Source organism: Asterias rubens, chromosome 16 (assembly GCF_902459465.1).
Source record: "Asterias rubens chromosome 16, eAstRub1.3, whole genome shotgun sequence".
NCBI lineage: Eukaryota > Metazoa > Echinodermata > Asteroidea > Forcipulatida > Asteriidae > Asterias > Asterias rubens.
In genome coordinates, this window is record NC_047077.1 from 11,847,179 (window position 1) to 12,097,227 (window position 250,049).

The 250,049-nt window shown below is 38.0% G+C and overlaps 15 protein-coding genes across 17 annotated transcripts; 6 read left to right on the plus strand and 9 right to left on the minus strand.

Annotated features, from left to right (window-relative positions):
• Positions 1-24,160: 24,160 nt before the first annotated feature.
• Positions 24,161-31,768, minus strand: LOC117301196 (zinc finger protein 226-like). Of its 2 annotated transcripts, XM_033785101.1 has the most exons (4): positions 31,661-31,768; positions 27,707-29,384; positions 26,929-27,051; positions 24,161-25,598 (listed from the first exon to the last, which is right to left on the minus strand). In XM_033785101.1, the coding sequence occupies exons 2-3, from the start codon at positions 29,107-29,109 to the stop codon at positions 26,943-26,945; spliced, it is 1,512 nt and encodes a 503-aa protein (XP_033640992.1). In that variant the 5' UTR covers positions 29,110-29,384; positions 31,661-31,768; the 3' UTR covers positions 24,161-25,598; positions 26,929-26,942. The 2 variants fall into 2 exon arrangements, with proteins under 2 accessions (XP_033640992.1, XP_033640993.1); XM_033785102.1 differs by lacking the exon at positions 26,929-27,051.
• A 451-nt stretch (positions 31,769-32,219) lies between these two features.
• LOC117300631 (proteasome inhibitor PI31 subunit-like) lies at positions 32,220-37,729 on the plus strand. The gene is made up of 6 exons (XM_033784312.1): positions 32,220-32,368; positions 34,040-34,189; positions 34,892-34,974; positions 35,334-35,537; positions 36,218-36,367; positions 37,043-37,729. The coding sequence occupies exons 1-6, from the start codon at positions 32,225-32,227 to the stop codon at positions 37,191-37,193; spliced, it is 882 nt and encodes a 293-aa protein (XP_033640203.1). The 5' UTR covers positions 32,220-32,224; the 3' UTR covers positions 37,194-37,729.
• A 1,691-nt stretch (positions 37,730-39,420) lies between these two features.
• On the plus strand, positions 39,421-63,981 carry LOC117300632 (protein tyrosine phosphatase type IVA 1-like). Its single transcript, XM_033784314.1, has 5 exons — positions 39,421-39,558; positions 56,800-57,543; positions 59,608-59,700; positions 60,282-60,487; positions 62,678-63,981. The coding sequence occupies exons 2-5, from the start codon at positions 57,418-57,420 to the stop codon at positions 62,787-62,789; spliced, it is 537 nt and encodes a 178-aa protein (XP_033640205.1). The 5' UTR covers positions 39,421-39,558; positions 56,800-57,417; the 3' UTR covers positions 62,790-63,981.
• Positions 63,982-77,563: 13,582 nt separating this feature from the next.
• On the minus strand, positions 77,564-123,858 carry LOC117300837 (arf-GAP with SH3 domain, ANK repeat and PH domain-containing protein 2-like). 2 transcript variants are annotated; one of them, XM_033784682.1, is made up of 22 exons: positions 123,614-123,858; positions 114,360-114,432; positions 102,306-102,454; positions 100,219-100,343; positions 97,686-97,758; positions 95,308-95,361; positions 94,927-95,012; positions 93,821-93,980; positions 92,962-93,223; positions 89,975-90,196; positions 89,221-89,354; positions 88,637-88,725; positions 87,595-87,775; positions 86,859-87,060; positions 85,225-85,433; positions 84,781-84,985; positions 83,305-83,448; positions 82,484-82,553; positions 82,111-82,169; positions 81,417-81,679; positions 80,307-80,423; positions 77,564-79,873 (listed from the first exon to the last, which is right to left on the minus strand). In XM_033784682.1, exons 1-22 carry the CDS (start codon positions 123,737-123,739, stop codon positions 79,805-79,807), a joined length of 3,072 nt encoding a protein of 1,023 aa, XP_033640573.1. In that variant the 5' UTR covers positions 123,740-123,858; the 3' UTR covers positions 77,564-79,804. The 2 variants fall into 2 exon arrangements, with proteins under 2 accessions (XP_033640573.1, XP_033640575.1); XM_033784684.1 differs by lacking the exon at positions 83,305-83,448.
• A 17,542-nt stretch (positions 123,859-141,400) lies between these two features.
• Positions 141,401-148,648, plus strand: LOC117301145 (mediator of RNA polymerase II transcription subunit 30-like). The gene is made up of 5 exons (XM_033785040.1): positions 141,401-141,487; positions 143,014-143,212; positions 143,851-144,000; positions 146,123-146,230; positions 146,818-148,648. Exons 2-5 carry the CDS (start codon positions 143,030-143,032, stop codon positions 146,923-146,925), a joined length of 549 nt encoding a protein of 182 aa, XP_033640931.1. The 5' UTR covers positions 141,401-141,487; positions 143,014-143,029; the 3' UTR covers positions 146,926-148,648.
• A 924-nt stretch (positions 148,649-149,572) lies between these two features.
• On the minus strand, positions 149,573-153,046 carry LOC117300901 (carbohydrate sulfotransferase 11-like). The gene is made up of 3 exons (XM_033784762.1): positions 152,930-153,046; positions 152,189-152,238; positions 149,573-150,639 (listed from the first exon to the last, which is right to left on the minus strand). Exons 1-3 carry the CDS (start codon positions 153,036-153,038, stop codon positions 149,719-149,721), a joined length of 1,080 nt encoding a protein of 359 aa, XP_033640653.1. The 5' UTR covers positions 153,039-153,046; the 3' UTR covers positions 149,573-149,718.
• A 3,096-nt stretch (positions 153,047-156,142) lies between these two features.
• On the minus strand, positions 156,143-162,307 carry LOC117300880 (lipid droplet-associated hydrolase-like). The gene is made up of 6 exons (XM_033784735.1): positions 162,144-162,307; positions 159,706-159,907; positions 159,020-159,157; positions 157,873-157,971; positions 157,054-157,283; positions 156,143-156,621 (listed from the first exon to the last, which is right to left on the minus strand). The coding sequence occupies exons 2-6, from the start codon at positions 159,860-159,862 to the stop codon at positions 156,286-156,288; spliced, it is 960 nt and encodes a 319-aa protein (XP_033640626.1). The 5' UTR covers positions 159,863-159,907; positions 162,144-162,307; the 3' UTR covers positions 156,143-156,285.
• A 131-nt stretch (positions 162,308-162,438) lies between these two features.
• LOC117300848 (ubiquinol-cytochrome-c reductase complex assembly factor 1-like) lies at positions 162,439-172,348 on the plus strand. Its single transcript, XM_033784697.1, has 9 exons — positions 162,439-162,629; positions 164,368-164,556; positions 165,941-166,045; positions 166,527-166,599; positions 167,520-167,577; positions 168,674-168,782; positions 169,496-169,573; positions 170,091-170,204; positions 171,220-172,348. Exons 1-9 carry the CDS (start codon positions 162,552-162,554, stop codon positions 171,382-171,384), a joined length of 969 nt encoding a protein of 322 aa, XP_033640588.1. The 5' UTR covers positions 162,439-162,551; the 3' UTR covers positions 171,385-172,348.
• Positions 172,349-176,300: 3,952 nt separating this feature from the next.
• On the minus strand, positions 176,301-180,878 carry LOC117300884 (lectin L6-like). The gene is made up of 3 exons (XM_033784740.1): positions 180,780-180,878; positions 178,329-178,432; positions 176,301-177,512 (listed from the first exon to the last, which is right to left on the minus strand). The coding sequence occupies exons 2-3, from the start codon at positions 178,346-178,348 to the stop codon at positions 176,687-176,689; spliced, it is 846 nt and encodes a 281-aa protein (XP_033640631.1). The 5' UTR covers positions 178,349-178,432; positions 180,780-180,878; the 3' UTR covers positions 176,301-176,686.
• Positions 180,879-187,929: 7,051 nt separating this feature from the next.
• LOC117301115 (lectin L6-like) lies at positions 187,930-191,735 on the minus strand. The gene is made up of 2 exons (XM_033785003.1): positions 191,605-191,735; positions 187,930-188,761 (listed from the first exon to the last, which is right to left on the minus strand). The coding sequence occupies exons 1-2, from the start codon at positions 191,733-191,735 to the stop codon at positions 187,930-187,932; spliced, it is 963 nt and encodes a 320-aa protein (XP_033640894.1).
• Positions 191,736-195,463: 3,728 nt separating this feature from the next.
• Positions 195,464-196,877, plus strand: LOC117301116 (lectin L6-like). The gene is made up of 2 exons (XM_033785004.1): positions 195,464-195,480; positions 196,088-196,877. Exons 1-2 carry the CDS (start codon positions 195,464-195,466, stop codon positions 196,875-196,877), a joined length of 807 nt encoding a protein of 268 aa, XP_033640895.1.
• A 3,345-nt stretch (positions 196,878-200,222) lies between these two features.
• LOC117300951 (lectin L6-like) lies at positions 200,223-206,274 on the plus strand. Its single transcript, XM_033784820.1, has 3 exons — positions 200,223-200,329; positions 204,259-204,335; positions 205,350-206,274. The coding sequence occupies exons 2-3, from the start codon at positions 204,319-204,321 to the stop codon at positions 206,206-206,208; spliced, it is 876 nt and encodes a 291-aa protein (XP_033640711.1). The 5' UTR covers positions 200,223-200,329; positions 204,259-204,318; the 3' UTR covers positions 206,209-206,274.
• Positions 206,275-210,040: 3,766 nt separating this feature from the next.
• Positions 210,041-210,880, minus strand: LOC117301117 (lectin L6-like). The gene has a single exon (XM_033785005.1). The coding sequence runs from the start codon at positions 210,878-210,880 to the stop codon at positions 210,041-210,043; it is 840 nt and encodes a 279-aa protein (XP_033640896.1).
• A 7,666-nt stretch (positions 210,881-218,546) lies between these two features.
• On the minus strand, positions 218,547-222,734 carry LOC117300926 (lectin L6-like). The gene is made up of 3 exons (XM_033784791.1): positions 222,704-222,734; positions 221,827-221,892; positions 218,547-220,355 (listed from the first exon to the last, which is right to left on the minus strand). The coding sequence occupies exons 2-3, from the start codon at positions 221,844-221,846 to the stop codon at positions 219,455-219,457; spliced, it is 921 nt and encodes a 306-aa protein (XP_033640682.1). The 5' UTR covers positions 221,847-221,892; positions 222,704-222,734; the 3' UTR covers positions 218,547-219,454.
• A 6,949-nt stretch (positions 222,735-229,683) lies between these two features.
• Positions 229,684-244,954, minus strand: LOC117301118. Its single transcript, XM_033785006.1, has 8 exons — positions 244,632-244,954; positions 235,168-235,825; positions 234,551-234,586; positions 233,878-233,963; positions 233,783-233,846; positions 233,626-233,729; positions 232,721-232,791; positions 229,684-231,837 (listed from the first exon to the last, which is right to left on the minus strand). Exons 1-8 carry the CDS (start codon positions 244,647-244,649, stop codon positions 231,588-231,590), a joined length of 1,287 nt encoding a protein of 428 aa, XP_033640897.1. The 5' UTR covers positions 244,650-244,954; the 3' UTR covers positions 229,684-231,587.
• Between the last annotated feature and the right edge of the window lie 5,095 nt (positions 244,955-250,049).

Consider the following 250,049-nt stretch of genomic DNA (forward strand, 5'->3'; position numbering starts at 1 on the left):
CATTTTATCATAATTTGATAAAGCTCCATTGTATTTATTTCAGATTTTTGAAAATTAAAGAGCACGCGAGTCCCTTTGCAGCATAGGCTACTGTGCGTGTGTAAACAACGTAAACCGCTGTGTGCACAGTTTACGATTTCATCAACGCCACGGGTCGATTTGTAAAACGGTTTATCAATACGGTATCATTCAAATTAGACCAATCAAAGACTGTCATTACCTAAACAAAGCATTCATGTAGCATTACTAATTCAATCATAATTTTAAAAAGCTCCGCTATATTTATTTCAGATTTTTGAAAATTACACACCACGAGTCCCTTTGCAGCATACTGTGCGCGTGTACTACACTGCTGTGCGCACAGTTTAAGATTTCATCAACGCCACGGGTCGATTGGTAAAACACTTTATCAACACGGTATCATTCAAACGAAGCCAATCCAAGACTGTCATTACCTAAACAAAGCATTCATGTAGCATTACTGATTTTATAATAATTTTATAAAGCTTCGTTATGTTTATTTCAGATTTTTGAAAATTACTCACCACGAGTCCCTTTGCAGCATACTTTGTATGTGTACTACACTGCTGTGCGTACAGTTTAAGATTTCATCAACGCCACGGGTCGATTTATAAAACAGTTTATCAATACGGTATCATTCAAATTATGCAAAACAAAGACTGGCATTAACCAAAAAAAGGATTCATGTAGCATTACTGATTTTATCATAATTTTATAAAGCTCCGTTATATTTATTTCAGATTTCTGAAAATTACACACCACGAGTCTCTTTGCAGCATACTGTGCGCGTGTACTACACTGGTGTGCGCACAGTTTACGATTTCATCAACGCCACGGGTCGATTTGTAAAACAGTTTATCAACACGTTATCATTCAAACGAAGCCAATCCAAGACTGTCATTACCTAAACAAAGCATTCATGTAGCATTACTGATTTTATCATAATTTTATAAAGCTCTGTTATGTTTATTTCAGATTTTTGAAAATTACACACTACGAGTCCCTTTGCAGCATACTGTGCGCGTGTACTACACTGCTGTGCGCACAGTTTAAGATTTCATCAACGCCACGGGTCGATATGTAAATCGGTTTATCAATACATGTACGTTGTCATTCAAACGAAGCCAATCAAAGACTGTCATTACCTATACAAAGCATTCATGTAGCATTACTGATTTTATCATAATTTTATAAAGCTCCGTTATATTTATTTCAGATTTCTGAAAATTACACACCACGAGTCTCTTTGCAGCATACTGTGCGCGTGTACTACACTGCTGTGCGCACAGTTTAAGATTTCATCAACGCCACGGGTCGATATGTAAATCGGTTTATCAATACGTTTTTATTCAAACGAAGCCAATCAAAGACTGTCATTACATGAAGAAAGCATTCATGTAGCATTACTGATTTTATCATATTTTTATAATGCTCCATTATATTTGTTTCAGATTTTTGAAAATTACACATTACGAGTCCCTTTCCAGCATACTTTATGGTGTACATCACTGCTGTGCGTACAGTTTACAATTTCATCAACGCCACGGGTCGATATGTAAATCGGTTTATCAATACGTTATCATTCAAACGAAGCCAATCAAAGACTGCCAGTACCAAAACAAAGCATTCATGTAGCATTACTGATTTTATCATAATTTTATGAAGCTCCGTTATATTTATTTCAGATTTTTGAAAATTAAAGACCATGCGAGTCCTGTTGCAGAATAGGCAACTGTTGGTGTGTATACTGTACAACACCGCTGTGCACACAGTTTAAGATTTCATCAACGCGACGGGTCGATTTGTAAAACAGTTTATCAACATGTTATCATTTAAACGAAGCCAATCCAAGACTGTCATTACCTAAACAAAGCATTCTTGTAGCATTACTGATTTTATCATAATTTTATAAAGCTCCGTTATGTTTATTTCAGAGTTTTGAAAATTACACACGACGAGTCCCTTTGCAGCATACTTTGCATGTGTCCTACACTGGTGTGCGCACAGTTTACGATTTCATCAACGCCACGGGTCGATTTGTAAAACAGTTTATCAACACGTTATCATTCAAACGAAGCCAATCCAAGACTGTCATTACCTTAACAAAGCATTCATGTAGCATTATTAATTTTATCATAATTTTATAAAGCTCCGTTATGTTTATTTCAGATTTTTGAACATTACACACCACGAGTCCCTTTGCAACCTAGTTTGCATGTGTACATCGCTGCTGTGCGTACAGTTAACGATTTCATCAACGCCACGGGTCGGTTTGTAAAACGGTTTATCAATACGTTATTATTCAAACGAAGCCAATCAAAAACTGTCATTACATAAACAAAGCATTCATGTAGCATTACTGATTTAATCATAATTTAGAAAGAACGCAAAAATAGTTTCGCAGGATGCTTCTAACATTACCATATTCAACTTTTTAAATTGATAATCATAGAACAAAGCTTTCGGTTAGAAATTGCACATTTCGCGGTTAACACCAAAATAATGTTAACACCCGTTCCAGTTCTATTCTGCATCCATCCTCACCCTCCTCTCTCTGCTGTTTCTGCATCGCTGAGAACCAATGAATAGTTTACATTTTTGCATGTTCCTTTGCGATACTCAATTAATGACCTATACTATTAATTGTTCTCGTCATGTGGGGTGATCTGTTGATAGCAAAGGCAGCACAGAAATGTAATAAAGAGACGGGGTCAGGAAAGGAAGAGAAGCAAAGTACTGCAGTTGATGCATTGCATTGTGTACTCCAGCTCCCCTAAAGCAATCGCACAACATAGGTAAACAGATTGTCCAAAGGCCCATACTTCGTGTATCGCAAGTTGTATATAAAATAACAAACATGTGAAAATTTAGGCTCACTCGGTCAACGGAGTCGGGAGAAAATAACGGGAAAACACACTCTTGTTTCCGCACGTTTCGCCAAATCGGTTTCTCGATATCGAGAATCGATAATGGTTTTAATGCATGGTTTTCTCAAAAAGTAAAGCATTTCATGAACTACTATTTCAAGGGAAGTTTCAACCATTACCTTCTGTAAACCCTGTAAGTTATTTGTAAATCTATGAGTTTTTAATTTTTGTTCTGTTCAGAAAGTGTCCAATGGCTTTAATATAGGTTTTTAGTGGGTCAATTTCAGCAAATAAGCAGACGATTTACTTTTCCAATTAAAGCTATTGTCTCTCCTGTGCCTTTCAAAATTCCGAATTTTTTCAATCAATTTCGTGTTGAGGCATTCAAATCCTTTAGCACTGAGTTCAAAATTTAGCATTTGACCGAGAAAACAGGTAGGCAGCTGTTCCGTATACTTTCTTTTTAATCTGATTTTCTTATTTCCATTACCAGGGTGTGACTTATCCTTTTATTTATAACTAAGATAAAATTCATGAGAAAATGAAGATAAAACCACATGAAACACCCCAGACTGTATGTGGGCTTTCAAAACAAAAGAAAATGTATGTAAGAATGCCTCTCATTCGAAAGCTTCTGCACTCGCAAGCTTTGACGCTTTGCACATAGCTCATTTTTCTATGTCATCAACCTATCAAACCCCTGCCAGTAGACTTTACATGGGGTACCCATAATTATATCGGTGTTAATTCTTCTTCTTTTTCTCCTTTTTATTTATTTTTATTTATTTATTTATTTGGACTTTATGCCTCTGAAGAAGGTCCTGTTTGGATCGAAAGTTAAGGCCATTTATACCCTAGTCATTGAATATTTTATATATATGTTGTCTCGTTCAATTTCAGAAAATGAGCAGCCAATTTAATTGTCATGCGTTCGAATTAAAGCTATTTTGCATCTAGGGTTTTCACTGCGTTTCAAATTCAGAATTCGGTCAATCAATTTCGTTTTGAGCCACTCAATTTCCTAGCACACTCATTCTTTTTCATGACACAAAATCATCTTTCAGTTTAGCAAAGCTGGTTCGACAAGAGATTTTTCTGATTTAATCATTTTCAATTCCGTAAAGAGGATTCAAATAAGTACGACTAACGAAATACGAATAAACAGATAATCTGTAAAAGGCAACTGTTTCGTACCTTCACTTTTAAATCAAACGAACCTTATTTTTTGAAATTTATGTTTCCAGTAGACTTTACCTGGGGTATTTTTTCGGAGACCTTAAAAGACCTGAGAATTTGAAGTGTTTGTTTTTTAAATGTTTTTAGCTGTTCCGACCTACCGTCGGAACAGGTATTGTTTTCGTCGAGATTTTTATTATTTTTATTAGCTGTTCCGACCTACCGTCGGAACAGGTATTGCTTTCGTCGAGATTTTTATTATTTTTATTATTATTAGCTGTTCCGATCCAGTCGGAACAGCTATTGTTTTCGTCGAGATTTTTATTATTTTATTATTATTAGCTGTTCCGACCTACCGTCGGAACAGGTGTTGTTTTCGTCGAGATTTTTATTATTTTTATTATTAGCTGTACAAATTCTTCATTAATTAACCACGTGGTCTTCATTTGAATTTTTTAATTTGTAATTTTGATGCAGTCACTTTCATGTTATTGTGAAACATTCTCTTTGGTAATACAACACAGTATGTACCTCAATGAGTTGTTGACTTCTTGAGAGGAGTCTATAATATTTTGTTTTCTACCCGCTTTCTGGACACATTACTCTGTACACACACAAAGTATGGAGGTTTGGGATTTTCGTTAGAACGTGCGTTAAATTTGTCCTTGTTTTTCTAACCGCGTTCTGGACCAATTACTCTGTGCATGGGTTTTCGTTAAAACGAACGTGCGTAATTAGATAGGGGTTTTAGACGACATCGACGTCGTCGTCAAAAACCCCCTTAAGGCAATCTAATACTACATTTCAACCCTACTTAATAGTTATAAAATATTACTTGCTGTGGTGTTGTAGTTTTTGAGAAATGAGTGAAAAAATGTCAAATTTAGACTCCGAGGTGTTTTCTTCGTGGACGAACGTGCGTAGTTGAATAGGGGTTTTTGACGACGACGACGTCCTCGTCAAAAACCCCTAAAGGCATCAAATACTACATTTCAACCCTACTTAATAGTTAAAGGCGTTAGCAGTTCATATTTAGTGACAATGTTCGCAAAATCATGACACGAGAATTATTTCGCCGGATCATAATCCCCTCTGTTGAAATACATACATGTACACCCTCGATGATCGTATTGGCCCTCATAGCCTAGTGGTCATCAGTCGCGCCTTCTTCACTGTTACATGCGAGTTCGAATCTGCGCACGGGAAAAATATTTTTTTAGCCCCCAAAACTAAAAAAATATTTCTTTTTGTAATAATTATTTAAGTTAGATTCTTATCTTTATACCGATAGTGTTGCCTTTTCTTTTTCTCAAATGTTAGCCCAACATAACCTGTGTGCATGCATGACACGATGATGTTTAAAAACACAGTAAGCGAAAAATGGTGATCATAAGCGCAGAGTTGGTGGTTAAGAGTTCTGTGAAATCAACTTGTACTAGATCAAACATCAAACCACCGACCCCCAAAAAAATTAAAAATCGTAATTAATTAACCACGTGACCCATATTTGCATATTTAATTGTACAATGGGACAAAGTTGTTGGAACTTCCTGTTGATGCTGACATCATGAGAACATCAGCATAAGTATTGGAATTGCACTACCTATTGAACCACTTGGAGTGTTCAAGGAGTCCAACACGTCAGTCTAGAGTCCAACTCTGATTGTAAAAGTCAATTCAGGCATCATCTTCAATTTAATTTTATGCAACAAGCAAACTTGGAAATTTTCTGATTTTATTTCAAAGGGTAACATAAATGGCTGTTAGTGTAACCCGGAAAAAGGGTACACTTAGAAAATGAATGAATAAAGCTAAATAAAAATGCTAACTATGGGGGCACTCGCTTGAACAAATGAGAAAAACCAAGATCGGATAGGGCTAAGACGCGAGGAGATGCAAAAAAATAGGAACAGTGACTCAAAGTGTAGGTTTCTCAACAAAAACAACTAAAATAGCTTTATTGACTATAAATCAATCAACAAAAGCAGTATTAAACAATAAAAACCTCTAGACCAAAACGAATGGACTTGGACCTCGCGCTTTAAAATTACTCTGTTTGAAACCTCAACTTCAACAAAGGAAACCTATACCAAGAACTATTAAAAAAACTCAACTAAACCAAAACTAAACTACAAACACAGTTAAACCATCAAACACAGTGCCAAAGAAAAGTTACAAATTAAAATCAAAATGGCTTTAGGATACCTGTGTAAATAAAACAACAAGAAATACATTTGATTAAAATACAGTTCTATATCAATTAGGAAGAAATACATGGTCTTTAAAAATGCAATCCAATGTTTAAGAAAAGTAACTTCCAAGACAGAATCTCAACAAATATAACTTTACAAATGAACTTCCAAAGAATCACAGGAATATTACAATGCCTCAATTGTCAAAATTATCAACAAAGAATTATACAATAACAAAATGAAAGTATATGCTTACCGAGTCCAAAATAGCAGAAAATACACTTGAAAGATGGCAAAATTACATGGTGAAGAAAATCACACTTAAGAAGAGAGCTAAGAACACATGTGCTCCCTGCGCTGCCAGGCTGCTATCTGCTTATTTACATGTACAGGATGGGTCACTACACTACCTAAGGATTAAGAAACTGTTTACCAACATGTAACAAAAGACTTCTAAGAAATAACAACCTACATGTACAGGGGTGCAATAAAACAGCTGAAGGGACAATGTAAACAGGAAAAGAAATTAACTAGAACCTGGAATTAACTAACTTGAATAATAATACAATGAATTTTCTACCCCTACTACACTAGCAAACGGTTTCCAACAAAAACTACATGGTGTACGTGCACAATACTCTTACTGGCCTTAAGCATTTACCTCTAGATAATAAATCAAGCATTCAGTTCAAAATGATAAAAGTTTGTTATTGCCACATTAGTCAGCGAACCATGAATCATACACAGCTACTATTCACAAGAAAATCTATGTGTGGAGGGTAACAGACAGCACACAATGGAAGTGGAGTTTAACAATGACAATACCAAAAGTGCAATCGTCAGTCGTTGAAGTTTATTATACATGGGGCTGATGGTGATCAAAAGGATAAAAGTCTGTTGTCGATACAACCGCCCACTTATATTCAACGGACCATGAATCACGGACCATTATGCGCAAAATAAAATATTCAAAAGAATATCCATATAATAGATTTGTCTGGTGTATAAACTGATGTCCCAGCCATGGGATTTTCGTGTGTTTTTGCTAGATTCCTCGCTCCCCAACCAAGGTGACTACAAAACGTCTCTAATGGATAACAATGGTATATTTCGACATGGTTTTTTTCACAGCAAGAGTTGTGGGGCCCAATTTCTGTAGTATTTATTTTGGGTATTTTGTTTATCTGTTTCATTTAAATATATGGTTAAGTTTTATTGTACGCTAACTGTTTTTGTGTTTGTTCTTCCTGTAATTTTGAATTGTTTTGCCGCTACATAAGATTACACCCACTAAATAGAATTGCTTACATTGCTTTCTTCGTTAGAAAAAAAGGGGGGGGGGGTCCGTACTCGTTAAGGTTTGCTTTTTATGGGCCCCTCCATCCCCTACATGTGTTTTGCATTGATTTTTAGTTTTTGTTTTCTATTATTGTACGATTGCATTTGCTTGTAATAAATTATGTATTTCCTTCTGTGTTGACTAAGCAAGTCTCGCGCGTATTCGAACTTGCGGGACCATTATGTTCCAAACCTTATGGAGTTTTACGTGGGACATTTTGTTTCGTCCATTATTTTAGTTTAACGTAGTTTATGACCATGAATATTAGAAATATTGTTGGAAATGTAATACTAGTTAACAAAACGTATACAAGTAAAATCTTTTCAACAAAAGAAATCATACTTTCGGGATGTCAACTTCCCGAGATAAGTTATCACAGGAAGACGACATCCTAATTTTAGGATGTCGACTTCCCGAGATAAATTATCACAGCAAGACGACATCCTGCTTTTGGGATATCGACATTCCGAGATAAATTATCACAGGAAGACGACATTCTTCTTTTAGAATGTCCACTTCCCGAGATAAATTATCACAGGAAGATGACAACTGACGTTTAGGATGTCGACATACCGAGATAAATTATCACAGCAAGACGACATCCTACTTTTAGGATGTCGACATCCCGAGATAAATTATCACAGGAAGACGACATCCTACTTTTAGGATGTCGACATTCCGAGATAAATTATCACAGAAAGACGACATTCTTCTTTAAGAATGTCGACTGTTTGTAGTTATAAGACTCCTTGGGGATAGGAGAAAAAATTGGGAAAAACCGTGACCTCAATTTGACCTCTACTTCCGGGTCAACCGGAAGTGGGACCATATCTCAAGAACTACTCAACCGATTTTCAATTTGTTTTCACTTACAGACTCCTTGACATTAATATTGACTGTGAAAACTCGTGACCCCATGTTGGCCTCTACGTCCGGGTGAACCGGAAGTGGGACCATACGCCAAGTACTTTACAACCGATTTTCAATCCTGTTTGTTCAGTTTTATCCTCCTAAGGCATTAAAAATCAACTTTGAAAATCCATGACCCCAAGTTGACCTCTACTTCCGGGTCAACCAGAAGTGGCACCATATCTCAAGAACTACACAACCGACTTTCTAACTTTTTTCAGTTACAGACTCCTTGGGCGTTAGAGATTAGCCTTAGGTTATTATTATTATTAGGTTACCGCGACCCCATGAAGTGGCACCGTAACTCAAGACACTGTAAAGTATTTTTCAAACTTTTTTTCAGTTATAGACTCCTTGGTAATGTAACACATAATCAAAGCAAAAAAACACGGAACAGCTTTGTGTTTGTTCACAAACACCTAATGTCTAGTTATTATTATTATTCTTTGCAAAAAATGTCAACGTATGACTGGGACCGAGTTGGTTTGGGACCGAGTTGACCGGGTTCGTTTTTGAGAAATGAGTGAAAAAACTGTCAACGTATGACTGGGACCGAGTTGGTTTGGGACCGAGTTGACCGGGTTCGTTTCAGGCGACGAGCTTGGACGACGAAAATAGAACGCCTGGGATTTGGAGTCATTTCCGGGTGAAGTCACCTTGTTTGCGCCGGGGACCATTTGCCTAAACTAATTCAAGTATTTCGCTTTCTTTTCGGAAATTATACCATGACATACAAAAACTCTTTGGTAGGAATACAAAAGCAGCGATTTTATTATGCTGACGTTTCTCTTGTGGTTGAGTGGGTCATTTGTATAGAGCTGCTTATAATAAATAGGCAAAACATTTTGCTTTATAAAAATGCAGAAATTGAGCAGAATACCTGGATTCACGACTTGTACAAAATGAGGAATGGTATTTGCTGTGTTTAGCTGCTTTTTTGTGTTTTAAAAGCTCTATGTAGTTTGGTCTGGTCCTGTGCCAATGACTTTTTAAAGGAAGAAACGCAGCGCTTACGTAATCAGGGAATTGTGCTTACGCTAAGCGTAAACAGCTTAGCAGGGAATGTGTTCTTGAGCGTCACAATTCGCAACAAAAAATTTACTACAGTTGACTAATTGTGCTCAATTCCTGTGAAACTGTCACTACAAAAACAGTGACTTAAAAATTTGATTTGCATTCACAGGACAACCGTGCTTTATAATTAGTTGTGCAAAAGTAGGCCAGGGCGACTAGTGTGCTTAAGTGTTAAAGTCGCGACTACAAATTATTAGAGAGTTTTCGCAAGCGTGCGGATACAGATACAGATACGGATATGATAACTGTAACCGTTCACATCAGCCATGTGTTGAATTTTGTTTCGCAAACTATAGGTATGTTTCACTTGAGTGCGCTCGCATTCATCATGAGTGTTTTTCTGACATACATGACCGATAAGAGACCCCGTGTTTTATACACTACATTTTCTCATCTTTTTGCTTGCAAATGACTAAACAAATTTTATCTATATCAAGCACGATGTGAAAGCTATTCCGTGGGAAATATTTTTAATCGAGGACAAAAATACAACTAAAAATATCCAAAACAGTATCCATTTATCTACGACGTATAAGTTCCCGTATCCTGTACGAACGTATTATGCAAAATACGATAGTCGCGGATACGCGTCACTTGAACACACAAAGTGTCGACGTATTGGTATCTGTATGTTTATCTGTACACTTGCGAAACCTCTCTATTATTTGAGTCGCGACTACTGTTTTTCTCTACTCCATTCATGCCCACACGTTGACTACAAAACTAGTCCTGACTACCTGTTTGGTGAAACAGTAGTGTTGCTTACTACTAATCGCAACATAATTAATGTTGCGCTTGCAGCACATTGCGGCACAAATCTTGAGAATCCGTAATTTATCTCGACAAGTCTCGTAGTTGGGTTTGAGGTGCGACTAGTCGAGTAGTAAATTTCACTAGTCACCTAGGCCTATCATGATGGGAACTTGCATACTGAAAAAACCTGTGCGAATGGGCCCAATATGCTCTGCTCTGGAAGCAAATATTCAGTGCTAAGCGGAAGCAGTGTTTTCTGCGCTTACGTCAAGCGAAATAGACTACTAAGCAGGGATTTATTTTGTTTGTGTGCTTCCAAGCTCGCACTTTGTATTCCGTGCTTGCACAGTAAGCAGAAAATGGTGATCGTAAGCGCAGAGTTTGGTGGCCGTTAAGAGTTAAGCGAAATCCACTCGTGCTAAATCAAACATCAAACCACTGACCAAATACAAGGATTTTATCCTTAATGTAGTTTTTTGTGACATGACATTGGACTCTTAAATTACTGCATTAAACTCAAGAAACCAACAAATCAAACAATCCTGAGTCAAAAACATTTATTTAATTTTTTAATTGAACTTTTTGAGATAAACACTTCAACTGAACATTTGACTAGAAATAACATCTCCTCTAGTATACAGACCACTCATATTACATACCGCCCTCTAGTGACAGTAAAAAATATTTAATGGAAGACAACAATAGCAATTTTGTAAACGCTTTTTGTTTCAGCCTATTCTCCTAAACCATAACTTGAAAAGAGTTATATCATATATCAAATTCAAATTAAAGACTAGGACCTAAGCTTAATTCCCACGTGACCCTCATTTGCATATTTAATGGGGAATCTTTGTAACACCATATCTCAAGAAGTACCAGGCCGACTTTTAGCCTGTTTTTAAACTGAACATTTGACTAGCAAAAAGGAGATGTTGATAGTAAGACCACTCGTCTTACATACCGCCCTCTATTGACCAGTAAAAATATTTAATGGAAGAAAACCAAAGCATTAGTTTGAAAACGTTTTTTGTTTAAGCTTTGTCTCCCAAACCATAATACAAAAGAGTGCGTTTATTAAACCAAATTGAAGCTTAGAACATAAGCTTTACTTAAAATGTTTTTTTTTTAATTCTTAATTAGTTGACCACGTGACCCTCATTTGCATATTTAATTGGAAAATCTTTGTAGCACAATATCTCAAGAAGTACAGGGCCGATTCTTACCATGTTTGTAGTTAAAGACTCCTTGGGGATTGGAGATTAATTTGGAAAAACCGTGACCTCAAGTTGACCTCTACTTCCGGGTCAACCGGAAGTGGGATCATATCTCAAGTACTATACAACCGATTTTCAAACCTTTTTAGTTTTAGACCCCTTAGGCGTTAAAAATAAACTTTGAAACACCGTGACCTCAAGTTGACCTCTACTTCCAGGTCAACCGGAAGTGGGACCATATCTTAAGTACTATACAATCGATTTTCCATTTTTTTTTCAGTTTTAGACCCTCTAGCCGTTAAAAATAAACTTTGAAACACCGTGACCTCAAGTTGACCTCTACTTCCAGGTCAACCGGAAGTGGGCCATATCCAAAGAAATACACGGCCGATTGTTAGACTGTTTGGAGTTATAGACTCCTTGGGGATTGGAGATTAATTTTGAATAACCATGACCCCATGTCTACCTCTACTTCCGGGTCAACCGCAAGTAGGACCATATCTCAAGAAGTAAACGGCCCATTTTTAGACTGTTTCCAGTTTTAGACCCCTTGGGGATTTGAGATACATTTTGAAAAACCGTGACCTCAAGTTGACCTCTACTTCCGGGTCAACCCGAAGTGGAACAATATCGATTTTTCAAACTTTTTTCAGTTAGAGACTCCTGGGGCATTGGAGATTAGCCTTAGGTTACCGTAACCCCACGTCGACCTCTACTTCCGGGTCAACCAGAAGTGGCACAATAAGAACTATTCAACATTTTCAAACCTTTTTTCAGTTATAGACTCCTTGGTCATTTTAGCACATAATCCAAGCAAAAGAACACGGAACAGCTTTGTGTTTGTTCACAAACACCTAATGTCTAGTTATTATTATTCTTTGTTTCCAGCGAACTTGAATGCTATCTCTAATGGATGAATTGTTAAGTTTTTGAGTGGTGAACTTTAAGAGTATAAACACCATGCACATAACAAAATTAATCGTTTAACTTGCCATTATATTTGTTACTCCTCGAAACTTGCAAATGCTTAAAACAGTTGTTAATTCTTTCACTGCTTTTATTGTTTTATATTAACAGATTGTTCTTAAACGTCATTATACTCGTTTTGCTAAATTCAATAAATGTTGTCTTCTCCCATTCACAAGAGAAACAAAACAGCGTGTCTTCAGTTTAAATATAAGTGAAGTTGTTTGTTACATATTATTTGGAATTGAATACATGCAAACCATTGCTTCCAGTCCATCACCAGCAATCGTTTTCTACATTCGTGTAAGATGTAGGACGATCAGCGAACGACCATCAAAGGGCGGGTCCTTTCGATAAACTGTTCCACAAATCGTTGGTGAAATCTTAAACTGTGCGCACAGCAGTGTTGTACACACGCACAGTACGCTGCAAAGGGACTCGTGGTCTTTAATTTTCAAAAATCTGACATAAATATAATGAAGCTTTACAAAAACATGATAAAATCAGTAATGCTACATGAATACTTTGTTAAGGGAATGAAAATAGTTTGATTTGCTTCGTTTGAATAGTACTGTGTTGATTAATCGATTTTTCAAATCGGCCCGTGGCGTTGATGAAATCGTAAACTGTACGCACAGCAGTGATTTACACATACAAAGTATGCTGCAAAGGGACTCGTGGTGTGTAATTTTCAAAAATCTGATTTAAATATAACGGAGCTTTATAAAATTATGATAAAATCAGTAATGCTACATGAATCCTTTGTTTGGTTAATGCCGGTCTTTGTTTGGCATAATTTGAATGATACCGTATTGATAAACTGTTTTACAAATCGACCCGTGGCGTTGATGAAATCGTGAACTGTACGCACAGCAGTGTAGTACACGCGCACAGTATGCTGCAAAGAGACTCGTGGTGTGTAATTTTCAAAAATCTAAAATAAATATAATGGAGGTATACAAAATTATGATAAAATCAGTACTGCTACATGATTGCTTTGATTAGGTAATGACAGCCTTTGATTGGCTTCGTTTGAATGATAACGTGTTGATAAACCGTTTTACAAATCGACCCGTGGCGTTGATGAAATCGTAAACTGTACGCACAGCAGTGATGTACACACGCAAAGTATGCTGCAAAGGGACTCGTGGTCTTTCATTTTCAAAAATCTGAAATAAATGTAACGGAGCTTTATAAAATTATGATAAAATCAGTAATGCTAAATGAATGCTTTTCATAGGGAATGACAGTCTTTGATTGGCTTCGTTTGAATGATACCGCATTAAAACCGTTTTACAAATCGACCCGTGGCGTTGATGAAATCATAAACTGTACGCACAGCAGTGATTTACACATACAAAGTATGCTGCAAAGGGACTCGTGGTGTGTAATTTTTAAAAATCTGAAATAAATGTAATGGAGTTTTATAAAAATACGATAAAATCAGTAATGATACAGGAATCCTTTGTATAGGGAATGGCAGTCTTTGATTGGCTTAATCTGAAGGATACCGTATTGATAAACCGTTTTTAACAAATCATCTTTTAGTTGATGAAGAGTTTGTATTCTGTGGCTATGCATTGCTTTGTTGTATATTTAAAAATCTTGAAATATACTTTAAAAATCAGCAATACCTGACCCCTTTGTATATTAATGGTTGTAAAAAAAAATAAATAAAATAAATGTCTGAACTTTAGAGCGAAACTCCAAAACATCGGTGTATCTACCATACAAAAATACACAAACAAATCTTAGGGAGAAAAAGCCCAAGGAATGGTAGCGAGTCTACGTATTGCTGCTCCGTTTGACGACTACCGATTACATCGGATCCTTTCGAGTAGCGATCGACTCCTGGCGTTTGGAAACTAAGGCCGTGTCCGAAAGGGCGACTTCGGCTACAGCTACGGCTAGATCGCGCGCGTCTGCCTATTCTTTAACACTGGTAGACGCGCTGATCTAGACGTAGCTGTAGCCGAAGTCGTCGTTTCGGACACGGCCTAACATCTACCTAAGTCTAGGGTCCTGGGTTCGGGTTGCCGGGGGGGGGGGGGGGGTCGGAGGTCATTGGCGCCGCCTACTATAGCCCTTTCTTTTGTTGATATATACCGCCTTGGTTGGCATGGTCGGCCGAATGTTAGTAAACACTAAATCTTAAAAACAGATGTTTTAACCAAATTCAGCATTTTCTGCAAACTTTCAATTAAATAATATACCTCTCATAATTATTTGTTTTGTTTTTAACAAAATCAACAAATTTGGTTACATTGTTACCAAAAATAGCGATCTTTTCTTAATTTGCACTTACGGCTTTCCATAGTTTTCCAATCTGGGTTGGCAAAAATTCGGGCTGTGACGTTGCAAAAGAAAGGTCTATACTAGCCCCAAATGGCCTATGTGCAATATGATTTGTAACCCGCACCCCTCAGGTGCATCATGGGTAAAAGCACATGTGAATTGTATACACAGAATATATACAGTGAAGGTGAAGCAGAGAGTTTACATTTGGTCTCCAGTCCGTTCTCTTTATTCCGATACTCTTTAAAAGTTGTCATATCAATTAGGACAATACACCCATGACTAGCCCCCTCCTCCCCAACCCCCAGTAAAAACAACCACAAGTCAACAACTGAACAGTTCGATACCTCAAAGGTTGCGCCACCTGGTCTATAGGCTTGTTTCCAAGTCTGCGGATCGTGGTTTTTGTCTGAAAGTGATGCCAATATAAACTTGCATTAAAATATCTTGTTGATTAACCTAGTAAAATTAATAGCCGTAATCTCAGACTTGTAAACAAGTCTACTCTGTCTTGATCACTATGCCCTCCTATTTGCAGGAGCAGATTTCTACCCCAGATTTTTCCATCAAAATGTTCGACCGGCCCATCCCAGTCCCTGTAGACTAGGTAGAAGAGCTGTGACGACGGTAACCTAATTTCAGCTTTTATAGCGCCATTTACATTCATATTCCACTCATCAAAACACACATTTTAGTGACAAAAGCTTTATTTTGACAAAATACCACTTCTAGGTGACTTTAAAGCGGTCAAACATAGCTAATGGGGCATGAAAGTTAAAGGCTGGCTCACTCTATGACGAATACGGGGGGGGGGGTGCGGCGAGCTATAAGCTACGTATTGCAATTTTGAATTTGTCGACAATCATCGTGTGTTTCCGTCAAATTGTCGCTAAAGAGTCGCTAGTGACTGCATACGGCCGCAAAAATCAGTTGCGTCCGTCGGCAAATTTTCAACATGTTGAACTTAAATATACGGCAAAAAAAATCGTTGTTATTCCGTTCAGACTTCGTTGGAGAACGCAACCCTCGTTTCTTTGACGCAGACGGTCGCAATTTATCAGTCGCTTATGGAAGAGTGGGAACGCAAAACTCGACTATTAATACGACCCGCACACACACACACGCTTTGGTGGTGTCGGCCGTTGAGTCATGTCATAGTCGCCGCAACGTCAGCCGCCGGCCCTGGCCGCCAGCCAATTCGCTGAAGGTCGTTCCCACCCGTCAGCGAATTTTGGTTTTCCCCCTTTTGCCGTCGCTTTGGCCGCCAACTTTTTGTGATTTTCACGTTCGTCACCTTCCGTTGGGTCTTTTCCGCTACATGTGAGCTGAGCCAGCTTTAAGATGGTGGAATTTCGACGGTTGGCCCAAGATCAAATGAACTTGGAGAGAAAAACAAAAGGTGTCGGATGTTCTCCTTTATGATATGCAAATGAGATGCTAAAAAGCTAGAGATAATTAGGCGAGTAAAGGATGGGGAGATAGGAAAGATTTATAGCGACAAACAACCCGAGATTAATTTATTGATTTTCTTGTCTCTAGATCAACGTCAAAAGATATTCCTTTTTCATCCAAACACTATTTTTTATCTTTTACACAATTTAAATTAATTGCTTACAATATTCTCTCTGCACCTCGTCCTAAACATCATCAGAAAATTGTTTTATATTTGAATTCAAAAAATAATTTGCGATTTGTCAGCTCACACACTCCTCTCAGAATTTCCTTTACAAGTCATGTTGGCTGATTTGTAAATTAGAGACTAAAACAAAAATGCTCTTGGTTTTCAGGTATATATAAAAGAATTTTTTGTTTTTCGCCCAACAGTTTAAATGAAAATTTAAACCACTTTGCCTAAAACATAAAGACAACAATCAAATTCCGAAGAAATCTCAACTTGGGGCTGGTGAATCTTTTGACTGCAAAATGTCCACGATCGGCTGCTGTTTCTGGCACTTGAGCGTAATTTCTATGTTCTTTTTTACTCATGGTGATATAACAGTGTTGATTGAAATTATCTCTCTCCGTAAATACACGTGAAAGGTTTCTCGGACTTCACAAACTGGGTGTGGTCGGCCTCGTAGCGGGTGCCATTGTTGATTTGGCAAATTCGCTCTCCTGTCACAAAATGCTGCACGTTGAAGGAGCGACATCTGGGGTCGTAGTCACACACCGTGGCACAGACACGGACGTTGCTGGTCGGTATCTCTCGTAAGGTGTGGCCGGTCAGACACGAAGCCAGCAGGCGCCATTGCTTCAACTTGGCCTGTGTTGCCACGACTTCCTTGCCCTTGCAGATAATGTGATATTCATTCGAGCACGGAGCATCATTCCATTTACCACCCCATACGAGTGAGGATGAAAGCTCAACACAGTTTTCGCTAGTTCCGCCGTTTGGCTCATGCGGCGACTTCCAGTTTCTATACCCGCCGTTGTCTGACGTACAGTCCCACTGTCCTTCATTCTCTAAATCATTGCAATTCATCCACGCCCGATAACTGGTTTTACTCAGTAAATAGTTATTTTCTTCCAATGATGAAGGCGCAACCATCTCCCCTCCCATCTCCTGACATTTCAATCTCCCCTCATGCCAAGTCATTCGTTCTTCAAGAAGTTTGTAGCAAGAGCCGCCCCATGACTCCCAGCCGAATGGACACAACATCTGAGGCTTACACGACTGAGCAGAACTCATACCAATAGTGAAGAGAATCAACAAAACAGAAGGCAAACAAAATTCTCCCATCATTTCAATAGAGCTATCCAGTGGCTAAAAAGTCAGCACACAACCACTTCAATATTGTTTCTAAATCTTGTAAAGTTCAAACAAATCTCTTTATCTGTTATTTCTCGGTTGTTATTGTTTTATCAGCAAAGCGTTTTATGAAAACACCAAAGGATAGAATTCAGGTCGGCTCTGATGCGATCGAGGTTTCTCAGAAAGCTTAGTGAGGAATATCCAGCGTGCCGTTGCCTTATGCACTTCGATGTCTTGAAGAAAACGTTAAAGTTTCCAAGATGATTTCAAGCTCAATTGAAAGAGGGTATAACTCATGAGTTACAGGCACAGTCTCTGGTGCAGATGGCATGAGGTTCGATTTGGGTCAGCAAGCTCAGTGAGGAATATTTGTTTGTAACGGTTTAAATATTGTTATTAACTAAACCTATACGCAACTTGCTTTGGATGACAATTTTAATGAATTACCATGGCGAAAAAAGACGAGCCCAGTAACAATGGAGGGAAGAAAGAGCGTGCACGAAATTTGAGTCTTCACCACAAATCGGCCAAGAAGACGTCCTTGTAGTAATTGTGTATTTTATTATCCACTCTGCTAGCTCTCCGATCTGCCAGGTCAAGCTAATATTAAACACGATTGCAACAAGAAATCAAGGTTAAAAAAAATCAAGAGAAATTTAAGAATGGCAATCCTGGGGAAAAATGCGGTCGGGAGGGCAAGCTAACACTACATCACTTCAGACCAATCATAAGACAGGAAACCCCACCTAACGGCGTATATACGAACTATAGGCCTACTTCCCGATAATAGAAATTTTAGCAACAATAGGACTCTCGTGGGCACATTTTTTCTGATAGCGCCCTCTTTTGAATCAATCTCTCGCAGCCCATTTTCTGTTAAAATAGTTGGCACAGAAATGCCCATTCATTTGATGGGCCCATTTGCAGCGCTGATACTAAGACCATTGGTGTTGCGCGGTCACACACAACCAACGTTCTGATTATGCACGGCAAAAACTATACACGCTTGTAATGAACGAACGCAAGCGGGCGCTCTGTTTCTCTGATTTAGATCTCGCACAGGACATAGACCTTATCGCAAATACCAATGCGCAAGCGCAGGCTGTTGAATGAGGTGCATTGTGGGATAGATATGGATCAAATTTGGATACCAGCTAGACCACAATGCATCAATTTCAAGCTTTACGCGCGCGCCCCAGTATTTGCGAAAAGGTCTCATAGACCTTATCGCAAATACCAATGCGCAAGCGCAGACTGTTGAATGAGGTGCATTGTGGGATATATATGGATCAAATTTGGATACCAGCAAGACCACAATGCACCTAATTCCAAGCTTTACGCGCGCGCTCCGGTATTTGCGAAAAGGTCTATGAGATCCGGAAATCAGAGAAACAGAGCGCCCGCTAGCGTTCGTTCATTACAAGCGTGTACAGTTTTTGCCGTGCATAATCGGAACGTTGGTTGTGTGTGACCACGCAACACCAATGGTCTAGGAACCAAGACTACGCTGATACATAATAATGACCTTTTTCGGTTTGAAAGTAGTTTGAACACCTTATTCTAATTTGTCATGTACAAGTTATGTATGACCAAGTTTAAAGAAATAGAATCAGAATCAATCTCGATCATTACGCTGAAATCTGAACACAGCTCTTTTATTCTCTCAATCTAATGCGCTAAATAAACAATTGCTTACATTCTTTGAAATTATGCCTTAGGTTATCAACAATATTGTAATTAGTATACACATAATAAAACCATTAATATTTCTTATAACAGCAAGTAGGCTATCATTGTTTCAAAAACTCTTCTTGAACAGAACCATTAATATCCTTTAAGAAAACATTCTTCGAGATATAAATTATTTACCTAGTTTGGACAAATTTGATGGACATTTTTAGGACACCTAGCCAAAGTGTACTCTGGTACATGTTAATAAATATAAAATTTGCAAGCTCCAAGAATTCAATTTCTCAATTTTCTTTTCTTTTGGTTTATTTTGATGTGATACTCGAAGCCACCCTCTATGGATTAATCTTGTTTACTACCAATTATTAACTTTTAATTACGAAGCAAAATTCAAATCACAATGGTTATATTTACGGATCATCTCAAATTAGATCCGTGTGATTTGAGAAAACTATTCTTTAGACTACTGTACATGTATATCAGACGTTATTGTTGAGCTTAAATTTAAAATTGTCAGAATTCTCCGAATGGGTCTTCAAATGATGAATTCTCCAAACCATTTTTCTGAACGGGTTCTCCCGATAAGTATTTCCAAATATGTTCTCAAATTGAGTTCTAAAAATGAGTTTTCCCAAACACGATATCAAAACGAGTTCTCTAACATGAGTTCTCCGATTAAGTTTTCCCAACCGAGTTCTCAAAACAAGATCTCTAAATGAGTTTTCCAAACTGGCCCTTTCCATAATTGAAATGCTTTGGTCTATGTACTGGCTCATAACTACTAACAACCATGCATGCAACTTCAGCTTGTCGAGGAAAAAAACGAAAAAAAAAAACAACTTAAACAATGTTATATTGCTTGGCATAGCGTGACTTTGACCTGTGTTTTAAAATGTTAAATGGCATGGAAGAAACCCAAAACCGGTCAAGACAAAACAATACAATTTACTTGCATTCCTACCTAAAACCTATGCTTTTAAAACACCTATTGATAGCATTACATTGGCAGCACACATACTTATTTCAATTATTTTACTAACATTTCTCTATGGTTATACCTGCCAAAGGTATTTATACCTTCATGTATATGTACCTATACATAGTATGTATACATACCTAATTAAATGATTTCTCACCCGTTTCCAATACCCAAAAACGAACAATGCCTTATTTCTATACAGGTGTATCTCAATACAATTATAGTTCACAATCTTGGCATTTATATAAATTTGGCATACCTAGATTGAAAATCAATATAGGTGGAAAAGCATGAGGCAGGATTCAGCGTATTCTGCGGTGGGTTTCAAAAGCAATCCTTATGTCCGGGCTAGACTTTTTGACAAGTCGCTAATAATTCTTGCAGTGATAGCGCTGACGGCTCTCTCGCAGCTAAATATTTATCTTGCTGTACTTGTACTCCACATGAGAATATGGCCCAACACAGTAGTCAAGAGCTAGCGAGAAGCTGAGATGGAGCCAATGCACCGCGACAAACACTTAAAAACAGTGGACACTATTGGTAATTGTCAAAGACTAGCCTTCACAGTTGGTGTATCTCAACATATGCATAAAATAACAAGCTTGTGGAAATTTGAGCTCAATCGGTCATCGAAGTTGCGAGATAATAAGGAAAGAAAAAAAAAAAACCTTGCAACACGAAGTTGTGTGCGTTTGGATGGTTGATTTCGAGACCTCAAGTTCTAAACTTGAGGTCTCGAAATCAAATTCGTGGATTGTTACTTCTTTCTCGAAAACTATGGCACTGCAGAGGGAGCCGTTTCTCACAATGTTTTATACCATCAACCTCTCCCCATTACTCGTCACAAAGAAAGGTTTTATGCCAATAATTATTTTGAGTAACTAACAATAGTGTCCACTGCCTTTAACAACTTGTTCCAAAGTCTACCTCCCATCAGGAGCAAACATCCAGTTAGCTGCTGCCTCAATAAGCCACATTGCGAGTTAGATTTGAATATGCTGGTACAGTGACTTGCTTTAGTCGTAATCTGGTCACAATGAACTGCTTACATTTTGAATTCGTCAGACTATAGAGACAGTTGCTATGTATGTCAAATGGTTCGGGGCAAGCCTTTGCATAGCACGCTCCAGATGAGCAAACCCTGGTACATCCATTCAGAATTGTCTCTTGTAAAGCTTTCCCCTAATCATGTGACATAGCAAATGTCTCTATAGTCTGAGGAATTCAAACTTAAGTTGTAATTTGTGATCAAGCCAATATTCAAATCTAACACACCCAAATGGCTTATTTGGACACATTTTTGGTGAACATGTATGTGTTCATTACATGTATTAATAAGAAGAAACTGTAAATAACTAGTTAACTTGCGGGTACAACCACGTGTAAATCTCTTAGGGTGAGTGTTGGCTCTGAGAATGCATTCTCCAGAAGACGAGCAGAGTCTACTGTTTGAGACCTCAAGACCAAACCGGCTCTTTTCAGAGCCAACACTCACCCTAAGAGATCTACACATGGTTGTACCCGCAAGTTCACTAGTTATTTATAGTTTCTTCTTATTTCTCCACACCATGCAAAGCTTCAAACAATACTTACATGTAATAATAATGTAAACTATGTAACCTTCAAGTAGGCCTAAGTTTTGAGCTTTTCTTGAGCCCTTTTCACACTACAGAGCCAATTGCCACTAAAGAAAAAAGAAAAAGAAAAAAAATACCCAACCCACGATTATCTCAAAGTTGATGAAATTTACCTGTGGAAACTGAGCAAAACATTTATTTACATATTGTAAAAGTGTATGTTAAACATCACAACATTTTACATAAATGAAATTATAATTTGTGAAATTTACAAAAGTCATCAATGATTAAAAATAAAAACAAGGGATAAAATCAATAATACAGTTAAACACTTAGTTTCACGTTCAGGCCATATTTTATTAATTTATATTTCAAAGTATTTTCACCAATTGAGACATGTGAATCGTTCCTTTGTGTGTTTGATTTCATCACAAAGTACAACTTCAGAACCTTGATGAACTGTAATTGCTCCTTGATGCTAAATGTCTTGTAAATTCCATATTGTGACACTTACTTAAAGGCACTGGACACTATTGGTAAAACTCGAAATAATTAAAAACATAAAAACATACTTGGTAACAAGCAGTGGAGAGCTGAATTGTTGATAGTACCCTCAAAACATTTTAAGAAACAGCTCCCTCTGAATTAATGTAGTTTTTGAGAAAGAGGTAATTGCTCGCTTAAATATTAATATTCAGGCCTGAAGCTTTTTTTAGGCATCTGAAAGAACCCAAATTTGTGCAAAAAGTGTGTTTTTTTCTTTCAATATTGTCTTGCAACTTTGATGAACAATTGAGCCCAACTTTTCACAGATTTGTTATTTTATGTTGGGATAAACCAAGTGAGAATACTGGTCCTTGACAATAATGCCAAAGGTGTCCAGTGCCTTTAAACAGATGAATCACAAGTTGCTAGGACAACAATTTCGGCAGTGAAAATTCTGCAATTGGGTAAAGCAGAAATACATGAAAATGCTATATTTTGAAGAAAGTTTGTTTGAACAAAAATACATACAGTGTATCCTTCAGACTACATGTAGATATTTTATTACCTACACAAAACACAAAATGAACGATGCAACAAATAATGTCTGCATGCATACTTAATACATGTATGCAGGAGATAAAAAAACACATCATGTCTACCTCCATGATTCAATAAAAATGGAAAAGTATTCATTTTAAAATTTCAAATCAGATGAAAGCTCTGTGTATGACATCTGCGTGCGTTTTTGAGACTGTAACCAATAACAGTTTTGGTCAATGGCCAGTGATCAACCTATAGACGATGTGACCTCTGACGTCACACCCCAAAAACCATAACATGATTCACGCGCATACCACCGGGCAAAACCTTTGTGTTTTGGCAGCCAGCTAGAAAGTGTTTGCAATCTTACCATGACTACGTGTCTTTTTGCCCGGCGAATCATGACGTGTACAGTGTTTTGTCAACAGAGGGCGGTTTGAATGTAAACATAGCTCACATCGTCTGTTACAACAAGTTCAACGGAAATGGTTATAGACCCCTTTCAAGTGACGGTGTGGGCTACAATAATTTATCATTGTTCACCATAAAATTTAATTAATAACGTTTGAAAATAAAATGAAAGAAACACAATTGTACATGTACATTGGTAACTAATTTGATGACTGAGTTTTAAAAACTTTAGTGCATATTTACAAGCAGCACAAGTTGTAAATCTATAATTACAACTTAGGACTAAAACACTATACATGGCATTCTTACTAAAATGTATGTCCTACTAAGGACAAAGAGGATTAAGTAAAGTGGGAGCATAGAGTTATATATAAGAACTAGAGGGCGCACTGGCCTATATACGCGACCTGGCATGCGCGCAGGCGGCCATTTTCTAAGTTGACAAAACAGGCACTGCTTAGAGTGTGTTTGTGCAAACCATTTTGTAAGTTGAAAAAACAGCATCGCCTAGCGTTCAATAAACATTAACTCCAACAGATGTTTCATATTCAACGCGCATACAGAATGGCGTGCACGTGTCTCCTTGCGGTCCCGTCGCGTTTGTGCAAGTACATAAGCACCACCAATGCGCCCTCTAGTTCTCATATATAACTCTATGAGTGTGAGACTTTAGAGATGCAGGCGGCAGCAGACATATATGTAACCATCCTTTTTTTGCGATTATGTCCAGGCCCTAATTTCATAGAGCTGCTAAGCACAAAAATTTGCTTAGCATGACATTTTTGCATTGATAAAAACAGGATTACCAATCAAATTTCCATGTGATTTTCAGGATTTAAGCAAACAATAGCTGAATGCCAGTAACAAGCAATGTGCAACAAATGAAAATTTGGTTGGAAATCCTATTTTAATCAAGGAAGAAATTTCATGCTAAGCAAATTTTTGTGCTTAGCAGCTCTATGAAATTGGGCACAGAACAAGCCCAATGTACATATGTCACTAGTTAATTATTGGTCCTTGTTCGACCTTGCTCCAAGATTTATAGTTGTGATGAAGTCAACAGGGGAGTTTAAAGGCATACATTACCAATTTGATTTTTCAAGTCTATTCAGCAAAGGTTTGTACACCGCATACTAAATATAGAAAGGTACATGCAGTACATGTACATGTAAAGTACCACAAATGCATCACTAAACAACAATTACAGTTGAGCTATCAAACAACAAATTATATGATCGAACATTCTCAAAAAAGTTTCCCCTTAAAATGTATAGACTATAGGTAGTACCATACATCCCTCTGATTGTAGACTGGCATGGTTTATGACAACGAGTTTTCCACTCAAGCTTGTGGAATAATGAAAAGTGAGTTTTCCACTCAAGCTTGTGGAATAATGAATAGTACATGTACATACATATAAATGTACAGTATGTAACTGTACGTAGTTTACACATAAAACTGCTATTTGTTTTTATCATACTGCCCTACGAAGCTTCAATAAGATTATGTAATGTAAAGGATAGTGTAAAAATGTACAGTTTTAAGAACACTTTAAGAAAATTACACAAGAATGATGGTTAAGTAGGCCTACAAACAAATTGTTTCATTAATACTCAACACAGCACACTCACTAAAAACTTATAACAAAAAAAAAGATGAAATGCACTTGTATTTACAGCATGTCGTTGCCAACTGCCTTGCAGAAGGACGTAAACAAAGGACTCCATATAACAATCTTCTTCACCTTACCAATCCAATTGCCAGGGAAAAACCCAGGTAATTCCTCGGTATGAACACTCGGTATACTATAAAACTAACGCCAGTGTTACCTTGCTTACATGTAGCTCTTTATTCTTGTGTTCATACACTACCCTGATGACTTGTGCCTAACTGTCTCTATCAAGCATAGTGTGAGGCTGTGTCTGAATCAGCGACTTCGGCTACAGCTATGAATAAATCAGCACGTCTGCCAGTGTTGTAGAATAGGCAAATGCGCGCAATCTAGCCATAGCTGTAGCTGCAGTCGATGTTTCAGGCACTGCCTTAGACCAGCGTCGGTCTCGGTGGATGATATCAAGGTCAAGTTGGGATAAAGAAGGGCATCAGACTCTACTCTAGTGACGGACTCTTCTCCAAAGATATCATTATGCCTGGGAGCTCGGCAGAATTAGCAATTCATGGGTGACCATGCCAACCAACTGTTCTTCATGGTGTAAATGTGCTTTTTAACAACATACCTTCTTGCTGTCCCTCCCTAATCCATCCAATGCGACACAAATATCAAACTGTCACCTTTTACATGCTGGAGGATCAGCCAAGGCTGGCAGAATGTGGACGAGTGCTCATTTGTTGAGCTCACTGCAAAATTTTAGAAGATGATTCTGTATTAGCCTAGGAGGTGAGAAATAAATCACTGCTTTGGTTTGTTAATAATAGACTTGTGGACAATGTTTTCTGCAGTGATAGCGTCTCTTCGGTGACTCTCGCGATACTGTCTGGGCCCAATTTCAACGAGCTTCTAAAGCAGAAAATATTGCTAACAATGTAACAACTGTCTGCTAAGCAGAAAAAGGAACACAGGGTTATTTGAACATAGGGTTGTTGGACGATAGGGTTATTGGAACATAGGGTTATTGAATCATAGGGTTATTTGATCATAGGGTTATTTGAACATAGGGTTGTTGGAACATAGGGTCATTGGAACATACATGTAGGGTTGTTGAAACATAGGGTTGCTGGAACATAGGGTTGCTGGAACATAGGGTTGCTGGAACATCGGTTGCTGGAACATAGGATTATTGGAACATAGGATTATTGGAACATAGGATTATTGGAATATAGGGTTGTTGGAACATAGGGTTGCTGGAACATAGGGTTGCTGGAACATAGGGTTGCTGGAACATAGGGTTGCTGGAACATAGGGTTGCTTGAACATAGGATTATTGGAACATAGGATTATTGGAATATAGGGTTGTTGGAACATAGGGTTGCTGGAACATAGGGTTGCTGGAACATAGGGTTGCTGGAACATAGGGTTGCTGGAACATAGGGTTGCTGGAACATAGGGTTGCTGGAACATAGGGTTGCTGGAACATAGGGTTGCTTGAACATAGGATTATTGGAACATATGATTATTGGAACATAGGATTATTGGAATATAGGGTTGTTGGAACATAGGGTTGCTGGAACATAGGGTTGCTGGAACATAGGGTTGCTGGAACATAGGGTTGCTGGAACATAGGATTATTGGAACACAGGCTTTTGGAACATAGGGTTGTTGAAACATAGGGTTGCAGGAACATAAGGTTGCTGGAAAATAGGGTTGCTGGAACATAGGGTTGCTGGAACATAGGATTATTGGAACATAGGATTATTGGAATATAGGGTTGTTGGAACATAGGGTTGCTGGAACATAGGGTTGCTGGAACATAGGGTTTTTGAAACATAGGGTTAGTGGAACATAGGGTTAGTGGAACATAGGGTTATTGGAACATAGGGTTAGTGGAACATAGGGTTATTGGAACGTAGGGCATTTGGAACATATAGTGATTGGAACATAGGGGTGTTGTTGGAACAAAGGGTTGTTAGAACATAGGAGTAGGGTTGTTAGACAGGGTTGTTGGAACATCAGAACATTTGAAATAAAGGGTTGTTGGAACAAAGGGATGTCGGAATATAAAGCAGGCACCTTGCAGGACAAAGCTACATGAAGATCGGATTGGACGCCAGACTTGCAACAAACTCTACCAGGCTGTGAACTTCGCTCTCCGATTGAACGGGCACAGCAGTTTCCTTCTGGTAAGGGACGCCTCTATGAGGAAAATATACATTTTTTATTGGAAATTAGCAAAGGGCACCACAACAAAAGCACATGGATGGCACCACGGCAATTGTGGTGTCGTAGCAGGCCTGTATCATGTATGCTTTGCTTGAAAGGACAAGGGCACTAAGGTACAAAATGTATTTTCTCCTTTGTAGAGGGCACCCTATTGTACATGTATGATAGCATGAGGTGATTTCTACTGAAGCATTTCAAGGGCACCAAGGCAATGAGTAGGGGCAATCATGGAGACAATCGCCTTCTTTGCCTCTGTCATGTCTGTTGAAGTATCAGGCCTACCGTGATTAATATTTAGAGGCCTGGGCCCAAACTCATAGCGTTACTTAATGCCCGATTTCGAGCTTACTGTGCGATTTTTTATTTCATAGTGCTGGTAACCGTAAGCCCACAAAAAGGCAAACTAACCTTCCGGTGCTTACCGCTCTTACTTACTGCACGAACATAAAGACGTCACAATGCAAATCCATGGTTAACGCGCAATATGGCCACCCAATTTTTCTGCTCACCTGTGAAATACGCTTGCACCTTAGCAAATTTTTCTGCTACAGTAAGCACGTAAATTTGCTAATGTTAAGCAGCGCTATGAAATTGGGTCCAGCTCTAGGCTACAAGGTGTAATATTTACCTGCCACCCACATGTACTCGCTCTTTGTGAATCTTGAGGTTCCATCTTATGGAGAAAGCTTTACCGCACGTCTCACAAGAAAACGGTCTCTCGTTGGTGTGGATCCTCTGATGCCTCTTCATCGTGCCTCGTAGACCACAAGAGTATCCGCAAACGTCACACACGTGGGGCTTGTCCTTCGTAGGCGTCTTGGGACCGTCGATTTCTTCCTGGCCTTGCTCCTCCAAACCCTCAAACCCGACCTCATCAGCATGAATCTTTTTGTGGCAGTCTAGATAGTGTTGGCGGTAGAAGCTCCTCCCACACGCGTCACAAACGAATGACGCTTTTTCAATGTGGCGGCGCTTTTGTGGACTCCCTCTATGGGAATGCGAATTTTGAAGGTTGAGTTCTGCCTGGGTTTCCGCTGGATGAACTCGAGATTGGTGCTTGACCAGGTTGCCTTTACATGCAAATGTTTTAGCGCAGAATTTACAGGTGAACGGTTTCTCTTTTGTGTGGGTGCGCTGATGTCGTGTGAGATGTCCGATTCTTTTACAGGCGAATCCACAGATGGTACAAATGAATGGGTAGTTGTGAGTCTTTTGATGCGCAGCGAGATGGATCTGGTTCAGGCATTCTTTCTGGCAAATGTTACAAACAAATTGTTCCTTTTCAGTATGAACTTTGTGATGAGTTATCAGAGAATATTTGTGAAGGAATGAGACTCCGCAGATGGTGCACACAAACGGGTATTCATGGGTTTGAACAACAGTCTCCTGTGGTTTGACATCTTCAGCTTTGACGAAGAAGTTATCCTCGATCCCGGATGAAAATCCGCCTTGGTCCGTGTGATGGAAATTTTTGTGCACCATTAGGTAGTTGCTGAGACTAAAACCTTTGCCGCATATTTCACAAATGAATGGTTTTTCTTCCGAATGACTGCGTTGGTGTTTGACGAAATTGCCTTTACAAGAGAAGGCTTTCCCGCACTCGCAGGTGAACGGTTTCTCCTTAGTGTGACGTCTCTGATGGCGTTCAAGATGGGCTCTTCGGGTGCAGGCGTAGTTACAGATATTACAAATAAACGGCTTCACTTTCGGTGTGACATGGCACTGTTGATGTGCCTTCAGGTGATGCTTGCTCAGACAAACTTTGTCGCACATGGTACACGCATAGGGTTGGCTTTTGTCATGAAGCCGTTTATGTTTTGACAGATGCCCTCTACGATTGCAAATAAAACCACAAATATCGCAAACATAAGTCTTCCGCTTAGGGACATGCACAATATGAGTTTTCTGATGTTCCAAGAGATGAATGTGGCTAATGCAATGTTTATCGCAGATTTCACAGATAACTGTAGATTCTTCAAAGTCCAGCTGGCCGATTTCCAAAACTTGACCGACACACTCGATTTCATTCATGGTGAATGGATTTGTAAGTCTCAGAGTAAGATGTTGATAAAAAATTACATTTAAGCCTTTAAGAAAGTCATCAGGCTAGTAACTATTGTTGCATTTATATTACTGGTCCTTATGGTAGGTAAGCAGCTTGAAACAGCTAGTTCTCTTTTCCTAAAAAGTTACAGCGATTTGCAGCGAAGTTGTTCAGTGCATCAGAGACCAACTGTCTTTGTAGGTCAAGGAAACTCAACTTCTACGGAACTGTTCCGCCCTTATGGTTGCAGTTCAAATGGAATCTGAAAAAGACAAAAATACTATCAATATGAGAGGCATTGCATGTTGAGGTATCAATATATATCTGGTTTGCGGTAACATCAAATGTGTGTATCTACTCCCAGAACTATCATACTTCTAGTGTATCTACTTGCAAGGGGCTGATTTCACTAACGCGTTTTGGTCATCGCAAACGCCAAAATCGATCGCTAAATCCAAAATCCAACACAACTTAGCGATGGATTTTGGAAAATGATTTTACTATAACTTTGCGATGAGTTTGCGATGAGTATACTCATCGCAAAGATTGATTTAGCGATGACAATCTTGCGATGGTCGTTAGTAATTATTATTATATTACATTGGGCCATTTTGTGCTTAGTTATTGGCGGTGTACGACTTATACACATGTACTTTGTGCATGAATTAGAGTAAATGGCGCTACACATTTACTCTTCACGGTCTTTTACTGGGAGACTCAGATAGCCGTTGACAATCATCAGCGATGCAACTCGGTAAAAAGGAGATCCTATCTCAGGTTTTATTATTTAAACCATCATTTTTGTTACTAAAGTGTGTAATGTGGACCCAGGCAAATTAACATTGCGGCCAATAATTGTCCTTTCTGATTTAATATCATGCATATTACCAACTTTCGGTGACAACACTTTTGACAATATTAATTGCCTATTTCAGACATTTAGAAATGAATAATGTCATTTCCCTTTTGACGTTCGTACAATGTGCCAGAGGGAAGCTTAGTAAAAAATATATGAGACAGAATTTGCAGATGTCAGAAACAAAAACCGTCATTCTCATAATAAATTGTACAAGGTGTCAAATTGTTATCAATCTCAACGTTACAACAGATTTACATCAATTGTTAATTAAAATCTAAAACTTTACTTGGGGCCCATCTTTAGGCCTAAAACGAAACAAGTTAAATTTTATTAAATGTAAACCCTTTTAAAATGAATGCCTAGCCTAGAATTTAAACATCTCCACAAATTGTTGTTATTTTGTATGCATCAGCATGATTTTTATTTTATTTAAACCACTGCACTTCATAATACATGTAAATGCATTCATTCAGGTGACAGGTTAATTCCCTCTAGGAGTACTTGCCATTTGCCAAAGCCACCTAAAAAAGCTAATGGCAATGCCCTCAATATTTCTCGAAAACTTTCTGTATCTTCAGTCCAGCAACCACTTTACCACTCATTTTTACAATAAAGGAACAGTATCATGTGAGTAAATCAGAATGAGATTTTATTTAATGACGAATGAAAAAGTGGTGGCAGGACGCGGGAAGTTTTCAATTTTTCTTTCTTAACAAAATATGATGGCTTTGGAATTGATTGATTGAATTGTTGGCTCGAATTGTTGCCCTGCATTCCTACAATTGATCTCGTTTACTTTTTTTTGCAAAGAAATACTAGCCCATCTCCCCTAGCCCTATTAAAGCCATTTATATATATACGCTTTCGGTACAGAAAAACAAATAAAAGTTCACAGATTTACAAATAATTTATAGGGTTTACAGATGGTGAAAGACTTCTCTTCAAAAATTATTCCATGAAATGCTTTACTTTTTGAGAAAACATTAAAACAGTTATCAATTCGCGATATCGAGAATTACAGATTTATTTTATTTTTAAACACATGTCATTACATGGCGAAACGTGCGGAAATAAGGGTGGGTTTTCCCGTTAGTTTCTCCAGACTCCGATGACCGATTGAGCATAAATTTTCACAGGTTTGTTATTTTATATTATTATAAGTCGTGATACACGAAGTGTGGGCCTTTGGACAATACTGTTTACCGAAAGTGTGCAATGGCTTTAATTATTGACATATTTTTAATTGAATTCTAATTCTAATTCTAATTGATTTTTAATTAGGCCTATAATATAATTATTACATTATTATACTAACTAGGCCTAACTTAATTTTAATAAATAATAAAAAAATAATAGTTGTAAGTTCAACCGACAGTGATTTAACATTTTGTTATCTTTGTGATTAGTCTTATGTTTTTCTCCAACTTCTAGTTCTACTTATCCCAAAATCATACCAGTTTCATCATCGAGTGTTACAGACCTCGAATTTGCATATAATTTGCTATTTTTGCCATATTTTACACTCAGCCCTTCAGCGCGCGCTGCGCGCCATAATAAAAACAATTGAAATTGAATGAGCAATGAGCAATGGCGTCCCATGTTTGCAAAACACCGACAATAGAAAATAGCTTATAAAATTAATTAACTGTTAGCGAATGAATCCTACAAGTTGTACTTACGATGTACAATTGCTTCGGAAGAGTTGAGCCAATGAAAATTCTCAAATTCTTTGAGCAGCATGAATCTTCCAACAAAATAAAACGTCTTCAAAAAAATGCACCATACTGTCTGTGCAGTTTATTTGCACAAAATGTGTGTACAGGAATGAATTTCGTTCGCACCATTGCCGTAAATAACACGTTCGTCAACAACCGTCAATACACGTAGTGTATGTTTAGTGGCGGGTACAATGTATGTTTAACCATGGGTCCTTCCTCCATGGTTTAACACAGACACATAGGTTCTTTATGCCTGTGGGCGGGTGAGTGACCAATTTCATAAAGCAAATTTCTTCACTAAGCAAATTTGGAGTCAGGCACCAGCTACAACAATAACACACTTTTTAAAGTTTGTCTGGTAACCTCTTCCTGCTAAGCAATACTATTCTGTGTTAGTTTGTGTGCTTACTGCCTTGGGTGCCAAGTGCAAGTCTGAAGATTGTGACGGTTATTAGCGGTTCTTGACCCAAATTCTGAAATGTTATGCAGCCTCTCTTTTATTTTCAGTCGATCGCTCAAACCAACATGGCGGCCTCCGGCAGCCCTGGAATGGAGCTTCTTTACGCTAGTGTAAAAGACCAAATCCGATCTCAGTATGATGCTCTCGTCTGTTGTTTACACTGGAATATGGTTCACAGTGGGTTTAAGTGTGTTGGAACAGAAGAATCGGTGAGCTGCTGTACTTAAGAAAGCGAACAGAATGTGTGGTTACACTGCTGATGAGACAGGCAACTGCACTGGCGCGGCAACAAGGGGGGCGGGCCGGGGCTGGGCGGGGGGGGGAGGCGTTGTTGCAACTGCTGGTGCCCCACTAATTTTTTACTATACATGATGAATGATTCGCATGATGTATGTACTTTAAAAAAAACTAATCCCAGTTCATACTTCCTTCCTTCGTTGCGATCGTATTCGTAACCCTCCACCATACGACGACCACAAGGCCAGAGGGTTATGAATACGTCTTCTCTCGAGCGACAAATGACAATCAACACGTACAATTTCGACAGCCAGTGACAGTCACCAGATTTGCCCCATTTTTACCACTTTCAAAAATCATGACACAAATTCTAACAAGTTGAAGGGTACGAGCTTGATCCTCAATGTCTATCCTTTCAAATTCATTACCCTCAAAACACCATTGAGGAAATATTTTGAAGAAGGACAAAAACTTACCGAAAATGGTCACAAATTTCCGAAGTTGAGTTTTGAACCGGTGCGGGCAGAGCTACGGCTCTGAGTGACGTGTGCCTGATGGCAGCATGCACTGTGAGTGTACACATGTAGTATCCATTATTGTGTCATGAAGCAAAGTCGTGATCAATGCACTGTGTTTGTCGGACAACTCGCCGGTTGAGACAACTCGACCGTTCCGACCACTCAACGGACGTTTTTTTGAACTGTCAGGCAATTCGACTTCAGCAATGATATGTTTTGAGCGATTCCAATTGATTGGCAGGCTTAGTAAATGTAAATTCAGTTAAATAAAATAAAAGTAAATCGTTTAATTATCATAGGGATTTCCCCGGGTCAAGCCATAAGTTTCCTTTTTTTTACTAAAATAACTACGGCGCCTTCTGATTCACCGAAATGGAGGTTGACTGTAAACCGTTGACTTGTCTTGACCAACCCGTCGTGTTGTCTAAAAGTCTGGTCATCGTGTGAAACGTCGAGTTGTCCAAATGGTCGAGTTGTCCAAATTGTCGAGCCTATTTTTCATGTGTTTCTTAGTTTCCAGGCAGAGTAGGCCCTAAACACTACAGCAAAGAAATGTGTCAAGCAGTAGTTTCTGCTTATATTGGTTTATTAACGCCTTATGTATTGCATTTAGGCCCTGACTGCTGAATTCTGATCACCATTCTCTGCTTGTCATGCTTTTGTGCAACTGCAAGTGCAAAATTTCTGTGCTTGTAGATGTAGTGCAGGAGGAGTTGCCTGCCTTCAAAAGTAAATGTCTCACCACTACTTAGTTTAGTTGAGATCACTGAGCTAGCCAGTTGGCTAGAGGCAGTTTTAATCCTAAGCAATAGCAGCGGGAACCGCAACGATAAAACAGATGGTTTTCCCCTCAATGCAAATGTGACAATTACTTAAATACAAATTTGCTGCAAAATTTAGATGCTGGCATGCTGTATCAGTGATACTGAACAGCATGACAGATTTTTATTTAATAGACTGAAAGTCAGCATTTTACCAAAAAAACAGAAGACTGCCGTACAACATGAGTTTGTTGTTCCGATGCTACAACCACTGGCCTTGGTCGGGTCTGTCACAGTGTTAATATTTTCGAGCCCTTTTCAATTTTTTTTTTTATAATGAAGTTTAATTCATTTTTGTTTGCAGCCCACTGGACAGAAGAGTGAACTTCTTCCAGATGGTTGGTGTGAGGGGACCAGTGACTCCTATGCATTGAGGTATCAGCCTACTGAGGGTGAAGATGGTTACCTGCTAAAGGTGGTCAGGATTGATGATACACTACTGGTTCATGTTCTGGTAAAATAATTTAATTTTGTAAAAATAATTCAATTTGTATAGTATTTCTGTTAAGTGTAGAAAACTGTTTGTGACAAATAAGAAGTTTCCCATTTATTTTGGGTGCGTTTGATTAGCTTCCCTGTGTCAACCCCGCGGTGCTCATTCGGGTGAGCCAGTGACAAGAGCTAAGGGAACGATCACACTCGCCCTCTCGTGGTGATGCATGCACCTCGAGGCAGTCCCAAGTGACCTGCAGCCGATTTCACGAAACGCTAGGATTAATCCTAACTCGAGTTAGGACGAGCAACCCGTCCTAACTTAGGAAGGGTTCAATGCGTCCTACGTATTTGGATATGGAACTGAACCCGTCCTAAGTCCTAAAATGATTCCTAAGTTAGGAAGAGTTTGGTGAAATCGACGGCAGGTCCACAAGCAGGGCACTTGGGGCTGACCTCGGGTGAGCCCCTGGAATTACATCAAAGCTATCCGAACATACCTGGGGCAGACCGGGGTCGACCCGGGGGAGCTAATCATACACACCCATATGTTTACCACACCATGCAAAGCGTAAAATATCACTTACAAGTAAATTTTGGAATTTGTAATGGAAGATTCTAAGATGTAGTTGGAAGTAGACACGTACACATATAGCACAGTGGAACTTTTCCACTGTAAGTAAATTCCAATAACCCATATTATAATGTTAAATTTCTTGGATAGAGAGAACGAGATGAGAAGCTATCAGATCTATCTTTGGAGACCTCAGACTACGTGAACGTGGACCATCTTGGAAACTTTCACAGGTAATTGTTGTCTGGGAAGTTACAAACTCTGTGAAAAAGCAAGTCAGAAAGACTGTGTCGCTTAAAGTTTGTGTACACGAGGTATCCCTGATGGTATTTTTCTTTGTTTACAACAACAAAAGTGATATAGTTCGCAAGATTCCATCTTTGATACAGGCCTTATGCTTCCTCTTTAGAGGAGGCAAGGGAACCAATGCATTTTCTTCTAGGTAAAGGGCACCTCTAAGGGCGGGACTCTTTAAGGGGCAACAGAGGCAATTGCTTTCATTGCCTTCGTGAAGTATCAGGCCTGTTGAATTAGGAATTAGTTTCTCTTTGAAAATTAAAATGTTTAATTTTTCAATCTTTTTATGCCCAAGGATGTTTCAAAACCTAAACAAGCTTCAGCAACAATTCAAAACGGACCTGACAGACAAACTAAAAGACGTCCCTTCATCAAGTACATCGTCTGGACGAACCCTAAGAGACACGAGGCAGCAGGAAAACCCAAGGGGTAGGGAGGAAGGCATAGATCCCCTCAGAATGCCCAGCAGACAGCCTTACAGAGATACACGACCAGAGTGGTATGTAAAATAAATCTATCTTTACACAACAGAACAAGGGTCCCTACACATTTTTCTTTGATTCACTGTAAAATTATCGGGATAAAGAACAAACTTTTGGTTTTACCCTAACACCGATGTTGTTAAAGTACTGTACACTTTCTTGAGCCCTCTGGATTCTGTTAACAGGACTCTGGGGAAAGTACAGAGGTACGTCAGCAGAGCGATTTGTAAATTAAATCTTTCACGCGCACCTACTAGTCACTAGCGACCAGCTTCAGATCTCATCAGAAGAGTGCCTGGCCACAAAATTTTAAGAATGGAAAACAGGACATTTAAGGGTGCTTTTGTGACCCTTTTTTTTTTTTGGAGGGGGGGGGGGGTCCCAATTTGCAAAGAAAATAGTTGATATGAATTTATCAGTTAAATAAATGGTGCATGAAAGGGTTAAAGGGTTTGGGTACTTTGTAGGGCACAAAACACAATGTCTACAGACTTACATTAAACTTATACACGGTTGGAAGATAATTATTACTTGCTGAGATGCTGTAGTTTTCGAGAAATTAGTAAAACAATGGCAATTGCTTTAGGATGTACAACATATTATTTACTAGTATGTATTGATATACAAGTATTATTTATAAATCATGAAAATCTTCAGACTTGACCCGTTTGCACTAAAACTGCCATTCTTTTTCCAGGGGACAACCCGCCAATCCCTTTGTCGTTGGTGAGGGCGACTTGGATCCCTTCAGTGGTGCTCCCCCTGGAATGCTAATGGATCCACGAAGACAAGGTTTTCCAGGAGGGTATGGTGGAGGTCTTGGCATGCCTGGAGGAAGATTACCCAGGTAAGTAAATATGAAACATCTGATGGTATAAAACATTGTGAGAAACGGCTCCCCCTGAAGTAATGTAGTTTACGAGAAAGAAGTAATTTTCCACGAATTTGATTTCGAGACCTCAAGTTTAGAATTTGAGGTCTCGAAATCAAGCATCTGAAAGCACACAACTTCGTGTGACAAGGGTGTTTTTTATTTCATTTATATCTCGTCAGGCCTTGCATCCCCACTGGATTCAATTTTGTCATGCTTCAGAAAAGTTGCAATACTTTAAAATAAAAAGTCCAAATGGGAACACAGCTTAAGTATTTTCCAACATGCATCCTCAAGACTTATCTTAAGGCACTGGACACCATTGGTAATCACACTGTTGGCATAAAAACGAACTTGGTAACTATAAGTGGAGAGCTGTTGATAAGTAATTTTCCAATAAAATAATTAAATTTGATTTTGAGACCTCAGAATTTGATTTTGAGGTCTCGAATTCAACTATCTGAAAGCACACAACTTCGTGACAAGGCAACTTCAACGAAGAATTGAGTTCAAATTTTCACAGATTTGTTATTTTATGCATATGTTGAGATACACCAGGTGAGAAGACTGGTCTTTGACAATTACCAATAGTTTCCAGTGTCTTCAAGATTCTAGTCAATACGTTTTCTGATTTCCTTATTTTCTCTGCAGAGGAGCAGTACCTCCTGGTTCAAGGTTTGATCCGATCGGTCCTCCTGATCCAGACGGAAGGGTTCCCAATCCCAATCCACAAGGAAGATATCGAGGTGAACCTGACCCAGACCATGAACGTCCTCCAGGGTTTGATGATATGTTCATGTAGATCTGTAAATATCTGGAGTCGTTGAATAGAGTAATTTCTGTGCGCATGCCCTAGGTATCTTCTTCTTCCTTTAAATTGCTGCTTCAGAAAATTTGAAGATTACCGCACTTAAAGACCAGGGCCAAATTTCATAGCGCTGCTTAACAATAAGCAAGGGGGTGTGAAGTACACATGGTGACTGCTCTACTATTATCCAACACGGTTACCCCTATTTTCTGTCACCTTTATGTTCTGACAAGACAACCCTATGATCTGAAAAATAAACCTGTGATTTATTAGTTAGGTTGGGGTTGGGGTCGAGGTTAAGAATTGGAAAGTATACATGTACCAAGAATATCAGAACATAGAGATGTGGGAACATAGGGTGTATCCGTATTTTTTAAAGACATTAAAAATGTAAAAATCTTATATTAGTATTATTTTTTGTCAATTCAGAATTGAATGTAAATAATAACTTTTGCCTGTTAAAGCCATTATACACTTTCGGAACAGAAAAAAACCAAAAAAACACAGATTTACAAATAACTTACAGGTTTTGCAGAAGGTAACGGTGAAAGTCTTCTCTTGAAATATTATTCCATGAAATGCTTTACTTTTTGAGAAAACATTAAAACAATTATAAATTCTCGGTATCGCGAATTACGGATTTATTTTAAACACATGTCATGACATGCAAAACATGCGGAAACAAGGGTGGGTTTTCCCGTTATTTTCTCCAGACTCCGATGACCGATTGAGCCAGAATTTTCACAGGTTTGTATTTTATATATAAGTTATGATACACGAAGTGTGGGCCTTGGAGAATACTGTTTACCGTAAGTGTACAATGGCTTTAAAGACAGTGGACACTATTGGTAATTGTCAAAGACCAGTCGTCTCACTTGGTGTATCTCAACATACTTGGTGTATCTCAACATATGCAAAATAACAAACCAGCATATTTTGTTTATTTCAAATTAAATCTGTCTAAAAATGTTTATAAAAATTTATTTAATTTAATCAAATGTTTGAGTTCATATTGGAATAAAAAATTTCTGTCTCAAAAGTGTGTTGTAATTAAAGTTTTATTGTTGTCATGCCTGTTTCTTTTCCTACCCCCCCCCTTCTACCTCAAGTTGCATGCATTACCACCCTAGCAAGAGTATCCCAAATCGATTATAAATCAACTTCAATATTTTCAGACTGATACTTTTGCAATGGGGCGCTTTGGGCTATGAAAAGCTTTACTTTGAAATGAATATTTGGTTGGAAAGTTTGTATAAAATGGAATAATGATTTACATAAACATCCCTTGAATTTGTTGGTTTTTCTGTAATTACATGACGATAAACCAAGCTCCACTTAAAAAAACAAAAAAAAAATCGTGTTTTATTCCACAAAATGGCGGACTGAATGTTGTGTTGGTTGGTATTCAAGAAGAAAATTTGTTATTACAGTTTGGGTTGGAGGAGGAGGATTCAAGAGAGGGCGCTATCAGAAGAAGTTTGTCCATGGAAGAAGGAAATGCATGTAATGAGGGACCGAATATCCGGGGAATATCCTGGAGTAATTGTCGTGACAATAAAATGTTACACTTATCCCTTGTCTTTACGTGCTAATACCATTCCAGGATTCTTGAATATAACGGCCCCCGGTGGCTTTATAGTGCAGTGGACAGGTGTGAACAAAAGAATTTTTGGCATTCCATTTGCGGGTTTGGGCTTCGCGCGCATAGCTAAAATCATTTAACCCGGTTTAGTCTAGTTTAATAGCTAAGACGGACTTTGGGAACCCTTAAAGGGGCTAGCTGTGTCTGTGTAATGGCTAAACTCTGGGATGGATTACACGGCCCCTCCTACACTGAAGCCATTTTTTTTTTTTTTTTTAAATGTTTTTATATTTCAGTAAAAGATCAACAGACAAAATTTAATAGAAAACGATGAAAACAAATTGAAACTATTAAAATTTAATTTCTTCCAGAGAAAATATTCATGGATACTCTTCTACCAAAGATAAAACTCATGGAGGTAGAGAAACAGAACTTCTAAAACCAATAAATCGTAAAAGTTTTCCCGTCCTCGGATTATTTAAACAGTAAACTTCATAAACCAGATTAACATAACTAGTGGGTGCGAGGTTTGAACTCGTTGACCGGGTTTAACCCGGGCGTAGGTAGTTGCGCTTGCGCGCTCAGTGAATGCCCTACACGCTAATTTCATTCCTGCATGCAATGGTATATCATGTACGCGCATCTACCACGCACGTACATTACATGTACGTAGTACAAACAAGTAACGTGCAGCTCTTGCTAGAAAATTTGGCAGACTTTGATGATTTTCTCCCTGTTTGGATCTAAATCCCTCCCTCGATGAGCCATTTAACGGGAGTAAGTATTGTAACAATATATGTGCTTCATTGATTTGAGTTTGTCGTTTAGATCAGAGTGTAATTTGGTAGTGTTTTCTATGAAATTATGTTCATTGATGATTGTCGAAATCGTGGAATGTGAACTCGTTGCCAGGTTGTTTAGGCAGCGCTGCTGCCCTGCTGCTCTGTATTACCGTATCTATTACTAAATTAGTAAAGTGCACAAAGCTTTGTGCTGATCTTTTACCCTATTCCTAAACTGGATCCCATGTGATTTGAGATGTCTACATTGTATCTTCTGCTGAGTTGCTTTCCAAGTTATAAACCAACTGTTTGTTCTGAATGTTTAAATGAGGTAGCTGAGGAACGAAACTGAGCTGCTGACTGAGACTTTGTGCATGCATTTGATGATTTGTACAATCATGGTGTTTAGGCCTATTATAATTATTGTTTTAAAAATGACTGATTCTGACAATATTCAGATGTTGTTGAACTTGTGAAGTTAAATTCCATCCTGGGGAATTTGGCATGTTATTGTTTTCAATGTTAATAAACATGTATGGTCAATTGTATGTAGATTGGAAAAGATGTCAGAAATAACCTCCACTTTCTCACATAAAAATCTGACAAAGAAACTAAGTTTACCCATTTACCTGTGTGTAATTTATGTAAAATACAGAGAATGAGTGGTTAAGTGGTGAATACTTACTTTGTGGTTGGTTAGATATGGTTAGATCATATTCATATAGAGCAAGGCTCTATGGTTGGATGTATGCTACCAAGATGCAGTGTCTTAATCTTCTTATAACAAATTTGAAAACTTGTTTTAATCGTTTCCTCACTGACAGTGACAAGACCTGAGCTAGCCCACCTTGTTGAGCTGTTAATGGCTCCGCTTTTAACATCGGTCTCATCACTGTCACCATTACAGCCCACCTTCGATACATGTCTTAAACGCTAAGTTTTCAAAGGTCGCAAAATGCGAGGTAGTTTGATTGCAAATTTCTCCCATTTAAAAAAGTCCTATACTACTCCAACATGCATCATTTATTCCTTACATCTGTGGAATTACTATAACACATAACAGGGCTTACTAAATGATGACTTTGTCCAGATGTGATGATTTGAAAATTGGTCCAAAAAAACGTGTACAAAAATTACATTTATTGTGACATGTTATTGGGCGCCGCCATGTTTTAATGATTCTCCTCTTGTTGGATGTGAGAAGTCAGGGCACCAGGCAAATCTTGCAAGTCATGAATATCCAAGAGGTAATGTCACGTGACGCGGTATGGCTACGCTGATTTATCAATTTGTGTGGTGTACAAAGTAAATATGAATATGTATGAGGTGACATTGCGCGGTTGTAGTTTCACCTTATACATATTAATTTTTTACTGTACACACGCACATAAGCCTAGCGATCATGACGTCACCTTATGGATATTCATGACTTGCAAGATTTGCCGGGCGCCCACGATCAACAGGGGGAGAATCATTAAAAGATGGGGGCGCCCTAGAACAGTCACATTAAATGTCATTTTTGTACACGTTTTTTGGACCAATTTTCAAATCATCACATCTGGACAAAGTCATCATTTAGTAAGCCCTGTTATGTGTTATAGTAATTCCACAAGTGTAAGGAATAAAATGAGGTATGTTGGAGTAGTATAAGTATAGGACTTTTTTAAATGGGAGAAATTTGCAATCAAACTACCTCGCATTTTGCGACCTTTGAAAACTTAGCGTTTAAGACATGTATTGAAGGTGGGCTGTAATGGTGACAGTGATGAGACCGATGTTAAAAGCGGAGCCATTAACAGCTCAACAAGGTGGGCTAGACCTGAGCTAGCACAGCAGGAGTCTGCAGGATTTAGCTTTATTAGGGCCTACATAAATACAAATGACATAAAACTTTAAGAGACAAATTCCAGGGCAAGGGCACTGTCAAGGCATTTTCTCCTTCATGTCCTTGGTAAAGGAAAGGCACCCTACAATGAAGGGTACCGAGGCATTGACATGGGGCATGGAGGCAATCGCCTTCTTTACCTCTGTGAAGTATAAAGAACAAAGTTAGTAAAATTGATTAGTCTAAATCAGAACTTTGTTTTGTTCTTCCATGTGCCGATTGTTTTTCATCAATAATGAATGACTGAATCATCCAACTGATTCACACTACTACAATACTGAGTGTACAACATCAGAATCTTGAGTCATGGCCAATCAATGGAATGTTGTACATTATTTTATTCGTTTGATCTATATCAATGCCCGTCCCCTTTCTGAACTTAATCTATTTTGAAACCATGATGATAAAAGTTTGAACTTAAGTCAAAAAAATGATGGATGAATCATCAGCTGATCAAGACGTTATTCTATCCAAGGCCCAGGTATGATTTGTTTTTGAAAGGGCAAGGGCATCAAGGCATTTTCTCCTTGGTAAAGGGCACCTGAAAAGGAAAATGTTAATTTCTAACAGCATTTCCAAGGGCACCAAAGCAATGACCAGGGGGCATGGTAGCAATCGCCTTCATTATCTCCACCAAGTATCAGGCCAGATTAGGGCAAACCTGAAGAAAAAAGCTACACATGTAGTAAAACTGCGAGCAGTAGAGTTTATTGTGTTTTAATTTTTTCAAAATACTGTCTGCGGTGTTCGGTTCCAAGCGCAAAGAACCTTATTTTATTTTAGGAGAACCTATATTTTAGTTCTCTTTCTGAAAACGAAGGAATGATGTGACACTAGGCAACTAATGGACAACCAGTTCCTGGCAATATCCAGGAAGAAAACATTCACCGTCAAATTGTTTTTTTTTGCTACCATGTTTTCATTGTGGTGCAATTCAGTTGAATTTTCATTTCCTCAAATATGTCATAGGTTACAGTGGCTACCGTACTTTTTGCCAAACAATTGTGAGTAATAGAATGATTTTGAAAGTTCTAAACAAAAATGGTTCATTGAAGAAATTATATCAGTCCTGTGATTTCGTCAGTGAGAGGACAAGGCCACTTAAGATTTCAAAGAGGACTTCCGAGTTCCATACAAATTCTTTTATGCCTATATGATTATTTTGAGGGGGCAGAGAGGTAAGGACAAGGGCCCAATTTCATAGAGCTGCTAAGCACAAAAATTTGCTAAGCATGAAATTTCTTCCTTGATAAAAACCAGATTACCATCAAAATCTCTTGGTGATTTTCAAGATAAACAAACAACAGCTAAATACAAGTAACAAGCAATTTGCAACAAATGGAAATTTGGTTGGTAATCAATTCAGCGCTAGGAAATTGGGCCCAGAGCAACAGAGGCAATGGCCTCTGCAGCCTCAGTATAATTCCAGACATGGGGTAATTTAAAATCAGCCTTGTAAACATCATTAGTTAGTTCTTACCATTAGCTATTAAAGTGGTTTTCTTTTTTGTATTAAGTTTAACATCTGTACTTGGAGCACTTGGCACAACCTTGTGAACATTTCAAGAGTCAACGACCTAGGAATAATGTGAACATGATTCACATTCTCGGAAGTGAATCAATGTGTAATGTGCACTCTTTACATTGTGAAGGTGTGTGGGTGATACCAGATAGAGATGATTGCACTGCTGAACTGTAAAATGCTTTATTGCACAACACAAACACAGCGTGTGAGTTTTCAATGGAAGATTACCTGGCATCTGCCTGGGCCAAAGTTCATTAGCTTCAATCAATGCACCAATGGTTTTTTTGTGAGCGATCTCCTGAAAAATATGAATTGATAATTCCTACAAACTACAAGCAGTTCCACATACGTATGCTTTGCAGAGAACCTTTCAAAATTCCATTAACTTTTGTCGGTGTTCCAGTCCGGGAATTACTTGTGTAATATGGGCCTTGAACTTTGCTCTTCAAGGGCCACAGCATTTTTCCTCTGGTAAGGGGCACTTGTCCTCTGGGTGCCCACCAGAAGTAAGTGATTAGGGAAAACTGCCTTGCCCCAAAACAAAAAAGTATCAAACCTGCAGCTGTTCATGCCTTGCCCTTCAACTTTTTGTAAAGTAGCCCACCATAACTGTGCATTTTACTTGCCCCCAGATAGTTTCAGTAACCCAGATTTTAAACTTGTTTTGTCATATAATTTAAATGTATCTTTCGTACAATAATAGATGAGACCAAATGAAGTTACAACTTAAATCACATTGACACTCAAATGTATGATTTCGTCTTATAAGTAGCCCACAATGCAAGTTGAGAATTGCTGTGTTGTTACTGGTCCGTAGCAGTTTTTTTTCTAAAGAAAAAATAGAATTTGCTGTTGCAAACAACTTACCAACCAAATGGACCGAGAGTATAAATGCAAAAAATAGTTAATGGCCTGACGTTTCGACCCTAGCAGAGTCTTTCTCGAAGGAAATGAGCCTTCGAGAAAGACTCTGCTAGGGTCAAAACGTCGGGCCATTAACTATTTTTTTCTTTTTTTTCTAAAGAATGTACGCATATGGGTTGTTATTGTTGTGTGAAGAGGTACATGTAAGCCCTGTTTACATGTACCTGTTTTCCTTTTTTTTTATAGCAGAAATTGAAAATTAGCCTTTCCAGGAAGTTATCTGCTCACCATCAAACAACCCACTCAAAGGATGTACAGCAGGCGCTGTCCGCAACAGGAAGTGTTTTGAAACACAGCAAATAAATAAAAACATTGCCATTTTTAAACTGGAAAAAAAATTGGCATAAATAATCATAGATAATAATGATAGCTAATTCTTATATTATAGGCCTAGCACATTACAGAACTGAAAGTATAAATTTGTTTTTTGCGCTTTACAAAAACAAAACAAAACACAAGAGCAATAAATTAACATACAATATACACTAAGGTTACACTTAGAAGGCATTAGGAAACTATTGGATTAAAGTTGTGTTTTGAACAGTTCAAAGTTCTGTGAGGAACGGATGAAGCTACAATTCAATTTAATTTAATTCAATTCAAAAAACTTTAATCATCCTTTGCAGGCAATTACAATAGTAGACCAGCTCCATATAAAAATATTAATAGAAATATACAATATACAATAATTTAAAAATATAAAGATTACTTGACAAAATGACAAGGCAGATTATGTACAAAATGTAGGTAGAGAGTCCCAAAATACTGGATTATTGAGAAAGTGTTGGGTTATTTTTTAGGGGTGGGGGAGTAAGGTGGAAGTTTTGAATCATGGCTGTGTTGGGAGGGTGAAATTATTTTCACGGAAGGGGGAAATGGTCAGTTAAAATAAAGGGTGGGGTTAGGGTTACGCCTGTCAAGAGGTTGTTCCTGCTTACACCCCCTCACAGCAGCTTGCCAAAAGTGCCTCGTCTGTGATCTTTTAAAGCCATTGGACACTTTCGGTAAACAGTATTGGCCAAGTCCCACACTTCGTGTATCACAACTTGCATATAAAATAACAAACCTGTGAAAATTTAGGCTCAATCGGTCATCGGAGTCGGGAGAAAATAACGTGAAAACCCACTCTTGTTTTTCGCCTGTCCGTCGTGTCATTACATGTGTTTACTATAATCCGTAATTCTTGTTGTCTCGTTTAAGTAGGTTTGTTGTAAATGTAGATAGTGCCGTTGAGCACTGGATTTGTGCGTTTCATAAAATTATTTTGTTGTCATTATTAGTCATTGACAAGTCATATTTTGAAAGGTCACAAGTCATATTAAAGAATTGCTATGTTGAACACTCAACTATCATACACAAAATACCATGTACATTAGATCAAAGGGCAAGGATAATTTTTCCTTGTAAAAGGCGCCTCAAAGATAAATGTTAAAATGAACTGGAAAATCTCAGGGGGCACCAAATGGGTTTTCATAACCATGTCATAACTGAGGCAATTGCCCCATGTTGATGTTCCGAGACGAACATTTTTTTGTGACTTGTTTTACTCATTTTTCAAAAACTACTAACAGCTCCTTTTGTGTAGCAATAACTTAAAGGGAAGCTTTAAACTATTGTTACATGCAAATATAAACCGTGTAAGTTTAATGTAAATCTGTTGACATTTCTGTTTTGTGTCCTACAAAGAGTACCCAAATCGTTAAAGATAATATACTCCAGGTATGAACTGTACATGTTGCAGCAAACTCTTCAGGTCTTGGGTGCACCTGACCTGACCTACTGTACATGTATCCTACATAGCACTGTGATCGTTCAACCTTACTCAATGGGAGACTTTCAGGACGCTTGGTAGCAGCAGACTTGCCAGGTAAAATTCATTGTTCTCGGTAATGTGCGCATGCTCAGAACTAAGTAAGCAATGGCAATTTACCTGGGCCCAATTTCATTGCTCTGCTTACCTCTGAATTCTGCGCTACAATCACCGATTCCCCACTTACTTACAAGCGCCGTATTTCTGCGCTAGAAAGCATAGAATGCCTAGTAACGTGGAGTACGCAAGCGCAGAAATATGCTTGCCGTTGGCACAGAATTCCCTGCTTCCGTAAGCACCGATTCTGTGCTTACGGTAAGCACCGATTCTGTGCTTACGGTAAGCACCGATTCTGTGCTTACGGTAAGCACCGATTCTGTGCTTACGGTAAGCACCGATTCTGTGCTTACGGTAGGCAGAGCCATGAAATAAATTTCTGGATAAAGTAAGTGGTGACTTTAAACTGAAGAATTGGTGGCCAGTTTGAATTAAAATACTTGGCAGGCACCATTGAAAGAAATATTTTAAAAAATAAAAAATAAAAGGCCCTCATCCTCCTCTTTTTGGAAAAATCTGGACGATCAACTGGCACTTCTTTTCACTTGGCCTAATGAATGGTCCCTGGACCGTGACATTTATAAATAATTGTGGGAATCTTAATTGAATTGGATGAGATAGGAACAGCAACAGCTGTTTGTATTGAATATTTAAATGGATAACTTTAATATTCATCAGTAACATTATCGTCGGGTAATTTTTGTCAAGTGTCATGTGAACTTGGTGCTTGTTTTCACTTTAGGATCCCAATAGCTATCATGAAGTATTGTATTTATCTGTCGTATTACAACGATCCTATTAGTACAATGTACAAGGTAGCCTACTTTGTTGACATCAACATGCAGTGTACATTACCAATCATGATATGTGCATACCATGGAATAAGGAAATAAGAATTGTACAGCCTATACAATTCGCCTATACAATTCTTGGTGCACACTATACTGGATTAGACGCCTCCAGACCATTCAACCCCATGGTCTGAACATCCAAGAAGGAAACGACTAATAAACCTTTTGTTTTGCCGTCTCCTTTTTCCCTATAGCCTTTTAGCCTGAGCCTCATTCACTAATTAATTACTTTTTTACCCCACCTCCCCACCCTTGATGTTGTCCTTTGTGTTTCCATCTTCTTGCTTGTGGTCAAGCCAGTCCCTTCCCTTCAACCCCCCCCTTTTTGTCCCCCTATTCATGGTTTACCCCCTGTTTTTTTCTGTATGCTTTCTAACCCCTTTCATGTATTTCCACTTCGCTGCTTATGTTTCACTTAGTTACCTGTTCATGTTTGTTGTGTTGTCATTTAGCCTTCGAAAAAGGCTCTGCTAGGGTCGAAACGTCAGACCATTAACTATTTTTTGCATTTATACTCTCAGTCCATTTGGTTGGTAAGTTGTTTGCAACAGCTAATTCTATTTTCTGCACACTATACACTTACATGGTTACACATGTATTTCCAGGCCTGGAATTACATGGAGGCCATTGCCTTCAAGCCCTTCCATTACCCTTGATCCAAATTCATATATTTAGACACGCAAAACCAAAATGCATTTCACTGTACAAATATTTTTTGTTTTGTTTACAAGTGACAATAAAACATTTAATAATAATATAAAACAAATTGAAAAATAAAAATTAAATAAACTTTTTTTTCCCCCCGCAAAGCAAAGTGCACAGGATACAGGATACCAGACACAGATGGTATACAACCGACGTGAGTGGTTTTAGTCGGTACAGTAGGCCCTACCCTTATTCTGGTATAGCATAGTTTTTTTTGTGGTCCACTATTTTTTGGGTGCTTAGCAGCTCTTTGAAATTGGGTCCTGGTTTTATTTCCTTTGTATTTTTAGAATTGGACTGATGATAGTGTGTGAAAAGGGCTTTCATTACAACAACAAACTGAATTGGCCTGCATACTAATCGCAAAACCTGGTATGCAATGACATGTGATGTTGCCTGCATTGTGGATCATCATACTTTAGTATGTACCTGTACGTACATTGTACACTGTACTGTTTTAAAACAACCCTGAAGGTCATTTGAGGTGGCACCCATGTTGGGCTGAACTTCTGACCCAGATCTCGGACAGTTCAATAACAAACTCATGGGGGGGGGGGATTCCTTACGGTTGTTTTTTCAATTTTTCTTCTTTCTTCTTTGTTTGCCCCTCAAACTCCAAGCTAATATTATTTAAAACATGTATGGAGAATTACACCATGTCTTTAAAGAGAAAGGAACAGCCATAAAACCATTGTGTTTGTTTTATTTGTCCTTTGTTTGCCCCTCAATTCCTAGCTAAATTAATCAAATTAATATAAAAAGAAAGGAACAACCACAGATAAAAAGACAACAATAATGTTCTACTTCCTCAATAAAACGTTTTGTGATGTAGAAATTTCCTTTGTAGTTCCTTTTAGTTTTACATGGTACATTAGCCTTGGACATTGCTTTTTTTTATCCATTAAAAGCATCTACAAATATCCGTTAACTTAAAGCCATTATACACTTTCGGTACAGAAAAAAAAAAAGTTGACAGATTTACAAATAACTTACAGGGTTTACAGAAGGTAATGGTGAAAGACTTCTCTTGAAATATTGTTCCATGAAATGCTTTACTTTTTGAGAAAACATTAAAACAATATCAATTCTTGCTAGCGAGAATTACGGATTTATAGTAAACACATGTCATGACACGGTGAAATGCGTGGAAACAAGGGTGGGTTTTCCCGTTATTTTCTCCCAACTCCGATGACCGATTGAGCCTAAATTTTCACAGGTTTGTTATTTTATATATAAGTTGTGATACATGAAGTGTGCGACTTGGACAATACTGTTTACCTCAAGTGTATAATAGCTTTAAACTGTTTACATGTGAGTGGGGAAAAAAGCTGGATCATTTTGAGGGTAATGTGCACTTTGAGTGAACGTGACCTTATACCATCCGCAGTTCTGGTGAAAATGAAAAAAAAGGAGTGAGTTCTGTGAGTACAGGCCTGATGATACATGTACTTCACGGAAGCATCGATGGTGATTGCCTCCTTGACCCCTGGTCATTGCCTTGGTGCCCTTGAAATGCTCTACAGTAGAAGTTTGCAACTTGCTCATAGGGTGCCCTTTAATTTACCCTGCAGACCAGGCGAATGCCTCCATGCCCCCTGGTCGTTGCTCTGGTGCCTTTGAAATGTTCTAGTAGAAAGTAAATAATATTTCTCATAGGGTGCCGGCCCTTTATCAAGGACAAAATGCCTTGGTGCCCTTGCCCTTTCAAAAATGAAGCATGCATGCCTGGAGTACATCCTTAGTTCTTTTCTGTACATCTACGCACATGTAGAGCTGCTCAATGGAGGATGCATTATTCAATGTCTAAATTGCTGGGAGAAATTGACAGTTCCTTAGAACAGGTGCAAAGGTACCTGGGAAAAAGCACCTGACATGTGGTGCCTACTTAAACTCTTTCCCTTCAAGTGCAGAGCCAATGGAGGCAATTGCCTCTATGTCGCTGGGTTCGATTTTACAAAGCACTAAGATTCATCTACATATACACGTACATTTTCTGTAAAATGACAAAATTAAACCCATGTCGGAAACTGACCTCTTTGTCAACTTCGAGTACCACAACCCGTGGCATAAAACTGACAGGCCGAAAAAGGTCGCAGAAATTTCGCCGCTGCCATGGTTACCTATAATGTAATGTACAATTGGGATTTTACGATAGCATTACACCAATGCCAGTCACGGTAACTCTACGCGTGGCGGTGGAAACAAAAGTCCAATGGGAACATGGGTTTACTGTGGACTTCACTTACCTTTCTTGCTTCCCTGCCTCTTACATCTATTAAAACGTGTCCCAATTCAAACACAATATCATTTGTCATCTTTCTACCTTTTGACTTCCTCTTTTAATTAAAGGCAGTGGACACTATTGGTTATTACTCAAAATAATTATTAGCATACAACCTTTCTTGGTAACGAGTAAGTGGGAGAAGTTGGTAGTATGAAACATTGTGAGAAACGGCTCCCTCTGAAGTAACGTAATTTAAAAAAAGAAGAAGTAATTTACCACGAATTTGATTTTGAAACCGCAGAACTTCATGTGACAAGAGTGTTTTTTTTTTCTTCATTATCTCACAACTTCGACGACCAATTGAACTCAAATTTGCATAGGTTTGTTGTTTTATGTAGAGATACACCAAGTGAGAAGACTGGTCTACCAATAGTGTCCAGTATCTTTAACAATAACTTTTTCCCCATGCTTTAGTCATCTGTGGGGATGCTTTGCAATTGGCAAATTCCCATACAAAAATATACACAGGTTCATGTATGCACAAGGTTGGATGGTTATTGTTACTTGCATTTGTACACACATTTAATAGTGTTGTGATGTTTGTAACATCTTCCGCGGATTTATAGACTGCTAGATAAAACAAGAAAAAGCAACACACACACAATCTGACTATAATGTACTGTGTAGTAATTTGTGAGATTTACAGTAATAAATACATGGTTGTTTACATCGCAAAGAGTACATAAATGGAGTTTAGGAATTTGTTTATCGGTGGTCTGTTTGGAGTTGGTCATCGGTACAGTAGTATACATTGTACACTGTCCTTACTCTACACACCTGTGTGTCACACCTTTATTTTGCCAGCATGGCCAACATGATGGGCTTGTAAACACAACAGCTCAACTTGCCTTGTGGGCTGCTCAGCGTAGACGCCTTGTTGATAATGCTGATATTTTTTCCTTTTCAATACTGAAATAATTTTTTTTTTAATGTTCGTTTAGATCTTTCTTTTCTTTGTTTAATCTCAAATTTTTGGTTTGATTGTGAATGTGTAAAATCGTTTGTCAATTAAACTGGTTGTGATGGCTACATGTGCAATGTACCATCATAGAGCAAGGACCCATACCCATACATGTACACTGTAGCCTACATAATTTTTTTTAATGCTAGGGTCCTACTGATTATGAGAACAGAAGCTGGGCTACTAAAATTTCACAGGTAATAGCCCAGTGGGCTAGTTCGTTACATACTCGAACCTTTTAGCACAAGGCTTGAATCATCCATCCGTTAACTCTGCATGACCCCTTTATCTTGATGGCATTCATTGGGGGATTTTAAAGGGGAAAAACCCATTTATACATAAAATATAGATGTCCAAGTAGTAGACATCCTGTGTCTTTGAGTCACCAATCAAACTAGATCTGACCAGAGACTATTATAGTGTTATTCATACAACAGCAATTTAACTCGGGTCCCTTATGGTTGTAAAATGTAGCAATGTTTGACAAGATTTAGCAAGAGAACTTAGACAGTAGAAACAATTGTTGTTTTTTCACATGAGGAACATTTTATGAAATTTTACAACCATGCTACAATCCCTTCGCTAAATTGCTCTTGTATGAAAGGGGCATATGTAGACCTACTTGAAACTGGTTTAAACACTCAGGATTTGACTTGCTTGAGACTTGCGCTGAAGGACTCAGGCATGCAACTTCGCGGTTTTATAAAATAGAAATCCGCCGTGACAAGAAAATATCACGTTTCATTTAAAAACAAATGATATTATGAATTGGTACTCACTGTTTTTAAATTTATGTTTTTGGATTTACGATATCAAAACTAATTTGTTTGTACTTGTTTGTCAAAAACTAGCTTTTCAGGTGTGTATGGTCTTAAGGGGAGTTTCTGCCATGACCATAGTACCATGTGAATTACGTCTATATTTGTGATTGTACATGTATGTAATATTTTCAATCTCACTAATCGTGTACACACGAGTTTTAAATGTCATTGAGACTGAAAAAACACAGTGACAAATAATACATTAGAGAAAATTCAGATGGAAAAGCATGGACTGTATTGGTGTAATCGGATCATAAACTTGGTCACGGATGATCGGGGTGCTACTGTCGGGAAAACAAGACCGTGAATTGGCACGTTCGTAGTAAATGGATGCGGAGAAACTGCCTGCTTGCATTGCAGGATATAGAATAAATGCGGGAGGCAGTGGAAGATGCTTTTGTCGGCGTCACGTTCATAGTTTAAGACTCCTTAACAGACTGTCATAAGGCAAACGTCTTCCAATTGACGTCTTCGGATACTGCTGATCCTCAAGCTAGGCTTGGACCTGGGTTCAATTTCATCTTCCTTGCTCTATGGTTTCATAAACTGCTTAAAGGAAATACAGGATTAGAGTGGACTAAATAGTTGCAGACAGTGTTTATGTTCCGTGTGAAATATACATACATTATGTACGTACATGTATGACATAATGAACATGTACATTGTACGTGAACATTTTGGCTAAACCCGTTTTGTGAGTTGGAAGCAAGGTGGTAAGAACCACGCACAATCTGACGGGCCTAGCAAAAAGTTGTGCCAATCGTACGATGGTACTTGTAATGTACTGTAAGCAAATTATTGATGGAACATTGCTGATGATAGTAAAAACTAGTTTTTATAATATTTTTTAGCACTTTATCTACATGTACGGCGTCTCAAAGCGCTAACCATCTAATCATCTATCCATTGTGAATGCAGGCGCTGGATGCCTTATTCTTGCTTGGGTCAAAGCGCTAACCATCTAATCATCTATCCATTGTGAATGCAGGCGCTGGATGCCTTATTTTTGCTTGGGTCAAAGCGCTAACCATCTAATCATCTATCCATTGTGAATGCAGGCGCTGGATGCCTTATTTTTGCTTGGGTCAAAGCGCTAACCATCTAATCATCTATCCATTGTGAATGCAGGCGCTGGATGCCTTATTCTTGCTTGGGTCAAAGCGCTAACCATCTAATCATCTATCCATTGTGAATGCAGGCGCTGGATGCCTTATTCTTGCTTGGGTAAATTGTAATTTTTTTTGTGTATGTACATGTACATGTGTAGCTACACATTGTGCAACAACATTCACATTCAAAGTATTTTAAAATGCTTTTATTTGTGCATTCATGAAGTGATTCAAGTTTCTGTTCTGTCTGATGAAAACACTTTTTCATAATTCTGCAGGTTTTTTCCCTTCATGTTTCGTATTGGCTAAGATGTGTGACACACGGCTTGCTATAATAAAAGAGTTGTGGGTGTGTACACATTTAATTCCAGTAATGTTTAGTAACTAAAGGTATTGAGAAAGTGTACACTGTACTATTGATGCCTTCATTCAACTACACACAATGAAATTGAATTCACATACCGTGATAATTACAATGGATTGTAGCCGCCTGATTTAGGAAGTACATTCCCTACTTGAACAAATTTGTCTTGGGATAGGCTCTTGAAGATCTAGCGATAAATGATTTAAGTTGGCCTCTAGAGAATGAACAGTTATTTATTATCTAAATATACAGTCATAGCATGTCAGATGATGGTGGAACGTTTGCATGCAGTGTTTGAAGAGATTGTACAGTACATATATACATGGGAAAAGTTTCCGTATGGCGCCACCACTTTTTCATTCGATATGAAATAATATAGTATCTAATTTACCTCAATGAGATATCCCTTTTTGTAAAAATTAGTGAAAAAGTGGTGGCGCCATACGGAAAGTTATCCTATATACATGTATGTATGAAGTATTCAAAATTTAAAAAGGCCTGACGTTTCAACCCTATCAGAGTCTTTCTTGAAACTCTGAGTACTCTATGGTGGGTCGAAACGCCAGGCCATTAACGTAACTTTCGGCTTATAAACTGCTCCAGTAGAAATTTACAACTTTCTTATAGGGTGCCCCCTTACCAAGGAGAATTTGCTTTAGTGCCCATGTTGCCCTTTCAAAACGAAGCATACAGGCATGTTACATGTATATACATGTAATGATGTGATGATAATACACAAATGAATAGTTTCTTAAAGGTTAAACTTTGGCCCCATTCTATGCATAATGCATTATACGCATGTACATGTACATGATCAGTAGTTTGTTAACCCTTGAAGATGTTACCATAGATACTGTGTGTACAATGCAAACAAACTGGAAAGGCTCCTTTTCTATGAGTAATTGGCCTTGTACTTAATTGAATTAGGCTATATCTCAAGACTGATATTTATCACTTACATGTAAGGTACCAGTATGCCTACGGTACCACCTAACTACAAAATGCCTTTTCCTAACAATTTTGTGTGTTGAATTTTTACCTTCGGAGGGTTGTGACTTGCAACCAATGTCTTTCTAAAAGCACCTTTCACGCAGCTCATATGATCTTTCCTGGAAATTTACAAAACATTTATATGACCTGTGAACACTTGAATTGCAAACCTTTGCAAACTCCTGGGAGGAGCCATTTCTTTGGGAACAGCTACCCCTGTTTCCATGTCTTCTGTTTCATCTGGTCTTGGCCTTGGTGCACCTTGGTGCACCTGATGATATAATTTACAAAACATTTATATGACCTGTGAACACTTGAATTGCAAACCTTTGCAAACTCCTGGGAGGAGCCATTTCTTTGGGAACAGCTACCCCTGTTTCCATGTCTTCTGTTTCATCTGGTCTTGGCCTTGGTGCACCTTCAAAAGTTTCTCTTAAAGATTTTCCAATGGAAATACCCTTTGCAAGATGAAAATGGTCTTGCCCCTCTTAAAGATGAAATTCCAGTCGTGTGTTCTTAGATTGAATTGAGATTGATTTTTCACAATGACTGCATTGACAGTCCGCTGAAATAGGTTAGCCTAGATTCTTTCAACGCCAATGTCTAGGGAACAACAACTCTTCAATGCTCCATGACAATGGGCTTGTGCATGATGTCACGTTAACTCGCTGGCTGGGGAGGGAAAGAAAAACACTGTCTGTGTTGGGATGCTAAAAATTCTCTTCCCTGAAATGTGTGGTATGAGTCACCGAATTACGTCAATTTAACACATGGTGTGGAGTATTGAGGGTCATACTGACTGCCAGAATTTGTAAATAAACAGAGGAGAAATAGTTTGTGCCGCCACCAGGTTGCAAATTTCCTAGAAAACAAGAAAGATTTATTGATTATAATTTAAATTATTATACAGGGTTCTCCCTATGATTTATTGAGGTTTTTATTTCCTGTGAATTGGTTTGTACATATAGTGTGAAAAGGGCTATTCAAAGCCTATTCAAAGTTCAACATCATGTTTTGTTTGACTCTGTTGGACTGGGGACTGCACCAGTAAACTGAAACACATACTTTATCTACATGTACAGGGGTGGATTTCACAAAGAGTTAAGACTAGTCTTATCTCTAGTTCGGACGCGTTACTCGTCCTAACTTAGGACTAGCAGTACGGTTTTCATATCTCCTAAGACTAGTCCTAACTTAGGACTAGCCGTACGGTTTTCATATCTCCTAAGACTAGTCCTAAGTTAGGACTAGTCCTAACTCATTGTGAAATCGACCCCTGTACATGTGTCAGATCAGAGGGTGGATCAGATCGTTGTGAAATCCACCCCAGGCCTAGAGTTTTCATCTTAACTGTTTTCTTGTAGCCCTTTACCAAGATTGCCTTGTAAACTGCGCCAATAAAGTATCTAAACACTTACAAATGGTCAGATATATCGGAACCTGAAACAGTATGCCAAAAAATAATTATTCATTTCGAGTCACCGTTAATTTCTGCAAATTTTGACACATCTTGTGTTGCGCTACGATGTTGTTTGGTGGATTTACGGGCACTTGAGTGGCTTAAGGTCGAATTTCAAAAGTTGCAAAAGCCCCTATTCAAGCTAAATCGTTGCATTGTGACGAGTAAGATCGGCGTTTCTTTTGCTCGCCTTTTATAAATGATGTTTTTTTGGTCGCGTTTTGGATAAATCGGTTGCGATGAACATACTCACCAATAATTGTCAGTAACCAAGCAAAGGGGTCAAAGATGGGAGGCATACAACAATGGTAAGACAGGGAAAGATGTTTCAAGATAACAGGAAAGAGGACGGATCGTTGGTTTGATAGAAGCCGGTACGTCGATGCGAGGTAAAAACGTCACCAGCGACGGTCAGTAAATGGTGGAATCGCTACCAAGCTCAGGGAAATGTGGACGACCTGCCAAGGAGTGGCCGTCCGAGGGTGACTTCTGCAGCAGAACAAGTCCATAAAGCCTGACACCACTCTCGAGGGGTTTGCGACGCATCCTGATCAGGAAATGGCAGGGGATTGACCAGGGACAGATCAGAGGTCTCATTGAGAGTATGAGAAGACGACTCCTTGCCGTTCAGGACAATGATGGAGGACACACCAAGAATGGAGGACAGGATAACAGCAGTTTTAGAGTTAAAGATACATGTATGGTCATGTAAACGAAACGAGTTTGTGTCTTTTGTCTTGATTTTGTCTGAGTGTGATGCTTATAATGTGAGTTCCCTTTTGGAATTGGGGTGAATAGGGGCTTTTGCAACTTTTGAAATTCGACCTTAAGCCACTCAAGTGTCCATAAATCCACCAAACAACATCGTAGCGCAACACAAGATGTGTCAAAACGTGCAGAAATTAACGGTGAATAGAAACGAACAATTAAATTTTTGTATACTATTTCAGGTTCCGATAAATCTGACCATTTGTAAGTGTTTAGATACTTTATTGGCGCAGTTTAGTTTGGGGGTAAACTTGCATTGAAACAAAAATGTATCATGGTTTTGTCCCTATTTCCCAACTGAATATGCAGGTGTTGGGAGAAATGCTTGGAACACCTTGTTTTTGCTCACTTTTCTATGTTTTTGGATGGAAATATCACGGGGGAAAAAAAAATGTTTTAAAAATGTATCGTTTTTCCCCCTTACATGTACGTACACACATGTACATTGTATACCCCAACTGAATATGCAGGTGTTTGGAGAAATGCTTGGAACACGTTCTTGTTTTTGCGCAGGTTCTGTGTTTTTGGATGGAAAATATCACATTTTATAATAATGTTTGGTGTCTAATATGTAATGTGGAAGTACAATACATGTTCATTATGCATGTCATGGCTCATTATGACAACGAATCTGAATTTAGTTACGGAAATACATGTAGATTAAATCATGTTTTATTAAATCAATTTCCTTGATCATTTCTCGTTGTTATTTTATTTATTCAGATCTCCAGTGTCCCAGTGTCATCATATATGGCGTTTGTTGCAATCTCAGGCGAATACTGCCGAAGCCAGCACAAGTAAACTCTCAGAACAATTTTGGTGTCTTACGCACACACGAGGGACACTTTTAAAGAACCCATACGCGCATATCCTTCTCTCCGAAGCGCCCTCGAGTGACATTTAACTTTTTCGAGAGACACCCCTCTGTCTTGTGCAAGGGGTTTGCCAGGGCAACACGTGCAATTTTTTCTCGGGCCCTGCTTGCATGCACGGGCTTCGTCACGGCACAGCGCGAGCTGTCAACAACCACCAAAACTCTGGACACCACGGATGGGGTAAGGGAACTCGTTGTTTCAGGTCAAAGGCCTGTGCCTCCCAAGGGTGCGAAGTAGGCGACTGGTGGGTAGCTGCGGACTGCGGACACGCCTTCCGTCGAGTAAAGAGCAAGCCGAACCGGTGAGGAGGGTCGACGCTGCTTTTTGGGAGCAACATTGTTACCGCATCAGCTGAGGAGTGTGTGTGTGCGTGAAGAAGAGTGTGTGGAATCTTGCCTTGGAAAATATCTTTCTTCATCGTTCTCCCTTTCCCCCAAGTGTTACTGAAGTTGTCTGCTCATCCTATATGAGGAACTTCACAATAGACATGGCTCGAAGTGTCCGACCAGCGCCTGTAGAGATAACCTACAAGCATACCCGCTTTCTAATAATTCACAACCCAGATAAGAACGGCCTCGACCACTTCATCAAGGTGAGTTGTGCCACGGCCCAAGTTTATAGAGCACATAAAAATCATGCTTAAGATTACCAGCCAAAACTACCGAGTCGCGATAGAATTTCTGACTTGTATCTGAGTCATTTCTGCTAAGCAGAAAGTTTTTTTAGCAATTTTTTTCTGCTTAATCAGCTCTATGAAAGTTGGCCCTGGATTTAAGTGCCGGCCACGCCGGAGGCCACAGCCTCAATTGTCCCTGGTCTTGGCCTTGGTGCCCCTTCAAAAGTTTTCCTTAGCAAAATGAAATCGGCACATATATGCTTGAAGGAAATTATTACGAGTGCTTTGAGACACCCGCAGGTAGTGATTTTATAAGCACTGTAAGAACTGCACACATGTAATTGTTATCGCAAAACATTGCTTTTGCGAGATAAATTATATCGTTATCTGGATAGTACTTGTGTGGCACTTGTGTCCTGGAGCTCCAAAACCTTATATGGAAAAGGAGCAACATTGTGCACTGCGATAACAAAAGGTCTCTAAAGTTCATAAGGTGATTATGAGAGATCATTCTAATCATTATCACTGACTTATTGCCTGGGGGGCCAGGGGGCCAGACTTTCCCATCTTAAGTCACATTGAACTGTGCATTAATACCCTGCCTGTCACATCTAATGAATGGGTAATGTGTACCATCAGGATTGAGTTAAATGCACAATAGACCTTAAAGGCACTGGACACCTATGGTTATTGTCAAAGACCAGTTCTCAATTGGTGACAACATGTACACATTGCACATAAAATTTAGAACAAATCTGTGAAAATTTTGGCTCATTGAATTAAAATGTTCACAGATTTTGTTATTTTAGTATTGGTCATGAAAGTTGCAAAATAATAATGAATGAAAAAAAAACCTTGTTGCACAAAATTAATGTGTGTGCTAAATCAGATGCCTAAAAAAGGCGCAGACCTGATATTTGAGTGAATTTGTAGCCTACACGTACACCTGTACAAAACTACGCTTCAGAGGGAACTGTTTCCCACAATATTTTATTCTATCAACAGCTTTCCATTACTTGTTACCAAGTAAGTATTTATGCTAACAATTATTTTGAGTAATTACCAATGCAATATGCCTAGTGTCTGGTGCCTTTAAAAACATACAGTTACTTTGGATGTGTAGATGATGCATTGGTGATTAGTTTGTGATGATTTTAAACGATAATGACAGTGACCTTTTTGAAGGTTTGGTTTGCTTTTTACATTTTATCTGAATAGCTTGGTTGACTGTACACACGTACACTATGTGTGTATGTTCAAGGAATGCTCTTTCTGTAATGAATGTTTACAATGTAAAAATTTCATGTATGACTGTATGAGGAAATTCATCCATTGTAGTGTACAAATCCTGTAACATGGAGAGCGTTTATAGCGACTTTGCAACATGCACATTTACTTTGTCAATATTATGACCAAACTGTGTTTGCACTGCCTTCATGGTTGTGTTTTAACTCAAACATTCAATATTTACTCAGCCCTTTTTCACCTTCATTTCACAAAGTGGTTTTTATTTTTAGTAGAGTGTGAAAAGAGATAAGTCAGGCAGGAAAGCTTGACACTTAAATTATTTAAACTGTGCCTTGACACAAAAGCCTCCCAAACCTTCAAAGGTTTCCAACTGCATGTTTTGAAAAAAATCTGTTGGACTAAAGACCGACTGCCGCAGTTAACATGCTTATGGGATCAGGCAGACCATCATAATTAGAGTTCAGGCTTGTTACTTACAGAGGCAACAAGTACCCTACCCTATTCCATTTTTGAAGCTGCATCCATATTTAAACAAATAAATTTGTTTGTTTGCTTTTGCTCCCACAAGACTCAATTTTTCATTGTGTTGTATGTACAATTTTCACTTTATCTTGCCTCCATTCTTTTGAAAAATGAACCATAAATGAACCATATTTTAGACTTCTTAGAAGTCTAAGTTCTACAAAGCCAACTTTTAAGTCTGGTTCTCCTCCTTGAAAGAAACGGATTGGGTTGATTTTTTGGATGAGTTTCAAATGATTAAATTTTATTCTTCTTCTCTTTTGACTGCAGGAACTTAAGAAGAGAGACATCATTGAAGTAGTAAGAGTATGCAATCCCACCTATGAGACCAAATTACTAGAGGATGAAGGAATAGAAGTTCTGGTATGCTCGTTTATTTGTCAACATTTTTTTCTCCCCCTTTTTTTTCAGTATCCGCTTGTTGTTCACAGTTTAAACCTAAAATGTCCAGTTTTTTGTTTGTTTTTATTGTTATTTTTGTAGGGGGGATTCTTATATTAAAAACAAATTAAGTATTTCTTGCCAAACAAAATACATTTTGCTGATTTGTGTTGCCGTGGTACATACCAATGACATTTTGTTTTGTCTTCAGTATAACTTGAGTGATTCTTGAGTGATGATCTCCATCAAAAGTTATGGAAAAAGTTACCTGCCATTTAAAAAACCTTTTATCATGAACTTTGAGAGTGTCCAATGTATCTGAAAAATTTGAAAGAAAATAACCAAAATTGGTCAATTGTAAAAAGTTATGTAAATTATGGTTTTGTGTTCATAGACCATAACATTTCTGAACTTTTTAAAATCAACATTCCTACTCATTATAAAAAAAAGCTTACATACCGGTAAAATGCTCAAATTACTGGACCTGATCAGTTTCATGGATTGAGCTACGATTTATTTATTTATTTATTTTACTTATTTATTTGTTTTAAAATTTATATCAGGACTGGGCATTTGATGATGGTGGAGTGCCTTCCAACGACATTATCGATAAATGGCTGGACGTTTTGAAGAAGCGTTTTACCGATACCCCGGGAAGCTGTGTTGCCGTCCACTGCGTGGCGGGGCTGGGACGAGCTCCGCTCATGGTTGCCGTGGCGTTGATGGAAACGGGAATGGGATATGAAGATGCTGTTACATTCATCAGAGAGTAAGTTTCAAGGGCTTTGGTACTAGGTAACGAATTCACCCAGCAATTTCACACAGCAAAAATTTTGTGCACACTTGAAAGCCAAATATTGAGAACTTAATAAGAAATCCAGACTTTTTGAGAAGCCACTGATACATATTGTGTAGCATTCTGTCTGCTATACAAGGGAAAATCATTCAAATCAAAAGTTACCTTTTGTAGATTAGGTGATATATTTTGTCCTATTAAAGTTTCAGCTTCATTAGTCGTCACAATTTTGAGAAAATAAGTAAAAATCACAGAGCAAGTTTTTCTGGAGAGTTGTGTACTAATTGGTGAAATATGTCAACTCATTTAAAAAAATCTACAGCACCGCAGCAAATAATATTTTAAGGGAAGCTTTCTATGATCATTATCTTTAAACCATGTAAGTTTAATAGAAAATCTGTGGACTTTTGTGTTCTTCAAAAATTACCCAAACCCTTTAAGAAATTGAAGGGTTTGGATGATAAATTCTTTATGTCGGCATTTCCCCATGGGTGATGAATTGAGCAGGCAGGGTGGTTTTAAGTAAATTGGTGTTTGCAGTACGTGCAGCTTGGCTTTGTGTTAAAAGAGAATCTGAAAAAGAGTGTGGGTTTCATGTAGAATGTATGTAGTACAATAAGATTTAGAGAGATTTGTCCTGCGCAATTTCCATAATAATAATCAAGTGCAGATGTTTACAATGTAAAAAGTTTTGAAAAACAGTAGATGAAAAATACAAGCAGCTATACAATTCAAATACAACAATAGGTACCACTTTGCATCCTTCTCTTAAGACAGGTTTCAGATGGTTTTCATTTTTGTTTGAAGTACCTTAAAATAGAAAAGTGTTTTAACATGTGAATGGATGTGCAATGCATGCTGCTGCTTAAACAAAATTTATACATTCAGTGATTTATTTTAATTTTTTGTTCAATCCATCGAAAATTTCAATCAAAAATAGACGGAAATGCCTTTCCTGTCAATTTCTTTTTTTAAATAAATAATCTTAATCAATTGAATTTTTTTTAAACCAAAGCCTGCATACGTCCAAAACTTTTTCGCTGGTTTCAGGTATTTAAATAAAGTTACTAACATTCGGAAAAACTACTTACGCATGTATGATATGCTTCATTAGGTTAAAAAACTGTTGGTTTTCCCGGCAAGTATTTATAAAAAAATCCTTTTTTTTTTACTCCCGGCTCATTCAATTTCAATTGAAAACGAATGCTCCGTTAAATCAGCATTCAACAGTCCAAAGAAGTAATTGAATTTCACCAGCTTAGCAATTACTTGGCAAATTTCATGAGAATTCAAGACTCATTCAAGTTCAAAAGAGCCAGCAGCAAGAGCTGGTTAACTATTTAATTTCATCAAGTATAAAAAGGTGGTAGAAATTGAAATTCCACTTAAGAATGGGACAAGATTTTACAAGGGACATTCAAAAAAATGTTTCACACAAGGTACATTTTGTAAGCTTTCACAACCATGCTACAATTTAGCTATAAAGAAGCCCCAGTTTGAGTATATACGGAAAAGTACTTGAATTTAAATGTAATGCCTGTTTATGAAAATGAAAGATTGTTTTTGGCGGAAAACCTATAAAACACATACATGTAGATCAGTGTCATTGTGTATACAACAAACAGACAAAGATGGGTGCAGTGTGATACATGTTAAGGTCCAAAACAGAAATCTACAGAACAAAACACCGGACGGTGGTATCAAAGACCAGAAATAGACAGATAAACAGCCACAGCAAAAGCTTCAAACATTAAGAAAAGCAGCCATTGCTAAATAAAGCATCTACATACATACATGCACCACTTCTTTTCTTTAACCAGTTTAGATATTGACGTAGCTTTTGTTGTCAGTTGTGTTATTGAATTTATACGTGTTCAAAACATTTTCTGTGCATACAACTCTCATGAACACAGCAAATTGAATTTGTGTGATTTGATATAGAATAACAGGCCTGTATGCTTTGTTTTTAAAGGGCAAGGGCACTAAAAAGGCATTTTTTTCTTGGCAAAGGGCACCATGGGGAGGTTGTAAATTTGTACTGGAGCATTTCAAGGGCACCAAGGCAATGACCAGGGGCCAGTTGCCTTCGTCAAGTATCAGGCCTGGAATAATTTCTGTGACATTTCTCGTTTGATATTTACTTCCTATTTGTCTCCCTTACAGGAAACGCCGTGGTGCCATCAACGCTAAGCAGCTCGTCTTTCTAGAGAAGTATCGCTCTCGTATGAGACTCAAGAATAAGAAGAACAACAAAGATGCCTGCTGCGTCCAGTGAATAATGCCGTCGTTCTGTAGTGATGTACTGATACTAGGTAGATTGGGTATTAGATTACAAACAAGAGGGAAGTCGCAAGACTTGAATCGTGCTGTAGCCATTTTTATTTCCTAGGCCCGACTTCATTAAAACTGTTAGGCAGAGCATTTTTTTGCTTAGCAGTATATTTTCTGCTTAACTATGTTAACAGCATCATGAAATTTGGCCCAGATGGCTACAGCGGGATTAAGTCTTTGAATACTCAGTGCTAATATGAGATAATCTAAGATGATCGCATCAGAGTAACGTCCACTTGATCCACTGTATGTCTGGAATGTTTAACAACTTGACTCATATCTGTCTTTTTTTACATTTTGCACATTTTAACAGCCTTGAACCTTTATTTGTGAATTGTTGAACCTCTTTGGAACTTATTGCTTGCTTGCTTGATTACTTAGCCCTTTAGAGAACTTGCAGCCTTTAGAGAAGTGTCGTCAAATATCAGTGCGGCTATAAAATCAGCAAACAGCTGAGACGGAAGCCACTAAACACATAAACCAATACGCCCACACATGAAGAAGCCACACTTATGTTGCACCAATATTCCCAGATACATGTACATGTAGAAGCCACAATAGAAGCCACAAGGGGCTTACACCAACAATGGGCTTACACCAACAAAGCCACAATTGGCTTACACTGATATGCCCATATAAGCCACAATTGGCCTACTAAACTTTTAAGAGGCTAACACCCAGCTACATTTGGCTAACACCCAGAGAAGGCAAAACTGATTGCATTGTTTGATCGAGGCGTTTTTGTAGCGAAGTAGCTCTAAAAAATACCTCGTTTGTGCCTCCATTTTTTCTCTGGAGATTTTTACTGTATTCGTTTGAACTACCCTTCTTTGGGTCTAATAAAGATTAATTAAATTGAATTGAATTGAATTGAATTGAATTGATGAGTTGTATAGTCTATGGTGTTCGATGAGGATTTCAAACAGAAAGGCGTGGACTCTCTAACGGGTTAAGTGATGATTGCATCAGTGTCATTGTATTTCAATATTACTATTATCAAGACTGCTGGATCAGGATTTTTGCTTTGTATAATGTGTATTCTTTGTTTTGTCTGCCTAACCCTAACTACAAAATGAGCATCACTTGATAAACATGAAATCAGCTTCCTAATTTTTGTACATGTACAAGTACGGAAAGTATACAAAATGAAATGTTCAACAGTCCTTGATGGCATGCAGTATGCATGAACGCCCATTGTCCATTTCACCGAGCACTAAGATTCATCTAAAGATGAGTTGTCAGTATTGCCAAAGTGATTTGTACTGGACATCACACTTAGCAATTGCTTAGCAACTGAGATTGATTCGTGTGTGTATAATCAATCTTAGCTCTTTGTGAAATCAGCCTTTGTGGTGTTTATCTTCTAATGGGGGGTGCCCATTTTCTCAGGAAAAACCCCACTCTTGTCCGTCCAATAAACTGGAGTGATTGTAGTTACTTTCACTCTACAGTTATCCAATAAACCAGTTACCCACTAAACTTATTGTCTACATTAGTTTCACAATAGATTAGTCACCCACCCACTAGACTAGTTACTCACTATAAAACTTATTACTCTTTAAACTTCTAAACTAGTTACTTCACTAAACTAGTTACCCACTAAATTACAGCCGCCTAATGCAGTCTTAAACAACAATGAAGGTCTTGCTCTTATTAAAATATTTGTTGGCATACGTTGAGTGCAAAGATAAATAACATCCAAAGGAAATAAAATTGGGCACTTTAATGCGGCTTAATATTCCAATCCAAGCAAGACTCTTACAAGACTATTATCTTGAAGCAATTTTGAGCCATGGTAGGCACTTTAGAATAACACTTTTTGGTTTGGGTAAATTTGTCCGTATACACCCAAATCCTTCAATGCACTACTATGTTTCCACCATACATGTATCTCAAAAAGGCTTTTGAAAGCTTGAATGAAGACATCCAGTCTTTGTGCGTGTGTCCTTAAAGGTTTCTAAGCCAACATTTGTCCATTTTTAGATCCAACTAACCTTGCAAGCGTAGCTCATCAATGCTTGTCAACATGTACATGTACATAGGAAGAATTCAAAAATTCAGAGTTTTGTATTGTGTGACAAAGAAGCTTTATCAATGATTACTCCTCCAAGATGCTCATTTTGTAGTTAGTAAAGTGGAGCTTTGGTACACGGTGAAATTTCATTGAGCTGCTTAAGCAGAAAAAGTAACCAAGCACAAGCAAATTATGCTTACCAGAATGGCGGTTACCAGTCAAAATACCGTGTCACATACAATCTCTGACTGGTATCCTGTGTATTTTTTTCTAAGCAGAAAAACATAAGTAATATTTTCTGCTAAAGCAGCTCTGAAATTGAGCCCAGGTTTGGCGTGATATTGTACCCTTTATTCTAATTATTATTCCTCTATGAGACGATTGTTTTAATCTCAATCCTGGAAGTTTTTGCCAATCAGAATCTGCAACTGGTTTAATAAATATACATTCTGCAGGGCCAAATTTCAATGCAATGCTTAAGCAGAAAATATTGCTTCACAATTTGCTGCTGAGCAAAAATGAGCAGGATACCAGTCACTAACTGTGTGACATTATATTTTTGCTGGTAACCTTTGTCTAGTAAGCATAATTTTGTTGTACTTAGCTACTTTTTGTGCTCAAGTCACTCTTTGAAATTTGGCCCTGACTTTAAATTGAATTGTGTGAAATATATTTATTAATCAATCAATATAACTAGAGTACTATACCCTAAGATTGTCTGATATATTGATTGATTTTTTGCACAAAAAAGCCCCACGCAAGTACAATTTTACTAAACTGATTTGTTTTCTTGTAAACCAGCTGGCCCAGTTTCATAGAGCTACTTAAGCACAAATAGCAACCCAAAAAAAATTATGCTTACTAGAATAAAGTTACCAGCCCAAACACCATGTCACATGTACAATGTATGACTGGTATCCTGTTCCCTTTACCTTAGCATGAAACTGTGAGGCAATAAGCAGTTCTTTGAAATTGGGCCATGATTTAATTGGACCTTGATACTCACTCCCCAATGTTTCCATTCTGATTTATTTATAATGTTCTATTGTAATGGTTTAGTATATGTAGACAACGTATGTTAGGTATTAACGAATCGCACAGTGGCTTTTCCGCAGAATAACATTTTTCAGTTGACGTACATGAACTCAGCTTATTTTCGTAGAGCTGCTTAAGCACAAAAAGTAGCTACGCTTAAACAAATTAGGCTTACTAGAAAAAAGGTCTGGAATTCACCTTTGTCATGGCCTCTGTTGCCCTGGTCTTGGCCTTGGTGCCCCTTAAATAATTTCCCATTGACTTTCAGATTTTCAAATGGAAGTGCCCTTTGCAAAATAAAAATGGCCTTGCCCTCTTACAGATGAAATTCCAGGCCTGACAACAAGCCTACAGGGTACCATCTAAAACACCACATGTATCCTGCTTATTTGTGCTAAGCGTAAACTTGTTAAGCGATTATAAGTGCTTAAGCAGCTCTATGACATTAGGCCACTGTGGGGGCGGCCATGATGGAATTTTTGAAAGAAAAGGAACTCGGTGTATAAAATGATTTTTCCCGTCGGCAATGTGTTTTTTTTGTTTTGTAGAGTGGTTTCTGCACTTTGAATCAATTACCAGGTATTGTAAAAAGATTATATTGTCTTTAAAGTCATTTTTGCCAAATGATGCAGTGAGGTTGCCATGACTACGAGGTGTCGAGGGTGGGGGGAGACAGGAATTGTTTGAGCAGGCTGTTGTTTTTCTGTTGTCTGTCAATTTTCTCTTGGTTAAAATGTCATTCCCTTTTCTAAAGGTCTGCGCAAGAGATCTTGTCTGAAAAACACTATGTAGGGGACAGGTTGATGAAATTGATTGTTTTGTAGGGATATGACGAGGGATAAGAAAAATAGACGTCTCCCAAACCCACTGCCCCTTTTCAGTCTGGTCGGGGAAGTCTCTGCCTCAATGATTAACTATACTTGACCATAATGTCACATCACTTTAGAGATTGCATTAAACAACACAGTCCCCCATTGTTATCAGGGCACAGTTTCATTAAGCTGTTAAGCAGAAAATATTGTTTATCAAATTCCTTTGGTTAGCACGAAATGAGTGGGAAACTAGTCACTGCAATGGCTTATGTCTGATATTTTGGCCGGTAACCAATTTTTGCTAAGCAAAAGTTTTCTTTGCTTTGCAAGTTTTAGTGCTTACAGTCTTTAAGAGATTGGGTCTAGGGCCTAATTACATAGAGCTGCTTACAAGAAAAAGGTTACCAGCCAAACTACCGTGTCACAAGTACAATTTGTGACTGGTATCCTGCTCATTTATGCTAAGCAGAAAGATGTTGTGCAGTATTTTCTGCTTTTAAAAACAGCTCTATGAAATTGAGCCCTGATGTATGCAATTGCTGATCTTGACAGACAACGTTCCGGTTGGCCATCTGTTTTTTCTGATAAACCTGAAATTAATATTTGATGGTTGAAAAATCAAATAAAAAAAAATTCTGAACTAATTGATTTGCAAGTGAAGATGTGTGGTGAGCCCTTTTAAAAACTATGTTTTGTTAAAGTTGCTATCTTTTCAGTTTATTCCAAGAACATTTGGTAAAACATCATCAAGCAAGGTTAAGCGACACAAAATTTTTGCTGCGAAAGGAGTTGCAGGAGTTGAACACTTCAATAGCTCAATTCACAATTATCTGTTGCTAATTTGTGATCTCAAATTTCATACCGCATTCACATCCGCAGGAAGTATGGACCAGACTTTACGCAGTCCTTGGTTGAACTTGAGTGATTTGAGAGCTCATTATTTATGCAGAAAGGGTCATGAAAGAGTCAACAGTAATATGATGAAGATATTTGTTCTGAGAAATGTAATGAGATAGCACCTTTAACTACTTTGTTATGTTTTCTATAAATGGTTTGCTGAGTAGGGACCACAATTCCTGTGTCCGTTAATTGTTTTCTTTCTTTATTTTCGCACTGAAGTAAAACGAAATTGAATTTTTTTCTCCGCAGAAACGAATATTGTACTAATGTGCAAAGAATTTTTGAATGAATGAATTATTTGTATTTGTATTTAAATTAATTTTCTGCATGAACACACAAAAAAAAAAAACATGATGAAGAACATGAAAAAATGTGATGTAAAAATGTTTCAGATGCGACTGACTTGATGGAATTTAAAATGAACTTATGAAATGTCACCAGGCTGAAACTTCAACTCCTGTTCAATGTTTACATAGGCCCTTTTTGAAACCCTGGCTTCGGCTTTGGATTCTGCTCAGGCTTGCTTGGCCCTCCAGTTGTTCTGACAACTGCGTGTGCTTTGCGAATACGCGCTCAGGGTTTCAGACGAGAGGACAGAGCCTGAAGCTGAATCCAAAGCCAAAGTTGCGGTTTCGAAAAGGGACATAATTAAAAACTTAAACGGATCAAGCACTGTTTTAACTTTTAACTACATGTTCTTAGTAATATTGTGATATTTTATCAACTGTTGTTTCTCTGGATCCATACTAACACCATGTCCTTGTGATACTAAAATAAAAAAATAAAAATGCCTTTGAGATATCAAAAAATGTGGACTACTAGTAGTAAAGCTTTTAATGAAGTATATTTTTCTCACAACGTTTCTACTCAGAAAAGTGTGCCGTAAGAAAAAAATGATATTTTTAGGTGCTCCGACTACTTGAATGCCATATTAAATTTGATACTTCTCTAAAAAGAACACGCTTTGTACGAAAAAGACTAGATCGATTCTATTAGCGTAAATGACATACAGTATGATGTTAAATATGAAGCCAGAGTAAACTTTGTGTAGGGTAGAATTGAAAAAATCACAAAGCCGTTGTAGAACTAATGAAAGTGGGAACATAATATGAGAGTTTGGGGTTGCTATGGTAATGAAAAGTCATTGGATATTTATTCAAAACTAAAGATGCATTTATTGTAGGAGTTTGGAGGTGTTCTTTGTATGTTATGCATGGGAAATGAATTGTATTGCACTTGTTTTCTTTATAAAAAAATATGGCTGTCCAAAATTGGACTAATATGTCTACCGATGAAAATATGTACATTGTGTGAATTGTGAATCAACAGTACATTATATTGCAGAAGCTGTATTGTGAGGGAAATGTTGCTATAGAACAATCTTTACAAAACCCTGGTCCCTGGATTTCACAAAGCTGTTAAATGCAGTGGACACGTTTGGTAATTACTCAAAATAGTTATTAGCATAAAACCTTACTTGGTAACGAGTAATGGGGAGCTGTTGATAGTATAACACATTGTGAGAAACGACTCCCTCTGAGGAACAGAGTTTTCGAGAACCAAGTAATTTTCCATGAATTTGATTTTGAGACCTCAGAATTAGATTTGAGGTCTTGAAATCAAGCATCTGAAAGCACACATCTTTGTGTTACAAGGGTCCTTTTTCTTTCTTGTCTCGCAATTCGAGGACCAGTTGAGTTCAAATTTTCACAGGTTTGTTTGTTTTATGCATATGTTGAGCACAAAGTGAGAAGACTGGTCTTTGACAATTACCAATAGTATCAAGTGTCAAATTTGGCGCGGCAATATAAAAAAAAATGAGTGGAATAACAACAGTCAGAGCAATGGATTGGCTGGTAACCTCACTTTGCTATAAAGCAAGAATTCTTTTGTTACTTTGCATGGCCTATGGCCCCATGCCCCACACGAGTAATGCCCCCTAACTAGACAACCAAAACTAACACATCACCAAAGAAATCCAACCTCAAATGAATTATATAAAGGACCTGAAGTGCCAATGCTACTCGTGTCGGCAACACTTTTACACTTAAGCTGGTTTAAGTACAAGCTGCTAAGCATGGAATATTCTGTTGCTTAGGGGAAACTGGTGACCTGCATAACAAACTATGTTAACCTGTTGCAACAGGTGCCTTGCTTTATTTAATTGGCTCAAGTGAATTCATTTCCCAAGACAACTCAATTAGCTGAGCAAGTTAAGTTTGCCAAATTTTGAAGTGCAAAGTACTATTATTAGCATCCTATCATTATGTGTGTGTGCTGGGGTAGGAGACTAGACCACTATTATTAGCATCCTATCATTATGTGTGTGTGCTGGGGTAGGAGACAGTCCTCAGAATGAGTTTACAGCCCTCAGAATGATGTGTTTTCTAAGGTGTGGTAAGCTCAGAGTTCTGCGGTAAGCTGAGCCATGAAGGCCCTTGAAATCATTGTTCAGCCATCTTGCTCCCTCCCATCCCCCATCCCCACACTTATTAAATTTGCAAACAAAATGAGGCTGGGAGAAAAATAGGCTGGCCCCATTGTGATAACACGATACTCTAAAAATGATCACAGCTGGGAACCAGACAGATGGCATTTTGTACATGATAAAGGTGTATATTGTTCCGAATCTTTAATCCCAGAGTAAGGCCAAGTTTTTCCGTTAGAGTTGTCGTGGAAACGCACATTAAATTTTTAGTGGTTGGTGAAACGGCAATATTGTAGCGCAGAGTTCCTTATTTTTTTCGCCTTTTTTTATTAAGAAATAGGATACTGTTCGTTGCTGTGAGTGCTTAAGGCGATTTGCATTACTTAAATTACACAATGTGTTTTTAGCTCGGTGCATGTTTTCTAGCACATGGTATGCAGCCGTTACACAAGTATATGTTTTTTATGCAAGGCCATATAGTGGAGCGTGATGCTCAATTCATATTGTTCAATTAACAATTATTTTCTCGCAGGAAATTCCAAGGTGAATAATTCTAGCATATAAGTATGAAAAACTCGTTGCAATGTGCTGTTTCAAAAAAATTGGAACGTTATTTATATAAAAAAAAGAGTTGGATTTTAGATATTGCTGTGGGAGAAGGAATAATTAATCACACACAAATTAAGTATGAAGTATGAAATAATTTTTGACTATTTTAAAGGTTGTGTATTTAAAATGTTTTATTCTCTATACAGTGTCAAATTCTGGATTAAAGGCAGTGGACACTATTGGTAATTACTCAAAATAATTATTCGCACAAAACCTTTCTTGGTAACGAGTAAAGGGGAGGGGTTGATAGTGTAAAACATTGTGAGAAACGGCTCCCTCTGAAGTGAAGTGGTTTTCGAGAAAGAAGTGATTTTCCACAAATTTGATTTCGAGACCTCAGATTTAGAACTTGAGGTCTCGAAATCAAGCATCTGAAAGTACACAACTTTGTGTGACAAGGTTGTTTTTTCTTTCATTATTATCTCGCAACTTCGACGACCGATTGAGCTCAAATTTTCACAGGTTTGTTATTTTATGCATATGTTGAGATACCTCAACTGTGAAGACTAGTCGTTGGCAATTACCAATAGTGTCCATGTCTTTGATTCAGTTTTTTTAATACATACATTTTTCTCTAGACCCTTCTGAGACCATTCATTTCTGTAAGTTCATCACAAAATGCACAGACATCGCTAATACTGCTAATTTATTTTATCGAAATTTTCAATAAAAATGTCAACATTTAAAAAAAGAAGCAGATATGAGGTACAATGTCAACATAGCAAACATTGGAAAAGTTCATGTCTGGACATGACCTTTGCTTTGACCTCTTTGTGTGAATGAATTTAGGTCAAACCTTGCGACTGTTTGAGGCCGCTATGGACAGACTGGTACAGGCCACTTGGGGCCACTATGGTCACTGAAGGGTTAAATGGATTTCAAATGCTATCACCCAATAAACAGTCTCACTTAAGTCTCAACATTAAAAATATTAAAAATTTTCTTTTTGAAAAAGTGAGTTCGTACAGAAGTATTTATCGTCCACAAAATGTAAACGTTGAACCATAACAAGTTTCTTTTTTATTGGAGGGTTTGTTGCAGTTTGTCCTGTATTGAAGAAATAAAACCTTATTTGACTAAAAATTCAAGTTTGTTACATGGTATTTACTTGGTTTATAGTGTACCCTTTCCTTTAAAGACACTGGACACTATTGTCAAAGACCGGTCTTCTCACTTGCTGTATCTCAACATATGCATAAAATAACAAACCTGTGAACATTTGAGCTCAATCGGTCATCGAAGTTGCGAGATAATAACAAAAGAAAAAAACACCCTCATCAGACGAAGTTGTGTGCTTTCAGATGCTTGATTTCGAGACCTCAAGTTCTAAATCTGAGGTCTCAAAATCAAATTTGTGAAAAATTACTTCTTTCTCCAAAAGTACTCCACTTCAGAGGGAGCTGTTTCTCACAATGTTTTATATTACCAACCTCTACCCATTACTCGTCACCAATTAAGTTTTTATGCTAGTAATATTTTTAGTAATTACCAATAGTGTCCACTGCCTTTAACACTCATTACAACTCAAGTTTTCTCCAAAACCAGAGCTGCCAACTCTCCTAGACCCAGTTACTGTGGCGATGTACTCCTTTTAGAAGAATTTTGACATCTTCGGCTACTGATCAATACGACCGCAGATTTAAACACCAAATTTAATTAAAGCTCCACAGTTACTGGGTCTACAAATCGCACCAACTCTGCAGAATTTTGTTCTGAATTAAAGCCATCTTTTTATTTTCTGGGCCCAATGACAGCTGTAGAGCTGCTTAACAGCACAGCAAAATCATGCTTACCAGAAAAAGGGTACCAGCCAAACTACCATATCGCATGTACAATTTGTGACTATAGTATCCTTCTCATTTCTACTCAGCAGACATATTAAGCAGCTCTATGAAATAAAGCCATGGTTGAATAAATTTGAAAATATGGACGATGGAAACTTTTTTTCTGGTTATGTTAGATGTCATTCTAGATACTCTTCCTATATTTTGTACATAATTTCCCCGATAACAAGATTCAAATGTTTGCAGCTCTGTAGTACCCTTTGAAATGTTGATTCATGGTATTTGTTAACAAATATTTGTTGGAATCACACCCACGTGATCCCTGGCTGTCACCCCCAAACAATATTTTGACAAAATATTGGAGACCACCAGCATAGGGCTACATGTAGCTACCTCAGTTGATGGAGCACCAAAACATTTATTTTGAGGTTGCAGGTTCAAATCTTGCTCTCTAAGTCAATTTCTTTTGTTCAAACCAAAATTAATTCAAATTTACCCACTCAGATTTCCTTGTGGTTTTAATATTATTATTTATTATTTTTTATTCGGCATAAAACGCATACAAACATATTCAAAACAAAACAAAAACCAGGGACATAATGCCTGGAATTAAAAAAGTTTACCAAAAAACTGTAACCCGAAGGCCTTCAATTCCAATATCCCTGGTCATAATATTAAAAATCTTGATATTATGACCATCAACAATAACTAATACACATGCACGGTTCAAGACAAAGGTCTGCACGTCGCTTTCTTAATGTCACCCTCAAGGAAAAAGACTTGAATTAATTACTTTATGATTAAAATAAAACACTGCAAGACTTTGGCCAGAGTATATAGTTTCATGTTTCTAAAACAGTCGTTTAATGGAGGCCATTTTATCCTGTAATGATGAAGAAGACTTATCACGCTGTGTTTGCCTCAAGGCTTGTCTTGATGTCATCAAGGCTTCTTGAAGTAATGTACATCTTCAGGGAGGTCCTCTTTCAGTCTTTAATCAACTAAAGAATGTACTGAAAGAATAGAAGTAAGATTTTATGAGTAATTATAGAATGTGAAGTACATTAAAGACACCTGTACACTATTGGTAATTGTCAAAGACCAGTCTTCTCACTTGGTGTATATCAATTATGCACAAAATAACAAACCTGTGAAAATTTGAACTCAATTGGTGGTCTAAGTTGCAAGATAATAATGAAAGAAAAAACACCCTTGTCACACAAAGTTGTGTGCTTTCAGATGTTTGATTTCGAGACCTCAAAATCTAACTCCGAGGTCTTGAAATCAAATTCATGGAAAAATACTTCTTTCTCGAAAACTATGTTACTTCAGAGGGAGCTGTTTCTCACAATGTTTTATACTATCAACAGCTCTCCATTACTTGTTACCAAATAAATTTTTATGCTAAATTTTTGTTTGAGTAATTACCAATAGTGTCCACTGCCTTTAAAGGTAATTACTAAAAACAATTTTTAGCATAAAACCTTACTTGGTAACAAGCAGAGGATCGGAATGTAAATAACGATGGGGGTTGGGGGAACATATAGGGGTGTAGGAATAAAGAGCAGTCACCAATTGGCCAGCCATCAACTTCAGAAAAATGAACCGTGTCTCCATTATGCACCTGCCTGAAAAACCACAAAATTAAACATTAATTTTACTCGCTTCACCACAGAAAGATTTGCTAAAGTGTCTAGGCATGGTGGCCATTTAATTATTTTTAAACCTTTGACTTAGTCAGAAGGAAAGTGTCAAAATGGAGGAGAGGACAAGATGGAATTTATTCCTTTTTTGCGAAAGCATTTAAGTGACATTGAGATAGAAAAATTTAATAGAAAGTCATAGTATCTCATAAATTATGACTTAGTGTTATAGTTTCCAGGTGTCCTCAAGAATTTGAGCTAGAATGAAAGTGTCAAAATGGAGGAGAGGACAAGATGGAATTTATTCCTTTTTTGCGAAAGCATTTAAGTGACATTGAGATAGAAAAAATTAATAGAAAGTCATAGTATCTCATAAATTATGACTTAGTGTTATAGTTTCCAGGTGTCCTCAAGAATTTGAGCTACAATGAAAGTGTCAAAATGGAGGAGAGGACAAGATGGAATTTATTCCTTTTTTGCGAAAGCATTTAAGTGACATTGAGATAGAAAAAATTAATAGAAAGTCATAGTATCTCATAAACTATGACTTAGTGTTGCTGTTTACAGGTTTCCTCAAGAATTTGAGCTAGAATGAATTGTCAAAATGGAGGAGAGAACAAGATGGAATTTATTCCTTTTTTGGGAAAGCATTTAAGTGACATTGAGAGAGAACAAATTAATAGAAAGTCAGAGTATCTCATAAATTATGACTTAGTGTTATTGTTTACAGGTTTCCTCAAGAATTTGAGCTACAATGATTAAGTTCACTTAAAAGGGATCCTTGGTTTTATAACCACAATATATAAAAATAAAAATCAGTATTAAAATAAATAAATGAATAAAATAAACAGCAAAAATAAACAACAAGTGTCGTTGAAGAAAGCAAAACTCACATCAAGTAGTCTTGTTTGGTCAACAAGTATTCCTTCACTTCAATCAACTGCCTTTATTTATATCCACAAACTTTACAAAAGAAAATTCAGTTTACACAATTGTTTTTACAAACAGTAATCTATATATTTTATACAAAGTAATCACTTCATATATTATGTATACATTGTACATAGTTGAGTACATATGTACATTTAACCTTCACGCAAACTTAAATCGATGATTCTAATTGGTCTATCTATGGCAACGAGAATGTGATATTCACCCATATTGCACGGTTTATATCACATCCAAAGTGTTCCTCTAATTCTGTGTATATGCTAAGACATAGACACGTTTGGTAATTTTCAAAGACCATTGTTCTTATTTGGTGTAACCCAACATAATTATGTATAAAATTATTCTGTGAACACTTGGACTCAATTGGTCATCAAAGTTGCAAGAGAATAGTGAATAGAATAGACAAAACACCCTTATTGCACAAAATGTGTACAGTGTGTGTTTTCAGATGCATCTTCAGGTCTGAAGTATTTTACTATTTGAGTGAGAAACACCCTCTTTCTAAAAATTGAATGTTACTTCAGAGGAAGCGATTTCTCACAATGTTTTATACTCATTTCAACAGCTCTCCATTGTTCAATACCAAGAACGTTTTTGTGCGAACAATTATTTTCAGTAATTACCAAAAGTGTCTAGTGCCTTTAAGATTGCTTGAAGATAAAATTAATTATCACACATGCACTTGTGGGGAATTTAAAAAAGTATAGTGCGTAAGAATCCCACAATGTACTATAGAATCACAGTTTTTTCTTCTCCATATTCCACAAGTGTTTGTTTGATAACTAATATCAGGGATGAGATTACTGCTGACAAAATCAAGTCTGCAAATGGGATCCAGGGCCCAAATTCATAGGGTTGCTTTTAAGCGATGTTTCTGCTTTTCGCTTAAACATTGTTTGTTGAGCAGAAATAAGCAGGACACCAGTCACAAATTGTACATGTGACATGCTAGTTTGGCTGGTAACCTACTTCTAATAAGCAACATTTTATTTTGCTTAGCTACTTTTTGTGCTTAAGCAGCTCTATGAAATTGGGGCAAGATCTTAAGAGTTACATTAAAATGATGGCAATACCACCTTTTGGTAAACCCTTGGGCTTTGGGGAACATTTTCCTCAGTGCTAGAGAAGTAGATCCAAGAGCATGACTTATTAAATTTGGAGAACAATACACCATTTTGATTACCAGGTAGAATTAAACAAGTCTAAATTCAGATAAAAGTCTGAACAGTCTCAACCATGTATACAATCAATTTGGGGAGGGGCGACTTTCCCAAGATGGTAAAATAAAACCTTGTAAACAATATTCAGCCTCTTAATGTTAAAGAAAAATCTGCAACGTCTACAAAGAACGTATGAAACCCTTGTATCAAATCTATTTTTATATTATATTGGTTTCAGTAGAGAAATCCTTGTAGAAAACAACTATCCATTTTATCTGTCGCCATTTCATCTTTTATAATACACATTTACTCGTCCTTAACTCATGGTTGTAAAAATACTCAGCTGTAACTCAGTTATAACCCAGTTAAGTTATGGAAAGGTTTGCGGTTACACCATGTAATGACTATCTCTAATGAGTTGGGGTGGTTCCGAAAAGAACCATTGGTTTCAACTCAAGTTATTTAGTACTCAGTTATTACTCAGTTTTTAGAAAGTTATTACTCAACTATTTCTCAGTTATTACCAAGTTCCTACCCAGTCATAAGTTATTACTCAGTAATTACACAGTTCTAAAACTTCTGGAGGTAAAAGTTTCTGCGTTGCCAGCTTTATAAACCTCTGTCCCGATATTAGAGCACAATGGAAGTGCTTATCAAAAGGATTGTCAAAATGAATGAAGCCTTGTTCATTGGATAAAACAATGGCTACATTCTTGAAAATAATCAATGTACAAAAGGTTTAATAACTTAAAGGCAGTGAACACTATTGGTAATTACTCAAAATAACTATCAGTATAAAACCTTTCTTGGTGACGAGTAATGGGGAGAGGTTGATGGCATAAAACATTGTGAGAAACGGCTCCCTCTGAAGTGCCATAGTTTTCGAGAAAGAAGTAATTTTCCACGAATTTGATTTCGAGACCTCAGATTTAAAACTTGAGGTCTCGAAATCAACCATCTAAACGCACACAACTTTGTGCGACAAGGGTGATTTTTTTTTCGTCTTTCATTATTATCCTGCAAGTTCGATGACTGATTGAGCTTAAATTTTCAAAGGCTTGTTATTTTATGCATATGTTGAGATGCACCAACTGTGAAGGCTATTATTTGACAATTACCAATAGTCTCCACTGCCTTTAAAAGGCACTGGACACCTTTGATATTGTCAAACACCAGTATTCTTACTGGTGTTTCCCAACATAAACATAAAATAACAAATCTGTGAAATTTTGGACTCCATTGGTCATTGAAGTTGGAAGAGAAAAACTAAAGGAGAATCACCCTTAGATGCCTAAAAAGGCTGCAAGACTGAAGTATTTTATTATTTTGAGAGAGAAATTATGTCTTTCTCAAATACTATGTTAATTCAGAGGGAGCTGTTTCTCACTTACCATAATAAGTTTTTATGCTAACAATTACTTTGAGTAATTACCAACAGTGTCCAGTGCCTGTAAGTGACATCGCATCTTGAACTAAGATACAGTGAACAAAATACGAGTAATGCACCATTGTATTCAATAAATAATAGTTACGGCAGATACAAAGAATTACATACATGTTTAAAGTATAAAATAAATTTAGTCGACTGTTCATAAATTACATAAAGACAGTACTCATTTTAGAAAGTCTTCCTTTCCCCACCAATAAAAAATGTTTAACAAAGAAAGGAAGTTCATAGAAATCTATCTCTGTAAAAATTGTGTCAATTGGAAAGCAAATTCGGAATCAAATTTTAAATAATTCTTCACTCCACACTAACAAACAATATTTATATTTCATATTTACAGGTTAACACCTTAGTGCTCAGCATCCAAATCATAAATATTTTATTTTATGCTCTATAACTTTAAATCAATTTACATGTTGGTTGTATACAGCAGCATTTCTGCTGCCCTGTTTGCACAAATTGGGTTTTTAAATCTCAACAAAAATATAAACTCGTTATTTAAAAATAATTTTGTAATGCACATCTTACATTTGTTTAGTCACAGATTGTACATACTATAATATGTGACATAAAGTTTTTTGCTTGGTAACCATATTCTGGTAAGCAAAATTTGTTTTTGTGCTTAGCTACTTTTTGTGCTTAAGCAGATCTATCACAGGTTTGATATTTGGTAAGAACATTTCATAGAGTACAAGGGCTGGACTACATGTAGAACAGGCTTGTCTGGTCAAAGGATGTTTAATAAAGATTTGTAAAAAAAAAAATCAAAGTAAAGGCAAAGTACCTTTTGATTTTGGAAGATGGGGGTCAGATTTTTCACAAAGACACTTTCAAAACTACAATAATTTGATGGATATACTTTCTCTTATAAATACTCTCTTTTGCTGTTATAGCACCAGCATCTGAGAATTACCATAACAATGTTGTGAAAATAAGTACAAAAGTAACTAAACTTTGTAATTCACCTGTTTGGTCATGTTCACATAAACTTTTCCTAAAAAAGTCTGTCGCTTTGATTCTTAAAGCAAGTGACATACATGTACATGTAGCACTCCCTTGAATTGATACTATATAAATAGAAAGTACAAAAACCATACTCCATTTATACATGATTCACAGCAGCACTTGATCCTTATGGAAGATTTGGTCTATTGATTATGGATTATTGTATATCAATTATCGATTATTGAATATCAATTATCGACTATTGAATATTGGTTATTCATTAAATATAGTGGGTACCGGTTCCCCACAGGGTTTGCCCTTTCCTTTTTCAGTGACCAGTCAGGAGGACCAGTCAGCTTTAGATTTTACTGGTTCTGCAACTTTGTCCCTATTCCACACTTAATATAAATGCGGGGGCAACCTCCTTCCCAAGGGTGATCAATCTCACCGCGCCATTTCTTCCAAGCATGCCTTGCTCAATCATAACCCCTGGAATTGGCAAATTTAAACGTGCTATGCTAGCACATTTAAATGAGCCATAAATGAGCATACATATTCATTATTCAATATTTTCTACGTGCGCACGCATGTCTGTCGTCTTAAAGAATGTTTTTGTTATTGTTTTAAAAAAACGGGTTTGTGCCGTAAAAAATGCGGGCAGGATTAACGTACAAAACTATGCGCGCACGCACTTGGCATCTAATGCATAACCAATTTCCTGAGCCAATCAGCGTTGTTTCCCAGTACATCCCTCCCAGGGGTTAGTGACGAGAGGTATCGATACGGCGCGCTGCCCATGGTAGCGAGGGTGATACGAGGATGCTTTTAAACCCTAAACTAACCAGCTGAGCCACTTTGGAATGAATTGTGACCGGTCCTCAGGTGTTTTAACTGGTAATTGGCCAGAAGACCAGTGCTAAGGGGGAGTACACTGCAGTTGTTGATTTTCAATGATGGATTATCAGTCAATGATTAAGAATAATTGATTATTCTTGATAAGTATTCTTAATGGCCCTTTTCGGATATACAACTTCGAGCTTTTGATTCGGAATTAGGCTCCGTTCTCTAGACAGAAGCCCTGAGCATGTATGCAAAGCATGTGCAATTGTCAAAACAACTGCTCCGAATCTGGAGCTGAAGCAGTGGTTTCGAAAAGGGCCAATGTGATAATTCTTGGCACCTTGATCACATGACCTCAACAACATAGATCACATGACCTCAACAACCTTCATCACATGACCTCAACGAAGTTGACAGGGAAGACACCTCGTCTGTTGGGCATTCCTTCCACCTCACCGATCTGGAAAATCAAAAACGCTCACATTAACCACATTAGGACTGGAAATTTACGCTGGACCAAAGTCCTAGGGACCCAAGCATGAGAGGCAAGTGATTTTGGCATTGGGACAGTACTCTCATGACTGTACAAGTATGGCTGTCTTGTAATTCTGTTCAAATCTCGACTTTCAGTCCGAAAAGGAAATCTAGCTTAGAAAACCCTGTAAAATTAAGCCGACATCTAGGAAGTATATGTAAAATAAACAGAGGGTAAAAAACTTATTAAAAGAGACCGGGGAGGATTTCACAAAGAGTTAGGACTAGTCTTATCTCGAGTTAGGATGAGTACTAGTCCTAACTTAGGACTAGCTGTACGTTTTTGGTATCTTAGGTCTGAGCTCAGGTTTAAAAAGGGCAAAAGTTTGACTTTAGTATCGAAGAGTGTTCTGACTTACCCACCACTCGTTGTCAGCTTCACCTGTTACAATAATCACCTCCCCTTCTTCAAAATCCAACTCGTCTTCATAATCAGCGTGACAATCAAACAAAGCTCGCACTCGCTTCGTCCCTCTCTGTAGGCAAGACAATCAAACAAAAACCGGGCTTGTGACTTGTTGAAAATTTCCTGATATTTTAGTATTTTAAAAGAATGAATATAAACCACAAGGGAAACTGACTGGGTAAATTTTGAAATGATTTTGGGGGTTGAACAAAGTATTGACTAGAGTGGGATTCGAACCAACGACCTCCGGATTAACGTGCCGGCGCTCTACCAACTGAAATATCTAGCCCTATATTGGCGGTGTCCCTATTTTGTCAACATCTTTGTTCGGGGGTGCCAGTCAGAAGCCATACAACCGTTAACTGCCGTGTAGCCAGGGATCACACCCAAATTACGATACAACCTGGGAAGCGGCATTCTTAAAAAAATGAAGTATGATAAATTGCCATTAATTTCAAGAGTGATTACCAAATGTATACATCTCTTTAAAGGCAGTGGACACTATTGGAAATTACTCAAAATAATGATTACCACAAAACTTTACTTGGTAACGAGTAATGGGGAGAGGTTGATAGTATAAAACATTATGAGAAACGGCTCCATCTAATGTGGAGTAGTTTTTGAGAAAGGAGTAATTTTCCACAAATTCAATTTCAAGACCTCAGATTTAGAATTTGATGTCTCGAAATCAAGCATCAGAAAGCACACAACTTCGTGACCTCAGATTTAGAATTTGAGGTCTCAAAATCAAGCATACAAACGTGTTTTTTTCTTTCATTATTATCTCACAACTTCGATGACCGATTGAGCTCAAATGTTCACAGGTTTGTTATTATATGCATATGTTGAGATACACCAAGTAAGAAGACTGCTCTTTGACAATTACCAATAGTGTCCAGTGTCTAGAAGAATCGTAATGATCTCCATACACGTACCTTTTTTCTATATTTTTCTCTGCCTCATTAATTAGCATTGTTTATTGATTACTCCTTAAAATTATTCTCTGTACTGTTTTCATGAAGTATGATAATAAATGTAAGTTTCAATGAATGTATGAATATACCGATACAGGTGCTTTTTGGCCTCTCGGAGCCGGTGTGGGTTTAGGCGACGGTGCCTCCACGGCTCCTTTCTCATCCTCATAGCCAGACGTTGAGCTCCGGCCACTACTAGGCCGGCTGTTCGGCTGGCTGTTTGGCCTGCTGTTGGGTTGGCTGTCTACCTGGCTACTCTGTGCTGAGTAGTAGCTTGTAGAACTGATAGGACGTCCCCCGCTGCTTCCATTACTGTCAATACTCGCTGTGGATGACTTCTTCTTGTAAGGAACTGAACAACAAAAATACATTTATTCTACATGAGATTTGAAAGTGCAATTTTTTTTATTCTAGATGTTGGAAAATGCAAAAAACATAGTATCTTGCTTTTGAAACCAGTTTACATTGGAGATTAAAAAATAAGGAGATATGTTGGAATTGAGTTCTAATCAACCGGAACTTTAGGGCCCTAATTGTTTGGCTTACCTGTGAAAAATGCTCATGCTTATGCAAATTTTCAGCTTACCGTTGCTATGAAATTGGGTCTGATAATGATAACAAAGCATGGTTATAGGATTACCATCTTTATAACCAATACACTGTTGGATATCAAATTTTAGTACACAATTTCTTTCCTGAAAATTATCAAAGTATATCCCTACAAAGCTTTTATTGAATGGATTTGTTACTGCAAACGAAAGCGGCCAATGATTTTGAGCCTACCTGGAGGTGGTCCTTCAGTACTTGGAGGTCTGTTCTTCATCAGTAGGTTCGGTTTTTCACTGCAAAGAAACAGATGAAGGTTACTGTCAAAGAGGAAACAAAAGTTAAAACCAAGTAAGGATTTGAGTCAGACACCAAGTATACTTACATGTAGGGGGTATAAATGGGTACCAGTGGGTATAAATGGGTACCTGCGAGGGTATAGGACAGGCTGATATTGTGCAAAAAGCCATACTAGCGCCATAAAGGCAAGTTCGTTATTTCTAAAACATATGGTTGATCACACAAAACATGAAAACTGTCTGCAATTATTTTTCCAGTTTTACCAATCCTGCATAACACCTGTAAGTTAATGATTTTTATTTGTACTTACGTTAAAAGCTGCCTCATATTATCCATTGTGGATGACGGTGGACGTGTTGGAGAAACTTTACCCGATTTAACTGAAACAATTGAAAAAAACAAAACACTTTGTTTACCCCCAAAGAAAACAATACAGGAATGAAAAAAGGAAACATATTGTTGTTTTGTAATCTTTAAAAAATTATTCAAACACTACTGACTTTAGAAGTTGTTCTCTTAAATAACTCTTTGTAAACAAAGGATGTTGGCAGAGTTTGTCCTGCCCCTTTCTAACCAAATCACAGACCCCTGTTGATTGACACCCCTCTTGGATGTGTGGTATGGTCCAATTTAGGATACCATGAGCTGACCAGTGTGTATGTGGTTAAATCAATGGAAATACATAAGTTAAAATTAAAAAAATCATAATATATTGCCTAATATCTTAAGGCAGGATGGCCACTTCAAGGTTAGGGCTACACTTAACTGTTTGGGCCGTCGACCTAAATCAACTGTCACCAGGGGCAAATGGCCACCCACTCCTGGGGCTGAAATGGGGTTACCCCTTCACAGTCCATAGGGATGTACATGTAGGCATGAGTATCATCCACTAGGAGCCTAGCTGGTAGAGCAGAATGCACTACCTTCCAAACTTTTTACACAGCAATTATGTTTAAGTGCCTTGCTCAAGGGCACAAGCATCATGACCGAGTGGCGAACCCACACTCTGCTGCTGACAACACCAGAGCTTGGGTCCAGTGAACTTGACCACTCAAACACGACACGTCAGTATACTGACAGCACCCTCATTTAAGGGTTTAAAAAATGTGAAGGAAAGAAAAACCCAATTACCTGGAAATCCTTTGGGGCTCTCCCTAATGGATGTTATCCTTGCTGGTGGGGTAGGGACTTTGACAATAGGGGCGGGGTCTGAGGCGGTCCTCTTATGGGTCATGTAAGGAGGATGAGGTGCTTTCTTCTTAATTGATACACTCCCTGATTTGAGGAGGGGGGCAACGAGAATAGTATTTGTGTGAAGGGTGTTTGGGGTTGAGAGTGGTTGGGGTTAAGGGTAGTTGGGGACAGGTAGGTGGTGTGAAGAGTGGAAGGGCGTTTGATTTCGGTAAAGGTGCCAAGATGGGTAAGATGTTCAGGTGATTATAAATTGACAGTATATGATTTATTTTATCATTTTGAAATTTATTTGAAGGAAAATGGGAATTAAATTGAGGGAAAGGTAGGGTGTGGTAGGATTTGGGGTGGGGGTTGGGGTGAGGGGTTATATTGAAGACAGAGACCATAATGGATAAATCGGCAGGAGATGTTGATCGTCAGTAGCACCGTGTTAAATGACCATTGGTGAACATGCAAAAGAAGAAAACAAAAAACAAAACCAAAATGAGAGAAAATAAGAACAAACTCCCTGCCGAATTTATGGGGGTTAGCTGAACACTACACCAAAATGAAATTAAACAAATAGAAATCTTGGCTGAAAATAGTTAAAGCATTGAAGCTTTTGATGTCCACTTTTTGAAAACTTAAAACTTGGAGTTACAAGGTTAACCTCCAGCATAGTTTAACCCTCCTACTGTCTGACCATAAAATATCACCCACTGTGGTTTTGAATGATAGATAAACTATGCCAGTCTGCAATATGGTATCATGTGGTGAGTGCATATATACAGTAAAAAGTCAACCCTCCTACTAACTGACCATTCATCATCATCCACTGTGGTTTTGAATTATAGATGCACTTTCTTGACTATGCCAGTCTGCAGTATGATATCATGTTGTGAGTGCATACACAGTACAGTCAACCCTCCTACTGTCTGACCATTCAATACCATCCACTGTGGTTTTGAATGATAGATACAATATGCCAGCCGGCAATATGATATCATGTGGTGGATGTTTCTACACAGTACGTAGTCAACCCTCCTTCTTTCTAACCATTAAATATTATCCAAATTGGGTTTGAATAAGTCGTAGTGTTAAGTTTCATTCAAGTGAGTTATGGTTGAGGAAATTAGTAATGTCTGGAAAATGTGGACTCAATACCAAAACATTGGTATGTTGATAGTTTGTGGCGATTGTGATTGCAAAACATGGAAAGATTAGAAATGTATTACTCTGTAAATTGTTATTTTATTCTTGTTGTCTATTGTTGCTATGCCTTTCTTGTATGTAAGAGAACACTGATGAAATCAACCAAACTTCTTGATTTTCTGAGTAGGGTAGCATTAGTTGAACAAGTAAACCATAAGCAGTAATCAAGGTCTACATGGTAGCCATAAGCGTTAATGAAGGTCTACATCAATGGTTACCAACCTTTCCTGGGTGGTACCGGGGGCGGGGGCATTAGTGGACGTTCTAGAGCCTGCTTCTCCATGATGGCGCTATCCGTGGAGGATCGTGACCTCCTGCTATCCGGCGTCCTCTCAGAAGATGATCGTTCTCGTGATACTTTAGTCGGAAATGTTCCACTGGGTGACTGAAGTAGAGTCTGGGGTCGGTAGGGTCTCTTTGCAGGACTCTGTCAAACAAAAGTGGAGATCATAAAAATAAATACAAGTCAAGTCAGTCCCGAGCCAATATACAGACATGCAACTTTCTAATTACACAAAAGAGGAAATGGCCGATCACACTTTACAGTGTTTTTCAGTTTTTCGGGGCACTGTTAGACTGTTAAAATTAGGCAATGAACAATAGACGGACCCACACATGGCATAGCGCCACCATTTTATATGCTAGATTCTTGTAACTGTCAGTCACCTGTGAATGTCTGAAGGGTTTCTCTCTCTCCTCGATTTCATCTTCGCTGAAGTCCACTCCGTCTGAATTGTCACTGCTGAAACCCCAGTCAAACTCTACGTGTTCACACAGTAGTAGTTTCCCCAGCGAGGCTTGGCGTATTAGCTCTTCACATTGACCAAAGCCGTTACGGACAACGATATCCAAACTGGTCTCACCGTGAGAGTTTTCTGTTTCATCAATAATAAATAAATAATATATATTTGGTTTGCGGTAATACCATGTGTGTATCTACTTGCCAGGTATAGTTTGTTCTTAGAGAACTGTCTTGCTTTTTTGAACTACCGCGAAGTAGATAATCAGGGGTTCAGAAGACTTCTCAGTTTTGAAAAGAACTGTCTAGCTTTTTAACTATTACCAGGGCGGATGGTATAGAAAATAGGTTATATAAAAAATTAAAAAATAAAATAAAAATTATATTTATTTTTTATAAAACGCTTTCCATGTCACCTCAAGGTGCTGTACAATAAAAACCTTAAGTCATTAAGAATCCTAAGTAATTAAGAAATACAGATAAAATGATTAAAAACAACAATAATAGGAATGTAAAATGATAAAACAAAGTTATTTTTAAAAAGGTGGGTTTTCAGTGTTGATCTGGTATTGTCTTTTGTATCTAGGTAAGGTTCATTTATTTGCAACCACATACGGTTGGATTCATAAAAAATAAAAAATAAATAAAAACCTAACACAATACATCACAAAAACTTTAAAATCATTAATCTATACATGTATTTACAAGATGAAGGTTAAAATAAACATTAAAAAGCAAAGAATGGCCAGTAAAAATATCACAATATAACAAAAGTATCTGTCATGTCTGTATCAATACATTGTTTGTTTGTATCGTATATTGTAAAGCACTCCGATTTTTGTGGGGAGCTATATAAATGCCTATAATTTACAGTATTGTATTTAAGGCTGATTATATGCCTGATTATTTGTTATTCGAAAGGGCAAAGGTATCAAGGCTTTTTTTCTCCTTTAAAAAGGGCACCTGCACCTTTAAAAAGAATTTGTTAATTTCTGTTCCATGAGGCATCAAGGTTTCTCATTTTTGTTTCTCAAAATGCTTTATACTATCGTAAGCTGATGAAGGCTTCTTACCAAACTTTGTATTGCCATTCATTTTAAAGACACTGGACACTAATTATTTGACAAAGAGCAGTCTTCTCACTTGGTGTGTCTCAACATATGCATAATATAACAAACCTGTGAAAATTTGAACTTGATTGGTCTTTGAAGTTGCGAGATAATAATGAAAGAAAAATTCACCCTTGTCACACAAAATTGTGTGCTATCAGATGCTTGATTTTGAGACCTAAAATTCTAAATCTGAGGTCTCGAAATCAATTTGGTGGAAATTACTTCTTTCTCGAAACTACGTCGCTTCAGAGGGAGCCATTTCTCACAATGAGTTGTACTATCAACCTCTCCCCATTACTTGTCACCAAGTAGGGTTTTATGCTGATATTTATTTTGAGTAACTACCAATAGTGAACTACCAATAGTGTCCACTGCCTTTAAGATGGTTTAACAAACCTAGATACCTTCCCTTGAAGTAACTTTGTGAGATTTGGCAGACTCGGACTTACCGAAGTGAGCTTTACCACCTCCTCTGAGTAAGATCTTCATACAATCCACTTTATTGAGTCTAGCAGCCATATGGATTGGTGTGTCTCCATTATGATCCAGTTGGTCCATACAGCCGATATTCTGCACTAAGAAGTCTACAATGTGAAGATTACTGTCGTCTTGCTGTTTGATGGCTAGATGGAGGGCTGTTTCGTTGTTCAGCTATATTTGACAAAAAGATAAATTTTAAAGAGTTGAGAAATTATGACTCCTTCTTTTTCATGGTGTATAAATTGTCAATGTCAATTGAGAAATTAGCAAAACCATTTCACACAAAAGAAGGTTTTGTCTCAATAAGACGAAAATTAATGTAGCAGGTACAAAGGATTAATTCGACTTTCCTGAAAACATTGCTCAGTAATTTTCATCCTTTCCTCTGAAACTTTTACCTGTAATTATATTACATACAACTTCATTCACAGTGAGTAGGGATTATTTATTTATTTATTTCTTCTTTACCCTGGGGAAACCTCTCAGTGAAACACTGTTTGTCAAAGGTGCCCAGCCACTACATATACACATTATGTCATTGCAACAAAATGTATCAACAAACAGCCCTAATACTTTGGCTTTAAAGGGGCAAGGCACTTTCTGTAAAAATTTAGGGCACCAAGGCAATTTTCAGAAATTTCAAAGGGTATCAAGGCAATCGTAAAAAGATGCGTACGGCACCAAGGCAATTTTAAAAGAGCTTACCGTATCGGAGAGGGAAGCAGTTAAGTCCACACCTTCAGCGGAGACTCTTAGTAACTGACTGATGTCTGACAGTAGGATGGCTTGGCGTAGATCTTGCAGCATGACAGACGGACTCGAGCTCGTCTTTAAGATGTACTTCCGCCTCTCGTACTTTGCTCGAATGAACTCTTTCCTCACCTCCCTGAGAAGCAGAGAAAATTATAAAAAGATTTGGTTAAAGGATTTGGGTACTTTTTGTAGCACAAAACACAATGCCTACAGATTTACATTAAACTTAAACAGTTTGAAGATAATGAAAGCGTACTTTAAAGAACCACTAGCTGATGTGCTGTAGTTTTTGAGAAATGATTACAACAATTACTCGAAAATTCGTTTTACATGCTAAAATAATTTTCGTCTTTAGAGTCATAAATTATTTTCGAGACTTGTTTTACTCTTTTCTCAAAAACTACAGATGATGTTTATTTCATACTCTTTTTGGAAAACATAAAAATAAATAGTTCAATATCAGAATGTATTAGAACATAGAAAGGTAACAAAATCTAAAGCGCATACAAGTATACAAAACTGATGAAATTGTTAAAGCAAATAATAAATAAATAACTAAGAAATAACTTTGTTAAAGGATTTGGGTACTTTTTCAAAATGTCCATAGATTTACATTAAACTTACAGGGTTTGAAGATAATGATAGTGGAAAGCTTCCCTTCAAATATTACTTACTGAGGTGCTGTATACGTTATAGTTTTTGAGAAAATGAGTAAAACAATGTCATGAAAGTACGTTTGTAAATGCTTAAAATAATTTCCATGAAAATAATTTTCATGACATTGTTTTACTCGTTTTCCCAAAACTACAGCACCTCAGCATGTAATATTTTCAGGGAAGCTTTCTACTATCATTATCTTCAAACTGTGTAAGTTTAGTGTAAATCTGTGGACAATGTGTTTTTTGTCCTACAAACAGTACATACACACTTTAAAGAGAGGAGCAACAGCATGAGGCTGTAAGAGTAAGCCGAGGCTTCATTTTTTGGTACTCACATAGTACTGTTGGGCAGTGGTTTGCAGGAAGACTCTAAACTGGCTTCATAGACCTCGTTAAAATCCTCATTACCTATGGTCATTGCAATCTGTTGGAACAAAAACAAAATAGATTACCACCAAGATCATGGCTCGAAGCCTTTCTCAGGCTTCTGAAAGCACACACATTTTGTGCAACAAGGATGTTTTTTCTTTCATTATACTCTTTCACCTTCCATGACCAATTTAGCCTAAATTTTCACAGATTTGTTATTTTATGTATATGTTGGGATACACCGAGTAAAAATACTGGGCCCAATATCATGGCTGTAAGCAAAGAATCAGGGCAAACAGGAGCAGGGAATTCTGTGCTTACGTCAAGTGCATTTTAGGGGCTAGCATGGAATTTTGGCTTGTGGACGTGCTTACTCCATGTTACTAGGCATGTTACGCTTACACAGCTAGTTCAGAAATTCGGCGCTTGCAGGTAAGCTGTGAATGGTGATCGTTAGCGCAGAATTCGGCAGGTAAGCAGAGCCATAAAATTGGGCCCTGGTCTTTGACAATTACCAAGTATGTCGAGTGCCTTTAAGGGGAATACTTACAAGAAGTTGTGCAGTTCCTAGTCTGTCTAACTCTAATGATTGGACCCTGGATATGTGCACGCCTAGTTCCCTGTGTACTCCGGAGCATTCTATACATGTTAAGATTCCTAGATTGGTAGACAACCACTGGGGATCTGTGGATAAGAAAATGAAAAAGAGACTTTTAATAACCACTTATTGAAGGGTTTAAAAAGTTACTGTATGCCGGCAAGAAGGATTCATTTGTGAAAGTTTCAGATGTTTGTTTTTTACGACCGGCGCTCCAGAGTCCATAATCACCTTCTACATTCATTTCATATAAAGATACACAATCAAATCCTACACCAACATTACATGCAAGTACTATGCAGACGACCGAAAATAAGCTTGTCATATCTGTGTTTGATTGGTTCGAGACGATGTTTGTCAGCTGCACCCACAACACCTCGGACCAATCAAAACACAGAAATGTAAAGCTTACGTCACTGCAAGTTTATCCAATGACATCATTGTATCCAATAAAATCACTGGTTCTGAAGAGCAACTGCTGGTCTTTATCCTTAATAATAATAATAATAATAATAATAATAATAATAATAATAATAATAATAGTTTAATAAAATAAAAAAACACTTATACTGCAAGTACTGTTAATGCGCTTTACATAATAAACAAATTTATACAATAGAAAGCAAGAAAAAAACTCAACAATATAAAACAATAAAAATAAAAACAGGGGACCAGTGTAGGAATCTATCCCGTCACCCAGCCTTACCTGGTGTTGAACAATCACAGCATACATCATTACACGGTAGCCGTCTGACCTGCCGTACAATACAATGCGTCAGCTCCTGGAGACCCTTATTTGGAACGTCGGAGGGTGAGCTGTTGTCGTCGAACACCGCGTCTAGAGCGTACTTCTTGCTGTTGTTAAGAACCGATATCCACTCAGCGGCTTCCTCTTCAGTCTCTGCCATGAAGTGATATGTTCTGTCTCCTGGAAAGTGAAGATCCAATTGGAAAATACTCATTAACCAGCTAGAACTGGATATACCCAGTTCGGACCAGAATTAACCAGCTAGGACCGGATTTAACCTCAGTTCTGAGTGAGGTAAAAGCCATAAAAATTGTGTTAAAATTAAAACCTCTTTTAAGCTTTGCTTGACTCCACTTGCCACATCATCGAGATAAAAAGAGAAAGGGAAACATGACCATATCATTTTTTTTTTTACCCATATACACCGAAGTGTATTAAGCACTGTACTAAATCGACCACAGTGTAAAATATCAACAGGCAAATCACTTAGATGGGAATCAAACCCACAACCTTTACATTGCTAGAGCAGATGTCTCACCACTTGACCACCGAGCTAGCCTGATGTTTGAACCCTTAGCAGCAAGTACCGCAGCGAATTTAAAAGATGTTAATTTTTGCATCGGGAATAAATATTATAATTTGTTTTTTACCCTTACACTGATGCGTATTAAGTACTGTACACATGTATGAGTTAATTTGTTGCTTTCTCTTGTATAAATTTGTTTATTTGTTTTGTAAATCGCATTGAGAGTACTTGCAGTACTGAATTGCGCTATATAAGCATTTCTTCTTCTTCTTCTTCTTCTTCTTATTATTATACAGTAAGTACTACTGTAGATTTATTTTACAGAATCGGGAGAGTATTGAGTATACTTATAGACACTGGACACTATTGGTATTTGTCAAAGACTAGTCTTCACAGTTTAGGTATCTCAACATATGCATGAAATCACAAACCTGTGAAAATTTGAGCTAAATCGGTCGTCGAAGTTGCAAGATATTAATGAAAGAAAAAAACACCCTTGTGACACAAAATTGTGTGCTTTCAGCTGTTGATTCCGAGACCTCAAATTCTATATCTGAAGTCTCGAACTCGAATTCATGGAAAATCACTTCTTTCTCGAAAACTACATCACTTCAGAGGGAGCTGTTTTTCACAATACTATCAACCTCTCCCCATTACTGGAATCAAGAAAGGTTTTATGATAACAATTATTTTGAGTAATTATCAATAATGTCCACTGCCTTTCATACACATCGGTAAAAGGACAAAAACAAATTATATTCTTTATCCCCAATGCAAAAAATCAACATCTAATAAAATGACCATATTTGGTAATCCATCCCATCACGGCAATCTCTCTTTACCCCCTCCTAGACTTGGATGCAGCCAAAAAACACAAAGTCCCAGAACAAAAAGAACAGGATATATACAAATTCCTGTACAAATAGTTTAATTTCCTATACATGTAGATCATTTTTTCTCAGGTTGGGATACATGTAACAGAGAAGCAATCAAAGTCAGCGTTCTGTTAGCATTGAAAAAGTGAAACCCATATAGCTTGACCTCTATACATGTCAAGATTACAAGATAACTTTGAATAATTTCTGAGGCATTTCCTTGTAAAACATGAGGTAATTATGGGGTAGTTGTAAGTGTATCATGCTTTTGTATAAACAAAAAACACAAAGCAAATGTGGACCAAGTCCCCTTTGCCGGCAAGAGCCATAGAAATCCTACGACTAAAAAAAGGAGTCAAATTGGAGAGCGTCGAGTGATTTACAGCCGAGCTTCAGACTCATCTTCAACTGTCCTCCCGGTCTGATCGGTTGTCATCAGTTCAATCTGCTCTATTCCCAACAGGACACCTGTTTCTTTTGAGAAAGCAATCAAGGTTTTTTTTGTTTTTCTTTTCTTTTTTTTGCCAAGAGATGTGAATTGGGACTAAATTAAATTGCCTACGATATTTTTTTTTTACTACCGTTGTTAAAAAAAAAAGGGCTATAAAATAGTTTGTGCGGTCAACAGTTTTTTTTTTTTTTGCCGGAAAAGTGAATTGGGACTAACTTGAATAGGCGATGATATATTTTTTTACTAACGTCATTAAAAAAGGGGTTAGAAAATAGTCCCTGCTTGAAACGGATTGCGGAAATGACAGGTCAATTTTGATGTCAGGAGGAATGCGATGTATGGAGCTCTGATTTATGTATTTGTTGTTTAGGAAATAGATGCACTTATAGTACAAGATATTATTGAAATTGAATAGGTTGGTTAAAGGGAAAATACAAATGTACGTCATTGGTAGGTGCTGTTTATTACAAGAAAATGTGGATAAGTTGGGTGGGATTTCAATATGAATTATTATTACGAGTTGTTTACAATTAATAATATTAATAATAATAACAAATAACTTTTTTATAGCGCCCTTAACCACAAAAAGGTAAACAGATTAAAAATTCTTTTAAAGCCATTGGACACTTTCGGTACAGAATTTTTTTTTTATTTCACAGAATTACAAATAACTTACAGGATTTACAGAAGGTAATGGTGAAAGACTTCTCTTGAAATATTATTCCATGAAATGCTTTACTTTTTGAGAAAACATTAAAACACTATAAATTCTCGATATCGCGAATTACGGATTTATTTTAAGCACATGTCATGACATGGCGAAACATGCGGAAACAAGGATGGGTTTTCACGTTATTTTCTCCCAACTCCGATATTACCGATTGAGCCTAAATTTTCACAGGTTTGTTATTTGATATAGAAGTTGTGATACACGAAGTGTGGGCCTTGGACAATACTGTTTACCGAATGTGTCCAATGGCTTTAAGCATTCTTAACATGTTTAACTTTTTGTTAAAAGAAAATTACAAATGCAACTGACAATAATTACCAATTTGAGCAATAAAATATTATTAAATATATAAATTCCACATACTTGCAACAAGGTCAAAGTATTTTTTACTTTGCTCCTCCAGCGACGGTTTGACTTGACACGTAAGTAGGTTCATCTTGACCGGTGGTTTACTGACTGTTGAGTGCGCTATACACAGATACCCGTCCATGATGTCGCATCGTCGTTTCTGATACACCTTACGCAGGCCCTCTGTGCGTTTGCTGAGGAAACCCGTCTTTTCGGTTCCGTGGGCTTTATCGGTCTGCAGCTGGTGGAGGCTGTAGCCTTGTTTCTCTGGTGGGGTCTGTTGGGTGGGATGATGAAAATTATAAGTCAAAAATAATAAAAAAAACAGAGTAACGCGACTCTTCTAAAATAATTGCTCTGTGTTTTTCACTTTTTTTCTCAGTCACAAACTTGATGACTTATGAAGCTGAAACTGCTACAGGTAAATTATATTACAAACATCTCAATTTACAGAGAGTGGAGATTCATATCATGGCCGGGAAATTGATCTACAAAAGATATATTACTTAACCGACATGATTCGCAATTTAGAGAATGTTTTAATTTTGTCTCACTGAGGCGAAAATTCTTTTAGTGACATCGTTACACTCATTTCTCAAAAACTACAGCACCTCAGTAAGCTTTCTACTATCATAATCTTCAAACCGTGTAAGTTTAATATAAATCTGCGGACATTTTGTTTTGTGTTACAAAAAGTACCAAAAATCCTTTAAACCGCACATAAGTTTAATACAAGTTTGTGGACATTTTGTTTTGTGCAAAGAAAAGTACCCAAATCCTTTAAACCATTTTAAGTTTAATTTAAATCTGTGGACGATTGCGTTTTGTGTCTTACAAAAAAACACCAAACCCTTTAAAGGATGTCTATCCACACCTCTTTGTCCAGCGAGAGGCTCGTCTTAAGGAGATTCCTAAGATCCAGCAGCTTCTTCTTCTCCTCGTCGTGTCTCATCTTAATCTTGTGGACGTTTTCTGAAAGCTCATCGATGTAGGACTGGAAGTTCTCGATCGTCTTCAGACCTTCTCGGTAGAAACTTTAAAAAGAAACAAGAGGGAAATAAACATTCAACATTGATAATTTGGGGGGAAAAAAACAAACGCATGAGATACCAAATATATTAGTGTTTTCAATTTTCTGTGGTACTGAAATTAAAGAAAGATGACGAAATAAGCTGGCAGGGCTAATAATTAACACATGTCCGAGGCCAGTTGCTTTAATGTCAGGCCAGTGATTTTAGCATCGGGCCAGTAAATTCATGACTAGAGAAATCCACAGGTCTTGCAAACACTTCTCACAAAAAGTACATCACAGAGTAAAAAATTGAATGAGAAAGATATAATTCCAACGTTGACTTATTGTAAAGACAAAAAAATAAGATCAATCTTGCACCTCAGATCTTTTTTTTCCCCCACATTAATTTGCGCGCTTTACAAACACTGTATTATAATTGTGTCAGTTCTCGTTAAAAACAGTTTATTTGTTAAAGGGTCTATGTAACTTTTGTAGGACAAAAAACACAATGTCCACAGATGTACACTAAACTTACACAGTTTGAAGATAATGATAGTAGAAAGCTTCCCTGAAAATATTACGTGCTGAGGTGCTGTAGTTTTTAGGAAATGAGTAAAACAATGTCATGAAAATAATTTTTGTCTCATGAGACGAAAATTATTTTAATCATTTACAAACATATTTTCATGACATTGTTTTACTCATTTCTCAAAAACTACAGCACCTCAGTAAGTAATATTTGAAGGGAAGCTTTCCACTATCATCATCTTCAAACCCTGTAAGTTTAATGTAAATTCATGGACATTTTGAAAAGGTACCCAAATCCTTTAAACTGCAGAGATTCAGGACATTTCATTACTGGTCTTGTGAAAAACAGTTTGTTCTATTACAAAGTTTGAGCTACAAGTCCTGAAGTCTTGTGAATTTTTCCAACCAAATTCAAGCCCCAAGCAGTCTCCAAAGCCTACCTGTTTTCAACTCTGTAAAATTCCACGAGATGCTGGACAAGTTCTGCACCTTTTTTGGATTTGATGTCATTCACTTTGATCAGGTACTAGAAGATAAACATACATATACATGTCAGGATAACCAGTAGCTTTGTCCAAATGATTTTATAAAAACTACAGCCGTCGATTTCACAAAGAGTTAGGTTTCGTCTTATCTCCAGTTAGGACGAGTAACCCATCCTAACTTAGGATTAATCTTAAGGTCTGCATGCTACAGTGCAGGGTTGGGACTCGTCCTAAGTCCTAAGATTAGTCTTAAGTTAAGAAGAGTTTTGTGAAATCGACGGCAGGTGTTTGGGCTAAGCCAAAAAATAAATAAATAGTCAAATCCTTTACACTTACCTCACACATCTGCAGTTGAAACATCCGTCTCTCCTTCTCCATTTCCTCTGCAACCTACACAGAGAGAGAAACAGAAAACAATTTTAAGGTCTCAAAATTAAGCATAAAAAAACACCCAACTTGGTGTGACAAGGGTGTTTTTTCTTTTATTATTATCTCGCAACTTCGATGACCAACTCTAAAATATTCACAGGTTTGTTATATCATGCAAATGATGAGAGATACAGCAAGTGAGAAGACTGGTCTTTGATAACTACCAATAGAGTCCACTGTCTTTAACAAGTAAGTTTTTATGATAACAATTATTTTGAGTAATTACCAATAGTGTCCACTGGCCCTGCCTTTAATGACCTTATACCTATACCAGGGAAGAGAGTTATTGCTAACAAAAATTACTAAAAACTGGGAACCTTAGGAGTACATGATGGCATGTCGACCTTTTGTGTTATAGAATTCTACGAGCTTCTGAAAACTGTATCTTCAAGTACAAGATACTTGTAGTAGATCAGAAGTGGAGGATTACTTCTATATTTAAGGTAATAACGGCTAATTCTGTCATCAAGCAGACACAGAAAATGTTCTCATCCCTGTTAGCCTAAACATATATACAGACCTGGAATTTCACGTACCGTGTACGCCATGGCCTTTTAAATTTTTCAATGAAACTTTTTTAATTTTCCAATGAAAGTGCCCTTTTTAAAATGAAAATTGTTTTGAGCCGGTACAACTACTGCACTGGGATAAATCACAAATCTAGCCTTTAAGGGTCCATGTACTTTTTCCCTAACACAAAACACAATGTCCACATATTTACATTAAACTTACACAGTTTAAAGATTATGATAGTAGAAAGCTTCCCTTGAAATTTTACCTACTGATGTACTGTAGTTTTTGAGAAATGAGTAAAACAAATAATTTTCGTCTCAGTTTTAGCATGTAAAAACGTATTAACCAGTTATGCTATGGTTTTGGTATAATATCATAACTGGTTAATGGGATTTTACATGCTAAAATAATTTTCATCTTCCCGAGACGAAAATTATTTGTTACTCGTTTTACTCATTTCTCAAAAACTACACAACCTCAGTTAGTAATATTTGAAGGGAAGCTTTCCACTATATCATTATCTTCAAACCCTGTAAGTTTAATGTAAATCTGTGGACACTTTGAAAAAGTACCCGAATCCTTTAAGTGTGACTGCCATAAATCTGTACATGATGTTTCCTTCTATTCATTTGTCATTCTGTGTGTTTGAGGAAGTGGGTTTAACTCTTATGGTTAGAGGTTTGGCCGGGATCGGGATATAGGATCGGAAACAAGGTTGACACAATGAATGCCAAAGAAATGTCAGAGGATGTGTAATAGATACATGAGAGAAAGAGGGAAGTACATGTACATGTATACATGTACATGTACACTACATGTACATTTAAAGGCAGTGGAAACTATTGGTAATTGTCAAAAGACCAGTATTCTCACTTGGTGTAGCCCAACATATGCATAAAATAACAAACCTGTGAAAATTAGGACTTATATGCTCATTGATGCTGCAAGAAAATAATGATAGAAAGTGAAAATGCCCTTGTGGCATAGAATTGTGCTTTCAGTACAAATCCATTAATTTAGACTTATAAGTGTGATACTGGTCACAAAACAAAACACTATGGCGAAACTGACAACTCATCTTTAAGATAAATCTTGGTGCTTTGTGACTTTAAGCCCAATTTGATAAAGCAACTATTAAATGCCAAGTCATTTGGAACCTTTTAATTAAAAGCGTGATCAGGTTTAACGGAAGTTTAGTGGGTCTTGGATAACATCATTGGGGTTGGGGAAAGTGTGTTACGGAAACCCATCCTATTTCAAGGTTTAGTCAAACCAATTTGTATTTAGTCGACAAACCACAAAATGATCATGTCATATGCATTTTGGTGACCATAACTTCCATGCTGTAACCACAACCTTATTTAGGAATTATCAAAAAGTCATCAAAAATCTTTCAAACCACAAAACGATCCAGTCATACATTTTGGCCAGCAAAGACCAAATGTGAAAATTACAATTCTATCAATTATCACCCGCAGGACTCAGCACCATGGTTGCGTGTCTTGTGTAAGGACACAAGTGTCACAACTGGGACTCAAACCCACACTCTGCTGATCAGAATCACCAGAGTTTGAATTCGGTGATCTTTACCGCTAGGCAAGGACACGCCACAAGGGAGGGTTTTACCATTTAGTGTAACCCAGTTGGCAGCCTTTCTGTCACCCAATATGTAACTAACTTGCCCAGTTAAAGGTCCAATTTGACATTAAAAAGGAATTTAACATTCAAATTAAGGGTGATTTTCACTGTGTTTATCAACCTGTCTGACTTACCTCAGAACCAACTAGAGTTCGGATCAGACCTGCCTCCTTAGCTATCTGCTTCTTTTCTCTCTCAATCTTGGTGCTAGAGGAGAGATGAGACCAAAAACATATTTACTCCTCTTAAAAAAAAGATCCATACCAGAATAAGGTTACCAGCCATTCAGCCCAAATACCACTGTATGTAGTAACCATCTGTGACTGGTATCCTGCTCATTCATGCTTGCATTTTGCAAACAATTGCTAAGCAATATTTTCTGCTTAAGCAACTGGATCAAATTGGGCAACATTTCTCCTCAGGGCTCAATTTCATAAAGCTTTTCATCAGAAAAAAATGCTTGACAAATTTCTTAGCAAAACATGACAAGGAAACCAGTTGCAACAATGTAAACTTTATGTCTTTTTGGTTCGTAACCTGTAATACTTTTCTGTGCTTTATCTAAAAGTTTTGGCACTTACCAGCTTTATGAAAATGGTAACCCGTTTCAGTTAAGCAATTCTTTTCTGTGCTTAGAAAGTTTTGGTGCTTACTGGATTTATGAAATCAGGTCCGGACAAACTTACATATGCTTAGCAAAAGTGAGTTGCTAACAGCTGCCAGTAAATTGCTCCCAGCCCTGGTCACGGCCTACTTAATTTATCATTATAATAATGCAATAGGATACAACACCCAATGTAGATCTCCACAGACCGACAATCTTTCCAGGAAATCCATTTTTTTTTTCTTTCTTTTTTCTTTCTTCTTGACACAATTGCAAACAGCGGGGAAATGGTCTGTGAATCACTGATGATGAACTAAATATGACACATTGCCTTTGTTCTAATTTGTTAACCAATAATTCTTTTTGTTCTAGACCGTCTTGAACATATATGAGATTTGGGGCAATAAATAATAAATAATAATAATAAGACTTGTAATGCGCACATATCCACCCTGCTGGATGTTCAAGGCGAAGAATAGTGCAATATATCAATATTTGGCTTGCGGTAATACCATGTGTGTATCTACTCGCATGGAGTAGACTATTTGGAATTCAGGGGACATTTCTGTTCTGAAAAGAACTGTCCTGCTTTTTAACCATCTCTGGCTGGAAGGTAAACAAATTGGCCGGAACTACAACTTCAGTATTTAGTCATGTTAGTGGATCGTTAACGTCACTACCACAGAGTAAGTTTTTGATCATACTATGAGAGTGTCTGCCCGTTGAAACCGAGGAGAAACGAGATCCGGGAGTTTTGACAGAGTGAGGACGTTCTCACTTGCTTTCGTGAACAAAACCAACCCTTGCTTGAATTTGTAACTGGACCGCATGCCCGAAGTCAATATTTTTAGCCCGAGGCCAGTGGACCTGTGCCTTTTTAATTAAATAATAAAAGGTTACTATTTCAAAACAGAAACAAATGATGTTCAGATTCGGACTTTGAGTTTTGAAATAGAATTAGATCAGCCTGCTGCATTGTTTGATGAGAATGTGCCCTGGCAACTGGAGTTAGTAAACAGACAGAATTCTCAAAACCACACGGGGGGGGGGGGGGGGGGGGGTTAATCAAAGTTCAATTGGGATGAGTTGTGGTTATATGATCATTGCTCAAAAGCATCTGGCTACTGCAGCAGCAAAGCCCTTCAATAGGAAATCAACATTTACTGGAAAAGGGTTTGAACACATCGGAATAACCGGTGGATAGCTCCTTGCATGCATGAACTGATCACTGGTTTATCCTATAAGGCAGTGGCACCATGGACAACGCCCTGATGCATTGAGTTGGTTTAAGAACAACCAGGACCCAATTTCATAAAGCCTGTAAGCACAAAGATTTGCTTAGCATGAAATTTCTTCCTTGATAAAAACAAGATTACCCACCAAATTCTAATTGTTGCATTAGCTTGTTACTGGCATTCAGATGTCGTTTGCTTATCCTGAAAGTCACGTGGAAATTTGGTTGGTAATCCTGTTTTTATTAAGGAAGAAATTTCATGCTAAGCAATTTGTTGTGCTTACAGGCTTTATAAAACTGGGCCCACAAGTGCACTTGAAGGGTTTCAAACACAATGGTATTTTACACCACTTTTACACCACTTGATAAATACTCCAAACATGACTGACAAACAATACAAACTTGAAAAGAAGCACTGCAGCTTTTGATAATAGTATAACATTTTGAGAAACAATTCCCTTCTAAGGAATATGGTTTTAAATAAAGGGATAACATAATCTGAGAAATGTTTATGCATAAAAAATTGCCTAAATTGTGTTTTCCATTTGCATATTATTGTTCCTAGGTGGAACAGCACCAGATTTTCGGTGATAAAGCAAAATATCTTAAAACTAGAATTAAAACAATCAAACAGTTCAAAAAACCTAATGCATACTATGCCTTAAATGGAGATCAGAAAATATTTTAAAAATCCTTATTTTCACAAGGACTCTATTAGAAAATGAGTGTGAATCACAAAACTGAAATTGAATGTACAACCTCTCTTTAAGTTCAAATTGTACCCCTGTGAGGGACCTATGCTCCTAAACCTTCCCCCGTCTCCACTTACTATTTGGACTCGTAGTCCTTAAAGGCCTTCTCAAATGGCTTCTTCATGTCTCCTTTCTGGCCCTTCAGGTCTCCCTTGAGTAACGAGTCTAGAGGGAACATCACAATGTTGTTGATGTTCTGCACCTGCGGATAAAAACAACCAGAAAAAAACTAACAACAACAGTGAACAGTTTCCCTTGTAGATAGCAGAACAAAATGCTACGCAAAAAAGTGTGTCAGTTGCTATTCAGAGGGATGTGATAGGCTTTTGGAAAAAAACTGAACTATGAGCGCAAAGTGTGACAGCTTGGGGGTCTGAAGCTTGCTTACGTATTGTGTACATTTAACTTTGGTTTTGAAAGCCCTACTCTATCTGGGGTGTCGTGGCCGAGTGGATAAGAGCACCGAACTCAAGCTCTGATGCTTCTGTTCAGCAGAGTGTGGGTTCGGATCCAGGTCGTGACACTTGTGTCCCTGAGCAAGACACTTAACTATAATTGCTTCTCTCCACCCAGGGGTAAATGGGTACCTGTGAGGGCAGAGATGGTTCTTGTGATTGGTTTAGCCATGTAGCGCATATAATTGTCGCACAGGCTGTATACTCCCCAGGGAGCTGAGATGGTTTAAGGAGTGATTTAAGGCCCAGTGACCAGGCGTAATAATGTTGGAAGCACTTTGAGACACCCCGTGAAAAAGCGCTATATAAAAACCGTGTATTATTATTATTATTATTATTATTCCATATGGTTTTATCTTCATTTACCTATGAACATATGCAGGTTTAATAAAAACGGATTTACACTTAAAAACAGAGAGATCACATCCCTGTATTAAAAAAAAAAAAAAAAAAAAAAATGAAGCAAAACATGACAGCAATACTCAGTCCGACAACTTGTTTGGCATGTTATAAATTCACTTTGTTATTTTTTCTTTAGCGCAGCAGAACAGAGCAGAGAGAGAGAGATGCCTGCAGGAAAAGTCAACCATAATTGACATAATTTATTGACTTATTTAAAAATGTATAGATGAGCCTTAGGACATTTTCATACGACAGCAGTTTAGCAGGGGTCCCTTGCTTAATTCAAGCAAGGACTGGCCAACGTCCCAGGTGAAATCATGTTAAATTTGCAGTCCTTTATGGAAAGTATTATAAACACTATTATCCTTTCACACATCGTGCAGTTTTGCAACCATGCTAAGATAAAGCAAGGGACCCTTGCTAAATTGCTGTAGTGTGAAAAGGGCTTAATATTATCTTAGTATGCTGGTGTGGGAATAATGATTTGACTGTAGGCTTTTAGCTAAGCTGGTTTCAGTGACAATATTGATGTTTTTATGTGGTGGGTTTCTTCAAGGGAACAATCTCCTTGTTGTATCCAGAAAGGAGGTGCAATGACTTCCTTTTTATTTCATTCATTTTTATACGTTGAACCTTTGTAGTTTGCTTTAAAAAGGGCTTTGATACCTTTTGAAGATCAAGTTTTTTGGCCATGAAACGAATCCCTACTCAAATGAAGATCTATGTACCGGATGTAATATAATTTACCCGTAGCAGTTTCATTAAGTTCTTGAGAGAAAAAACAATTAACAGGGCAATGTTTTCAGGAGAGTCGCGTAAATCCACAGTACGTGCTAAAATACATTTCGTCTCACTTAGACAAATAGGGCTAGATAGCTCAGTTGGTAGAGCGCCGGCACGTTAATCCGGAGGTCGTTGGTTCGAATCCCACTCTAGTCAATTCTTTGTTCAACCCCAAAAATCAAAACTTATTTTTGTGAAATTGTTTTACTCATTTCAAAAATAGTACAGCACTGCCTCCGCAAGAAATATTTTAAGGGAAGCTGTCTACCATCATTATCTAAATTTTTAAAATGTTAATCTGTGGAATTTGTGTTTTGTGTCGTACAAAAAGTACCCAAACCCTTTAATGAACGTTCTCTGTTTCTATTGTTCGTCATGTTTGTTGGGATGATGATTTGACCATCTTTTGAATTGAAATTTTTCAAAAGGTTAGTTTTTCTACATTTATCAGAGGGATTAAAACAATCCATTGGTTCCAAAACCATACTTTCTTTTCAAAGTTCAAAGTGAAGTTATGAATTTACCAGATTCTTAAGAAGCGCTGCCAGTTCCTTTGTGATGACAGAGAACTTCAAGAAGGCAGCTCCCAGGTCCGGCTCCTTTTCCTTTGATAACGTGTTGGAGCCGAGCTTCTCAAGGTTCTCAGCAAATGAGAGGAGATTGCCGACGTAAGCTGCAGGAGGAAAACAATAGAGGAACAGAGATGAGATACATGTATGGCAACTTGTCCTATACATGGTAGAAGGGAGTAACAAAGCTGTGACGATCAGCAAATAGGCCCACTTCTCTCATGTCTCTTCAGTCTTCTGACGATGACTAGAGCAGCCTAGTCAAATCATTGAGACCTTAAGAACTCACCCCACCATAGGGAAGTTAATACCATCCAATATGTATGCTTTTAAGTACATTTTCTATCTTCTGCCCAGTCAATAAAAAGCAGGACAATTCTTTTCAGAACTGAGAATTCTCCCAAATTTCGACTATCTACTCTGCGGTAGTAGAATATATTAACATACAGCAAGACAGTTCTCTAAAAAACAAAAAAAACTATCTGGCAAGTAGACACACACATGGTGTTACCGCAAACCAAATATATTTTGATACCTCACCATGCAATGCCTCAAATCCCATAAAAGGCTGTAGGCCTAAGTAACTTTGTAAGCAATTATTGTCAAAAACATTGTGTTTAAGAAACTGATTGTGACAGGTTGGTCGTTTTGCCATTTTGTAAATCATTGCAGGAAAGTCTTAGAAAGGGTCGTTTAAAATTATCAACATTTTCATTTACAAATAAGATGCTGGGGAGGATCTCTTCTCTGTAATCTGGTTGCGCACACCATTCCAAGTATCCATACTGAAGGCACACTAAAGATGGAATACTAATCTACGTTTACAATGCACTAAACATTTCTTTTAAAGGTATTTTACAAAATGTGGTACAGCTGACAAAAAAGTTGTAGACAGTGTTCATGTTTTCAACCACATAAATAAATGGAAGGTTTAGAACTATAGAACATACGTGTATGTAATTCGTTGTTCGTTTGAGTCAAGAGAAAATGGTGAAAACCATGCACAATTTTCAGCACGTAGTAATACAACATGTACAGTAGGCCTAAATGATGCTTAAAATTATGCATTGTTTTCACTCTGTTTCTCTTGACTAAAACACTGGATTTAATATAAACACATTGTCCTTTGTAACAATACCACCAAAATCACAGTAGCTGTTGTGACAACAAAAAAGGTTTTCTTTATCTTTCCTGTATGATACCTTTAAAAATAATAACCAGCCCCCTGCAGCCCCAGGCATGGATTTATCATCAGACCTTCCATGGTTTCACTATGGTTTCACTGCATACAGTATCCATTTTAGACTCTGTTGTCTGTGTGTTAGTTTAGCAGCCTGACTGCAGATATGAAACTGAATCTCAAACTGGTAAATTGCTTCTAGCCTTATATGGTTATGATGGAATTGACAGACTTTGTGTCAGAGCATAGAGAATTAAGTATGGTCAGAGCATGGCCAGACTCTTGTTGCTAGATTCTTGGGTGCTGGGTGTTTTTCAGATTCACAGTCCGAATGCTAAAAAAACACATAAAAACTAAAAACATATGATAACTCGGCACATAATTTAAACAAGCATCAGGGCCCAAAGTCATTTCAAGTTTCTGCTTACCCAAAGCAAAGAATTGGCGCTTACTGTAGTAAGCAGGGAATCAAGCCTGAATTCTTTTAATATATGAGTGAAAAATTATCTCTTTGTCAAAAATCTACGTAAGTTACTTTAGAGGGAGCCATTTCTCACAATGTTTTATACTATCAACAGCTCTCCATTGCTCGTTAGCAAATATGTTTTTATGCTGACAAGTATGTTGAGTAATAACCAATAGTGTCCAGTGTCTTAAAGCGCAAAGCATGAAGTACACACTGTCTAGGTCTAACAAAAGTACAGTACATTTGTGTGTACACATACCTACTGTACAAGCATGACAGGTGAATTAAAAAATCCTGTCATCATTCATGTAGTACAGATCTTACTAATAAGCAGAATCAATTAGCCTTACCCACATCCTAATTATATTCACGCACAGTTACAGACTCTATTGGTTGGAAAACACCATAGAGCTGTGTACTAGGCAGACACACAAACGCAAACAATGTCACTCTATTATACGAAAGGGCGTAACATCTACTCATTTTACCCACAAGTTGTCTCAGTGCAGACGTGGCGCAGTGTACAACTTTCATGGGACGAGGTATATTGATTGTGATTGCGTAACCTTTCATTTCCAGAAGTTAATTTATTCATGAAACCGCACCTTTTAATTACTGTGTACTCAACTCAGAGACTGTAGAGTTGACAGTACCTCCACGACTTTATCTACACTACATACATGTATGACTCTAACAAATTGTGTTTTGTGTGGATCTCTTTTCCCTTTTTAATAATTATAGGGGGGTGGGGGTGGCTTGTGATTCCAGAGATATTTATAGGGCACAATGTATGCATGTGAAAAAACAGAAAGTGTTACCCGAAAGATTAAATATGTACAGTAAAATAATAAAAGAAAAAATAACACAGCAATTTCTTCCCTTGGGATATTTTCATTGATAAGACTGACCATGTACATTTACCAAGTGCACCGTATGCGTGGTCATAAACACACCTTAAAGTAGTTTACGATTTACAGTACATTTTTCAGTGAGCGAATTTCCCCGATAGCAAAAATGCTACACAAAATGTTTCAATTACTACTCAAACATTATGATTTGCTACGTAAGCATTTGGTTTGCAAAAACTTTCCAGTATAAATATTTTCCTATAAAAAATCGGTGGACGAAATCTTTCCTTGTTCTTACATTGCTATCAATGTAAGGACTAAGCGCACAGAAAAATGCTAAGACACAAAATAAGTTCAAAGGATTCCATTGTGAGGATAGCGTTGTTCCTTTCATGTTCCTTTATTCTACTGCCACTCTCTTACTACTATGTGCTAATACCATTACCAATCTTGAATCTTGAATAGGGATACTCTCCTAAAAGCATTGCTGCTGTCCTTGGCCTAATAAGTCTTTTTGAGGAATGGCGGACACAATGCTACAACACTGTGTAAAGTTGTGGTAAATTTGTGCGTATTGACCATAGAAATAGAACGTATGTTATTCAGTGAAGTGCGCATTTTCGGCGACGCGACGTTTACACGTAAACCTAATGACCACCAACATGGGGGGCGTGGCATCAATCTCGGCGTGTGACGCGCGCGTATCACGTCCGCCATAGCTAAAAAAGGCTTATGTTATAAAGCTGCTTAAGCTGCTTATACGGAAAATATTGCTTAACAATTTTCTGATAAGCAGACATGAACAGGATACCCGTCACAAATTGTACATAATGTATGACATAGTAGTTTGGCTGGTTACCTTATTTCTGGTATTATTTTGTTGTTAGAATGCTTAGCTGCTTTTCCATGAAAGTCGGGCCCTGGAGACGGTGGGTTGCAAATTCTATTTGTGCTCTGTGCTTGTGCTGTCTTTATTGTGCTTTTAAATCAGATTAAGTTATTGTCAATTATTTTGTCCTGAGAGAGATTGGAAGCTCCATCCCTCCCATGGCTGGCAGTGCTTCTCTCTGGAACCCTTGAAGATTTTGTTGCAGTGACTGCAGCCACTGGTAGCCTGTATACTGTACATGTACATGTATGCAGGCCTGATACTTCATGGAGGCAGCGAAAGTGATTGCCTCAGTGCCCCCTAGTCATTTCATTGTGCCCTTGAAATGCTAAAGGAGAAAAAAAAATAGTTTCCTCATAGGGTGCCCTTTAGCAGAAGAAAAAGCCTTGGTGCCCTTGCCCTTACAAAAACTAAGCATACACGCATGACATGTACATTACATGTACATGTATACATCAACGTCTTGGAAATCATGTACACGGAAACCATAATTATCGACTTGACATACACATGTAGTCAAGGATCAACAATTTTGTTTTATTAAATCAAAATTTCATCAAGCCCAAAGACCTTGACATTTGATGAATTAAGGATTGTCGTGATACATTCTAGATACACGAATGTACAGTCCAATGGCTCTGCTTTCCGCTGAAGTACAGTATGCGCTTCTGGTGCTCTGTATTCTAAAACACATGATTCTATGGGACACTAAACAAAGAATTCCGCAATAAGCAGAGCCATTACATTTACAAGTTAGACCAAGGAATGAGAATTAAATTAGGAATGCTGACGGAATTTCTAGGACAAAGTGGAAAACTGGTCATCTTGTCATCCCTTCTAAAATTAATTTTTTTTTCAAAACATTTATATTGAAAGAAAATTCTACTATTTCCCAGTGACTCCAGTGCACGATTGAGCTTCCACTTTGACAGTTTTGAGATTTCATGTTCTAGGGTCACACACAAAGGGCAGATACTGGTCTTTGACAATCAATAATAATTGGCTGCACATCAGCTCTGCAAAATTGTACGCTCATGGTTCTTCACATTACATGTACAAAGTGTACATCCCCCTGGGACATGACCTGTTGACCCCGCCCTGACCCAGTGACCCTAGCCAGGTTTCACTTTCATTAAGAGGGGAAAAGATTGAATTTCCATAACTAAATAATGGGCATGTAATTTATGTAATGTAATGAACGACTGGCTCCAGGCCTGGAAAGTATGCCTAATAGCATCATGTAGCATGGATTGTGACTCAAACCAATTGCTACTCAAAAATCAAATCGTATTTGCTACTCAAGATTAACATTCAGTGTGCAAAATTCTGTCTCAACTTGTGGCTATGCAAAACTGCTGGATAGGATCGTTCCCTGAGCTCCTTTACTGGGCCAAATTCCATAGAGCTGCTTTTATTTAAAGCACAAAAAGGAGCTAAGCACAAACAAATTTACGCTTACCAGAATAAGAAGCTCTATGAAATTGGGCCTTACATGTTAGAGATAAAGTCTAGATGCTCAATCCTGCATGCAGTTTATGCTAAATACATGTAATGTACTTCAATTCAATTCCTTTTCCCAGTGGCATACTGTAGTATCAAGAATTATTCATGAGTTGGTATTTTGTCATAATTGGTCCTTGGAGATCACTGAGCTACTGTACGTATACAATGTAGCAGCGGCCAACATTGTCAAATGTAGAAAATATTTAAAAAACAGTGGCCCGAATTTACCAGTGGGCCACCAAAGTCATGACCTCTGTTGCCCTGGTCTTGGCCTTGGTGCCTCCTCAAAGGTTTTCCATAGACATTGAGATTTTCCAACGGAAGTGCCCTTTGCAAAATGATAATGGCATTGCCCTCTCAAAAACAAAATCCCAGGCCTCATAACATCATGCACAGAGTCAATAATCAGGGTTTAGCTAGACCAATGTTAGTGGTGGGCAATAATCTTGAATTATGTGCCATTATTGCTGAAGTGGGGCCAGGTTTCCAAACTGTTCCCGTTATGAGGGCCATGCAATAAGTTGAATGGCTGTTTGACTGTGTTCTTTCTCTGTGACATTTGATACTCCTTATCATGAGCTGTGCTGAGATCAATGCAAAGTGGACAATATTTGAAATCTGTGCTGGGTGGCACCTTAGAGTAGAGTAAGGACAGGTGGCACCATGTATTTTGCTCAGAGTACTGGGCAAAAATTGTGAGTCCTGGGCAGGCTCGCCAAGCACCGCCCACCGTGGCTACAACACTGTCTATAATGAAGAAAAACTTTGAAAAGTATTTTGAACATCTACATATTTAACCATGGTTGATTTCCAGATTCTGACTTTGGCATACAATAGGCCTAGATCCTATACCTGAAACACTCACAGGGTCAGTTACACTGCACAGCATACTTCCCATGGTTTCCCATCTGTCTCATATTTGGCCACTTCCTGAGGAGTTTCGTGACTGTTTGGACAGATGCTCTGGCCAACCTACAGTAGGAAACCTGTGAATGTCCACTAGGTTCATTGGCTTAGTACATGCAGGCCTTGGTATTGTGATTTTCAAAGAGCACTGCAATTTTCCTCTGGTAAGGGGTACTTCTACACGTATGAGGAAAATCTAAATTTGTATTGTAGGAATCATGCAAAGGGCACCACGGCAAAAGCATAGGGCACCACCACAGTTGCTGTGGGTGCCAAAGGTTACTTTGAAGCCTGTACGTACATGTACAATGTACCTGCCCAACTTGGGTCCAAACCTTTTTAAGCTGTCCGTTTAAAAATATTGCTCAGCAACAAAAAAAAAACTATAAAAAAATGAGAAGAAAAAGAACAGCGGGGCACCAGATGCAACAATTAGCACACGTTATTTTGGTTGGCAAACTTTTTCTGCTCAGCAATATATCTCTTAGAGCTAAGTGAAATTTGGCCATGTACAGTCAACACCTAAGTCAATGCTTTTTTAATCAACAGAAAGTACTATGAAATAATTGACAACGAACCAGAATAATTTTGAGTTAATTTACTCAATGGAAGAAGAAAATGCAAATTTTCTCAGCCATTCACTGCCAACTGAATATCGATTAAAAAGATCCATTCATTATTCAATGCAAATTCAATTAGTTTGAAATGTTTATACAGACTTGTACCATGTAGCTTGATAACATGGTGAAGCCGTAGTACAACCATGGAGGTAGATGACACACAGCTGTATAATTGCAGTAAGGCAACAATATTGTGCACTTTGTGGTAAAAGCATGAAATTGAAGTTTGAATAAACAGACCACATGCAAACGAGCGACAATCTCCCTTTAGTTTGCTGCAGTCAGTTAATCATTTCTGTTGCGGGTACATATCACAACAAAACTCCACAGTCAAGTGCACTGTTTAGAATCATCAACCTCCTATCAGTGGAATGAATGGGAAGGGTTTTGTACACAACACAGTCAAGTGCACTGTTTAGAACATCACTCCTATCAGTGGAGTGTATGGACAACCCTCAGATACATAGGGGTTTTGTACACTACAGGCTGATGTACTTACAGTGAAAATTGAAGGATGAATTCAGAAGTGGCATATTTATAATTTGCTAGCCCTAATGTTGGTGGTGTCCCTGTTTTGTCAATGCACGGACAGAATATAATTAATAAGCAGAATGACAATGCATGTTGGATCCAATCATCAAATAATGAAACAATTACAAACACACAATGTCATACTCTTTAGTATAGCGACTTTGTGCCTTTTACCATTTGTTTTCTTTTAAAACCTTTTCTTGTTCAAAACATTGTGGGGTTTGGGTATACATGTACATGTAACTCCACAACGTAAAAAAAAAAAATTAAGTACAGTTCCTACAAAAGAAAACTCCACCTTACAAGGGGTCTTTCTTGTAATTATATTGTAGGAGGAACTGTACGAAGCGACAACAGCCTAAATATTGCAAACATTGTCTGCATGTTTCATACATGTGTGTACCCAGATTTTTACTAGAAAAAAAACCCTTTGAGACAGAAAGTTATATTGTGTAGCTGTAAATCGGAAAATGTTACCTGAGGGTGCATTTGTGACCTGTTTTGGATTTATTTTTAATTTGTGTATGGGGAGGGGGGGGGGGTGCCATTTGCAGAAGAAATAAGCAAAAAATGTGTATCATAGGACATTGTGTATGTAAAAAACATCCATCATGTATACTGTATGATCAATTTATCACTTAACTAAAGGTGCATGAGTGGGTTAAAAGACAGAGTATACACATCATTTGCATTCAAGACGGTTTTTAAAATGTAAGATTTTTAAACAAACAAGTTGCTACTACAATCCAGAAGTGCTTTACAATGTGTACTTTACAACCTTACAATGTAAATGTAATGTAGATCCCATCATATAATACAGGCATGTCTAGTCAACCAACTGAATAAAAATAAATGTCTAAAACCTTAAACCGAGAGGTCCCTCAGTTCCTGAAACCCCTGAAAGGGAAAACAGCTCAAGTGAAACTAAAAAGGGCAATTGGGCAGGAAAGGGCTTGTTTGACCGAGCGAAAAAACCTAAACATGTAATTACGTCCCAACACCTTTCATAGAATGTGCGCTGGTTTCACACTGAGTTTCCATTCATTGGATCTGGTAAACAGGCTTTCTTCAAGCATCAAGGTCGATATTATAACACTATCGTTACTTTATTTGATGGTTGATTCAGTTTGATTTGTTGTTATAATGACTTGAATTGTGCACCGAAGTTGAAGATTAATGAAGCACTTTTGATTTTGGTATTTAAATATCAATAAAGCCCTTAAAGGTAGTGGACACTATTGGTAATTGTCAAAGACTAGCCTTCACAGTTGGTGTATCTCAACATATGCATAAAATAACAAACCTGTGAAAATTTAAGCTCAATCGGTCATCAGAGTTGGGAGATAATCATGAAAGAAGAAAACACCCTTGTCACACGAAGTTGTGTGCGTTTAGATGGTTGATTTCGAGACCTCAAGTTCTAAACTTGAGGTCTCGAAATCAAATTCGTGGAAAATTACTTCTTTCTCCAAAACTATGGCACTTCAGAGGGAGCTGTTTCTCACAATGTTTTATACCACCAACCTCTCCCCATTACTCATCACAAAGAAAGGTTTTATGCTAATAATTATTTTGAGTAATAACCAATAGTGTCCACTGCCTTTAAAATATAATGTAACGAACAGTTACATGTATTATGGGCTAGAAATTACATTTAAAATGTACAAACAGGGCTCAAATTTCAGGCCTGTATGCTTCATTTTGAAAGGACAAGGGCACCAAGGCATTTTCTCCTTGGTAAAGGGCACACCATAAGGAAATTTCTACTGGAGCATTTCAAGGTCACCATTACATTCAACCTGGGCAACCATAGTGGTTCACAGGCTTTTTCAACCACAATATCAACCTCGCAAGTACACTTTTATACACCCTGGGTGAAGAGAAGCAATTTATAGTAAAGTATCTTGCTCAAGAACACAACCTGGGTCAAGACAGGGACTCGAACCCACACTCGATGACATACATGTACATCATTGTAACCACTAACTCTAAACCACTCGGCCATGACACTAAGAAACAGTCAAAGTGGGGAATGCAGATGCATAAAATGCACACTAGGGGTAGATACATGTACATGAAGTGCAAACCATTGGAACATCTTTCAATGTCCCCCTGTGCATCTTTCAATGGCCCCCTGTGTATACTTCTACCAACAGATTGAAACCGATGATCATAACAAATTATTTATAAATTATCCAACTCTTTGTCTACGCACAAAGAAAGGGGGGGGGAAATGCCTGGGGGCTTGTCAAAATCCAGAATAACAGAGTTAAATTCTGCATTTAAAATTTCTTTGTTCATAAATTATTTTGTATGATGAAAGGTGTAGACATAATGGGAGACAAAAACCATTGGAGTTTTGTTTTGTGTTGTATCCCCTATCCCCTGAACCTTGCAATGCACTTTCAGTGCATATTGTATAAAATAGTTGGCCCAAAAAATGACAACTTACAATGTAAATCAACCATCATCAATCAACTGAAAGTTCTGTGTAAATTTGTGCAAGCTGCAGGAAATTTGTATCGGCAGGCAATGGAGGCAATTGCCCCATTGTTTATGGCCTTGGTGCCCCTTTAAATGTTCCAGTAGAAATTTACACTATTTTCCTCTAGTCCTGGCTCGCCCTGAACATTTAATGGACTGAACAGTAAGAATTGTTACACCTCGGTAACAAACTGTGAAGTTTGATTTGTCGAGAACCAATCATGTGGCGCGCAACAAAAACGCATGTTACATGGCTCGACGGGCCGGGTAACATGAAAAGTGATGCACACTGGTGTACACCACCTTGATCGTTCCCAGCGTTGGTCGATTTCCAGCGCTGTGTACGAAACAACCACAGGTTCAAGGGAACTGTTTCTTGTTTGTCTGCTCATTAAACAATGAATAGTCCGTCGTAATAATGTTTGAAGATGACAACAGAAGAATAACAATTATACAAGAAATAGGTATAGCAAAACAATTGTTGCATGCTGTGACTCGGGTCCATGTGTTTTGTACACCCTCGAGGTGATGGCACCCTCGGCTTCACCTCGGGTTCCATTTTCCCCCTCGAGTGTACAAAACGCCATGGACCCCGTCACAGCGTGCAACAATTGTATACTGGTACTAACTGTTAAACTTTATATACAAGGTGTAGTAAACACCACTCCTCAATTGCCCAGTTGGCTACTAAAATCAATTCAACCTACAGTAACTATAGTTACATTTAACAATAATTTGAACCTCTGCATGGTGGAAATACAATATGGAAAGGTTTGCGTTAACACAATATGGAAAGGTTTGCGGTAACACACGTGATGACTATCTCTGATTGAGTTGGGGGATGGTTCTGAAAAGAACCGTTGGTTTCAACTCGACGTTTTGGTCAGTATGCTCCGATCGTCTTCTGGAGAAAGCATAAAGTATTACTTCCATTTTAAAAGCAAAATGGGGTGTTTCAAAATAAAAGTTTCAAGTGAAGGCCTTGTAACAGGCATCCCCAAGATAACTGTGCCTATCTACATGTAGTTGTATGCATTTTCTTCCTTCTTAGGCATTGTTTAGGTTGTGCGCACTTCATACATGTATTAGCCCCCAGATGTGTCCCAAAACGCTTATTGATTTTGTGTAATCAGGATTATCTACTCCACGGCAGTAGAATAAAGCAAGACAGTTCCCTAAGAACAACTCTACCTGGCAAGTAGATACACACATGGTGTTACCGCAAACCAAATATACAGTAATCAGGAAGGTTATCACAACTTCTACAGAGCATAGTTTCCCGTAGCAGAGGAAGAGGAGAAAGGTCTCAATTTTACATGTATGTCAAAACTATTGTTCTTGTACTTTTCAGTGCACATTCCATTTTTTCTAATATTCTCAAGTTATTGTTGTTTTACATTACCCATGTACTTTTTCACTACGTAATGCGCATAGACTATACATTATTGTTAGGAAACTTGCGAATAATAAATGAATAAATGATTAAAAGCAGCCTACTTGTTTTACACGTAATAGGTGTTTTGTTAGTTTTTTGGAAGACAGTGAACTTGTGAGTGTTTTTGTAACACTTTTCTTGCATTTTCTACAAATGCACAGTTTACTCGCCCTGTGGGCTACTTAACGAAAAGCTTAAACACAAGATAGAGGTGCCCTTCACCGGGTCCGAGGGAACCTGCTTTGACCTTACAATGAGCAAAACATCATCCCTGTATGACAAAACTATTATCCATCTCAAGAATGCCTCTTTTTTTGCTCTGTTTTGTGAGCGTGGAAAACTTGAGTGTGTTGAGCGTTACGCTCCGTCGAGGTTGACAGGCCAGATAATGCTGCTCCCTGCGCGAACAAATAATTAATGCATGACCTTCTAAATACACCACTCTGTCCTTCCAAGGAGATAATTCCTTGCATTATTAATTGGACTGAACATGAAAATAGGACATGGTGTAGAGACAAAGGAGAGAACACTTTTTATTTTCATGGCCATGTTCAAACCTCAGTAACAGTAGCATTGTTTGTGGTGTTGATTTTTGCATTTTTTCACCCACTAGTCCACTGGGCTAAAAAAGAAAAAATCAGTAGCCTTGCTGTTAATCTGGTGGTCCCGGGTCAGCGGCAATTTCAACCCTGTGTACTTAACAATTTAAAGGCACTGGACATGTTTGGCTGTCAAATGCCAGTACTTTCACTTGGTGCATCCCAACAACAAGCAAACCTGTGAAAGTTTGGGTTCAATTAGTCATTGAATCTGCAAGAAAAAAAGCACCATTGTTGCTTTACTTTGTATATTAATCAAAGGCTTTGACATCTGAAGTCTGTTATTATTTGAGTGAGAAAGTGCCTCTTTCACAAAAACTACATTACTTCAGAGGAAGCCGTTTCTCACAATATTTTGTAATATCAACAGCTCTCCATTGCTTTTCCCAAGTACATGTAAGTTTTATGCTAACAATTACTTTGAGTAATTATACCAATTTTTGTGCCTTTAAACCGTTTTCAAAATTCAACTGTTATAATCAAACAGTAGCACTAGCAGGATATAAGAGGCCCAATGTTACCGTGGCCATGCTGGCAGGGTCACTTACTGTTTCCGGTGTTGTAGATGCATTTAACCGACTTCCTCATCTTGCCAAGGCCGCTCCTGTCAGAATCCAATGTCTGTTCGGAGATAATCAGATAAAACAACAAATTAATTGTCTGTAAATCAGGTACAATAATGTACATGTCGAGTGTAAAGGAATTGGATGTGCCTTGTCACACTAGGCAACTTTTGGATGCAACTTGGATGCATCCAACTGTTGTGCATGCTAATCCAGGACCTTTTGGTAGCGCATCCAACTGTTGTGCATGCTAAACAGGACCTTTTGGTAGCGCATCCAACTGTTGTGCATGCTAAACAGGACCTTTTGGTAGCGCATCCAACTGTTGTGCATGCTAAACAGGACCTTTTGGTAGCGCATCCAACTGTTGTGCATGCTAAACAGGACCTTTTGGTACACTAGCACTTCACTGAAGCATCATGGAAGGCCTCCATGCCCCCTGGTCATTGCCTTGGTGCCCTTTGAAACGGGATGTAGTAACATTACATTGCTCATGCTACCAAGGACTGACCAAGGAGAAAAAGCCTTGATGCCCTTGCTCTTTCAAAAATGAAACATACAGGCCAGAGTGCGTATCTTGTCAGCCAGAAAGGACTTTTTGGAATGTACAAGGTAGCCCTTTTGGCAAACAAAGGTTACAACTGTGTTCACTTCCTGTACATTTAGAACAGTGTGATTGTGAAGGATTTTCAGACATGTGAATGTGAACACATGAAAAACTTGATTTTTAAGGATAAAAAACATCAACAATCAAATTAACAATTAAAGAATTCAAATTGCAACAAGACACTCAACAGCATTTTTAAAATCTTTGCCTCAAAACCTGAAAGCGTTTCACAAAAAGTATACTGCAATACTTATTAGCATAATTTTTAAAATTTGCTATGCAAACATTTTGGACAAAATCGTTCCCTGAGGCTTATATTAGTGTTTCATTTTATTCTAAAAGCGTCTGATTAAAAAGTTCATACTTTAAACCCTTTTTTTTCTGTGTAATATTTCCCACTCAATTTAAGTCTTATTTGAGAAATCTGTATCTACATCTAAAAACCTACAGAAAGCTATAGGTAAATAATTTTTTTTTTAGGAAAATGTGTGTTTTGACCTACTGTATCCATGCTGTCAGTTGTGCATAGTTTTTCACTATTTTCTCTTGACTCACTTAAACAATAAACTAAGCCCAAAATGTTCACACAGGTTTGTTATTTTATGGTTGATCACACAAAACATTAACACTGTCAGCTCTACCAATCCTGTCTGTATACATTGTACATGTAGTAATCCAAACAACAACACTCTAAAATCAACATATTTTTCATCCTTTCTCAACACACCATGACAAACATCTACATGTAAACCAAGGTCCTGAATCAACTGTTTTTATTAATTTCCACACCAATGCAAAAGTAAACACTGACAAGGTAGTGCAGATTAAAGTCAATGTATGTCTCTACCCACCATTCTATTCTTGAGGGATCACTTTACAAAGTCAGCTCACCCCAGGCCACTTTGAGCAACATTTCCTTGAGATTTAGTTACAAATCATGACCTCCCTGAAAGTTTTTTGAGGACAGCAAACAAGCATTCAAGACTACAGCCAGCCTTGGGTGTGAAAAGGTACAATAAAGTAGTGTAACTGCTCCATATTCCATACTTCCAGCACCCATATCCTATAAGCCTGGGGGACTAGTGTGACTACATGTACTGAAGTGTCAAAGTCATGACTAGTGTCGTAATGGCAACTACTGATTGTTTGGTTGAATCTTGGCTACCGTTTTTCAACTACTTGGTTAAAATCTTGTCGCCACGACAAACTACATACTGTAAAAAGTAATGACTTCTTGCTTGGTGAACCAATGGTGTCGCTCATGTCTAATCACAACAATTTACATACAAAACAATCAGACATCAATCACTGACAATCCTTCAATCCTTTCAGTGTGAATTTAATTATATTTGAGTCGACAGTCCGAACTATTTGAGGCGGGACTAGTCAAGTAGTAAATTTCACCAGTCACCCAGGCTTGAAGTTGTACTATCCAACCCTTTGCAGAGCTCAAAATTCACACTGAACCCAAAGCCCGAGACCAGTGATTTTAGTGTCATTCCAGTAAACTCGCAACCAGACTAATCCGTTCCTCTGGTGTTTTCAAAAGTTGACTTTAAGTCAGATAAATATCTTTCAATTCTGTTGAGTAGTATGCACAGTAACCCATAAAACAAATGAGACAAATCTTCACGTTTTAGTGTTAAATTAAAATTTACGTCTTTGGTTCAACTATGTAATCTATTTTTTTTTTTCTAGTGTTTTTTAGTCTTGGAATATTTTCCTTTCTGGTCACAGTATAGAAGTTCAGCTACAGTTCAAGCCTTGCGTTCCTGTGTTGAATTTTCTGTATTATATAAAAAGTTTATTTCAAAAAAATTAAATTATTAAAAAACAATTCTTGTTTTCCCCACGTATTTCCCGACATTGTAATTCCGAGAATCGCAGAAAACTTTGGACAATGCTGTAGGGTAGAACTGTGGCCAACAACCATGGTAAGCGGAAGTGTGTACAGTAGTAGCAGATAAATGCACTGAACTATGGACCATAGAGGAATGTCTGTATTTACATGTTTCTTGCTGTGGAGTCAGGCTACATGTACAATGTACTAATCTACTACTAAGCCTTTCAGAGAGTTCCCCCACAAGGGGGGGGGGGGGGGGGGGTAGTGTGGTAGGGCTTCATTGGTAAAATGGTGTGAGTCATTGATATGGCATTGTTGTGTGTGGATAGGAAGTCCTTTTAAAGTAGTCAACATTTTGAGGTTAAAATGTGCACAAAACCAAGAGGGGATTGAGCATAAAGGTTAGCATTGTTTTGTGGTTTCCACACACGTTGTGTGTACATTCTGGTGTGTGTGCTAGTGATGTTGAATCATTGTAGTAAAACAAAGTGATATTACTAGACAGCAATATTCGAGAGCACTACGCACTACCAATAAAACCAATGTACTTTACCCATAGCAACTATACTTTTAATCAAAGTAACCAGAGTATGTGTACCATAGAAACTGTGTAGGCCTACATGTACATGTACATGTACACAGCTAAATATTTTGACAGGAAACATTAAGGGCCTAATTCAAATCCCACCCGAGTAACATGGCTGTGATATTTTTTTCACAGGACTCGGGAAAGTACTGAGTATACAGTGCTAACACACATCAGTGTATGGGTAAAAAAAAAAAATAATAATAATATTCTTTATCCCCGATGCAAATTTAACATTTCACATCTATTATATTAAGGGCCTACATTATCAAAACTTGAGGCAATTGTACCCTAAATACTGACTGATTGTACTGGACTTGTAATGTTTCATGATCATGTACATAGGCCTACCTGTTGCCATGGAACAGAAACAGGAAATTTACATCAAAATATAAAAACTGAAAATACTGGAGTGGAACTTCAAGAGTTTTTAGATTGATGACCCTTTCTGTCTTCACCAATTACAAAGTAAAATAAACTAATTTTAATATTTTGTCATGCCACAATGTATCATGATGTATATAAAATAATGTACACATTATTGTATTGTAATTAATTGGTTGGACCAACAAGTTACAATATTAATTACAATGTATAAAAATATAGGGGACTACAAGTGGATGTATGGCCTACATGCAGGGTTGTAGCTAGACCAGTTTTAGTGGTGGGCAGTGAATCAAATTTTGTTGGAAGTGTACTGAGGGCAAGGGGATCAACACAATTATTCATGTTTAATCATGGGGCCATTATTGCTGAAGTGAGGCCAGAATCCCAAACTGTTCGTGTTATGGGGCCATCCAATAGTTGAATGGCCTTTGGATTGTGTTATTTCTCATTCCTTATCATTAGCTGTGTCTCAGATCAATGCAAAGTGGACAATATTTGAAATCTGTGCTGGGAGGCATAATGTATTTTTCTCAGAGTGCTGGGCAAAAATTGTGAGTCCTGGGAAGGCCTGCCCAGCACCGCCCACTACATGTGGTTGGGAGTGACTATTTAAAATGAAAAAATGTCTTGCCATCTCAAAAATAAAATTCCAGGGCCCAATTTCATATAAAAGTCTGTAAGCACAAAAAGTTGCTTAGCATGAAATTTCTTCCGTGATAAAAACAGGATTAACAACTAAGTTTCCATTTGTTGCATAATGCTTGTTTATTGGTATTCAGCTGTTGGTTGCTTATCCTGAAAAATCACGTGGAAATTAGGTTGGTAATCCTGTTTTCATCAAGGAAGAAATTTAATGCTTGGCAAATTTTTGTGCTTACAGGCTGTATGAAATTGGGTCCTGACCTTGTACAATGCACTATATGATAGCACACGTAGGCCTACACAACCCGTCATTACAATTCACATTGTACTGACATATTACAATTCACATTGTACTGACATACTACAATTCACATTGTACTGACATACTACAATTCACATTGTACTGACATACTACAATTCACATTGTACTGACATACAATATCACAAGACCATCAGTCATTCATTCAGCTTCTAAAATATTAATAATGAGCACAATCAGAAATGAGGCACATGTTGCACCTTTAAAAAGTGAGTCACGAAATGGGTTTTAATAATAATAGAAAATGTGTAAGGGTTGAACGCTACAAATGACTTAAGTCTCAATTTACATAAAAGCCATTATACACTTTCGGCACAGAAAAAAGTTCACAGATTTACAAATAACTAAAAAAACAGGGTTAAAGACTTCTCTTGAAATACATTATTATTGCATGAAATGCTTTAGGCCCTACTTTTCGAGAAAACATTAAAACAATTATCAATTCTCGTTGTCGAGAATTACGGAGTTATTTTAAACACATGTCATGACACGGCGAAACGTGCGGAAACAAGGGTGGTTTTTCCCCATTATTTTCTCCCGACTCCGATGACCGATTGAGCCTAAATTTTCACAGATTTGTTATTTTATATATAAGATGTGATACACAAAGTGTGGGCCTTGGACAATAGGCCCCTACAGTTTACCGAAAGTGTCCAATGGCTTTAAGAACTTTGTAACCCAACTATCAACCACTGTTGTTGGTAAGGTTACGGTCAGTGCTAAAACCAAGTTGTCGAACACCCAGTTTTCATCACTAAGAGGGGGCCTTACTCAATGGTTTCATAAAGTTGCTTTTGTTTAAAGCACAAAAACTATGTAGCTAAGTACAACACAATTATGCTAACCTGAATAAGGTTACCAGCAAAAATAACATTCCATATATGTAGCATCTTTGAATGGTATCCTGCTAATTGTTGCTTACATGTAGCAGACATTTAACAAAAGTAATGTTCTATCATTTAAGCAGAGCTATAAATTGGCCCTTGGTTTTTGTTCACCAGTATACAGTATCGTGTTATTCATATTTAACGTGTTCTTAATTGATTTAATCCGTAAACTGTTGAGACTTACTACCCGTATGCAAACTGAATGTTAATATTGAGTTAAAAAAGTATTTTGTGTCAAGTGTACAGCTACAGAGATTATTCTAATTACCTGGTCCCAATTTCATGGCTCTGTTTACTGTAAGCACAGAATCGGTGCTTACAGAAACGGGGAATTGTGCTTAGGGCAAGCATATTTCACGGGTTAGAGGGGAGTTTTGGCTTAGCTGCGCTTGCGTACTCCACATTACTAGGTATTCTATGCTTGCAAGGCTAGCGCAGAAATTCAGCGCTGGCACGTAAGCGGGGAATCGCGATCGTAAGCACAGAATTCGGTGGTAAGCAGAGCCATGAAATTGGGCCAGGAACTACAGTAGTTCAAGTTCCAAGTCCAAAAGATCATCCACCAAAGGTGAACAAACAGTAGAAAAACCTGTATGGGGTTTCTGCAACTGGTTGCAATTAATTTTCAGTAATGACCCTTGCTGTGAGGTCAAAACAAACAGCCACCAATTTAGTAACATCTGGTGTGGATGTTTCATAGAGTTGATGCAAAAATAAAATGAATTTTTTATTTATGTAAAAATAAAACTTGATACATCCAGTTGGGATTGTAAAAATAAGCTGAATAAAACAACAATTCAGCAACAAGGCAAAAAAAAAAAAAATGTGTTTAGCATCCTCCCTGTTTGAAAAAATTACAAACGGCTTGGCTATTTTTAAAATAAAAATTGTTAATGAGATCAGTAACATAGGCTAATATCTTTTAACAAAAATTTTAATTTAAAAAGAAAAAAAGGTATCCTCTATTTGGAAGTGGGCGAGGGGGAGATAAAACTTGGACCAACATACTGAAAAAAGTGGCTTCTTAAAAGGAAGCGGCGAGGATGCTAAAAATGTTAAAATTTGTACTTGGCCTAACATACTGGGCCAATACATGTATATTTATGTTGACCAACAAACAAAACGAACAAATACTCAGCTGGCCAAGATCCTGTGTTTTACTCACTGATTCTTAAACAGTTATTTGTTTTTCAAAGCCAGGAAGAGCAGGAATATTTCAAAATTGAAATACTGACTATCTCTCTTATTTTACCCCAAACCACTGTATTTGCTTGACATCGGGTGGGGGAGGGGGGGGGGGCGGGGTGAGGGGGAATCTATGAAATGTCCAGTTATTATTGATCATCAGTTTGGTGTTTGTCTAGACCGCCCCCCATCCCCGCCCTCCCATCCTCTGACTGTGATTATTTTCTGAAAAACAAGTTGACAAAAGACAGACCACAATGTTTGTTGTCCGTCTCTGTCTAGCTAGATGTAACTTCAGACCAAAGTTTTTGTTGTGTGACTTAATCTTCAGAGGAGCTCCCTGTGTTTACCTATTGGTAAAATACTGACAGAATGAGTCACTCTATCAATGGTGTGGTGTGGTCAACCATCAAACAGACCTTGCATGCGTAAAGGCACTGGACTCCTTTGGTATTTTGTTAAGAACCAGTATTCTCACTTGGTGTATCCCAACACATGTATAAATAACAAATCTGTGAATATTTTAACCCTATTGGTCATCAAAGTTACAACAGAATAATGATAGAAAAAACACCCTTGTCGCAAAAATTTGCTTTCAGATGCCTAATAAAAGCGTAAAGGCATTGGACACATTTGATACAATTGTCTTTTTTCAAAGACCAGTATTCTCACTTGGTGCATCCCAATATAGTGCATAAAATACTGTAAAAATGTTGGTCTTTCAGTTTAAATTCTTTTGACCAACACACCCACAACTTTAGGAAGAACAAAATTTAATATGTTCAACTGACTATCTGAATGGTCACTTACGTGGTCAAGTCAAAATATAGAGAAACAAAATAGATTTGAGTGTGTGATACAGAGAAAAAAAATCACGGTACTACTATATAAAACAGTTCACCAGGAAATGATTTCTTGCACTTATTTTGCATTCTACAGTTTTCTTCTCCAGAATATGTTTTGTGTGGTCAACACTAAATGTTCTATTGAGTAGCAAAGTTCTGATGAATGTTTAATAACGCTACGATATTTTCATCCCGAATCCTCCGTAGCTTTTTTCAATGCTTTACAAGGAAAATTTTCACCACACACTAAATTTGTAATATTTTTTCGCAATTTTAACCACAGTCTTCAACATGAATGATTTGATCATTGATTGAGACACTATGTGAAGAAGGGGAGAAAGGGACAGAAGGAAAATGGACTACTACCATTTAACGTGTACACTTATCGGCGAGTAAACAAAATACAACTGGGCCCAATTTTAAGGCTCTGCCTACCGTATTGCAAAAAATCGGCACTGACGGAAGCAGGAAATTCTGTGCTTACGGTAAGCGAACTTCACGGGCTAGCGGGGCAATTTGACTTGTGCGCGTGCATACTCCATGTTACTAGGCATTCTCTGCTAACAAGGCTAGCGCAGAAATTTGGCGCTTTCACCTAAGCAGGATCGTGATCGTTAGCACAGACTTTGACCATGAATAGCCATGAAATTGGGCCCTGTTGATAGTCCGGTTTTTTTTTCCAAAAAGAGGAGGATGATGGCCTTTTTATTTTTATTTCTTTCAAATGTGGCCACCAAGCATTTCAATTTAAACTGGCCATCAATTCTTCAGTTTAAAGTCACCACTTACTTTTATTACAAGTTCTTAAAAGATTCAGTAAAATTAATGAGAAACACAGAAAAGTAAAAAAAAAAAAATTCTTTTAAAAGGATGCGGCCTCAAAAAGGGATGAGGGAGGGCCTGGGAGGGCCAATCAACTGTTTTTTTCTTTTCTTTGGGTCTATACTTGATTCTCCTAGAACTATGATTTTTTTCCCCCTATCGTCTCAGTGAAATGAACCTCATACTAGTACTAGTCATCATACATGTTCTGGGTACAGTATTGCACTTTGGTAGGCATTTATTAGGTTGGTGTTATAGCTAGGAGGCCGGGTCAGCATGGTCAGTTAAATTTTAAAGGATAAAAATAGAATGCAAATGAAAATAATTTATTTCATCAGGGCCTAATTCAGAAAACTGTCCGTATCCTGCCACCACTTTTTCACACACTCATTTATTTCATTACAAATGAAAAGTGTGGCAGGATGCAGAAATTTTTTCCGATGGTTGAGTGATGAGCAGAATTGTGTTTTTTCTCCACGCTCAAAAACATAAGTCCGGATAGTTGCGATACTGTAACCCTCCTGCCCACGACGGTGTAGCCGGAGGGTTACGAAGCTTCCGCAATGTGTGCAGGGCGAAATGGTTAAACATGTTTCAACAGCTAGTCAGCAGATTTGCTCCTTTTTTTACCACTTTTAAAAATCATTACATTATAAACTGCAACAAAAGTCTGGAGAGCCGTCGAACTATTCTACATCCACGTCTTAGTTACACTACAACATTACATACAACAACTACGGTATGAGTCACCATAGCATAAAAATACAATACAACTTACATTTACAAGTCTATGTTTTTAAAAGAGTTGTCCTTTTTCAAAGTTTTACAATTTTTGTTAGAAAGGTTGGCCTACATTACATACAACAAAAGTCTAAATCAATAATTTGAAACATTTTAACAGAAAAACAAACCCAATTTAAATAATAAAGGCAAAACTCCAGCGACCAGCCAATTCAATCCCTCAAATGAGTCAAGTTATCAACCAAGCAAGTCAAGTAGAAGGAAACATGATTTATCTTATTCAAAGGCTAGGCCACACCACACACGTCACGAAAGTGATCTTAAAATGAGAAGAAAGTCTTTGTTTACAGGTAATTTTTCTAGAGCCACACTCACCTCTTCCAACTGTGAAACAACATTCCGACATGCTCCCATTTTCCCCACAAAAGTGGACGTCGTTGGCGAGTTAAGATCCTCATTTGCCTCGTTTACAAACTCCAAAACACTAATTAACTCCGGCATTTTGCTGTCATGGGCACTGCTTTGCAAGCTCGATGCCGTCTACCACAAAAACGAAACCAAAATGTGAGTTGTTTTGTATAAAGATCCTCCAGAGGTGTGTATGACAAGTGTAAACTGGCGGAAACGACTAGCGAAATAATAGTGTTTTTCACAAAAATAATCTTTAACGTTAAAACAGGGATACACATAAAGATAGTCAGATACCTTTAAGGTATATCACAAGTTCTGACATTCGATGTAGTGGGGAACAGACTTGAAATTATTTCCTGGACATTTGGAAGGGCGCCCTCTTTTGTCGAAAACTTACGCATAAACTTTTGAAAACCCCCAGAGAGCACCATTATGGGAAATAATAAGAACCTAATAAAGTTTTTATAATTATAACTTGTATAACTATGTTTGTTTATAACTCTATGGAAGACTGAAATGGTAACCTACATGCCTACCTACATGCTAACCTAAATGCTTAATACTACTTGTGCCCAGTCCAACGTTTAATGCTTTGTGATTATTAAAAGAAACTCACACAACTCATCAATAATGTGGAAAAGAGAGAGTTGTAAGTAAGCCAAAGTAACGAACATCCCATCGAAATTTTATTTTGAGGGATGACAAACAAAATAAAAAGAAAACGAATTTTTCAAAGGAAATTTTCAAATAAAAGGTACATAGGCCTACATCACGACCAAAACAAATCAATTCTGATCGGCATGTTTCCAAAGTTTGCAAACAAGAAGGTCGAACTTTAATCAGATTTGCCTACTCTCTAAAAATGCTAATAACAAAGTTATTTTTTGTAAACGGCCTCCTCCATTTCCCCACACAGCCGTCCGTTCCTCACCTAAGTTGGTGACGTAACAAAAGTTGTTCTCTCTATTCAAAGTGGATCATTAAAAAAAAGAGTCTACAAAAAAATTAAACAAAAATTAATAGTAGGCCCCTATCGATGATTAGGCCTATGTTCTCTCTATTCAAAGTGGATCATAAAAAAAAGAGTCTAAAAAAAAAATTAAAAAAAATTAATAGTAGGCCCCTATCGATGATTAGGCCTATGCTCACCGCTAATGGAATGAAGGTGTAGATTCATGGAGAGAATGTACGAGCCGAAATACACTTTAGAGTCTACTCTCTGAATTAATTAATTTCCCGTATTGATAACAGTTTCATTGCATTTGATTTCTAAATAATAAAAACACTGAATGTCGTGTAGCCTAGACCTAATTTGTCAAGCGACGGAAATGGTCATTACAACTAGAAAAAAAGGCCTAGGCATAAAGGCCTATACTTAAGCATAGCGCTTTCAACAATGTATAGAGTATACTCAGTTAACAATAAATGGTGACAGTAATTTTTGGTTGACTTAACGAATTGATAAAGGAATAGAATTGGTAACTAGCCTACTCAAAATAATTGTTAGTATAAAAACTTACTTGGTAATGGAGAGCTGCTGATAGTATAAAATATTGCGAGCAACGGTTCCCTCTGAAGTTTCCGAGAAAGAAGTAATTTTAAACTAAACATGTTTATTTGGTTTTAATTTTGACCACAGATTCATTTTGAGCTCCCGAAATAACGCATCTAAAAGCACAAAACTATACGTGTGACAAGGGTGTTTTTTCCCCATCATTGTCTTTTGCAACTTCGACGACCAATCGAGTTCAAATTTTCACAAGTTTGTTAGTTTTAATTGTATGCATTATGTTGAGATACATCAATTGAGAAGACTGGTCGTTGACAATTACAGTAATTTTTCAAGCTGAACTATTAAACCACGTACTTTAATATCTTGAACTATTTTTACTTAAGTTATGTAATAACGAACAGACAGTTTAGGTGTAGATTCGCAACTTCGAAGCTACAGTTAATTAGCCCCGTAAATAATAATTTGCAATTATTGAGTGTAGATTCGTATCTGACTTTCATCAGTGGAGTGACGTCAAAGAAATAGTTTAAAAGCCTGTAATTATAACTGTTATATAAAAACAACCATAAGCAACCAATAATCGGGGTTGCATTGGTTATAAAGTACAAAGTTACAAAATCCATCACACAAACTTAGAACACATAAATAATTTAAATAAAAAGTTGAAGCTGAGGTTAGAAAAAGTAAATGCTTAATGTAAAAAACAATGTCCAGTTAAAATGTTACAAGATAAATAGAGAATTTTCTGGAAACTATTTATTATCTAGGCCTGGAAAATCAAAAGTCTTAAATTAGGCCTAAGATAACTCCAACACACGTCAAATTGATTACCTTGAATTCGACGTAGTACACCGTTCCTTGACCACAGTGCTGTTTTTCTACTGGTGCTGCTCTCATCACACTGTGGTGGCGATATTGCAATGAATAATAATTGAATTTCGCGGTGAATTCGCCCAAAAATTGTGATTGGATCATTGGAAAGTGAACTTTTTTCGTCTCGGTCTCACCCTCGGTCATCTCTCTCATTCACATACGATCTGTTCAATGCCTTTACGAACGTTGCCAACGCTTACGCACGCTTTTGCGCTTCCATAGGGAGGTGGAAAATGACTGAATGGATGTTCCGAGTTCGTTACCAACGATTACGAAGACACGGCGAATGTTGCGAAGTTTGAGTGGCTCAACCCACTATTTCCATCCCGCACTCAAATTCCGGTATAGAGTAATGTACGCCGTCCGAATAGTCCCACATTCTCAATGGGTAGACTATTTTATTTGCTCTAAATAAGCAATTATCAGTAGCTAGACGCTTCGTTCTCTTGGATACTTCGGGAGTATCAGGAATCCGTAAATTTAAGACAACTATTTCCTAAAATAAAACTTACTTTATTGATGACTGTCGCATAAAGGCATGCCTCACAATACATAGTTAACCCCTTTATGATACTTTTTTTAACAACACAATTTTCTAACAAAACACAACATAGCACAATGTGGCTGGTCAGAGCCTCCCTTTATCATTGGATGAAAACATTTTGTATGAGACTTCTTCTATTGTTGACGTTTGGTGAACTCATGTGACGTATTACGGTTTTCAATGAAGCTTCCATCATCTACTAAAACAACTTACAATAGTTATGACTTTCACACTTATGAAACTTAAAATAAATCGTGTGGTGAACCACTCTATTAAAGGCCTATAATACAATTTTTTCACAAATGAATTAATAAAACAAAGCAAAAATAATACAATTTGGCTGCAAAGAGCCTAGACGAGTTAACAAGCTATCCATTGTTACACTTTACCACTTAATACGACACTCAGTATGCAAAGAAAACCCTCAGTGACTTCTTCCAATGTTGACTTAAAGAAACTAAAGCGTTATCACTGAAGCTTCTACCATTACTCGATGCTATTAATTTCATCATGCACTTCATGATGCCAACAGCTTTCTCGCCTATTGATGATTATAATCCTTACGATATGCTTACTAATAGCTTCTCAATTAATTAAAAGTTATTCAAATGGGCAAGCTAGGTGTTATAAACCTCTCCACAAAATTCCTTTCTCCATGGTTATTCCAATCCTTCTTCCTCCATATTCACATTTCATCACAGCCTCGTTAGTATCCAGAGCGGGTAGTTGTTCGAATACATGAATAATGTTCAAGAGTTGGCGCTGAATCCTCTCAGTCGCGATCCTGATTGGTGCATCCATCGAGTCACACGCCATGACAGTGGGTAATCAATCGCGATCCTGTAGTCACATGCGATGACGTAATGTTTTTATTCCAGTTTCCACAGTGCATGGGTAATCTTGAGTTGACACTGATACCTCTCAGTCGCGATCCTGATTGGTGCATCCATTGAGGCCCACGCGATGACGTAATGTTTTGAATTCCAGTTTGCAGTGCACAAACGCTTAATGCCACGTGTTAACGTATAAGATGTTGTTGTCTGTTTGACTGAAATGAGCAATGTTTGATGTTTATAAACGTTGTGTCAATTTAATGGTTTTAATTTGATTAATTAATTGACTATTTCGATCCCACTTTAAAATTCATTCCTCTATTACGGGTTCAGTCATTTCAGCTTCACCACTCACTCACTACTCGTGTCGTATCAAGTTGTCACTCACATAATAATTTGTTAAGTTTAAACTAAATACTGTTAAGCCTAATGTAGTAAGTAAAAAAATAAATATAAAAAAACCGCTTGTGTTTCCACCTCGCAGTGGTATCCTCGGGTGATGCTTTCGTCAGCCTTGTTCACGTCAACATTTTCCCTCAGCTGGACAATTATGCAATGAGAAGAGTTTCCCGAGTGTGATACACAAGTAAAAGTTATCCAACATTGGTTAAGCTCGCTACCCTGTTCCTCTTGAAGATGTCCTCTCCTTTCACAAAGATGAAAACCAATTATGACAACATTTGAGGCTATACTTGGAAACATCTTTTCGCGTTACATGGGACCTGAAGTAGGTATATATACATCTATGCACCGTCCTTCTTCCCGCGTCAAACATTCTGGTGTAGCAGCTTTCTTGAGATGTTTCAAGTTTTGGCATTTAACTTAAGCGGAAGTTAAATCTGTGGAGCCATCTTCAAAGATGAAGAATGCTTGATTTCACAGCCAGGAAAGAAGTAAGTTGTAAGATCATAGTATTTTGTAAAGAAAGAAGATGATGCCACAGTTGGCATGAAGAGTCCCGTATTCTACACACTTACCTTTTTTGCAATCATTAAGAAATATCTTAAGAAGATGACCAGAGGAAGTAAATTCGTGGCTGTATGTGTCCTAATATAGGAGAACACTAACTTGATGCACGGAGTGAAAGTTTGAATGTAATTTGGAGTCAAGACACCAATTCATACAAAAGATGTAGAGCAGCCTAAATACATGGCAGTTGAAGAAGAAAAGTAGAAAAGAATTTGGGAACTTTGACATAGAAAGGAAAAGTTGTCTCCATGAAAAAGTAGTCAGACTATCAATTCTTGAGGATGAGGAATATAATCCTTGTCAATATGTGAGGATGTGTTGTACAATCGACAACGAAGACAGGCATTATTCCTTGTGCGATTCCCACCAAATAACAATTTAATTTTTATTTTAAGTTTAGTTTCGTTTATTTAAATGTGTTTAATCCACTAGCACACGAAACCCATCTCTTTTCATTCATCTGACGTCTCTCACGCGTTTTTTAATAAACTGCTATTAAAATTAAATTGCTATTACAATAATTTAGGTGTTGTATTCGTTTTTGTTAAAGTTTGCATGACTGTTTCAAATTTAAAGTGTTTAATATTTGTATTTCTCTTTTGGCAATGCGCTTCCGTCTAGCTCGTTCGGATGATGAATATCCATTCGAAAAGTTTATATTGTCCTTGATATTTTGATCTTGTCACTTGGCCTTTTTGCTGACGTCTAATGTCCACTCTATAACTTAACTGTTCACTTGCAATAGTGTCCTGCTGTGTATGTCACGTTCGACTTCTCCTTTGAAGATTGGTTTGCTGTTTTGTCTCCATTATAAATGGCACAAGTTTTGATGTAAGATTGTTCACTTCCAATATTAATTTCCAGGTTAGTTCACCTGTTTCTTATTGGAAAATAACATATCCTTCAAGTAACTAATTAAAACTATAACAAATACAATAAGTTTTTATTTATACATTTAAAAAAAAGTATGTATTGACACTGTTTTACATTACATTTGTCGTGATTTGCTACTCTTTCTCAAAAAAGACTTGGAGGTTTCATATTGTGGTCGCTGTAGTTCACCTCTGCAGTGAGTAGGCCCTTTGTCCAGTGAGGTATATCCACAGTGAGGTGTATCCATTGATGTATATCCATCTTGGTATATCAAGGGAGGTATATCCAGTGAGGTGTATCCATTGAGGTATATCCAGTGAGGTGTATCCATTGAGGTATATCCAGTGAGGTATATCCAGTGAGGTGTACCCAGTGAGAAATATCCAGTGAGGTATATCCAGTAAGAAATATCCAGTGAGGTATATCCATTGAGGTATATCCAGCGAGGTGTATCCAGTGAGGTATATCCAGTGAGAAATATCCAGCGAAGTATATCCAGTGAGTTATATCCAGTGAGGTATATCCAGTGAGGTATATCCAGGGAGGTATATCCAGTTAGGTGTATCCATTGAGGTACATTAATTGAGGTACATCCATTTAGGTACATCCAGCGAGGTGTATCCAGTGAGGTATATCCAGTGAGAAATATCCAGTGAGGTATATCCAGCGAGGTATATCCATTGAGGTGTATCCATTGAGGTATTTCCAGTGAGGTAAATCCAGTGAGGTATATCCAGTGAGGTGTATCCAGTGAGGTATATCCAGTGAGAAATATCCAGTGCGGTATATCCAGCGAGGTATATCCAGTGAGGTATATCCAGTGAGGTGTATCCATTGAGGTATTTCCAGTGAGGTAAATCCAGTGAGGTATATCCAGTGAGGTATATCCAGTGAGGTATATCCAGTAACGTATATCCAGTGAGAAATATCCAGTAGGGCATATCCAGTGAGGTATTTCCAGTGAGTTATATCCAGTGAGGTATATCCAGTGAGGTATATCCAGTGAGGTATATCCAGTGAGTTGTACCCACAGAGGTATGTACCCACATACAGTACAATTTACGTGTCAATGTCTTGAATCTGGAGCAAAGAAGTATACACACTAAATCCATTTTCGCATCTTGCTGATTTTCTTGAAGTTCAAATCCGTCGAGTAATTCCTCACTGACAAAGTGTTCCGTACGAAATAAAGTTTATGGTTTATTTTTGGTGTTCCTTCACCCTATAATATTCGCTTGGCACGCGTGTTGACGATGATTTGTGTTTATTATGAAAAATATGTTTGACTGAATGATCTTAGTATTGGTTTAAAAAACTATTAATGAACAATTTATTGAAAGTATTGATTAATACATATCAACCAACCAACAAAACATTCACACTTCTCGCACCCTGAAGTTATTTTGTGTTATTATCTTACTTGAAATATTATTTGAAATTGATATTTGCCTTGCATAAAATACTATAATCTATAAACAAATAGGCCTACACACGGCACAATGTAAACAGTTGTAATGACAAGAGCAGTCGAAGAAATCTCCATCATTTCCTCAGACTTTCGATCCATTTTCTTTAACTGTCTTTCAAACTAATAAAAGTGAATTCAATCCATGTACTATACCGGGTATAGCCAAGAACCCAGTGGAAAGAAGACAAGGAAGGAATAAAGTTTCAGTTTTAGACGTGAGAGGAAAACCTCAAAGAATCCATTTGGAAAACCCAAGCAGTCAGGGACTGAAAACTTAATCCACGTAGTGCCACTGACGTGTTCGAACCAGGGTCCTATAGGTGGAAGGCGAGGAAAGGCCACTACGCCAACCTAACAGCCTTTCTCGTCTTCTCTTCGAGTTGGTAGATTAAAGAGCAAAGAAGCTTTGAAGATCTATTCGCCATGTTTCGGCACCACAGAGAACAACCCAGAGCCTTGCACTTTTCCAATTACCCTTTGGTATAAATGGTACTGTCCAATAGCTATTTTTGAAACCTATTTATTTATTCGTTTATGAAATAATAATATTTAAAGTTTTTTTGTATATATATAATTATAATCGTTTACTGTTTACACCGACATTTTCACATTCTCATCCTTCACTTCATACGTGCTTTAGTTATCAGTTAAATTAAACCAAAATGAAGAATATTTAAAAGCTAGTGTTTTATCCGTGTAAATGGTTTTGGGTGCTGTACGATGTGTTGTGATTGGATATAATTTTAGCCATCGGAGATTTTTTTTTTCCTGCGGTTATGTATCAGCTGCTCTCAGTGTTCAAAACGCCCCTTTTTACTTCATAAGTAAAGTTGTTCATTATTTGTATACATACAAATGTTTTCTCCTTTGGAAATTAAAACTGTTTCCATGTGACAAGTGCACCCTCGACGTTTGTTCTGTGTCGATATCAAAGTATGCGACTGTGGTGACTCAATGGCTCCGAAGAGTTGTAAACTTTACACATAATTTCCTCTAGACCTGCGGCACTATTAAAACAATAGTTATCACTACATTTGAGTCGTGACCAGGACCTTGAATACTGTATTGCAAAATTGCATACCAATTTATGTAATAATGCCAACTTAACACCAACTTAAAACTAGAGTAAAAAAAGTGTACACGAACTGTTTGTGTCGGCTCTAGTTTTGACACACAAGCAACATACTTTTGTTGAGCCTATTTTACTACATTGACAAGTAAGATAAGCAATAATAAAGTCACATAATGCTTTTTGGTACATCCTTTCTTTGCATGGCAAGGTGTGGTTAAAAATGCATTCACATGATCCTTTCTCTGGGTGTGGTAAATGACGAACTCACATTGTTCTAAGTTGTCTTTGTTGGGCGTGGTTAATTGAGACCATTCACATTGACAACTTCCTGGTTAACACTGATGGGCGTGGTTGATTGACGCTTTCACATTGATGATTTCTTCTATAACATAGATGGGTGTGGTAAAATGTCGCGTGTTACTGGATGATAGCAGAATGGTGGGTGTACAGCAGAACAACTCGGAGTGATTTCTTGGCGGAAGTCGCGTAAAACCCATACATGGGCGTGGTCGATTCGACACTGATATTGAAGATACTTTGTTGGGCGTGGTGTCACAGCCTGAAGGTTTCTGACTTTGATCAGTGGTATGAGTCAATTAATGTTTAGGGTGTATCATTAAGAAATGACAACCTCATCTCAGTTTCAATTTTTGAGGGCACTAGGGGATTCTTCACGGATGGCAAAAGCTGCGCGTTAGCAATGCGATGCGTTTGCTGTTGTAACTTGCATGAATGTTTGTTTGGAATTTTATGTTTGGTGGACATCTTATTTATTTAGCCTAATATTAATTAACCCAAGTTCCATTTTATATTTTTCAGCAACCTATGCATTCATTAATATTAATTCACATTCTCTTTAATTCACTCCTTGATTAACTCATAAACTATTAATCAACAAACTAATTACTTGCGACCTTATTTAGTTATGCATACATTAAATAATTTATGTCTCTAGGCCTATTTAAAAAACAAAAAACAAACAAACAGTGCAACAGTGCCTACACAAGGCACAATGTAAACAGTTGAGCAGACAAGAGCAGTTGAGGAAATCTACATCAATTCCTCAGCCTCTCGATTCATTTTCTTTTACTGGCTATGAAGCTAAAAAAAGTTAATTCAATCCAAGGAAGGAAGGAAGTTTCAGTTATAGAAGTAGAATGAATTCATGGGAAAACACAGGCAGTCAGGGACTGAAAATCTACCCGGGCGGGATTCGAACCAGGGTGCTGGATGTGGAAGGCGATGAAAGACCACTATACGCCAACCTGACAGCCCTCATCATCTTTTGATGTCTTTTTATGTCTCTTAATTTTAAAAGAAAACAGTGCAATGCAGGTCTCTTCCAAAGTAGTGGTCCTGGCAGAGTTTATCGCTGTCCTTTACCCTCGTCGTTTCCAAGTATCTCCCTGGCGCACGCATAAAATATCATTCTTGACACGACATGTCTCTAAATGTTTGCTTTATCCTCCGTTTCCTTTTCTTAAATGTATCATTTATTGCGTTTAGTATCCGTTACTCCTTTATTCGCACACACTTACCTGACTCATGAAAAGGCAAAGGATTTGGAAATGAAAGGAAGAAAAGGGTGAGAAAAGGAATCTGAATTGAGAATCAAAATAGATTGTGCACCATCTATTTTTATTTCTTAATTCTCATCCATGAAGATGTGTTTTACAATCACAGGAGAGGTTTGTGCTTTAGACTCGACAACCAAATAGACACTTCTTACGAAGCGAAAGGAATGTCATTGATAGGTTGAAACGTGAACAGAGAGAATAGAAGTAGAAAATAAATGTAATCTTCACGATGTACCGTTGTTCCTATTACTAACGGTAACATGCATACACATAACACAATTACTACATTTATGACCTTTTCACAATGTACCCACACAGTATCATCAAAGTGAACATTACTACCACTGTTTAATACTTTTATTAAATGGACAAGGGGACTGGTCAGGGAAACCAGGGAAGTAGGGAGTATATAGGTACCAAAAAGAGCAGGACCCTTTTTGACGTATATTAGGAAGTTGTGAAAATATATGGTGAATATTTAGCTGAGGATATAGTGAGATGAAAGCCCAAAGTGTCTTACACCGACCGTTCGGGACTGAAGACATGGATGAAAAAGGAAGTGTGTCATAAATAAAATAATAAAGAAGTAAACGAACAAATAACAAATTACAAACGAATAACTGGCACCATAAAATACACTTATTCAATTATCACGCTTGATATACTTGATATTGATATACTTGTACGTTAACTTCTTAAAGAATATTACCCATTTTAACTTATACTGTGTGTTATACAATATACCGAATATTACCACAGTGGGCGACAATAATGTGAACCCATACATGTGCAGAAACTTACCTTATCCCTGACAAAAATCAAAGTGTCGGGGAATGGGGACTGAATCTTGGAAAAAAGAGATTCAGAGTCCATAGATAGAGAAGAGACATTTATAAGATAAGAAATACACGATAAGACGAAGCTGTCTCGTCAACTATCTCACACCGATAAGCTAAGAAGGACAAGAGACATGTGATGATAAAGGAAAAGTGTCCTAAAACAAAATACAAAAATCCCAATAATTTACACCGTAGACTACACTTACTAATTTTATACCTTATGAAATAACTACATAAATGTTTATCACATTATAACCAGTAAAACTAATTTAACACGCTTACTGATTTACTTACCTTATTAGCTACTTACAAAAAATGATCACTACAAAACTTGGTAACAGAATACACATAACCAGTGAGACATAGTTGTACATTTCTGAAACTGTAGGCCGGCCCTAAACGTACCCATACATTCAGAAGCTTACCTTGAGTTGGTCATCCCATACAAAACAGATTGTCATGGGATGGGGACTGCATCTTTAAAAAAAGAGATCCAGGGTGCACAGATAGAGAAGAGAATTTGTTTTCAAGATAGGACAAATGAAAGGATTTCCAAGATGAGATGGTAGCCCAAAGAAAATCTATCATAACTACATCAGATCAGTTGGTTAAGAACAAGAGACAAATGGACGAAAAAGGAAAAGTGTCCAAATGGGGAATTCTTTTAAAACCATATTATTTGCGACACATACTACACTTACTCATTTATCAAGACAATACTTGTACCTTAACTACCTACAATAATTATTAACCCGTATACTTTAAATGTTTTATAATCAGAGCACACCAATGTTTTATAATAAGAGCACACCAAAGATATTACCAGATTGTCAGACATAACCCATTTAACACGCTTACTGATATACTTACACCGTATTAACTACTTACTAGTGTTTGCTACTACAAACTTGTACATAGAACACACATACCAGAAAGACATAATAGTAAACATTTCTGTCACTGGTAACCTTAACCATACCTGTACAGAAACTTACCTTGAGTTTGTTATACCTGACAAAACAGATTGTCATGAGGGTGTATAGAAAATGAAATTAAATATTATAAGAAGTATGGATTTCCAAGCTGACATGACAGCCCGAAATCTGTCTCTATGAATGGAACAATAGTAAAGTGGGATAACCTTAACCATACCTGTACAGAAACTTACCTTGAGTTTGTTATACCTGACAAAACAGATTGTCATGAGGGTGTATAGAAAATGAAATTAAATATTATAAGAAGTATGGATTTCCAAGCTGACATGACAGCCCGAAATCTGTCTCTATGAATGGAACAATAGTAAAGTGGTACCCCCAAACTAATATACAATAGTTTGCACCATAGCCTATACTTACTTAATTATCATGCTCAGCAAAACACAAGTACCTTATTAACTGCTTACAACAATCTTAACCACTTAAGACATAAGAAGTTGTAAATATTTCCGACACACTGTAAACATTTTTCAGGCACTTACCTTATCCCTGACAAAAAAAATGTCCTGGGATGGGGAGTGTGTCTCAGAAAAAGTGATTGAGGATTATAGGCAGAGAGATTCTCTGAGATGAGGAAATAAGAAGTGTTTGAAGGGGGGGGGGGGGCTGTGAGGAGGATTTGCCACAGGTGCGAAGGACAGCCGTAAAAAGCTGTCTTGGAGTGTCACAGAGTAAAAACCACCTTAGATTGAATTGCTCTTAATTACAATTACAATTAAGGAATTGTTTTACTTGCAACTTACTTAAACTTGTACCATGAATACTTTCTCAAAAATGTAACCCCACCAGATTAACAAACCTATTAGGACGAAAATTGCTTTTTATTTAAATCAGATTCATGTGTTAACTTACCTTTATTCATGGGGGACTTTAAAAGATAAAATATAGGCGTTACTGAAAATTGGTGCAACCATTTACATGAAGAAATGTAAATTGTAACAATCAAAATAAGAACAATGTTATGTTGATTAAGACAAAGAGCAGACAGAGAAAATGACAACTGGGTCTTCATGACCACAAGACCACCAAAGTTTCTTCAAACAAGAAAATAGATGGTGGTAAATACATGAGGAATTTCTATGTAAGAACCAACCCAAGAAGAGTGTTATGTTGATTAAGAAAAAGAGCAGACATAGAAAATTACAACTGGGTCTTCATGACCTCAAGACATCATTGGCAGACCACCAAAGTTTCTTTAAACAAGAGAATAGATGAGGGCAAACAAGTACATGAGAAATTTCAATGTAAGAACCAACACAAGAAGAGTGCAGAGAGAGAAAATTCCATCTGAATCTTCATGACCTCAAGACATCAATAGCAGACCACCAAGGTTTACAAACACCAGTTAATCTCTTGACAAATTCAATACAACTCCACTGTTGAAAATATCAACATTGTGTCACGAAAACACTCAATTACCTCACATCGGGATCACATTCAGATGAATACATGATTCACAAAGAATGATTTTCTTATGTGATGGTGAATGAGACGTGATCTGCGTTAATGATCCCAGAGCCGAGACAAAATGTGGTTTTATGAATCCACGGAAGACTGTGTGAACTTGAGTGATGGACATCAAAATAAGAAAAAGAGGTGGACAAGATTTCAAAGCAAGACTCTGAATGTCTTGAACATTTATAGTGCAGTATGAGGCGAAAAAACTGTGTTTTTCTTGTGCATATAGACTAAAATACTATAAGCTTAATTTGGTTTAATTTAACTTACTTCATAACTCTACTTACTTAAGTAATGTTTGTTCTGCTATTTTATTTTATAGCAATTTCTGTATCTACTCATTAATAGCAAACATCTATTCCCTCTCCAGGAGGTTCGCTCATCCAATTGTTATCTCAATCATTCACTCTATTACAAACTGTAAGGCTAAGAATGCAATACTTTTATTTACTTCATAACTCTACTTCTTCAAGCAATTTGTGTTATGTCGTTTTATTTCTTCGTGTATCCACTCATTTAGCAAACATTCATTCCCTCTCCAGGAGGCCACATATTCATCAAATTGTTGTCTCAATCATTCACTCTATACTACTTGGAACTTGAGTTATAAGAAAAAATATAATTGGGCTAAGCACCCGTTCGCTTGTTTCCTTCATATTACTACTTTCTCCATTTTTTTAAAAGGACTTACTTTTTCAGTTGTTAAAACTTCCCTTAGGAGCATTTATCTTTTATTTATTTGGTGTGTATAATTTAATGTTCGTGTGGTGGATTGTTTGGGTCAGTAATGTTGGTGTTGAGTTTTGCCTTTGCATCGCATTGCGTACAACGAACTGAGTTGTTCTAAAAGTCAGCTTTCTCGCGAAGCCATTTAAAGTTACGCAATTCATCAATAGAACCTATAATCCTGTTAGGTGCATTGACGATCAATGTAGTTTTCTTCTTTATCGCATCTCCTTTGAAAATTGTAATACTATTTCTTTTGTTGACGCAATGAATGACATCAGTTCCGAGTGAAGTTGTTACGTTTGCTGGAAGCTATCACGACCTTTCGCCTCATTGGTCAGTTCGTGTGTGAACAGGTGTGTGTACTGCGAGTTCAACAATAGCTGAGCAAGGATATCACATTCCAATTCGGGCTATATGGCTCCAACTACAACCTTTTTTTGAATTAAGTACGTTGAACCCATTTCTTTTTTATTCTAACATTTTGGCCAAAGTTATATCAAGCAGATGGATACACACATTGTGCAAAATATACATCATTGTCATGAAAGGCATTAACAAATTAACTTCACAAGACACTTTAGAAAATTAATGAGGTTTAAAATATACCCTGTCATGCATGTAAAAGAAATATTATCCTTTTTTATTATTTTTACTATCTGTTACAGTTTTTGTTCGAACCTCCTATTTTGATACAAGATACAAGATAAGTTTTAATTGGCAGTTAGATGTACTATGAATTCATGCAAAATAATGAGTACATGTATGTATCAATCATTTTCATCGTCACAAAGAACTTTCGTTTGGTGCTATTATTTTTGAGAAAACAGCCATTTGCAATAACAATTTATTTAACGAGCATTTGTTTTATGTTCATTTTACCCTCATGAGCATGAATGAAAAGTAAAGTTCGAGAGGAATTTGCTGGTGAATCTGTGTACACATAATATTAATACAACATTTTACCAGCGTTTTGACAAAATAAAATAAGGTTTTCAACACACAGCTGAACATTTTGTTTATTCCCAAAGACTTGCAGTAAAAAAAAAACATTGAAACAATATCTCTATGTTCATGAGAGTTGTTTGCCCTACTCAGTACTGGTGGTTCTAAAAAGAACCGACTCACCCCCTCCTGGTCAGGCCTGACCGTCTTCTTCATTCTTCTAGGAGTAAAACTGTCTCTCTTGTTGCACAAAAACTGTTGCACTAGCAAGTTTCAGCACCACAATCGCCGTCTAGCAATAGTGACTATACGCTCGTAGCTGTACGGTCTCAACTTCTCGAAGAACTGGAGAACAGAAAGCCGCTGGTTGGCGGGCGGCACACGTGCGACGAAAAAGTGTGAAATGATGCAGCATTTTCACTTCCGAAATTCAGCCTTTTTATTCGTCCAGTTCCAGCTTCAAATGGTTTACATTTGGTCTATATCATTTATGGCGTCCACTTCTTCCATGGTTTGATAAAAAATTTGGCAAAAATGTGAAAATTGCCGTAAATTAGGACAGCGAAATACGATGGAGTCGCAAGGTTGTTACATTCCGTTCTACATGTGTTAATTACACCAAGTGAAAAACAACAAAATTGCCTTTTCGGACCGCTTACCTGTGATTATATTCCTACGCGAGGCGCTTACTTGTTGAAAAATCTAAACAAAAATACATTTTTAATAAACGTGAATATTTTTTCTTCAAAAGTACCCCAAATAAAATAACTCGGAAAAATTTGATTGTGTCTGTCTTTTGTTTTCGAATGTTTACACACCAAAGGTGCACTACTTTCACCACGGTTCGCGGAAGGATTTTAACGTTCTACGGTCGCGGAAATGTTGTCCGTGAAACTTTGAGCATAACGAGGCATGGATTTAAGTGGGCCTTTTTTTTTAAGGGAGTTCATGTAGACTGGTCCCCTGTTTAAGGATAATAACATGTACTTATTTTTTAGAACCAGCGATTTCATTTGATACAGTAATTTCATTGGATAAACGATAAGTGACGTTTGCATTCTGTGTGCTTTGATTGGTCCGAGGTGAACCTGAACTTCCAGTCGTCTGCATATACTGGGTGCGTTCGTTTAGCTTCCCTGTGTCGACCCCGGTGTATGGCGGTTTTTATTTCCAGGACGAACGTGGGTTATTATCTGCACACGTTCGTTCTGGAAAAAAACCCGCCACACACCGGGGTCGACCCGGGGAAGCTAAACGAACGCACCCTATGATGCTAGGTGAAAGGTGCAAATGGACGGGGATTGATCCTGGCTAAAGGCCACTCTCTGGCGTTATTAATTTATTTATTTATTTGTTTTTATTTTATTTTTAGTTTTTTTGGGGAGGGCAAATACATAATATTTAGGGGTTTATTATAATTAGTATACAAGGAGGTGAAGGGCCATGGTTCTGAGCGAGGGACAGCAGCACTGGCAGATCAAGATATTAATTATGTCAACCCTTGTTGAAGGCCCGCCTAGTGTATCCAGGGGGTAAAGCCATTAGTAGAGAGATAAAGTTTCAGTATTTTTTCTCAAAAGTGTGGACTGGGGGTTTTGATGACTTCCAACTTGGTAATTTGGATAACACCACTGATGGTCCTACGCTATTTGCAGAGAGGTATGTAGGAAGTTTCTCAAGTTTTGGAAATAATATTAATTACGACGGCGGCCGAATGTTCCAAGTGGAGGTCTAGCTAGGAGGGGGATAACTACACATGCCTTGTGACTCGGTCCATGCCCTATCATAACTGTTGAGCAGAGGGTGCGCTCAATACTTTCCAGAGTCCTGGGGGTGGGAATAGAACCTATGACCCTGTAATTCCAGAGCAGTGTCTTACCAACTAGACTACCGAGGTTGCCCGGAAGCTAGATGCAGTTCGAATCCTATGTTTTGGCAGCGGGCACCGCAACGATATAATAGCTTCAAATCCCACCACAGTAACATGCCTGTATTTTTCACAGGACTCGGGAAAGTACTGAGTATGAAGTCGAGTTTGTTTGTGCTGAGCTAGATAGCCTGAACATCTGACGTCACACTTTGAGGCTCGTGAATAATGATCCTTTAAAAAAAACAATGGCTTTGGCTTGGGCTCAGGCTGGCTTGGGGCTCCCAGTTGTTTTGGCAATAATAAAGCAGCCTCCAGTGCTTTGCGAATGCACGAACCTCTGAAGCCAAATCAAAAGCCGAAACCGGGGAGAATTAACAGTTGTCTGCTAAGCAGAATGATGAGCAGGATACCAGACACAAATTGTGTTTTTGACATTTTAGTTTGGTTGGTAACCATATTCTGGTATTCCCTTGTAAGCATGACGTTTATTTGCTTATAAATAATTATAGCTACTTTATTTTGGCCCTGTCTTGTAAACCCTGAGGAAATAGAGATCAGTGGATGAGGTACGGTATGGTATGGTGGCCCTGAAGGGACATCGCACATCGCAAATATCTTTGCAAATATTTGTGATGTCGCAAACATCTTTGCAGATATTTGCGATGTCGCAAATATCTTTGCAAATGGTATGGTGGCCCTGAAGGGACATCGCCATCGCAAATATCTTTGCAAATATTTGTGATGTCGCAAACATCTTTGCAAATATCTTTGCAGATATTTGCGATGTCGCAAATATCTTTGCAAATATCTTTGCAAATAATTATTTGCGATGTCGCAAACATCTTTGCAAATTTGAAAAGATATTTGCGACATTCCAAATATTTGCAAAGATATTTACAAAGATATTTTGCGACATCGCAAATTATTTGCAAAGACATTTGCGATGTGCAATGTCGCTTCAGGGCCACCATAGTATGGCCATTTTCGAATCGACTGGATTTGGCTTTGGATTCGGCTCGGGCTAGCTTTGCCTGGCGGTTGTTTTTACAATTTTATTTTGCGCGTGCTTATACTCGCCCAGGGTTTCTGACGAGAGAACGGAGCCTCAAGCCGAATCCCAAGCCGAAGCCGTGGTTTCGAAAAGGGCCATAGTCTTTCAGTAATCCATCGCCACTGGAGGGCGCTATCCCTAACAGCTTTGACAAGATTTCGCTCACGCTTTTGTATCTCGTAGCCTCACAAAAAGGCCATTTCTGCGGCTGTTGTTAGTGACAAAATTGCAGGTAATAATAACGTTTTATATTTGCTACATTTTATGTGATTATAACGTCGATTTTTGTTAGAAAACACTGACTGGAAACGGTTTATTTCTAAGCTAAGGATTGTAATTGTATTAGTCCTACTCCTAGAACTATTTCGGTTTCGTCCGGCTATCGTCTCCCCGTAACGGGGACGATAGCCCGTCAGTCAGTGCCGTGGTGCCGCCGTCGCGTTGCCTGCAACGGAGGAGTCAAACCTGGGCTAACATACTCCTAGTTAGAACTATTTCGGTTTCGTCCGGCGGATAACTTTCCGTATGGCGCCACCACTTTTTCACTCATTTATATAAAAAGGGATATTTATATGTCATTGAGGTAAATTAGATACTATATTATTTCATATCGAATGAAAAAGTGGTGGCGCCATACGGAAACTTTTCCTTATTTTACCTCAATGAGATATTCCTTTTTTTTGGTTGTAAAAATGAGTGATAAAGTGATGGCGCCATGCTCTTCACGAATTACAGGAACTGAATACACATAAAGTCTGCCAATCGATTGGAATGGAATTGCTCAAACAAATCATCAGAGTCACAAACGGCACTACTAGTACTACAATCTTTCTGAACTTCTCAAGAGAGGGCGGGGAGGGCGGTATTAGTTGAAAACCGTGACCCGGTTTATTTATCAAAAAAGTTCAAAACTGGCTGCGCTCGCAGAGTTGCACCGGTGACCATGCTAAGAATCTTTTTCATGTGTGAAAAAATGAGGTGAACTTTTGCCCTTTTTCAAAAGGATTTTGAAAGAAGAGAGTTTTATTGACCTCCGAGTCCTACAGGAGTAATTTGAAACTCACACAGTTTGTGTGGTCGAAGCAAGATCAATTTAAAAAACCTTTCTTTTGTGTGTGGCCGGACCAAATTTCAGTATCGCGCTACCTTTGACAAAATTGCAACCATCCACAATAATGGCGTCACTTTGGCTCAAACTTACCCGGCTAATCATTCCACTACTGTAGTGATTTACTTGTAAAGTTGTAGTTAGTAGTGTAATGGAAGGTATCATAAAACTTGGAGCACGTGTATGTAGTAAAAATTGTGTACGTTTTTTCTGAGCTCCGGTAATAAGCTTCTATTTGTAGCATTAGTGTGAAGTGCTACTGAGTCTATGTGTTAGGGACGAAATTTAGTGTATTTTCATGATAGTCAGCAGGGCTAGTAACCCAGATTTTTTAGCAGCCCTGATGAGATTTTGGTAGCAAAAAAACCCCCCACATTACGTCTTGAGTCACGGCACAAATTGGTCACGGAAAGTATTTTATTTTACAATACCCTCAGTACAGTTCATTAATGTTTGTGATGTTGATTTTTGCATTACAGCCTGGCTGTAACTCTGGTGTCGCGTGGCTAGCAGGCTGGTGGCAATTTTGACCCCTGCCAAGTGAGAATACTGGTCTTTGACAAATTACCAATATAATTTAATAGTGTCCACTGTCCATTGCCTTAAATATGGAATTTAAAAAAATTGTCACTGCTTTTTCCCCTCCTCAGAGCTTTTATTGGAACCATGGCGACACCTGGTACCCAAGCCAATGTAACTCCTCCTAGTAATCCGACTCACACCCCCACCCCAACACTACAAGGTCAACGGGAGGTCAACTGTGTATCACTCTGCAGACTGGGACAAGAAACTGTACAAGACATCGTAGCAAAGACCAATGAGATCTTCGTAGTCTTAAAATCCACGCAGGTAGAAACTTTTAACAATAGATTTGCAATTTTGGGTGTCAAAACGCGCACCAAAGGAATGGACTCCCCAAATAGGCAGAACTGGTTGAAGCGCATTGTCCGTGTACTATCCTTTTGTGCGCCTTTTTGACACCCAAAATGGCGGACACGAGACGCAAGTGCGCTGCACGTTGTGCAATGGATCTATAGTCATAACCCTTGACCCTCCTAAGAGTCGTAGAACGGGGTTTACAACAAACTATGTGTTCAAATGTTGTCCCCCCGCAACATCCAAACATCTAAAATTACCCAATTAATTGCACTGTCTTTACACCAGGGCCCAATTTCATAGACCTGCTTAGCACAAAAATTTGCTTAAAGCATGAAATTTTTGCCTTGATAAAAACAGGATTACCAATCATATTTACACGTGATCTCCAGGATGAGAAAAACAAGAGCTGAATACCAGTAACAAGCAATATACAACAAATGAAAATTTGGTTGGTAATCCTGTTTTTATTAATGAAGAAATTTCATGCTAAGCAAATTTTTGTGCTTAGCAGTTTTATGAAATTGGGCACAAGCCTTGAAAAAACACATGGGTGAGTCTAAGTTGCACTACATCAATCAGCAATACTGATTTTATTTTTTTTATTTCAGCTGCCAAATGGTGTGTCGAACACCAATCCACAACACCAAACCAAGCTACAAGATTTAATTCGAAACGTCCAGAGTCAGTTCAAGAAACTCCGCTTATTGTATGATAAATGTAATTTATTGTCAGGAGGTATGGACCAAAGCAACGCAGAGGTAAGTCAAGACAGTTTCATCTCAGGGAGAGTGCTGCCATTTTGGGGAGATAGAAATCTCAGTTGGTAGTGTGCTTAAATGCCTTGTCACACGAGGCTTTTACAGGCAATTTGGAGGCAACCAACTGCAGTGCATGCTACAGGACAAGTAATTTTACGAACACTGTCTTGTGATTCCCAAGAAAAATAGGTGAAGATTGAAATGTGAATGTCTTTTGTTCTTGGAGATTGCCTGGAACTGGTTGCCTGTAAATTTCCTCGTGTGACATCTTAGACTGACTAAGGAAAGTGCATTTTTTTGTCAAAATTCAACATAGTTGTTGATATAGAAAAGTTTGCGGTAACACCATGTAATAACAATCTCTAAATGAGTTGGGGTGGTTCTGAAAAGAACCGTTGGATTAACTCGACGTTTCGATCAGTATGTTCTGATCGTCTTCTGGAGAATGAAGTAGTTGTTGATGTTACATTTCAAATACTATGTTCAGTACACATTTGTTTAGATACTTTTCTGTCCATTGCTGAATTCTGATGGTATTCTATAATAACGGCATTGAATTTGAGCTACATGGTATGAATATTTGAGCTACATGGTATGAATATTTGAGCTACATGGTATGAATATTTGAGCTACATGGTATGAATGGCACATACGTCTTTCCTCACAATGTACATACCTAATTTGTGTTTTCTGTTTGATGACATCATGTTTCAAATTTTGGTTAAAAAAATGTAAAATCAAATGATATTTTACATTTACAAGAAGATAGAGACTTGTATTTCATTGCCCCAAAGGTGTCTATCTATTGGAAATGGGTGAATCACAAAACTCAATTTGACGTTGGAGCTCCTCTTTAAGGGCAGTGGACACTATTGGTAATTACTCAAAATAATTATCAGCATAAAACCTCACTTGGTAACAAGTAATGGGGAGAGGTTGGTAGTATAGACGATGTGACCTCTGACGTCACTTGAAAACCATAACATGATTCGCGCGCATACCGTCAGGCAACACCTTTGTGTTTTGGCAGCCAGCTAGAGAGTGTATGCAATCTTACCATGACTACGCGTCTTTTTGCCTGGCGAAACATGACGTATACAGTGTTTTGTCAACAGACGGCGGTTGGAATGTAAACATAGGTCACATCGGCTATAAAACCTTGTGAGAAACAGCTCCCTCTGAAGGAACATAGTTTTCGAGAAGGAAGTAATTTTCCACGAATTTGATTTCGAGACCTCAGAGTTAGAATTTGAGGTCTCGAAATCAAGCATCAGAAAGCACACAACTTCATGTGACAAGGGTGATTTTTGTTTCATTTGACCAATTGAGCTGAAATTTTCACAGGTTTGTTATTTTATGCATATGTTGAGATACAGCAAGTGAGAAGACTGGTCTACGACAATTACCAATAGTGTCCACTGTCTTTAAAAATGTTCTTCACATTTTCTTTGACTCTGGAATGATCTTCCACAGTGCATCTGCTGCTCCCCTTCCTTGGACACTTATAAGAAGCCTCTGATAACAATGACTTCATGAACAATGACCTCATGTTTAAATGTATTTTTATTATTTTTAATTGTTTTTCTAGACTTTGTTAAAGACACTGGACACTATTGGTAATTGTCAAAGACTAGTCTGCACAGTTCGTGTATATGCATAAAATAACAAACCTGTGAAAATTTGAGCTCAATTGGTCATCGAAGATATGAGATATTAATAAAGGAGAAAAAAAACTCCCTTGTCACACGAAGTTGTGTGCGTTCAGATGCTTGATTTCAAGACCTCAAATTCTAAATCTGAGATCTCAAAATCAAATGCGTGTAAAATTACTTCTTTCTCGAAAACTACGTCACTTAAGAGGGAGCTGTTTCTCACAATGTTGTATACTATCAACCTCTCACCATTACTCGCAATCAAGAAAGGTTTTATGATAATAATTATTTTGAGTAATTACCAATAGTGTCCACTGCCTTTAAGCGATGAGTAAACATCTTTTGATGAGTAAGAGCGCTCTATAATTTTATGTATCGATTGTATTGTATTGTTTGTATTGTATTATTCTCAAAGAAACTGAATGAAGATACTGTGTTTTATGTTAGCTATAATTTGACAATGTTTTCAGGAGTTGATTCCTTGGAAGGATGGTCAAGATAGCTTGAGTGATCTCTCGGGTCTCGGGTCTGAAGACAGGATTCAGTTTGCTAACAAAGAAAAACAAGAACTCATGAAGGTAGGTTGAGAAGTAGACAAATCTAGTGCGGATTTTCATATCCAATGTTTGCCACATTTACTGGTAGGATGCGTCAGTTGAATCCTTTATTTGAGGAATTACCTCTTTCTCAAAAACTATGTTACTTCACAGGGAGCCGTTTCTCACAAAGTTTTATACTCAATATAAACCACAAGGGAAACTGACTGGGTAAATTTTGAAATGATTTTTGGGGTTGAACAAAGAATTGACTAGAGTGGGATTCAAACCAAGACCTCTGGGTTAACATGCGGGCGCTCTACCAACTGAGCTATCTAGCTAGATAGCTCGGTTGGGGCACCGCCAATATAGGGCTAGATATCTAATTTGGTAGAGCGCTGGCACGTTATTCCGGAGGTCGTTGGTACGAATCCCACTCTGGTCAATTCTTTGTTCAACTCCAAATAATTGTATACTATCAACAGCTCTCCTTTGCTCTTTATTAAGTAAGTTTTATGCCAACAATTATTTTGAATTAAATTACCAATAGGGTCCACTATATGAAATTGGAACCCGTTTTCATTACAGGTATTTGATCTAACTAGGGTTTATTTGAATTAACTCAACAGAAAGTGAGTGCCAAGAACCAACAGCTTCAACAGCTGATAGAGAGGTTGAGATCTGTAATCTGGGATATCAATACCATGATGGCAATGAGACATACAGCTTGGCCATGAAGATGGAGGAAGAGGTTTGGTACCGAGACTAAGGACAACAAACACTGTCTGTGCTCAAGAACAGTGCTCAAGAACGGGGAGACTGACTATTAATCAGTGCTGTAGACCTCAAGACTAGTCTCAGTCTCCAGACTCAGGAGCAACCACACACGGCAGGGAGCCTGACTATCAATCAGTGCTGTAGACCTCAAGACTAGTCTCAGTCTCCAGACTCAGGAGCAATTACACAGTGCAGAGAGCCTGACTATCAATCAGTGCTGTAGAACTCCCCACTAGTCTCAGTCTCCAGACTCAGGACCAACAACACATCACAGGGAGCCTGACTATCAATCAGTGTTGTAGAACTCAAGGCTAGTCAAAGTCTCCAGACTCGGGAGGATTAACACACTTGCTACCATGAGCAATGCGTCATATCGATACCTGGTGTCACAAACCCCTGGTAGGGATGTACTTGAACAGAACCCTGATTGCTCCCAATTGTTTGCACGCGTATTAAAACAAAAGACTGAAATACAGTTGTTGATAGCTAACTAAGGACACAAGCGTCAAGACTGGACTTAAACCTTAGCTCTACAGAAACACCAGAGCTTGAGTCAAATGCGTTTAACTCCACGATTACCATGATGAAACCATGCTGATCAAAAATAATTTTACAGATGTAACAAGTTTTCAAGAATACTTTTATTGCCACCTTAACTTTTTATAATTAATTTGTTAATCTATTGCGTAAAAACACTTGCATATTCAATCCGTTTGAAAGACAAAGTACCGTATACAGTGGGAGACTTTTTGGTGATGCTAGGTGGCAGCAGACTTACCAGGTAAATCCATCCATTCTCTTGTGCGCATGCTCCGAAAGTCGTCACGGATAAACAATGATAACTTACTTGTCTGTTTACTGCCATTGTTTTAAAAAGCAACAAGCTAGTCTATTTTATTCAAAAACAAATATTTTGAATTGTTATACTCTTTCTATATCTTTTTGATTCAAAACTATTTGAGGCAGTCACAATAATATATTGGTACTTTTGGTCTTACTTGTAATGTTAAAAGTGCTCATTTTTGCAATGGCTCAATTGCTCTTTTCTAGGCTTTAGAGGGGGCACTGTTGGTCAAGATCAAAGTAGGGCCCAATTTCGTAGCTCTGCTTACCGAGGAATTCTCGGCGTAAGATTTTTTGCTTGAATGGCAAGCGCTGAGTTTCTTTGCCGGATGTTTAAGCAAAGAAAGCTGATTGTTTGCTAACGGTAAGCAAAGCAATCATAAAGCTGTTAGGCAGAACATACTGTTGAGCAAATTTCTATGCTAAGCAAGATAGGGTGGGGCACCAGTCACAACAATATGAACTTTAAGGACTTTTGGCTGGTAACCATTTCTGCTAAGAAATACTTTGACTGTGCTTGTCAAGTTTTTGTGGTTACAGGCTTTATGAAATTGGGCCCGGGTCTGTGGTTGTACATTGAATTTTTAACTCAGTAACTGCATGTGCATCCTACCCCATTATCATACCATATCTATTGTGAACGTTCACATGTTCAGTAACTGGATGAGAGTTCCTACTTCAATGAACAGCAACAGCCATGCTTTAATCATGACGACTGAGCCCTCATATAATACTTTCTGAGTGTACATCTCTCTATTTGTAAATACAATTATTACTGGTTCGCCTTTGAAAAGGTAGACTGAACATTTCTTATTAAAAAGTGAAATGAATACAACATCATATGTATTACTTCTAACATTCTTTTTTTCAAAACGATGAGTAGCAATTTGTTACTGAACAAAGATATCGACACAATAGGGAGGCCGCCAAAGCAGCTCTATAAACATCGTCACATTGATTCAGAGGTTGCAGGTTCAATACTCGCTCTTCTTTGTCGTACACTCGGGTGTGACCGACTCCAACAAATGACCCCCAGAGCTAGAGACCTGCTCCATGTTCTATAGGCCTAGTTGACTAAAATGCAAAAAACAATTTAAAGGCAGTGGACACTATTTGTAATTACTCAAAATGATTATTAGCATAAAACTTTTCTTGGTGACGAGTAATGGGGAGAGGTTGATGGTATAAACCATTGTGAGAAACGGCTCCCTCTGAAGTGCCATAGTTTTCGAGAAAGAAGTAATTTTCCTCGAATTTGATTTCGAGACCTCAGATTTAGAATTTGAGGTCTCGAAATCAATAATCTAAACGCACACAACTTCGTGTGTCAATTGTGTTTTTTTCTTTCATTAGCATCTCGCAACTTCGATGACCGATTGAGCTCAAACTTTCACAGTTTTGTTATTTTATGCATTTATTGAGATACACCAACTATGAAGGCAAGTCTTTGACAATTAACAATGGTTTCACTGCCTTTAAAGGCATTGGACCCCTTTGCTAACTGTCAAGGACCAGTATTTTCACTGGATGTATCCCAACATGTATGACTCAATCGGTCATCGACGTTGCAAGAAGATCATGACGAAAAAATACCCATGTTGCACAAATTTGTGTGCTTTCTGACGCATAATGCAAGGCTTCAGGCCTGAAGTCTTTTTATATATTGAGTGAGAAATTACCTCTCTCAACACTACATTACTCCAGAGGGAGTCGTTTCTTACACTGGGTTATATGTGTACTATTAACAGCTCTCCATTCCTCGTTTCGAAGTAAGTTTTTATGCTAACAATTATTTTGAGTAGTTACCAATAGTGTCCAGTGCTTTTAAGACTAGGGAAAAAGAACACCGCAGGACTTCTGTTTTGTAAATTGCGTTGTAGCTAGTTATAACTAGTCATTATTAGTTATTACTAGTCAGGAATTATTGCTGGTTTTGGATAACCGAACAGCTCATAATCCAGTTTGTAAAGATCCCAGAGCTGCGTGAGTTTCTTCTTGTCCAGCTGAGACAAGTATTTTTGGAAAGTTCCGTCGTCCGAGCTATTGGTAGGGCGAGTGCCTGCTGATGAAGCAATATACTTTACCTTACCAGGTGCGTCTATCAACTTTAAAACATATTTTGCGTCATCATGTATGGTTTCTAGTTTACCAATGACGTCATAGTCGACTGTGCAGGGGGAGCAGATGTTGTGCATCTCTTTCCAGTGATCACAAGGGTATGACGTCAGCTCGTTTTCGATCTCGGCACGTTCCAAGGGATGAGTCAGGTAGTCCACGAACTCCGTCCAGGTGGCGTTCTCGCCCGTCCTGATCGCTACCGCGGAAGGCTTCTTCTTGAACTTCCTCACCATCTGCTTCCCGAAGACGTGGAAAGGCTTGTTGACGCGGTAGTAGCCGGTGTTTTCAAATTGGTCACGGTACACCGACATGATGCGCTCGAGTGGCTCGCGGACAAAGAAGAACTTGCGGTAGTTCTTCAGTCGATGCTGTTGCTCTTCAGGGGTGTAGGAGTTCAAGAAGCGGGTCTTTGCCTTGACGTGAACCTCCTCCGAAGTGAGGCCCTCTACGGTATCTTTTTCCCCATTAAGTACCATCATGATCCGCTTCCAGTTGCTGTTTTCCACCTTGGGCACGAAGCAGTAAATGACTTTAAAATTGTCCACGACCAATGTATGTGTCTTCGTGTAAAGGGGTGGTTCTTTCTCCGAGGCCAACCCGCGGCGTTTGCAGGTTTCCTGAAGTATGACTTTCCTCTTGGATTGAACTGACGTCTGGTTCTTCATGAAGTCGATATGTGCGGCTTTGGATGTTGGACTTGGCTTTATTTTCGCCTGTGGACGTAATAATAGAATTGCAAGATACCAGAGGCCGATTTCACAAGCAATAACAAGGGTTAAATGGTTTGGGTACTTTTTGTACGACACAAAACACAAACATCCACAGATTTACATTTAAAGGTCGTGGACACTATTGGTAATTACTCAAATTATTATCAGCATAAAACCTCACTTGCTAACGAGTAATGGGGAGAGGTTGATAGTATAAAACATTGTGAGAAACGGCTCCCTCTGAAGTGACGTAGTTTTCGAACAAGAAGTAATTTTCCACGATTTTGATTTCGAGACCTCAAGTTAAGAATTTCAGGTCTCGAAATCAAGCATCTAAAATCACACAACTTCGTGTGACAAGGTTGTTTTTTTCTTTCATAGTTATCTCGCAACTCCGACGACCAATCGAGCTCAATTTTCACAGGTTTATTTTATGCATATTATGTTGAGATACACCAAGTAAGAAGACTGGTCTTTGACAATTACCAATAGTGTCCAGTGTCTTAAACCTACATTGTTAACAGATAATGATGGTAGAAAACTTCCATTAAAATAATCACTTGATGTGGACCTGAGGTACTGTAGTTTTTAAAGGCAGTGGACACTATTGGTAATTACCCAAAATAATAATCAGCATAAAACCTCACTTGGTAATGAGTAATGGGGAGAGATCGATAAAATTAAACATTGTGAGAAACAGCTCCCTCTGAAGTGACGTAGTTTTCGAGAAATAACTAATTTTCCGCAAATTTGATTTCGAGACCTCAAGTTTAGAACTTGAGGTCTCAAAATCAAGCATCTGAAAGCACACAACTTTGTGTGACATGGGTGTTTGGTTCTTTCATGGTTATCTCGCAACTCAGACGACCACGAGCTCAATTTTCACAGGTTTATTTTATGCATATTATGTTGAGATACACCAAGTAAGAAGACTGGTCTTTGACAATTACCAATAGTGTCCACTGTCTTTAACCTACATGGTTAACAGATAATGATGGTAGAATAATTACTTGATGTGGACCTGAGGTACTGTAGTTTTTAAGAAATAAGTAAAACAGTTTCAGATAAATAATGTTCATCTCAGTGAGACGAAAATTATCTAAATAGGCCTATTGTAAAACGGATTTTACGAGAATCTCCTCGATCCTGTAACAATGCCCTGTGAATTTCACCCCCCCCCTCAAAACTTCAAGAACTTCAAGAAATGTGCTGGTAAATTACATTACATACATCTTCGTTCGTAGTGATGGGGATTCATGATCATGTCATGGCTAACAACCTGATATACAAAAGGTACGAAAACCCTTAAAAGCTTTTACGTTTAACTGTTACCCACTTTACGTAATAAACTGTTGAAGCTGCATGGGGACTATTAAGTTTGTCACACGAATAAAACTCAAGTTTTGTGCACGCAAGACGTTTAAACATCAAACATTGGCGCGCATTCATATGATACCAAGTCACGTGTCGAAAAACAAAACCTAATTAAAAGGGTATTATGAAAAATGGCACGTCTCGTTCAAAATGGCATACTGCATACATCGATGCTTACCTTTAACTTGGCGTTGTCTGGCTTGTTTTTCATCATATTTTCATCATCGCCTATATCAAACAGAACAAGAAGTTATTAATGAAACAAAATCCGAAACATTCCTATCTTTTTTTTATAAATATAAATCACCATCATCGCGAAAACAGCAAAAACTATAACCACTAACAAATTTGCTACTCGTATCAATGCTAAAGTCGATGTCAAGTCTCACTTTTGCGCACATCTGCTGTACAAAGGTTCACTATCTTCCGGTTCAAAAATGGCATCATGTTTGTGGGTAATTTAATTGCTTTGTTAAATTGGCCCCAGTGGCCTAATTACTTTAGGGATTAACTGACTCCCAAAATGGCGCAACCAAAATTATATTGGCAAATCGGGTGAATACTGGGCAAGTGTGGTATTATTGTTTTTGCGTGACTGTATACGATGACTTCCTACTATATTAATTGTGATATCAAATAAAGGTAATAGATCCCATGATACACATGGTGTTATTTTGAGAAAGGCGCCTCATGCTGCGTTGAGGTCACATGTAACACGAGCATACGTGAACATCAGAAAAATTGTGTTAAGTTCACACTTTTTCTAAAACGTGAAATTTTAACGACACAATTTTCCTCCATGTTTTTGCTCGCGTAAACATGCATAAACCCCCGTAATTATAATCCCCGCGGTGGAGAATCTAGTTGTTTCAATCAGCGGTGGTGACGTTAAAGTGCATAATATTAAAACAAAACTCACTCTTTGTGGCGTTTTGATGGTAGGTGAAGATCTGTAAAACCAGAAGGGTTGCCAGGACCGCGAAGGCCAGACAGGCTGCATGGTGGATTCGTTTAGGTAGAAATCCCATCGCCGCCTCTCTCTGCGTGTATGGTTCAATTCAAACTAATAGCATTCTAAAAACAATAAAAAAAGTTCAAAACCAAACACAACTATGATGAGAGCAGTCAAGCTTACGCTTTTAAACGAAAACTAGCTTTCAAATTGTAAAAGATTCGAGAGAGAAATGCTTTTTATAGGGTATCCCCGATCCCCAAGGAAAAACGACAATGATTTTCAACTGAAATTAGTTTGTATTGTCAGGACCCCGACAGTACAACGCCTACCTCGCGTCATGATCAGCCATTTTCCCGCTTCCTTTTTGATGCCGCCTTTACGTGACATTTCGTTTTTTCCACCGAAACAAATCATTTTTTTTTTTAAACTATCTCAGAATGGCAAAAGCATTTTGAAAAAAAAGCTAACCAATTGTATTGTTTTAACATTTTACGGGCGGCAATTTAACAAATACTCGTCCCTTTTTCAAAAAAGGAGACGCCAACTATTTTGGCCTAGTGTTTGCATTGTCCGTGGGCTTGTGCGGGAAAGTATAGCACACCGCACATCCAATCTGTCAAAATTTGTAAAAAAATGCTTACTTGCAAACCCAATTTTCTTCATTTCGTAATCGCAAAACAATTCACGTTATTCACAATGTACACTGTGCATACAGCGCCTATACAAATATTGACACAAGCTAACGACTTGTCCACAAGTCTACCTCCATGATCGATCAACGCTAGCTAGTGCATCGTAGCATAGTGTGCTCAACGAGTCGATGTCATTTCTTTGTAGTTTTTTGCATTAGCTCCTACCTCCATGATCAAACAAGCATGGATATAGAAATAGGATAAACATTAACAATTTTTTGGGGAACAATACTGTACCACCCAAAAGAACTAGTCACACTAAACATAGAGCAAGGAATGCACTAAAGTAACAAGACTACTAGCCGGTTTTTCAAAAGAACCATGTTCCAGAACCAAGCTAGCTACGACATATGTACATATGCCATGGAGGTGGAGGTAGAAATATTTCTAGGTGGAGGTAGAAATATTTCTACCTCCATACTCCATGCATGTACCTCCATGCTAGGACCAAAGAGGAAAAAGGCTTCAACTTACACTTCAGGATTGAAACGTTGTGCATTTGCAATGTAGTTCCAGTATCTCCAACCATAGCTAGTGCATGCGTTGGTGAAACCAAGTCGTAACCATTTTGTGTAGTGATCGTACCCGTATAGATCATGTGTCATGGTCACAGTATTAAGTTCAATAGATATTAGGCCAACTTAAAGGCAGTAGACACTATTGGTAATTGTCATCAAAGACTAGCATTTACAGTTGGTGTATCTCAATCGGTCATCAAAGTTGCGAGATACTAATGAAAGAAAAAAACACAATTGACACACGAAGTTGTGTGCGTTTCGATTATTGATTTCGAGACCTCAAATTCTAAATCTGAGGTCTCGAAATCAAATTCGTGGATAATTACTTCTTTCTCGAAAACTATGGCACTTCAGAGGGAGCCGTTTCTCACAATGTGTTATACCATCAACCTCTCCCCATTACTGTCACCAAGAAAGGTTTTATGCCAATAATTATTTTGAGTAATTACCAATAGTGTCCACTGCCTTTAACAATATAATACAACAGGCGTTCTGCTTGATTGATTATGCATGCTTATCAATGTCATATTCCGTTTTTAACCGTGCAAAAAACCTCATCATGGCCACTAAATAAAAAATTACAGTTTGTCGTATTAGCTCAATTACAAAAAAGGTAAAGACAGGTTTACTTTATTAGAACCAACTTTATCTGTTGTAAACTAAACTTTTGCTTCCAAATCTTACTACATGCATAAGTAAACAAACTCCCAACGTCCTAATCATACTATTGTTTTAATTCATTTTAGACACTTAATTTAAAAATACATCTTTTTAAGATTGATAGAAAACTGGCTTCAAGATCATGCTTTATCAGCACGATACTAAATAAAAGCTGCATTTATTAAAACACAATTGATATGAATAGCTATGCAACAAGGGGAGTTTTTTTTGTAGTTATCAAGTCATGCGAATATAAATTCCCTATTTGTGGTCTTGCTAATTACTGGTGTGTTTATTTACCAAGCTTCTAGTGTGTTGATTATCTTGGCTTGTCACTTTTCTGGTCAGGTTTTTAATGAAGTCATGTATTTTCAATGTGGTTTTCACTCTTGCAGAATTTTTTTCTTCACTTTAGTGTTTTACATTTTTAATTGTAAACAAAACTTTTGTCTGTAGTGTATCTTTGTAAATAATACAGTCTTTTTAAATTGCACAGTGCATCAAGGGATATGTGATCCAGAATGCGCTATATAAATGTTGTTTCATCTATATTATTATTCTTCAAAATGACTCTGTTGTTGATTTGCACTATGACTGAAGAGGCAAGGCAAAAAGAGTACCAAATTGAATTTTAATTTTGGACACAGTTCTGTGGGCACTAGATTAGCCCCAGTAGGCTCCACACAGTTTGAGGAGAGTCACTGTTTATATAAATATAATTTATTTGTAATTTTATAACAGTACTATAAAAATATGTACATTAATTAATGTGTATAATTTTACCAGTAATATAAAAATAATAGTAATTTTTTTTTTTTTTTTTTTTTGGGGGGGGGATAAAAATTGATATCTTTTTCCATAACTGCAGGGGTGACTTCAAAGTGAGTTTCAAAAAATGTGTTATACTATCCAAACCAGCTCTTCTTCTTACCAAGTCAGTTTTTATTGCCATTAATTTGAGAGTCATTACCAAATGTATACAGACACTTTAAAGACACTGGACACTATTTTCAATTGTCAAAGACCAGTCTTCTCACTTGGTGTATCTCAACATATGCATAAAATAACAAACCTGTGAAAGTTTTGAGCTCAATTGGTCGCCGGAGTTGCGAGATAAAAAATGACAGAAAAAACACCCATGTCACACGAAGTTGTGTGCTTTGAAATGCATGGATTTTGAGACCTCACATTCTAATTCTATGGACTCAAAACCAACTTTGTGGAAAATTACTTCTTTTCTTGAAAACTACGTTACTTCTGAGATAGCCGTTTCTTACAATGTTTTATACTATCAACCTCTCCCCATTACTCGTTACCAAGTAAGGTTTTATGCTAACACTTATTACGAGTGTTTACCAAACGTGTCCACTGCCTTTAAGGTATAGATTAATTTGAATGGGTTTGGGGAAGGAAAAATTTAAGAACGGAATGCAAGACACTCAATATGTCTTCAATTAACTTGAATCTGTATATCTTGTCCTAACCAGTTCCATGTAAGATCTGCCATCAATTCACTCGATTCTAAACAGAAGGCGTGTGCGATTCCGCGCTTGCACAGTCGAATGTCGCCCTCTGGAAACAGTTTCTTAATGTCATAGTAGTAGTCCACGGGGCACCAGCCATCCTTGGCGCCATAGTAGAACAGCAGCTTTGGTAAGTGTTGAGCGATGGCATCTAGGTCTGGTTCCACGACTTCTCGCATTTCATGAGCTGCCATGAAGATGATATTGTTTGTACAACTTGGGTTGAAGAGATTCAGGGCAGCATGAAAGGTGCACGGTGGAACCTGTGTGGATCAGACATGACGGGAGATAAATTCATCAACAATCAATAAGCCATATGCGTGTTAGATTTTAATATTGTCTGGTACATAGACGTGCTTGATCACAAGTTGCCACTTAATTTTGAAATAACTCGGACTATCGAGACAGTTGCTATGTCACATGATTTGGAGTACTACAGAGTATTGACCCTATACAGGCACGTCACTAGGGCGACTGTGCCACGCTCACCATTTTGGTGTAAATGCTGCGTCGCCTAACAGGCGCACTTCACTGAATAACACACAGTTACTTTGCCCACCAGTATGGCAGTTCCCAAGATTTTCTGATGATGACGTCAGGTGAATTGGGTCAATACAATGCTTTACACTAATCAGTGTAAGGGTAAAACCAAAATAACCAATGAGCATGTAATAAATAAAAATGTGGAACCATACCTTTCTTCCTCGAAAAAACCAATTGATAGCTCTCCACTTGACCCAGTCGGAGAGATAGGAGCTGAGAAAGACACCGAAGACAGCCAACCAACGAAAGTAGCAGAGCAATGGGGCTAGGAACGTGCCGTTGGGTGAATCCCACATTCTCTCGATGGTGGGGAAGAGCAGCACAGCCTTCAGGATGGGGAGGGACGGGTTGCTCTTCATGACTTGTAGAATAATATGGCAACCTTGAGGAGACGGGGAGAGGGTGATAGAGAAAGGGAAGTCACTTTTACGACAAATGGGTACTTTATAACCCTCTTCTATCTATCTATCTATCTATCTTCCAATTAGTACACCCCTCCGGAGGACTACTCAGGAGTATAGTCCTACTTTGGTGCAAAAGTGCTTGGTCACGGGAATAATATAAAATATAGAATTTGAGGCATTGCTTGGTGAGGTATCAATATATATGTGGTTTGCGGTAACACCATGTGTGTATCTACTTGCGGAGTAGATTGTTCGGGTGTTCGGGAGACTTCTCAGTTCTGAAAAGAACTGTCCTGCTTTTTAACTATTACCCGAGCGGATGGTATAGAAAATAGGCTGGGACTACTACTTTAGCTAAACGTTTCGACTAGCTTGCTCTAAATCGTCAAATACCAACAAAATGTGCAACAGACTGAGGTCAAGGTGCAAGTAAAAAGATGTCTGTATCAGAGGGTGAGTGGATTCAGATTCAGATCATTGCAGCTCTTGCCTTCTCAGTTTGTCATCAAGTTATTGTTTTGGGGGTTTCTTGTAATTAGTTGATTGCTAATCATGATAGGATCTCACCTATGGAGTGGCCGATCAGAACTAATCTCTTGCCTGGAGGAACGAAATCTCGTATAAATGCTGCCTTGTGGTCTATCTGGTCCACCAAACTGTAGGGACCTAGTGGAGAAAAACGGAGGGAAATTAACTTGAGTAATAAACTCAGAACACTAATTTCGAAGCAATTCTGAACAAGTTCCTTTATAATAACAATAAGTTTTTTAAAAGGGCTTTATCACAGCCCGCCGGCGTATCAAAGCGCTTCTGACATTATTACTCCTCGGCCATAATTATTTTTCATTCATTTACAGGGTCTACATGTATGTAACTTTTGTAGGACAACAAAACACAGATTTACACTAAACTTGCACAGTTTGAAGATAATGATAGTAGAAAGCTTCCCTGAAAATATTATGTGCTGAGGTGCTGTAGTTTTGGGGAAATGAGTAGAACAATGTCATGAAAATAATTTTCATCTCATGAGACGAAAATTAGTTTAATCATTTACTAACTTATTTTCATGACATTTTTTTACTCATTTTTAAAAAACTACAGCACCTCAGTAAGTAATATTTGAAGGGAAGCTATCCTCCATCATTATCTTCAAACCCTGTAAGTTTAATTTAAATCTATAATGGACATTTTGAAAAGGTACCCAAATCCTTTAAACCAATTCAGCTTCCTGGGGAGTATACAGCAAGTGCTGCGAGTTACCGCGCTCCAAGCTAATCATTCACATAAACAATCTCTGCCTTCACAGGTACCCCTGAGTGGAGAGAAGCTATGGTTTAAGTGTCTTGCTCAAGGACACAAGTGTCACGATTGGGATTCGAACCCACATCCCGATGATTTGACCACCAGACCTTGAGTCCGATGTTCTTATCAGTTCAGCCACGACACCCCACAATGTTTATTTTAACTAAATTTGAGTCAGTACAGTCCACCAAACTGTAGGGACCTAATAGAGAAATACAGGGAAATTTTATCGAGTCATAAACTCAGAACACCATTTTCAAAACAATTCTGAACAAATTTTGTTTGGTTGATACTGGCCGCTGTTAATGGACCCTGCCTCCGGCTCTTAACAGTGCCCAGCCACCAACCTGGTCATTACCACGCAGTGTAGACCGGGTTCTCACACTGTTATTCCCTAATTAATTATCCGTACCTTGTGCATTATCATCAAGCTTCTGAGTTAAGGAAGTGTGGCCAGCATGGGATATGCCCCATACTGGAACCTTACATCCACTTGCCTTGAATAACGTCAGCATAAATACCTCATAGAAATCCACTATACCAGGATTGCCTGAAAACAATAGAAATAGAATCTTTTTAGTTTTCGGTGAACAAAATGTTTTTTTTTAACATGCCAGTGCTCTATCACTTGAGCTATCTTTTTTACAGTTGATGTCATGCAAACATTTGTAATTGGTTTTTCACTATTTTCCCGTGACCCAGTTCGCCGATCGATCTCAAACTTCTACAGGTTTGTCAGTTTATGTATGGCGAATTACATTAAAGTGCTAACACTGCCAGCAACTGTTTTGTAAGCAAAACACATTTCTGTAATGTTCCTTTAGAAGCAGAGGACACTATTGATAATTAGTTTTCGAGAAAGAAGTAGTTTTCCACTAATTTGATTTTAAGACCTCAGATTTAGAATTTGAGGTCTCAAATCAAGCATCTGAAAGCACACAACCTCGTGTGACAAGTTTTTTTTATTTATTAGGCATATTACTTCGCAACTTTGATGACCGATTGAGCTCAAATTTTCACAGGTTTGTTATTTTTACAGCAAGTGAGAAGACTAGTCTTTGAATATTACCAATAGTGTCCAGTGTCTTTAACACATACCTGGGATAACTAGAAACAGAACATCTGACTCATCCGCAACTTCCTTTGTCTCTGCTGAATTTGGCTCAACCTTCATCAGATGAGTAGGAACGCCGTTAACACGCACACACTGGGTCTTGCAGGTGCCTTCTTCTGGGGCGAGGGATTCAACATTCATGGTGACTTTAATTGTGCAGATTGATGCGAACGCTTAAACTGCTTTCTTTATTATAAAAAAAACAAAAAACCAAAACAAACATAAATTATAAGGATCTCAAAAAAGCCCTTTTCAATAAAAATTGCAGGTGCCTTGCAGCCTTCTTCTGCGGCGAGGGGTTTAATATTCATGGTGACTTTAATGCAGATAGATGCAGAAGCTTAAACTGCTTTCTTAAATAAAACAAAAACAAACAAACATCTAGGCTTAAACCCAGAATTGTTTTTGAAACTAACCCAAACTTCTACGATTCCATGAAAGTCATGGTCCACGATTTAACACATTTGCACACATGTCCTTCATTGATCTGAGACACAGATTATGAGGAGTCACATGTCACCGAGCATACACACATTCAAAGGCCAGTTAACTTATTGCATGGCCCAATAAATGAACAGTTTGAAAGAAGCTTGCACTTCAGCAATAACGGCCCCATAATTAAACAGTGAGTTATTTTGTTGCTCCGCGCTTAGGTGAATTCGAAAAAAAAAATGATTTATTGCCCGGGACCACTAAAAATGATCTGGCTGCAACCCTGGTCACGTATATCAATGTGTGATATGACCTCCATTAAAAAACCTATACAATATTGACATACCTCCAAACCATCCAGATAAGCCTACAGGTACAACCATGTAGGACCCAAGTACGATCAAGGCCTTTTCACACTATACCTCCATTTTGAACAGCGTTGAAACCTACCCCCGGGGGTCCTCTCCGGTTCAGCCTCCCTTCGTTTTGACACGGATCAGAGATAAGCAACATTCACACTGGTCTTTACGTGAACCGTATACGGTTTGAACCACGCCGAAAATGCAATTTCAAGGGTTGATTTCAGTCCGGCGAGCAAGAGTTTGCTACCCAGATAGGAGACGGATTGAAATTTTTAGTGTGAAACGGGTTGAACAAAATCTCTAGTTCGGAACTGGTTCTGACCCTGAGGTTTTGGACAGTGTTAAAGGCCCTAGACACCTCTGGAGGGGGACGTACTCATTGGTGAGATGATGGAGGTAGCAATAGTAGAAAAGGATTATATAGAAGATAGATAGAAGAATTCTATACTATGTAGACAATAGAATGGTTTAATTTAAAAAACACTAGCACAAACAGTGATGTAAAAAATGACCATAAAAGGTTTATCGCGAATAGCCAAATATCAAGAGAGGGCGCAGTTGAACCCTTACAGCGATATTATGCATGTGCAAGTCATGCATGCCAATATACACCACGGTCGTCGGGTGCCCCTACTGCCTACCCACTACGCATTGCGGTTCTGAGGAAGGAAAGACCAAGTCGGTAAATTCACTGGGGCTCTGAACTAATTTTTTGGGGACATTGCATACTATTTTCGTACCAAGCGAGAGCAAGCTTAAGAATAACCAATCCAATATTAAACTATTTAAACATGATACCTAGCTAGAAATGGTCTTATGATGATGATAGAAATGAATAGAGACTATTGAAAGGACAACATGAGCAAGAACTAGACCATAACTAGACCCAGACGTAACTGGGGCGCTGTACTCCTTTTTTTCGAATTTTGACATTCAGGAGTACAGCGTCCTAGTTACTGGGTCTAGACTACAACAAAAGATAACAAAAGATACAAAAGATTGTTCATAATTTGACTCTTTGTTGTTAGACACTTAGTTTTTTGTTGCAAGAGCATTGGATTTGAGCAGAGAGGTAGAAATATTTCTACCTCACTTCTACCTCTAGACACAGTGACTGGGGCGCTAGATTCATTTTTTCGAAATTTTGACATTATCGGTCATCTAGTTAATGTCAAAATTTCGAAAAAGGAATCAAGCGACCCAGTCACACAGTCACTGGGTCTATTCTATCTCCATGATTTGAGTGAGACATTAATACTTATAATAACATTAACAATGACATGACATAACAATGAGATACACTTACACAGAATATACAGTGCGGTAGTTAAACATTGGGTGGGTAAAATCATAAAGAAAGGACAACAAAACCACAGCTCGCATGTTCCAAGAAAGATTGAAATGTGTGTGTAAACACTGATTACATAATACTTTGTACTACTAATGTAATATATCAGCCCTTCTAAACTCTGTCTGTCCATGGTTAGCCCACCTTGTTGAGACCGATGTTAAAAGCGGAGCCATTAACAGCTCAACAAGGTGGGCCAGTCTCTGGTCTGTCCATGTCTGTCCCTTTCTAATCATGCAGAACACTCCATGATACACAGCTAGCTGTGTGGTTTGCTTACCTTCCAACTCAAGCCAAGGTTGCTGCCTGGCCTCCATCTTCACAACAACACATCCAGGAATCCAGGTTAGTCATTTTAATGATTACACCTGGGGATCACACGTTATTACGTAATCAGTCTGAGTAGTCACGTTGCAATAAAGCGTGTTTCATGTGTTCACACAATGGTCCAAGGCCGCAAGGCCGACATTTTTAGTCAGGCACCGCTCTACAATGCGCGCTATGTTCGTATGATTATATACGCGTGAACACCAGGTTCCGTACGGTGATTAGGTAATTTTTATCTGGGACAGATTTTTGTTCAGCTGCAGAGAGTCGCGCCGAAGCTAGCCTTGGGTTGTCTGGTTGTTGTTGAAGTCTTATTTTGTTGGCTTTTCAGTTGGGTTCGAAGGTGGAGAAGTTACAAATAATGTACTCTGTTTGTTACAGGTCTGCACCGATGGCTTTCAACGTAGGTTCTGTGCAAATTGTGTCTCGTGGGATACAGGTAAACAAATTGAAATATTCGTACAACAAAATAAAACAATTCAACATTTACATTCTAAATCAGTTGCATGATTTTTGATAATATTATCCGTGTTCATTGCTTTTGAATCGCTGTTGTTGTTTTTAGGTAGTATATTAATATTTTCTTCCTCCATGGTTTAGAATTAGATGATTCGTATTATCATCCACCAGCTTCGTTTCCCAAGTCTTTTCGTCAGTTCACAACATGTAATTTCATTTTCCGATCCTTATTTCTTTTTGTAGTTATAAATTAAAAGAGTTGTTCTAAAAGTTAAAACTCCCTTGACCCATGACGGTCCGCCCTGTAGGCCCTACTTGAAGCGTGTCCCAATTCCGAATCCATAAATATCACTTAACGTCCGAGTAAGAATTAAGTCCACACTTTAGAATTCACAGTGTGTGATCCATCCAACAAAGAACAGGCGACGCAACTTTTCCACGTCTGAGACTGCGGTTATTTATCTGCATCAGCCATGCAGAATTTCCCTGTCACGTACACATCAGTGGGGAGGCCCTGTCCGTGGTGGGGTGGCGGGTGTAGGAGACTGACAACAACCCCAAAACATGTATGGCATTTGGTTGGTTGGGTCTACAATCTCGAACTCCGCATAGAGCTACTGTAATATACAGGAAGACGGGGGAGCGTTCAGCCGGAAATGGTTCTGCCTGATCATCACATAATGAGTTGTCCGTAATCGTACTCGGGCGGTAAATGCAGGTTCCCAGTTGGGATAATAATCTGAGACAGCCTCAGGTCGGTAGCCAAGAGATACGCGTACAAATGCCGTTTTTTTTCTTTACACCAAAATTGCCATAAGGTCCAATCTCAGCCAATCAAGTGCAGTTTGCTTTCAAGTGCATACCACGTGGGAATGGTCTGTCTTGTTGGCTGTGTTGTGATGTGACTGGAGGCATGGAAGTCGAGGTCAGCATACAAAATTGTGTGAGTGATTGGCTGAGATTGTGAACTGTGGCAATTTCAGTTTGCAGAAAAAAACATCGCGCAAAAGTCGAGGTGGCCGTGGGATGGGGGTGCAACCCCAACAACCCACGGCCACCCCGACTTTTGCGTGATGTTTTTTGTAGTGCTGGGCGAATAGTGAAATTTGGTACTCGGTTAATTGCTGGCCAACTATCCAAAGTTAACTGGATATTTAAATATTTTTTTTACAAGTACTAAAGGTGCTTAATAGTGGAGGGCGCTGTCTTTTTTACAATTTGTTTTAATAAGTATGCAATGATAGGTGTATAATCAAAGTTTTAACTCCCTTCCCCCAAAACGGGATCTCTGCAAAACTCACACAAGCTGGCAACAAGTTTCTTTCATAAGAGCACTAGTTTTCAGTTCTTTTATCTAACTCACTTCCAGCTTTCGAAAAAATTTGGCAGCTTTTCATCTTGTTGTGTTTTCATCAGGTTCCTGAATCAATCCGATTTCCCCCCCCCCCCGAAAAAAAGGATTTGGTTAGCTCCCACAAGGCCACAAGGGTGTTTGGGAGGTTGGAGTTTTTAGAAGTGTAGACGTAAAACTAGCAACAAAACAACCGATTTCTTTTGTACAAAGGTTAAAACATTTGGCCTAAAATCTGGCGTTATCAGGTTTTAAAAAAGATTAATGGTCTACAGACTGAAGTCACTGAACATTGAAATTACATCATTTTTTTTTTTCAGTACTAAACTACTTTATTTGTAACTTTTTGTATTGATCGTTAATATAGACATGTTGCCGCAGTCTCTCAGTATGTTTCACAACGTCGGCAATCCAGAGCAGAAAGACGTCCTCATCGCCAGCTCCTCATGCTGACTTGACATACTCAAGATGGTCTCATATGCGGAAGGTTGCAAGCCCCCAGCATGCCACCCAGCGTGCCACCCAGCGTCACATCAACACAACACCTCAGTCACAGGTAATTTTGTTTTTAAAGATTTGTACCCGTTTAAAGGCCCTAGACACTTATTTGTACTCAAATTAACTAGCACAATAAATTTACTTGATAAAACAAGGTAACTTAGTACCTTCAGCCGATTTCACAAAATGCTAGAATTAATGCTATCTTTAATATAAAGGAAAAGTAACTAGTCCTAATTGAGGATTAATCTTAAGGTTTACATGTCACAATGCAAGGCTGGAACTCGTCCTACATGTAAGTCCTAAGATGAATCCTAAGTCAGGAAGAGTTTAAAATTGGTGAAATCAACAGCTGGCCTCATAGTGTTAGCCAGTCTATGTGTCTTATGGACACCCTGTTTCTCTGTCTTTACATTATACACGCCTGGTATTTACTCAAATCAAATATTAACTTAAAAGCTGACTTTATAACGAACATTGGAGAGCTGTTGATAGTATAAAACGTTGTGTGAAACGGCTCTCTTTGAAGTAACATTGTTTTTGAGAAAGAGGTAATTGCGCACTAAGATAATAAAAGACTTCTAGCTAGAAGTCTTTAATTCTTATCTGAAACATGTGAAAGCTCACAAATTCGTCCAATAAGGGTGTTTTTTCTTATATCATTTTCTCACAACTTTGATGACCAATTGAGGATTGTTATTTTATGGTTATGATGGGATAACCAAGTGAAAAGACTGATCTTTGACAATTACCAAATGTGTACCTTCCCTTTTATCCCTTGTAATTGAACAACTTAGGCACTCAGTTTCAGGTTTCCAGAAAATGTTCACACCCCTTTACCAAATCCTGGTTAAAAGCTTGCCTGGCCTGTGTATTATATTTGTGATTGATTTAGCTTAGTATAGCGCATGTGTGCTGCAAAGGTGTTAACATTATTTGTATACTCCCCAGGGAGCTGAGATGGTTTAAAGCCATTATATTATACACTTTCGGAACAGAAAAAAAAAAAAAAATCACAGATTTACAAATAACCTACAGGGTTACAGAAGGTAATGGTGAAAGACTTCTCTTCAAATATTATTTAATGAAATGCTTTACTTGTTGAGAAACATTAAAACAATTATCAACTCTCGATAATGACAATTACGGATTTATTTAAAACACATGTCACCTACATGGCGAAACATGTGGAAACAAGTGTGGGTTTTTCTCATTATTCCTGACTATGATGACCGATTGAGCCTAAATTTTCACAGGTTTGTTATTTTATATATTAGTTGTGATACACAAAGTGTGGGCCTTTGGACAATACTGTTTACCGAAAGTGTCCAACGGCTTGGAGGAATGCATTTAATGACCCAGTACGGAGGGGTAAATAATCTTGGAATGGCTTTAAAACTTCTTTTGGGTTCATGCAGCGAATTGACTTTTTTTTCAATCAGGCATTGGTGCGAAGGAGTGCAGTGCTACCTGAGACAAAACCTGGTCCAATCTCACGGCTACTCACCCAAGTGGGAATCCCAACACAGATGCGTTACAACAGATTTGTAAGTTTCTTAATTCTTTGAGTACCTTTTGGGTACCCGTGATCGTGGAAAACGTATGGAATTTTGGGAATCTACCCTTCGAAAGGGAAAATAGGAATTTCAGTTTGAAGTAAAACACAGTGTATATTTAGTGACAAATTAGGAAGGTTTTTTCATGTTATGAAAAGCACTGAACACTTTGTAATTACTCAAAATAATTGTTCGCATAAAAAACTCTCTTGGTAACAAGCAAGGGAGATTATAAACAGCCCTACATTGCTCACTACCAAGTAAGTATTTATGCTATCTATTATTTTGAGTAATTACAAATAGTGTCCAGTCCAGTGCCTTAAATCATTCACCCTACCTTGTTTGTTAACCTCTGTGAAAGCACCAACTCTCCTTTTTCATTCAAGTTAAAATTTTTATATTTGGATTGCTTAGCCCTTGAAGACCCAAAAGATTAAGATAAAGAATGCTATTATTGTTTTTGTCTTTTCAGAAAATCAGAGTGGCTGGTTTGAACCTCTACACATCGTGTGTCGATAATGTGGATTGTCAAAAGTTTTTTATGGGTGAGTCAGCTTAAAAAATGCCTTCCGGACCGTTAAGTCAACATTGAGGAATGCAGCTGATATTAAGGCCTACATATAAAAAGCATTTTTAGCGTCCCTGTACGCTTCCTTTTTAGAGGCTGCCTCGAAAAACAAAATGGCCCTCCTTTTTTTTTTTTTTTTAGGCAGAACGCTAAACATGTTTTTATTTTTTATTGGCTTAATTCATGGTGCGTCATGAGGCCAGTAAACCATGAGGCCAGTGATGTCAGCTTCTGGCCATTATAAACTTATGACAGGATAAGTTTGGCGTGTCGTGTCAGTTGAGAGCACCTGACTCAAGCTCTGGTGTTTCTGATCAGCAGAGATAGGGTTCGACCCCAATCATGAAACTAGTGACCTTAAGCAAGACACTTTACCATGATGCTAACACACATTGGTGTATATGGATAGAAATCGTGATGATGTTAATGCAGGAAGAATATTCCCTGATAGGAATACACATTCTGAGAAGCGTTATTGTGGTTACTAATGCTTCTCAGATTTTACTTTTCTCAGATATTTACAACCAAATAGCTTTTAAGTGAAAAGTTTATATAGTACTTTTTAGTATTGAAAGCTGCTCTAGGCTTCTAAGAACCAATTCATTTTACGAGTGTTGTTACCAAACGTACACCTTCCCTGTAATGGTCAGACAGAAAAAGTGGCTTACAAGTAAATAGTTGAATACCTTTTAGACTGTAGTAAGTGTTGTGGCCAAGCGGTTAAGAGCACCAAATTCACACTCTGGTGTTTCTGATTAGCAGATAAAGCAGTTCTAGGCTTCTAACCAATTCATTTTAAGAGTGTTGTTACCAAACATATACCTTCCTTGTAATGGTCAGACAGAAAAAGTGTTTTACAAGCAAATAGTAAAATATCTTTTATAATTTTCCTTACAGCCTGCGGAATGCCAGATACTCTCTTCTCGTGGTTCCTAGTAACTGAGCTTCATGTGTGGTACGTAATTAAATCATTTTTCACATCAGTTAAAGCCATTGGACCCTGTCGGTAAACAGTGTTGTCCAAGGCCCACACTTTGTGTACCACAACTTCTATATCAAATAACAAACCTGTGAAAATTTAGGCTCAATCGGTCATCAGAGTCGGGAGAAAACAGTGGAAAAACCCACCCTTGTTTCCGCGCGTTTCGCCGTGTCATGACATGTGTTTAAAATAAATCCGTAATTCTCGTTAACGAGAATTTATACTGTTTTGCTGTTTTCGCAAAAAGTAAAGCATTTCATGGAATAATATTTCAAGACAAGTCTTTCACCATTGCCTTCTGTAAACCCTGTAAGTTATTTGTAAATCTGTGAACTTTCATTTTTTTTTCTGAACCGAAAGGGTCCAATGCATTTAAATTGCAGGCGTAATATTCTTTCTCAGGCCTGATACTTCACGGAGGCAACAGAGGCAGTTGCCTTCATGCCCCTTGGTCATTGCCTTGGTGCCCTTGAAATGCTCCAGTAGAAATTTACAATTCCCTTATAGTGTGCCCTTTACCAAAGGAGAAAATGCCTTGGTGCCCTTGCCCTTCCTGTCTTTCTACTAGAGTCCAGAGATGTCAACTCTCCCTGATTCTGCAGAAAGTTCCCTGTAAATAAGCCAATTTGTCCATGTTTCGAAGAACAGATTTGACAATCTCCCTGATTGTGGAAATTTTCTTCCTGTTACAATGTATACCGAATGTAATTCTAGATACATCCCTGATTGTCGTACAAAATATCCCTGATTGTAAGATGCAAATGTTCACAGCTCTGTAAGTCTGTTTGTCTTATTTTTTGGCCCTCAGAAAAAAAATCAGCATACTTTTGATTATGTTGTCTGAAAAGTCTCTTGAAGCCTAAGCCATCATTCTTTTGATTTAAAGGTGTACTGTTGAATTGATATAATAACCAAGACCACTGGACTTGTTCTGTCTTGAGTTTACTGGCACGACGCATGTATCACTGGCCTAACGCCGGTGGTCCAGTGTAAAATTTCAGCCGTTGACTGAAAACCTTTGTTATCATTACTCAAGGTAACTAAAATACAAGGAATGCTTTGTTGATAGGATGTGCATGGTTCGATTGAAGCAAGAGGGGCAAGAAGGCAAATACATGACCCATTATCTCATTATGTCAATGTGGCATGATGTACAAGAGAGGGGCAAACTCATGGGGGTAAGTACATGTATCTTTCAACTAACACAATCAAACTAACACAATCAAACTAGATTGTGTTAAAGGCAGTGGACACTATTGGTAATTGTCAAAGACTAGCCGTCACAGTTGGTGTATCTCAACATATGCATAAATGAACTAACCTGTGAAAATTTGAGCTCAATCGGTCATCAAAGTTGCGAGATAATAATGAGAGAAGAAAACACCCTTGTCACACAAAGTTGTGTGCGTTTAGATGGTTGATTTCGAGACCTCAAATTCTAAATCTGAGGTCTCGAAATCAAATTCGTGGAAAATTACTTCTTTCTCGAAAACTATGGCACTTCAGAGGGAGCCGTTTCTCGCAATGTTTTTTTACCATCAACCTCTCCCCAGTACTCGCCACCAAGAAAGGTTTTATGCTAATAATTATTTTGAGTAAGTACCAATAGTGTCCATTGCCTTTAAAGAGGTTGGGTACGTTTTACATGCTAAAATAATAATAGTCTCACTTAGACAAACATTATTTTTGTGACATTGTATTAATCATTTCTCAAAAACCACAACACCTCAGCAAGTAATGTTTTTAGGGAAGCTTTCTACCAGTATTATCTTCAAACCGTGTTACTTTAATGTAACACGTTTTTTTTTAGCAAGCGCCATGAACGCCTGCATTGGTGGATTCCGGCTCTATATAAGATTTTGAGTATGATTATTATTGAATTGCTTTTCAGATTCCTGCTGTAAAGATGAGGGAGAGCCTTTCAAGAATGGTGGAGCAGTTCAATGCAGCATTATTCAGCTATGATGAGGTACGAACTAACAAACTCGCCCACAAATTTCATGGCTCTGCTTACCATAAAAGGAGGGGCGCTTGCTGAAGCACGGAATTCTGTGCCTTCGTCAAGCGTTATTCTCAGGTTAGAGGGGAATTTCGGCTTGTGCTCGTGCGTACTCCCAGTTACTAAGCATTCTCAATTAAAAATCTAGGGCATAAATTCGGCGGTTGCATGATAGCATAGAATGGTGGTCGTAAGCACAGAATTCGGTGGTAAGCAGAGCCATGAAGATGGGCGCCGAGTATAGTGTTGTAAATGTTCAATAGGAGACTTTTAGGATCCTTGGTGGCAGCAGACTTACCAGGTTAAATCCATTGTTCTCAGTCTTGTCCGCACGCTCAGAACTACGTAAACATTGGAAATTTACCTGGTAAGTCTGCTGCCACCTAGCACTCCAAAGTCTCCCATTGTGCAATTTTCTTTTGAAAGATTATTCGTCATGCTTTGTCGTTTACAAAATATTTATGTTTTATATGATCGGATTCCTCAGGGTTTGCTATCAAATGACAGTGTCTTGGCCGGAGCTCTGTGGCGCAACATTTTTGTCAAAAGGGACATCGAGGCTGAGCAGGTTGCAGATATGGTTGAATATGTTCGACAACAGGTTAGTTCATGGATTAACTAAGGTGTAGTAGCTGAGCGGATAAGAGCACCGAACTCAAGCTCTGGTGCTTCTGTTCAGCAGAGTGTGGGTCTGAGATGGTTCTTGTGATTGATTTAGTCTAGTAGTGCATATGTGTTGCACAGGCTATTTACTCCCCAGGGAGCTGAGATGATTTAAGGAATTAATTGAGGCCCAGTGACCAATGTTAGAAGCGCTTTGAGACGTTCTTCTGGTGTGAAAAGCACTATTTCAAAATTGGTCGTTATTATTATTATTGATCTCAGAGTTATACAAGGGTGACTAGTTTCGCAACAATTGAGTGCTCGGTTGAGCCGTGACTACCGTTTTGCAACTGCTTTGGTTTGTCTTTCAGCCATGCCTACTACACAAAAATTGCAACTACATGTGCCTGCTTGGTCAATCGATTCTGTCGCTCATGATAACGTAATTGACTTACAAAACACAATGAGACATGTGTGACGCTATCCTTCAGTCCTTTTTGCATGATTTTTACTATTATTGCAACTGCGGCAATTATTGGGCCACAATGCATCTTGGGAACTAAAAATTAGTTTTGACTTGTGTCGAAGACACAACAATTTGAGGTTTGACTAGTCACTTTCACTAATGTCACTAGGCGCTCATGACTAGTGTCGAAGTCACAACAATTTGAGGTTTGACTAGTCACTTTCACTAATGTCACTAGGCGCTCATGACTAGTGTCGAAGTCACAACAATTTGAGGTTTGACTAGTCACTTTCACTAATGTCACTAGGCGCTCATGACTAGTGTCGAAGACACAACAATTTGAGGTTTGACTAGTCACTTTCACTAATGTCACTAGGCGCTCAGGACTACTCGGAATTTATATTTGGTACATTTTACTTGTTTCAGGTTCTTTCTTTGATACAGAGGTTTGATGCTTACTTGCTATGTAAGATCTTATTTGTTTTCCTTATTATTCATTATTGTCTAAATCGATCTGACATTATTGTTTAATCCACATTTTGTATAGGTCCAGTACTTAGAGACACTAGACACCGCACAGCTTCTACAGGTTGGGCGTATCAAGTGGTTACCATTCAGAGTCGAGGTACCAGTCGAATCTGCCCCACCCCCAAGAGCGAGCAGTATCGAGGAAGAGCTAGAATTTCCCAATGTTGACAAAGTTAACGCTTAAAGCTTCCACCAACGTACAGATGACCAACAATGTTACAATCAACTCTCATTAAGTGGTTTTGAAAATAAGATAAGAAATCAATTTATTGTCAACTTTGCATGTCGTGGTCGAGTGGATAAGAGAATCTGTTTCTGTTCACAGAAGAGTTTAGGGTGTGTTCTTCAGCAAGACACTTAAATCATTATTGCTGCGTCGTTTGGGTGGGACATGAACCCATGGGTTCCGTGTGTTTGGTAATGCACGTACAGGAACCCAGTGCACTAATCGTAAAGAGAAGGAGTTCCCTCAGTGTTCCTGGTCTAATCGGCTGCAGCCTTTTATTTTACATTCAAATTACACAAAGTAATGCAACAAGGTTTTTTTCTTGCCAATTCGATGACCAATTGAGAAAAATTTTTCACAGGTGCGTTACTTTATGTACAAAGGTTTCACTGGTGTGTTACTTTATGTATCTTAGGACACCAAGTGAGAATAAGTTTGTCTTTGAGGTGTCCAGTGCCTATAAATGCAGCAATGTGTTATCAGTGCAGATTTGCACTTTTGGAATGTTGATTGACACGTATACACAGATTTGTGACAGTTTTCTGTGCCACGAAAGACCATGTCATTTTGCCACCGGGCCCAGGTTGTGTCCCTGTATCCAAGAGTAGTAATGATTGCTCACATTCATTGCACATGTAAAGAACCAGACTAATTCATCTTTTAGCCTCGGGCTGAGTACATTGGTTTGAATTGAAGAAAAATCAAGATCGCAGCACCATGTTAAAGGCATAGAGTTATATAAGAACTAGAGGGCGCACTGGTGATGCTGCTTGCACAAATGCGACGGGACCGCAAGATGACAAGCGTGCCATTCTGTACGCGCATTGAATGTGAAATACACGTTTGAGGTTTTTTTTTGGTGAACCCTCAGCGATGCTGTTTCTGTTTGTTCAACTTACAAAATGGCAGCACAAACACACGCTGTGAGATGGCTGTTTTGTCAACTTAGAAAATGGCCGCCTGCGCGCATGCCGGGTGCGTATATAGGTCAGTGCGCCCTCTAGTTCTTATATATAACTCTCGGGTTAAAGGTATATAATTATGTCATGGCTGTGTGTGAATGCCATTAATTTGTATACCACATCACATGTATGTGTTAAGTATTAAAGGGTGCTTTAGGCTAGACCAAGCATGCTACGAATAGGAAAATTATGGTTGGAAAGATGTTTTAAAAAGTTTAAAATAACTCGCACAAGTGTAGAACCAAATTTATGTTAGTTAAAGTTATGGAACGCATAATGATTGAAGTAACAGGAAAACCACACAATTTCGAGGGATATTTGTATGATTCAATATGTTGTACTTCAAAACATCTTTCTAATCATTTATTATTTTGTTGACGTTCATTTTAGTGATTGACCCAATTCACGAAGTGATTGTAACACCTCTGTGAGATCTTGAATTAACCGACAGCACCAACAGCAGTTGATGTGGTGCCCTGTGCTTTTGTTTTGGTGCCTTTTGCAAAGTTTCAATACAAACTTCCATTTTCCTCAATAGAAGTGCCCCCTACTGTGTGTCCCTTCAACCATGCTTCAACAGGGTTTAAGTTTGGGGAAAAAATCCACGAGACTACAGGGCTTGAAGCTAGAAACTTCAAATGGCCCAGGGGTCGATTTCACAAAGAGTTAGTCCTAGGAGATATACAAACTGCATGGATAGTCCTAAGTTAGGACGAGTAAAGCCCGGTTCATACTTCATGCGAATGCGAAGCGAATTTGACAGGAATTTGACGTCACATCGCCTTTCGCAGCGATTATTCCCAAGGGAGTAGAGCACAGGGCAACTGCTGCGAATTGTTCGTTGGGAATTTGTGACGTCAAGATTCACTTTGCATTCGCAATCGCAGGTAGTATGAACCGAGCTTAACTGGTCCTAACTCGAGATAAGACTAGTCCTTACTCTTTGTGAAACCCACCCCAGAACATTTGATACAGGACCAGAACCAACTGAAAAGAAAAGCTGTTTTTGGAACAAGCACTTAGAACATGTATCCCATTTTTCCTTATGGTCATTCAATATTACTCAACAAAATTGAAAGATATTTGTAATCAGTTTAAATTGAAAATGCAGCGAGGTGCTATTACTCGCAAACATAAAACTGCCAGACTCGTATGGTCATAGTTTACTGACGTGACACTATAAATCAAGGCCTCGGGCCTGCGGTCTAATGTTAATTTCAAGCCCTGTCTTCAAGAACAAAATTCAAGGCCTGTGAAACAATATCATTGCTGATCTTGTCACAGATCATGAGCATCTTGGCAATGATGAATTGGCCAAGGCCCACTTAAACATAAAAAGTGATCATCATCCTTCGGCAAAGACTTGCGTTCTAGCCTCCTCATCCTCAAGTTGTAATAGGGGCGCTCTCCTAGAGTCGCTACCATCACCTGTTCTCTTTCAATCCCTCCTCTTCAAGCTCTCCTACACTTCTACCACATCTCTTGTTGTATGCAGTTTTTTAAAAGTTTGAATGACACAAATGAGAAAGCATAAAAGAGTAATTCAGCTGATCCGAGGAAAAGTAGAGTACATGTACATGTACATAATGTATATTAAATCCCCTGAGTATGAGTGTACATGTACTTTCACTTTCTCTTTTTTTTCTTTATAAAGTAAAATCAATTTATATTATAAGAATACAAGACAGTGATAATGGGTTCCATGTGTTGAATAACCCCCTGAGTTAGCATGTACATTATTGTTTAAAGATGATTGATTTTTTAAAGTAAAAAAACCTAAAATCTTAAATCTGATTTATTCATAAAGATGGGGACTTTTGTTTGAATACTTCTTTAATCTGGAGAAAATTGCCGTAACACCTACCTCCATGCACCATGTGAATATCTCGTTTGGATATGGTTTAACTGTGTATGTATTTGGAGTAATCTGGTAATTACTCACTTTAATACCATGAATGGTTAAACCTGTTACCTCTTGGACTTGTGGACAAGTCGTTAAATCGGCCCCACGCGCTGAGATAGTGCTCCCCCGACAACACTGCTCTCGCGCGAACTCACTGCTCTCGCGGGAAGTGATGGCTCCCCGATTTCGACTCCTCGATTTAACGACTTGTCCACAAGTCTAGTTACCTCTTAACCATGGCAGTTATGTGGCCGAGGGTGTCCCCCAATGTTCCCATACTTTAATACACTCTTTCCCCTTTGTACAGAAAACGACCCCTAGAATTCTCTTAACGGCAGTGGACACTATTGGTAATTACTTAGAATAAATATTAGCATAAAACCTTACTTGGTAATGAGTAATGGGGGAGCTGTTGATAGTATAAAACATTGTGAGCAACGGCTCCCTCTGAAGTATAGTTTTAGAGAAAGAAGTAATTTTCAACGAATTTGATTTTGAGACCTTTAGAATTAGATTTTGAGGTTTCGAAACGAAGCATCTGAAAGCACACAACTTCGTGTGACACGGGTGTTTTTTCATTCATTATTATCTCGCACCTTCGACGTTCAATTGAGCTCCATTGTTCACAGGTTTGTTATTTTATGCATTTGTTGAGATAACACCAAGTGAGAAGAGTGATCTTTGACAATTACAAATTAGTGTCCAGTGTCTTAAAGAGTTATACCCCAGAACACAAATGAACACACTAACAATGCCACATGTAAAAATTTGTTATAACCTAAAACTGCTGAGAGTCTTTGCTTGTCTATATTTTGTCCTGTTGGAAACAATAATAAAGACTATTTTTGTTTGGTTTTACCCGTATACACTGTTAACACTGGTGTTTATTAGCATTGTATACTCGACACCACTTTCCCGAGTTTTGTAAGGGAAAAACCCAGACATATTACTCGGGTGGGATTCAAACACAACCTTTGCAATTATAAATAAACTGCTCACAAAAAGTAAGGAAACTTTTTTCAATCCAGTATATTTGTTATTATTTAATACTCTGCCTTCCCACACTTTTTTTTACTCAGGCTGGATTCGACCCCAAAACCTCTGCAACTGTAAATGATAAAGACCTTTCACTTTTCGGTAATGCGTTTATTTGATCGTTTATTAGTAAAGCAAACTTTAACACGAAACAATATTACCTCATTTTAATGAAGTGGGCGTTTTACTACTAATTTGAGCATAATATTGCGTAAAAACCATTCTATTAAAACGAGTCGTCCTAAAAGCTGTCTCGCTGGGGCCAGCAGTCTCGCAAGAACACCGCCCGTATCGCAAGATTCTTGTAAAAGAACAAAGTAATATGATAACGAAGCGAATCAAAGTCGAAGCCTATTCACAAATGGGGGTATAATAATTTAAAAAATAAGTTTCTTGTAACAAGTGAGCGCAAAATTTAAAATGGACCGAAAACCCAATCAAATCAATAATTAAATGTGTGTGATCTAAATGAAAGGATTTCGGAGACACTAGATGGCAGCAGACTGATTTGACGTTGCAAAAGAAAGGTCTATTCTCACTTAAGTATGTATCCGATGAAAATTTACCTGGTAAGTCTGCTGCCACCTAGCGTTCCAAAATATCCCGTTTGGTATATACTTTGGAGAATGAATCAAATCAGAAATCTATAGTGAAGAAACACACGCAGGGTATACGTTGAATGCAGTATAAGAGGATTGGAGTACTTTTTCAAAATGTCCATAGATTTACATTAAACTTACAGGGTTTGAAGATAATGATAGTGGAAAGCTTCCCTTCAAATATTACTTACTGAGGTGCTGTAGTTTTTGAGAAATGAGTAAAAAAATGTAATGAAAATAGGTTTGTGAATAATTAAAATAATGTTCGTCTCATGAGACGAAAATTATTTTTATGACATTGTTTTACTCATTTCCCAAAAACTACAACACCTCAGCACATAATATTTTCAAGGAAGCTTTCTATTATCATTATCTTCAAACTGTGTAAGTTTAGTGTAAATCTGTGGACATTGTGTTTTTTGTCCTACAAAAGTTCCATAGACCCTTTAAAATCGTAACATGTATTTGTTCATTTAAATTCCATACTCTTGCTGTAAAAATAATAGTACAATACAAGAACTGATCAGTTCACAGAAAGGTAACAATATCCAATATTAAGGTATCTTAAGACTACTACATTGTATGCGTTTGGCTGTTACACTTAATTCAACAACCATTTGTTATTGTCGACTATCAATTATGAGAGTAGTGCTTTCAATATGATCATCTGATGTGAACTGCAATGGAATGGAACTCGATTATTAAATTATGAGTTCAGTGGTTTTGCTGAGACATCTTACAGAATTCCCCCAGACTCATTTCTAATCATCGTTCTCTTTCACAAAAATGTTGTCTGCAGCGTTGACCCCCCACACAGCAAGTGACAGGGATTCGACCTGCTTCAATGCCCCCGGTATGATTTGCCACCCCGTACCTGTCGGTGTACCGGCAGATACTCCTTGACGATAGAAGATGGCATCGCCAGAATTAACTCCGTAGATCATATCCGAAGAACTGATGTACTTCAGCTTTCCACTTACGTGTGTCCAGCCATCACCATCGGTATCCGAGTCAGGATCACCAAAAGTTCCTCGCCTGTAGAAAATGTTATCACCGGAGTTGACGCCCCATACGCCCCCACTACCCACCGATATTTGCTTCAACAACCCCCCGATTTGTAGCCACGAGTTACCGCGAACATTGCAGTTGGATGCCCCGATACGATGATAAATGTCGTCCCCGGCGTTTACTCCCCAAACATGCCCCTTTTGACTGACACTGACGTGCTTTAACAATCCCTCTACTAAAACCCAGCCCGTCCCGACCGGTGTGCCAGCGGTTATGCCTTGTCGGTAGAAAATGCCATCGTCACTGTTAACTCCCCATACTACATCACGCCCAACATCAACTTGTTTCAGTGCACCATCAAGTTGCACCCATGAGTCGCCTGTATTCGTTTCGTCGTCGTAGCTTCCCACCCTGTAAAAGATGTTGTCGCCACTATTGACACCCCACATGCCAGCCCGACCGACTGATGCGTGCTTCAGTAACCCGTCGACGTGTCTCCAAACCCCCCTCTTGCAGGTGCAGAGACGTTCAGCGGAACTTGGGACGGCTCCCTGCATGGTCATCAGCACCATCACCAAGCTAGTCAATATGAAAACATTAAAACACCTGAAATAATTGAATCATTGATATACAAAGTATGTTGAAGAAGTACTTGAGTGAATTTGTTTAAAATTAAACGTAATTTTGATATTAAATTTTGTACACTTCTAATTTTTCGTAAAAACGATTAAAAAGACAGGCCCCAGACTCAAGGTGTTGAAAAAAATAGAAACACTTTTGCCGTTGACGGCGTGCGTCAAAATGACATTACTTTTGACGTCATGAGTGGGAGTTTACTTTGCGAATATTTCAGAAAAGCACTGGAAATTATTGTTTCTTTACAAAATACAACTCTATTAATACTCATAAATAAAATATGAATCAATTTCCTTATTGATTGCAAACATTTTAATGAGAAAATAATTGTGTAACATTGTTTTTGTGTAACATTTATATACACTGTCGTATCGGTTTTTTTTTTGCTCTATGTTTATTGCTTTCCTTAGTTTTTCAAACTTGATTCATTGATCTGAACTTGCACTAATTTCACTTGGAGATTCGGAGTCAGTTCACAATTACCTGCACACATACATGTATTTCACATTCAACAACGCCACATTATATTGCACACAACGGTATGTACACACATGCTTCACTGCAGACGGTTGAAAGTGCAAGCTGACGCTACATCACTTTGGACCAATCAATACATCGGGAAAGCTTACGTCATTGTACGTTTATCCAATGACATCTTTTGACATGGTAGACCAGTGTCTGAGAGACAGGGGACCAGTCTACGTGATTACCGTCCAAAGCTGGCTTACATTTTATGGTGCCCGTTAAAATAAAACTTACCAACTTAGCAATCGTGCCATAGTTGAGCAACGTAGACTACCTTACGGTTCAATAGGGAATTTATGACCAAAGTGACGGTGTCCTGTTGTTTAGTCTGAGTACACCTGTGTGAAATAAAAATAACATTCATGAACAAATATAACTTATTATTATATTAAATGATTATGGTAGACATCCTTAGCTTCGATCCGAACCGGACATTCTCCAGAGCTTATATTTTATATTTATTTTTGATGTTTGTTGGTTTATTTCATAAAAAAAACCCCATTAAAACGAATGTGCAGATTGCACTGGTTCAACACAAAAAAAGTCTTCAAAAGTAGCTTAAAAGTACTTTATGGTATATTAATCATTATGTTCCGAGGTTTTGCAAAGTAATAATGACCTTAATGTTGTGACGTCTGTGCGGCACCTAAATGTAGCCCAAGCACTAAATTTAGCCTGACCTAAATGTAGCCCCCAAACATTTAGGTCCGGGCTACATTCAGGTACATGGTTGGGGCTACCATTAGGTCAGGCTAAATTTAGGGCTCGGGCTACATTTAGGTGCCGCACAGACGGCACACTTTGAGGCTCGTGAATTTAATACGCCAGTAATCTGCCTTTGGGCCTACACTGTAGGCAAGCCCCCCCCCCTCCCCCCACAAAAAAAATAAAATAAAAAACTAGAATAGAAAATGTATATTTTATTTTAAACACGATAAAAAGGGACAATTTCCGTACAGTTACAGAAATCGTTGTTAATTGGGTCGTAAAAGTAGATGATAGTTGTTTGTCAGTAAATTTTAGGTAATTTTTAAAAATTTGCTGTACAATTTTATCACACAAAGTTGGAAAATTATTACAGAAATTTGTGTAAATTTGTTTGTAACAAATCATAAGTAATGTTTTTCAAACGTTTTAGGTAATTTTACTCATTTGTTTGTGTATTATTACAAAATCTTGTAGAATAATTACATACAATTCACTGAATTATTATTAGTGTTTTTATTATTATTATAATTTTTTTTAAATACATGAGATATGTTTATCAGTAAGTTTTAGTTGGGTTGTTTTAGAAGTTTGTTTGTTACAAATAATATGACATGTAGAACGAGATTACAGAAATCATTGTAAATTTGTTTTTAGAAATACATGAGTAATGTTTATCAGTAAAGTTTAGGTAATTTTGACTAAATGTACACAATTTAGGGATGGCTGTGCTGCAAGTTTTATCCTGGCATTGGTGCTTGATGTGGACGTGTTGCCGACGTTCGTTTCGACATAATGTCACAGCATAGTATGCCGACGTTGGCTCGGCATTGGACCGTCATTGATCATGCAAATTTGAAGGCAGGGTGTCAAAGCTGTTCCAAATAATGGGCTAATAATGTGGCAAATATAATATGTAATTTGACAAAGTAATACAACTTGTTGGGATTTTTGTTGTATAAATTATAGAAGAATAGTTTAGATAATTTTTGAAGTGCAGTATAGTTTATATATTTTTATTGCAATAATGTAATAATATAGAACAGTTGCTAATCAATATCACAATCGTGGGTACGAATTCATCGGAATTTGAACTGCATTATAACACTCGGTGTATGTTAAACAGTATTGGTAGTGCAGTAGGCTGTAGGTTGTTTGTGTTGTAAGGGAGATTTAAAGACCTGCTTGAACGAACATGTCAAGTCGTGAACTATGCTGAACTTCACTTTAAATGTTTTCAATGAATAAGACAAATCAATTTGAATGCCCGTATCCAGCGCTTTTCTGGGAGATTTGCGAAAAGCCCCATTACGTAATCACTCTCAAAACTTCATAGTTGGGAGTTTGAACTTGTGAAGCCGCTTAGTTGCAGCGTGGAGGTATAACACAGAAAAACTCCCAGACATGACGTAAACGGCATTGTCCTTTGACTCGCGCCGTCAACGGCAGAAGTGTTTTTAGTTTGTTAAAACCTTTAGGTCGGCCCGATTTTTAATCGATAACAACGAACAATTCAGAAGTATACACATGATATCATATCAAAAGTACATTAAAATGGTGAACAAGTGCATACTAAACAGTCAAGCTGAAATACAACTTCCGTTGAATACATTCCGCTCAGGCTGTTTAAGTAATTACGAATGTATTAATTACAATCTTAATTGCACTAATGATTACACGTTGGGCCGGAATTGGAGAGTCGTTGATCATAATAAAATTGTAGTTATTACAGAAAAACAGTCCATTTCGATTGCATAAATACTGCTAAATAACATCTCTTCAATAATAAAAAAAAAAAAAAAAAAAACAGCTGCGAATTCAAAAATCTGAGAAATAATTAGAAGAAACAAAAAAGTAACTGACAAAAAAACAGTCCATGAAATTGTATGACGGTTGCAAAATCACGGAGTTATGAAACATTAGTTTTTTATTTGACAAAAAAAAAAAACCAGATTTTTTTTATTTGAATCGACTACTCACCGATATTGAGAATGGTCGGACTTTTTACATCAGCAGATTCTAACTACTCGTAGGCCTAGCTCTATGGTGTTAGCTAGAATGGTAGCTCAAGTCAGAATGCCGATCCACTGTGCAAGAAAGCTTTATATAAACACATCTCTCTCTGTCGTTTATAATGTTTGCATGAATCCACACCAACCGATTTCAGCCAATCACGCACAATATTTGGTATGACGTAGACAACTTTATGCATACGTATACTTGTATGGACCACTTTGATTGGCCCTCTGGCCCTGAACGTGCGTCCAATTCGAACATGGCCTAAGCTTTCTATCTGTGTGTTTTGATTGATCTGAGCGAGATGATGTTTGTCATAGCTGCACACAAATCACCTCGGACCAATCAAAACACAGAAATGGAAAGCTCATGTCACTGAACGTTTATCCAATGAAATCATTATATCCAATGGAAACACTGGTTCTGAAAAGCAAGTAGGCATACCTGTCTGTATCCTTACGGATATAGACAGGGTACCAGTCTACAGAGATTGAAGTTCAGCGTCAAACGTTATTTGCCATTTGAAAGCCCCCTATGAGGGCGCTCTTACAATCAACATAATTATAGGGTGCGTTCGTTTAGCTTCCCTGGGTCATCCTCGGTCTGCCCCGGGTGTCCGAATAGCTTTTGACGTCATTCCAGGGCCTCACCCGGGTTAGCCCCCAGTGCCCTGCTTGTGGAGTGGGTCACTTGGGGGCTGGCCCCAGGTAAACGAAGTCACTACGAGAGCTAGCGGTGAGTGGTCGTTCGTTTAGCTTTTATCAGGGGCTCACCCGAGTGAGCACCGCGGGGTAGACCCAGGGAAGCTAAACGAACGCACCCATTATTGTGTTTTTGCATTTGTGGGCGGAAATTCTGTCCCCTGGTGATTCTGTCGCCCACACCGCTTTGTATGTAAAGCTGGGGGGGGGGGGGGGAAGTTGACATTCGATTAGCTCATGTCATTTCTACACTCAACTGTAGATTCGTAACGAATGAATATACACATAATATACGCGTATATTATACGCAGTCGATTCGTTACAATCACTATAAAGCATAATGCCTATATTTTGCAAAAATAAACACATCAACAAAAGTAAGTCCCCCTAAATAATTCGCCATAACATCGTAAGGTAAAACATTTTACCATTACAACTAATGTCTTTTATAAAATTTGTATTACAAAGTATGCAATGATAGGTGTATAATCAAAGTTTTAACTCCCTTCCCCCAAAACGGGATCTCTGCAAAACTCACACAAGCTGCAACAAGTTTCTTTCATAAAAACACTAGTTCAGTTCTTTTATGTAACTCACTTCCATTCATAGCTTGACTCGGGCTTGAAAACGTACCTGTTGATATTATAGCGTAACTTGAAGGAACGTAAGCGTAGCTGAGTATCTGCGTAGCTTGGAACAGAACCAATTCAAAAATTATATTTTTTTTGACAAAATAATGCTATGATGAAATTTTGTTTTATCATTATTTTTGTTTCAACCCTTTACAAAATTCTTATTCACCTGTCCGTTTTTTGTTATCATTTTTTCGACTTTGTAAAACATTTTTGAGCTACTCACACAATAACATTACTAGAGCTTCTTCCATTTTTTATGGCCACAGATCTTTTTCTTACGCCGCACCGCTTCTTTGGAATAGTCTTCCTGTGCATATTCGCCAAGCTAATACTTTACAATGTTTTAAGTCCTTGTTGAAAACTCATTTGTTTAAAGCTTCTTTTTTTGTAATTTGCCTATTTGTATCTTGTATCTTTCTCTAATTGTTTATTTTGTTGTTTCTTTAATGCGCTTAGAGGCTTTTGCATTAGGCGCTTTACAAATGTCTTATTATTATTATTATTATTAATGTAACAAAATGCGGTGAAAAAAATCTCATGAACTAAGTTTCCAAAATCCCGCAAACCAACAAGGACTGCTGCAAATAAACAATCTCTTAACCATCGCACTATCTCCCTATGGAACAATATTGCGCCAGATGTAAAAGTATTTTCCTAGAAAAGTGCATAAAAGTTATACGTCAACGGTCCAACTTGCGGGGGCTTGAGGTCAAGGTCAAGATCAACAAACAAGTGACAATAATTCAATCTGTTTCAAGGGTACCAGAGACAGACCTACAACTTCATGAAGTTTCAACGCTTCATGTGCTTTCTTTTTAAAAATTATTTTAATAATTATTACGGTAAGAATAGCCTTCGCCACTTTGTACTTGTCAGACTCGACAATATAGAAATCGTGTTAATGAAAGACGGACACAAAATAATAGTCACTTGACACGAAATAAACTTCAGATATTCTTATTAAATATATCTAAGGGGTATTTACAAAATTTGCAACATAATCAAGGTATAAACTGAATGGCTTCCGGACGTTTGGGTCGCCAGTAACTATTGGTTGTATATCTCCCAATTTCAAATAAACTTATAAAATATGATACGCTTTACGGAATGGTTCTTGTGCTCCTTCTCACATCAAGGTATAAATATCGCACAACAGTCACAATAAATAAATCAATGTATATCGTCTCTATTTGTGGTTGACATCTCAGGTGTTTTAATGTTTTAATATTGACTAGCTTGGTGATGGTGCTGATGATCATGCAGGGAGCCGTCCCAAGTTCCGCTGAACGTCTCTGCACCTGCAAGGGGGGGGGGTTGGAGACACGTCGACGGGTTACTGAAGCACGCATCAAGGTCTTCAAATTTTCTAAGAAACACCTGTGCGTGCTTAGGCATCTGTCCGGCATTGGAACGAGGGAACAAAAAGAAACTCAAAATGTAGGCTAAGTTAAAAACCAGCCATATAACGACCTTGGTTGCATAGATTCTGTTTAAGGAAAAATACACGGTCAAAAGAAAAATTGATGATGTCAACTTAAAAGAAGTTCTAGTCCAACTCAAATGGTCTGGGTGCTTTTTGTAAGTTTCTCTTAAATATAACTTACTGATGTGCTATTGTTTTTGAGAAATGGGTAAAATAAAGTACGAAAACAGTTTTCGTTCCTAAAACGACAATTATTTTAGCATGTAAAACGTATTTTCGTGGCATTGTTTTACTCGAACTTAACTGTTCACTTCACCCATTTTCATTCCATGCTCAGTTTGTGTTTTTTTTTTCTTAATTTTTTTTCTCTGCAATTTTTGTATTCCTTGCAATGCGCAGTAGAGTATATATAATAGGTCACTTCGCAATGTACATGTCCGTATTATATTATATTTTAAGGTTAGATTTCTACTACCATTATCTTCAAATGGTGTAAGCTTAATGAACATCTTTGGACATTGCTTTTTATGTTACAAAAAGTACCCGGGACGATTCAAATGAACCATTCCCCTTCACATGAAACGTTAACTTACCCCCACCCCCCTACCCGGGATGAACTGACTGTTCGTAGAGATACGTCACGACTGGTTACAATACAATGAAGTTCATGATTGACTCCAAACAACATTAGTCACCTGCAAGTGAAACAACTTCCTTCATCTTTAAGTCACTTCTGAAATCCCACTGTTTCACTTTCAGGAGACCTATCAATGACTTATTTATTTATTCTGTACCTCAGTACCTTTGAGCAAACCTTGCTTCAGGCGCTTTCTAAACGACGACTAAAATTTAAACTCACACGGTTATCTCATGAACTAAGTTTCCAAAATCCCGCAAACCAACAAGGACTGCTGCAAATAAACAATCTCTTAACCATCGCACTATCTCCCTATGGAACAATTTGCGCCAGATGTAAAAGTATTTTCCTAGAAAAGTGCATAAAAGTTATACGTCAACGGTCCAACTTGCGGGGGCTTGAGGTCAAGGTCAAGATCAACAAACAAGTGACAATAATTCAATCTGTTTCAAGGGTACCAGAGACAGACCTACAACTCCATGAAGTTTCAACGCTTCATGTGCTTTCTTTTTAAAAATTATTTTAATAATTATTACGGTAAGAATAGCCTTCGCCACTTTGTACTTGTCAGACTCGACAATATAGAAATCGTGTTAATGAAAGACGGACACAAAATAATAGTCACTTGACACGAAATAAACTTCAGATATTCTTATTAATTATATCTTAGGGGTATTTACAAAATTTGCAACATAATCAAGGTATAAACTGAATGGCTTCCGGACGTTTGGGTCGCCAGTAACTATTGGTTGTATATCTCCCAATTTCAAATAAACTTATAAAATATGATACGCTTTACGGAATGGTTCTTGTGCTCCTTCTCACATCAAGGTATAAATATCGCACAACAGTCACAATAAACAAATCAATGTATATCGTCTCTCTTTGTGCGTCAATTCTCAAATTACAGGCAACGTAAAACAAACAAATATATAACCTATGATTAGGGTTCTGCCATACTTAAGCTTTAATAAAATTAATATTGTTAAAAATCATCGTTGCTTTGTTTAACTTTCCCCGGTGGCGGACCTCCGTCTTGCGGGTGAATCCCAACCAGCGCCACACTCTGTGTCCCTGCCCGGTGGTCGTCCTTGCGAGCCAGTCAACTTGGGTACGATGAGGGGTTCGCCGATTCCAGGGGTTAAATGGTCATGGTAGTTAATTGGAGAGGAGTCTTTGGCTTCACACTGCCGTTGCTGAAGAGATTGGTCAACTCTGACGTACACGCTCTCGGCCATAACTTTGGTTGGCCGGCCCAATACCGATACGGTGGCTGTATCCAACCACTCGCCTGCTGGTTGGGTCGGCAACCCTAACACTCACATGCAACACGTCCCCTCTCTCTCAAGCTCACATTGCTTTTAATTTCACAATACGTTTTCAAACTCCACATCAATTTTCCTTTATCCAACTGTTTCAATGAAAAAATACAAAGCTTAACAGGGCGTTTCCTGCGCAGTCGACGCGTATGACGTGACAGAAATGCTGCACTGCGAAACATTTACAAGCTGCAGGTTTGAGGAATTTAAACTATGCCAGATCCAGAAAAGGTAACAATCAAACAATTAAAAACAAATTATCAACAATCGACACTGACAGCACTGGACCTGGGGCCGATTTAATAAAGAGCTAAGATTGATCGTAAATGTTAACCAATCGTATAGTTGCTTAGTAAAGTGTATGTAACAATACAAATCACTATGGTGATCCCAACAATTAATTTGTCTTTTACGGTGGATGATAGTGCTGTGTGAAATCGAGTCCTGACGTTTGACGCTATGGAGTACCACTGGTATTAAGTTTACAATTTAAACATGCGGCGCAGTTACACCAACCTCAATGTGAAAAAAACCTTTTCACAAAATAGTGCTGATCTGTATGTGTGACGCTCCTGACCTAGATTATCCAACTCACAGCAACACAAAGTAAAGGGCTAGTCACACTGTAGCGATAACGAAAAGCGATAACGATCACGTTAAAAAAAGGCACGCCCTCGATTGGTTGATTAAGTGTGCGCGTATTCTTGCGGAGCAATTCAACCACCAGTAAAATGCGTTCTCTTTGCGTCGTACTCGTTATCGTTTTCGTTATCGCTGTATAATAGTGCGAAAACGGAAAATGTAAATTTTCGTTAATTTTTCGACCACACAAAGTAGCACACATCCTTCTTATTATTTTAAGTCACAATATTAAAATAGCACAGTATCGAAGTTCAATGCATCAAGTATCCACGCTGTAAGAAAACTACTTGAAAATACCATAACATTTTGAAGAAAAGCTTTTGAATTTAAACTGCGTTAATTTTAAACGCAGTTTTTCTGCGATTGTTGCTTTGCATTTTAAAAAGACGGTGGTCGCGTTTTTGAGATATCACTGAGAATCCGGGGCGAAAATGCCAATACACAATCTGAAAGCGTAACAAATATTAAGGCTTCTCAGATTCAAATCTTAAGGGACAGATAAACTAAAAAAAATGTTTCTTTATTTTTTTGTATTTGTATTTCCATATACATATATATATATATATCAAATAATAAACCACAAGGGCTTCTGACAGGCACCCCCGAACAAAGATATTGACAAAATTGGGAGACCACCAACATAGGGCTAGATAGCTCAGTTGGTAGAGCGCCGGCACGTTAAACCGGAGGTCGTTCGTTCAAATCCCGCTCTAGTCAATTTTCTTTGTTCAATCCAAAATCATATATATATATATGTATATATATCCTTTGTCCTCGCCACTTCACTCCTATTGGTTCATAGCCACCAATATTGTCTCTGAAATAGAAACTTTGATTGGCTGTTATTTTCCCGCTTCTTTCTGGATCCTTTCCTTAATCCCTTTCCCCCTCTCTTTTTCTATAAATGGATATGTATTTGTTTGTACTTGTTTTATGCCTCTGAAGAAGGTCCGGATTGGATCGAAAGCTAAGGCCATCTACCCTATTCATTATATATATATATATATATTGGTATTCCATAATGCAACAAAAGACATACAAAATTACAGTAAATCACAAAAAATCGTTGTTGATGGCCATTATACGTGGAAGTGAAATGTTTCTTAAAATGCTTTATGCTACCGAAGCAGTGTTCATAAACAAAGGGTGTTAATGCTATGAATTTTAAGAGTGGATATCCGAACGTAAACCTGCCCTTTAAATAGTTTGGGTATAGGCCTTTTTTTCAGGACACAATGGTGAAAAGCTACCCTTAAAATGTTCCTCGCTGAGGTGCTGTGGTTTTTGAGTAATAACCATTAACGTCCAGTGCCTTAAAGACAGTTGACACTATTGGTAATTACTCAAAATAATTATTAGCATAAAACCTTGCTTGGTGACGAGTAATGGGGAGAGGTTGATGGTATAAAACATTGTGAGAACGGCTCCCTCTGAAATGACATACTTTTCGAGAAAGAAATAATTTCCCACGAATTGATTTCGAGACCTAAGATATTGAAATTTGAGGTCTCGAAATCAACCATCTTAAACGCCCACAAGTTCGTGTTACAAGGGTGTTTTTTTTATTCATTATTATCTCGCAATTTTGACGACCAATATTGAGCTCAAATTTTCACAGGTTTGTTGTTTTATACATGTTGAGATACACCAAGTGAGAAAACTGGTCTTTGACGATTACGAATAGTGTCCTGTGTCTTTGAAGGGAAGCTTTCTACCACCATTATCTTTATGGGTCGTACGAAAAGTACCTAAAACCTTTAATTTGTCCTTTTAACAAAGATATAGTTAGTGTTAGTTGTTCCCCAAATCGTGAGTGACAAGGAGTCCACCTGATTCAAAGCACCCGGGATATTCTGCCAGTCACTCCCCCTCGGGTTAGCAGCGGACACGCCCACTCTAAAATAAATCATATTCCGGTCATTGACCCCGTAGATTCTATCCGCTGAGGTGATGTACTTCAGACCACCGTCCACTATGACCCAGTTCAACCCATCGGGATCGGAGTCTGGGTCCCCGTACGTCCCTTCCCTGTAGTAGACGGAACTGGCCGAGCTAACTCCCCAAACACCACCGCTACCTACCGAGATTTGCTTCATCAAGGTACCCCCAATCTGGCTCCAACTGTCTCCAGCCCTGTTGCATTTGGACGCTCCAATGCGATGGTAAACGACATCGGTTTCAGATATGCCCCACACGTGGCCCTTCTGACTTACGGTGACGTGTTTAAGGGAGCCTGCCACCTTAACCCACATTGCACCCATCGGGTGACTCCGCCCTATACCCCTACGATAGAACACGTCACGCGTGCTACTCACACCCCAAACGATGTTATTCCCCACATCGACTTGTGTTAGTCCTTGGCCATCAACTAGCATCCAGCTATCCCCTGCGTCGTTCTCGTTACCGTACGTTTTCTCCCTGTAGTGAACCTGGTTGTTTGCGCTTATGGCCCACACACCTGCCCGACCGACTGATACTAGTTTAAACCTTCCTTCCAGTTTGGAGAATGAAACCCCGGGGGTTAAACCGCCCTCTATCGGTATTGGTTGTCTAATGACAATGACCACCACGCAAGATGCCAATAAGATCCTAAAGTGAAGACACATGGAGGCAAAAAGAAACTATGAAGTATAGCGCTCTACTAAAGGCACATGGACACGCTTGGTATTGTCAAAGAAATGTATTCCCACTTGTTGCATCCCAACATAATGCAAAAATTAAAAAGTTGGTCTCAATAATTATTATTGTTTATCGAGTTCGCAAGAGAAGAAAATATACCCTCGTTCCACAAGGTAGTGTGTTTTCAGTTGACTATGTAAAAGACTTTCAGCCACGGTATTTTTTTTATTTGAGTGTAAAAGTACCTCTTTCTCAAAAACAACGTTAGCTCTTCGGAGAGAGCAGTTTCTCAGTGTTCCCAGCTCCAAGTAAGTTCGTATGCTAAAAATTAGTCTGAGTAGTTACCAATAAGTACACTAGACAAACTTTCTCTAAACAGTGTGTGTTTCATTCTATTTAAAGGCAGTAGACACTATTGGTAATTACTCAAAACATTTATTAGCATAGAACCTTACTTGGAAACGAGTAATGGGGGAGGGGGGGGGGGGGTGGTTGATAGTAAAAAAAACTGTGAGAAACGGCTCCCTCTGGAGTAACATAGTTTTCTGGAAAGTACATGTTGTAATTGTCCACGAATTTGATTTCGAGGCCTTTAGAATTATATTTTGAGGTCTCGAAATCAAGCATCTAAAGGCACACAACATCATGTGACAAGGGTGTTTTTCTTTTATTATTATCTCGCAACTTCGCTGACCAATTGAGCTCAAATTTTCACAGGTTTGTTATTTTATGCATATTATGTTGAGATACGCCAACTGTGAAGACTAGTCTTTGACAATTACCAATACATGTAGTGTGCAATGTCTTGAAGAAATTTTGTGAACAAATGAAACAACGTAAGAAAAACTAAGACGACTGTTAGTTACCGAGCGTTAAAATGACATAAACGGGAAACACGTACTAAGTACAAGTCACATTTCTCTGTGATTATTATACACCATGACTGGCAGTGATGTAACTAGTGTATGTCTATTCCCCAATAGGACTTTGAGTAACTAGAAGAGGGACCTATTTCCCGAGGCCAAATGCCGAGGGAAATAGGCCCCTTTTCTCTGGTCATCTCACAGGCCCGAGGGGGAATAGACGCACACTAGTTACCGAATTATGCCAGTCAATATGTGTTTTAAAACATAGCTCGGTCATCTTAAATGTGAAATAACAGCAGAAATCTGGAAAAAGAGGTTTTGTAGTTGCTGTTCACGGTTAAAGTCAAGAGAGGGCGCTGTAACCGGGCACTATTTTCAAAGACTAGTGCCCGCTCGGGTACTAGTTTCCGCAAAACACGCGCGCGATCACTAGACTATAATGTTAATCCCACGTGACCGTTTTTCAGCCAACCACGATACAGAACAAGCAAGAGGTGTGTTATAATACAAGATATCTTATAAATGACTATTGTTTCACAATATTATACGGTTATTCCTTGTCCCTCATTGTCCTTTTTAGCTTCCGTATAACCTGTTTTAACTTACCATTGATACCATAGCTTCATACTTAAAATCCTGAGAGAACAGAAATCACCAGCTGTTGCAAACTGCTCTTACCAGCAACACAAAAGACCTGTGGAATAATGAAAAAAAACACGTGATTTTCAGAATAAGCAAACATTAGCTAAAAACCAATAATAAGCATTTTATAACTGACGTACAGATCCTTGTCATTTGATTGGTGGAACTTACTTCACGTGACATTCACTATTACTCCCAGCGCACCGGCGATCAAAAAGACCTATTTGCCCATGGAGAATAGTATTTCCCATTCAACAGTTAGGTTCATCCTTGTTCCCAATGTTTTGAGCAGTACAGCGCCGCCGCGCTGCTGCTAAAACAAAGGAGCACCTGTGCAAAAGGTTGTGATCCGATTTGTGCACTGTTGCCGCTACGCGGCGCTATGTGATTCTTTGGCTGTCAGTAATTTGTGTGATTTTTCATAATGTTATACTTTAAAAATACATGGAATGACAAGGATCTATTAAATGTCAGTTAAATAAAACAAATATTGAGTGGCTTTAATTCGTGGAATGGAAGGAATATTATCGCTCGGTAAAATTTGGGCTGTTCCATTTCACTCGGCTTAGCCTCGTGAAATGCAACAGTCCAAGTTTTACCTTGCGATAATAATCCTCCCATTCCACTCTGAGCCACTCAATATTTGTATAATAATATGCAACACACGTAAATTTGGTTAGTAATCTTGTTTTTATCAAAGGAAGACATTTCCTGCTTAGCAAATTTCGACCCTAAAGTAGAGTCTGCCTCGAAGGATACTCTCAATTGAAACCTTCTGATGAGTGACATCAAAAGTAAACTTTTGTAATCTTGAAATCAACGGGTTCAAAGGTAATTGAAACACTACACGGACGTTGAAGCCACATTATTTATTGGGCTTAAAAAGACAGCTATCGTCCAATATTTTGCCTCCATTGTGTTCATTGAGGGCGCTTTTTATGCCTCATGGACCTTTTTTGCAAAATACTTATTGAGAAGTGCTGACTGTTGAATGGGGTGCATGCTTGTCTATGTTTGCCATCAAACTTGTTTCCTTCCTTGTTAAAACTAAAGCTTCTCTTGTCTTATCTCCACATGGTGGTTCTTGATTAGGTACAACGATTGAGTTTACTTTTCTAATGTAAATCTGTGGACATTTCGAAAAAAGAACCCGAATCCTTTTAAGGAATCATGTGGCATTGCGGCCGTTTCCATAGTCTGAGGAATTCAAATGTAATTGGTAACTTGTGACTAAGCAAGTCATTGTATAGTACCAAACAATTCAAATCTAACAGGAATCATCATTATTATTTGATAAAAACTCACGTTTGGCGATCGGATGTCTGCAATGCTTGGCGTGTCGTGTGCTGCGCTCTCTGCTCCAGGCGGTGCGAATCTGCTCTAACTCTCGCATCATTCCATCTTCGAAACCGACTGTCACACTCCTGTGACGTCATCGTCAGTACGTCACGGGTCACGTGTGTCTTAGTCTCGAGTAGTGACGATCATTTTTTTAAACGTAGTCGCCGATATAGCACTAGAATTACTGGAGAAGATTTGTATCACACAAACATACTGGATCAAAACCAAAGCCGTATCTGAAACTGTGACTTCGGCTACAGCTACCCTACAGCCGGCTAGATCAGAGCGTCTGCAAGTGTTGACGTATAGGCAGACGCCCGCAATCTAGCCGTAAACGTATCCGAAGTCGCCGTTTCGAACACGCCCTGACTGTTTCGAACCAAATGTGTAGTTATGGGTAAATAGCTCAGTTGATAAAAGTGATGCACGTTATGTCGCGGGTTAGAGTCCCACTCTAGTGAATTTGACTCCGTTCAACCCACCTTTAAAGACATTTTAAACCATTCAGTATCCCCAGTGGTTTATTACTGGAAAACGAAGACGACAGACATTTTTGGGATGTGTGCAAGTTCGCCCCAAACATGACTAAAAGCCACTCTTGGTATGGGGCTACAAGAAGCAAACATTTTTAACGTGGACAAAAAAACACTCAAAAGGAAGCTGAAGGTATGAATTGATATTCCTCCTAAAACAGTCTAGGGATGGAGGGAAACATGCACCAGGCAAGGAGTTCCAAAGAGACGTGGAATAAAGCTGTTGCAATGACTCCTTGTCCGTATACATCTCGGCAAATTAAAAGTGTACGGGTAAGAAGAAGCGAACGTATGGTGTCACTCAAATATTCTGATAGAAGGAACTAGGTCAGATATCATGCTCACAAAACAATACAATACTTCTAACAAAAGTTAAAATTAATAATATATTTAATTTCCAAAAGGGCAATCTCTTGAAAAACAAACAAAATACCAGTCACACAAATGTCCAGGTAGTCATTATCGACTACAGACATGATGCTGATACTCTTGTAAATTTGAACGATGGAGGCGGTTATTTAATCGCGCAAAAGACATATGTCATGTTCTCATGTGTTAAGCAATCGATATGTAAAAGTCGATACAATTCAAACTGTCTTTGCTTCCCAGTGAGTGTATTTTTTGAGGTAACTTTTTAATTTTGTACACAAATAAAATATTGAAACAATTCTGGCAGAAAATCGTTTGAGTGAAGATCGATTTGTCTGTTTGGGTTTATTCGTTTTAGCTGCAACTACGTTCTTGAACCATCGAAGATTTGAAATGCTGTTAAAGGCAGTGGACACTATTGGTAATTGTCAAAGACTAGCCTTTACAGTTGGTGTATGTATCTCAACATATGCATAAAATAACAAACCTGTGAAAATTTGAGCTCAATCGGTCATCAAAGTTGTGATATAATAATGAAAGAAAAATAACCCTTGTCACACGAAGTTGTGTGCGTTTAGATGATTGATTTCGAGACCTCAATTTCTAAATCTGAGGTCTCGAAATCAAATTCGTGGAAACATACTTCTTTCTCGAAAACTACATTACTTTAGACGGAGTCGTTTCTCACAATGTTTTATACCATCAACCTCTCCCCATTACTTGTTACCGGGAAAGGTTTTATGCCAATAATTATTTTGAGTAATTACCAATAGTGTCCACTGCCTTTAAACTTTGAAAGTCTCTACATGATTCTATATATTGATAAATTCCTCAAAAATGTGACTCCTTCAAATTATTGTGTCAATTGTTAAAGCCATTGGACACTTTCGGTAAACAGTGTTGTCCAAAGGCCCACACTTCGTGTATCACAACTTATATATATAATAACAAACCTGTAAAAAATAAGGTTCAATCGGTCATCGGAGTCGGGAGAAAATAACGTTTCGCCGTGTCATGACATGTGTTTAAAATAAATCCGTAATTCTCGACAACGAGAATTGATAATTGTTTTAATGTTGACTCAAAAAGTAAAGCATTTCATGGAATAATATTCCAAAAGAAGTCTTTCACCATGACCTTCTGTAAACCCTGTAAATTATTTGTAAATCTGTGAACTTTTATTTTGTTTCTGTTCCGAAAGTGTATAATGGCTTTAACTCTGTATTAAGTTAAAAAAGTGTTATGTCGATCGACTTTATGTTTTGTTTTGATGTTACGGCTTTTCAGTATGTTGATAAAGTGAGGAGTTAATTTAGGTTCGAACGGTTTAAATGCACCGGACTTGTCATAACTTAATAGGACAAGTAACTCGTCCTAACTCGAGATAAGACTAGACATAACTCTTTTTGAAAAACACACCCTAGGACACACTTGGTAATTTTCAAAACCAGTATGTTTACTTAGTATGTCCCAACATGCATAAAATAATAAATATGTGAAAATTTGAACTCACTTGGTAATCGAAGTAAGAAAATAATGAAAGAAAGTTTTTATGCTACGATTGGAGTAATACCAATATGTATTCAGTGCCTTTAAACGAATTATAAAAGTATCAAAGTGATAACGATCACTGATGCTGTTTCAATACATGCCTGATGATTTTGCTTAAGGGCAAACATTGATATGTCACATTTTAATTGTTTTTGTTTGTTTGTTAATAAGTGATCCCGATCGATGTGTTTACTCTGAAGGAATCTGACAATAATTGATTTGTAATTTGTTACCTTTTATTAGATTGCCTGACTGTCCAGACCAATTTTTTTGTCGGTGCTGATAGAAGATTATTATAGAGTTTGATTGGCGGATGCAGTATCCAAGATAAATAAAGAAACCTATAAATTAAAGAAATTTGAAATGATTAACACACTAAGCCGAATCAGTGGGTGAAAGTTACACCTGTAAGTCCATCAGCGTATAGAGGTAAGTTATACATTATATTATGTCTTCTATCGTGAACCTTTGGAACTGTACTATGTTTAAAAAGCACTGGACGTTATTGGTAACTACTACTCAAAATAATTAATGGCATAACACTTTAACTTGGTAGCGAGCAATGGAGAGCTTTTAACAGTATAACACATTGCGAGAAACGGCTCCCTCTGAAGTAACGTAGTGTTTGAGAAAGAACTTATTTCTAACTCAAATACTAGAATACTCCAGCTGAAGCCTTTTATTATGCATCCGATGAAAGCACACGAAATAATGCACAAGGGTGTTATTTTTGTTCATTATTCTCTTACAAATTCGATGACAATTATGAACACAAATTTGCTAAGGTTTGTTTACTTTATGTTATATGCTCATGGACTAGAGTGATTAGCCCAATATTTGTTCCGAGTACTGGGTAGACAAATCTATATAGAGAAATCACTCGGGTGTGATTCAAACCACGAACTTTGTCAGGCCCCATGGGATCATTCTGAAACGGAGATGTTTAGGAGTGTGTTCAATTGTTGTTTTTAAGGCAGTGGACCCTATTGGTAATAACTCAAAATAATTATTGGCATAAAACTTGTCTTGGTAACGAGTAACGGGGAGAGGTTGATGGTATATCACATTGTGAGAAACAGCTCCCTCTGAAGTGACGTAGTTTCCCTTAATTGTACAACTTCGAAGTGAAACGTTTCTCAGAATGCATGTACACCTATTTAAACCTGCTGTACTTTACACCAAGTCAGTTTCAAAGTCATAACCAAACGCCCGTCCACTTTCCTGTAATTTTCACTAGGATGAATGTTTTATTTCCAAGAATCGAATTGAACTAATTAAAAAAATTATTGCCATTTTGTACCCGTCCGATAGGTTCTCCAATTCACTTTAAATCTTCTCCACGTACATCTTCAAGACATCTTCAAGACAAAATGATGAAATTCATTTGGTAAGGTATTTTTTAAAGGCATAGAGACAATTCGTTTTTTATTTTAAAAACCAATGTTAGCTTAAACACCTGGTTACTTTAAATATCTGTTAGTATAAACATTTACTTTGTGACGAGCAATGGAGACAATTTTTATGTGAATAGTAAACATTGTGAGATACGGATCCCTCCGAAGTAACCTAGTTTTAGAAAAAGGGGTTATTTCTCACTCTGACAATAACAGACTTCATGCCTGCAGCCTTTTTAGGTTTCTGAAAGAAAGTGCACAAATTAATTCGTGCGGCATGGGTAGTTGTGTCTAATTCTCTTCCAACTTTGAAGTCCAATTATTTCATACTTTTCACTTATGTTTGGATATACACCAAGTGAGAATACTGGTCTTTGACAATACAGCATTATTATATCAAGTTCCGTTTAATAAAAATAAGCACCACAAGTCACACTTACCTTTTTTCGAGGCAGCATGTGGGTGAACAAACTCTATAATTTTGAACGTGCTAACACAGTTTACAGTGCTTCACAAATCGGTTGAACTTAACCAAATTAACTATAAAAACGACACCTTTTATTATTGAGTCGTTTAATTATACCCTTTTTCCAATTACAGTTTGGTGTTGCTCCTATGCACTGCGCAGTCCACTTTGGGGGCGTGGCAGAAAATCGACGGGGGTCTGAAACACGTCTCAGTCGGCCGAGCTGGTGTATGGGGCGTCAACAACAATGACAACATCTACTACCGCAGAGATACATACGGAGACAATGAAAACCCGGGAACAACCTGGACTCAAATCGCAGGAGGACTGAAACAAGTCGATGTTGGTGACGACATGGTCTGGGGTGTCAACTCCAATGATGATATCTTCTATCGATCTGACATCAATGAAGGCGATCAAGACGGGGCTGAATGGGTCAAAATTGATGGAAAATTGAAGCATATTAGTGTCAGCCAAAAGGGGCATGTTTGGGGGGTGAACTCCGGTGATAAGATCTATCACCGTATCGGGGTTAGTGGTTGCAGCAAAGCAGGCTCAAGCTGGAAACTGATCGCGGGTGGGTTGAAGCAAATTTCAGTTGGTAGCTCGGGTGTTTGGGGAGTCAACTCCGGTGATCAAATCTTCTACCGTCAGGGGACCTTCGGGGACCCGGTCGAAGACACCGATGGGTCCGGCTGGACCAATGTGGCTGGCGGTCTCAAGTACATCAGCTCCGCTGAAGTGGTGTATGGTGTCAATGCAGGGGATTCGATCTACTACCGTGCAGGTGTCTGTGAGGAAACCCCAGTGGGTACATCTTGGGTGCAGATTGCTGGAGGGCTGAAACAGATTGAGTCACTATCACCTGTTGTCTGGGGCGTCAACTCAAACGCTAATATCTACACAAAAGAAGATGATGCTTAAACTCAACTTTTTAGAGCTTGGTGTGCAATCAGGAGGCAATTATTATGGTCTCATTTCACAAATGAATAAAAAAAAAATAAAAAAATTACAGTAATAATTTTAGACTCACATAGCATAGCGCAAAATAGTTAATCCTAGAAAATAGAGTTGTTACTAATACCTTATACCAACCAAAAGGAGCGATGGTTTAAATGCAAACAATAGTTAACAGCCTTTGAGAAAGACTATGCTATGGGCGAAACGTCAGGCCGTAAACTTTGTCCTTAGTTAGGAAGAGTTTGGTGAAATCGACAGCAGGTGAACTGATCCAGAAATGGTTCACCGTGCCCCCAATTCTGACCAGGATCTTTTTAGTGGGTCTGTCTTTAATTTTAAAACATTATTTTTGGTTATGGATAATAAAAATGTTTGTTGTCGTTTTAAAGCCATTATACACTTTCGGTATTAACATTATTGTCCAAGTCCCACACTTCGTGTATCACAACTTATATATAAAATAACAATCCTGTGGAAATTTAGGCTCAATCGGACATCGGAGTCGGGAGAAAATAACGGGAAAACCCACTCCTGTTTTCGCGCGTTTCGCCGTATCATGACATGTGTTTCTATACAAATCCGTAATTCTCGTTAACGAGAATTTATATTGTTTTACCGTTTTCTCAAAAAGTAAAGCATTTCATGGACTAATATTTCAAGAGAAGTCTTTCACCATTACCTTCTGTAAACCCTGTAAATTATTTGTAAATCTGTGAACTTTTTTTTTCTGTACCGAAAGGGTCCAATGGCTTTAAGCAGTCTAAACGAATTTCTTCATTCTCATTAATGAATAAAACAAATTAGGGGTACTCCTTTTGTTGATGTTATCATTGGGAAATAAATTCTGACGTAGAAGAAAACATTAGTTGGTAATGTGCATTTCTTTTCAGCCTGCCCCATAAGCTGCTGTGACCATGGCCCAATTTCACACCAACAAGCTAAGCAAGACAAAATTATGCTGACCAGAGTATAGTTTATTAACTTTTTGTTTTTACCCGGCATATACACCGATGTATGTAGCACTGTAATACTCAGTACTTTCCCGAGTCCTTTGAAAAAAAAATCACAAGCATTTTACTCGGGTGGGATTCGAACCCACGACCTTTGCAATTCTAGAGCATTGTCATACCAACTAGAGTATAGTTACCAGCCAAAATGCAATTTCACATTTGTGACTGGCATCATGCTCATTTCTGCTTAGTAGAGGTTTGTTAAGCAATACTTACTTCTTTAGCAGCTCCATGAAATTGACCCTGAGTTGTACGCAGTTGCGGTCTTAGGGGTGGGCGCGGCGCTCTCTTAATTTGTAGTGCAGACAGAAAACAAAACAAATTGTTTGTGTCTTACCAACTAGACAGAGGTCGCGGGTTCGAATCCACCCAAGTGAAATGTTTGTGAATTTTTTAAACATAGACCAGAAAAGTACCGAGTGTACAGTGCTATGAAGATAGGGTTTGTTAAATGGCACAAACAGCTGTGAAGACATCAATAAACATATCGACTGGCTTGTACGCCCTATCTGCTAAGCCCATCGTTCAACACTGAGCAGTTTTTTTATAAAGGCGCTTAGCGTCTATGCTGAACCAGGCAGTCTGAGTCTGGGGCGGGCTCAAAGAATTACATTGATGAGTGCTTCTTTTAAAAAAGTTTAGCCTGAACAATTCTGACACTTCGAGATCCGTGAATAACGCCACAAAGTGGCCTCTATAGCCTACGTCAATCCCCGTCCATCCCTACCTAGATTCATGAAGACGACCGCAAGTACAGCTACTGCCAGACGTCACATCGGACCAATCTCAACACAGATATAGAAGGCTGACATCACTGCACGTTTATTTAATCAAATGATTGTATCCAATTACGTCAAGCAAGATCCTTGCAGATAAAGACACGGGACCAGACTGCAGATTGATTGAAAGGGCTGGAGGAGGAGGATTCAAAAGAGGGCGCTATGTATCAGTAGTTTGTACGAAGTATGTCTTATATGAGGGGACAAAAACTCCGGGAAGGGAGGGGGCAACATTTCATGTCACACCACCCCCATACATAACCCTAGATGTTTTAGGTCACTACGACTGTACATTAGTTGCACGCACACATAGTGTGTTAACCTCTAATAGTTTGTTAACCTGATATTATTACAATTTTCTTTATACATGTTCCAGAAACCTACTTGTTTGGGAGTGAATTAGTCGATATCGATATCAATATCCATTTTTACAAAAGCTGAACCTGTTGTTCTTTTTACAGAAGAACAACAATTTCATGGAGTTACGATTTTTTTTATTGACATAATTACAAACAGCTGCAAAAAACATCAATAAGCAAATCAATAAAACCCCAAATCTGCTAAGCCCATCTTAAAAAAAATACACTGAAGAGTGGTTTATTTGTTAAAAAAGCTTAACCTAATCATCTGACGTCACACTTCCAGGCTCTTGAATAAACTAGTCTATGTCAGTCCCCGTCAATTTGCACCTGCCACATATGGTTGATGCAAACAACCGCAAGTGCAGCTGCACCTCGGACCAATCAAACACATAGAAAGTTAACGTCACTGCACGTTTATCAAATTAAATGATTGTACCCAATAAAAAATCACTGGTTGCGAAAAACAAGTACCTGTAGGTTGTCCTTGTGGTTAAACACAGGGACCCAGACTAATAAAAGCTGTAGGGCCTACTCTGTGTTCTGAGTGTGTCAATAGACCCTTCCCATGAAATATGTAAATTTCACTTAGCGCGTGCGCACTAGCGTTTTGGTTGGCAAATTGAGGCAACATCACGCTGTTTTGTACACGGGTAATGGCTGCGTCACGCAGACGCGATTGCGCGTCTGCTTAGTGCACAACTAAATGGCGTTTGCCAACCAACAGGGTCTGTACGCATGCGTGAATGTAATTAGCATATTTCATGGAAAGGGTCCATTAACATGGAGGTGAAGGGGAATATTTCAAAAGAGGGCGCTATTATAGAGGTTTGTGCACAGTTCTGCGTGTACAACCTTAAATAGGCCAACAATCATGCGCCAAGCTGATTTTCATAGTTTGTACTTTAGGCTCGTAACAATATTTTTGAATTGGGTGTGAATGCGTCAATATCATCAATCCATAATTTTACAATAGCTGACCTCTTTTTTTCCCTTTAAGAAGGACAAATTACTTCACAAACAAATCGATACCTTGTCTGGTACCCCCATATCTGCTGAGCCCCATCTTTCCCGCACTAAGCAGTTTTTCTAAGGTGTGTAGTGGCTATGATGAGCAAGGCCCCTGGAGCTGGGGCATGGTCCGAGTGGTTTGTTATAAAAGCTGCTCTTTGTTGCGAGTGTTTCACATTCACCAACCAGGTACATGTTGAGGAGTACATCCTGAAACGCAAGACCAAAGTTCATCAATTGGCTGACTTACAAGCAAGGTGAGTTGAGACATATCACTGCAAAACTTGGGGGTGTAAAACTTTGTTTTCCAAGTTTATGTAACAACACTGACATTGGGTGCGTCTTGGCGACCGTGACAAGTCTCCGAGTGGGTGACAAGGGGTGCGCCGAAACAAAATTCAGAGAGCTACTCGAAAATGGGTCGGTAACCAAAGCAATCTCATGGCATAGGTACTTCTCTTGAAAATCTCACAACCATAGTTTCATTATTATACACATAATGAATGTTTATGAGTGCAATGGTGCGAATAATATGTTCATGAGTTGAAAGATGGAATGTTCTATTCAACGAGGCGGAGCCGAGTTGAATGGAACATTCCAGCTTTCAACGAATGAACATTTTCGCACCATTGCACGAATGAAAAACATTCATTATTTGTTTTATATAACATCCAAGTAGATCTTTGTCATTTTGATTGAAAGACACAACTTTCAAAACAAACAAAGCGTAGGCCTACAATTTTTAATTGTAGAAGCCGAATGCTAGTAATGTTACTAATATGCCTTGCAGTAACACTGCTGCGTTACCAAAGACACACGCACGCAGTGATGTTTTTACTCAGCTTTTTCGTTCCATCCGAAAAGTACCATTGCACGCTAGCAGCGTGCAATGGTACTTTTCGGATGGAACGAAAAAGCACGGTGAGTGACTCAGCGTGTATTGGTACTTTTATTTGCTATCACGTGTTCGACAATCCTCCAATCAAATGGCAAGGATCTGCTTGGGTGTTATATAAAATGGCCTATCTCCATGTAAGAGTTCACCATGCTGTAGATAACTTACTAATCAGTTAATAAACAAATTGTTGTCTCATCAAATAACTTAATTTTCTGAAAGCATGTCCATACACCTATGCGAACAAACAATATACAGCCACAAACAAGAAAAATCCATCAACAAATCTTTTCAAACACCCTCTGCAGTCGATGTCACGAAATGCTAGGATTAATCCTATCTCGAGTTAGGACGAGTAACTCGTCCAAACTTAGGATGGGTTCAATGCGTCTAAACGTATATGGATACGGAACTTAACTCGTCGTATTCTAAGATTAATCCTAAGTTAGGAAGAGTTTGGTGAAATCGACGGCAAGGAATTAGTAGGCCTAGTATTGCACGTGCCGTTTGGAACATCATGTAGGCCGTCTTATATTTTGGTTTTCAGTAGTTTTTTTTATAAAGACATAAACTTTCAAAATATTCCTGATCAGAATTGACCTGGATCAAGGACCGGGATTAGGGCTGACCCTGTGTCAGGTTTAAAGACACAGCTTCCTGTGTAACAGGAGAATCTCCCGCCTAGATTCTCACACGGAACTTACTACTGCGCACATTGCAGGCAGTCTACACTGCACATCGCTCCCCAAATTAAGCATTTTTAATCAAAAGAACAAAAACAACATGTCTTATTTTATTTTCTAAAAAGATTACAAAGAGTCGCACGGAGGAAACAAAATAATGATGATTTAAAAATGTAGCTACATTCAATTCAGTCTAAAATGAGAGGGGGGGGGGGGGGGGGGACAAATTCCTCCGGCGGACAGAAAAACCATAACCCGGGGGATTCTGTGCCCCCCCCCCCCCCCGAACCGTCCTGCCTTGGGACGGACTTCCCTGTGAAACTGGGTAAATACTGATCATAATTCCTGTTTTAGAGTGTGAGAATTGTTCTGCGAGTTTTTTTTACAGCTTGTCTCAAACTAATGATGGCTTTCCAAAATTGTGTGGTGAAGTTTCGTTTGAAAACTTATATGGACTTGAACTGAAGAATGGAGTAAAAATGATTTTTTTTTCTTCTCACAAAATAACAAGAAAAGTTTAGGATAATTATGACGCAGGGTTGTTTAAAAAATTACGTTTTTGTTGCTGTTAACAGAGTTTTCTGTAATTGTTGCTCGTATCATGACCTAAAAAGACCTTTTGTTTTAGATAAAAATTGTCACATATGGAACCAAAGTAAAAGATAATAGCACAATCTATTTTCGTACGTTTTTATAATCTGATAATCTTCATTGATTTTGGATTATCGGCCTAAACAAAGAAATTGCTTAACTTTTATCAGAAAACATTTAGGTCAACACGACTTTACATTTGGTGCCTTGAAAAACAGTTTGTTAACCTCTGGTAGTTGGTTTAAAACTACCGATGATATTGGTCGTCACATTGAAAATCAATGTCGATAATACTATTTTACAATAACTGACCTTTCTAAAAAAGTGCGCGATTACTTAATAAAAGAAAAGATTTGTTAATTGGCACAAAAGGCTGCAAGGCATCAACAAACATATCTATCTATTTATTGGCTGCTAACTCTACATTTGCTAGTAGCCCCATCGCATGCACTCAAATCCTGATATGAGTTTAGCTTGATCCGGTGTGGCGACCTCAAAGGTCCGGTGTACACAGAGCTCCGGGTGACGTAACCGGGGATTTCGGCACGCAGTAATATAATCACGGTCTCAGATCCCTTTTCTGGGTCAGTTTCTTTTATAAAAACCTGACCCAGAAAAGGGGACACAGATCACATTCTGGGTCATACCGACCCGCAAATGGGTTTAGGCCCACCGTACGGGATCCAGATCCGGTCAATTCTGACATGGGATCAGTACGGATTTGCGTGGTTGAACAAAAAAGTTGACTAGAATGGGATTCGTACCAACGACCTGTCGGCGCTCTACCAACTGAGCTATCTAGCCCAAGCATGGTAGTGTCACTGTTTTGTCAATATCTTTGTTCGGGGGTGCCAGTCACAAGCCATACAACCGTTAACTGTTATGTTGCACGGCGGCACATTAGTCCGGATGTCGCTGGTTCGAATCCCAATCGAGTCAATTCTTTGTTCAACCCTCAAAAAATCATTTGAACATTCCAGTCAGTTTCCCTTGTCGTTTATAATTGATAACTATGGTAAATGTACTGTGAGTTTTTTTTGACATTTTCTGGGTCAACAACTTGCCCAAAATTATTGAGGACTTTCCAATATTTCATGGTGACGATTCTTTGGAAAACTTAACGATTTTGAACTGCAAAATTTGTGGAGTAATAAATTCCCCAACTAACAAAAACAAGTTTTAAATCATTTCTTGACGCAGGGTAAACGATATTGTTGTTGTTACGTCGTTAAAAAAGTGTGTGCAATTATTGCTCGTGTGGCCTAAAAACACCTTATGTTTTACATACATTTGTAACAGATGGAACTTTAAGGTCAAACACAAAAGCAAAATCTAAGTTCTCTTGACCTAATAATATTTGCATCTGTTATTGAATATGTTGATTGAATCTCAATTGATTATCGACCGCTCAGCTTAAGGTTGGCTTAACATAGTTAAATGTGACCCAGAAAAGAAAACTTTTATAAAAACATCTGCTTGTTATAAAGAGGGTAACGGTTGTATAAGCATCCTTCAAGCTTGATTCGTATGAGGTTGCTGCGTTGATAAGAAATCAATACAAGTACGTCAAGAAATTTATGAAAAATAGAACAAACTGAACAAACTTCAAATACCGCATTTGACCTAGCCCACCTGACATCAAGAAACAGTTGCTGGCGTGTTTTTGTGGCGTCAAGGTCCGCATGTGTTACCCATAGATTATAAATATATATCTATTGTTCATTTAAAAACAGAAATATTAAAATATTTCAGGCATCTGAGAGCACATAAATTTGTGCATTAAGGGTCTGTGTGCCAACATTCTCTTGCATAATGTTGGGATTCACCAAGTGAGTACTGGTCTTTGACAATATTAGCAAAGGTGTCCAGTTCCTTTAAATCGAAGTGCACTGATGACTCCTGTAGTGGCAGCCTATTGGCGTAAAGTGGTTGCATGTACATAGGTTAAGGGATTAATGGTCAACAGATTTGAAACAGAGGAATGATTAATGATGTGTCACTAACATTCTCTCCGCAGATACAAGCAGTGAGTCGTGTTTCTGACAGTTTCCCCAGGGTAACCTCAGCTGTCTCAAGAATGATGACATTGACGTGGTATGATGCATCTCTTGGCTTTCTCAACTTGTTGTCTCTTCTTTCGGGGGTATCATAGCCGAGTGTCACAGCTACTCGAGCGGAATGTTTTTAACGGGATTCCATTTTAACTTGTTTATAAGGCGTTTGTTTACAATTTAAATGTAATTTTGTTATGTGTACACTTCTGATTTTGTGTAAGTGTCGACAAAAAAAAATAGGATTCAACCTCTAGGTTATACAAAACTAAAAACACTTTTGCCGGGGACGACACGCGTCAAAATGACAATGCTTCGACGTCATACTTGGGAGTTTGCTATGTATACCTCCATGCTGTAAACAAAGCAGCTATACAAACCGGAGCTTCTAACTTTAATGTAACATGAACAATTACGTAACAGAGCTGGATAAGAGTATTCGAAATGATTGTCTATTTATAGGCATAGACTCGATTTCCTTATTGATTAAAAGCATTTTTGATGAAATTCGACAAAGTTGTTCAAACTTGAACTTTTTCGTTCAAGTAGGTCTCTTAAAGCATCGAGTTCAGTTTCTGGTGGCGAAGTCATCAGGATTCGGGGTCTGGGTTCGAATCCTGGTCATGATACTTGTGTGTTTGAGCATTACACTATTTCTTTATATATCTTTTGGAGATACACACAAACAAACAGTGGATTATCTATAGACGATGTGACCTATGTTTACATTCAAACCGCCCTCTGGTGAAAAAACACTATATACGTCATGTTTCGCCGGGCAAAGAGTTGCGTAGTCATAGTAAGATTGCGTACACTTTCTAGCTGGCTGCCAAAACACAAAGGTTTTGCCCGGCGGTATGCGCGCGAATCATGTTATGGTTTTTTGTGTGACGTCAGAGGTCACATCGTCTATAATGAGGACAATGATCGACAATTATGGCTTGTGACCTAAGAAAATTGGTCCCTCCATGTCGCAACTCTCTCCATACACAGCTCTGAATATTTTGAATGTTGCTAACGTTTTTGGTATGTCTTTGTTTGATACGATTTTTTAAAGGTTTGTTGGGATCGTCTGTATCCTGATAGGTGGTATGCAAAGCACCGGAGAAGCTAACTCCCTAGTACACAATCGGGTCAGAAGACACGGGCATCATCACTTTCATAACAAGGACCCGTGGAGTGGCCTCGAAGGGTCCTTGAAGCACGTATCGGTCGGTCTGGCAGGAGTGTGGGGTGTCAACTGTAAGGACCAAATCTACTATAGAGAAGACACGTACGAAGACGAGGTGTTAGGCAGTGATTGGGTTGAGATTGAAGGGAAACTTGTTCAAGTCGATGTTGGGGATGATGTTGTATGGGGTGTGAACAGTTGTCAAAACATTTACTATCGGGAGGGTATCTTGGGACGGAACCCCACGGGTAATGATTGGATCCTCGTAGAGGGAAAATTGAAACACGTCAGCGTCAGTCAACGTGGGCATGTTTGGGGCGTTAACAAACACGATGATATCTACCATCGAATTGGGGCCAGCTTTTGGAATCCTGGCGGGGACAGCTGGAACAAAATTTGCGGTAAATTGAAGCAAATCTCAGTTGGTGAGGCGGGGGTGTGGGGCGTTAACTCAGCCCATAACATATACTATAGGGATGGGACTTTTGGAGATCCAGAGTCGGACCCAAACGGTACTGGCTGGACACAAGTAGGCGGTCAGCTGAATTACATTAGCTCAGCTGAGAATGTGTACGGAGTGAACTGTAACGGTTGTGTGTTCAAACGTGTAGGCCGGTGTTCTACCAACCCAGTTGGTACAACATGGGAATCTCACCAGGGATCCCTGAAACAGATTGAATCCTTTTCATTAATGGTGTGGGGAACCAACAAGCATAACAATGTTTACGAGAAGGATCAAGAATGAGGAGGGAGGACAATGGGCTACTTTGGAACGCTAGGTGGCAGCAGATTTACCGGATAACTTTCCATTGTTTACGTACTTCTGCGTGTGCGCACGTTACTGAAAAAAAAATTACATGGTAAGTCTGCTGCCACCTAGTGTCCTAAAGGTCTCCAGTTTCCACTAAATCACTAGTTATTATTAGTTTATTAATATGTTTAACATTGGGTCGAGTTGACTCGGGTCATGGGGTAATATTCTGCGGTATACAAAGGGTATATTTTATTAGTAGCTTCTGAATATACTTTTTTTGTTGTTGTAATGTGTGCAGTTGATTTCCGATGATTAAATTAAAATCGACAGGGTAATAAAATAGCACCAACAATATAAATTTTAAGAACCCGGATCTCAGACAATTCGTTAACTGTCACTAAACTTACGCGTGTGTTGTAAGTCCAATCATACATTTACAAAACAAAAACACGCGTACATGAGCGCCGTGTGCCGTGCACACAACATTCGAGGTCCGATCAGGGCCCAATTTCATAAAGCTGTTTACCGGTAAGCACATTTTTCTAGCAGAAAAAATGCACGCAAGCATAAACATATTTCCACCATGAATTATCGAGTAAGTAGAACTTTTTGAGGCGGGCATGCATGTCCAACCTGGATTTGCATTGCTACGTCACTTATGCTCACGAAACGGCTGCTTACATGTTTTATGACATTGTGCCCTGTACGTCTTCTTCTTTGTTTTTTTAGTGGGTCTTGCTTAGATTTGTCAGTGTCACTGTTTCCATTGTAACATCAGTAATATATATTTTGTTTTCAATTGTTCGGTGTGTCACACAAACTTTTGAAGGTATAAACTTTGTCGTTTGAAGTGCTGGTATCTGTTAAAGTTGAATCTTGCACAATGTTATCTTGAAATTTCGGTAAAATAAATAGTAGTTATAATAAATTTGAATTGTACTTGTGTCACATTCTGTTTTTTTTTCACGCCGCTATACGTGCGCACGGCAGAAATAAAAAAATAAAACATCAACAAAATTCCACACAAATCTGTTAGCTAATCTTAGATATGGAAAACTTCAGCTTATATAACATTATGGAAATATTGACTGCTATGTGGGGCACAGTTAAAACTATAGGCACAAGGTGATGTCAAAACCATGATTATGCCCAAAGCGAAGCTGAGGGCATAGCCATGGTTTTGACATCACCGAGGGTCTATAATTTTAACTGTTCCCCGATTATTAAACAGTCAATATTTCTTTTACATACCGAATAAAGATTATTCTAATCAACAACACTCTGACTATACGGTGACAGGTCGTCTGCGAATAAAGGTCACGCCGTGACACTGAACGCTAGTCGTACATTATACATATCATAGTTGCGTTTTTTTTTTCAGAGCGGGCATAGTCACTGTGACGTCATCTTGATAGAAAAAAGGGGGCATAGCTATTTCCATGACTCCATTTTTAACCAATCAGATTAGATAATTATATACATGATGTATATAACAATGATTATAACACCCTTATAAATATTCTGCGATGAGATCGGTTTCAGAGCGCGTCACTATGTTTTAGCTTTACTAGGAAGGTGCACTAGCCTCGAAGAACTATACCATGGCAACCAGGGCAATATAACATTAGCAACCAGTGTACTATACTGAGCTGCGCGGTACCAAGACGTCAATTTAAGTCTATAGCGTACACCGCGAACTACACATCTCGAATCCAATCAGTTTTGCATCAGTGCTGTGTGTATCAATAGCGCAGACGAGCGTGTGCTAGGATAGTCTGTCACCCTTTTCAGATAACATGACCGAGTGCATTGTTCTTTTAATTTGTGCATTTGCTTCAGCTGAACACACCGTTGTATATTTCCATAACAATTTCCGGAACCCCCAGTTCGGGCTATGTATGGGGGTGTTATAAAAAAATATAATTTATTGGCCGCCTTTTACTCGTGCTACGGTTAAAATACGACTTCCTCGGTGATCCCCGGAGCGGAAAACAGAACGCTCAGAGCATCTCCTCGAGTGTTATAGTTAACATTCGAAGCAGTCAATATTTGTATGCTATGACTCATCCATGCCATCGCACTTTGCACGACAAAAAAATAAATATCTATGACTCGGTGTTCCTTCCAAGATTTGTAATCAGGACGAGTCGACTTCTTAAAGGCAGTGAACACTATTGGTAATTACTCAAAATAATTATCAGCATGAAACCTCACTTGCTAACGAGTAATGGGGAGAGGTTGATAGTATAAAACATTGTGAGAAACGGCTCCCTCTGAAGTCACGTAGCTTTCGAGAATTTAATTTTCCACGAATTTAATTTCGAGACCTCAAGTTTAGAATTTAAGGTCTCGAAATCAAGCATCTGAAAGCACACAACTTCGTGTGACAAGGGTGTTTTTTCTTTCATAGTTATCTCGCAACTCCGACAACCAATCAAGCTCAAATTTTCACAGGTTTGTTATTTTATGCATATGTTGAGATACACCAAATGACAAGACTGGTCTTTGACAATTACCAATAGTGGCCATTGTCGTTAATAGACTGGTCCTCTGTGTTTATCTGCAACGATAAAGACAGATACTTGATTTTTAGAACCAGTGATTTCATTTGATACAATGATGTCATTGGATAAACATGCAGTGAGTTACGTTAGCTTTCCGTATCTGTGTTTTGATTGGTCCGATGTGGGTGTGCAGCTGATTAACGTAAACTTGGACCAATCAAAATAAAGATATGGACATTTTCCTTTCGGTCGTCTGCATGCAGTGTCCATATATACGATACATGTATATGTACTTGCATTTAATGTTGGTATGTAAAATATGATTTGACGGGGTGTATCCCTATTTGAAAAGATCGTATGTGATTATGGGCGGGGATCGTCTTGCTCAAAAAGAGGCCACTCTCTTGCGTAATTCACGACGTCAGATGTTCAGGCTAACTTCTTAGTTTACTCAATAAAGTTGTCTCGGCCAAACTCACCCTTTTGAGTCAGCAGTAACAAGTTGACTTCGTTAATTATTGATTGTCAAGGATCACGGCAAGTCACGGAGCTCCGTTCGTGTCTAAGGATCATTTTCATTGACAAGCTTTACAAATCTGAAAAGAACCCGAGTCTTTAAAGAAGCCATGGAACAATTTAAAGGCAATTCCAAAATTCCAACAATTTCATGAGAACCAAATCAAAATAAAGGCGATCAAGACCAGTTTAACGGCGTCGACATGAATAAAAATGATGAGAATAACCATAATATTGTACACAATACTTTATGTACTCGGAACAATGTTTAAACAAAAGGAAAAAAACCAGAAAGTATTAACAAGAACAACCACCACCACTAGTAGCAATAACAATGAAGATAATCAAGGATCGGAACTGATTGACTTCAACTGGGTGAATTTCTTTTACTGACTAAAGAAGTCACTGCATGTTAGACTGGCTAAAGAAGTCAGACACCATTTACGTCTATTTTGTCTATATAGTCATTACAATTATAAATACCCACCACCGGGTTTGATTATACTATTTCAGTACCATTTTAAGAGAAACATTTTTCTGTTGGATAGTCATCAAAGTTGATACATGTTAGCCTCCATTTAGACCTTCCCATAAAATTGCTAATTGCATAATACGCATGTATTGGTTGGCTACCGCCATTATGCATTAGACAGACGATAATGCGCCACGTCACTATCAACCCCATTAGAAACGATGCGATGTAAAAACAATTGAAGTGTTTTATTTTTTAGTGCGAATGCGTGATGTGCAATTTGATATTTTTCATGAGAAGAGTCGGTTTGAACACTGCCTTTGCCCGGTCTTTAGTCTGAATCGGTAACGTAGATGTTATCGCCTGAGTTGACGCCCCAAACAACCGAGGACAGGGACTCAATTTGCTTCAATCTGCCGGGAAGGGACCGCCATTGGCTGCCGGTTGGGTTGGAAGCAGATATACCCTCACGAGTGTAGATAACATCAGCAGCATTGACTCCGAAGATCCCTGTCGCTGAACTGACGTATTTCAAAGCACCAGGGACTCGTTCCCAGGTTGAACCGTTAGGATCTGACGCAGGATCACCGAAGGTTCCCACACGGTAGTAAATGCTATCACCGGAGTTGACGCCCCATACTCCCGCATCACCCACCGAGATCTGCTTCAACTTGCCTGATATTTGTTTCCAGCTTCCCTCAGGATAGCAAATAGATCCCGCGATGCGGTGGTATATATTGTCATTTGAATTGACGCCCCAGACGTGACCATTCTGGCTGACGCTGACGTGTTTCAGAGCTCCAGCCACCTGAACCCAAGATGTACCAGTGGGGGATGCATTCGAGATGCCAGCACGATAGTAGATGTTGTCGTTGGAGTTGACGCCCCATGCAACATCCTGACCAACATCGATCTGCTTAAGTCTCCCACCTATACTAACCCAAGTAGACCCCCGATTAGCCTCGTCGCCATATGTGCTCACTCTATAGTAGATGACGTCACCACTGTTGACACCCCACACGCCGGCTTGACCAATTGAAACATGTTTCAAAGCCCCACCGATCTGTTGCCACGAGATTTGTGTTTCGCTGTCCCTCTTATGCACTTCTTGGTTGGAAACATGGCTACGTACACCCGTTATTATGCACAGGAGTAGCGTCAAGCTAAACATAGAGATACGACAGAAAAAAGTTATTTTGTGTAGCGCCCTCTCTCGGTTTAGTTCTATAGGTTTGTTACAAAGTGGCCGATGTTGAAAATTGTTTGAATATTTGCATTGTGTAGATAAATAGGAAGAAACTATTTTAATTGCAAAAACTGACTGAAAATGGGGGTGAATACACGTCTACTCCCCCGAGGGACTTTGAATGACATGAACCAGAAATAGGTCCCCCTTACAGGCCCAACAAGGGGGGGGGGGGGTTAGACGTGCACTAATTACCGAATTATGCCAGTCCGTATGTGTTTTATATTACTCTCACTCTTAAAAGTGAAAAAGAAAACAAGCTGGAAAAGGAAGGAAGTGTTTTAGTTACTGTTCACGGATAACGTCAAGAGATGGCACTGTAAACCAGTCACGCGATCACATGACTGTATGAGGGAGGTTTAGCTGCACGTTAGCGAGCAAAATACTTGAACGTGAACGTCAGAAAATTCTGAAACGTGAAGTATAGCATTTCTCACGTCAGGTACGTACGTGCAGACTTCATACGCAAGCATAAAATAGGCCCAATGTGGTGACGTCACATAGAAACGACAATGACATACACGATCTCGTTTTTGCTTGCGTATCGTGCAGTTTAAAACCTCCATATTAGTTCACCCGACGTGACCGTGTTTCAGCCAACCAGAAAACAAAACAAACAAGAGCGTGTTGTAATATTTTTTTCTGGCTGCTGTTGAGTTCAGTCAAACTTGGTATGAAGTTTCGTTTTTTTGGGGTGTGTTTCCAGGACTGGCTTAAAGGCACTGGACACTAGGGGTAATTACTCAAAATAATTATCAGCATAAAACCTCACTTGGTAACGAGTTATGGGGAGAGGTTGATAGTACAAAACATTGTGAGATACGGCTCCCTCTATTAAGTGGAGTAGTTTTCGAGAAAGAAGTGACTTTCCATGAGTTTGATTTCGAGACCTCAGATTTAGAATTTGAGGTCTCGAAATCAAGCATAATATGAAAGCTCACAACTTCGTGTGACGAGGGTGTTTTTTCTTTCTTTCACAGTTATCTCGCAACTCCGACGACCAGTCGGTTTGTTATTTATGCATATGTTGAGATACACCAAGTGAGAAGACTGGTCTTTGACAATTACCAATAGTGTCCAGTGTATTTAAACAGTTATCTTTTACTAGGAGCGATGTGCTGATGTTTGAATGGTTTACTCCTTTTAATTTTAACGTATATTTTAGCTTGGCCAAAAAAGTATTTTAGAGGGAAGGTACCCGTTTGGTAATAACTCAAAACAAATATTAACTTAAAAACTGACTTGGTAATGGGCATTGGAGAGCTGTTGTTAGTATAACACATTGTGAGAAACGGCTCCCTCTGAAGTAGCATAGATCTTAAAAAAGGGGTAATTTCTCACTAAAATAATAAAAGACTTTTCTGAAAGCACACAAATTTGTCAAACAAGGGTGTTTTTTCTCTCATTATTTACTCGCAACTTCGATGACCAAATTGTAATTGTATGCTTATGATGGGATACACCAAGTGGGAAGACTGGTCTTTGACAATTACCAAACGTGTACCTTCCCTTTATGGGAAGTATTCAGATTGTCTTGGGATTCGAACCTATCGCTATTCCAATTATTCTGCGGGTAGATTATTTCAAATGTCTCTTTTTATTTTACATATATATTTACTCGTCCATTTCTGCAAAACAAAGTAAAGTAGATTTCAATGTTGCTTACCAATAAATTGCGACTGCCATTCTTCCAAGATCGTTGGTAGATATGATAATATGTACTTGACCTGTTAGGAACAATGCAATAAAATCAGAAATATTGTATTTTCCCCGAATTTATGTCACCTGGGGCCATTTTCATAAAGCTATTCACCGGTGAAAATACTGCGTGTGCTTACTATAGCAAATAAATGCACGAAAGCAAAACTATTTCAACATGTTTTCTAGGCATTTCTAGGCGCACATGAACGTTCATCGTGATTTTGCTTTGTTACGTCACTCACTTTAAAACCTCCGGTAACCAGTATCTGCGACCTGTTCCAAAACTCCAATCGTTCGCATTCAAAGAACTAATTTACACAATTGGGGTGATCGTGCCTTTTCTATCGCAGCACCAAGGATGTGGAATCATCTTCCTCAGAACACCAGACAATCAAGTTAGCAAGTTTCGAAATTTGCTTAAATCTCATCTTTTTCCCCAAGCTGTACGGCGCTATGACTACGACTGTTGGATTAAGGCCTCATAAATTGAACGATTGATTGATTGATTGATGTACCCTCTTGCTTATGGTTAACAGCTTCGTGAAATCTTTGAAACTAAAACCGGAGCCCCTTTGAACAGGGACACAGCGTAAAAGTGCACCAGGGTCAAACTAGTCCCGCGGCTCACCGGGGCCGTATTCCCCGGGGATAAAAGATACAGTGTGAACAGGGCTATAGTGCTCCTGAATAGAACTGGGGTTCCTAGAGGTGGAAGGTAAGGAAAGACACAACTGCACCAACTTGGATGATATGGTGCACACACACCAAAGGGTCGGACTCAGTTCGCAAATGCAGAAGCAAGAGATGCAGTTGGAGAGCATTAATAGTTAATATATAAAACATTGCGAGAAACGGCTCCGCCTGAAGTTACGTAGTTCTTGAGAAGAGGTAAATTCTCACTCAATTAATAATTAGTTATTTCACCTGAAGCCTTTTATTAGGCATCTCAAACGAACAAATTGTGAATCAATGATGTTTTTCCTTTCAACGTCAATACTTACATCAGCTTGTATCGCACCACGTACACTACCTTCTGAGAACAGACCAGTACCAAACACCTTACGGCAATGGATCGTTTAATTTAAATGTCCAGCTCTTTATGGTCAGCTTTTATGGAAGCAACGATCAACCTAATCAACATTGAACCAATTTCAGAGAGGCGCTTAAGCAGAAAAAAATTGCTTAACAGTTGTCTTGCTAAGCAGTAATGACATGGATACGGTCTCAAATTGTACATGTGACATGGTAGTTTGGCTGGTAACCTTATTTTGGTAAGCATTTATTATTTTGCTGTGCTTAGCTACTATTTTGTGCTTATAAGCAGCTCTATAAACCTGGACCCTTATCTTATGACGGCCTTCGCGTATACATACACGAGTACCATCAAAAACGGCAATGTATAATGTTCTATAACGAAACTCAAGGACTCCGTATTTCTAGCAGCGGGACACATTGAGGTCGAGAGGCAATTTAACCGGACTGTTGACCTCATGCAATTATTATAGTTGGTGTTGCTTTGTCTAAAGAGAACTTTGTGTCAAAGCATTGGACACGTTTTGTAATTAAATACCAATATTCTTACCTTGGTGTATCACAACAAAATTTATAAACATTTTAAACTCTGTGAAAATGTTGACTCAATTTACTAATGTTCGTTGAAGTTGCAGGAGAATAATGTAAGAACAAGGAAGAACAAATTTGTGTGTTTTTAAAATTCATAAAAAAAAACTTCAGGCCTGAACTCTTGCATCAATTTCAAACATTGAGTTAAGAAATTGTTTCTCGCAATGTTGAAAATCTACAATACTTTCACTTGTTCACTAAATATAGTTGTTATTATGCTTATTATTTTTTTAAGTAATTACCAATGTGTCTTGTGTCTTTAACACTTGAGAGAAAGGCTAATTAATAAGTTAGCCTTCTGGTTGGGTTTAAATTATTATTAATTGGAAACTGGACATGAGCATTATAAAGCTACGGGCAGTTTAATGACTATGTGGTGTGAGAAACTAAATGTTAGTTTAACCAATTAGTAACGACCTTGTTTGTATTATTGCAGGTACGTCCAATTATCAATCGATTGATTGCACATTGTGCCATCTACTTCAAGACACCTTGACACCTTTAGTAATTGTAAAATACCAGTATTTTCAATTGGTGTAATCCAACATAGTATGCAGAATATAACAAATTTTTGAAAATTTGGACTAACTTCATCATCGAATTTGCAAGAGAATAATGAACGAAAAACACCTTCGTTGCACATTGTGTTTTCAGATTCCTAAGAGTGCCAAATAACCATTTTCTCAGGGAGCCAACTTCAGAGGGAGCCAATTCTCACAATATTTTATATTTATAACACACCTCTTGTTTGTACTTACAGCGCCCTCTCTTGACGTGGATCGTGAACAGACTACAAAACTTGCTTTCGTTTCCAGATTTCTGTTCTTATTTCACATTTAAGGCAGTGGACACTATTGGTAATTACTCAAAATAATTATTAGCATAAAACCTTACTCGGTGACAAGTAATGGGGAGAGGTTGATAGTATAAAACCTTGTGAGAAACGGCTCCCTCTGAAGTTACATAGTTTTCAAGAAATAAGTAAATTTTCCACGAATTTGATTTCGAGACCTCAGATTTATTTTTTGAGGTCTCGAAATCAAGCATCAGAAAGCACACAACTTCGTACGACAAGGTTTTTTTTCCCTTTCATTATTATCTCGCAAGTTCGACGACCGATTGAGCTCAAATTTTCACAGGTTTGTTATTTTATGCATATGTTGAGATACACCAAGTGAGAAGACTTGTCTTTGACAATTACCAATAGCGTCCAGGGTCTTTAAGACCAATGTGTGTTATTACACATACTGACTGGCATAATTGGGTAACTAGTATACGTCTAGATTCCCCTCCGGCGTGTGAGTAATCCGAAGAAGGACCTATTTCTGGTAGGTCCCTCTTGTGGTCACTCAAAGTCCCTCGAAGAATGGACGTACCACTAGTTACCTCATTGCTAGTCAAAATGTGTATACTATCAACAACTCTCCATTGCTCGTTACCAAGTATCTTTTGCTAATAATTTTTCTTTTTTTGTAAAGTACCAATAGTGTCCAGTGCCTTTAAACTGGTTGTCAAAGCCGTGACCACGTCGTTTTTTTGTGTTAAGAGCCAACACAGAGTGAAGAGTATGAAGACACTAACTGTACCCGCGACTTAAACTATTATGCATTGATATTTAATTGTTGTCATATCATTCAAAGCTTTTAACATAACTTAAAGGAATATCACATAATTGGTTTTTGCTAACAAAAACATGTGCTGGCAGTGTAAGCACTGTATGTGATCATGGTGATCCACCAAAGTGACAAACTTGTTGAAGCTTTTTGATCGATCGAACAGCTGGGTCGCGAACGCAGTTGCAGCTACACCAGCAGCAGTAAAGAGTTGCACTTTGATATTTTGTACACTTTTGTATTTTTCGTAAGTAATAAAATAGATTAAAATATCAGGCCTCTAGGTTTTGAAAAACTAAACAAAAAAAATTGCCGTCGACGGCGTGCATTAAAACGACAGTGCTTTGACGTCACGCTTGGGAGTTTGCTTTGTTTTATTATTTCAACGCACACAGGAACAAAGAAAGCGGCTATACAAATTGGTGCTCCCAACTATGACGTAACATTATAAGTGATGACGTGAAAGAGCTTTACGCGAAATCTTTCAGAAATGAAGGGTATTTGAATTGACTGTTCTGTATACATTTCGAATATATTTAGAGTCATATGACCCGATTTCCTTATTGATTGATAAGTATTTTAACCATTTAGCCACTGTACCGCCTATAGCGATGCACTGTATGCGGTACGAGGAAACCTCGCTAGCTTGTGTTTGTAGAAAAAAAGGAACATCAAAAGAAAACTCGATAGTCATTAGTAGGTCTACGCATTTGTTAATATATCTAGTTGTTATATATCGTTATTAATTCTCCCTTCACAGTTGACTTGTCGAAGCTAATGATGATGAAATCATTTAGCTCTTACAAACAAAAAACGCTCATTAGTAAACAGGAAATTGTTCATCATTTATGATATTGTCGAAAATTAACGCCTTCGCATTTAATTAGTATGAGCATTGAGCCAGATAAAAGCCTTGAAAAGCTATTGTGTCCATTTTATCCGTGCACAAACATATTCGCCATAAAAATTACCGTAGCCGTTTAACGAGAGGCATTTATTGTTCCCATGAGAACTTGTACTTTTATACAAATATTACCGAAAGGGTAAAAAATTGTGCCTACACTATAAGCCATGGCTATCTTTTAAAATTTGAACTACGATTCCAGTAATTTAATGCAAGAATCTTGAGAAATTGGATTTCAGCAAACTCGGGCGGTGCAGGGACTAAAGGGTTAAATGAAATTCTGCAGAGAACGACTAGCCATTTTTGCTTAAGCAGGTCTTTAATCATAACAAAATAATGCTTTTATCGGGGATAAAAAAATAATGATTTATAGGACAAGTATCAACCAGCAAAACTACCTGTCACATACACACATTTTGACATGTATCCTACTTGATTCTGCTTAGCAGACACAACTATTGTAAAGCAGCTCTATCTAATTTGGCCATGGTGGACAGTTGTAGGAGATTTCGTGCCCCCCCCCCTCCCCCACCCCCCCGCTAACTTTGGCAAACAGTGTACAAACTTCTTCTAACAGCGCCCTCTATTGAATCATTCCCTTTCAGCTTATTGCAAAACTATGAAGGACAACATTTGCTGCGGGCAGATTTTAATCTAGGATACGTTATTCCCGAGCCTCAAATTATGACGTCAGGACCCGATTGAATAGAGCTGCTTGAAGCAGAGAATTATGCTTAAACAAAATACTTCTAAGCAAAACAAACAGGATACCAGTAATACAATGTACATGTGACATGGTATTTTAGCTAGTAACCTTATGCTGGTAACAAAACTTGTATTATGCTTAGCTATTTGTTGTGTTTAAGCAGTTTTGTAAAATTGCGCCCTGATGTAATTCAGGCTAACACGGTCGTATGTGGTAGGAGGGAGATATTTCAGACACTTATGTAATGACTATCAGCTAGACTACAACACCCCGAATATGCCTTGTCCCAAATTGACTTGCTGCTAGTTTCCACGAGATATATTTCTCCCATTCCCTGGCCAAATAGTTAAAACTTTAAAGCCTCCCCTAAACAGGTTAAATACAGTGGACACTATTGGTAATTGTCAAAGACCAGTCTTCTCACTTCTCAATATGCATAAAATAACAAACCTGTGAAAATTTGAGCTCAATTGGTCGTCGAGGTTGCGAGATAATAATGAAAGAAAAAACACACTTGTCAACCAGGTTGTGTGCGTTTAGATGGTTGATTTCGAGATCTCAAATTCTAAATCTAAGGTCTTGAAATCGAATTCGTGGAAAAATTACTTCCTTCTCGAAAACTATGTCACTTCCGAGGGAGCTGTTTCTCACAATGTTTTATACCACAACCTCTCCCCATTACTCGTCACCAATTAAGGTTTTATGCTAATAATTATTTTGAGTAATTACCAATAGTGTCCACTGCCTTTAAAGCACATAGCTCCCAGGTTGTGATGCATTGTTGTTATTAAACAGTCTATTGACTGCATGACCAAATCAAAAAATTTGAGGGCCTACAACCTAAAGTATGATAATAATAAGCTTGGCGCATGAATTTTTGTCTAGTGTGGTGCACCCTGCAACAACGAGAGCAGTACACTATCCACTATCGACGAAAGACGTCTTGGGACAAGACTAGCGAGTCTGTGCGTCACCTATCCAACTTTTGTTGGCCACCCGGAAAAAAAATGTAGAGAAAGAAATTGGCAAAATAGTCAGCAGATGTACGATTATAAATTACTCTTTATTTTAGGAACTGTTACATTTTGTTGTATTTCTTAATTGCATAACATTATTTCAAGATTTGTTTTAGTTAACTTTTCATTACATCTTTGGCGTTGCATATCACTGATTTAAACACAATTCGATTCTTATCCTGTTAGAAAACAATTCATTGACACTCGCTTTATATTATTGTTATTATTTCAATCAAATTCCCGCATTTGTATTGTTCAAGTTTGTTCTTCTTTAAGAAGTTTGGAAATAAATGTGCGTTTGAATGAAGTGAATGGGGGACTGTTTTTGGACTGAAAGTGGCAGCAGACTTACCGGGTACAACTCATAGTTCTTGGTAAATTGTGAACATGCTCAGATCAGCGTAAACAATGGAAAGTCTGCTGCTACCTGGCGTTCAAAAGTCCCAAATTTAATTACATTTTGATCAACAAAGACGAACCAAATTCTCTTGGGTGCCCTGCTTACTGATAGTGGAAGGACACGTATGTACTTATTCGTCCGAGGGATAGCGTCCTCATTTGAATGGGAACAAATTGCAAGTATCTAATCTCGTGTCAAAATGGTGTCAAATGTTATTGCAATTCATAACCTTAAAGTGTACAATTTGATCCAAACCATTCAACCATTCTGAGATGTACGGAAATGTTTTTGTTCATTCTTGACTTTTTTTTAAGAGCGAAAACTGACCCACGACGTCATTGGACTTCAAAACTTATGGGTCTTTACCTTCCAGGAGGAACAGTCAGTCAGTCAAAATGTCAAATTCAAGGCTCTTTAAAAGTAAAAAATAAAATGGGTTCTCTAAAATTGTATTTAACTCTAGGCATGTTGCAGGCCGAGTCACTGTAGTTTTGACGTCAGTTAGGTGTCAATTTCACAAATTGGTCTGAAATGCTCTAATCCGTCTCCTTCACATAAATGTTACCGTTAGTATTGACACCCCAGACGGCAAGTGACAGTGACTCGATCTGTGACAGTCCCCCTGGAATATTCTGCCAGCCAGTACCCTTCGGTGCCGCAGCAGACACCCCCAGCCTATAATAAATATTGTTGTTAGAATTCACCCCATAGATATCGTCGCCTGAGCTGATGTACTTCAAAGCTCCGGATACACGGGTCCAGGTGGAACCGTCAGGATCCGAATCCGGATCGCCGAAAGTCCCCTCCCTGTAGTAGATGTTATCTGCGGAGTTAACGCCCCATACTCCCCCGCTACCCACCGAAATCTGCTTCAATCCGCCCCCGATCTGACGCCAGTCATTGCCCAGAACATTACAGTTGCTGGCCCCAAGACGATGGTAAATATTATCGCCTGAGTTTACACCCCAAACATGCCCCTTCTGGCTAACGCTGACGTGCTTCAAAGCACCACCGACTTGACTCCATCCGGTACCGGTTGGGTTACCAGACGTTATGCCCTGTCGAGCATAGATATTATCGTTACTGTTCACACCCCAGACTACGTTTTTACCAACATCGAGTTGTGACAGTCCTCCACTGACTTGTATCCAAGAGGCGCCTGTGTTTTGTTCGTTGCCATACGACCCTTCCCTGAAGTAGATATTACCGTTTGAGTTAGCTCCCCAAACACCAGACGAGCCGATGGATACGTGGATGAGACCCCCTGGGATGTTCTGCCAACCTAGTCTGGCACACGGACAGAGTTGCACCGCCTCGTAAGACTTCTCTTCATCTATAACTGTCTCTGCCATGTCGGTGGGGCTTGGGTTTCTTGGTTCGAACCATTTGTCGGGCTGGCTGAACACAATTGGCGTGATCAGCAGCATCAAAACCAAACTGAATGAAAAAACAGTTAGTTACTATTGTTTATATCATTATATACTAGTTCATCTAGAATAACAGATGCATAGGGTTTATTAATTTTATTTCTTAGTTGTTCCTATATACACCAATGTGTGTTATAGGTTAGTACTGTATACTCAGTACTTATTGAGCTCTGTGAAAAAAATCACGGGATTCGAACACACGACCTTTGAAAGTCGAACTGCCTCTAGCTACCGGGCATTCTCGGTGGACTAGACGGGAATACACTGGTCTAATCACGGGTCGTGGGTTCGAATCCCACCCGACTATACTTATACGCACGTCATTATTTTCCCGACAGAGATCGGGCAAGTACTGAAGTATACAGTGCTAAACACAAATCGGTCACAGGTAAAACCAACTAGTAATGTTCTTCACTCCCGATGCAAATCTATCTTATTAAAAAGTACATTTTGCTAACATTTGCTTAACCAAATATTAGGCCCAGAGAGGAGTTGCAAAGATTTAAAGACAGTGGACATTATTGGTAATTGTCAAAGACTAGTATTCACAGTTGGTGTATCTCAACATATGCATAAAATAACAAACCTGTGAAAATTTGAGCTCAATCGGTCGTCGAAGTTGCGAGATAACTATGAAAGAAAAACACCCTTGTCACACAAAGTTGTGTGCTTTCAGATGCTTGACTTCGAGACCTCAAATTCTAAACTTGAGGTCTCGAAATCAAATTCTTAGAAAATTACTTATTTCTCGAAAACTATGTCACTTCCGAGAAAGCCGTTTATCACAAGGTTTTATACTATCAACCTCTCCCCATTACTCGTTACCAAGTGAGGTTGTATGCTGATAATTATTTTGAGTAATTTCCAATAGTGTCCACTGCCTTTAAAGGTGTTTTGTGAATCCATATCACACTCTAAGCATTACTCTCAATATTAGCAAACAAACTTACTTTATAGTAACATGCACTGGCGAGCTGTTGATAGTATAAAACGTAGTTTGTTTTAGAAATAGGTAATTTTTCACTCACATTATTACAAAACTTAAGGCCTGAAGCCGGTTTTTAAGGCATCTGAAAGCGCACAATCATTGCAACAAGAGTGTTTTTTCTTTCCACTATTTTCTGGCAGCCTCGGTTACCAATTGAGTCAACATTGTCACAGATTTGCTATTTTATGCATTTGGGGACAAAGGAGATTACTGGGTGCGTTTTTGGCGGTCATAACCAATTACTGTTTCGGTTAAATTTGCCATTGGTATAACCAATGGCCAGTGACCGAAACAATGATTGGTTACGACCGCCAAAAGGCACCCCAGGTCTTTGACAATAACTTTAGGTGTTCTGGGGTGGATTTCATAACGAGTTATGACTAATCTTATCTCGAGTATAGGACGAGTTAGTTGCCCTAAGATACGGCTAGTCCTAACACTTTGTGAAATCGACCCCAGTGACTTTAAGATTGTGATTTCTTCTTCGACTCACCAGATAGCTTTATACGCCATGTTAAAGCCAGACGCAACGGAGATACAACTTGAAGCAAAACGATTCCTGTTCAAAAAATAAAAACAAACAAACAAACGATCTCAATGCAATTAATCATTAATCCACATTGGTAATTACTCAAAATAGTTACTCAAATTTGCACAAAAACTTACTTGGCAACGAGTAATGGGGAGCTGTTGATAGTATAAAAAACTGTGAGAAACGGCTCCCTCTGAAGTGGAGTAGTTTTCGAGAAAAAAGAAATTTTCCACGAATTTGATCATTCGTCACCTCGGAACTAGATTTTGAGGTCTTGAAACAAGCATCTGAAAGCACACAACTGAAAGCTGCAAATAGTAGGCCGCGAGTGATCAGTGCAAGAAAGTGTTTACACGGAAGTTAGTGCACAACGTGGGATCAGAACACGCCAATTTCAATTTTCTTTTCACAAAATATTAACACCAAAGGAGAAAATTCAACAATTTTAAATAATGTGAACTCGGAGTTCCAACTACAAGGAACATGTGAGTAAAAAGTTCAGACTCCCGAGTTAGGTAGAAATAATTTTAACAGATTTGTGATTTTTTTTCGCAATGGTACGGGACCTTTATACCCTGGACTCCGTCGCGTTGCCTGCAACGGAGGAGTCCAACCTGGGCTAGCGCACCCCCTGCTACCGCTTCCCAGTTTGTATCGTAAACTTAGGTGTGATCTCTTGCTGAACATTGGTTACAGATTGAATGAATTCTTCCCTTGAGGTCCCCGTGCAATGGCCGCCATCTTTTACGAAACGTGTGCGCGTGAAAGGCTATTGACCTACTTTAGGCTGGAGACCGTCAGAGCCAAAATAGTACAAAGTGACAAAATGGATACTTACTCGTTGATGGTTGGATTCGGACTACCGCCAGCAGGGCTGCACAGGCTGCCCGCCAACGGTCAAGCCCTAGTGGTTTATTACGTAACTGTTCTATTCACTACATTTAGATTCTTTTCTAGAGTTATGTATGGAAACAATGGGCGTGTTCGTTTACCTTCCCTGGGTGGACCCCTGATGCGTTCGAATAGCTTTGACGTCATTCCAGGGGCTCACCCGGGTCAGCCCCCGGTGTGCTCTGCTTGTGGAGTGGGTCACTTGGGGGCTGGCCCCATGTGCATGACGTCACTACGAGAGCTAGCGGTGGGTGATCGTTAGTTTAGCTCTTGTCAGGGGCTCACCCAAGTGAGCACCGCGGGGTAGACCCAGGGAAGCTAATCGCAAGCACCCCCTATCGACCCTCTATATTCTTAGGAGAGAATCGTACCCACGACCAAGTGATATGCCTATCTATCTATTGATTATCACAGTGGGGAAATGTACAAAAGGCACTGTACACCTTTGGTAATATTGTCAAATACCATGCCAGTCTTCTCACTTGGTGAATCACAACATAATATGCATAAGTTACAAACCTGTGCAAGAGACCAATGAAAGAAACAAAAAGACTGTTCCAAAACATTATGTGCTCATACATTTGTTTTGCTCAACAAAAGGCTTCAGCTGAATGAAGTCTTTCATTATTTGAGTGCAAAAGTTACTTCAGAAAATAATGGAAGGAAAAACACCCTTGTCGCACAAGTTGTGTGCATTAAGATGCTTGAATTCGAGACCTCAACTGCGGTCTCGAAGTAAGTCAGTTAAAATGTTTTAGTGAGAAATTACTCATTTCTTAAAATGTATGCTACTTCAGAGGGAGCCGTTTCTGACAATGTTTTATATACCATCAACAGTTCCATGTTGCTCATTACCAACTAAGCTTTTATGGCTCAATATTATTTCGAGTTACCACCAATAGTGTCCAGTGCCTCTAAATGAAAGATAAGTTAGATTACTTAATGTACTTACAGTGATTAAGCAGGGTGGTTCGCATCGAGAGAAGGCAGCCGCAGTTTATGCCCAACATTCTCAGATTATCACGCATTTATACATTTTTAGTGCCCTCGAAGACTGTTATCTGCAAATGAAATGCCCTTACTTTGAGGTCATCACCTTGTTTATGTTTACAGTTGATTAATTATTGATTCTTGTTTGTACTACTTTGAACACAAGGATAAATGAATAATGTTCATAACAGTACACTCTTGGCAGTTCCAAAGGTGCATTCTGCAGCCGGGATCGTGTAGTTTAAACAAGCCCCACGCCCTTACTTGGAAACGTCTCGTGAACAAGTTTGTTCCGCGTTAAAGGGAAGCTAGTACACGTTTGGTAATTTTCAAAGACCAGTCTTCTCACTTGGTGTATCCCATCATAACCATAAAATAACAAGCCTGTGAAAATTTGGGCCCAATCGGTCATCAAAGATGCAAAAAAAACTTATGGACGAAAAACACCATTGTTGGACGAATTTGTGTGATATCAGATAAGAATAAAATTCTTGTAGCTAGAAGTCTTTTATTATTTTAGTGAGAAATTATCTCTTTCTCAAACACTACGTTACATCAGAGGGAGTCTTTTCCAACAATGTTTTATACTACCAACAGCTCTCCTATGCTCGTTAATAGTAAGTTTTTAAGTTAATATTTGTTTTAAGTAATTACCAAACGTGTACCTTCCCTTTCTCAAATTTGTCCTGTTTAATTGTTGATTGCTTAGGACTTACTTTGCTTTTCCAGTGGCTTTACTTATTCGTCTATTATACTGTTTCTTAAGCGCTGATGGAGTACCCTTTTGTTCTTTTCTAAGAATTCCTCTTTGTTGTGTGTGGGGTCCAGGTTAAACAGATAAGTCCCTTATGGGGTCAAAATGTTTCTGTGTTAAAGGCAGTGGACACTATTGGTAATTCCTCAAAATAATTGTCAGCATAAGACCGCGATTAATGAGTAATGGGGAGATGTTGATAGTATAAAACATTGTGAGAAACCGCTCTCTCTGAAGTGACATAGTTTTCGAGAAAGAAGTAGTTTTCCATGAATTTGATTTCGAGACCTCAAGTTCAGAATTTGAGGTCTCCAAATCAAGCATCAGAGAGCACACAACTTCGTGTGAGGAGGGTGTTTTTTTCTTTCATTATTATCTCGCAACTTCGACGACCAATTGAGCTCAAATTTTCACAGGTGTGTTATTTCATGCATATGAGATACAGCAAATGAGAAGACTGGTCTTTGACAACTACCAATAGTGTCCAGTGTCTTTAAAGGCCCACAAGGGCACTCCCGTAAGCTTACACATGTCACACTGATAACAGCAACGACAACGACAAGGACAATGGACGATAAACATTGTTTGTGGAGTTTTTTATTTAAATGCACTGATGTAGCCGATTTCACGAGACGCTAGGATTAATCCTATCTCGAGTTAGGATGAGTAACCCGTCCTAAATTAGGATGGGTTCAATGCGTACTAACGTCTATGGATAATGAACTTAACTCCTAATAACTCCTAAATAAGTCCTAATATTATTTCCTAAGTTTGGAACAGTATGGTGAAATTAACGGCAGCACACATTTTGATAACTTGTCCATAGACCAGTAATCTCACTTGATGTTTCCCAACACTGAGCGTACAATAAATACCAACTCTGTGAAAGTTTTGGCTCAAGTCATTGAAGTTGCTAGAGAATACATTAGAGGGGACCGTTTATCTCAATTTTTTATACTTAAACAACTCCCAATTGCTCGTTACCAAGTAAGTTTTTATGCTAACAATTATTTTGAGTAATTAGCAATAGTGTCCACTGCCTTTAACTTTGTAAATTTTGACACGTTGTCAAAAGCTCTTAAAGACACTGGACCCTATTGGTAATTGTCAAAGACCAGTCTTTTCACTTGGTGTATCTCAACATATGCATAGAATAACAAACCTGTGAAAATTTGAGCTCAATAGGTTGTTGAAGTTACAAGATAACTATGACAGAAGAAAGAAACACCCTTGTCACACGGAGTTGTGTGCTTTCAGATGCTTGATTTCGAGACCTCAAATTCTAAATCTGAGGTCCCCGAATCAAATTCTTTCTCGAAAACTACTCCACCTCAGAGGGAGCTGTTTCTCACAATGTTTTATACTACCAAGCTCGCCCCATTACTCGTCACCAAGTAAAGTTTTATGTTTTATTTTCATTAGCGTCCACTGCTTTTAAGCATTGACCCATTCGGTCACTGGCCTGCCGGTGTCAGATGCAATGTGTCCGGCATGCAATACTGTCCACTCCGGACACTTGTGCATGTGCAATCGTGTCCGGCGCTATGCAAAACCGCCCGTTGGACGTGTACATGACAGTACATTGTCTGTACATGTACGTACGCAAGTATGCGAGCTGGCGAACGTCTTCCGTCGACCAATGAAGGGCGTTTTATTTACTGCAAGGACGGTTTCGCATGGGGGCAGACACAACTGCATATGCAAATGTGTCCGGGCGCAGCAGTGTCCGGGCGGACACGATTGCATATGCAAAACCACCCGGCGGACATTATTGCATTTGCAATGCATATAGAGGACATAATTGCATGATGCGACACCGGCCTTGGACAACGTGAATAAGGGACAACCTTGTCGTTTATCATCACTCATCTGTTTACAGTTCGGATTAAAACACAAATCAATCACGTCCACGGAGTCATTTGAGGTCTTGTGAAATAAAATATATAGAACAACAACAACAGCCTTTTCTCAATTGTCAATTCTATATTTTGTTAAAGGACTATTCTAGGAAGACCCTATTCTATCTCTACGTGTAGGGCCTCGACTGCAAGATTCTTTTGTAATGATTTATGTATCTGTTTGATCTAAAAAAATTCATCAACCAACATGTTATGATTCCCTTTTGCCTAGTGCAATTAAGTTTTCAATAATAAATGGTTGAGATAACTTGGTTCACGTCGATCGTTTTTTAAAAGTTTTTTTTTACGTATATCTGTATATTGTAATTTGTATTCCTTTGTCTATTGTTGCTATGCATGTCCTTTGTGTCACAACGGACACACATTTCATGTTTTTTGGTCATGGCAATAAATATTTTAAATGTTTAAGCTATTCTTGAGAAAATAAAATTAGCTGTTGCAAACAACTTAATCTTATTACAGTTACAATGTACCGATTTGTACAGTTACATGCAAATGGCCGACCAAACACAGTTAATGTTACCTTTTGTACTTGTTGAGTTTTGTTTATTTTGCTTATTCGTCTCTAAGTAAAGCTGTAGTTTTGTCTCATCTTGAAAGCTGTTCATTAACAGGCCCGCATTTTCGGAACATTCCTCCACATAAATTATTGACTGTACCTTTTGAGGATGACATCATGGCATATGGAAATAAACATTGCCTTGAGTTAAACTGAATTTACTCCACTTTTTGTATGTTATAGGAAAAAATGTGTGATTGATGATAATTTATATTCTGCATAAATAAGTAAGAAATGAAGCTATTGATAAAACAAGGAATCCCAACGTTTACACGAATAGAATATACTCATTTATTGTACTTATTACAGTATAAATAAAGGCAAATATTGAGTTACAAAACTTAAAAATACAAATATTGCTTTTTGGACAAACTTTGTTGAATATTGTGCACCGCTGGTTTCTCTCTCTCATTGTATCTCCCATTCCTTCATTCGCATAATCCATCTTCGCTCTACAAACCAACTTTATTTAACTGTCCCTAAAACAAACACTTCCAACGGCGTTTGTGCTTTTTCTGTATCTACACCCACACTCTGGAACTCTCTTCCTTTACATATTCGAGCTACAACGTCTCTGGACATTTTCAAAACTCTGCTTAAAACCCACCTATTCAAAATTTCTTATGATTGACTTTCTGTCTGTTTTTAACCATTTATTTTTGCCAACACGTTTATGTAATTCAACATTTTTATTCAAAGTATCCTTATTTCTTTCCAAGCTTCGTAATTTGTATTTTTGTTTTTGTTTTGTTACTCTCTTTGTTTGTTTTATGCGCCTCGGAATAAGTTTAGTCTTAGATAGATGGCGCTTTATAAGTTTTAATTATTATTATTATTATTATTATGTTACAGTATTTTTGTATCTCGTAGCAATACTCATCCGCTGGAGCTTTAAAGTCACTGGATACCTTTGGTTATTGTCGAAGACCACCATTCTCACTTGTTGTATCCCAACATACTGCATTAAATAACAAATCTATGAAATTGTTAGGTCACATGGTCCTCGAATTTGCAAGAGAATAGTGGAAGAAAAATCACCATTGTTGCATTACTTTGTGTGCTTTCTGATGTATGTTAAAATGCTAAAGGTTGAAGACCTCCATCTTTGAGTGAGACATTTTTCGAAAAAAAGTTCGTTACTTTAGAGGGAGCCGTTTCTCACAATGTTTTATACTACCAACAACTCTATGGATCGTTTTCAAGTAAGTTTCAACGTTGACAATTTCAATTATTAACTTGAAAACTGAATTTTGTAACGAACATTGGAGAGCTGTTGATAGTATACAACACTGTGGGAAACGACTCCCTTGGAAGTAACGTAGTTTTTGAGAAAAAGGCAATTTCTCACTAAAATAATAAAACACTTCTGTAGCCAGAAGTTTTGTAATCCTTTCTGAAAGCACACTAATTCGTCCACTTAGGTCATTTTTTCTTTCATCATTTTCTCGCAACTTTGATGACAATTGAGCCTAAATTTTCACAGGTTTGTTATTTTATCCCTGTGATGGGATACACCAAGTGAGAACACTGGTCTTTGACAATTACCAAACGTGTACAGTGCTTTTAAGACAGTCATATCAATTAGCCTGTTTGAATGAGTGGCATGGTTAATATAATAATCGAGAAAAACAATCTTCGTTCACTCAAACATTTTCGTTCGAACGAAACAAACCTTCGTTAGTAAAGAAGATACTTTTACGTTTGATGTAAAACAACCTTCTTTTGAACGAAACCAATTCTTAATTTTGTGCGAATTTGCTCTTCGGTCTTACACAGGTTGTTTTCGTTCAAACGTAGATCCCCCCGGCCGAGTTGTCTCTCAGCTTTGGTCCTTTAATATGAACTAATTTCCCATTGCACTTTGTTATTCCATATATAGGCCTACAAGCTTATTGGTTTCCCACTATAATAGGATCTAATTATGTGTTGGTGCCATTATGTTGGGCAAATACATCAGTTTTTTAAGTTACTAGACACTATTGGTAATTGTAAAAGACCAGTCTTCTCACTTGATGTGTCTCAACATAGGCCTATGCATACAATAAGAAACCTGTGAAAATTTGAGCTCAATTGGTAGTCGAAGTTGCGAGATAATAATTAAAGAAAAAACAACCTTGCCACATAAAGTTTTGTGCTTACAGATGACTGATTTCGAGACCCCAAATTCTAAATCTGAGGTCTCGAAATGAAATTCGTTGAAAACTACTTCTTTCTCGAAAACTATGTCACTTCAGAAGGAGCCGTTTCTCACAAGGTTTTATACTATCAACCTCTCCCCATTACTCGTCACCAAGAAAGGTTTTATGCTAATAATTATTTTGTACTCAATGAGTAATTACCAATAGTGTCCACTGCCTTTAATAACAACATACAAAGTATTTACAACAGTAATACATTAATTTCAGAACACTTATACAGACAGGACAATCAGGACAATCTTGTAGTATATCATTAACAGATGACAAACAAAAAATCCATACTTCTAAGAAATTTAAATTATCTTTGCGACCATCATATCAAAACAGAGGTCAAGTTCACGCAAGGACGTTCAGCTATAGTTATTCAGTGACATGTAGGTCATGCGCACAGAAATTAAAGGAACACGTTGCCTTGGATCGGTCGAGTTGGCCCGTTTGTTATAAAATGCATATGGTTAGAAAGATGTTTTAAAAGTAGAATACAATGATCCATACACATTTGCCTCGAAATTGCATGGCCAACCGTGTTTGTCGACGAGGTAAAAGCAAAACCACACACTTTCGAGTGTGGATCATTATTCTACTTTTAAAATATCTTTCTGAGCATAATATAACAAACGGACCGATAAACGCTTTATAGAGACCAAGTCGACCGATCAAAGGCAACGTGTTCCTTTGAAATACAAACAACTCTAGTCATATCATGTCAACGTGATCGCAGCCGATTTCACGAAACGCTAGGATTAATCCTAACTCGAGTAACCCGTCTTAACTTAGGATGGATCCAATGCCTCCTATACGTCTTCGTATACGGAACCTAACTCGTCCCAAGTCCTAAGATTAAATCGAAGTTAGGAAGATTTTGGTGAAATCTACGTTAGCAAAGCACGTTTTCCATTGATAACTGGGTCCACTCTGCACTGTGCTATGAAACGGCTATTGAAAACCTGCGATCGACTAAGCCCTGATTTGTTTTACATAGGCCTACATCAAAATTGACACTGTCTCTGTTTTAATCTTCTAAAGCAATTCACAAAACCTTAAAAGTAAATCAGGAATTTGTTTTGGGAATGGCAACTCTAAAGTCGACTAGTTAGCGTAGTCCACCTTTTCTTGACTAAACAGAGTTCGGGCAAACTTAGTGAAACTATGGTCAACGATAGACCATGGCTCCAACTTGGCCGATTATAAAAACTATTTTTTAACCCAATGTGCCCCTGGAAGGAGCATAGTACTTTTTATGAAACCCTGTACAATTGAACTTTTAAGCCTTTCAAAAATACTGATCATGCTAAATATTAGAGGGTAAACAAACCATGTTGTTTACTTGAGTTTAAATTTTACATCTGGTTAACAATATCTTACACATCTCCATAAACAAATTTAGCGGCGATGGACAATGATATAGCGCCTGTGTGGCAGGAGATTGTGTGTCCCCCCCCCCATGGCGAACTATGTACAAACTTCTTCTGCTATCATGATGGCGCCCTCTTTTGAAACCTCCTCCTCAAGCTCCTGTTAATTTCCCATGTCGGGAACAAAATCTCTGGCAGACGGAATTCCCTCGGACACCTGTACCAGCTCTATTTAATTGCCCATTATTAGTTTAAAACATTCAAATTTACAAATACTCCTTTATCATAATTTGTTTTGATTACAATATAGTACAAATATGTATTTACATATTGCTTATAATTATAACTTTAACTATACATTTGCTATAAGCGCATCAATTTATACATATAAAGCTAAAGGTTATCTTCGAATCAAGGTTTACAGCAGCAAAATGTTTGCCAGTTTGCTAAATTTGTTGCTAGGATACTTAAGGTTTTCCTGATCTATTTTAAAGCAATCGCACTTTATCACAAAAGAACTGTAAAAATAAACAATACGAAAAATGTACTCGCAATTTCACTTTCAAATTTAAATTGCATGGTGATAAAGCTCATAATTAAAGCATGTTGTTTTTACCTCAAAATATTTTGAAGATTTTTTATACAGAGCTGACAAAAATAGTCACATGTAACGTTCATGATTAATTGTGCAATCAAGCAAATACATGAAACGACGAACCTGTAAAAAACGGGCTTAATCAGCGTGGTTAGTTTGGGGAAAAAATGTGAAAAATGCACAATTTTCAGCATGTAAATACATCGTCCTTAATGTTGGCTGTAACAACCAAAATCCGCAGGTGCGTTTTTATTAAAGGTGTCTCAATAGCAGTGTTCTCGAATATAAAACTTTATTTCAGGAACTATTTCATATTAAACAATTATTCCAGTATGAACCTTAATATTAGTTAACAAGCTTCCATGCTGAACTTTAAGCAGCGATGTTTTTTTTATTACCAGTCCTGTGTCCATACCTTTAAAAGTTTATTTTCATTTGAGTGGGACCGTAATTTCTTTTATTCATGCGAGACTTAACAACATTTCGCCCTCGAAGTTACCAAACGAGTTACTCTTTGTAGCATTGATGACGTAATCGATGACGTCATAAATGACGAGGGGTACACTTGGCGATGACGTAGTGGTTTCCGATGTGGTGACAACCGTCTCGTTATAACCGGTCGGTAGGGTGTTATTCAGTTTTGGTAATTTGACGTATAACTTGAACTCTATACTGGGTCTCATCGTGGATGGACCGTCCAACGTCCACTGCCTGTTTGGAAAAAGATAAATACAAATTTTTCATTAATCATACAGCATAACTATAACCTTGTCAAGTTTTAGAAGTGTCTTGGGGTATCATGGCCGAGTGGTTTAGAGCATCGAATTAAGCTCTGGGCCAAATTTCATAAAACTGTTAAGCAGAAAAAATACTGCTGTACCATTTTTTTTTTTTTTTAGCAGAAATTGAGTGGGACACCAGGCACAACAATGTCAATTTAATTTAACTTTGGATTGTAACCTGTATCCTGCTGAGCAATAATTTTCTGTGCTAAACAGGCTTTATGAAATAGGGCCCTGGTTAATATTAATCGCCAATATAACATGCAGGTACATCCATGTGTTCTGTACATACACATGTGGACACTGCTTGCAGACGACCGAAAGCTAGTTTTTTTTTCAACATGTGCTTTAATTGTTGTCGGCTGCACACCACACCACCTCCGCCCAATCAAAACACAGCCATGTAAAGCTTATGTCGCTTCACGTAATTTCCAAAGAAATCATTATATCAAATTATATCACTGGTTCTGAAAACTATAGTATATACCTGTCTTTATCCTTGTGGATGGAGGCAGGGGACCAGTCTATAGTGACTTCATTGCCAGTCCATAATACAAGCAAACAAGTCCAGTGACTTCATTGCCAGTCCATAACACAAGCAAACAAGTCCAGTGACTTCATTGCCAGTCCATAACACAAGCAAACAAGTCTAGTGACTTCATTGCCAGTCCATAACACAGGCAAACAAGTCTAGTGACTTCATTGCCAGTCCATAACACAAACCACAAGCAAACAAGTCTAGTGACTTAATTGCCAGTCCAACACAAGCAAACAAGACACAACTAATTAAGAGCTTTATTGATAAGACTTACCCTATATCTGAGATAGTGGTCTTATTATAGTAGTCTTTGAAATCCAAGCTGATTTCAAACGTATCATTCATCTGTGGAGAACACAAAATATTTTGTCACGCTAAATTATAGTAAAAAAGCAGATTTAACTTCGACCAAAATAGAATCAAGCCTTTAGCCCTTTCTTTGGGTGTGGTGGATACCGTATAGTCCAATGCACTGTCTGCCTTGTGGGTATAAAGACACCCCACCAAAACCAACGCCTGTCAGATATACCATTAATAAATAAATAGAGTGAAGCAGCCGTTTTCACGAATTGTACGCAACTGCGTAAGTCCACTTGTGCAACGTTAATGGCGACAAAAAAATCGGCTGCTGAAGCGTGAAGCTATCTTGTAATTGGTGCAGGATTTGGATCAATTTTACAATCTCTTTCCCTCAGTTGGTCTGTAGCTAGCCTTTGTCTGTTCTACATAATTCTCATGGTAATTGTGGCATCAGTGTGTCCGACCTGGTTTCTGAGAATGTAGAGTCATTCCAATAGCTTTTGTTCAATGTTTAATCTTTTTGGAGCTCCTTGCCTGGTGCATGGTGTTTTTCCGTTCACTATTCTCTTGCAACCGGCCTTGATGACCAACATTGAGTTCAAATGTTCACAGATTCGTCTTGTTATGGATATGTGTATGTTGGGATACACCAAGTGATAATAATGGCATGTACTGGTCTATGAGACATACCAAATGTGTCCACCCGTCGATTTCACCAAACTCCTTCTAAACTACGAACTAATCTTACTAGACTTAAGTTCCGTATCCAAAGACGTTAGGACGCATTTTAACCCTTCTTAAGTTAGGACGGGTTATCCTCGAGATAGGATTAATCCTACAGCGTTTCGTGAAATCGGTTGGAGTGCCTTTAAGACTTACCGTTTGAATAAAAAGTCCTGAGAGTCGGTGATACTCTGACGAGTCCTTATCGCTGTACGTGTTGTTGTCGAGCATGTTGGTGATGTTAAACTCGCCATGTAGTTCTGTGAAACGGACAAAGGAAAATCAGAAAACTGTTAGTTGGTGAGACTCTGACGAGTCCTTATCGCTGTACGTGTTGTTGTCGAGCATGTTGGTGATGTTAAACTCGCCATGTAGTTCTGTGAAACGGACAAAGGAAAATCAGAAAACTGTTAGTTGGTGAGACTCTGACGAGTCCTTATCGCTGTACGTGTTGTTGTCGAGCATGTTGGTGATGTTAAACTCGCCATGTAGTTCTGTGAAACGGACAAAGGAAAATCAAAAACTGTTAGTATTGGGAATTTTTTTGTCTAGACTAGATTACTTGAATTCGCTTTGAAAAAGAATCACAAAGAAATACGTAAACCGTCTCAAGAAAATTCAGAATAAAGCAGCCAGACTCATCTCCAAGGCAGGTCGTCATGACAACATCCCAACAACACTTGGCTTCACTGGCTGCCTATCACAAACAGCCCCATAAAGAAAAAAGAAGAACAAAAACAAAAAACTGATTCAATATAAAATAATTATGTTATTTTTGCATTAGGATAAAGAATGCATTTTGTTCTTACCCTTTCACCGATTTTTTAAATACTTTTTGGCGCGTTCTGTAAAACAAATCTTTGCTAATTGTATTGTTTTTGTTTATAGCTAGTTGTCGTTGCTGCTGCATCTGTTGTTCTAGCAATACGACAATGTTGCTGTTGTTGTTTTTGTTATTATTAATGCTATTGTTGTTGGTGTTGTTTTTGCTGTTTTCTGCTGTTGTTGTTGTTGTTGTTGTTGTTGTTGTTGTTGTTGTCGTTGTTGTTGTTCCTGTGTTTATTGTTCTAATTTTACATACCCTTTAAGTTGGGATCACTCAACACTTCGTCTTCCCCTGTGTGTAAAAAGAAAAAGGAACAGTTAAGTCAAAATGTAAACTTCATAACTTTATGAAGGTATGAGGGATGACATTTTATATACAATGACACAGTTAAACCCCATGGTTCGGGTTCGTGGGGTCCTGCTTTTGTTATAAAATTCCATGATCAAATTCGTTCAGCTGAGTATTAATTGAAGTTTACAATGAAAAACCTCACAACTTTCTTTTCAATGGTTGATTGCTGATGATAAACTGTCTTTATATTAGTAGCGCATTTATGTACATCAAAAACTGGGGTGTGACACGATTGTTTCTTACAGACAAAAATATACCGCATACACATACCAAAAAAGGAATCAAAATTTCAGTGTTATTTTCAGCGCTGTGAAATTTTTTTTTTTTTTTTTTTTTTTTTTTTTTTTAGATACCAGAGCTTTGAAAGATTTATCACTATTATTATTATTATTATTTATTTAATTTAACCCTATGGTATCAAAGCTGATTCTCTGTAAGTAATATTTAGTAATCCAACAAAGTGTAAAATGGGATCAGCAAAAAGGGCAAAAAATACCCAAAACTATTGTTTGTTACAATACCTTGCAGTATGACCATCCCAATGACCACAAAGACAACGATGATTGACGTACTCATGATGACCAGCATCGCCTTACAATGCACCGATGAGATGGCTCTATTATGGCCACCAGCTACGGGTCGTATGTACTCCGCTGGCTCCACATCATTCTTGAATCTTGGAGGCTGGGAGGAACCACCTTTCTTCTTGATGGTGACTGGGTCCTCATCGGGGCTGGCGCTCCGGACACTCAGTGACTGCATGGACGAGGCTGGGGACGGGACCAGGGGAGGTTTCTCTGAGGTCAGGGGAGGTTTCTCTTGGGCCAGGGGAGGTTTATCCGGGGCGGCTTCTTTCTCATTTTCGTTTGCGTCAACTTCAGCGACATCAGCGTTTTCGGGAGGTTGAGGGGTGACTATGATAGTACGGGTGGCTGGTATGGGATCCTCCGCGCCGTCTTCGGGGCTGTTTTCCACGGGCGGTGTTTCCTCCTCGATGCTCGGTGAACCCCGTACCTTTTCTTCTTCGGGAGTGTCTTTTGGGTCGTCGTTTTCGATGGAGATTTCTTCACCGAGTTCGATCTCTTCTGTTATTTCTGATTGTCCGTTGATGGACGGTGAGGGAGGTATTTCGGGGCTGGTGGGCTGGGGGATTTCCTCCAGTGCGATGTAGTCATGTTGCTGAAATCGAAATGAATACGACACTTTGATTTATTTGATTAAAGACACTTGACACTACTGGCAATTGTCAAATACTAGTTTCGTGCTTTCAGATGCTTGATTTCAAGACCTCAAAATCTAATTCTGAGGTCTCGAAATCAAATGTGTGGAAAATTACTTCTTTCTCGAAAACTACGTTACTTCAGAAGGAGCCGTCTTTATACTACTTTTATACTACTAACCTCTCTCCATTACTCGTTACCAAGTCAGGTTTTATGCTAATACCTATTTTGAGTAATGAATACCAACAGTGTCCATTGTCTGCACTTTAAATAAATACATGAATTTAACATGTTATCTCCATCGATAATATTGTGTTTTGTATTTTTGATTGGTCGGTTTTCCTAGTATTGTCCTACCCGCCATCCCCTTTGTTTCTCATTATCACGGCATTCTCGGTATTTACGTTGTGTGGGGTTTTGGAATGCCAGGTATGCATCGGGTGGTAACATGATGGGCGCTGGCTGCTTAGCAGTTTCGTGTTGCGGGGACCTCTCGGTCATTCATGTTCCAGTTTCCGTTCAGTTCAGTTCGAGCTTTTTAGGGGTGCTGTTCCTGTTAATTTTTCGTGGTCCACTCCCGTGAGTAATATTGTCTTGTTAAACAGTGTTAGTTATAATGATAAGACTTTCCTTATGTAACCTTATCTTTATTTGGTAAATTCGGCACGGCACCGTTTTCTTTACGTCTTTGTTATTTTAATCACTGTTGATTTTATTTATTTATTTTAAATCTTGAAACATACACAATAGTTACAAGTTGTAATGGTGCTGTCAAGGTTAAAACAAAAGTATACAAACTATCATCAAAAGATGTGTAAAACCAGACCCCTGCCAACGACAAAATATAATTATACAATAAAAAAAGGAGATGAGGCAACTCCCTCGCTCGGTCCCCTATACGGCTCGCGGCTTCTGGAGTTAGTCTATCGTATGATTCATTTTACTGCTAATTATTATCTTCAGTATATATTATAATGCTTAGAATAGTTGTTAGTATGTAATTTCTCGTTGCTTCGTGTTATATTCACTGCTGGTTTATGTATACTGTCTATGCCGCAGTAAATCACAGAGTGATGCCCTTGTTTATTGATGGAGTGAAAAGTTCCCCCGGCAACGATTGTAAGTTTATTATACTAGCAAACTCGTTGTTGGGATTTAAATACTGGATTTAAGTGTTCAATGTTTAGGTCTCAACTAACTGCAATGGTCAATACATATTTTATCAATGAGTCAAAACACATAGTTAGTATTAACAACACTTTAATTGGTCATTGCAAACGAATAGTTAGTCCAGAACTTTTTCAAATAAGTCAAAATTTCTTTAATTTTCAATAGCATGCCGTGTATACATGCGACATAACAATCATGTTTAAATGGTTTGGGTACTTTCTGCAGAACACACAACACAATGTCCACAGATTTATAGCAGACTCACACAGCTTGAACATAATGATGGTAGAAAGCTTCCATGAAAATATAAAGTGCTGATGTGCTTTAGTTTTTGAGAAATTAGTAAAACAAGTCATAGACAATAATTCTTGTCTCCAAAGATGAACCTTTTTTTAGTATGTAAAACGTATTTTCGTGAAATGTTACACTCTTTCGGTCAGAATTGACCCGGATTTCGGTTTTCGGGTACAATAGGACCTGACCATTACTGGGTCAGATTAACCACGAAAGTCTGAGCCACAGATTCAGGATTATTGTCTTGCCCCGAGAACTTAATAGGCCTCTCGCCTTTGTAGATAGCGCCCTCAAGTGTTCATTATTTTTACTCGCATCTATCATTTTCCCGTTATAAAGCCTTCGTCTAATTCTGCAGTTTTGAGCCCCAAGATCCTTGTTTTTTCCCTTGGATCAAGCACAATCTGTTCACTCTTCTGAGTCGAGTACGTGACGAAATTAGTCAGAGGCTAAACACTATTCCACTGTCAGACTGTCACTTGTTCATTACAGTTTCACACTGGTTCCAATAAAGAAACAAATAACAGTCTGACAGTGGAATAGTGTTTAGCCTCTGACTAATTTCGTCACGTACTCGACTTAGGGTACGTTCAGACGTGGGGTTAAACTAGTCCTTAATCCGAGCACCGCGGGTGTCCAAAAGATAAACATGACTTAGTCCAAAATTGGCTTGCGTTCACACAGTGAGTTTATTCTGGTCAAGCGGACTAAACTAGCCCACGATGTTGATTATTGGGTCATGCATCGGCGAACCTTACCATTGCTGGTTCCGGTTTGTTACATTGTCCATGCGTTTTCCACAGGGTTTCGATCCGCTATCGTTTCTACGAACCTCATGGTCATTATGTATTCCATCATTAAAGACGGCAAAATCACTTCATATCCTTGCTTGGCCCCAGCACAAACGCAATTCTATTGTGCCCGCTGAAGTTTCCGTTCCGCACTGCCCTCGATGAACGAAACATTTACACGTTGTTGTTGAAAGCTTCAAATTATTTTCGAGTGTGAACTTTTGTAAATATATCACAACTTGGTCATTAAGAAGTCGTAGCCTACACACATTCTCATGTTACGTTAAAAATTGTTTTTCAATTCAACATTAGTCTGCTACTCGTATAACTGTTACGTAAAGTTGTTGAGGGCAGGAACCAGATACAACCTAGTTTTCGAACCCAAACTTTGGTCTTAATTGTCGATCTCGTGTGTGTAGCTTAGCTGTGATTAGATGCCACTTTCTTCAAAGCAAAACCCGTTCGTTATCATAAAGTAGCGTTGCACACAGAAGAAGTGAATTTAAAAACTAAATAGTGCTACTAAAAATGAGAATTTGTTTTCGTGCGACGTCCATTTCAAACATTTTCGGCGAAGGGGAATACCGGGGCCCCAACACTTAATGGTAACATAAAGGGAAGGCAGCGGAGAGACGCAAGGAGATATTATATAGCTCCATGGATTCATGAAGACACCACCCAATACTCGCTGCCGATCCATCCATACACGTGGAATGACGTCACCTTTGTTGCCGCGGTCATTTGGGCTAAAATAGACCGGAAGTAGCAGGTCAGTTGCGTTCCAACGATGGTTTACTGGGCCTCGCAGCGGGGGGTTGGTCGTAAAACCTGGGCTAAGTTAGTCTAGTCCACCAATTTTTTTGGTTTAGTTTAGCCCAGCTCAGTGGGTCAAACTAACCCTCGCGGACCAGAATATTGCGTTCACACGCAGGGTTAGTTTAGCACTTTTGGATTAAGGACTAGTTTAACCCCACGTCTGAACGTACCCTTAGTGAGGTCAGAAGAATTATACTCACCCGGGATTGTAAAGAGAGTGTTGATAAAGGTCAAATCAAGTCCCTTCTTGTCAACGGTATCATCTCTGAAAGAAATTTCCCCATGAGGCCGAGTTTCGTTTCCGAATTCTATTCAATTAAGTTCAACTCAATTCAATTTATCATAAACACCACGTTAAAAACAAAAGAATTCTACCAGTGTGAAATCACAGTTTTTTTTAAATAAATAGAAAGTAAATGTATAAAAATATTAACGAGACAGAAATACACAGAGACGTAGACGTAGACGTACAACCATCCAACAAAATACAAGGGAGAAACAAAACAAAAATCCCCAAACCCCAAACCACTATAGATGAACAATAATAACAGGAGATGTACATCATTAATTAGTGATAACCAATCTGTATAATACACGCTTAGTCTTTCCCTAATGTTGTACATATCCCATACTCGTCTACACATAATTATCCGGGCTCTTGTTCTACGTTATTTACGCAATTAAACAACCTCTGTTGGAGAGGGCGCACTGGAATATACGATAACAAATATTTGCATAAAATGTTCAATTGGCAATACGAGTGTCTGTATAAGGCAGACGCCTCTAATGTCACCAGGGGTGGATTTCACAAAGGTAGTCCTAACTTAGGACTAGTCCTAGGCAATGCTAAGAGATAGGACTGGTCCTAAGTTAGGACCAGTAACTCATCCTAACTTAGGACTGGTCCTATCTCTTAGCATTGCCTAGGACTAGTCCTAAGTTAGGACTACCTTTGTGAAATCCACCCCTGGGCACATGTAGATCCACAACCTTCGGTTGGCAACACTCGGGCTTTAATGTTGGAACAGACATGTCTATAGGGGAAAATTTTTGTATGATGGAGTGATGAAGCAGTTACATTGAAAGCTTATTGATTATGACATTCAAAGAAACCTTTTTGTGTGAAATATTTCTCTTATCTGAAATGAAGTCATATCCGAGAACACTTCTTAAAAAACATCAAAAAGACAATGTGTTAATTAACATGCTGACAATTTTGCGTGGTTTTGCACCATTTCTCCTGATTTAGGGAAACAATTGGGCCTAAATTAATTGTCTCTGAATTGTTTTTGTTTTTTATGTGAATGGATGGTTATAACAAGAAAATAAACACTGTCTGTGACTATTGTTTTTGGAATACAATCCAATTAAATATTCAATTCAATTCCATTTAATTCAATTCAATTCAATTCACTTTTTTGTTCATGTGACAATGACAAATTAAAGGCAGTGGACACTATTGGTAATTACTCAAAATAATTATTAGCATAAAACCTTACTTGGTAACGAGTAATGGGGAGAGTTTGGTAGTATAAAACATTGTGAGAAATGGCTCCCTCTGAAGTGGAGTAGTTTTCGAGAAAGAAGTAATTTTCCACGAATTCGATTTCGAGACCTCTTGTTTAGAATTTGAGGTCCCGAAATCAAGCATCTGAAAGCACACAACGTCGTGTGACAAGGGTGTTTTTTTCTTTCATAGTTATCTCGCAACTCCGACGACCAATCGAGCTCAAATTTTCACAGGTTTTTAAATTTATGCAAATGTTGAGATACACCAAGTGAAAAGACTGGTCTTTGACAATTACCAATAGTGTCCACTGGCTTTAAACATACAGTTGAAAAAACAACAATGAGTATGATAAGATGGATACAGCTAATTTTAACAATAAAATTTATAGAAATTTTAAAGATAATATCGAGTGTAATTAACATGCTGGTCAACATGCAGTGAAAGACAAGGACTAAATGGAAAGAATAAATATTCAGACAAAATAATGTTCCTCGTTTGACATAATTATTTGCTCGTTCCTTTACACACGAGACTTGCACAGTCTATATATTGCAGCTAAATAAATAACCTATAGGGTTTTAATGAATGAGGGAAATAGGAGTATATTTTAAACTGAAATGACATGTTTCTGAAATTGACTGGAAAAAATATATATTATTTCCCCCACCCAAAATTTAGGGAAGAGCAGAACTAAAATCGATATATCCACGTAGCACACCAATCACCAAGTAGAGACCCGTGACAAAGTGGTAAATATTTACGCATTACCATGGTTACCAAGCAGCGTTATAAAGCAGAGGGTTCAGGGCTATATTGACGTCATGATATCCATTATTTTGTGGTGATAAAAAAAATCCTTCACTAAAATTATTGACTGAATACAAAAGAGGCGTTTTTTTTATATCTCGTTTAAGACAAAAGAGGTTAGCATGACACACTAGATCCATCAACAACAAAAACAGAAGGTATAAATGAAAAAAATGAAAAAGGTGTTGTCTACGAAGTGCCAGATTCTTTGCATTTTCTTAGGACCGTTTCCATACAAAATTAATACAACATTGCCACTGTACGTTTTCACAATAAAATGTATTAAAGGGAAACTTACATCTCAAAGTTTGTGTAGCTCTTAGTGTTGCTGTTTTTGCTTTTGTGTGGTAAGTATTTTACGTTAAACATTAAAACGAAATTAACATCCTACATTTTTTATCAACATTTAATATCTAAACATGACGTAACGTCTCAAAGCTTAGTATACCGGTACCCGCAGCCAAAACATAGGATTCGAACCGTCTGTAGCTTTCTCGGTAGTCTAGTTGGTAAGACACTGCTCTAGAATTGCAAGGGTCGTGGGTTCGAACGCCTCTCCAGTAATAATGCCTGTGATATTTTTTTTCACAGGACTCGGGAAAGTACTGAGTATACACTGCTAACACACATGGGCGTATGGGTAAAAACCAAAATTAATAGTCTCCAAGCTTATTCAGCTTTAAGCCTTTTTCAGTCGTTGTTTGGTAAGTAATCTACGTTCAACATCACACGAGAATTCCATCTAACGAATGTTATCAAAATTTAATATCTCAAAAATTGTATAGCTTTTAGCTTATTGCATTTGTTGTTTTTGTGTGATAAGCATTATACATTCAACCATAAACAGAAATTGCCATCTACGATTTTTTTAATCAAAATTTAATAAATATAAGGGGGGGGGGCACATAACGTCTCAAATCTTCTTCAGAGTTTAGCTTGCGGTTGCTGATTTTGGTTGGTAAGTTATCTACATTCAAATTCACCTTAACAATTTGCATTAAAGATTAATATCTAAAAATGGGAGACATGCCTCTCAAAGTTGGTACAGCTTTTAGCTTTTTGCAGTTTTGTTTGTGTGTGGCTAGTATAGTATAATATTGATGATAATTGTAGCGTGTCGCCAGGAAAAGCCGCTTGATGCTAATATCACTTTGTTGGTGAAGGTTAATGGTGTGGTCTTGTCACTCTTATTTAAAAGGAAACGAGCAGAATGGAAAGTTACTAGTAACAAACCTTAGGCATTGCTTCAAAATCACGTTGTTACAGGTGCATGCGCGTTCTATCTTTAAAACCAAATCGGACGTCGATTTACAAAGGGGTTCTAACAATTTTAGACCAAAAGTAGCATCCTCGTGCAAAAGTTATGTCAATAAAAAATTTCAAATTATTTGTATTAATGAAACAATCTAAAATCCCATTTAAACGGATTTAAAGATTAAGTGGAGGAGTTCATAAATTGCTCAAATTCCAAGAGTATTAACTTTTACGCCTAAATTATTGTCAAAATCGTTTAATAGGTTGTCGTAATACGGTTAGTTAATTTGATTGCCGCGATCCAAATAAGCGCACAATTTGGGACATACGTGTTAAGATTGAGGACACACACGATTTAGGACACTATTGGTAATTACTCAAAGTAATTATTAGCATAAAACCTTTAAACGAGTAATGGAAAAATGTTGACGGTATAAAACTTTGTGAGAAACAGCTCCCTTTGAAGTGCCATAGTTTTCGAGAAAGAACTAATTTTCCACGAATTTGATTTCGAGACCGCAGATTTAGAACTTGAGGTCTCGAAATCAACCATCTAACGCACACAACTTCGTGTGACAAGGGTGTTTTCTTATTTCATTATTATCTCGCAACTTCAACGACCAATTGAGCTCAAATTGTCACAGTTTTTTTTATTATTTTGAGCGCATGTTGAGATACACCACCTTTGACAAGTGTCCACTGTCTTTAATGACATACACAATATTTTAGACGCGCAAGATGTTGGAAACACATGAGATTCGGGACTAAGATTTAGCACATGAAATTTAGGACACGAGATTTATGACACATATGGGATATAGGACACACGTTGAATTTAGAACAAGTGATATACGACACATTAGCGTTTACGCCACCGCTTTCGCCTCCTCTCTTTTTAATTGACATGTCATGCTTCACTTATTTCCTTCCACTATTGTATTATGAAGTGCTCAAATTACCCGACAACGCGTACAAAAATTCTCGTCAACGAAAACAAGAAAAAGAAAGAAAAAAAAGTTGTAGAATCATCAAAATTTGATTGTTTTTCCCCACAGGTTGTTTGGACGGTATGTATGGTTTAAATTAGAATATGGGAGTTAAACCAATGATGTAATTACTCATCCATACACTGCTTCATCGTAGACAGTTTCATCAATCCATTTCACCGCACAAATCAATGTTTCTTTCTGTCTGGTCGTTTCAATTCTCAAGATCAATAGCGATGAAAACAATTTCACTAAGGAACTTACAGGTTGCCTTTCTATTTCTTTTAAGAAAAGACCCAATTAAAACACAAATTCCCAGATTAAAATGACCTTTTTTATGGACGTCGTCACATAGCCGCCATCTTGAGGGCCTTGTTAAACGACGCAGTTTGTACAGGCAACTTGGAGGCAACCATCTACAGTTAATGTTATACGGGACCAGTTTGATACCACATGAGTAATTAAAACGGCGCACGGTATTAGCCAATGAAAAACCTCATTTTGACCTCTAATCGAGGGCGCCCTACTCAAATGACGTCAGAAGCATAAGGTCAGAACCTTATCCCCTCTTGCCCAAACGAAATTGAAAAAAAAAATCTTTAAAAGAGCTCATTTTGAATGAGAAATTATCTCCAATGTTTTATATTATCAACAATTACTGTCCTTTGCTCGTTACCAAGCAAGTTGTAAAGCTAGCAAACATTTTGAGTAATTACCAATAGTGCCCAGTGCCTTTAAAGTGAAAAAATCTCAAACTTGTTTGTATATAAAGACAGGTTGCAAACAGTATTTCAACTGTCTGAGAAAAACATAAAACATTTCAGCAAATAATACATTTTTGAAAATGTTACATTAGTTTGTATGTCGAAGGAGAGATAATAATAAAAGAAAAAACGCCCTTGTCACATGAATTTGTGTGCTTTCAGGAGAAGCTTGATTTCGGTACCACAAAATCTAATTCTGAGGTATCGAAATCAAATTCAAATATTTTAGTGGAAAATTAATTCTTCCAATAGAAAACTGCGTTAATTACGAAGAAGCCGTTTCCACATTGTTTTATACTTCCAACAGCTGTCCATTGCTTGTTACCAATTGTAAGTATGAAAAAACTATAATATTTGCTAATGGCCGACTTACCTCCTTATCTTCTTCCATTGTCTTTGAGCAGAGCTGTGTTCTCAGCTTGAAACAAAAGAGCAACACAGGTATCCTTTCTGATCACAAGACTTGTAAAATGTTGACCATTGTATCACTCCAGCACACAACGAATTCTGTTCTATTCAGTTGCAATCCTTCACCAGTATGTTGCTACGATGTCCAACAAGTAAAAAATCGCTTCCAATTGTGTTCACTTTCGTGATGCTAAAAAACAACAACCGCGTAATAAAATCATAGTTTTGATTACACGTGTACACAAGGTGTATTTGATACAGTAGAGTTCGAATATTATTGTTGAAAACGTGAACAGTACAACTTATAACCAGATGAAACTCCACTCATTATTCAAATGAAGACAATTTTCGTTCTCAATGATGATTCATTTAGATTCGAAATTGCCTTAACGATCTGAAGTGGAATAATGGCCATAGATAGGTCTGTGTAAATGCGACTGTCATCATGCATGACATGCTATGGCTGATTGGGATGTATTTCACATCCAAACGCAGCTTCATTTAGACCAAGGGCACGAGAATGATCAACCTCGCTCCCATTTTGGTGTTGTTTCAGGTCTTTCCTGAGAGGTATTTTTTTCTGTAGGCCTATACACCAAAATTATTTGAGGAAATGTGTCTTTCTAAATCGATTTAAAAAAAAGACGAAGAAGGGAATCCTTAAAAAAACCCCCAAATAATCAGGAAATGTTTTACGGATGGAAACCCAAGTTTGCTTTCCGACAGACCCGGAGCTGTATATTGTCGATTTCATACAAGTGTTATAAAAAGGTCTGTAATATAATTAATGAGCAAGAACAGTTAAATTCTAATTTCACCCATTAATCTTCATTGTATGACAAAAGCTTTACACCAAAAACAACGTTCTCTTGTTGATACCCTGACAAAGTAAATTACGCACTTTGATAAAGGACATTAATGATGGCGTTGTGGTTTCTTCCCAGTATCTCACCCCAGTGGGCCCGGTTCGCGGAATGGAAATTATTTTCATTTCAGCCCCGTCATATTTTTTAGAATAAGATGCATTTTCCATCTTCTTGTTCGCCAATAATACATTTATTGTAACTTCTTACAAGTTTACTGGTCAAGTTTTATACATTAAGCCCGAATTATTACAGGAGTTTTTCATGCGGATTGGAATTATTTTCAATTCAGCCCCGTCACATTGTTTAGAATAAGATGCATTTTCCATCTTCTAGTTCACCAATAATAAAACCCTTATAACTTCTTACAAATTTACTGGTCAAGTTTTATACATTAAGCCCGAATAATTATTACATGATTTTTTTTGAGTTTGCTGGGATGCACCAAGTGGGAGGACTGATCTTTGACATTTAATTTACCAAACGTGTCCAGTGTCTTTAAGCTTTCATAACAATTCAGTCGTATTGGGGTTCAGGGGGATCATAATAATGAACCTGGGGTTCGAGGATGAAACTGTTGTTACAGCGCGGCAAGACACCAACCTGTTGCTATTACGAGATCAGAGTTGAGAAGGACCCAGCGATACAGTCTGCCACGTTGACATGGCAACCAATTTAAGCTGTGTTCCCCATGGCAACTGAACCGCGCGTAGATCCAAAATGTCTGCTCAGTTGGTTCGCCATTTCTCCTCGGTGCCACTTAAAATATATTAATTATGACTGCCGTGCAGTTAAAGCGCATGTCGGTGCGTAAAGTAATTTAAGAAAAATAAAATAAAACCACACGAAAAACCTGCCTGATATGTGAGCGAACATGCCCCAATATTCAGAAACGACAATGTAATCAATTTAAATGACTTGTCGTAAAGAAATTTCTTTTACGGCCATTTTTTCCCAATCAGTTGGAATCCTAGAGCTATATATATTGTCAATATATATAGCTCTATGGTTGGAATACAAATAACTAGGACAGTTATTTTTATCATTCTTCTTTTAAAATTGCCGGAAAAAAAACTATCTTGTTCCTATAGCTGGTTACAATATATTAGATGATTACATTCGAAGCCTTTTTGTGAAATTTTTCTAAACATAACACACTATTACCACAACAACATACTACATAGAAACAATAACAACAGTTATTTGTTGATCATACAAATATTTTTGTCTTTGAAGTTACCGCTGGTTTTAGAAACGGCTTCCCAAAACGACCTTAAACCTTTTAATATTTCAAAGCAATTGTTTCAAATAATAATATGAACATTAATAGGTGCTACTTTTGTGGTAAGAGTTCACTACATTACATTTACTGCCAATTTTTTCCCATCAGTTAAAACAACAGCATCAATACACGTTTTTTTTAAAGATCATATTTGTATAAAGCTCTGTTTTTTGAAAGGTATATTGTCACATCAAAGTAGTTTTTGGTACCATTTGGGCACCTGTCAAAATGGGTAATGAAATTACTCCCAACGAATTTTTTTAGAAAGAGATAATTTCTCAATACTTTTTTTTGTAAAGCCACTGGACACTATTGGTATTTTCAAAGACCAGTCCTCTCACTTGCTGTATCTCAACATTATGCATAAAAACAAACCTGTGAAAATTTGAGCTCAATCGGTCATCGAAGTTGCGAGATAATAATGAAAGAAAAAATACCATTGTCACACGAAGTTGTGTGCTTTCAGATGCTTGATTTCGAGACCTCCAATTTTAAATCTGAGGTCTCGAAATCAAACTCGTTGAAAATTTATGTATAGTATGTTTGGATACAATGAGTGAGAATAGTGGTCTTTAATTACCAAACGTGTCCAGTGCCTTTAACTATCTGTCCACGTCGTTTCGCAACCAGATAATAAAGTAAGCTTGAAGGTCGAGTAACAAAAGCTTTATTCTATTGTACTGGATATGCACTGAGGCATGGAACTCACAGGAAGATGGGGCTTAATTGCCAGGAGTATTGAGCGATCACATAAATACAACACAATGGAATTGTGCACCAATTGTTTTGGTCATTATTTTTAAGCGTTTAGATGCGTCAACGGTCTTTTAACTTGTTTTACGTTTGTTTAAGTAGAGCGCAGTGTTCCTCTTTCCTACAGACAAATACACATGAATGGATTTGAAAGATCTTGCTGTTTAAAAATCACTTAATTATTTTAGTGAATAAGAGCGCTCTCCCAGCACAGTGTGCCCAACTATGGTATAATTTAACAGCAATTGTTAAATATTAGAACTATTTTAGGTAGAATATCTGTAAAACCTTAGTTGTAGTGGCTCAACAATTTTACATCAGAAAATTAGGCAAAGAGTCTATTTTCCTTAGAACATGTTAATGCATTTCTTTCATTTCAGAAATTGGGTAGAGACCTTTTTTGACGCATATGGCACCTGTTGCACGCGGCAACTGCAGCGCTCACAATATTGGGTCAATGTTGATATGGATAAAACTAGTGACGACGTGCATACGACACGTCTCCTATGCGCAACTATGCACTGTTAGAGAGAAGAAAAACTTTGGTTGTTGAATATGCCTGATTGTTTTATATAGTGAAACTTGCCTAAACATACACATACAAATCTATTTAGATGTATTGAAGTACGGAAAAAAAAAAAATAATAATAATAATATATAATACTGGTAATAATAGGCCCCTTAGGTTTTTCTAAAAACGAAAATATAGAAAATACTAATAATAATTAAAACAAAACAAAATAAATCTAAATTTGCAAAAGTTTCGAATCAGCTTGTACAGTTGTCTTTATTTATTAGAAACGTATAGCCTTTGATTATCAATTACATTTAAGAAGGTACATTGAGATTAACAGTTATAAAACTTGTATTAATAAAACTATGCTCTTTTTGAAGCCAATCATGCTTCAGTATTTCAACATTATTGCAATAACATTATTATTATAGGCTCGTGGGAAATATGCATTCCTGAGTCCATCCAAAGTCCATACATTGGCAAACAGGTTGCTTATCGTTCACACAAAAAAAAATCAATCTCAAAGGCATCCATTACTCCAGGGTGGAGGGAAGCAATTATAGTATCTTACATTCAATGTTTAATGTAAAGAGAAATGGATTTGCAGTTACTTTCTATAAAATCACAATTTGTTATAGAGAAGAGTACTTTCCGCAAGAAAGCACTTGACTCATAAGAAAACAAGTTTTAATTTAAGTCGTTTCCTCCTCTGAAATAACATTATTTGTTTTACCCTTTAACCGAACCCCCCCCCCCAAAAGAAAAAAAAAAAGAAAAAGAAAAAAAAACTGTTAAAGCTCGCGGTCAACATTTATTTTCAAAGACCAGTTTCCGCACGGTGTTGTTGTTTTGACACAAAATTAGACATAATTTAACAAAACAATTCATTTGAAGACTGCTACATATTATACTTTTTTAATTGCTAAAAAACGTAGAATAATGTTGGTTTAAGTAGCCTATTAGTAATTTGAGCCTTCAAAATGTACTTATATTGATTCATTGTTTTAAAATAAATGTAAGCTATGGCTCCCAATATTATAAATACATATATATAAATATATATTTAGTAAGCTCCGTTTAAGATATCGCCATTATACAAATTGCTACAATATTTACTTGCATAATTTGTTATTTCAAAATGAAATCCAAACACATAAACTGGAAATATAAAACGAATTTCTCAAAGCTGCCTGGTGTAATATAGTAGGGTTTAAAGAAATACGTTGCCTTTGATCGGACGAGTTGGTCAAAAGAAAATCGTTTGTAACCGTTTGTTATGAAATGCATATGGTTAGACATATATTTTAAAAGTAGAATACAATGATCCACACAAATTTGCTTCAAAAAATGCACGGTTTTCCTTTTACTTTGCGAACTAACACGGTCGGCCAATTTTATTTTATGCGAGGGTAGGGAGTCAAAAATTTGACTCCCTACCCTCGCATAATTAATGGCCGACCGTGTTAGTCGACGAGGTAAAAGGAAACCGTATTATTTCGAGCGAGTTTGTGTGGATCATTGTATTCTACTTTCTACCCTTGTGGATTTCATAACAAACGGTTACAAACGCCTTTCAAGACCAACTCGACCGATCCAAGGCAACGTGTTCCTTTAAGCATATTTTTACATTATAAAACAAAAAATTTTACAAATCCAAATAAGTTAAGAGACTATCTTTGTTGTGAAACTTCAAGCACTTAAAGACACTGGACGTTATTGGTAATTGTCAAAGTCTAAGTTGCTGTTAACATCATAAAACACAAGTTATGTATTTTATCGTGTGAGAGTAGGCCTATCCGAAATAAGTCTCAAATAGTTATTAAATAAATGAAGGAAATTGACTGAATGAAAGTAACAAAGCTCTTGCCGACGCTCTTCAACGCATTGAGCCCAACTTAACTTGTCCAATGCAACCTTGCGTACAATTCATTGACTGTGTTGTATAAACGGTGGAAGAAACATTGTTTAAAA

Bases quoted from the DNA above. Each gene is read 5' to 3' on its own strand.
- LOC117301196 (XM_033785101.1), bottom strand. From the start codon at position 29,109: ATGAATGAAATCGAGTGTGTCGGTCAAGTTTTGGAAATCGGCCAGCTG. The intron at 27,052-27,706 runs GTAAATATTACA...TTTTCCTCATAG, and splicing joins CGAGTACATGTGGGTGGCAG to AGGCGTCCCTTACCAGAAGG.
- LOC117300631 (XM_033784312.1), top strand. From the start codon at position 32,225: ATGGCGGCCTCCGGCAGCCCTGGAATGGAGCTTCTTTACGCTAGTGTA. The intron at 32,369-34,039 runs GTGAGCTGCTGT...TTTTGTTTGCAG, and splicing joins GTGTTGGAACAGAAGAATCG to CCCACTGGACAGAAGAGTGA. The intron at 35,538-36,217 runs GTATGTAAAATA...TTCTTTTTCCAG, and splicing joins AGAGATACACGACCAGAGTG to GGGACAACCCGCCAATCCCT.
- LOC117300632 (XM_033784314.1), top strand. From the start codon at position 57,418: ATGAGGAACTTCACAATAGACATGGCTCGAAGTGTCCGACCAGCGCCT. The intron at 57,544-59,607 runs GTGAGTTGTGCC...TTTTGACTGCAG, and splicing joins GCCTCGACCACTTCATCAAG to GAACTTAAGAAGAGAGACAT. The intron at 60,488-62,677 runs GTAAGTTTCAAG...TCTCCCTTACAG, and splicing joins GCTGTTACATTCATCAGAGA to GAAACGCCGTGGTGCCATCA.
- LOC117300837 (XM_033784682.1), bottom strand. From the start codon at position 123,739: ATGCCGGAGTTAATTAGTGTTTTGGAGTTTGTAAACGAGGCAAATGAG. The intron at 100,344-102,305 runs GTAAATTCATAA...TTTTATCCGCAG, and splicing joins CAGCGCTTCTTAAGAATCTG to GTGCAGAACATCAACAACAT. The intron at 80,424-81,416 runs GTATATTCATAC...TCTTGCCTACAG, and splicing joins GCCAAAAAGCACCTGTATCG to AGAGGGACGAAGCGAGTGCG.
- LOC117301145 (XM_033785040.1), top strand. From the start codon at position 143,030: ATGGCGACACCTGGTACCCAAGCCAATGTAACTCCTCCTAGTAATCCG. The intron at 144,001-146,122 runs GTAAGTCAAGAC...CAATGTTTTCAG, and splicing joins TGGACCAAAGCAACGCAGAG to GAGTTGATTCCTTGGAAGGA. The intron at 146,231-146,817 runs GTAGGTTGAGAA...TTAACTCAACAG, and splicing joins AAAAACAAGAACTCATGAAG to AAAGTGAGTGCCAAGAACCA.
- LOC117300901 (XM_033784762.1), bottom strand. From the start codon at position 153,038: ATGGGATTTCTACCTAAACGAATCCACCATGCAGCCTGTCTGGCCTTC. The intron at 152,239-152,929 runs GTGAGTTTTGTT...TGTTTGATATAG, and splicing joins CCATCAAAACGCCACAAAGA to GCGATGATGAAAATATGATG. The intron at 150,640-152,188 runs GTAAGCATCGAT...TTACGTCCACAG, and splicing joins CAGACAACGCCAAGTTAAAG to GCGAAAATAAAGCCAAGTCC.
- LOC117300880 (XM_033784735.1), bottom strand. From the start codon at position 159,862: ATGAATGTTGAATCCCTCGCCCCAGAAGAAGGCACCTGCAAGACCCAG. The intron at 157,284-157,872 runs GTGAGATCCTAT...CGTCTCCTCAAG, and splicing joins TCTGATCGGCCACTCCATAG to GTTGCCATATTATTCTACAA. The intron at 156,622-157,053 runs GTATGGTTCCAC...TGATCCACACAG, and splicing joins GGTTTTTTCGAGGAAGAAAG to GTTCCACCGTGCACCTTTCA.
- LOC117300848 (XM_033784697.1), top strand. From the start codon at position 162,552: ATGTACTCTGTTTGTTACAGGTCTGCACCGATGGCTTTCAACGTAGGT. The intron at 164,557-165,940 runs GTAATTTTGTTT...TTTTTCAATCAG, and splicing joins ACACAACACCTCAGTCACAG to GCATTGGTGCGAAGGAGTGC. The intron at 170,205-171,219 runs GTTAGTTCATGG...CATTTTGTATAG, and splicing joins TTGAATATGTTCGACAACAG to GTCCAGTACTTAGAGACACT.
- LOC117300884 (XM_033784740.1), bottom strand. From the start codon at position 178,348: ATGGCACGATTGCTAAGTTG. The intron at 177,513-178,328 runs GTAAGTTTTATT...CATATTGACTAG, and splicing joins ATGGCACGATTGCTAAGTTG to CTTGGTGATGGTGCTGATGA.
- LOC117301115 (XM_033785003.1), bottom strand. From the start codon at position 191,735: ATGACGTCACAGGAGTGTGACAGTCGGTTTCGAAGATGGAATGATGCG. The intron at 188,762-191,604 runs GTGAGTTTTTAT...TCTTCACTTTAG, and splicing joins CAGACATCCGATCGCCAAAC to GATCTTATTGGCATCTTGCG.
- LOC117301117 (XM_033785005.1), bottom strand. From the start codon at position 210,880: ATGTTTAGCTTGACGCTACTCCTGTGCATAATAACGGGTGTACGTAGC.
- LOC117300926 (XM_033784791.1), bottom strand. From the start codon at position 221,846: ATGGCGTATAAAGCTATCTG. The intron at 220,356-221,826 runs GTGAGTCGAAGA...TTTTTCATTCAG, and splicing joins ATGGCGTATAAAGCTATCTG to TTTGGTTTTGATGCTGCTGA.
- LOC117301118 (XM_033785006.1), bottom strand. The intron at 233,847-233,877 runs GTTTTCTGATTT...TCCGTTTCACAG, and splicing joins CAGAGTCTCACCAACTAACA to AACTACATGGCGAGTTTAAC. The intron at 232,792-233,625 runs GTAAGTCTTAAA...TGTTCTCCACAG, and splicing joins CAGGACTTTTTATTCAAACG to ATGAATGATACGTTTGAAAT.